This window comes from Podarcis raffonei, chromosome 17, assembly GCF_027172205.1.
Source record: "Podarcis raffonei isolate rPodRaf1 chromosome 17, rPodRaf1.pri, whole genome shotgun sequence".
In the NCBI taxonomy this organism is placed as follows: domain Eukaryota; kingdom Metazoa; phylum Chordata; class Lepidosauria; order Squamata; family Lacertidae; genus Podarcis; species Podarcis raffonei.
This window is the reverse complement of record NC_070618.1, coordinates 315,836-555,302: the sequence shown is the minus strand read 5'-3', so window position 1 is coordinate 555,302 and position 239,467 is coordinate 315,836. Positions and strand designations below refer to the sequence as shown.

The 239,467-nt window shown below is 45.1% G+C and overlaps 7 protein-coding genes across 17 annotated transcripts; 4 read left to right on the top strand and 3 right to left on the bottom strand.

Annotated features, from left to right (window-relative positions):
* Nucleotides 1-15,152: 15,152 nt before the first annotated feature.
* GSK3B (glycogen synthase kinase 3 beta) lies at nucleotides 15,153-76,167 on the top strand. 2 transcript variants are annotated; one of them, XM_053370493.1, is made up of 12 exons: nucleotides 15,153-15,272; nucleotides 35,171-35,364; nucleotides 39,689-39,772; nucleotides 41,072-41,182; nucleotides 46,679-46,809; nucleotides 48,504-48,610; nucleotides 50,763-50,860; nucleotides 52,422-52,517; nucleotides 60,069-60,107; nucleotides 63,705-63,891; nucleotides 69,929-70,027; nucleotides 75,024-76,167. In XM_053370493.1, exons 1-12 carry the CDS (start codon nucleotides 15,185-15,187, stop codon nucleotides 75,089-75,091), a joined length of 1,302 nt encoding a protein of 433 aa, XP_053226468.1. In that variant the 5' UTR covers nucleotides 15,153-15,184; the 3' UTR covers nucleotides 75,092-76,167. The 2 variants fall into 2 exon arrangements, with proteins under 2 accessions (XP_053226468.1, XP_053226469.1); XM_053370494.1 differs by lacking the exon at nucleotides 60,069-60,107.
* Nucleotides 76,168-77,210: 1,043 nt separating this feature from the next.
* On the bottom strand, nucleotides 77,211-105,003 carry CFAP91 (cilia and flagella associated protein 91). Of its 3 annotated transcripts, XM_053370483.1 has the most exons (19): nucleotides 104,898-105,003; nucleotides 102,363-102,439; nucleotides 100,808-100,965; nucleotides 98,751-98,834; nucleotides 98,123-98,179; nucleotides 96,701-96,882; nucleotides 94,254-94,431; nucleotides 92,893-93,050; nucleotides 92,595-92,777; nucleotides 92,206-92,345; nucleotides 91,025-91,141; nucleotides 90,219-90,290; nucleotides 88,952-89,098; nucleotides 87,718-87,939; nucleotides 84,913-85,061; nucleotides 83,917-84,008; nucleotides 82,737-82,911; nucleotides 82,594-82,700; nucleotides 77,211-81,509 (listed from the first exon to the last, which is right to left on the bottom strand). In XM_053370483.1, the coding sequence occupies exons 1-18, from the start codon at nucleotides 104,998-105,000 to the stop codon at nucleotides 82,595-82,597; spliced, it is 2,400 nt and encodes a 799-aa protein (XP_053226458.1). In that variant the 5' UTR covers nucleotides 105,001-105,003; the 3' UTR covers nucleotides 77,211-81,509; nucleotide 82,594. The 3 variants fall into 3 exon arrangements, with proteins under 3 accessions (XP_053226458.1, XP_053226457.1, XP_053226459.1); XM_053370482.1 differs by having other exon boundaries at nucleotides 82,594-82,911; XM_053370484.1 differs by lacking the exons at nucleotides 100,808-100,965; nucleotides 104,898-105,003 and having other exon boundaries at nucleotides 82,594-82,911; nucleotides 102,363-102,436.
* Nucleotides 105,004-106,925: 1,922 nt separating this feature from the next.
* On the top strand, nucleotides 106,926-225,152 carry LOC128404693 (NADH dehydrogenase [ubiquinone] 1 alpha subcomplex subunit 1-like). 4 transcript variants are annotated; one of them, XM_053370504.1, is made up of 3 exons: nucleotides 106,926-107,056; nucleotides 223,386-223,455; nucleotides 224,771-225,152. In XM_053370504.1, exons 2-3 carry the CDS (start codon nucleotides 223,431-223,433, stop codon nucleotides 225,103-225,105), a joined length of 360 nt encoding a protein of 119 aa, XP_053226479.1. In that variant the 5' UTR covers nucleotides 106,926-107,056; nucleotides 223,386-223,430; the 3' UTR covers nucleotides 225,106-225,152. The 4 variants fall into 4 exon arrangements, with proteins under 4 accessions (XP_053226479.1, XP_053226477.1, XP_053226478.1 ...); XM_053370502.1 differs by lacking the exon at nucleotides 106,926-107,056 and adding an exon at nucleotides 220,593-220,616; XM_053370503.1 differs by lacking the exon at nucleotides 106,926-107,056 and adding an exon at nucleotides 222,106-222,457.
* Nucleotides 108,053-115,896, top strand: LOC128404694 (cytochrome c oxidase copper chaperone). The gene is made up of 3 exons (XM_053370506.1): nucleotides 108,053-108,183; nucleotides 111,665-111,782; nucleotides 115,093-115,896. The coding sequence occupies exons 1-2, from the start codon at nucleotides 108,068-108,070 to the stop codon at nucleotides 111,747-111,749; spliced, it is 201 nt and encodes a 66-aa protein (XP_053226481.1). The 5' UTR covers nucleotides 108,053-108,067; the 3' UTR covers nucleotides 111,750-111,782; nucleotides 115,093-115,896.
* On the top strand, nucleotides 119,594-129,473 carry POPDC2 (popeye domain containing 2). 3 transcript variants are annotated; one of them, XM_053370498.1, is made up of 4 exons: nucleotides 119,594-120,453; nucleotides 123,266-123,379; nucleotides 127,302-127,687; nucleotides 129,113-129,473. In XM_053370498.1, the coding sequence occupies exons 1-4, from the start codon at nucleotides 119,963-119,965 to the stop codon at nucleotides 129,196-129,198; spliced, it is 1,077 nt and encodes a 358-aa protein (XP_053226473.1). In that variant the 5' UTR covers nucleotides 119,594-119,962; the 3' UTR covers nucleotides 129,199-129,473. The 3 variants fall into 3 exon arrangements, with proteins under 3 accessions (XP_053226473.1, XP_053226472.1, XP_053226470.1); XM_053370497.1 differs by having other exon boundaries at nucleotides 127,302-127,812; XM_053370495.1 differs by having other exon boundaries at nucleotides 127,302-127,816.
* PLA1A (phospholipase A1 member A) lies at nucleotides 132,856-150,963 on the bottom strand. 3 transcript variants are annotated; one of them, XM_053370491.1, is made up of 11 exons: nucleotides 150,538-150,961; nucleotides 149,222-149,423; nucleotides 148,574-148,751; nucleotides 146,835-146,943; nucleotides 143,509-143,610; nucleotides 141,698-141,787; nucleotides 140,551-140,718; nucleotides 137,313-137,402; nucleotides 135,905-136,013; nucleotides 134,166-134,330; nucleotides 132,856-133,249 (listed from the first exon to the last, which is right to left on the bottom strand). In XM_053370491.1, the coding sequence occupies exons 1-11, from the start codon at nucleotides 150,557-150,559 to the stop codon at nucleotides 133,156-133,158; spliced, it is 1,329 nt and encodes a 442-aa protein (XP_053226466.1). In that variant the 5' UTR covers nucleotides 150,560-150,961; the 3' UTR covers nucleotides 132,856-133,155. The 3 variants fall into 3 exon arrangements, with proteins under 3 accessions (XP_053226466.1, XP_053226465.1, XP_053226467.1); XM_053370490.1 differs by having other exon boundaries at nucleotides 150,507-150,960; XM_053370492.1 differs by lacking the exons at nucleotides 132,856-133,249; nucleotides 134,166-134,330 and adding an exon at nucleotides 134,544-135,534 and having other exon boundaries at nucleotides 150,507-150,963.
* On the bottom strand, nucleotides 189,707-207,744 carry ATP1A1 (ATPase Na+/K+ transporting subunit alpha 1). Its single transcript, XM_053370481.1, has 22 exons — nucleotides 207,637-207,744; nucleotides 205,432-205,491; nucleotides 203,778-203,981; nucleotides 203,039-203,152; nucleotides 202,756-202,890; nucleotides 202,520-202,637; nucleotides 200,728-200,996; nucleotides 199,436-199,634; nucleotides 198,763-198,872; nucleotides 197,542-197,676; nucleotides 196,737-196,929; nucleotides 196,172-196,347; nucleotides 195,743-195,879; nucleotides 194,637-194,787; nucleotides 194,309-194,477; nucleotides 193,776-193,930; nucleotides 193,008-193,131; nucleotides 191,754-191,899; nucleotides 191,505-191,635; nucleotides 190,740-190,841; nucleotides 190,424-190,515; nucleotides 189,707-190,002 (listed from the first exon to the last, which is right to left on the bottom strand). The coding sequence occupies exons 1-22, from the start codon at nucleotides 207,664-207,666 to the stop codon at nucleotides 189,974-189,976; spliced, it is 2,979 nt and encodes a 992-aa protein (XP_053226456.1). The 5' UTR covers nucleotides 207,667-207,744; the 3' UTR covers nucleotides 189,707-189,973.
* Nucleotides 225,153-239,467: the final 14,315 nt, after the last annotated feature.

Here is a 239,467-nt window from a genome sequence, read left to right as displayed (position 1 = left end):
GGAGTTGTCCTTTTTTAAAAAAAAGGACTTTAAAAATGGTTGTCTGTGTTGCCATCTAGTGGCAATAAATCAAGAGAAACAGCTTTGTATGAAAATGGAAGGCAATTGTGGGCTTACTGAACTTGAATCCACGCCTCTCCAAATGCAGTTTTCTGTGTGGCATTTTATTAACCATGCTACATAAGAAAACTTGCTGGATAGGTACATCCTATGGCCCTGCTATGTCATTGGCTAATGTGGAGGAACTAACACTGACATAATGTAGCTGTGATCCTAACTGCAGTGTTTATTGGAGAGCATCATTTGTGAAGCAAGCTCTGACAGCAACATGGAGGGATGGGGCTGCCAACCTTTCATTTTTGTAGATCCCCTGTGCCTTTCACAGCTGAAGTAACGCAACTCTCCCAATCAGCTACATGCCAATGGTCGGCTGCACAGGGTGCCAACCGTGAATAAAATATTTGGGGAGGCCGGGTACATCACACACACACATCACATGGTGCAAAGCACACACACACCATTTGAATGGCAATGTCCATCAACTTGGGGGGGGGGAGCAGCCCCCTTAAATATTTTATTGGGGGTGCCAAAGGGCCTCAGCCCCTAGAAGTTGGCTGCTATGTGGCGGCAGCTGTTATGTTTGTCTACAAAGCACTCTGGAAACCCCAGGAGACCAGTAAAAGTTGACTAAGTGGCAGTCTTCAGATAGGTTTCCAAATGGTCATTGCTGGTATAGATATTGCTTGACCTACACATCACTGAGAGTAAAGAACATATTCTGTCTCTAGTGACTGACCTGTTTCGTGTGCCTTGGCTTTGATCTTGCAATTAAGAAAATGAGTGATGAGGCAACAGGTTAAGCGGAGTTCTCCGTGTTTACCAACAAAAGTAGCTTAGCTCCTCATTCCTTTCATTAGTACATGACGATATTTTTTTCCAAATGAGAACCTCCTGATCTAATTGTCTGCAGCAACTTGGGGGAAGCTAGCCAGGTCTATAAATTTGGAACAATCTAGTGAAGAGGCTCCTTCCATAAGTGGAGCCCCAGCTATTGAAGCATCTCAGTCCTAGTGATGAAGCAGCAAGCCAAGGCAGCAGGCATCTGTGTGACTAGAAGGTAAACACAATTAAGTCATTCATTAAATGCATAACATTAAACTAAAGTAAGGGCACTGTGGGTTAGGAACTAAATCCTGCAAACTTATAACACATGAGCTAAATTCTAGGGGTGAGAAGCCTGCAGAACCATTTTTTTTAGCTCTACCCTAGCAGAGAGGTCTTTGAGGGGCTACTGCGAACCAGAAACCTAGATTAAATTCTAGTTTTGGAGACCAAAAAAAGCAAATCAGTGCTCCTGACTCTTCCTTTGCAGCCGTGGCTTGAACTTTTTTTGCAATATATAGGACACGGAGTGTAGAAAATGTGGGTGTGGCTTGCCAAAAATAGGTCAGTAGGCCAGCCTCTGAGTCCTGACAGGCCATCAGTGCGTAGGCAATTGCACACCACTGCCATAGATCTTTGGGTTTTCTACACACCAGCTGTTAAGTTCCTCACTTAACAGTATTAACTCACTTTTTGTAGGTCTGTATACTTTTGAAGGAGCATCTATCAGGAACAAACCTTTTTTTCCAAATAGGGGCTGGAAAAGACTGAAGCTGTCCTGATTCAAGAGTGTATGTGCTCTGCTGTTATACGTTAGGGGCAGTGCTTGACCAGCTTTTCCAGATCTTCCAGATATGGCCACCTTACTTAACAGTTGAATTGAATAAAGTTTTCTTCTGGGAAATCCTAGGTTGTGTGTTGTGTGTCATCAGAAATTTCTGAGGAGAGACAACCACTTACATGCCTCACAGAATACAGCTATCCTCTATCCTTAATTCGATATGTCTGGTCTAAAAAAGCCCAAGATCTCCTAAGAAGCAATGCATTGCCCTAGACAGGAGAAATTCCTGCTCTGCACATCTTATTTTGGAAGCATTTACTGGGGTATGTTCCAGATGTTCCAATGTAGGGGCTGAGACTGGTAGATCATTCAGCAGTCCCATGCTGACAGCCCAGTTGGTAAATGATCTTGTAAGCTGCTAAAGCCGAATGCTGTCGCTGAGTTGCTATCATGGTTTTCAGTGCATTCTTTCCCTTAAAATAATAGTCCAACTAAAGGCTCTGTTACAATGGATAGATACTGGTGACATTTCAGTATCTAGACTCTCTTTTCCCATCTAATAGCCCTGTTCTGGTTTATTTAAAGGTAAAGGGACCCCTGACCATTAGGTCCAGTCGCAGATGACTCTGGGGTTGCGGCACTCATCTCGCTTTATTGGCCAAGGGAGCCAGCGTACAGCTTCCGGGTCATGTGGCCAGCAGGACTAAGCCGCTTCTGGCGAACCAGAGCAGCGCACGGAAACGCCGTTTATCTACTTGCACTTTGATGTGCTTTCAAACTGCTAGGTTGGCAGGTGCTGGGACCGAGCAACGGGAGCTCACCCCATCGCGGGGATTCGAACCGCCGACCTTCTGATCGGCAAGTCCTAGGCTCTGTGGTTTAACCCACAGCGCCACCCGTGTCCCTATTTCTGGTTTATTTAGTGCATTGCATATCCTCCTTGGAATTCATGTTACGTGACAGGCAGTCTTCCATAGGATGAAGCACTGGCAGGCTTCTTCTTGCCTGTCTCCCGGGTGCCACAAAACTCATTTTCTTAGCAGGTGTTACAAAGGTTCCAAGAGTGCTGAAAACTTTGGAAGGAACCAATGCTGCTGATTCAATATCCCTAGATGCACCCAAGGTTCTGACAGGTTTTGTGAAAAACGGAAGCTATTCAATACCTGGGAAACGTCCAGTTTGCGAAATTGTTGGCATCCTCTCAACATTACTAGCAAGTCCTCCATTCTTGGAGCTAAAGGTAAAGGAGCCCTGGATGGTTAAGTCCAGCCAAAGGCGACTCTGGGGTTGCAGCACTCATCTCGCTTTCAGGCCAAGAGAGCCGGCGTTTGTCCACAGACAGCTTTCCAGGTCATGTGGCCAGAAGGACTGAACCACTTCTGGTGCAACGGAACACCATGACGGAAACCAGAGCGCACGGAAACGCCAGTTACCTTCCATTCATGGAATGAGGCAGCTGAGCAATTGCGACTTTATAGTCCTCACAGTTCCATCAAGTTGAGCTGGGGGTTATATAGGTGTTGCCCATTCGGAAAACTCCAGGGAAGATTATGCCACCTTATTCCAGCCTCTTCTGATCAGTTTCGATTATCCCTCAGAAGGCATATGGAACGACCCTGGATTTAAACTGCTTTGACTGGCTGCTCCTTGGATATGACTCCCAGCCTTTGCCCCGCTCAGTGTATCTAAGACGGAGGATTTATTGAAGGGCTGAAAATGTCTGTGCATCTAATTTATATATATTTCATTCTAATGTAGTCTGTGGGCTTTCAGCAATGTTCAGCCAAACGAGGTGGGTCTTTTCCCTTCTACTACTAAGACCTTTACAGTTTTCAATTGTCCTTTAAATGTAAAAGAGACACTTACAGGTCCTATTCTTGGGTTATTTCCCCCAGTGTAAGCTTTGTGTGTCACTGTGGCCTTGGCCAATGGATCCAGGCCTGTTTTATACTGTTGGTTTCTCCACTGAGAACTGTAATATAAGCTCCTTTATCTATATGCCTACATTTTGACTGCTCTATTGTACAGTTAACCTTATAAAGTTCTATAATACTTCAAAAGTTTGGTTTTCCACATCACTTTGTGATTCCCCCCCCCAAAAAAAACTCTTAATGAAATTCATCAGCATTTTAGTAATATTTTATTCCAATTTCCTTTTTTGTGCGCACCTTTTCCAAAGTATATACATTTTTGCCAAGAAAACTTACACAATATAATGCATTTTTGCATCTTATTTCCACTTATGTGCCTTTATATGCACGCTTTACCTTACCATGTGCATGTTTGTTCACATTCCTTGGCTGGAGAACTGCATTGCAAAATTCAGAGTAGTACAAATGTCGAAGGATGGCTGTGTTCCAATTCATGTCCTGTTTCAGAAACTGGGCCTGCTGCTTGCATGTAATTGGATAAGGTGTTGTAATTGCAGGGACTGGTTCCATGGAATTTATCCATTATCACAATCAGTCTGGAAGCTTTGTCTGGCAATCACTTGTTATATCGTTCCATCTATTGACACTGTCCTCTTTTCAGATTTGAAAGGATCCAGTCCCTTGTCCAGGAGGAAAATGGTTCAGCCTAGAAATGTAGAACACAGATGAACTATCAGGTGCCAGCTGTCCCATATGCTTAAGAATGGTCAATAAGAATGGATACGTGGCTGATTGTCTTCATAAGTTGACTCCATGTGCTCTATAATGTGAATTAATTCTGAAGCTTCAGAGAAAAGTTTATATCATGTTTCCCGATCGGGAGGGAGGAAATCTCTTGATGCTATTCATGGTTTCTTATCATTCAGTATAAACAGATCCAACAGTACAATCCTAACCATAACTACTTAGAAGTAAATCCTATTGAATTCAATGGTGCTTACTCTCAGAGAAGTGGAGTTAAAATTGCACCTAAAAAGTTCTTCCATTTGTGGGGAATTCAGGGTGGGTGGGTTTTACAACATTAACTTTCATTAGTAGCAACAGCTTCAGCTTAAACCATCCCTGAAAGCCTCAAACATGGAGTTTATCATAATTATTTATGGGAAGAAACTTAAAGTTGGTTGTCATATTTGCTCCCAAGTGCTCCTTTGTACTGGAAAGGAGATTGGATGAATGTCTTAGCCTGATCAGAAATGTTAATTGACAAGATTTCAGATCTTTTAATGGTTTACATAGAAACCTGACCTTTTGCCAGAGCTACCTATTAGCTCTTGTAGGAAGAGTATTGAAGAATGAAAATCAGAAAAACTCTAAGTCCCTTTTGTAGGTGTGAAATATACTCAGAGTCGCGAAGTGATTTCATGCTCTTTATTCAGCTCATAGTGGTGAGGAGGAATGAATGAAAGTCCCCTCAAAGTACCTGCTTTATATACATTATTTACACAATGGACTGCACATGATTGGCTAATTCCGGAATTCTACTGTAAGCCAATCAGGTTGTGGATTCACTTCTATCTGGAGCATGATTGGGTAGTTCCTGCCAACCAATCATACTGCTGCATTGTTCTAGGACCAATCAGACTGCTGCATTCTGAATCCTATTGTTCTAGGACCAATCAGACTGCTGCAGTTTGGATCCTATTCAACTCAGTACATAACACCCCTCCCCTCTAAGTTCCAGTCCTGCCCGGGAGGTCGCATTCATAGTCCTCGAGGTACGCTGGCGGCCTACGTGTGCGTTGCGGCCTGGGGTGTTCCCTGGTCCGGGGTTCAGGTTCTGGCTCGTGTTCCAAGGATGCTGGCTGTGATGGGGCTATTTGGTCTGGCGCAACCGGCTCGCTCAGTCGTGGTTCTGGTTCCGGTGTCCTTTCGGCCTCGCAGGTCCTCTCTGTATTTACTGATTCTGCCTCTCCTGCTGGCCCCTCGTGCTCTATGGGCCTCACTGCCCCTCTGTTCCCTTGGGACTCCTCTGACCTTTCCTCCTCCTGGTTTTCTCCCGGGAATCGTCGCCGTATCTGGTCGCAGTGGCGGCGCCAGCATTGCCCCCCATCTGTTAGCACCTCGTACGACACGGGGCCAGTGACCCTGGTGACTGTGGCGGGTACCCATGTTGGGCCTGCCCCAAAATTCTTTGCGTACACTGGGTCCTGGGCCTCGAAGGTCCGGGGGTTCCTGCCTTCCCCCACCACTACCTCATCCTGAGCTCTATCGGGGTGAATGCGGTCCAATCTGATTGCAAGGCGCCGACCCATTAGTAGTTCGGCGGGGCTCCGGCCAGTTGTTGAGCTGGGGGTGCTGTGCTGTGCTAGAAGGAATGTGGCAAGGCGGTACTCCCAATCCCCTTGCGTCATGCGGCGAAGGGTGTCCTTGGTGGTCCGCACCATGCGTTCTGCTTGGCCATTGGTGGCAGGATGGAATGGCGCCGAACGGATGTGGCGGATGGCGTTCTGCGCTGTGAAGGTTTGGAATTCTCCTGACGTAAATGCAGTCCCGTTGTCTGAGACGAGAGTGTCAGGGAGCCCGTGGGTTGCAAACAGCCTGCGTAGTACCCGGATGGCTGCGGACGTAGAAGTGGACGGTACCAGTGCGACTTCCAGCCATTTGGTGTAGGAGTCCACCACTATGAAGAATGTTTTCCCCTGAAAGGGGCCAGCGAAGTCCACATGCAGGCGTGACCATGGTGCTCGGGCGGACTCCCAGGACTGGACTGGGGCCCTTGGGGGATCTGGGCGGGATTCTTGGCAGGCCTGGCAGTGTTTGACCCAGGCCTCTATCTCTCCGTCGATCCCCGGCCACCACACATAACTCCTGGCAAGGGCCTTCATTCTTACTACCCCTGGGTGTGTCTCGTGTAGGGCTGTGAGGACCCTTTTGCGGAGGGGCTGGGGAACAACGACCCTGCTTCCCCATAACAGGCACCCCTTGTGGGCCGACAGTTCATGTTTGCGGGTTGTGTAGCCGGCGAATTCTGGCCCGGGGCTGCTGCTGGGCCATCCCCTCCACACCCAGTCCAGGACCCGGGAGATGACCCTATCTTTCTTGGAATGGTGTGCAACTTCTTGTGCCTGAATGGGGCGGTCGGGAAGCAGCTCCAGGCTCATAACCTCTTGTGCAGGTGCTGGGTCGGGGCCTGTTTCCGGTAGTGGTAGCCTGCTGAGGGCGTCCGCATGGCCCATCGCCTTCCCCGGACGGTGAATCAGTGCATACTGGTAGCTGGCAAGGAAAATTGACCACCTGAGGACGCGAGGAGACAGCACTTGGGGGGTCTGCTTTTCAGGGGCAAATAAGCCAAGCAACGGCTTGTGGTCAGTCACCACGGTGAAGGGCCGCCCGTACAAGAAATCATGGAATTTTTTTACTCCCTTCACGATTGCCAGACCCTCCTTGTCGATTTGCGAGTAGTTCCGCTCGGTTGCGTTGAGTGTCTGGGAAAAGTATGCCACCGGTACCTCTCTTCCATCCGGGAGTTGGTGTCCCAGGACAGCGCCAATTCCATAGGGCGAGGCATCGCATGCTAGCACCACCGGCAGCCTCTCGTCGAAGTGTGCCAAGACCGAGTTTGAGACAAGCAAGTCCTTGACTGCCTGGAATGCGGCCTCCTGGCGCTGGCCCCACACCCAAGGGGCCCGCTTGTCCAGGAGTCTGTGTAGGGGCTCTGCTACCGCCGCCTTATGGGGAAGGAAGGAATGGTAAAAGTTCAATAGTCCCAAGAAGGCCTGAAGTTCAGTCTTGTTCTTGGGCGCTGGGGCATCACAAATGGCCCGTACCTTGTCCCCAGTCGGGTGGACCCCTTCTGCGTCCACCATAAATCCCAGAAAGTCCACCTGAGGCACTCCTAGTAGACATTTTTCCCGCTTCACCTTGAGACCCGCCGTCTGGAAACGGTGCAGAACGGTGCGGAGGCGGTCCTCAAACTCCTCTGGTGTGGGCCCGGCAATCAACACATCATCGAAGAAGGGGGTGACGCCAGGAATCCCTTTAAGTAGAGAGTCCATTAGATTCTGGAATATGCCTGGTGCCACGCTGACACCGAATTGCAGCCGCTTTACCCTGAATGCTCCTCTGTGCGTCACAATCGTCTGTGCCTCTGCTGTGGCCTCATCTACTGGCAGCTGTTGATATGCTTGGGCCAAGTCCAGCTTGCCAAAAATTTTCGACCCAGCCAGGGTGGCAAGAACATGGCTGACCACTGGCACTGGGTATGCATGGGCCGTGAGGGCCTTGTTTATGGTACATTTGTAGTCTGCGCAGATGCGGACTGAACCATTAGGCTTGACGGGCGTGACGATTGGGGTTTCCCAGGGGGCATTAGGCACCGGCTCCAGCACTCCTTGCTCCACGAGCCGGTCCAATTCCTCGTCTATACGGGGTTTCAGGGCGAACGGGACCCGGCGGGCCTTGAGCCTGACCGGTCGTACTGCGGGGTCAAGCTGTAGAGCAATGGGGGGGCCCGTATACTGTCCCAATTTCCCATCGAAAACCCCCGGAAATTCCTTGCATATGGCGTCCACGTCCACTTGTAAACTAGTGTGGTTCACCCCGGTGACGGCTAGCCCCAGTGGTCCAAACCATGCCAATCCCAGTAAGCTAATGTAGGGGCCCTTGACCACAAGCAAGTCCAGTTGCCGCGTCCGCCCTCGGTATTGCACCCTGAAGGTCCCCACCCCCATTGTGGGGACCTTACGTTTTTTGAAGTCCCGGAGGGTGAATGGGGCCGGCCTGAGTTTGGGACCCCCAGTAGGACACAGTTTCCTTAAGGTCCTTGCCGAGATTATGGATAGAGTTGAACCCGTGTCAAGCTCCATGCGGCATGGGGCCCCCTCTATCTGTACGTCAACATAAATTTTCTCTACGTTGGGGTGGGGCAACTGGTATACCTGGAAGTCCGTGAGCTCTGTCGAGTTGCCTTGGTGCGTTGGGCCCCGGGACCTGGGGCTCTTGGATTGGTCATCTGATGCCTGGCGTCGGGTGGGCCGAGCCCGACACACCCGGGCGATGTGTCCCAATTTTCTGCACTGCCTGCACTCTGCGTTGCGGAAACGGCAGGTCCTCCTCTCGTGACTTTCTCCACAGCTTGCGCAGTTCCCTCCTTCTCGTCGAGGCAGCTGTGGTATGTGGGCTGCTTGAGTGCGCTGCTGTACTCGGTGCACCTCCTCCCTGTCGGATCCTGAGTCGTCGTTGAGGTCTTCGTGGTGGACCCTCGGTTGGGACAGCTGGCTCGGCCGTGCCTCTTGCGTCGACCTCTCGGCAGCTTCCGTTGCCAGGGCCTCCTCCAGAGCGACCTGGAACGTTAGGTCCTTCTTAGCGTAGAGGCGTCGTTGCAGCTTCTCATCCTTCAGGCCACCGACGAGGCGGTCACGAAGCATGTTCTCCAGCTCTGAGAAGTTGCAGAACCGGGCGGCTTGGCGGAGAGAGGTCACAAACCCAGTTATGGTTTCCCCAGGGGCTTGCCGCTTTGCGTAGAAGGCATTTCGACGAGCCACCACTGAGGGCTGCGGCGAAAAGTGCCCCTTCAGCTGTTCCATTATTGTTTTGTATGGAACAGTAGCGACGTCTTCAGGCGCAAGGAGAGCCCGGGCGATTTCAAACGTCTCCTCTCCGCAGACGCTGAAGAATATCGCCCTCTTCTTGGCGTCTTCTTCGTCGGTGACCCCTTTGGCTTCTAGGAGGAAGGTGAAACGGGAGGCGTACGCTTCCCAGTCTCCAGATGCTGGGTTGAATGGCGAGAAGCTGTTGTCGGTTACCATTCTGAGTTCCTTGTGTCCCGGAGCTGAAGCCTGGATACACGGTGCGAGGCAGCGGTGCGGCAGGTGGCGGTGCTGCGTGTGGCAGTCAGCTCAGCGGAATCCCACCTTCGTCGCCAGTGAAATATACTCAGAGTCGCGAAGTGATTTCATGCTCTTTATTCAGCTCATAGTGGTGAGGAGGAATGAATGAAAGTCCCCTCAAAGTATCTGCTTTATATACATTATTTACACAATGGACTGCACATGATTGGCTAATTCCGGAATTCTACTGTAAGCCAATCAGGTTGTGGATTCACTTCTATCTGGAGCATGATTGGGTAGTTCCTGCCAACCAATCATACTGCTGCATTGTTCTAGGACCAATCAGACTGCTGCATTCTGAATCCTATTGTTCTAGGACCAATCAGACTGCTGCAGTTTGGATCCTATTCAACTCAGTACATAACAAGGTGGCTTATAAAAGAAGTGATTAATCAAAAGGCCTTTAACCAAGGCCGACCCACCCATGAGACAAGGTGAGGCAACTGCCTCAGGTGGCAGGATCCCCAGAGCAGCAGATCCCGATCGGGGTCTTTATTACTTGCCTGTTCCCAATGTAGACTGCCACTCACCCCTTCTTCCCTGGCAGGGAGGGGGGATTTATATAAAAGCTAGTAATAATATACTGAGCCAATGAGCTAAAAGGGATGTAAACATCTTGATTCAGGAGGATGATAAGGACCAACCAGGATCCTGTGAATGGGCCCAAAATATTTATGATTTTTTTAAAAAATGCAGGAAAGCCATCTCGACCCAAGATTTTATCACTCTTCAATACTTTTATAACGGACTCTCACTGGCAGTGTTGCCCTTTCTAAGAACTCTCTGTGAGCTGTTAATGATTTGGGTAAAGTAGATTGCTGAAATGCTGCAATATCTTCTTCCCTTGGCTTTTCCCAGTGACACATAGTAAACAGCAAATGTACTAGCTATTTCTAGAGTGTTAAATAGCTATCAATGGTAGAGGATTTAACTGTAGAGACAATTATTGTATTAGTCTTTTGGAGAGCCCTTAAGCAAAGAGCCTGTCTGCCCTTGTTCCTTTTTCATGGTAATCTTGCTTTAGAAAAAGGACTTTGGAGATACTATTATTTTCTATAATACTTTTAAAATCATACTGTTCGTATGGCTATACTTCTCTTCCAAATTTTCAGTTTTACAGATCCTTTGCAATCTGTTGTTTTCTTTCTTGTTTTTTCACGCTCAGTGTTATACAGATACATTTGCCTCTGATTATTTAAATGTATCCCATTCTATTAAAAAAACAATCGGGGTGGAGCATAGCAAGCAATGCATGGAGAGTGGGGGGGGCTGCTATTTCGGCTTTGTGTGTCTGTCCACTTATAGTATCTCATCACTTCTTTTTGGCCTGTGCTTCAGGGCATTTTGGGGGTGAATCAGCATGCATGAATGAAGGTGAGTTGCCCCAGCTTCTCCCGGCGGCTTCCAACCTTTTTGCAGCTGGATGTTGGGCTCATGAACAGTTCTGAATGGATTTAGTTCTTATAGAGTTTTGTTTTACAGTGGTACCTCGGAACTCAAACAGCTCTGTTCTCAAATGTTTTGGCTCCCGAATGCCGAAAACCCGGAAGTAAACGCTTCCGTTTTTTTGGAACCCAAATGTGTGACGCGGCTTCCGCTGAGTGCGAGAAGCTCTTGCAACCAATGGGAAGCCGCGCCTCGGTTTTCAAACGTTTTGGAAGCTGAACGGGCTTCCGGAACGGATTTCGTTTGAGAACCAAGTTACCACTATATTGAATATCCTTTATAGTTTGGTTTTACCTTCTAAAACTTGTGAGGCTCCCATTTAAAATGTTTCCCTCTATTTTCCCCAAACTTATTTCCCACTTGGACCATTCTGGGTCCTATATATTGGGTTCTAGATACATCTTCTTCAGCTTTCCCCACCAGTCCACAGAAACCAGTTCCTTGGATCCCTGCTTAGATTGGTGGCTAGAATCCCTTCCCTCCTTCTTTAGTCTTTAAGTTAAACTGCTATAAGACTGGGAATTTAGTAAGCTTTTAGTTTTAGGAGGGCTTAATAATATATATGCTTTATTGGCAGCTGTTTGGTTAATTCTAATTATTTGCCAATTGCAGAAACCCTCGCAGGGGTTGGGTCTTGGCACAAGCTCAACCATAGCCAATTTTCATGTCTGCCCTGAGTGTCAGTGTCAAGAGATATAAATATGGGAGAGGAAGCCTTCACAGCATGGTATAGCCCCACCCTAGCAGTAAAAGAATTGGGTGCTGCAAATGGGTGAGGAATTCAATGTAGCACTATGATCTCCCCATTCCTCCTCCCACATGTTTTGGGGCACATGGGGTAGGGCTGTCCTATATCCAGAATTTCCCAGACATATCCAGGATTTGTTCACCAAAAATAGTCTCCGGAGGGGAATTTTCAGAATTTGGTTAAAATGTCCAGGAAAATCCGGGCATACAGTAGCTCAGATGCCCATAGTGTTGATTTTTGGGTGAGTTTCCTAAAAAATAGCTCAACAACATTTGTGTCCTGATTTTCACTTTTTGAAATACGACAACCCCAGCATGGGGGACGGGGAGGGGGGGGGGGAGACGTGCTGCCTTAGCAGAAATTCTTGTGCTAGAAGGACTCATTAGCTGAATCTGGCCCCAATATTTAACTGTATGAATGTGAGAATATTTTAGTAGTATTTCATGCTCCCCAAAGAAGCCTAATATTTCTTTTAGCTGCATGCTAGTAATTCTACTTTTTTCAGTGAGATTGTTTAAACCCAGAGCCGTAGCTATGGGGAGGGGGTGTCTAGCCAGGTTTATTACCCTGGGTGAAAGCTCCAGAGGGGTGCCATTGAGGCTCCCAGCTTGTGATTATGCAAATGTGACCCAGGTGAAATAAAGCCTAGTTTCGCCTCTGTTTAAACCTCTGAAGTTTAGAGACTGTACAGCCACCAGTTATCCGTAGAGTGAATGGCTAGTTTACAAGAGCTCCATCAGGGATATTATAAAAACAATGAGGGATCCCTTCAGCTTTTTCACAGTGAAGTGTGGAGAGCAGTTCCAAACTTGTAACCCAGGTGACTGGCATAAGCAAAGAATGTAAAGACTACATCATGGAAGAATAAGACTGCAATCTTAGCCACATTACTTGGGAGTAAGTTCAGTGGGATTTGCTTTAGAGTAAGCTTGCATTAGATCAGATTCCACATTACGGTATATGGTATATACTGTATACGCGGGCGGTGCTGGGTTCTCTACGATCTGAAGGTCAGCGGTTCGACAGAGCTCCCGTTGCTCTGTCCCAGCTCCTGCCAGCCTAGCAGTTCCAAAGTCTGCCAGTGCAAGTAGATAAACAGGTACCGCTCCGGCGGGAAGGTAAACGGCGTTTCCATGTACTCTGGTTTCCATCATGGTGTCCTGTTGCACCAGAAGAGGTTTAGTCATGCTGGCCACATGGCCCAGAAAGCTGTCTGTGGACCAACACCGGCTTCCTTGGCCTGAAAGCGAGATGAGCGCCACAACCCTTTGCCTTTGCCTGGCACATATAGCAGCCTGGTGAAAGGCAGCACTTTCCCTGTGAGGGCAGCCGACTAGCACAGGGGGGACAGGGCAGGTCTCAGGGCCACTCCCACTCCCTCAGCACCGCCGGAGGCAAGTGCCTCACTCTGCCTCATGGTAGGGCCAGTCTTAACCTGAAGCACCACTTTAGCTCATGGGGCCTCCCGCTGCCGCCACCACACGATTTCTGTTCTTATGCTGAAGCAAAGTTCTGAACCCGAGGTACTATTTCTGGGTTAGCAGAGTCCGTAACCTGAAGCGTCTGTAACCCGAGGTACCCCTGTATGTCCTTTGAAGTGTGCTTGTGTGGGAAAGGTGCTTCTGGGTTTGTTTTTGGTTCTTATGTATTTTGTGTTTTTATTTTGCCGTCCGCCGCCCGGAGATCTTCGCCTGGAAGGTGCTGCACACATTTTATTCTTAATGGCGATTCTCTTTTGGGGGCAGCGTCTGCCCGGCCGCTCTGAGGAGGAGCCGAGGGCCAAGGAAGCCCCCAGCCGCCCCTCGGCTCCAGCCCCGAGCCTGCGGGACTGCCCGGGAGGCAGCTGCCATTTGCGGCCCATTTCCAGGGCGGCGCCAACCCGCCTCGCCGAAGAAAGACACGGCGGCCCCTCAGAAGGGAGCCGGGCGAGAGAGAAAGGCGAGGCCGCGCCCATTAGGGGACAGGCAGCTCCTCCAATAGGAGCGCGCGCCAGAGGCGAGATCGGGGCGCACAGCGGGCCGGAAAGGAAGCTGGTTGGCGTTCCCAGGCCGCCTCAGCGCGGCCGCCCAATCACAAAAGAGCACTTCAGGCGCGAAGAGCCAATCTGAATCCAGCCAAAGCCAAGTCTCCGCCCAAGCCGGGCGAGGCTTTTTCCTTTCCCTTCTTCTGCGCTCAAGCGAGCTGCGCAGGGTGGAGCCGCGCTTGCCTTAGGCCCCACCCATTTTGCATCAGACGGTCTCCGGGCCCGTCCCACTGTCGTGGGAAACATCCTGTCGTCTCATTGGCTCTGCCGCAGCGACAATTTAGGGACAGCTGCTTCCTATTGGCTCCCGAAAGGGAAGGGACGGGTACACCCTTGGCTTCTTTTCGTAGCTCGTATGCGATTGGCCGCCCTCGCGGAGCGGAGGAAGTTTCCTGTCGCCGTCGCTCATTGGCGGCGAGGTAGTGCCAGGAGGGAGGGCATTCCGCGGCAGCTCTCGAGGATTGGCGGCCCGAATCCCTTCGGGTCTCGCCAGCTTCGGCCGTTCGGGTTGGCATTCACGGAGCACACTTAGCCGGGTTGCGTAAGCGTGAGCAGGCTGCTTCCCCTCCCTCCCCCCCTTTTTTGGTGTAGTATGGAAGAAAGCGCAGCGGCGCCTTTCGGAAGGGGACGCTCGTTTCGGCATTCTCGAAGGGCACTTAGGAAGGCTGCGTAAGCGCGGCTAGCCCTAGCAGCGCGGAGAGTACGGAAGCCGCCGCCGCCGGAGCAAATAGCGAAGGAGGAACCGCCACGGCCCCACAGCGCGCAGCGGACAAAGGAGCTCGGGCGAAAAGGCGGCGCCGAGCGCGACCCTCCGCCTCCGCCGGCCGGGCCGGGAGGAGCAGCAGCAGCAGCGCCGCCGCCGCCGCCATGGCCCGCCCCGCCGCCCGCCCGCCGCACTGCAGCGCCCTCCGCCTCAGCCGCCCCTCCGGCCGCCGCTCGCCCGCCTGCTGGGCGCTATGAGGAGAAGCAGCGCCAGGCCCGGCCTGTGTCCGCGCTGAGGAGGAGGAGGAGGAGGAGAAAGGGCTCCCCTCACACGCCGCCGCCGCCGCCGCCGCCTCTCCTCGCCGGCCCCTTGTGGGACCCGCGCTCCGCATCTCCTTCTCCGCCTCCCGTATTCCTCCGCCAGGCGGAGGGGCCAGGAAGAGTCCGCCCTTTTCTCCCCGGCGCCCCCACCCCGGGGGGGGGGAGAAGAAGAAGAAGAAAGGGGCGCCTCTTTTCCCCTCAGCCGCCGCCGCCGCCTCCTCTTCGTGTGACTGACTTTCCGCCGAGCAAGGCCGGCTCCTCTTCTCGCCGTCGGGGGCGGCGACTGGGTTGGGCCGAGGATGGCGGCCCCCTCGCGATAAGGGGGGAGAGACTGTCTTGGAGGGGGAGCCCCCCCAGTCGCCTTTTCCAGGGAGGGTGTTTTGGGGTGGGAGCGGGAGAGCCTGGATCCGCCCGCCGCCGCCTTGCTCCTTCCCTTTCGGCGCCTGAGGAGGAAGACGCGGAGCGCCGGGGGGCGCCGGGGAGCTGATCCGGCGAGCGCGGGGGGTGGCCAGGCGAGGCACCATGTCCGGGCGGCCGAGAACCACCTCCTTTGCGGAAAGCTGCAAGCCGGTGCAGCAGCCCTCGGCCTTTGGCAGCATGAAAGTTAGCCGTAAGTATTGATTTGTGCAAATATCCGTGGCAGGCCGCATCTCTCAGGGATGCCTCGGATTCCCCTTGGTCCCTCATAGCGCTGCCTCTCGCCAAGTGTCAGACCCGGAGCAGGCCTGGTGGCGGCTCTTTATGAGCAGCTCTTCCTTTCTTTCCCGGGCTCCCTCCTCTCGCCCCCCCCACTCCGCGCACACTTGGAAGAGGCCCACCCTCCGCCTCCCATCTAGAAGAAAAAGCCAGCCTTGGAGCCTCCGCATTTCCTCCTCACCTAAAGTCTCGCTTGATGCTTCTTCTAGATGCCTCTGTGTAGTGATCCTTCGGATCGGCATAGTGGCTTTTGTCAAGGATGAATTTACTTTGTTCACACAACCTTTAGGAAGTGATTGGATGTGGATCCACTCTCTTCATATTATTTCAGGTTTTCTTATATTTTTTGCCTTTTTTATGAGGGGTGCCTTCTAAGGGCGAGGGCTGTGGTTCCATTTGATCTTATACACCACTGTTTCATACACCTCAACAATGATTGATTTCTTTATGCCTATAGCTAATGGAACTTCCTGGTGAACTATCAGTTCTCGAATCGTTTAAATCAAAATGTGTGTGGTATTGTAAAACTTACTACAAATAGAACTTCAGATTTGTTTTAATCCAGCTGCTTTCAAAGAACTCGTATTTATGGATGTAGCTTGTATTTAAAAGGACTTTGTGGTTAGCTCCATTGTAGGACATGGATTTTATAATAAGACTCTAATCTGGCTGCCTTTTTATGGACCTGAAAAAGTCCCTCCCCACCCCCAAGGCTGCAGTCCTAAAAACACTGGCTTGGGATTTTATCTGACCATGCAATAATATGGCCTTGTATTAAGGATTATTGCTTGGCAGAAATTTTATGGAATATTTATCCATTAATTTCTGAAATGTTTGTCACAGCAATTAAATGTTTAAGAAAGTTGGACAGGAGGAGGCAGCGGCCTTCAGAACCCAGCCAAAAAAAGCTCACCAGACTGCCAGGTGCCTGACAGCCCTGCAGTTCTTGAAGGACCATGCAACAAGCACAACATGTTTATCAGGCTCTTGTATTTTTTGTTGGATTGGTTATGAGTTATGAAGACCTGGGCCACGGGTTCAAGTTGTAAACAGTCTTAATTTAATGCCTTGAGTGTCAGCAGTACTTGTAAAAATGTAGAATATAATTGGCCCATACTAGACACATTGCCTGTGTTTTACTTATTCTCATGTAAAAAGCATTGAGAGGTTGCAGCCCATTCATCAAAGCTTTGTTGACCACATAACTTTTAACTGTGTGACAACACAGCATATTAAGACTTGGAAGTGTTCGTTTTTAATTCTGTGGGTGATTCTTTGATCAGTTTTGAGGTATTCTTGGAAGAAATGTTAGTTGACCACAAATTTTAGAATTACACATTTTTTTTAACTATTAATCAGTTTGCAGAGATGTAATGTTGGTTTTTTAGAGTTGCTATATTATTTATTTGGAATCCTAGAACAACATGACAGTAACAGTCAATCCTGTACTGTATGCGTCTAGTCAGAAGTAAACCCTATTTGACACATCTAAGAGAGATGGAGAACTTGTGACCCTGCATAATGTTACTGAACCACACCTCCCATCATCCCTGACAACAGCCATGCTGGCTGGGGCTGATTCGAATCGGAATGTGCTTAACAGAATTTATATACTGCTTGGTTATAAATAAAACCTCTAAGTGATTTACAAAATCCAACAACATCTGGAAGGTCACAGGTTTCCAGCTCCTAGATTGCATCGTTACATATTGATTTTCAAGATTGTTTTAAATTTCACAGTGCTGTATTAAAATTCTCTGGGTAAAACTATACATAAGGCAAACGTGAGGTTCCCTGTATATCTCATCACAGTAATGCAGGCTGGGGTTTGTACATAAGTCATTCCTAGGGAAGAATCAGGATCAGGGGTGTCTAACCTTCCTTGCCATAATTCTTGTCCTGGCTGTGTGTTCTGCAATTCTGTGATAGAGCAGTAGTGGGAAACCTTTAGTCTGTGGGTCTAGTTATGTCTGCCAGGCCTTTCACATTTGGCCCATCAGGCTATTTCAACAAAGTCAGTCCACCGGCCCTAACCTGATGTCATGTATGATGTCAGGTCTGGGGCAGGTAAGGGCGGGGCTTGGCAGAAGGGGTGCTTGCAGGCATTACTGATTAGCTCATTGGCAGTGCTTGCCAAGGCTCTTTCACAGTGCAGGGCAAGCTAGCAGTCTCAGTGTGGCTTCTGAAGAATTCTAAAGTGCTATTTTCTGTGGTGCTTTGAATTGGGTTTTGGAAGATCCAACAATCAGCCAATTGTCATATTTTCAGAAGCCCTTCTCAAAGTGCTGTGCAAAATAGCAGGCAAAAAAGGTCACCTCGTGTTATTACGATGTCAGGCAATTGACAGGTGAGCTACCTGTCAAACTTGGCCTGTGCAGAGGGGGCGGGGTGGGGATAATAACAATCTGGTTCACCAGTCTGGAGTGGTTCCGCATCCTTGTGGCAGAGAGATGCCATCCATTGATGCCATCCCCCCCAAATTAATGATACTTAGCAAGCATATCAACAAACTAATGGTTCTATTAGTAAGAAAGATTTTTTAACTGTTTGAGCAGCCCAGGTTGTGATGGATGCCTCTTTAAATTGCCACATGCAATTTTTTAAACACTTGCTTTAATATATATTTTTTAAAATTTGCTATGTAATTAATTTGTGACATTCTTCAAATATATATATTTTTAAAAAGATTAACCTAAGTGATAACCTGGACTGTAATGTTTAATCAAGTTATTCAGTTCTTAGTGGGCACCACAAATCTTAGTGGTATTTTAATTTAAAGCAGAATGGGATTTGTATATTGTTGAGCATCCTAGTGAGTCTGGACTTGACTCTCTCTGAGTTTAAGGTTATTTCTTTATTCTTTTAGTGCCTTTTATCTAGAAGAACTTGGAAGCACCTAGAGACTTGGAAGCACAGTCAAATTGAGGCTACATTGGAGGGTCTAAATCTGCTAAAACCTATTGGCTAACAGATTTTGTGGATCTGGCTGTTACTAATTGATTTCACCCCATGCAGAAATCAGTAGTTTTTGAGGTAGAAAAGAGTAACACTTTATATCACTTTTGACACCAGATAATATGAGGGCCTTGGGATATATCTAGCTGTGTCTTCAGGTGAAATTGGACTACTCCACCTTTTGATACAGTATTTGCCTTTAGTTCTAAAGAGAGGAACATCCCACTTGCTCAGTCACCTACTAGACCTGTGCCTTTCTATTTCAGTTCTTGTTTAAGAATGAGGAAAATAACTTTCATTTGTGCCATAATCCTATATTTTAGTTACAATTCTGTTCTTTGACTGCTCTTGCTTACATAGCCAAAATGACAACACAGAAGAGGGAGGTATGAACAGATTTGGGGAAACGAAGGTTTACAGAAGCATAAACAAATCTTTAGAAAAAACCCTCATCCCTTCTCCACCTCCCAAAACAATCTAATGAAGACCGAAGATGCTGAATGTCTATGGAATGCTGACTGACTTGAGGAGTGAGGGAAATTTGAAAACTGGATTTGAGAGCTGCTCAGAGAGATGAAATGAAGAAATCCAATACATTAGCTGAGATTGAGTACTTGTGTATCCCCCTCCAAAAAACAGCCCAGTGAGTCTTGTGCTTGCTCAGTGCCCATGGAATGCTGATTGACCATAGAGAGGAAAAAATGGGTGGGAAGGGAAATGGAATGCCTGGAAAAGGAGGGTCAAGGAAGAAACACAAAGATGGCTGCTGTAGCAATGGGTTTTCCAGCACCGGTAGGGATTTGGACCAGATGACCTTTGAGGTCTCTTCTAGCTCAATGGTTCTAAATAAATAAAGGTTATAGAAAACAGTCTCATTGTTTGGGTAGGTCATTTCCTGGTTCACAATAAGAAGCTATTTTTAAATGTCTATGGGAGAACTGCCCGTAGAAATCAATGTAGAAATCCAAGCTTTTATTTTAGTTGGGATCCGACATCTGTGTGTCTAGTCTCCTCCAACCCCTCCCATGAAGCAAGGAAAAGCCCTCAAACAATTAAGGTCTAAGCATACTTGGTGCAGAATGTGAACTGACTGTGGGACATGGTGGAGTGGCAGAATGGAATGGCTGAACAGAAGCACTCAACACTGCAGCATTTTCGTTGCAGGATTTTACTGGTGTCAATGCATGGGCAACCCTTCCCTAGCCACCCTATGGCAGATCTGCCTTGGTCCTTATTTTTGATATATCTGGCTCCTACATATTTTTCTTTACCACTTCGTCAGTTAGTTGTTCACAGTTTTCCTTGATGAGATTTATATAGAAGGTAATGGCTTTCCATGTACCATGGATCTTCTCTGTAAAATTCTTATTACTTCTTAGGCTTTATACAAACAGTCAGCAAGATATGGTATCTGAAGAAGCATGCATGCACACGAACTTAGTGGATCTCTAAGGTGCTACCGGAAGGATTTTTTTTATTTTGTTTCGACTATGGCAGCAATACAATACATAAAATGTGGATTACCATTCAAGATTTCTTTGTAGTCACTGTGTGACTGAATCAAAATAGGTCTTCAACCAGATCACTTAGGTTTTAGTTAGAGGCATGTTTTCTAAAGTGAGTGGCAGTTGTGTGTGTTGATTTGAACCTCAAATAAATGTCAGACCAAACAATGCAGTTATGTATTTAAGATTGTTCTGATATTTATAATTCGCATGGCCCTAATACCCAGGATCATTAAGAATAATAGTAATACCAAGTGACAAAATAAATACAAAACTACTGATAATTCCTACCAAATGACAGACCTGAAAGTTCACATAATTCACATATCCAGAATCAAATATCCAAATTCTGTGGCTAAGATTCTTTGTCTGGCATAAACTTTTAAGTGAATCCTGAGCAGTCTGAGTCCCCACATTATAAAGTAAAAGCCAATCTACATGAAAAAAAATCTGAACAAATATAAATTGCTTGCCATTTTAAAATCTTGCAAACAAGGAGTCAAACAAAGGAAGCAATCTCAAAAGAACTCAGGTCAGTCTAAATCTTATTTGGTGCCACTAATTTTTTAAAGATATATATTTGGTAACAGAAAGGCTTAAATGTTTTAAAATTAGGTTTGCAGAAACAAATCAGCATATATTCTTTAAATAAATTAAAAGTGCCCTTTTGTCTGTTAATAGACAAACTAGATCCATTTCTCCTATGTGCAATATGCATTTAATTAGCTGCTTTTGCAATTTCTACTATTGATTTGGTATGAAATGGATTGTCTTAAAAATACTGTATATACTGATAGTATATTACTTTATATCGTGGCTAATGTTCTTTTCTTTAACAGAAAAGCTTTTCATAAACGTAGGCGTGTCGCTTACTACAAAGTCAATGCAGAGCAATCCTGTGCATGTTTTCTTGAAAGCAAGATCCACTGGCCATGTTTGGGTAGTCTCACACCTGTGCTTATGAATGCCTAGGAAGGAGCCTTGTGGTTGCGCATGCGCCCACCTTGCTAGAAAGCCTGTTATTCTGATTAGAACTCATGGGTCACTTTTTAAAAACAGTCACTCAAAGCAACTCAAAGCATACATTAAAAGCAACGTACAACTGAACTGGAGTAAAAGCCAAGGAGTAAGACATCCAGTCCACTGAAGAGGGGCACAGATAATTAAAAGTCAAAAGCCCAATGGAGAAGAGTTTTTTGCCTGATGCCTAAAAGTGGGTAATGATGGCACCAGGTGTGCTTCCCTGGGGAGAGTGTTCTGTAAATGGGAGGCAACTGCTAAGAAGCCCAGTTCTCATGTTGCTCTTCACTTCCCTCGGACAAGACACATAGAGAAGGGCCTTAGATTATGAGCATAGAGTCTGTGTTAGTTTATGTGAGGAGAGGTGGTCCCTGAGTTATTGGGGTCCTGTGCTGCATAAGGGTTAACAGGTCAAAACTAGCATCTTGAATTGATCCTGGAAACTAATTAGAAGCCTGTGCAGTTGTGCTAGAACTGGTGTTACACATTCAGACTGTCTGGTCAGCAATTTGGTTGCCAGATTCTGCGCCCATTCCAGTTTCTGAACAGTCTTCAAAGGCAACCCTTACTTTGGCAAAATAGGAAACCATAGTTAACTGAAAACTTCCTAATTTGTTTGTTGTCTTGCACAAAGTGGTTGCATGTGTGTCCAGAAATCTCATTCGTATTTCAGCAATATATGATATAAATAATCCAATTCTGGCCATTGTGTTCAGTGGAGGTTACAGCTAGGAATATGTAATAAGCATTGTGGCCTTCCTAAGTGTAAATGCTGCCACTGCACTCATTGTTACAGAAAGAGGAATGAAAACCACATGAAATGTCACTATTCAACACGTCCATGTAATTGGTAGGGATGAGCAGTTTTCAGTGCATAAAGTCATAATGTCTCTTCAGTAATGTAATTTGAATGATCCAATTGAATCTCTGAGTCTTCATACACTCCACATTAAATTAGTTTCTTACTCATACCTGATTTATATATTATAATACTATCATTCATTTTTAGGTTGATATTTTCTGTGAAGTGCCCTGAGACCTCCGGGTATAGGGCAGTATATAAATTCAATAAATAATAATAATAATTCAAAATTTCTTTGCAAGCTTTTTCACACTGAATGTGACTGAATGAAAATAGGCTTTCCTCCTGTGTCTTACTTGGGATAGACGTTACTGTTGCCACTTTAAAACAGGTCACTTTAGATTATTCTCACATTAGGAGACATTTCAAGGAGTGGCACACATCTCTGCTGGTCTTCAGTAGCCTGGTTGCCTCCTCTTGATTGTCTCATGACTCTTAAACCCTTCAAATCATTATGATAAATAGCCATGTAGGGTCTGTTCATGGTCTTGATGACCAATGAGGCAGTCCCTGAGAGTGTACTTATCATCTTGAGGTCTTTAAAGTGGTTTCTCCTGTCTGTGAGTGATCTGTATTTCTGCAGGCAAAGAAAGCAAACTGTTGGTCTCTTTTTTTCAGCGCCATCTTATGAATGTTTACTTAGAAGAAAGTCCTACCATGTTTTTGGGGCTTAACTCCCACCTAAGGCTGCATAAGAAGGCGGCCTATATTCTCTTGGGCCGTTCATTGATACAGCTAGGTTTTCTCAGCTTCTACTTCCAAAACCAGTCATGTCTCTCACAGAAACTTTCTAAAATGTATACACTGGCTACCATCTTGTCCTGCTACCCAGCACACTTGTCTGTACTTTTAAAATCTTTTTATTTGCCCATGCAACCATAATTCTGCTCATATTTCCTGTTACCTCCTTGTGACAGTTGCTCCTTCATTTCTGCCACCTGCAACTACCCGAAAGTTTCCTTTTGTCTTAAATGGTGGTGGCAGGGATGTGAATTATTTCATTCTAAATCAGCTGAGCCACAGAAAAGAAACAGATTCTGGGATTATTGTTTCTGGAAGGGGTGGGGGACAACTCTTGCTGTCTTCCCCTTGGCCAGGCAGTCTCAATTTCTCCCTTACCTCAAGGCCAGATTGACAGAAAGAAAACACAAAAGCATGTGAAATGCCCCTGAGGATGCTGACTTAGCTGTTGAATACGTACTTGGTTTTCCCTTGGAACAGTTGACTGCAAAAGTTCTGATTTTATGGTGACATCCCTTTGCTTACTCTAATTTTGTATTTGGGGTATGAAAAAGTAGACTCTTTCCAGCAGAGTACCCTCTTTTTGTTGTTTAGCTGTGTTTTAAAACATGCTGTGCAATGCACAGTACTGGCCTCACTCTTGCTTCTTCATTGCGCATGTGGGCGGACAGCACTTGGAAGTTGCAGTTGAGTCAATTTTGATATTCCATTCTCTCCACTTCCTTGAGCATAAGTACCACTGAAGTCTGTAAGAATTACTTTGGAGCAAACATGCATAAGATCATGTTAAGAACAATTTTTTAGATCAATACGGTTAGAGTGCATACTCTGCATGCTTCTCAGTTTCGGTCCTTGGAGTCTTTGGTTAAAAAGATTACAGTAGACATCAGGTGATGGGAAAGATTTCTGCCTGTGGCCATTAAAAAACCACTTCCAGTAGACCAGGGAAAGCCAACATGGCCCTCCAGGTGTTTTGGATTACACCCCATTGGCTCCACCCACCATGGCCAGTGATCGTGGATAATGGTTGTAAGCCAACATGTGGACATAGCTGGAGTGGGCAGTATTGGGCAGATGGGTTGCTGGTCTGACTTGAAAATGGCAGCTTCATATATGGGGTAGGAGAGAGAGAAGTGAGAAATAATGTGATAGCTGTTTGGATTATTAAATTAACATGGTTACAGCAGAAGCCATCAAATGGGATTTGTCTCCAGAGAAACAATGTATTCCCAAATTATGATGAAATTTGTGTTTTGAAATAATGTATTTGTATTTAGTTTGCATGGAGTGCCATTTCATCACTACAGACTGTCACATCATCCAGCTACCAACTGTTTACACAGGCTTAGGACAGTTTTTGTTTATATTCATTACTTGTTACAATTTTCGCCTTCATTGTTAACATTTTGGATTGTATTTTCCTGAGCTTGGAAGAGGTCACTGTTTGCAGGGTTGCTACATAATTATTAATACTTCCAATATAAACATGCTTATATCAAAAACCTTTACAGTTCCTGATGGCTTCAAGGTTATTCATTGGTGGAAATGAAAGGTGATACTCAACTAAGTTGTTACATGCATGGAATGATGTTTGCTTGCACACCTGGGACTTCTTTCCTCTCGTCCCTTTGTCTGCCCCCTATGCCCCCCCCATTTGCTCTGGAAGGCTGGGGGAACCCTCAGAAAAGGTTTAGGGGACATGCAGCCTTACGGGGGGGGGAGTCTTGTTGGACCTCGTTATGTGCATTCATTTAGTGTTATGCTGAATGCCACCCTTTATTTTAAAATTAGGGCTGCAGCTTTAATTGATGAATCAAAATGATGAATGAAAGTTCTTGACCCAATTGTTTAAAAAATTGATGCTCCCAGTCCTCTGTTGATGATGCTTTTTTGAGGTGAGCTACTGTAGCCAGGCTACTGCGGGAGGCAGTGGAGGACAGAAGTGCCTGGCGTGCTCTGGTCCATGGGGTCATGAAGAGTCGGACACGACTAAACAACAACACTGTAGCCAGGCAACCCCCCCCCCCAATAATCATGAAATGGGAGATTGCAAGGGTCACTAGGGCACTTTCCCATTTCCTATGGGAGGTGTGCCTGGAGGAGGAAGTTGAATGTTAACTCACTTATGCCTGGAGCCACGGGGTCTAAAAAGGAACATATGAACAAAGGTCCATTTAGTCCAACGTTTTGTTCCTGCAGTGGCCAACCAGATGTGTGTGGAAAGCCTGGAGGCAAGACATGAGTGCACAAGCATTCTTCCACTCCTAATCTCCACTCCAGCCATTGGTATGCAGAGTCATATAGTCTCCCATAACGGTAGTCGCTGATGATAGCTTTATTCTCCATGGATTCGTCTAAACCTGTTTTAAAGCTGTCTAATTTGGTGGCTATCATTGCATGTTGTGCTAGTGAGTTTTATAATATGCTCTGTGTGAAGAAGTATTTCTTTTTTTCTGCCCTCAGCCCTCCCACATTTAGCTTCATTGAATGATCCTTAGTTCTAGTATTATTGAGAACATTCTTCACTCTTCACTTTCTCCACACCTTGCAGAGTTTTATGCATCTTTGATTATGCCCCCTCCCCATTTACTCACCTCCCCAAACTAGAACCCCTCCAAATGTAATGATACCTCACAGGAATGTTTTCCCAGCTCCTTGATAATTTCAGTTGCCTTTTGCTGAACTTTCCCAACTTCGCAATAGCCTTTTTTGAGCTGAGGCAGTATATAGTATATAGTATTCCAAGCATTATGATATTGTCTGTTTCCAACGATGGAGAGCATTTGGTATCGACCTTTGGAGCAGTGAGATGTTTGCTGATGGGAAAAGGAGGAGAAAGTGACAGTTTTGACTAAAAAAAATCTGATAATGTGTGGAGATGACTATCTTGACCACCTGAGGTAGGAACCTTGTGTTCAGTACTGGAAAGGAACAGGATTGCCCTCCCTTCAGGGGATATTTTTGCAAAAGTTTCTTTTTAAAAATGCTACAATATGTGTTGGATCAAGGGAACTCATCACTAAGAGGGCTTAGGCAGAGAAAATGTGGGGAAGACTTCTAATTTCAAACTGCAGGGAAGGGACTACTTACGGTATATGTCTGCCAGTTATGTCAATGGTAGCATCAAGAAGAAGCTTTTGAAACTACCATAGCTTCCATCCAGGAGTCTGCAAATTTGGACCCTTTTTTGTATCATATTGGCTCATCCTTTTCAGTTTTTTCTCCAATGTGCTGGCACACTACAAATATATGAGTGGGTTGATAAAGCAGTTCAGTTCAGTCCAGTCGTGTTGATTATAATGAAAGATCAAGAAACTATAAAGTACTCGTGTGGCAGTGATCACATGTGTTTTACTGTTTGGCCTGACATCAGCATCAAGAATATTCATGACAATCATGGTCATTCATGATACAATATGTAAGGAAGGGATTCATCTGTACTTCTAACTGGATGTCATCCTATTCAGGGCACTGTCAATAAAAGGAGGCTTACTGTCTTTCCTCCCTGACAATGAGCCACGTCAAGGGGACAGAGAACATTCAGGTGGACTGGCTGAGCAGACCACTGCTAATGCCTGGGCTGTAGCACCTCTGTAGACAGATATACAAGAAAATGTGGCACAAAATGAAGTGAAACCATTCACATCTGACTCAGACCACCAACTCAGAAGATGCTTCATCAGATTCCCACCCCACATGGTGGAAGGGATGGATGCCTTTCATCTGACCCCCTTACTTGCAAGTTTGCTAAAGAAAATATGGCTGGAGAAGACAGAATTCATTCTAATGGTACCTGCAGTGCCTCAGTGCCATTTTAGCCAAGTCAGCTGTGGTTCTCATATATATTGTGTCTGACCATAGCACTAACATAGAACACATCAGGAGCTGCTCAAACACCCACTCAGTATGGCTGAACTTGACCATCTGGAAGACCACCGGGAAAAGACTCACAAAGGGGTGGATTGCTGGACTATAATCCCAGCAGTCTTTGCCTCCCACGAACCAGGCACCCCTGTGGTTCTACCTGGGAGACCTTCTTATGCTGGTACAAGAAGAAACACAGAAGCGCTTCCAAAGTGCTACTACCAGAAATTGTACTGTTCCTACAAGATGGGTTCAAATTGGGGCTCAAACCAAACACGTTGAAAATACAGGTTTCAGCATTGTCCTCGATCCTATCTAGATGTTCATTGGTTATGCACAGCTCACATCTCAAGCAGTCTGTGATACAACATAGGTTCCCAACATGGGATCTACATACTGTCTTACAACACCTACTGTTCAAGCCCCTGAAGGAGGTGCCACTCTGAATCCTATTGTTCAAAGTGCTGTTCCTGATTTCTGTGACCTCAGCAAGACTCATGTCTGAGCTTGGGACCTTGTCCATCTTAAAAGAATTGTGTATAATCTACAGTGGTACCTCTGGTTAAGTACTTAATTCGTTCTGGAGGTCCGTTCTTAACCTGAAACTGTTCTTAACCTGAAGCACCACTTTAGCTAATGAGGCCTCCTGCTGCTGCTGCGCCGCCGGAGCACAATTTCTGTTCTCATCCTGAAGCAAAGTTCTTAACCTGAAGCACTATTTCTGGGTTTGTGGAGTCTGTAACCTGAAGCGTCTGTAACCTGAAGCGTCTGTAACCCAAGGTACCACTGTACTGGGAGTAGATCGCAGTCTCTTGGGAGTTGGACGTATAATGGACTGATGCTACCTTCTTGTAGTATACCTTCTTGTAGTATAATGGACTGATGCTACCTTCATACCAAAAGTTAACTCCACATTCCACAGTCAACAGGACCTTACAGATCTGACATCATCATCATCTGAAGATCCCAAAGTGGTTCATAACATAAAATACAAAATGAATACACAACAAGCCTCTTCATTCATCCCTTTGTGGTGTACTGGAATGCTATGCAGTAGTGCCTAGTCATAGTTTTCCATATTTTTGAACTGGAAAACTATGATTGCCAGCTTCAAGACAAGCAAAGATCCGGGGTCCCCCCCCCCAAATCAAGTGGACTATAAGCAAACTGTGGTTTGAAATTTGTTTTAAGGTTTTGGCTTGTTCCTCAATTGTAGCCCAGACTTAAGAAACTCAAATACATATGCTAGGTGCCAAATGATTCCTTAAACAAGGGTAACAGTTGCAAAAATGGAATGCCTAGTTGCCATTTTTGGGCAAGACATTTTCAATATGACTTTTTGGTTTTCTAAAATTCATTCTGATTGTGCAGATAAAATATAACTGATAGAATTCTCCAGATGGTGGAGATGTCAGGGGCCATCCTGATGACCAGGCTTCTTCACTTGGCCGCAAGTGGTTGATAGCCAGATGCGCACAGTGGCAGAGTTTCATGCTCCGGCACCAGGGGCGCAGAGAGTAGGCGGGGGCGGGGCTGGCGCAAGTCCTCGGGGCGTGACACGCCGCCCGCAGGGGCGTGGCATGCATCCCAGGGGCATGGCACATCGCCTGCGGGGGCATGGCACCCAGTGCACGGGGCGGGGCAGCCGCGATGGCACCCGGCTGGGATCGCGCTGCCGGGGGCGGTGCACTCCCCCTGCACTTCTCTTCCTCCGCCGGTGGATGTACATCTGTCTGGTGCCTGGCTAATTTCTAACACTGCTATAGCCACATTTCCCCATAGTTAGACAAGCATAGAATTATTAATAATTAGAATATCCCTGGTTTAATCATAGTTTGCCTGAAGAGCAAAAGCCTTGTTCATCTTGTGGATTATTAAGATACGGTTGTCTGAATGAAGCCATAGTCATTTTATAATCTATACTGTTTGCAACAGTTTATTTCACATATAGAAGTGAGTTTTGTTTAGGAATTTTGTTCTGTATTTAGCCTGTAAAAGATGTCAGAATGTCTCATAAAGTATGATCTGAGAATAACTGATTTATATAGCTTTGAATCTGAGGAAGTGTAAAACCAACTGCCTTCACTAAAGTGGTTAATTTTGAATAGTGAAGTTGCTTGAGTGTGGCCTGAATGGCAGGAATAGGATGACCCTACAATTTTAGGGTCTCCTTTTTCTCCCTTTCTGGAATTCCCATGATCCATTGATTGGCATGTATTTAAATTTATAAAGCAAAAAATTTTAAGATTTATTCACAGTTAAAACATAAATTGATCCTGAATATTCATTCAGACCAAAGCCAATCTAGTCCATCTTTTCTCCCACAGTGGCCAGTTAGGTGCTTTTGAGAAGTTCACAAACAGGATTTAATGTTAATAGCAATCCCCTACTGTTTATGTCTGGTGTCTGCTATTGAGGTTCCATTTGGGGCTATTATTGCTATCAATAGCCATTGGTAGGCATATTCAGTAAGGAAAAGTAATTTTTTTGAAGTTATCATAGGGCTAGAAACACATTCTGTTCATCATGAGCCTCTTCTTCCTTCCAACTCCAAAATGGAAATGGGGGGGAGGTTTGTTGAGCCCTGTAGTATTCTGCCTCCCAACTTTTGAAGCAAAGGAAAAGCAGTTCACTGTCAGCATATGACAATAACAACTGCAAGAAGGAAGGAATGTGGTGCTTATGCGTTGTTTCGTAAGTGTCCCAGCAACCAGCATGCACTAGACCTGGAGTCCCCACCACAATGGCAGCAGAAACTGCACTATCCATAAACATCTCCCTTGGCACCAAGGCCCTCTGCTTTTCCTAATTTTAAAAAATGTAGATGCTTAATTCTGCATGGAGCTGAGTATGTGCCCAATTAACCATGTTGGGTTAAGCACCTGCTCATATATCTCTGGCACTGAAATCAGCAGGTCTTAAACATGCTTAACTTTAGCTTGATAATGTCCCAAGTTTGTAGCCAGTTCTATTAGAACTGTCTGTCTTAAATGGAATGAGAAGGCATGTGTGTAGATAATCCTAGCTACTGAAAAGTGGTTGTGTTACTAATTATGAAGAATGCCTGTCCATATTACTGGACAGTGCTGCATAAACATAAACCTGCATGTCCACATGCTAAGTATCTTGATAATACTTTTTTGTGAACTGAAAATAATTGCTTTGGGATCTGCCAAGAATACCTAAAAAGTCTGGAAAAGCCTTGGTTGCTGATAACCTATGTACAGATCTTGTTAATATATTGCCAGGATGCTTTTTTCTGGGGTGTGTGCTGTGCGATACTTGGGAAGCCCAAGAATTTCAATGATACTGTATAGTCAACGTGTGTGAAAGAGGAAAATTTTTGTCTGTTTGTTTTAGAGCAAGGTTAGGAAACATGATCTGGCCAGTGAGTGAGATGCTTACCTCTCCTTTCACATGCAGGCCACCTGTAAATCACTTGACATCATTGCATAATCTGTTAAAAGTTCAAAGGAGTTTTGTACAATTATCAATCTGTTGTTTGGTGGTTATATCAACCCCCTTTGAAGCTGTGCTTTCAGCACCAGTCATCTGTAGGCCTGGGCGAAATATCGATATACAGTGGTGCCTCGCAAGACGAAATTAATTCGTTCCGCAAGTTTTTTCTTCTTGCGAGTTTTTCGTCTTGCGAAGCACGGTTTCCCATAGGAATGCATTGAAAATCAATCAATGCGTTCCTATGGAGACCGTCTGGGGACAGAGGGGAAGTGCCGCGTGCCTTCCCCTCTGTCCCCGGACCTGTTTAAAGCAAGGGGCGGCGGGGAGAAGATCGCTTCTCCCCGTTGCCGCCCCTTGGTTCAAAAGGGGTCCGGGGACAGAGGGGAAGGCGCATGCGCCTTCCCCTCTGTCCCCGGAGATTGCAGGGCTGGCAACGGGGAGAAGTGATCTTCTCCCCGCCGCCCCTTGCTTCAAAAGAGGTGTGGGGACAGCGGGGAAGACGCACTGCGCTTCCCCGCTATCCCTGGAGCTTGCGGGGCAAGCTTCGTTTTGCGAAGCAAGCCCATAGGGAAATGCGTCTTGCGAAGCGGCTAAGAAAACGAAAAACTCATTCGTCTAGCGAGTTTTTCGTCTTCCGAGGCGTTCGTCTTGCGGGGTACCACTGTATTGTCCAAAACCGGTTTGAAGTCCATTTCGTGATATCTGTTTCATAATTTCTGACCTGGCAATATATCATGAATCATGGTGTGTGTCTGGGTGCCATGCAAAAATTACAGTGGGAAAAATGATGAAGCCAGCCAAAGCTTCTCTTGATTCCTGCAGTCCCTGTTAACTCTGCCGACTCAGCTCTCCCCTGCCTCATGCAGGGGGCAGCAAATCACAAGAGCAAGTGCTGGCAAAAATCACAATGCAGGAGAAACCTGAAGTCAGCCAATGCCTCTACATCCTTATTTTGGACACCATGATATATTGGGATATCACAATGTTTAACTGATGGTATATCACAATGTTGAAAACCAGATACTGCCCAGCTGGGAGCGCACTTCCAAAGAGGGTCCCTGTAAACTTCAGGTAGCTCATCCTTGGTTAAAGAGAGATGTAATGAGTCCCTAGGACACTTCCTGGAGATGGTGGTCTGATGCAGAGGAGGAATGGGATGGTTTTGGGGGAGTCTGATCTGGCTCTAGTGGGTTGGGGTTGATGGTTATGGACACCAAGAAGTGGATGATGTAGGGGAAGGTCCTAGTGGCATTGGATGGGGGGAGGTTTGGATCTCCAGGAGGGCTTGAATGAATTATCTGTGGGGCTTCTGGGGGCTTCTGTACCTGCAAGAGAACTGGCTAGAGAGCCCTTTCCTTTCAGGGAGAAGCCTTCCCCCTTGGGAGAGGTACCTAGGTAGTCAGCTCCTTTCAGCATCTCAGTCTCAAAGGACACAGTGACGCCAGTGGTGGTGCAGGCTGACACTGCATGTTTGGCCAGCACAGTGTGGAGTGTATGTTGCTCGTTGAATCAGCAGCTTAGCAATACCTAGTCATTTAACTTAAAGCTCTGTTGTGCCTTATTTTGTCACCTGTAGACCTATGTTTGGGCACTGTGCTGAATTCCTGAATAAAACCTGGTTGTGGTGAAAGCTCAAGTTCTGAATTTGATGAGTGGAGCCAGGACAGGAGGCGCCTTAAAGTATCTGCAAGGGGGGAGAATGTTCCTAAAATGGAGCATTTTTGCCTTTGTGGAAAAAACTTCATATAGCTTCCTCTGGAAAAAAAAGAAAACCCTCATTTTTTCTTTCTTTCCAGGGGAAGCTGTTTGCATTCAAAGCATTGGAGGAAGCACTTTGAATACAAACTGCTTTCTGTGCAGCTGATCTCAGATCATGGTTGGGATTTCAGCTGTGCAAGGTTCTTTTCAGGCTCCTACTATCAGCTGATCATTGGTGCCTGCAGAGAGTCTTTGAAGCACTGACAATCAGCTGATAGTTGAGGCTTCAAAGTTCTCTGCAAATCCCTTTTGACACAGCTGCAACTTTGCTTGCCCCAGTGGTTTTAGTAGGCGTAACTCAAATATGTTGGAGAAATTGTAGTCATAAAGGTGCACACTGTGGTAGGATTAGGAATGCTTGTTAGCGGCATGCTTTCTGTTTGAGGTTTCTCAGAAAATAGTTCAGATATTGAAATAAAACATTGAGCTTACCCCTCAATTATGTCTATTAAGTATATATGAGCATAGTAATTCAGACATTAAAAGAGTTACTAATATTTCTAATAGCATCCTACCGATAGTTCAAAAATAGAAGAATATGGAATGCCTGGACTTGTCACTGTTGTATCACAATGTATGGGATGTAGCCATTGTGGACAAACTAACACATCAGTTATGAGTAGTTGGGAGCAAGGAAACTCTAGATTAGTTTTTTTGCTATTTTAACACCACACCAAACAATAATATGCCCCTTCCTCAGTGAAAACTTGATCTGGATGTTGCATTAAGTGTCTTTTAAGAAACAGATACTCAGGACTCTTTCATAATACAGTTTCTCCTTGTTTCCAGGACCAGTGGGTCTGGACGGAGCAGGGCCGGAGATGAGTGATTAGTGAATTATAAACATTTTTATTTGAATGTGTGAGGAATGGATATTTTGTACCTATACTGTATGCATATTGTTGATTTTATGCTTTATTAGGTGGCAACATGTCCACCATCTTTCTCTGTTTTTTAAAATGTAGATTTATTAATAAAATTGGGAAATGACTTAGGAAATAAAGTGGAAAAGAAAATTAAATACTTAGGAGTTTGGATTGCATCTAAAAATCTGAAAGATAACTATAAAAGTGTGTGGACCGAAATTAAAAAAGACTTTAAAAAATGGGAGCAAACGAATCTGTCATTTTTGGGTAGAATATCTGTAATTAAAATGAATGTTCTCCCCAAAATGATATTTTTATTTCAATCATTACCAGTAATATCCAACTCTAATTGCTTTACACAATGGAAAAAAGACATACTAACCTTTCTATGGCAAAAGAAAAAAACAAAGATTAAATATAAAATACTAACAGATGAAAAACATGAGGGGGGGTTTGCTTTCCCAGATTTGAAATTATATTATGAAGCAACCTGTTTAAGATGGATGAAAGAGTGGATCAAATTGAAGGGTGTAAATATACTGGTGCTGATCTGATCTATGGGTGGCACGTGTATAAAGGTAAAGGACCCCTGACCATTAGGTGCAGTCATGACTGACTCTGGGGTTGGGGCACTCATCTCGCTTTATTGGCGGACCGGTCATGTACAGCTTCCGGGTCATGTGGCCAGCATGACTAAGCTGCTTCTGAACCAGAGCAACGCATGGAAATGCTGTTTACCTTCCCGCCGGAGCGGTACTTGTCACGGGGATTTGAACCGCCGACCTTCTGATCGGCAAGCCCTAGGCTCTGTAACCCACAGCAACACCCACGTCCCTATCTCTGGTATAAGAAAACTAGGGTTCACAAGGGATTTTTAAATCATGTGTCTGTCTAAGGTCTGGATGAGGCATAAATATATTTTAGAAAGTAACACTCCTGGTTGGTGAAAGCGGTTGCAGTAAAAAGGATAAATATGGATATGATCTGGGAAATGGACAAAGACCTCCTTGAATATAAAATGGCAACATAAAACTAAGAGATAGGGAGGAGGTGTCAAAATTGGATACTTGACTGGTTTCAATACTTCCAAACAAAGCAGATTTTAAAAAAAGATGAAAACGATTTGTACAAGAAGAATCAGAATGTGAAAAAGTGATTTTAGGGTCTAACAAAAAAAAATATCTCTAAAATATATAAACTATTGCTAGAAAGGGAGACTAAAGATGAACTTATAAAGGAGGCAATAACAAAATGGGCTATTGATATTAGGCATATTATTGAAATTGCTGAGTGGGAAAAAATATGGAATTCAATAATGAACTCTGCATGATGATATAAAAGAAAATATGCCAAAAAATACAATGTAGATGGTATTTGACACCAATCAAAATGACTATAGTGTATAAAAGAAGCTCAAAACTATGCTGTAAATGTCTAGAAGTAGAGGGTACATTTATTCATTTATGGTGGAAATGTAAATGAGCAAAGGAATTTTGGGAGATGGTGTACAAGAAGTTAAAAATATATATTTAAATTCACATTTCCCAAGAAACCGGAAGCACTCCTTCTTGGGAATACTTGGGAATGAGTTACCAAAGAAGGCTCACAGCCTATTTCTATATGCAGCAACAGCTGTGAGGATAGTATAGGCAAGATACTGGAAACAAAGAGAGACCCCAGGGAAAGAACAATGGCTAAATAAATTAACTGAATATGCAGAGCTTGCCAGTATGACATCCAAAATAAGAAATCAAGATGACAAAAAGATGAGGAGTGAGTGAGAATATCTAGGGGAATATTTACAAAAAAATGTCCTCAAATATAAATTCCAGGTAGGGGATATTTTGTGACCAACAGTAGACAATATAAAAGATACTAAAGTGTGGAAAATAAGATGAAAGAATTGATGCATATGCAGCTGAGCAAGAATTAAAAAGAACTGTCACGTAATGCTGAGAGGGAAGTCAAAAAGAACTACTGGATAAGAATGGAAAATGGTGTCATTGTAAAACTGAAAACAAAAAAAGGATGAGTTCTTTCCAGCACAGAGTTTCTGTTTGAGTGCTTCTGCAATGTTAACCTTTCAGTATTGATTTTACTATAGTATTTTTCAGTGCTCTGCATATTTAAAAGAATATGTTTCTCAAAGAAGCAACCCAGTTGAGTTCAGGTTCTCTTCATAGTTGGCCAATATACTCTGTTGTAATTAACGCTGAAAAACAATAAGGGAGCCCAAATCTTACTGCTTTCTGCCAGATATAATGTAAGAACTTTTATCTTTTTGTGTTCTTAACCCTGATGCTACTGATAACCTGAATGCCAAATCTTCAAAGTCTTCAGAGAGAGAACTGGATAGGAATGCTTTTATCTGCAGAAAAGTAGAAATGTGTTACAGTGGGCACCATGTGTCCCAGATCTCTGACTTTGCACAGCAATGTCCTTTTTTTATCAGGATCTCACCTGAATAGCACTTTACAGGTTTTAGCCAGATACTCAAGATTTATTGCAGTAGTTTCAGTAAAATCAGTAGATCAATATTCATTGGAACAGTATAAGCAATAATAAATATGTCAGCTTATATTTCTCCATCTTATGAAAATAGAAAACTGCAAAAATAAAATATATATATTGTGGAACAAATAAGTAGTTGGAATACTCTTTTTTATAAGGAAAAAAGCTATCTCTCATAACACAGTTTTCTATATGGAGATATACCTTGCGTGATATTTTCTTTTGTAATAGATTTTTCCATATTAACTGCCTCACTTTTTGTATGTTTCAGGAGACAAAGATGGCAGCAAAGTGACCACAGTGGTAGCAACTCCTGGGCAGGGTCCAGACAGGCCTCAAGAAGTTAGTTACACAGACACCAAAGTGATTGGAAATGGATCTTTTGGTGTTGTATATCAAGCCAAACTCTGTGATTCAGGAGAACTGGTTGCCATTAAGAAAGTTCTGCAAGACAAGAGGTTTAAGGTAAGAAGTAAGAAAAGTTAAGAACATTCATGATACTATTTATTCTGTTCTTATGAGTCAGTCCTTGATGAATGATGTTTCCCTAGGGAGTATATTGTGAGCATTGACACTGTAGTCTTATGATTGTATTTTTGTCCAGGATATATAGGAAGGAAGCTGGAAATTCTGCCTTTGAACTGTAATGCATTTCTTTTGACCTTGTAGTGATGTGATGACATCTCAATAATCAGGTGGAAAGAAAACTACTTTCTTAGTCATTGCATTTTTAAAACTTCAAATTATTCTCATATATTAAGGTTGCACTGCTTCCTTTAGGCATGCTCACCCATGGGTAGTTGGAGATTTCCCCTGGGGCAGTCTATTTCTTGCTGGGCGGGTGTCTGGATGAGCCAGCAGAATGTGATTCCTTTGTGCCCAGTCTTTTTAACTGTTGCCACCAGACACTTCTCCCATCGAGAAATTGGAGATTGCTCCAGCATCTCTGATCAGCAGTGGCTAAAGGACTCAACAGCTCCCTAACTATGCCAGTTCCTTATGCCAGCCTTCAGACCAACTACCAAGTAATAATACATTGAGCCAGTGGGAGATTTACCTCTGTCACTGCTTCCCAGGGATAGATGAGAATCTGGCTTTACATGGAAGCAGCTGAGTCACTCAACTGCTTATGAACCACACAGCTGGTGCAGTACACCTCTGCTGAGCAGATCAGCCTCCACCCAAGTCCGTAACAAGGATGAACCCTCTGAGGCAGAGTGAAGCAACATGGAGGCATTTAAATTTCTGGTGATACTGCTGCACAGGGAAGGGGCAAGAAAAAGATGGTGGTTTCAGTCAAAGTTCCTGACCCCTTATAGCTCACCTGGTCCTTAGAAAGGGATCGGAACCAGCTATTAACTGGCCAAAAGAGCGTGAAGGGACAAAGGGAACCTGGGCTTTAGCATACAACTCAGTGCTTTCCCCAGGCACCCTGAGTGACAGAAGTAAGGACCTGGACAACTCATACACCTACAAACAGGAGACCAAAGTTTGGGATTCACTATGTCCTTAACCCTTCACTTATTAGAAAATAAGTTTCCTTGGTGTGCGGGACCTGGAAGAGTCTTGGTCACTTCCTGAAGTAAAGGAGGGACGAAAAGATTCAGTGGGGGGGCGGAATTGGGCTCTGCGATGTAATAAGAGCTATCAAAATTAAAATTAACTCCAAGCAAGAAGAGACTGTTTTGTATTTTATTGTGGGGTGATGTAGGGTTTTATTGTGGAGGGTGGAGGGTTTTGAGGTCCGCCGCCTCTCCTTGCTTGACCTAACAACCTCCAAAGCAATTACCATATTTTTGACTCCATAAGACACACTTTTTTCCTCCTAAAAAGTAAGGGGAAATGTTTGTGCGTCTTATGGAGCGAATGTGTGTTCCCTGGAGCCGCATTACCCAGGGGCGAAAAGCAGATCGTGCTTTTTTTTTTTTTTTTAGAAAGAGGGAAGGGGGTGTTGAAAGGAAGCTGCTGAGCAGCTGATTGGCAAGCGATCGGGAGGGAGATAAGGCTGCGGGTAAAGGAGGCTGCCAAGGGAGGCAGGGAAGTAAAGACCGCGAACTTGCAAAGAGAGGAGACAGGAATACTAAAAAAAGCAATGAGGAGAGCAATTAGAAGAAAAGGAGGAGCAAAAACTGCTCCAGCTAAGGAAGAGATGCTAAGGCAAACGAGGGAAGGGGGTGTTGAAACGAAGCCACTGAGCAGCTGATCGGCAAGCGATCAGAAAGGAGATAAGGGACGCTAGCAATAAAGGAGGCTGCCTGGGAGGTAAAAGTTTGTGGATCCTCAGGATTTTTGCATTGGGTCACCTCAAATTCACTATCAGATCACATAGCATGTCCATGGCTACAGCCTGCACCAAAAATAAAAAAATGCACCCACTGTTTCATGGGCGCAAAAATGTGGTTACAAAGCACGGATCCACATGGATCCTCAGGATTTTTGCATTGGGTTACCCCAAATTCACCATCAGATCACATATCATGTCTGTGGCCACAGCATGAACCACAAAAATAATAACATCCACTGTTCACTCAGAATATGTTTTTTTCTTTTTTCCCTCCTCTAAAACCTAGATGCGTCTTATGGTCAGGTGTGTCTTATGGAGAGAAAAATACGGTACCAGGTTCAGGAGAGATGTTTTCTTTGGAACTGCAACGGAGGAGGAAATCCCTTCTTGGTTTCTGCTCTGATCCTGTTAATTATCAGACTTCCTTGGCTTTGAAGTTTGCATTTAAAAAAACAATCCTGTAGGCTAGATAGAAAGATGCATTTAATGTTACATGTAATTTGGCCCTGAAGTGGATTTGAAAATTATTTGTTGAAAGAGATCAGGGAAGTGGGATACATGGAATTATTCTCATTTTATCCCTGTACAGCCATATGAAGTAGGCTAATCTGCATGATAATGACTTGTTCAAAGCTACTGAGCTACCTTCATAGTTAAGCAGGGATTTGAACCTAGGTTCCTCTGAGGCCCAAATGAACATTCTAATAGCTATTTTACTATTCTGGCTCTCTAATATGGGTTCCGAAAGTTTCATCTGATGACCAGCGTACATGCAGACTCAAGTAAATGTGTTGTTGCATGGAGTACCAAGAAGATATTGAGGAACCAGCTTGCTTTAGTTGGAATTGACCTAGTTGTGTCCATTTGATTGTCTACCAAACACATATGAATATTTTATAGAAATTGAGGTAGTGTGGAATGTTCTTCTGATTGATACTTTTGCTCAGGTCCAGGTTGTTCCTGGAAGTGGGCTTTGTGAAAGTACTTCTTTTTTAACCATCTGAAATGATAATTAGCTATAACTAGTTTAAATGGGCTGAGAGAGAGTAATAGGTCTCTGAAATTGAAGGATGAGCTGGTGCAGAGAAACAGCCTGAAAAATAAGTAGCAAGTAATCTTTTTATGTCAAGAGACACCTTTTTGCTTTTGAATTTGGAAGTAAGGATATTGCTTTGGAGCAGGAGAGAGTGCTCTAATGCTGGGCTTTAAGGCTTTAGGAATAGCTTTAACTTGCCTATCTGCCCCCAAACTAAAACTGGGGTCTCTAGATAGATACTCAAAGGTATCGTGGTGCCCACCAAAGCCTTGTGCCCCTTCAGTTTTTAAATTTTATTTCTGTGTTTTGGTTGGGGTTGTTTGCTTGTTCTATGGATTTGGCCTGTTGTATTTTTTTCTGTGATGGTGGTGGGGGTCCCTGAGTACACCAGTCTTTTCTGTAAAATTGGTGCTTGACTGTTGTGAACTTTCCTTAGATTTTCAAATGTGCCCTCAGCCCCCCCCCCCAGTGGTAGAGCCCTGAACTAGAGAATGCCAGAGATTGTAGACTGAGTTTTACTGTCCCAGAGTCAATGCTAGTTTCAGGTGTAGCCTTACTTGTATAGTGAATTAAAGTGCAAAATTAGATGAATTATGCACAACGGTGAGTCACACTGTCTAAGATCCATGAGCTTTCTGAAAAGCAAAATATAGGTTAGCTATGCCGAAATGGTTTTGAATCCTTTCCTCATGCCTTCCGCATACTAACGTAGTTTGACAAATGGAGCGCAGTGGGCAGTTACTAGAAAGAATCCCTTTTTAGTAGTCACACCCCAGTTGTGGAATGCCTTCATCAGATACCATCACTTGACACTTACTTGGGGGGTCTGTTCAGTGCCAGAGAAATACCATTTTAGTTCCCCAGACCATTTAGTCTAAATTATTTTAGTGTGTGTAAAATTCTTTGCACTAATGTAATATTCTGTTTGGTTCTGTCTCATTTTTCATGTTTATATTTTACTTCTTGAAGTTTTCAGTTTTTACAGTAAACTGTCCAGAAAAACTTGGTTATTGGGAAGTATATAAATATTGTAAATAAACGATTGTGTTTGTAATGAGAGATAATTTATAAAACAAATGAGTTTAAACTCTTACGTATGAAATTAATCTCCCTGCTGAAATATGAGGAGCTTCATTGGCATACTGCTGACTCGTGAAGACGCACCTGTTTAGAGAAGCATTACCCTCAATTCCTAGCTTGATCTATTTGTTGTAATTTCTGTTTTAACTGTTACACTATTTTAATTGTCTTAAAATGTATCATTCTGAATGTTTCGATATTAATAATATACTAATATTAATATTAATAATATATATTTAATATTAATAATATATTTTTATACTTGGCTGTATACTTGCAAACCATTTAGAAGCCAAGTGACAAGTGAGCAGTATATAAATAAATTAATGCAGATTAATAATAGGTTGTGTGCCTTTGTAATACCTGCCAAATATTATTCTCTTTTTCAGAATCGAGAGCTTCAAATCATGAGAAAGCTCGATCATTGTAACATTGTCAGATTGCGCTATTTCTTTTACTCCAGTGGAGAGAAGGTACGTTTTGAGAGGCGTGCAGGAAGCAAATCATTTGGGTTTGTGAGATGGTAGCAGCTGAGTAGTAGAATCAGCAGTTGCTGGCAAACTTGGGGCAGTTGTGCATCATCCTCCTCCTCCTCCTGCTTGTCACCATCCCACAAAAGTAGCCCTCAAAGTCAGAAGGTGGAGGAGTGAACAACAGTGGCAAGGAGGAGGAATTTAATGAGAACTTTACGGGGGGGGGGGAATGGGATGCATGAGAACTTGCAAGCTTTTGGCCGTGGAGCTCAGTTGAGCTGGCATCATCAGCACCCTCTTCGGGACAGGGAGACTACATTAATATCATGTTTTATAAAGAAAGTAAGAGAAAGATAGAGAGAGAGCGAGAGCGAGAGAGAGAGAGAGAAGCTAAATCAGATGAATAATTGGTTAGAGAGACTCTGGTCAGGAGCTGTAGCGTGTGGCAGGGTGGCGCAGTAGTGCTCATCTGATCTTTGGTTGCCCACATCATTGCTGCATACTGGGACGCAGGGGGGGCGGGGGGGGCAAGACATGCCCAGCAAAGGCAACCCACCACTTCTGCCAGTGCTTTTGCTCCACGCCATCTTTGCCGCTGCATGTCCCCTCCCTCTCGCCCTCCCAGTATGCAGCAGTGACATCGGAGGCTAGAGCACCAGTGCCCCACTCTGCCTTCTGCTACTACATGCTGATCGTTTGGAACGCATATGCCCACAGAGGCAGTATTTTAACTGTACCCTGTAAAATCTCAAACGTGCAAAATATAATTGCAAATGGCACTCATTGGGAAGGAACTGTTGTAACCACATGCCTCATTTAGGATACATTTTGCAGTTTCTAAATTTATCGGTTTCTTCTTTCCAGTCTTCCCATGCCATGCTTCATGGCACCTAGTTCTCATAAACACATCATCCAGGAAGCTTGCCCTTCAATCTGTTACTAGTACTTGAAGATACCATGTCACCATATACTTGCATATATTTTAAATACAGTTCCTTTTAAACAGATGAATACCTTTTTCAAGGGGTTGAAATATGGGTCAAAGTAATCCTACTACTTGCCTGGCCTCATTCGCACTGAAAAAATGTAATCCGCATGATATGGCATTTACAGACATGGTTGTCTTGTGCTACAAAAGTTAATGCATTTACTGGTATATGGTCTATGGATGTAAACAAGATTGTGTTTAAAAAAATATGGTTTCCCTCCTGTAAAAAGCACCATAAAAAATACCATACTTCTGGTTTCATATAACCTTTCTTCTTTCATCCCTGTGTTTTTCCTTTTTCCCATTTCCAGAAAGATGAGGTATACCTTAATTTGGTTCTGGACTATGTTCCTGAAACAGTATACAGAGTTGCCAGACACTATAGTCGGGCCAAGCAGACACTCCCAATGATATTTGTGAAGGTAGGTAAAATGAAACGATAACCTAGATGGTTGGTTGCTTGGTTGTGACATCAGACATAGGGCAGCAACCAGGTTTAGATGTTTGCTGGTAGAAATGGGTCTGCTAATGCCCATTCTTTCTAATGGCGGCCTCTTGCACCCTGTGCAGTGTTGCTCTGGAGAGCTCCTTGGCAATGGAGGCACTTGGCTGGGGAGAGCGCTGCTACTGCAAAGGGGAAGCTCAGGTGTACCACACGACTGCCCTGTTCTTGAAAGGAAGTGCAGGCTTGTCTAAGTGAGGGTTGATTTAGACATGCTGTTGTATCTACATGAGATTTCATAGCATACCTTTTTCAAGGGGTATTGCACATGGTGAGGGAAGTGTACAGATGATACTCGTATGTTTTTATTTATGCAGACGGTTGGGCTAGATGACCCTTCTGGTCCTTTCCAACTCTACAATTCTATGATTCTGTTAGGTTGCTAGGGGTTACTACCCCTGCTTTCCAGCCCATCTCCCACCTGCCAACCCATTTCCCCCTCCCTATACACCTTACCAAACTTTTATGTAGTCCCCCCCCCCTTGCTGCATTTTAAAATACAAACTTCTCTTTATCACAGCAACAGCTGTGGCGGCGGCAGCCATGTTGGGGAGGGAAGAGGAGACTTTATCTCCTTCGTTCCCCTTACTTTTGCAAGCAGTGGCAGCAACAAAGGGTGTATGGGAAGGTTGGAAAATTAAGCCCAACACTGATTCTCCAATCTGAAAGCGGTGCAGGGCTGCCTTCCCTTTTCCATCTCAGTCTGCTGCGGTTGTGAAGCTGAAGGCTGGCTTAGCCAGCCTACTTGTCCGGCATGCCGATCCCCTCATTGGCCTGGGCCAGGGATGTCCTGCCTCTGTCTTCCTCCTCCTCTGCCTCCGAGCTGCTGTAATGGCCCAGTAGCTTTGAGAGTCTAGTTCAGGCATGTCCAGAGTCCGTTTCGGGGGCCTAATCCGTCCCGTCGGTCGGTTTAATCCGGCCCCTGTGGCAGTTTTTCCTGGGGTAAAATAATAAAAAAGGTTAACTCCTTTGGTCGGCCTTCACGGCCCTTCACTTCATCAAATCTGGCCCTCTTTGAAAAAAGCTTCAACGCCACTGGTCTAGTTGGTCATCATGCTGTAGTTTGCAGCACTACCCAGTGGTGGCCCCATGAACTGCAGCGTGGCGACATTCTTACAGTTTTATTACTTATATAGGTATACAACCCATATGCCAAAATGGCTTCCATTTGCCATCTCCAGTGGGTTTCCAGCTTATATAGCAAAGTGCCAAAAAACTAGAAAGGCTGTTTCTTGCAATATCTTGGAAGTACTGATAAAAAAACAAAAATGACAAGGACAATTTTAGATATTGAGCAGGAATAGCTTTGTTGATTCTGTCCTGATGAATAGCTTCTGCTTGACATGTCCTGGCATGTGTTTGGACAATAAATTAATTGAAATATCTTTAGCACTTGCGTTTTTAATAGCACACCATTAGCGTTACTGTTGCCTGTAACTCTTACAGTACACGGTTCTTAGTTCAGAAGCTGGATTAATAATAATAATAATAATAATAATAATAATAATAATAATAATGCAGCCTGCTCCTCACTTGGCCTTCCTGTCTGCTCTGACTGAGGCTTCATAGCCTTCACCTTTTCCCTGGGCAGTTCCTTAGAAGGAGCAGATTCCACTCCTCTGCCCCAATGACCCAGATGGAATAAAATTTCTTCGAATTTAGTAAGTGGCCTAATAGAGGCGAACAAACTGGAGAAAGACACTGCTGCTGCCACCCCCCACCCCGATCCTCATTGTGTTTAAAGGGTGTGGATTATGTATACAGTGGTGCCTCGCAAGACGAACGCCTCGCAAAACGAAAAACTCGCAAGACGAAAGAGTTTTCCATTTTGGAGGTGCTTCGCAAAACGAATTTCCCTATGGGCTTGCTTCGCAAGAAGAAAGCCCATAGGGAAATCTCCGCTGGCCTTCAGAAGAGGTCCTGGACCTCTTCTGAAGGCCGGCGGGGGGCAAGTCTTTGCTCCCCACGCCTGCCTTCCCGGGATAGTGGAGAAGCGCAGCGCGTTTCTCCGCTATCCCGATGGCTTTTGAAGGCAGGCGGGGGGGAGCAAAGACTTTGGCCCACCGCCGGCCTTCAGAAGAGGTCCTGGACCTCTTCTGAAGGCCGGCGGGGGGCCAAAGTCTTTGCTCCCCCCGCCGGCCTTCCCGGGACAGCGGAGACTTCTCCGCTGTCCCGGGCGATCTGAAAATGCTGGCGGGCGGCAGCGAACGCTGCCGCCCGCCAGCATTTTCAGATCGCCCCGGGACAGCGGAGAAGTCCTTGCCCCCCCCCCCCAGCCTTCAGAAGAGGTCGGGGGACAGACTGTCCCCGGACCTGGTCTGAAGGCGGTTTCCCTAGGAACGCATTGATTGATTTTCAATGCATTCCTATGGGAAACCGTGCTTCGCAAGACGAAAAACTCGCAAGAAGAAAAAACTTGCGGAACGAATTAATTTCGTCTTGCGAGGCACCACTGTAGATAGTAGAACAGAAAGAGCTAGATTAAAAACCAGCAAAATCCATAGATATTTTTATTGTAACATACTCTGTTCTACTGTCCCCTTCTTATGTGCCATTCCAGTAATAAAACAAAGCTGTTATATTAGAAATGTGGTGTAATATAATGATAATGCAGAAGGACCCACCTCTTGTTTATTTTATGTTAGTAAAAGCAAGGTAAAGCAAGATGATGATGATGATGATGATGATACGCCACCTGGCTGGGTTTCCCCAGCCGCTCTGGGCAGCTTCCAACAAAGATAAAAAATAGATTAAAATGTCACACGTTAAAAACTTCCCTGAACAGGGCTACCTTCAGATGTCTTCTAAATGTCAGATAATGTCAGATAAGCGATTCCACGTTTGAATTCTTAAATGCTCTCAGGTAGATGCCATCTAGACTTGGTGACATAAGAAGAGCCTGCAGGATCAGGCCAATGGCTCATCCAGTCCAGTATCCTGTTCTCATAGTGGCCAACCAGAGGCCTGTGGGAAACCCACAGGCAAGACTTCAGCACAAGATTAGACAAGACAATATGTTATGATAGTTTTTACTTGGTCAGTAAGGATGGGGAACCCTTTTGGCTCAGCAGGCCAGATAGTTATCTCCCCCCCCCCCCCCGGCTAACTTTGACAGATGTTTGGTACCATCCACCTGTCAGTCAGGTTGGCTCATGGGTTTGGGGGAAAGACTCTTCTCTGCCAACATATTGCCCACAGGGAACATGCTGGCAAAGCAGCACTCAGCAGAATTGAACCCTGCCCATGACCCAGTGGCACCAGCTGTTTAACAGGTATGCCTGGTTTGGAGGAAATGGTTTGGCTCATTGGCCAGAAGTACAAGGACTTTGTCCCTTGTCTCTACAATTTGCCTCAGTTTCTTCAAAAGTTCAGGTGCATGGAGTCGCCCTTTATCTTCCATTGTAAAGACAGATGCAGATAAGCCATTCAGTTTCTTCTCACTCTGCTTCTCCTCCTTTTGCACAACTTTAACTCTTTTCATCCTATGATCCAGCCGGCTCCCTGGCCAGTCTCCTGCTACTCATGTATTTAAAGATTTTTGTCGTTGTTTATTCTATTTTTAGCAACGCACTGCTCAGTCTTTTATTTTACTTATGTATCCTTTGTTGTCTGCTTAAATTTCTTTTGCTAAAAGAGGAAGTTTCCATTTCTGGAGTTAAACGTGACTGTGTTTGATTTTCTTGGCAGTTGTCCACTTACATATATGTTGAATTTGTTTGTACTGTGGTCACTTTTCCCGGCCGGTTCAAAAGCACAGCTTCTGTGTGTCTGCGTGCCACTTAAAATTAAGTTCAGGGCTGGCTTCCCTCTGGTTGGTTCCATGACCAGCTCATCTGTGGCACAGTATTTAAGGATATTTAGACATTTTACCTCTTCGTCATGCCTGGAATTGTCCTCTATGTGCGAATAATTGAAGCCACCCATTAGTAGGTGAAATTTAAATTCAAATATCAGGATTTAAATACAATATAAATGTAATATAAATACAAATAAAATATAAATTTAAATATCAGGATGGAATGGTTCCATGGAGTTCAGAAGTTGCAATTATGGATTTGAGTAAAACTTAAACAAGCTTATTGTATATCTACCTCTTTCATTTCTCTCTTATATTTTAATGGTAGTAGATCTTGCACCCCTGTTTCACATTTAGGACAGATAAAATAAAAATCAGATAATTAGTTAGGAATTTGAAAAGGGGATGGATCCCTGGTTTAGTCACTAGTCTGCTTCCCATTTGCTGACTGCAAAACTAGAGTATGCAACTCTCCTTGGAGGTCTTTGGACGCTCTTGGTGTGGCTTGAGCCAAATGGCTTTTCTTCCCTATGTCTCCGCAGGTAACAAACAACTAATAAGTCTAATTGGTAAGAAATATTGTCCCGTAGCTCTGGAAGAGAGTGAAAGACCCCTCCTATTAGAGAGGCACGGTATTTGTAGGGACTCCAATAAGTTTTTTTGAATGTATTTTGACCCAGTTCTCAGATGACTATCACCACAGTAGAGCTCCATAAAAGAGCTGAGCTCTGTAACTCAATTGTGTGCGAGAGCTCGCCCTTCGTAATGCCTCTCTCACTTGTCTTCACTTTCTGGATATCATAGAGTCCATATGTGGTCCAAGAAATACTGTATAGAACAGTAACCCAAGGTATTTAATACTCTTTACCCATTCTGGAGTTTGACCATCCGATAACTGACTCTTTTGTGTAGACTTCTTTTCAGAGACTAAGATGGAGCAGTCTTTTATCAACAATGACATTATTCAGTTTCAGTCATAGCTTGTCTCTGGGGGAGCAAATCAAACGCTGCCATAGAATCTGAAATATAACTTGTTCATAATAGATACTAAGCTAATTGTTCTATAATTGTCTCCATTGTCAGCTGGGCCTTTCTTAAAAAATACTTTTGTATTTCCTGTACCCTTCGATTTTCATTCTTGTTTCTTGCATGTAAATATTTTCTCAGCTTTCCACAGTACTTGTTTCCATAAAATTTGAAATAGTATTCAGCTTTTCTCTATTTTTATAAATGAGGAGGAAGTGTTAAACCTCTTTGGATTTGATACGGAGTAGTGTTAATTAGTTTAATTGATAAAATAACTGATGAACTATAATTTGCTATTGTCTAATCTTTCTAATAATTTTATACTTCTATTTTTTATTCTGCTACTGTTTTGATCGTTTCTATTATTAAGCTGCTTTGAATTCTGAAGTGGAAGACAAGTGTGAAAGAAAAAAATAAAACACAGAATACATTTATTATGAAAAAAAGGACAGTGTTTGGACATTACATCAAAGTGTTGATTTTAACCATATTTTTAGTTGTCAAGCATTATAGAAAAGTTAGTACGTTAAACCTCCTGCCACGTTTTAGTATGGGAGATAATATTTATTTTAAAATCTCTTATTTATGTTCCAGTTATACATGTACCAACTATTCCGAAGTTTAGCCTATATCCATTCCTTTGGAATATGCCATCGGGATATAAAACCACAAAATCTTTTGCTGGACCCCGACACAGCTGTCCTAAAACTTTGTGATTTTGGAAGGTAAGGGTCTCTGGCAAAAAAGTGGGGGGGGGGGCGGGACAGTGGTGTTTATCCTGAGCTCCTTTTCAGTAGTTGTGGTTATTCTGGCTTGCATGACGAGGCCGCTGCCACTTATAACAGTATTACACTTCATTTTGGAAATGAGCAAAGTGTGCGTGAGATTGCCTCTGCGTTAAATTTTCCATGGCTGAGTCATGTCGGATAGGTATGTATATTGAAGTTTATGGTGAAGCAACAGCTAGGCCATTTTGTACCACACATTAAGTCTCGTCGCAATAAATACATTAGTCTTGTGGCAAATGTGGTCAAAGAAAATCTGTCTGAAAGTAAATATTTTAAAGACAGGCAAACTACACAGCGTCATTATTGTTACAGCACAGAAGTGAAGGGACGCAGGGCCAATATCTGCTTTGCTCAGATGCCAGTCGTCTCTCTCCAGCGGCTGTCACTTGGCAGCAGCCATTCATCAGGCTGCAGTAGAGGATGGAAGAGCACTTCTGCAGGGCCACTTCATTGCCACGGCTGGGAGTGCAACATTTGACTACCCCTCCTCTTGACCCCAGCAGGTCATCAGATGGACTTTAGTGCCTAATGGAGTAGTTGAAATTTGTAAGACTTGACAGCATAAGGACATTTCTAGTCCAATACAGAACAATAGAAGAATTAATGATTTAAGTGTCTGGGGAATTCATTATTTTATTTTATTTGAACAATTTCTATACTGCTTAACTACAATAGTCTCTAAGCATTTTAAGGGTTTTTTAAATTAATAGAAAAACCTTGAACCTGGCCTGGTAATGTACGGGCAGCCGGTACATTTGAGCGCTGCAGACATTTGTGAGATATTTTAGTGTATTTTTGGTTTCTATGGAAGCCGCCCAGACTGGCTGGGGAAACCCAGCCAGATGGGCGGGGTACAAATAATAAATTATTATTATTATTATTATTATTATTATTATTATTATTATTATTGAGCGCTCCAGACTTTTAAGCGCTGCAGTTATGCTCTGGCGATGGTCTGTCCCCATCAGTAGCCTAGCTGTGGTGTGTCTTGTGGGCATGGGAACTACCAACCCAGAGTGTCTCTTTGTTTCCAAGGTTTAAGCTCAGTTTATTGGCCCTAATCCAGTCCAGTAGTGCACCTAGAGAACGGCCCAGATTATGTAAAACCCCTTGTGACTCAGGTGTTATGGCAAAGTAGAGCAGTGGTGACACTTTGCCCCCAATTCCTAAGGACTTCATCCATAGACCTTATATAGCTTTAAACAGCATTGGGGACAAGATTGTACCTTGTACATTGTATTGCAAAGGCCAGGAAGCTAAAACACAGTGAATGTGTTTCATGATGTCTTAACTCCCTCTGTCTGTTGAATATGATAGCAGTGGTATCCTTTTCTGAATTAGATTCATAATGAGACAGTATATTTTGATAACACAGCTGTCATGCTGTTGTTAAAGATCTTGGGCCTTTTCTGTAGTTCGGATCCTGTGGTTCTGTTGGCCCTGATCCTAAACATCTGTGCCTTCTCCCAGACTTTGGGAAAGTGAAAAGGTATAATGCAACAGGAGGTCTACGTAGTGAAGAGCTGCAAATGAAGGTTCATCTTAAAGCAAAATAACATTTGTATGTTTAATTGCACTGCATGTTTTTGTTTTAAAAAATAACGTCTTCCTTTTTCTTTCCTCATGTCTAGTGCAAAACAGCTAGTTCGTGGAGAGCCCAATGTCTCTTATATCTGCTCTCGGTACTACAGGGCACCAGAGTTGATCTTTGGAGCTACAGATTATACCTCCAGTATAGGTATGTCTGTATTTATTTTTAAAATATTTATGTTTTATGTGATCAGAATGGTAGACTACACAATCACAACTATCCTGAAATACAACAACAACGAAACCGCTTTAAAACTTCATGTTGAGGAGCTATTGTGGAACTCTGCACTTCCATCCCCCCCAAAGCTACAGTTCAAATGGATAGCCGGTATTTGCAATGAATGGTAGGTGACCCATGCTGTTCCATTATAAAACCAACCTGAAAATCAAGATAAAAGATTCTCATCTGCTATATTTTCAGCATCCTGTTAAATGGTGCTGAGGCAAATTCTAGTATTCAGGACCTTCCACCTCTATTTCTGTGTGACATCGTGGCATTTTCTGATCCTTTTTTTTTTTTGCCATATCAACAATGCCACCTTTGTTTATTTCTGCAGGATGCAAGCTATGCTTTGTAGTGAGATAGCCCAACTATAAAAGGCATAAAGGTTACCCAAAGTCTGCTGCAGGGAAGTTTATGGCACCAGACCCTGGACTGGCAGAGAGATTATTGGATTGATTAATTGCATATTTTACAAATCCTGCCAGCCCTCCAGTGAGCTGAGGGCAATGTACATGGCCTTTCTCCCTCAGTTCTTATCCTTGCAGCAACACTGTTAGGTAATTAGACTGAGAAATAGCGATGGTGGTCCACAATTATCCAGTGACCTTCATGGATGCTTGAGGATTTGAATCTGGGTCTCTCAGTATAAATCCAGTTTGCTACCATGTTGCATTTAAAATGAGACATTTCTACCACAGTTCTAGAACAAGCAGAAATAAAAGAAGCAGAATGTCAGCCATGAGCCACCCATTATTTATTACATAAGTGAAATCTTCAGTTTTCTAGCTGATATGTTAGCTTATGTGGTCACCTGAAAATGCATAGTTCCAGTTAATGAGTCCATTGCCTTATCATTGCTGTTTCCTGAATCATTTTCAGCATGCCACATCAAGCATTCTCTGAACCCTTTCCAGCATAGCAGGATCATTCTTCTAAGGCATACTGCTAGCTGAGGCTGATGGGAGTTGTAGTCCAAAACATCTGGAAGGCACCAGATTGGGGACGGCTTTTCTAACCTATACCTGGGACTGAAGCAGAGTACTCTACATGCGATCTTGTCAGTATTGGTAGAGCAGCACTGTTCTTTCTGAAATATTGGAAACTAGGCTTCTTTTCTTGCAGCCAAAAAAGTGACTTTGGCTTTCTTTGCCACAATACCATATTGTGTGCAGACAAGACAATAGTGTGCAGTTGTCTTCTTTGGGCTATGCTGATTTGTCCTTCCTTGTGAACTAGAAGCCAGAATGCACAGTGCCTTCCTCCTCTTTTGAGATTTTAGTTTTACATTGTATATGTAAACATTTTATTGATTGATGGATTGATTTATATTACATTTATATTCCACTTTTCCTCCAAGGAGCTCAAAGTGACATACATAGTTCTCCTCCCTGATTTTATTCTCACAAAACCCCTGTGAGGCAGGTTAGGCTGAGAGTGTGTACCTGTCCCAAGGTAACCCAGTGAGCTTCCTGATGGTGTGGGCATTTGAACTGTGGCTTTCCAGGTCCTAGTCCAACACTCTAACCAATAATGGCTCTGTAATATTGAGTTATATTTTGTTACTAAAAACACATTTTTAAAAGAACCGCACATGTTGAAGTTACCAGGGAAGAGCATTGGGATGTTGTTGGAGAGGAAGGTGTTGAGCCAAGGCCTCAAGGTCTGAAATGAGAGGGAATGTGAGCAGCAGTATGGAGATGCAAATGGAAATATCTCTTGAATAGAATGAATTTCATATTAGAGGAGGGGTGTGTGGAAACTGGCAAAATCTGAAAAGAACACCGGCACCGTCTGACTGAGTTACTTTTGTATATAATTTTGCTTTGCAAGTTTTGACCTGGTACAGATTCATAGAAGGTACCTTTTGTATGAACATTGTCGGTGCTTCTCTGCAGCGGCCTCAATGCTTACCTGGTAAAGTAAGCCTTACTGTTCTGTTTCTATTTCTATTTATACTGTGCGTGTATATGTGTGTGTGCGTGTGTGCGCGCGCGCATATATATATATATATAGAGAGAGAGAAAATGGATCTATGTAACCCCCAAGATCTTCCTATGTTTCTCCCCCCCTTCCCCAGATGTTTGGTCTGCAGGCTGTGTATTGGCAGAGCTGTTGCTAGGACAACCAATTTTTCCAGGCGACAGTGGTGTAGATCAGTTGGTGGAAATAATCAAGGTATGAGGGGGTTTTATTATTATTTGGGCATCATTTTAAATTGGAAATGAAATAATAGTAATTTTAATGTAACTTTGGTTTCTATAAAACCCTCCTTATATTTAAAAGTAAATGTGATACTGGCTTTTATTTTCTAGGTAAGTAAATAAGTCATTTTTACCCCTTCTGCACATAGGGCACTCAGAGTTGATTCACTACATTAGAAATGCAAGAAACCCATTTTGTGAATCTTTCTACCATGAAAATCAGGATATGAATAACCTAAATAAGTAATAAATATAAAACAGAAAACGTATCTAAAAGTGCAAAAATACGTGTTGGAATCACTACCAAATGGCCAGACATAATGATTCCTGCTCCCCACACCGCTCACAATGTTCATTGCTCAGTAATTGTGACACGATCCAGTAGCAAGTAGTCTTCCCTAGCTGTGGAAAGGAGTGAAATCTTCTGATTATTTGTGAAGCAGGGGTATTTGCTGCGACTCAGAAGTTTCCTTCAATGTATTTTGACCCAATTCTAAGTTGGTTGTGTATCCCCGCAATCCAACTTCAAAAACCAGAGCCCTGTAACTTACATGTGATAGATATCAGGGCCGGAGAAGTTGTCAAAAGGAATTTTATTCCTGGAATTGAGGAACGTAGAGGATAAGTTGTGAAACTAGGTCGGCTTATATCAGCGACAAGGGGTGGTTTTCAATCTGTGATTGACAGAACAAAATCGTTCTCCACAAAATTCAATGGTCAAACCTATATAAATGCACACAGATATATCGTTCTCATGCAGACAAAATGTTCAGTTCATCATATTCAGTTTAGTTCTTCATTTAGATCTCTTGGTGTATATCCAATGAAATTCATTCTGTAGGAGTTTCTGCTACAGCTGTTGTCCTTCAGTGTTCATCTTCTCTTGACAGCAAAATTTTAAGTCTTAACGTGTCCACACGTAGACATGTGTAGACGTGTAGACACGTAGAACATGCTGTGTGCTTTGGCTCCTTATACAACTTATGTGCTTGCAAATGCAGCTCTGAATAGGTCTCGTAGAATATACATTCTGCCATTGAGTTGCTGTGATCAGATGCTGCCGATAGGGCTGTATCCCCTGAAAGGCAATGTTTTTTAACGGAGCTGGACACAAATCATCCGTCACTCACACCATGAGGAGGAAAAAAAGGGCATTTCTTATATAGAATGTACTCATATGAAGGTTCTTCTTTTTGTTGGTAGTAAAATAAAGTATGTTTAAGGTAGCACTTGGCTTATCTAAAGTGCATTTTGTACAAAATTATCTAAGTGCTTCAGAGATGGTCTGCATCATGTTAATTATGGTGCATAGTCCTACATACATTTGAATTAATTATGTGATCGGTACTCCAGGGAATAGTAAGAGATACAGCCAGTGATTAAAATGTAAACTTGGCCGCAGTTGGAGTGATCACTAGATGTGCAGTTCCTGTTTGCATCCATTCCTTTTACTATAAGTGCCTCGTGCTACAGATGTTGGCTGCAATAGCTATATTGTTTCAAGGTGCTAATAGACCACATTTTCTGTTTTCTAGGTCCTTGGAACTCCTACAAGAGAACAGATTAGAGAAATGAATCCAAACTACACTGAATTTAAATTTCCCCAGATTAAGGCACATCCATGGACTAAGGTGAGAGCCTGTTTGAAATAGTAGTGGGTGCCTGGAGAGGATACGCTGAGGTCCATACATTAATCTTTACAAGTTAATGGGCAAACCAAGGCACTATTACTCAGTGGTCCTATAAATGTTAATGCGCGTATTTTAACCATGTTCACAATAGTATTTTTGTTACTGTAACTGGAAGACACTTCCAGTCAGGTGGGGTGAAACACATCTTTCTCTTTTCAACTGCACCTTCCTTTACATCCCACCCCTCCTACGTATGTACTGGGAATCCAACCCTTTATTCTTCATAGCCAACTCGTGTGTGTGTGTGTGTGTGTGTGTGTGTGTGTGAAGTCTTGTGTAAATATGGAAGTTTCAGGATGCCTTATTACTTGATTAGCTTCACCCTGTTTAACAGGAGATTCAGCTGGTGAATATTGATAGGGTTTTAGCTGAAACAAAGTAACTGAGGAACAAGAGGGAGGCTGCAGTATGCTCAGGTTAACCCCAGGGCTTGTAGACATACGAAACATCTTTAGGAATTATTTTTTTAAGGGTTCCCCCCCCCAAAAAAAAGCCCACTGAGGGTTAAGAATGCTCATTGTTGCTCTGGAAAGCTGAGTGTTTTTGGAGGGGGTGAAAGAAAACTGAGGTGTGTAGGGAGAGAAAGAAAAGTATTGACTGGATTCCTCCACAGTAGCACTTCACTATACAAAATTTGGTGATGTTATTATACCACATTTGTCATGAATGTTCTGGCTATTAATCAAAAAGAAAAATGAATAGAGATCCTTATCGTTCATGTTTATAGCTGTTGTCCACACCAATAAGGAGACAAGCAGGGCCTGATGTATTGTGAACCTATATGATTCTCTTTCTTTAGGTGAGCGATAGAATTAAAATAGAATCATTTCCTGCCTCACAGAGAAGTATCACAGTACAATTGTAAACAAGCAAAAAACATACACCCACACACCTCTTAGTACTTGGTTCTCTGTAAAGTGCCAGAAACCAATGTGAGCTTCTCTTCGGCTCACTTAGAGCCGGGTGGGGAGAAGCAAGTTCTGCAGTTGCCTCATCTCTGCTGTGGATGCCAGGGCAAGCTTTTCTCCCCCTTGCCACATTATTCTTCTGGAGGGAAGGATTGCAGCTGTGAATGGGACAGAGTGTGTTTTCCTCCATATATTTAGTCCTCGGACAACTTAAGCTTAGACATGTCCTCTTAACTGAGAGGGTCTTGCTGAAATCAATTTTGAGGAGAAATTGGAGGGAGAGGTGATGGGTAGACAGCAGGGTTGCAATTCCAGTGACCCTTGGATTATATTCATCTCCATGATCCATATCAATCCAGAATTAGGGCAGAATACAGAAGAGAAATCACTTGTGTTGTGGTGGTTTACCATCTGCAACAAAGGTTCTAGGGATTGTACGCTATATGGTTGCTAGAAGCTGTCAGTATTCAGGCTTCACACTCTGATAGTTCCACTCCTGTCTGAGCAAAATTGAGGGCAATATTGAGTGACTGTTGTTCTACCCAATAGTATTTAATTCTTTTGAAATTTGTGGCTGCTGGAAGAGACAAGCACGTTTTGGGATGTGACATTATGAGTATGCTGAAGACGCCCAACTCTGTTTTTCATTTTCATCTAATCCAGATAGTGAGGGTTTCTTGAATGCCTTTTATTGGCTGGATGGGGGCAATTCAATTGACTTAAGAATTCAGGCAAGGTAGAAATGTTGATGCTTAAGAGGTCAGCTCATTTGGGGACAAACAGGCTCTGTGCTTTCAGTGGGATTATTTTCTCCGTGAAAGAGCTCCTGAAGTGTGAACTGGTTGCACCCTGTCCTCACTAAAAAATGATTTCATGACAATTATCCAACACGTTGTCCGTGAAGCCATCCTTGGTAGATAGTTTGTGAGGCTCAAGGTGGGTACAGGAAACATGTAGCAGGTTCAGTTCAAGGCACGACAATTTTACTTTTAAAGCCCTTAATGGCCCGCTTAATTTTATCTTCAGGTCAGTAGGTGGAGTCTTACTCCATGTTTCCTCTGTTACTGTGACTAGAGCACTGAGAGTTCATTGCTATAATTGCTGCCATAACAATTTAGAAGCCTTCTTTGTAGATTTCTGGTAATTTTTGTTGCACAGGGCAATTTTAAAAACAAACATGAAAATATAATAGAGAGAAAGGAGAAAAAACAAACAGTTGACTTTGATAATACAAATATTACATCAATCCTAATTTAAATGTATAGATTAATATAAGCAGTTCCTATGTCCAAATAGTTATAAGCCATGTGCTCAGATAAAGGGTAGAGATCTTCAGACCACTGAGTGGTACATAGTGGATGTTTAGCCTTCTAACCTTGCAATATAAGTCTTTTGGTCACCAAAAGGCTCACAGAATTCACTTTTGTTGTCCATCTGTTAGTCACCACACCTCAAGGATATAATTTAAGAGTGTGTGATCATCTGCAAATATCCCAGGCAACTTTAACAATAGTTTCTGGCCAGAAAGAAGACACCATACGACCATGACCACATTGTATGCCTCAAAATTTTTTTTTCAGTGTTACATCATTTCTTCCTATAAAGGCATGGTGGAGTCCAGCATACCAGAAACATCGTGTTCTGTTGACTCAGTTTTGGCTAAAAATTAAAGAAACAGTCAACTAGATGATAAAGCAGTGTTTCATTAATAGAATGAATAGAACACTCTATTAGTTTTCTGTGAAGATCCAGTTATTTATTCCAGCAAAAATAGGAGACATTAAGGCACTCAAAGCTGATATTTCCTAAATAGACACTAAAAGGAGCTGTAGTTGAAGATACCGTGATTCAGCTCTAGCGGTAAGTGGCAGCTAGACCGCAAAATTGAAAATGGCAAATGTTCTCAATCTGATGCTGTTAACTGGTATCTGGCTGTCAACCCAATTCTTTCACAAAGGACTTCCTCTTTATTTTCACATCCAAATTACCCCATAAAGTTAATGTAAGAATGAGCATATGGAAGTGTAACTGAAAAGACATTCTACACATAGGAATCTTACTGGGTCGCAGAGGGAGCCAATGAAGTAAATGAACTGATAAATCCACAATCCAGGAGGGCATAAGGTTGGGGGAGACAGTAGCAAAGGGAGGCACCATTGGAACAAGCCCACCTGCTAGACCGATAAGGATGCCTTGCTTGGCGGAAATAGGAGTTCATCCAAGAAAGTCTGAACGCTGGTTGAACTGGTCGGGTCAGAACCAAAGTATTCCCTCAGATGACCATGAATCCAGAGTTCTTCTCATTAGAAAGGTCTCTGACCAGTTGCAGGGTTACCTCTGCTTCCTCCTCCCTACCCCTAGTTTTAGGTTAGGGAAATTGAGGTCCTGTGGCCCTCGGATAACTCTGTGGTCCTAGGGCTTGTATTGTCGAAAACAGATTAATTATTAAGACTCCCAGTAAAAACAAAACAAAAATTATCCCAGTCCACAGGGTTTAGGTTCCAGGTAAGTAATTATTGGCCACCCCTAGAAAGTGTTCTAGCTCCTCTTGGAGTATTTAGTGTGGTGCATGGAAGGTAATTATTTACATTTTTCCTGGCATGTTTTATTTTCACCAGAATGTTTGGCCTTTCAGCTACTTATTTTATTTGCTGTTGTGTTCCTTGATCTTATTGTTGCAATGACTGTTTTGTTGACTTTAGTTGTTGTTCACAACCTTGGGTATCTCACTCAAAAGGTGGGGTAGAAATGTTTTAAATAAATAAATAAATAGGCTACACCTCAGCCTCTCGTTTTGTAGGTTGGGTAACCTTTGTGTTCTTTAGAAAACAAAGTGTGCAAGACTACTGCCACTATGGATTTTTAGCTGCAGGGTGCCTCCCTCCCTCTTCTTAATAGCTGTTATTGTCTAGTCATATAACAGGCACTTCCTTTAGGTTGCCCCACTACCTGAGAGAGAAAGCAAACGAGGTGCCTTCGCACCCTTGCATTCCTCTTCAGGACCCACTTCTTGACATCATGATGTCTCTCCCTGCAATGTTTCAACAATCTGCATTCACCTGCTGCTTCATTCTTCGCCGCTTGGGATTCCTCTGAAAACAGACAGTTGCTACTTCCCATCATATGCATTTGTGGAGACCTTGCCTTCCTCAAAGCAAGTGACAAACCTTCATTGCATCGGGTCAAAATTCATTTGGCCCATTCATGCAGTCCCAAAGGCTGTATTTGATGGCTGGAACCATGTAGAGCAGAAAGCATGTTCTTTTTTCCTATGTTTTCTGCCACCTGCAGAACAAAAGTTCATATCTCTGCAGGAGAGATGCAAAAGTTTCATTTTGGGTGTCACACAGATGTGTCCTTAGAACTCCTTAGTCCTGCCACTAGGAGAAGGCTGCCTCTGGCAGCTGATTTTGGGGGTGTAATGAAAGGGCAGCAAATTGTTAGTTATATTATTGTTTTTGCTTCTGGGAAGCGGGAGGAGGATTTTCTGTCTCAGGTGCCAAAATAACTTGGTTGGTGGTTCACCTTAGCAGAATGTCTTGGGCCAGCCCTGCATACATTGATTCAACAGCACAGTATTTTGTTTCAGCCACGTCTTATTACATGCTCCCACTTCTCCAGATTGGTGGATACTGGTGGGTGTGTATGAGATATGAGATTGGTGGATACTGGTGGGTGTGTATGAGAGAGAGGGAGGCGGGGAGAAGGAGGAAGGGGGGAGTTAGCCACACTTTCTCCACAGGCTCCTGGAGGACAGCCCTTATGGTGGGAATGGCTCCTCTCCTCTGACTGGACAGGCAGGGTCACATGTAGATCCTTTCTGGGCGAGGAAGTCACCCCACGCTTTCTGCTTACAGCCTACTGCCCCAAGATGGGCTGAGTAGCATTCCATACGGTTTTGAATAGTCAGTTCCTTTTAAATAAAAACAGACTTTGGTTTACAGTCATACCTGGTTGCGAACACTGTGGGTTTCACACCGCGCCAAAACTGGAAGCACTGGAACGGGTTACTTCCGGGTTTCAGCGCATGCTCAGAAGTGCTAAATTTCGCTTTGCGCATGTGCAGAAGCACCGAATCGCGTCACAAGTGTGCGCAGACGTGGCGCTGTGGGTTGCGAACGAGCCTCCCGCACGAATCACGTTCGCAACGCAAGGTATGACTGTATAAGCTTGTGTGACTGCTTATATGAAAATGCCCTGCTCTGGGTGTCAACTCTCTGAGCTTCTGAGGGTAGCGGAGAGCTACAAGAGGGCCCCTTATGTCCGTCCTCAGAATTGATTGGGCCACAGAAGTTGCATGAAGTCAGAAACAGGACCAGCGGCCACATTTCCCTTTACTCAGGGAGACCCCTTTGCAAAATGTATGCATGTCGGTGGGGAGGGGGTGGAATTTTTTTGCTTTCAGGAAGCATGGGAAAGGTGTAGCAGTTTCTTCTCTCCTGCATTTTGTTGTGCATGATGTAGCTCTCTTCTACTCTTCGTGTGTGTGTGTGTGTGTGTGTGTGTGCATGCATGCACATATGTGTGCACAACTGTCAGGTACATGAGTTTGGAGCTGGAGGAGTTTGCTTCATCTCAGGACCCATGATGGCACTGATTCAGCCCTGATGAAACATTGACAAGTGGAGCTGTTGTACAAATAATAGGGGAAGAGGAAAAAAATCACCTTTTTTCATTAATGAATGTTTTGAGTTGTTCCCCTGCTTTTCAAGCATAAGTTCTGCTTTGAATCAGTGGATCACAATAATTTAGAAAGTACTTCTTTCTAAATTATTGTGATCCACTGTTTCAAAACAGAATTTAGAAACTTGTCATCTCTACTTTCTGCCCAACCAATTCATTTAAGATTACTTGAATTATATTTGATAATTTATAAAATAGTCCAAAACAACTTACATGGTGATAATAGCATCTCTTCATTCTTAACTTTTCATTCCAGTAATGGAGGGGAAGGAAAATGGAAGTGGAATATCATGGAATTGAGACTATGGTTGGCTTGAGCGCTGAACAGGGCTACTCCACACAGGAACATTTTGTTGCAGGGCCCACATGCATATATGCATTTTTCAGTGTGGTTTCCTCTGTGAAAATTCTTTAACTAATCAAGCAAGTCTTCCTAAAATAGTACTTTATCTGTGACCATGATAACATATGTTAGTGAACAAGTGAGATAATATTTAAAAGTTACTTGAAAAGTTCCTATCAGTGTTCACATGTTTTATTTTAGTTTTTGTTTTCTGCGTGTGGCTTTCCTGTGCATTTTATCTGGCCGTATTTAGTCTGCATACTAAAGGTTAGTCTGCCCAATTGCATTCTCTTTTGTGCTCTTAGCTTTTCCTTTCCTTCACCAAGACTTATTTTAGATTGCAATAGATTTCACTGTGACGGGCCGGTTTTCAGACCGAGTGCTAAATTTTAGTCCGCAGACTAAAATATAATCCGCGGATTATTTGCCCCAGAAATTCCCTCACTGAAAACTACATTAAACACAGTAACCATGATGCTTAAAACATAATAGTGAGGACGGTTCACAGCTAACAGCGTACTCTGCCACCTGCCCTTTTGCACCTAGGCACAATAGAACGCTGAAACCACCCCCAGCTTGCAATGCGGCCCATTGTGCTTAAGTGTTGGCAACCTGTATTATCGACCACTTGACCTGTAACTGTGACAGTCCCTTGCTTTTAATGTTTGTTGTTTGTATGCTTCTATGTAGTTCTTGGTGGGTGAATAAGGCAGTAGAACAGGTTGCAGTAAGTAAGAAGAGTTAAACAATGGTAGTGTGTTTCTTTCATTATCAGTGTGCGCTTGTAAAAGAAAAGAAAAAAACCAAATCCTCCCCCCCCCCTTTTAAATGGCCATGAGGGCATAAGGAAGGAAGCCGCAGTAAAGGGGCAGGGGGAGTTAAGATCTTACCAGCACTTCTGAAATGTCCACTTCCTGAAGCATCCTAAAGAGATATCTGCCAAAAAAAGCTAAACACTAAAAATCCATTGGCGGGGAAGTCAATCCAAAATGAAGAATAATCCGCGGTGGCCTGATACACACATAGCTTATAGAAATTTAAAATAGTTATTTTTAGTACTGAATCTTAAAGATCTTTATTACATGCGTGGTTTCAAAAACACCTCTCATCTTGTGCTTTTGGGACAAAGAGGAGGGGAACAAAAGAGTAGTCTGTACATGAGAGCATGTCTCATGTTTTTCCCCATGTCTGTGGAAATCTATCTCCAAGACTGGGAAGAAGACTGCAGTTTAATATTGAAAATTCAGTATAATTTTACTTCTACATAGACATTTGATTTCATCTTTTTGTTACTTTTTACTAAAGTCACTGGCATTGGAACATGCATTTAAAATAAAATGTTTCTATACTATGCCTCACCCTTGCAAAATCATTTTTTTTAAAAGTTGGACTTGCTGCTGTGGAGACTGATGTTTAAAGGTTCAAATTGTATTAAACATTTAATATTTCCCCATCACCATGGATTTCTGATAATATTGGATATATTTTTCCTTGCTGGACTATTCTTTTGGATTGACTCCCCCTGTTTGGATTATTTCACTGCATTATCATCTTTAGGACTCGTCAGGAACAGGACATTTCACCTCGGGAGTACGGGTATGTACATAAATATTTTTTCATATCATCAGGTTTATTGTTGGAGGAGGAGAGGCAAAAATGAGGATGGAAGAGTTGACACCAAGCAGCCAGACTTGAGGTCACTGAGCCAAACGTTCTCTCTCTCTAAACGTTTTCCAGTTTTTAGCTGCTAGTTTCTTGCGGGGGTTGGGCTTTCAATTTTCTGGCATTGTTAATGGAGTACATTCTGTATCAAATTACTTTTTCCAAGTCCCAGCAGAGAAAGGGCAACCTGATCTTCATGAGGACCTGCAGTTAGAGTGGAAGCTAGAATACATGCTGCAGTACATTATAAGACATATTAAGTGTGAATAGCTTTTGCTTACTCATGGAAGGAGTGAAAGATAGAGTCAGCCTGAGTCTTGCTAGACAAGCAAAGAAAGAAAGAATCGTTCCACAGTTAGCAGTTCATCTAAAGATAGTAATGAAGAAAAATACAAAGCATCATTTTAGTTTAAAGGAGGCAAGTATACCTAAAGCCTTTCAACCTTAGATTGAATTTCCACCTGATTTCATATGGTGGTGGGGTACAGTTTTATTTGACAAGCTCTAGGACAATATTTGGGGTTCATAAAATTTGGGGAAAGTTTTGGTTTAATGTATATTCAGATTTGAATGTGGGATTTTCAGTAACTTGATGAATTATGTATCTGGAAAAAAGAATTTGAACTTCTTTAATGGAGATGATTTCCCCAAAATTTATGAGATGAAACGTGGTTTTTAAAATTTATCGTGCTTCAACAACTCGGTCATGACCCCACAACTTGGTCTTGCCACAATCACAGATGGACAACACAGCCATTTTCTCTTACTTGTGGCAGTGAAATTGTTTCTAGGATGGGTAACCTGAGGCCCTCCAGATATTTTGCTGTTGGACTCCATCCCTCATCAGTTCCATCCAAAACAGCCAGTGAGCAGGGATAGTGTGAGCTGTAGTCCCACGTCACCTGGGCCACAAATTCCCCATCCCTGTTGTAAGTGAAGGGGACACCCAGTAAAAATGTAAAAGATAAACCCACGTCACAGGTTGCACTTAAAAGTAGCTCCAAGAAGTATGTCAGGGCACAGGTGCCACTGTCTCTTATTCAGGAGTTGCTGCCAGAGTAGCACCAGGAAAGCCAGCTGCAGTAGCTTCTCATTACCTCTCCTAACCCAGCAAGAGGAGAAGTGCTGAGTTTTCAGAGGTGTTTTGTGAGGTTGCTTAGCCCTTTCCTTTTCTCCCTCTGCAGCTGGGTTCTGAAACTAGAACTAAGCACAAATTCAGTTTAGGGTGGGGGAGACAAGTGAGCTTGTGTTCATGACATTTGCAAGAGGGAATAGTTAAACATTCCTTCCCCTGTTGATTCTCCCAGACCAGTTTTCCCTCCTCTACATTGATACTACATTGATGTGTGTGTAGTTTTGATTTTTAAGAGTAAAGAAAAACTATGGCTGTGAAACATGGTAATTTCTTCCTGGGTTGAAAAGAGCACCCCTGCATCGAACACACGTGGGGAGAGGACTTGCTTTGGCTTCTCTCTTGGCCTGAGCAGGCTAGAGCAGGAGAGGGGCTAATATCATGGTCTGTTTTAGAGGTCCACAGGATTCCTTTCAGACTATGGTATTACTACGTATTCCCACAGTTGTCGCAGGCATGAAAGTAAGCCGCAGCCTGGTTCAGTCTAATAGTTCTTGCAACATCTGGGCACTGCAGAAGAGTTTTGCTTATGTGATCGTTTGCCTACCTTAACTTAATTCTTGTCTTTTAATTCTTCAGCTTTTTTACTTTCCCTCACATATGTAAACTAGCTTTCTGTACGAACTCAGAACTCTTGATAAATCCCACCAATAGCCTATACCATTATTACTGATGAGGAGATTCTTGACGCAGTTTATGTTCTGCTGAATTTAAATATCTTCTCTTCAAAATCTGTTTGAGCAGATTTGCAGTTGATTTTGCATGTGGTATATGCTATTGCTTTGGGGTTTGGTCCAACTTTACATGCGTGGGAATCCGTTCCCTCGGTGGGGTTTCTCCTTCCTCTCTTCCCGCTAGCAGCCTTCCATGCACCCAAAAATCTGCTCCAGAGGATTGAGTATCGGATTTTGGGTGTGTGCAGGGATGGGGAAGAAGGGGAACCAAAAGTCTCATTGCAAAAGCAGGTTTCCACTGTGCAAGTGAGCTGCCACAACTGAATCTCATCCTTTGTGTTTTGTGAGTTGGATTTGCCAGTTTTTGTCCCACCCTTGTCTCAAGATTTTACACATACTGTTTGCTCATGACCTGTATTGCACCTGTAGCGTAGGTGAAAGAAAATGCTTAAGGAACCTGTGAATGTGTGGTTATTTAATTTTTATGTGTGTGAGAGAGGAGAAGGTAGATGGAGTGCAACAGTGGTGACAAAAGACTGATTGTGAATAGTAGAAATATATGCTGTTTGACCTGACCGCCAAAGGCAAATGTCTGAGAGAAAAACTAGCTGGCAATACTCCCAAACGCCTAAAATTTGGAAGTTATCCTAATTAATTACCGTATTTTTCGTCCTATAGGGTGCACCGGCCGATAGGACGCACCTCGTTTTTTGGGGGGGGAAATGAATAAAAAAAAATTATTCCCCCCCCCCAGCCACGGCTGCCGCCCCAAGCCTTGCGCACACCTGCCTGAAGCACGGGGCACCCTCCGGAGGGCTCCGCGTGCTTCGGGCGGCAGGCTGCCGCCCCAAGCCTCGCGCGCCCGTCGGGACCTCCCGCCGGGCGCGCAAGGCTTGCAGATGCCCGAAGCACGGGGAGCCCTCTGGAGGGCTCCCCGTGCTTCGGGCGACAGGTTGCTGCGCCAAGCCTCGCGCGCTCGGCGGGACCTTCCACCGGGCGCGCAAGGCTTGCGGACACTCGCCGGGGCTGCAGGCTGCTGCCCGCAAGCCTTGTGAGCCCGCGGGAACTCCCGCTGGGCTTGCAAGGCTTGCAGATAGCTTCCTGAAGCCTGGAGAGCGAGAGGGGTCGGTGCACACCGATGCCTGCGTTCGCCCCATAGGACGCACACACATTTCCCCTTCATTTTTGGAGGGGAAAAAGTGCGTCCTATGGGGCGAAAAATACGGTACTTGCTGTGTATTATTAAAGGATAAACCAAAACTATGAGACCTGATCAGTGTCCCTACCAGTCAGCATAAATCCACACCGAGTACAAAATCAGTTGGTTGCTTAAAAGATGGAAATCTTTAAAAGTTTTGCTTTCAGTAAATGCTTCAGAATGTGGTCTTCAGAAAATCCTGCTCATTTGCTTTTCTCTCTCCTCCAACCCATATGCATGGCTGACTGCATTCCTGTTATGTTTGGAATGGATTATTTCTCTCTTCCTAAAAGTTCTTCTCAGCTGTGTCTTGTGTTCCCCCCACCCTGTGACCTTGTAACTTCACCTTAGTACAACAACCTTCCTTGCACTTAACCATTCAACCCTAGAAGCTTGATTAAGCTTCAGTACTCTATAAGCTAATGTCTCATTCCTACTCTGAGCGGTTTAGTTCCTCAGATTCTCCGTCCTTCAACGACAAGAGCAAAGAAGAGTATTGACGGACTGTCCCTCTTGTTCTGCCGCAGGTCTTCCGGCCCCGCACTCCACCAGAAGCAATAGCGCTATGTAGCCGTCTGCTGGAATATACCCCCACGGCACGCCTGACTCCGCTGGAAGCGTGCGCACACTCTTTCTTTGATGAATTACGGGACCCAAACATCAAATTACCGAGTGGGCGAGAGAAACCTGCACTCTTTAACTTCACCACTCAAGGTAGTCTGGGAGCATGAAGGAAGATTGTGTGTCCGCAGTTTCTTATGGCACAAAGATGGCATCATCTCAAATAGTGGTCAGAAGGGGTGGATAGAAAGGTTGGGCAGCTGGAAAGAGTGGGAATATTTCAAAGCGTGAACTGGGTTGAGAAGGTGTAGAGAAAGGGTTAAAAAAGTCCGAGGGAGAGACTTCTTTACCCCTCAGTCAATTGGGCTTGATTGAAGAAAGGCTGTTTGACATAGATACGCATCCGTAATCTCAATAGGCTGGTGCTCCTGTGTCATGATTGCCATTGTTACTGGGACATTCAATTCCTAGTTAGTCATAGGTGAAATTGCTTGTTAGATAGAAGATTGAAATATTCTTGGAAGAATAGAGACCACTGCTCATGTTCACATTTTTACCAGGAATTGTATTTAATAAGCTAATTGAGAATGTAACTTAGAACATCCAGGAGTCCAGATTTAGGGGATCAGCTGAAATGCAGGCTAAGGAAGTATGTTTTCGCAGTTGCCTTGCACATGTTTTCAAGAACTGTACAATTGTTAGGGGTTGTAAAACAGAAGCATAATTTGTGGCCTGTATTGTTCAGATTCTTTGGAAAGATGGCTGCAACCCAATTACAATTACTCATATGCATTTTGGTTAACATAGGGTTGCCATACGTTTGGATTTGCCCATGTCGGCAGGGCTGTTTTCCCATAAAAATAGCTCAAAAACAGCATTTTTCGTCTTGCAATTTTGCCAAACAGCTTTGCAAAAAAGAAGAAGCAGCTCAACAATTTATGGCAACTATAGTTAACATATCAATTTAATTTGCACATGGTTAAAAGAGATCTGAAGCAAGAAGCATATTTTCTTTGATAGGATGCTCTGTGTCAAAGCGGCCATTGGAAGAGGCATTTACGCTTGCATGTGAGAGAAGATAATATTTGCCATCTGCTCTCTTTATATTGGAAATAATTTTTTAAAATAAAATGTAACCTGTTTAATCAGCAGTACCTTTAACATTTATTTTTATTAATGTTAATTAATTAATTTAAAGTTTTTTTTTTAAAAAATCTAGCCAGTTAATAATATCGCCGCCCTATTTGAAGATACTCTTTTCTATGTTAAAGTCAGTGAAAGGGCCATGGCCACTTGTCAGGTTTCGAGAGGGTGCTGAGGGTGCTGGGGTGGTATTTTCCAAGCGCACAAATGCTTCTGCTCTTGAGACGCACCTTTTCTGCCTGGAAAGCATTTGCTCCACTCTGGGTTATGGCACTTCCTTTCCTAGTTGCATTGGTAACAGTAAATGCTGCCAGTTCCTCTTGACCCGAGACCCACCATGCCAGCTTCCATTTCTGCATATATGAAAGTAACCACAACACTGCTCTGAACAGGATGTTTAATTTGCCTTATCTCAGGACTGAATTACTTGAGGCAGTTCAAACTAATATTGTTAAAATCATTGGTATGTCTTGGATTATTTCTGCTGTTCTGTAAATGGCAGGCTGGAGGGGAAATTAATGGTTGTATTCAACATAGTGTAAGCCTGGCGCAGAGCCTAGGACTTGCCGATCAGGTCGGCAGTTCAAATCCCCATGACGGGGTGAGCTCCCGCTGCTCGGTCCCTGCTCCTGCCCACCTAGCAGTTCGAAAGCACCTCAAAGTGCAAGTAGATAAATAGGTGCCACTCCAGCGGGAAGGTCAATGGCGTTTCCGTGCGCTGCTCTGGTTCGCCAGAAGCGGCTTGGTCATGCTGGCCACATGACCCGGAAGCTGTATGCCAGCTCCCTCGGCCAATAAAGCGAGATGAGCGCTGCAACACCAGAGTCGGCCACGACTGGACCTAATGGTCAGGGGTCCCTTTACCTTTACCTTTACTAAGCCTGTCATTAGAGGAAGTATTTCCACTTATGCAAAGGGACTCCCTTGCCTCTTCCCCCCACCCATGTGCCCCTTAAATCTATTATTGGGGTTCCCCCAACTTTACAGAGATTGGGGGAGAGGGGCTGAAGAGACCTGTTGTGCAAATGGACACCCTTGCACAAATGGGATGCGTTAGTTGGCTACGTCCCAGGCAAGCAGGCAGGATGTTGTGGCTCAGTTTTATCTGGAGGTGCTTTAGCAAGAACATATTCGGCTCTCAAAAAAACTGCCATTGCCACTCTGACTGCTGCTTAAGTCGATGGTTACAGAGGCCATCTCTGAACAGAATGGCTGGGGGGACCCTGCCAGATGGGCAGGGTATAAGTAATAAATTATTATTATTACTATAAGAGCATTCTCGCCAGTATTACACACTTGTGAGAAACAGAATGCCCTTCCGCTGGCCCCAAGTATGTAGAATTTTACTGTGCAGTAGGTTGTCTTATGTTGGTTTCCTGAAGCAAATGTGCTAGTAAACTGACAGTACAGTATCTGTTTTTCCTTTTTGTTTTGTTACCTATTTTATATGTAAATTTTCACTCTACTTTCCATCCCTCAAAAATGTTTGACAGAAAGTTTAATCTCACATGATATCTGTACTAATAGAATAGCTGCAATTCAAAACACATTCTGCAGCAATCACTGTTGGGAAATGCAGTTTGGGGCAGGTGGGGGGAATATAAGGGCAGCTTGCGCTGTGGGTTAAACCACAGAGCCTAGGACTTGCCAATCAGAAGGTTGGTAGTTCAAATCCCCGCAACGGGGTGAGCTCCCGTTGCTCAGTCCCTGCTCCTGCCATCCTAGCAGTTCGAAAGCACCTCAAAGTGCAAGTAGATAAATAGGTATCGCTCTGGCGGGAAGGTAAACGGCGTTTCCATGCACTGCTCTGGTTCGCCAGAAGCGGCTTAGTCCTGCTGGCCACATGACCCGGAAGCTGTATGCCGGCTCCCTTGGCCAATAAAGTGAGATGAGCGCCACAACCCCAGAGTCTGCCACAACTGGACCTAATGGTCAGGGGTCCCTTTACCTTTAGTAGGGCACATGTAGGAATTTTTAAAAATGCCTAGTTTAAAAAGTCGTACCTGAAAGACAAATTGGAAGTCCCCAGGGAGGGGGATAGGAGCAGTGATGTACCAGGAAAAATAGGGATAGTTTGGGCCTAGGTCATTTGCCCATGAATATTGGGGCATTTAGTCTCTATGAGTTGTTAGAGATAGAGGAGAGTGCAGTTAGCCATTTAGACAGTCAGAACTGTTTTGATCTGGCTGGCTACCAGAAGAGAGATTGTGATTGACTTCAAAAGTAAGTAATCCAGAAATCACACACCCCCCCCTTCCAGGGGATCTGTAGCCCTTGTGTCCTTCTTGCCCAAGGAGTCCCTGTATGGAGAAAAGGATGGATGGAGGGGACCTCCTGGCTTCTCCTCCCCACCATCTTATTGGGAAGCCCCTTCTTCTCATCTTTGGTCTCCACCAGGGCATTCTTCAGGCCAGAGTGGTCCAAGCCTGCAGCCCTCGGGGACTTTTTGGGTGGCCCTTGGCAACATTCAAGAAAAAAACACCATAAAGCCTTTTTTAAAAATTGTTAATGAAAGCACATACTTCTGTGTAATGGATTTGTTTAATAATTAAATCTATTAAATCTAGTGTGTATTTAATTACATATATTTAATTACATATATTAATTGTGTATATTAACTAATATTAAATACACTTTTTTTTAATAAATGGAGATTTAATTCAGTGTGCGGCCCATGGGTTCTTTACAAATAAAAATCAAATACAATAAAACTCCTGGTATAAAGCATCATTAGAAACTAAACAACATAACTGAAATAGAAGCCGCCACCACAGCCTGTAACATCTACCAAATCCAGCCTTGACAAACGTCCACCTATAAACCTCACTATCAAGCATTCCCACCAACCATATCCATAACACAGCTAAGCCCCAGCCAACCATTTTTCACCAAATGAATGTGGGTCTACAAAAATAAATCACTGGCAGCATTAAAGATAATTTACAGCCCGCTAATTCAGCCTCCACCTCCATCTGGGGCAGCCCAGTATCAAATCAACAGCAACATGTAACTGTTCTACAATTCATCTGTTACATTTTGACCAGTATAAATAGACATAAAATTCTGATTTGCGGTCCTGATTTATTGCCCTTTTTTGGGGATACTTTGAATAATTTTTGAAAAATACTTTATTAAGAGAAAACGTATGTATTACAAAACAAAATGAGAACAAATATAGGTGACATAGAGCTAAATCGTGAAGCATAGTAATAAGCTGCAGCATTTGATCATGATAATTTTATGTATGAGTTCATTTTTAATATATATTTAATATATATTGATATGAAGATGCAAATTACTAAGTTTTAAATTACATTTCTGCTATAATTTTACTTTTTGTAAAGGCCTGTCCGTATAAAAAGGTATTCAAGAGACACCTGAAAGTCAAAAGTGAGGGCAGCTGCCAAATTTCTGTTGGAACAATGTTCCACAGCATGGGACTGGCGATATTAAGCACTGACTTTTAGTTGAAGCCAGCCAGGCCTCTGCAACACAGGGGACAATTAGCAGCACTCTTCTGGGTGATCTCATAGAATTGCAGAGGTGGAAGGGACCACCAGGGCCATCGAACCAAACTGCCTGCAGAAATAAAAACAAACGAGTGTCATCTGTACACTTTCCTCACCAGATGCAACCATCTGTGAAAACCCATGCAGATACAACAGCATGTCTAAATCAACCCTCACTTAGACAAGCCTGCACTTCCTTTCAAGAACAGGGCAGTCGTATGGTACACCTGAGCTTCCCCTTTGCAGTAGCAGCGCTCTCCCCAGCCAAGTGCCTCCATTGCCAAGGAGCTCTCCAGAGCAACACTGCACAGTGTGCAAGAGGCGGCCATTAGAAAGAATGGGCATTAGCAGACCCATTTCTACCAGCAAACATCTAAACCTGGTTGCTGCCCTATGTCTGATGTCACAACCAAGCAACCAACCATCTAGGTTATCGTTTCATTTTACCTACCTTCACAAATATCATTGGGAGTGTCTGCTTGGCCCGACTATAGTGTCTGGCAACTCTGTATACTGTTTCAGGAACATAGTCCAGAACCAAATTAAGGTATACCTCATCTTCCCTCCATTGGTCAAACTGTGATATAATTGCTCTTAAGGTATCCTGGGCACAGGATCACTGCAAGAACCTTGACTCTGGCCCAGTACCATCTGAGCAGCCAGTGCAGATGTTTTAGTTCAGTATAGGTGTCACACACCGTTGTATGTCTGCCCCCCACCAGCAGTCCAGCTGCTGCATTCTGCAGCAGATACTGCTTCTGGACCAGGCCCAAGGGCAGCCCCAGATACAGCACATTGCAGTAATCCGGTCTCGAGGTTAAAGATGCATGGACTACAGTGGCCAAGTGATCCTGGTCTAGATATTGCTATAGTTGGGGTACCAGACATAGCTGGCAATAGGCAGTCCCAGCCACAGTGGAGGATGTTAAGAATGCAGTCACAAGTAGTCATTAAGCAATTATAATACTCTTTTGAAACTCACATTCCAGGGGCATGTCTGTAGCAGTTCATTTTTGTACTCTAGCTGAAATAGTACTAATAACGACAGTTTCTTTTAGGGATTTGGAAGGTAGAGTGATTGCAATATAAGACCAGCTGCTTCAATCTCATAGTTCATACTCACTTCCCTTCAACATTATTGGTGTGATTTAGTGGTGTAATCGTACTAATCATTTTGCTTGTTTGTTTTAAATAGCTCACAATTCCAGGAGCAGGGTGTGTGGGTGTAGAAATGCACAAATACACAGTCTGTACAAAAACAACAAGGGGGAAATTTAAAAGAAATGCAGTATAGGCAATTTGGCAGACGTCATGGCAGAGAAATACCTTTTCAACAGAAAAGAAGATGCAAAGGATGACAGTCTTTCCCCAGTGAAGTTGTCTGAGGAGTTTCCAACTGTGGGAAAGCCTGTTAGAATCATAGATTCTTAGCAACACATGGCCATGTGGCTGATGTGGGATAGGAGAGACCGTGAAGCGACCGGCAGAGGCTCCCTGTGGGCTGGCTGTGAATACTCTCTTCTTCAACTTCCTTCTAGAACTGTCAAGTAATCCGTCTCTGGCTTCGACCCTCATACCTGCTCATGCTCGGAATCAAGCAGCTGCTTCAACCCCGACAAATGTTCCAGCAGCCTCAGGTGAGACTTTCTTCATGCCTGCCACGTTTTTGCTTGCAAAACTATTCCACCTCCCCCCCCCCAACTGTCTTCCCTGACATGGTGTGTCCTCAGTTACTGATCATATCTTGTTTGCGGACTGAAAAGAAAAAAATAGCAGCCAATACCAATTGTGTTTGCTAGATTGATTTCCATTTCAGACATGGGGTGAATAAGGGAACACCAGCAATTTCCACTCCAGATTTCCAATTTCATCAGCATTCTGCAACACCCATTCTTAAAACAAATCCCAAGCTGGGCAGAATCAGATACTGGGACAATGCAGCCTGAGGATGGTGACAGGTTTCTTAGAGAGGTGCGGGCCACCACATGTGTGCAGGATCCTTGCCCTTCCTGGCTCATGAAAGCAGCCGAGGAAGACTAACCAAGTGGGTAAGGGTGGCGATTGAATACGTTCAGCAAAGCAGGGTTGCAGCCTGCCATAAAGAGGCAGTGATAAGACCTCTGCTGAAAAAGCCCTCCCTGAACCCCACAGTTTTGTATAATGACTGGCCAGTCCCCAATATTCCATTCTTGGGCACGGTGCTGGAGTGTGTGGCCGCTTCTCAGCTCCAAGCTTTTCTGAATGAGACAGATCATCCATATCCATTTAATACTGGCTCCAGCCATGATTATGGGACAGAAAAAGCATTGGTTGTGTTAGTGGATGACCTACACCAGGAGCCAGACAGCAGGAGTTGGTTCTCCTGGACTTTCGATACCATTGGCCACGGTTTCTCTGGGATGGGATTTGGAGGCCTTGTTTTATGGTGCTTGTATAATCTTATTGTGATTATTTATGTCTTGTATATGCATACCTCCCTATATCCGTAGATCTCAGGGTTGTTCACAACGTAAAATTACAATGTAATAAACACAAAATACATAACAAAAATAAGAGCAAAGACAACCTGATAATCCCCCCTTCCGCAACACATTTTGAAGGGTATCAGATGTCAATCAGCCAAAGGCCCAGTTAAAGAGGAACATTGTCACCTGGCGCCTAAAGAAGGTGCCAGCCAAACCTCCCTGGAGAGAGAATTCCACAAAGAGGGAGCCATTGCAGAAAAGGCCTGCTCTCATATTGCCACCCTCTGGAGCGCTTGAGGAGGGGCACAAAGAAGGGCCTGGTAGGCTCATAAGGAGAGAGGCAGTCCTTGAGGGATGGTGCTCCTGAGCCGCTTAGTCCTAGGGGAGGTGCTGCTGTGGGTCTTCTGTTTGCTGCTCTTAACCTGAGGTGTCCCTCGGGGTCTGTCCTGCCCCAATGCTATTTAACATTGGCAGGATGCCTCCAGGAGAGGTGGTCCAGAGTTTTGGGGGTTGCTGCCACCATTCCATCTCTCCTTTCCATCTAAATATGACGAAGCTGGTTTGGTGTTAGTAACGGACTGGAGGAGGGTGAAAAAATTGAAGGTCGTGGTCAGTTGAAAGGCAGATCAGGGAATGGAGATTCATTATGTGCTGGAGGGGGTTACACTCCCTGAAAAACTCAGGTTCGCAGCTTGGGAGTACTCATAGATTGAACCCTTAATGGCCATAAGCACATTTGCACATTTAAAACTAGTGCACTGCTCCTGTTCCTGGAGATGTCTGCTCTGGCCATGATGCCCTAGTTTGGATTCCTGCAATGACCTGTATGTGTGGCGGCCTTTGAAAAGTGTTTGGAAACTTCAGCTGGTCCAAGATGCTGCAGCCAGTTTGCTCCCTAGAGCTAATTACAGGGAGAATAGAAGCACTGTCACAGCAGCTCCACAGGGTACCAGTCCATTACTGGTTATGATCTATAAAGCCCTATTCAACTTGAGTCCAGGGTATCTGAAGGACCTCATCTCTTATATGACCCTGCTTGGACTGAGATGTGCCGGGTCATCTCTCTTGAAGAAGGAACACAATTGGTAAAAATACTGCAAGCTCCTGAATGCTACTTCAGTCTCCAGCAGCAGAGCTAGATTAAACAGCACCAACAAACTGCAGAACAGGTTCTTCAGGGGCAATGCGATGAATACCACATCCCTAGATTGCATTGACCAATCTAATTCAGTTTTCTACAACAGTACCTGAACCTCTGTTTGTTAGCACTCATGCAGACGACTTATTGGCTCCAGGTGTTTGTTCAGGGTGTTTATGGTTATACCTGGATCCGATGAATAAGAGAGGAAAAATAAAATTGATACCAGCCAACTCAAAACCCAAGTTAGAAATAAAAATGAGCGGGTAACCAGAACTACATACAGGATTCCCAATCTTGCTATGTCACTGATTTGATGCATAAAAGGGCATTACAATGCTATATTTTCAATCTCTTTCTCAATAAACCCTAACAAACAGTTTGTCCTTTTCACTGCTGATGCATAACAAGTCAAGTTTTAATAGCAGTAGCTGCTATGGTCCCAACATCTCTTTCCTGGATAATAGGCACTAGTTCAAAATGTATATGAAATAAGCATTTGTTTGCTTCAGTGGTTCACCATTTTACACTTCTTGCCACTTCGTTCACTATTTGTTCAGCATAGAGGCGCCGTTTTGGCGCATTCTGGTTGCTTGGAATTTTATCATCCTCTGTGCTTTGGTGTCTTCTGTAAACTTAAATACTTAGCTACCTAAGGCTGTTTCCCCAAAACCACACCCAGCTGCCCTGCACCTGACATCAGACACACAGCTGCCAGCGAATAATTGGGAACCTTAAAGTGCACTCCCAACCATTCATTTGCTGCTGCTGCTGCTGCTTCTTCTTCTTCTTCTTCTTCTTCTTCTTCTTCTTCTTCTTCTTCTTCTTCTTCTTCTTCTTCCACCCTGCCAATCTTTGCCTAAACATTCAGGAGCATACCGTTGTATGTTGGGCCAATTTCAGATTCATCAGAGAATGAAAAATGTATTGGTAATCTATAGCTGACTGTGGAATCTGGATTATGTTCTGCATTTATTGACTCATCCTTTTTTCCTACTTGGGTATTTATATGACTGTTAAAAATGTTAAAGAGCTACTTAATTATATTACACAAAGTGAAGTGTGTGTCCCCCTATTATTTTTCTAGTTTGATCTAATGGATAGCCTTTTGGTAGAGATGGCTCTCGCTTACATCAAATTGTCTCAGAAATACTTTATCCAGAAATCAGTGGGCAAAACTAATTCATTATTGAGCAAAATATGAATTCATGTGCTTCAACCCTCTTACCAACTGCCCCCCTCCAAAGCGAGTGCAGTGGCAGCAACAGCTGTCCTTGTTGCTAGAAGAGGAAAAGAAGGTGATGTCTGCTGGTAATGTAGTTCTCCCAAGGACTCCTGCAATGACAGCAGGTTTTGTGAATGCCAAGCAGAACTTGCAAAGTACAGAAGTGCTTGGGTTTTCTTTGCTAAATAGTGGGTGCGCAGCCCTCCTCCGCAACTGCAATTTAGCAGAAGAAAAGCAGAGCTCCACCAGCACATAAGGCGTATGTTTCAAGCAAAATAAAGCTTTCCCATTGTAGTAGACTTTAGGAGAACTACACCATCCAGCAGAAAGTGGATTCCCCACTCCTCTGGAAGAGAGAGAGAGATCAGGTCAACCTTCTTTCTTTCTTTTTAGCAGCACCAACCAGAGAATGAGAATTTGGGTACTTGCACAGCTATTGTCTTCTGTAAAGATGGCTCACCAAGTACCTGACAGCCCCATCACAGTAAAGTTCACAGCATTGCTACACCTCCCACTTTTTTCAGATAGCAGTAGCTACCAAATAGAGCAACTCACGAACATCAGATACTACAGGTCTATGCGAGTGGCTTGATTTACGGCAGTCCAACATTTTTCTTTTTTTGATATAATATTTTGTAATTGCTTTGATTTGCACCATTATAGACCACACTTCCTTTCCCTCTTGCTGTGTATTATTATGGACTCCGTAAATCACACACCTGTATCCTATACCTTTTAATAGGAATTGTGACAGCCTTTCAAAATAACTAATCTTTTATTTCTTTTTTCTGAACCCTGTTTTTATTGTCTACTGAATTCAGGAGAGGAGTTGGGGAAAAGGAGCAGAGTGGGCTCTCAATACTTTTCTAACTCTGTAGAATTAAATAGTGTCACCTCTTAGCATCCTGTTTATTTGTGTCTGTTTATCAATCAAGTGTTTTAATACCTGTTCATCAGTAAATTATTTTCAAAAGATGTTGTGTATGTGAGGCCTAAACCTCAGCTATTTGGTAAAGAACCATGATTGGCCAAGGTTTATTAGTCAAATGGGTTTTATGCGAGGAACTGCCCCAGATATAGCCAGGCATCACTGTAACACGCTGCCACCTTTGCCTTCCGATATTGATTGGTTCCTCTTGATTTATCAGTACCTCACAATCTGCTGGCTGTGTTCACGAGAAAAGGGGCAGAGATGTTTTTTTCCTGCTTTCCCAACCCTTCAGTGTATGGCATGTGAAACCTGTTCTTGGCACCAGGCCCTGCCATTGCTTTCCCAGAGCCATGACTTTTGGGGCATGTCCAGCTGTAGTTGAACCAAATAGTCTGATCTAGGCCTCAGCCATCTTTGCCTGGTTGCTGGAACTCACAAGGATTAAAAGTGCAAACAACCCTCCCAATATCCCCAGCACACCAACTCCTCTCAGACCTTTGCATGCTGAGCTGTTGTGCATGTTCTGCCAAATAAATCAGAAGTCTCCACAGGATCAGAATCCCTGCCTTACCAGGATTCCTGATGATGTGGAAGCAGAAGCCTTGTTCAGGGACTTCATATCGAAAGGGAGCCAGCAAACATTGGGGGCTGAGGTGAGGCTTAGGTCTGCTCTTCTACACACTTGTAACTCTCCTGCCAGAAGAGGACTCTCTTGTTTTCCAGGTACCAAACAGGCCCTTTTTAAAAGTGCCCAATTTCTGGCTGCCATTCAGGTGTCTCTCCCCTTGCCACAGCTGCCTGAAGAGGCCTGCCCGCACGCAGCAGGTTTCCAATCTTTAACCGGTGTCTTTGCTTTCTTTTGCGGTGTTTGCAGATGCCAATGCAGGAGATCGAGTTCAGACCAATAATGTAGCTTCAGCATCAGCCTCCAACTCCACCTGAACTGGTCACAAGCAGCAACCTGTACAGGAACAATCGCCAGTAATTTTGAGTCTTGCTCTGCAACGCTGGTCACATTTGGAAAGAAAATTTAAAAAGAGGAAAAAAACCCTGTTCATTATAGTGTTCAATTTTTTTTTTTTATTGTTGTTCTTATTTAACCTTGTAAAATAGAAATTCAAACCAGTTTCATTGTGTGCTCACTCTGCTGCGGGCCCTTTGGGGCAGGGGAAGAGGTGGGTGGGAAGAGGGGAAGTGGAGCAACAGAACACACCAGTGTCTCTTCCCAGGACAATCTTCTAATTTCAAACAATTGCTGTTGTGTACTTTAGAATCAGGAATCTTATCTCATGCCCTCCCACAACAGAAAGGAGAACCCTCATTCTGCTGAAGCTCCTTTTTTTAAGCCTTGTATTTTTAAGTGAAGTTTCAACTTTTGGTGTAGTGCACAACTTGAATTTGGTTGGGAGCTTAGCAGGAGTTGCTCACCGTGAATAACATACACAGGAGACCTTAACTATCTTTGAGTTGGGATGAGGAGGAAGGAAAATGTGAGGTCTAAAATACACTGAATTGCCAAAGCCAGGGGAGGGGTGGGGGGTGGGGGGATTGCTGTATGAATAACGCTTAAGGGCAAATCTTGATCTTAAATTCCGTTCTAGCATTGGAGAATTCTGCAGATATGTATGTTACATATACACACACAGACTATCGGCTTGAATGAAAAATGCTCATTCACCTACCTTAAAGATCCCTGAACATGAAAGGTTCTGTAAAGCACAAAAGAGCCCATAGTTAGTCACTTGCATTCTTCCACAGGTGGGAGCAAGTGTACCCTCCCTCCAGGTGCAGAAAAGAGGCAGGAAACCAGTGGAGAGGTACTTCTGCACCTTGCCCACCTTCTTTTTTAAACTCTAAACTGGCTTCTTTCTCAAAGAAGCAAACAGGAAAACAATGCCAGGGTTTATAACGTGAATGGACGTAAACCTCCATTGCAATTAGAGCTTTCAAATCGACACATTATTTTTAGGTGATTCTAAAATCCAAATCTAGAATTTGTGTTTAATTTCACCTTTTTTTTTAAAGCTTCCTTCTTTCTAATCTTTATTTATTGATCTTCCACGGTTGCTGTTGTGATGCTTTCACAATGGTAGTGTATTAATGAGTAGACAAATCAGTTTACTTGCTCTTGCTGACTTATAGAAAGCTAAGTGTGTGTGTATATATGCACATATACATATACATATATATATATTATAAATATATACATAGATACAGTGCTGCTTTTTATTTTTTAATCTATAATTGGTCTGACTGAAGCAGAAATGCCTGTTTCTAGTGTCTGTGTTCTGGGTTATTTTGTAGTGGCAAAAAGTCAAGTCTCTCTGTTTTTGAAGCGAAAGCAATACTTCTTGAAAGGCGTTAGGGAAGTTGCGAGAAGGAATGCCATTGCTGCCGGAGCAACCGAGACAGGCTCTTTATGTCTGGCTTTGAGAGATGCGCTCACCTAGCCTTACACTCCTTCAAATGAATCTCAGTCATCTTGGTGCTTGTGAGAGTTTATTTCGTTGTTGAATCTTCTGAAACATGATTTGCTGATTTGGCCCGGGGGAAACACAGCATTATGCAGATGCAGCCACCGGAAGGCAACAGGGCCTCCTCTTTCTTCTCACGTTTATGAAGCTGGGTCTGAGAGTCTAATCTGATTAAAGGTGCTTTTCAAGGAGGGAGCTGTTGGGCTGTCTCAAAAAAGGATGAAGAGAAAGTTCAGATACATGGTTATTACAATAGCTTCAAGGGGAATGGGTGTGGAACCCATATTTGTTTAAACACTCCAGTTTTCTATAAATGAGCCTATGGCGAATGAGAGGCCTGGAAGGGGATCTTGCTGCAGGAAAGGAGCCTATAGGTGTCTTCCATGTTGATTTATAGCCCTCACGATCAGAGCTCTTGAGACACTTGAACAAGCAGGAGGATGACATAGAGAAAACTCAGTTTGCAGTCAGGAGAGCAGGACAGTCTAGGCTCAGGAGAGAGATGGTGTCTTAGGATTTGCATTACTTTCTGTTAGTTTGAGGCTAGCAGGGAAGAAGAATGAAAAGCGTTAATTATTTTTTTAAAAAAATTGTTTTGTGTGTGTATGTGTGTGTTTATGTGTAAACTGAGATCCTGATGGTTTTACTTTCTCGAGGATCATGGCGGGACTGCAGACAAAATTTTATACAAATCTAGATCCAGGTGTTTCAATACCATTTTTGTAAATAAACAAGACAAAAGCTCCTCACCAAATTCAAGTTTGTACATTAGTTGTTCTTAAAATTTTGAGTTGTATTGCTTTGTATGTAAATATGTGGACCCAGGAACTGCTGTTAATGAGCAAAACGTTACCATTCAGGGCAGTTAAATCTGTTTTAATAATCAGACAAAATGTAGACGAGCTTTTTAAAGCCATATAGTTTTAACTCTGTACAGTAGATAACCGGCCTGTATTATTGTAACAATAACTCTAGCGATGTATAGTATATCTATATAGTTTGGAGTGCCTTTGCTTCCATAATTTTTTTTATTTTATTTTATTCCTTTTTTTGTACCAGATGTCTCACACATGGAAATCTTTGTTTCCCTTCTTTGAGTTATTTCATGTCAGTAGTATAATGAAAAAGAAAATTCATTCATTTTTTTATTTTTTACTTCAAACTATGGCTTTGTTCGTAGGCGTTTAAAAGTTTCTCTCCCTTGCCCACAATAGCAGTGACCGGTTTCATTTTACGTTTGCTATCTTGGCATCTAAGTGGCAAGTTTACATTTTGCTCGTCTTTTCCCAGTACGTTTGTCCAGAGTTACTTGTAGACAACAGCTTCTAGCTAGGAGCTTTAGTTTAGTCTTTGTTTCTGTAGAGGCAAAATAGGGCTTTGCAAAGAAGCTGTCATGGAATGGGGGTGGGGGCAGCAGGGGGGGTGGAAGAATTGGGGTCTCACTCACACATCCTTTCTGCTTTTTTTGGCCAGAGATTAATCTGTGGTATTGAGAGTCTGTAGTTGTAGATTATCACTTGCCCTCCCTCTCACCCCGAAGTTTTATTTTCTTATGGAAGTCATTTTGAAGTTGACCTTAATTTCTGTGCCCCGCGCAAAGGCCTTGCTTTGAAAACTCTGCTCACTTGTGTGTTTGACCTTGTTAGTATTCCACGTGAGATTCTCTTCTTCGGTGGCAAAATGCTGAACTTTTTATCAAACCAAAGGTTGCTGTTTTGTTTTTGGCTTTTTGTAATCATCTTGTGTTCATTCCGGTAAGGCAGAGGCTGCACTTTTTCTGGTGACACAAAGGTCAGTGATAGCATTTTGTTTCTGACAGTCCACTCCGAAGTCTGTTTTTGTGGCTTGTTTTTAAATGAAGTACTTTAATGGTCTCTTGATCTATCCTTTGTCTGCATTGCATGTCCCTGAGATGGCATTAACAATATTCTGTGTCCCCAGCTGAAAGTCAATCAAGACACTCTCTTAATTTTGAAGTCCCTTCCTTTAAACAAAGGGGTGTGTGGAATCAACAAAGATTACTCTGAAGTCATCTAACTGATACTTGAGCATATACTTCTTTTTATAAATAAGCCAAGTGATGGTGAATGTCCGTAATTAGTATTAATTTGAAATGTTCCCAGATTAGTAATGCTTCTTAAGAAATGCTACCAATAAACTATTATCCATTATAAATCCCAGCCACTAGAGGTCAAAGCCAGTAATGAAAAGCACAGTTTAGTATGTAACCCAGGACCTACATTTGCCAGGTGTATACATCAGAAAGCCTTTGAATTCCCAATATTTCTATAGAGGCTAATTTCTTGCTTCATTTGTGACAAGGCAATAAAAGCAAAATGAAAAGGCGTAATAAAGACTTGTACCTAAAGGGTTAGCTTGAGATACATATTTTCCTTCCTTGTGTTGTTTGTTCTTGGTTTTTTGGAAAAAAACAATTTATATATATAAATGAACGTTTATATATATAAATAATATGCTTGCCTGTAAAATTTGCGTTTGTTACTATGTTGCTGATAGATCACTTGGGCTTGTGCACACAATTACCGTGATCACTTCCATCTTAAAAGCAGAAAATCTAAAATCTATATATAATGGACTGTGGGGTTGTATACAAACTATTGCATACACGTACAAAGCTGTCTTGATTCAAAGAAGAAGCAAAACATGTATAACATTATTACTACTTGAATGCCTCTGTGACTGATTAATTTTTTCATTTTAAATATAAACTTTTTTGTGGAGAGTATGCTTAATGTTTCATTATTTTGCCTCCTCCCTTCTGCTCCTTTGTAAATACATTTTGTTCTGTGTGACTTGGTTCGGAAATAGTTAACTGGTACTGTAATTTGCATTAAATAAAAAGTAGGTTAGCCTGGACATGAAATTTAAAAATACAAAGTGTGTGGTCTTTATTTCAAAACTCTTGGAACTTTTCTGTATCCCACCTCCATTAAAAGTCTCTTCTTCTGCTCCTATTCACCTTTTTCCAGAACTGCTCCTCACCCACCCAACCAGGGGGGTTTGACTCTTTATATAATAAACACAGGGAGCTAGCATGTTTTCTTAAATGGTCTGTATTAATCTGTGATACTTTTGCAAGAGATAACAGCTTCTGTCTTCCACCAAACCATTTGATTTGATGGAAAGGAAGAGGAACCCTTTGACAGTTATCATCCTAGATGACCCTACTTTATCTGCAAGATGTGCTGAGACATATTATAATGCACTTCCTTTCTTTGAGCCCCTGAGTAAATCTGGTGATGGTGTGAAGAGTTTATAATAACCATGTCTTGTGGGGCTGTTCCTCCAACAAATCGGCACGTTGCTATCTCTGAGCTGGGTTTCAGTCCTGGATAATGTATGTATTCAATGTGATGTCTGTTTGCGCAAAAGAAAATTTCTTTTTCAAGCCGAATGACTGGTCAGATCTATTCTGTTACTATACTAAAAGGCTAGATGCAAGGTCATGTGACTACTGCTTCAATAAATTAAAAAAATATATTGCAAAAAAGACTCCTCTTCATTTTTATTAATCATACACGCAACAGCCAGGTTGGGGCAGAGCAGAGGTTGTGGGAAGACGGTTGAAGTCATCCTGGGAGGCTGGCACTTCTCGTTTTCAGTTCTTGGATAGCCAATAAGAAGAGTCCATCTTGGGGGAGGGAGGTGGCAGCCAACCCTACATTGCTTCTGATTTTCTCCCTGTTGCTTCACCTTCCCACCCCTACCCCGCATCTGTTTGCCCTGGCTCTCCCACAACTGTTGCGTTCTCTGCCCATATCCTCCATCTGGCTCACAGGCAGATCTGGAGAGGAGATGCATTAGGAGGAGGTGTTACTCCTTCTTCGTAGACCATCGAGGCCAAAAGGTGTGGACTCCTCCAACCCAAAGGACACTCAACCATTTCATCCCTCAATGCACAGCAGTCCGTGGTTACACAACAAGGTGATACTCCTTGAAAAGAACAGAAAACCCAAGGTGTGGGAGGTTCAAGTGCCAGCCAGCCTGCCTTCAGAAAGCCTTGAAGTTTCAGCAGTTGTCCCTGAGTGTGTCATGGCAAGCGATGCCCATTGTGAGCTTTCCACAAGCTCCTTTTTGCTGCGCCTTGCGCCCTGCTACCCTGAGCTGGCCATGCCTAGGACCTTGGACTAGTCTTACCTTCCTATGCCCTATCTTCAGGAAATGGCCCCTGTCCTATGAGCAACTGTCGCAGTGTCAACCCAGTCATTCCTTGGACCAAAGCTGGAAGATGACAGTGCAGCAATATGTTCCAGCCCTGACTTCTTTTACTCCGTCTCTTCTTGTGTGCCCTATTCTTGTTCTGTCTTTCACAAGAACATCCCCTTCTTCTGCAGATTCCTTACTTGCTTGTCTCTCTCTCTCTCTGGTTTCCTTTGCCCAAGTCTTTCCAAGGCTGCTGGAGCTTGAAGAGGAGACAAAGAGAGGTTGTAGGGCTTCTCTGCAAGAACTTCCCTCTAGTCCCAGAGTTTTGGTAGTTGGGCGTGATTTATTCTATGATGAGAAGATACAAGACTTCCAAACTCTCCTGTGTGCTGTCTTTTCCCCACAGCTGCAAAAAACCCAGCCCTAACCCTAAGCTTAAGGGTGGGAAATGTATGTTTTTTTGAAGTATCTCTCTAATTGTTCTGCTTTTCTTGCAAAACTCTTATTTTTCTTGCTGCCAATTGGATTTCAAGATTTTACCGCTGCAGTCTATGAAAATATTTAAAAAATTATTCTGCTGTTGCTCTCGGTTTGTTTGATATGGTACACACAAGGATGTTTTAGAAAGAAAGGAGGGCACAATGCAAAAAATGGGGGGAAGACCTCAGAGGTGCATATTAGTCCCAGGTGCTTCAAGCCTTTTGGTGGTTCCTCAGGGGCAACTAGAAAAGCAATAGATACAAACCATCAGCAATGAATAATGAGAATTGTAAAACTCATTGTAAAAAATACACATCATTATGAAACAATGTGCAAGAGTTTGCATAATGGGTCTTAAACATGAAAACACCTCATTAATGAAACTTCATCCGATTTCTCCTAAAGAATCCCTATATAGTCGTACCTCTACTTACGTATCCCTCTGGATACAGAATCTTCGGGTTACGCCGGCCACGGCAAACCCGAAAGTGTATACTTCCAGGTTTCTGCGCATGCGCAGAAGTGCACCTCTATGACATTTTTGGGATGCGAACGGACCCCTGGAACAAATTAAGTTCATATCCAGAGGGTCCACTGTAATACTATAAACATCAGATTTATGGCCCAATTAGACACTATCGATTCACACAGAGACATACAAATTCGAACTTAATAAAAAATACTCAACTTACAACAGCTGAATTCTCTTGGAAACATATCTGTAACCCTGATCAAATAGTTCTCACAAAATCTGTTAAAAATCCAACCCAAGGGCACGCTTCATATTAGCTATGTAATGACAACTAACCCTTTGCATTCTTTCCTGCAAGTAAGCGCCATTGACCACAGTAGGACTGAGCCAACATGCATAGAAATAGACTACGTATCCATTCAAAGGACAACTGTTTTCCACACTATTTCAGAATTTCTGAGACATCACTGGAGTCCAGGGCAAGCTTTCTTGCCCCTGGGTAAGAAACGAAAAAGTTCTTTGACCAAATTTGGGGGGGGGGGGGAGGCAGAGAGACATATGGAAGCATCACTCTGAAAATGGGCAAGAAAAAAATTCCCAGGCAAGTATCGGCAACCACCAACAAAAGCCCACCCCACCCCCAACTTTGCTGCAGGTACATCCACTCTGCTTGCTAACTGATGGAACAGAGAAAAGCAAACAATTCAAGTGACGGCTACAAAGAAAGGCCAAAGCTTCCCTGAAACCAACCTTCCCCCCCCCAAAAAAAAGCCCCAGGGTGGGCCTTCTTGTGCACAGGTGGGACCATGATGCCTCATGAGCAGGACTGGGAAGGAACACAATTCTAAGCATACCTTATTTCTTTTCCGTTTCTTCACTGCCTGAGGGGTCTGTACCATCACCTTCAGGTGGCATTTCAGGCTCTGTTTGACTGTCAGGAATCTGTGGCTCATGCGGCTCATGGGGTTCATGCAGCTCGTGGGGTTCATGGGGCTCAGGAGCGCCTTGTTCTTCAGCTGCTGCAGGAGGCAGATCTGCACTCGGGATTGCTAGCTGAGAAAGTTCGACACCAGTGGCCAGTTGGAGCTCAAAGAGCTGTCCCACGGTCGTCTCTGTAGTCCCATGAATGATCTGATGAGCTGCGTGAATGTGCTTCCTCTGGGACTGTCTCACTGTGCAGGAGAAAGTGGTAGATCCAAGGCAGGCCAGCAATGAGAATGGTGCATTGGGCTCCCTCATCTCCCACATCATTCTCTTAACTCGGCAGGAGACACTTCCTGACCAAGGGGCCAGCCTCCGCTCAGCTAAGTCAGCCATGGTGTTTCAGAACAAAGGGCAACTCTGGCAAGCAAGAGCTGCTACCATCCCAGCAGAGACTCAGGTGGCTTGCCAAGTCCACCCTTTGAGAGACTCCTGTGACACAGAAATAAAACTCTGCCAGACCTGGCTCCCACACTCATTTCAGAACAAGGACGGGAAAATGCACCCTGGATTACATTTGAAGAAACAGAGGCCCCCAGGGGAGGGCCTTCTAAAGGTGGCAGAGAGCTATGCAAAGGAGATCTCAAAGGAATTAGAGCAAAATAATTAAAAATGGCAAAGGCAGAGGACACTCCTATACAGGAATCCCCCACTGCCTTCTAGGACGGTAGTGGAGGAAGGGGGCAGGCATGGAAAGGCTCACACTGCAGCAGGAGCCTCTTCTTTTAAAAGGAAAAAAAACATATCCAAAATTTATGGTAAGACACAAAGGTAAAGGCCCCCTGGACGGTTAAGTCCAGTCAAAGGCAACTATGGGGTTGTGGTGCTCATCTCGCTTTCAGGCCAAGGGAGCCGGCGTTGGTACACAGACAGCTTTCCGGGTCATTTGGCCAGCATGACTAAGCCGCTTCTGGCACAATGGGACACCGTGACGGAAACCAGAGTGCACGGAAACACCGTTTACCTTCCCGCCACAGTGGTACCTATTTATCTACTTGCACTGGCGTGCTTTCAAACTGCTAGGTTGGCAGCAGCTGAGACAGAGCAACGGGAACTCACTGTTGCGGGGATTTGAACCGCCAACCTTCTGATTGATAAGCCCAAGAGACTCGGTGGTTTAGACCACAGTGCCACCCACATCCCCTTTTAAGACATAAGTAATCTCGGGAGATAAACAAGCTGTTCACACTTCCTACCTTTCTCCTTGATGGCCATTTTCCTCACTTCGGGGATCAGGAAACTATAAACCAGCTCGGCCACAATTTCTTCAGACTGAAGATGTGTTCGACTAAAGAGGAGATCATTTGTACAAAAGGTTATATTTTTGTCATTATCTTCATTTCCTCTCTCATCCCAATTCCTCCGCTCTTTTTTGTTTCACATCAGGAGGGTTGTTTGTTTTTTTTAAAAAGAGAAACAGTAATATTTGTGCACGTTCTGTCAGTGAGGACACTTCCTACATGATGGGAAGGGGCGTCAGACCAGATCTGACAGGAGCGGGGTAATACCTCACTTCCACACCATGATCAGGATGGGCGCTACTCCAGAGGAACGGGAGGACCTGCATTTGCTCTCTGTCTTTCAGGAAACAGGAGCAATGCAGGATCCAGGGCAAATGGAGGAAGGAGAGGCATCTCACTGGTGTGAAAAATATATAATAAAATATATACGAGCTGCATGCCCAAGTTGGAACAACTCTGTACAAAGGAATATACACAAACTTAAAAAGTTTGCAATATGGTACAAAAACCACAGGTGGCCACAGAGAACTGCTGTTCACGTCACACTCACAGTGAAATACTTTTTAAATCTAGCTTCTTCCTAGGTTAGATGGCCATTTCAAATCTTTTTTTTTTAGCATCTGCTAGGCTTTAAGGGTCACAGCATCTCACACAGATAGCTGAATTAGTCTGTTGCAACAACATCAGGAGAGTGTCTTGTGGCACCTCAAAGAACAACAGATTTACTGTGACATACACTTTTATGAAGTGCACTTTATTGGCAAAAGGGGCTCTAGTCCACAAACCTTTATGCCACAATAAAATCTACCCATTGAGCAATCCGCAGGGAACCAAAATATTACACTTTGCATGTAGTCGGCAGGATACGAACCTGCACAAAAATGGTTAAGACTTTAAGGTGCCACAATACTTTATATTGCGATATATGCTGCTGTTCCCTTGAGAATATACCGTGTTTCCATTTCATAAGCGATGTCGTTGATTTCCACAGCCACTCTTTGAATCTCTTCTCTAGCCTGTTCGTCAGCCGTAGTCTCCATGCTCTCCAGGATGACATCTTCCAGGTAGGAGTCAACTGTACTCTGGTGCACCTTGACAACCTGGAAACAGCCCCAAGCAGAATATCCTTCTTAGCACCATCTCCTATGATGAGGGAGCACAAATCATGTATAGGTTGGGTGCTTCCACACTAGGACCTTTGTATACCATTTTACAGTGTGTTCAAATGATGTTTCCAAATTGAAGACTTCCAGTATTTTCTGCATTTCATGCCCCCTATCTTGCAACCCCCCTAAAAAAAGATTTGTAGTGACTTTTAAATCCTACAATGCAATTGTATCAGGTGCCTGTCCAAAGGGGGGGGGGCTATGAAGGCTTTTCACATCTTGTACCTTTAAATGAAACACATTCGCTTTGCTGGCTGCACTTGTTTTATTGATTCTGGCTGATGGATTAGTGTGTAATTCCCCATTAAATAGCCTTTTTCTGAACTGCCTCATTTCAGCTTATTTCTTGGAGGGGTAGGGGGAGATTCTTTAGCTACCGATCTCTTCCCCTTTTTAGTTGGTGCCGCACCCCAAAGACATTGACATGTGTCAATTAATGGGCTGTTCAATGATAAATTTCTCAAAAATCTGCCAGCCCCAGGATCAACTGGAAGCAACAAGAAGAGCTGACTGGCAAGCAATATACTTTTAAGTTGCCAATAACCTCTGCTGAATGGAACTTACTTCTGAGTAGGCATTTCAGAAGCTCTTGGCCGGCGGGGGGAGGGGGGAGGCATTTCTAGTTAAAATAGCACTAGATTAAATGCTGTGTAGAATCACAGTTTTAATCACAATTCCAATTTATTGTGGAAAAGCAACGCCTCTCCAGCACTAAAGGGCTCTATTGTGGAAGGGACTGATGCGATTCCAACTGTTGTTGCTGTTTAGTCGTTTAGTGGTGTCCGCCTCTTTGTGACCCCCTGGACCAGAGCACGCCAGGCACTCCTGTCTTCCACTGCCTCCCGCAGTTTGGTCAAACACATGCTGGTAGCTTCGAGAACACTGTCCCACCATCTCGTCCTCCGTCGTCCCCTTCTCCTTGTGCCCTCCATCTTTCCCAACATCAGGGTCTTTTCCAGGGAGTCTTCTCTTCTCATGAGGTGGCCAAAGTCTTGGAGCCTCAGTTTCAGGATCTGTCCTTCCAGGGAGCACTCAGGGCTGATTTCCTTAAGAATGGATGCGTTTGATCTTCTTGCAGTCCATGGGACTCTCAAGAGTCTCCTCCAGCACCAGAATTCAAAAGCATCAATTCCTCGGCGATCAGCCTTCTTGATGGTCCAGCTCTCACTTCTATACATCACTACTGGGAAAACCATGGCTTTAACTATACGGACCTTTGTTAGCAAGGTGATGTCTCTGCTCAGTATCTTAAAAAGCAGAGACATCACCTTGCAATTCCAACTATTGCTTTCCTATAGCCAGTCCAATACATTTGCTACCTGAGGCCAAGATGGTGGTGGTTCTTCATTTCCAACACACACAAGCTCACTTCAATATACGCAATGGGATAGGCTCCTCCTCTGCACATGAGGTGGCAGACTAGGTTAGGGGCCTTCGGAGAGGCTGTATGGCTTGCCCAGTTCTGACCTCCAAGAGAGGAAGATGTTGAGGGGAGAGGCTCAGGAGGAGTGAGCTGGGAGCTTCCACTGCGCCTCCCCTCCCAGAGCATCTGCCACCTGAAGACTTTGCCTCACTTGGCCTAATGATCATTGCCAGCCAACCCAAGCTGGGAGGAAGGGTGAGATATAAGAATAAATAACACAAAGCTCGCGTTTGTGTGACTAACTTATCTATCTGCAGATTTAGTTTAGCACATATACGTTCAGCCCAAGGATCAGCTGTCAGGTATGCAGAATGGCCAGAGTTTACTCCAAAGTATGGAATGGGTACTCTGTGACAGAATCTAGACATTATTATGATCATTTATTGAATTTATATACCGCCCTATACCCGGAGGTCTTAGGGCGGTTCACAGAAAATATCACAATACAGCCATACGTCATGTTACGTTTGCTTCAGGTTGAGCATTTTCAGGTTGTGTTCCGCGGTGACCCGGAAGTACCAGAATGGGTTACTTCCGGGTTTTGCCGCTCGCGCATGCGCAGAAGCGGCGAATCATGACCCATGCTTGCGCAAATGCGCAGACGCAAGTTGTGTTCTTTTCAGGGTTGCGAACGGGCCTCCGGAACAGATCCCGTTCGCAACCAGAGGTACCACTGTATATAAAATAAAAACAATAACACCCTCCCCCTCAAAAAAGAGCCACATTTTAAAAGGATGTCAATCAGGTCAACCAAAGGCCTGGTTAAAAAGGAACGTTTTTGCCTGGCGCTTAAAGGAGTATAATGAAGGCGCCAGGTGAACAGCATTCCACAGACAGGGAGCCGCTGCAGAAAAGGCCCCGTTCTCGTGTTGCCACCCTCTGGGCCTCTCAAGGAGGAGGCACAAGAAGAAGGGCCTCAGAAGGTGATCTCAGGGTACATGTCGAATACTGGGATGAAACACAATGATAAAAAGTATGCTATCTATGCTCCCTTGACTGTGAGAGCCCTGCACATCCCCACAGCAGTCTAGCTCCCTCTTACCCTGCAGAAACAGTCCTCTACAAATAATTCCCACAGGGCTAGCACACTTGACTCAGTTTACTTACTGTGCAGGTATCAGGACAAACTTAAAGCCCCATGACTGGGACTGCAGTCCCCCCACATACCTGTCTAAAGATCTCATCTTCCTCACGCCTGCGCCGCTCCTCCACCTGCCGGCGGCCGCTCTCCTCGGCTTCCCGAATTCGGCGTTGCCTTTCAGCAAGCATAGCAAAAGCGTGGATCCTCCGTTCGTCCTGGAGCCGAATCAGCTCTTTGGAGAGGAAGTCTAGCATGTTGGAGAGGGCTCTCCCTTCCACCCGAGCCAAGTGCTTTTCCATGAGAGACATCTAAATACAACACGGAAGAATTATTCTCCGTTCTATAAAACAAGTTACTTTTTCCACAGGAAATGAGCTCCAGGCCTGAGCATTTGAACCCAGCCTTGAAAAGACTATGCATGCTATTTCCGGAGACGTGAACGTAATCTGGAACAGTGTGCTGCTGCTGCTGCTGCACTGAGATAGGCAACGTGGTGCCCTCCAGATGTTGCAGGGCTGCAATTCCCACACTAGTTGGTGGTTTGGAGCTGATGGGAGTTGGGAGTTCAAGTACACCTGCAGGGCGGGGGTCATGGACTGGTTGGACACAGGAATGGTGGGAGCAAACAGCTGGAGAACCCCCAAAGGAAGAAGGGATCCATTTCACAGGTACTACTGGCAAGCCAGGTGTCCCCCATCTTATATTTGTGCAGCTAGTTGTTTCTGCCCAAGTGCAGAATCTAGACATTTGTCCCTAGTGACATTCATTTTGTTAGCTTGAGCCCAGTTCTCCAATCTGCTAAGGTCATTTTGAAACCCAGTTCTGCCTTCTACAGCATCAGCTACCCCTCCCCGTTTGGCGTCAACTGCAAATTTGATGAGCAACCCCTCAATTCCTTCATCCAAGTTGTTTAGAAAGATGTTGAACAACAATGGGCCCAGGAGAGAACCTGCAGTGAACCACTTGTCACTTTTTTCCAGGATGATGAGGAACCTTTAATGAGCACTCTTTGGGTTTGGTCAGGCAACTAGCTGCAAAGCCACCTAACAGCTACCTCCTCAGTCGGCACAAGTTGCCTAAAGTAATGACTCCAATGACTGGCTAACCCAGCCATCTTGTTCCTCTGTGTAACCCTAGCATACAAAACTCTGGGTAAGCCCTATCTTGAACAAAGCACCCACTATGAAATTGTATTCCTCCCTCAGATGACCAAATGCCATCTTGCATCATAAGCTTCTGTTGCACACATTGTTGTAGGAGACAGAAGGGAAAGACTTTAAACAAGATACTGGTCAACTGCCTCTATGTTTATGGCCAAACCTTGTGTTCATGCAGATCCCGTTGCCTCTGCAAGGCCAACGTCACTTGCTTCTCCGCCTTCTTCAACAGCTGCCCATCCTCCTGAAGCGCATGAGTGGTGCGCAACTCGCGGATCAGTTCCAGTCGCTTTTCCTTCCCTTCAAACATCTGTCAGGAAGTCAGAGGGAAGGAAGGAATGAAGATGCCGCTTCCCTGAATGTTCTCTCCCACCAAACTTTATTGTTGTCATCTCATTTTTTAAAATATAAATTACCTTAGTTTTTACATGGTTTTATAAACAAACAGAACAAGTAAAATACAAATAAAACATAAATATAGCCACCTACTCCCTCATAAGAGAATCATTTCTCCAGGTAGAGAAGCAACCTATGTTAAAGAACCAGGCTATGCTTGACAACACAGGGAAACAAATCTGAATTTATGGGGAGTGTTCTGTTTCCCCTTCAGAGTCACAATGTCTTTAAAGAAAGGGAACAATATATCGGGAAAGGAATCACACTTGCTTTTCATGTATTTGACAAGTTAATTTTTGCAGAACCATTAATTTCCACACTTTGATTATCCACTCCAGAGAAGCAGGGTGGGGATCCTGATCTTGACTGTGAGAAATAAACCAGGAAAGAAGATCCTGGTGTGCAGACAAGGGGCGACCAGGTCTGACACTGGGCAAAGCACAGTGGTGGTCTTTATCAACACAGCTATGTGAAATATTCCCAGAACGCAAGCAGGAAGAGAGCCCTTGCCCTCAGCTCCCGCTTACAGGCTTCTCAGAGGCATTGGCTGACCACTGTAAGAACAGGATGCTGGACTAGGTGGGTCATTAGCCTGATCCAACCAGGCTCCTCTTCTATTTATAATGAATTTCTCCCTAGCAACTGACTCAAGTGTGTCCTAAATAGATATGTGAGGTCAAGGGATTCATTTTCTCTAAAGCCCAGCAAGGCACCTGAATAACTTAAAAACCCACTTGAATCTAGCCCAAAGAAGGTACCACTTGCTTGGGGGAAGAAATATCATCATTCCAAAACAAAATAAAGGAGGATGGTTGAGCCGTCTTCTTATTTCTCCTCCTCCCTGGACTGCAGGCTTACTTACATCTTTATTAAAGATCCACCCAAGCTCTGTTCCAAGTGCAGCCACCCATCCCACACACCCCAATTTCTCCTTTCTCCCAAGATTCTTGTGCTGGCCTATCAGCACCTTTCTCTCATTATTTTGTTTTTAATCTGCCACTAGATGCTTAAGAAAAGAAAAACCAAGAGAATACCATATTCTGGATAGCTCTGCCTCGGATTAAGCTCTGCAGTGTAATCACAGCTAGTTCCCGCTCTTCTTCAATCTGCAAAAGACAAGAAGAGTTTGCCATTGCCAACTGCTTTGTTGCAGGAAGACACTCAGGAAAGGACATCGCTGAATGATCTGTACAATATTACCTAGATTTCTGAGAATGTGGCTCACATTTATTGACTTTAATCCCTGTATACCAGCCTAGTTTGTATACAGATATGGGGGGGGGGGCAGAAGGGAAGCATAGCAATGGAAAGATTGGGGCATTCAGATTTTTAAAGCACAAATCTACTCCAAGGATGCTTAGGATCTGTAGAGGATCAGGAGATCAGGAAGACTCTAGCATATCCTTCAAGTGTCTCAACTTTCCTGGGACATCCCGGACTTACAGAAGCCACCCCAGCTTCTGATTTGATCCCAGAATGTCCCATTTCCCCACTCCAGTGCTGCTGCCCAGCTCAGGGAGGACGGTGAGCAAGCACTTGCAGGGGCCTCCACTCTTGTGCAAGTCACTTTCTCTCCTTCTTTCCCGGACCACCATCACCTTGTCAGGTTGTGCCCCTGCCTGCCTTTGACCTTCCACTTGATTCTGAGCTCTCCAACCCTCTATTGTGCCTTGGAACTTGACCTTCTGCCTGGTCTGATTCGGCCCTTGTCTCTGACCCTTGTCTGCCTGTCATTATTTCTACCTGTTGCCTTTCTGATCTTCCTCCCCCCACACCAAAACTGCAGCCTGCCTTGGAGATAGGCCAAGGCCCCTCAGAGGGTCAGAAATATTCCACCTACCAGTGAAGGCACTTCCAGTGTTGGAGTGGGAGGACGAGCGGGGATCTTGGATATCTTCTCAAGGAAACGAAGTGGTTTATGCGGCTCCTTAACCTTTTTCTTTCTGTCTTGCAGTATCTGGAAAAGAAGTTAGTAGTATCAGAGGAACTAGGCCTAAGTGACCCGAAGAGCATCTCTTCACCATTTTTCTTTTGCAGGAGTACAAAACATTTATAACACCTGGTCCATGTTTTACGTTGGCAATATTTATTTCATGTATTTTCCCAATCTGCTAGAAAGTAATGGGATAATGAAGGGAGGCTGGGAAGGAGAAGAGAATGAAGAAGGATGATATGAAGGTAAAAGGATCAACAGAAGTTGAATAGCAGCCTGCAACCTCTAAAAATAGGTGGCACGCTTTCTCCTCAGCACAGGCACGCCAGGTTCCACCCAGGATTGTGGGGGCCCAGTGTGTGTGTGTATGTGATGTCATGCACCTGCATGACGTCACATGTCGCTGCCGCAGTGGGAGGGCAGATGGAACGCCCTGTCGCAGCACACAACACGTTTGGTCGCCCGGCCAGGGACTCACAGTAAAAAGGGCTAGCGACGCAGCCACCTTCCTCTTTTCGCCTTTTTCCATTTTCTCCTTTCGGACCCCTCTGCTGGCTCTTAGCTAGCAGCACAAGGCTTATCCTTCCACATGGCTCATCCTTACAGGCCTAGCTCAGACTTCTTTTCTCTATAAATGTAACTGTAACTACAAGATAAAGCCTGCCTTCAGGATACTACTATGAACTGAATGTAAGTAAACTTTACCATTACTTTTAAAGAAGACTGCCGTGTTGTTATTATTTTTAAGAGGGAAATAAAGGGGATATTTACCAGGAACAATCCAGACTGGGCAAGCCAGACTGGATTGCTTAACTGAGATGATTCTCACGAATCCATCAACTAGCTTCCTGAAATGTACAAGGGAATGTGCTCTGCTCCTTGCTCACTAGCTTGAGTCAGGAGGGATAATATTTAATCAATACATCCTCTCCTACTTTCCACAACATTCCTTGACACCCAAGATGGCGCCTCTGCCTCAGCACACAGTTTCCTTGCCTAGAATGGCCAAAAGCTGGTATTCAGGAAGCAAAGTAAGAGACAGATTTCAGGTAGGAAGAGTTGCAATGGCCTCACATAAAGCACTGTACCTGGTAAACCTGTGCCAGTTCCAATTCTAGTCTAGCCGACCGTTTAATAAACCCATCCCTAGTGGTGGTTTTCCTTTTGGGAGCTTCAGTTCGGGGCTGAGTGACGGAGGCAGGAAGAGATGCCTCCAGCTCAAGTAATCCTAGGAAAGAGAGAATGCAAGCATTGGGGTGGGGCGGAAGCGGAAGCGGAGGAAGAAGAGAGAAACTGGAATTGTGATGAAAGAGAATGACTCACTTTGATCCAATGATCAGGCACAGAGATTACAACAGAGCACATGAAACTGACCTTCCCCCGAACAGAAAGGAGATGAAGTCTGCATGTCCTTTGTAGCTTACATGTGTCCAGGAAAAGGGAAAACGGACTAGAAGATTTCCTTAGCATGACTGACCTTGATAGGTGTTGAGAAAGGGGTTCTTCACTATGAAACGGTCGGCTCTATTGTCTGGAAAGTAGCCAATTCTTGATAGAGGAGCATAAGGCTGTGAATCAAATTCAGTGTAGTCCCTGATGACATTTCTTTTATCCAGTTTTCCTTCCACATTTTTCCCCTTGGCTATCAGTCTTCGGATTGCTGAGAAGGAATTTCAGACAAGATGCACATCTAAATGAAAATCTGTATCAGCTTTCCGTAGCTTGGGAAAGCAGACAGTGGTGTAGACTTTCTACTCCATTACCATTTCCTTTACCTTTTATATGTTCATGCTGAATTTTTTTAATTTTTTCTTCTTTTTCTTGCATGAGGTTAAACCAGTGAGCATCCAAGCGAGTAACCATCAGTTCATTGCGGTTCTCTTCCCTTTTCCTCAGCAGAGCCTTTAAGAGTTCTAGTCTAACTTCTTGCAATCTTCAAAAAAAAAGAATAGGAAAAGAAGAGGGTTCAACAGATCTCAAACACTACTGCCATCCTTATATGGATCAGGCTTCCTCAACCTCGGCCCTCCAGATGATTTGAGACTACAATTCCCATCATCCCTGACCACTGATCCTGCTAGCTAGGGATCATGGGGGTTGTAGGCCAAAAACATCTGGAGGGCCGAGGTTGAGGAAGCCTGATTTAGATGATTTACCTATAACAAATGTTTCTCTTTTTTTGTTCCAAATATCCAGTGCACATTTTTATCATGCACCTTTTATAATGGCTTGCAGAACCAATGAGCCAATAAAATAAATGCAGCCTGCCAGCTGTGTATGGTGGCCACTCCCACAAACATTTCCCGCTAATTAAAAAGAAGCAGCTGGTTGTCAAGAGCCTATGAGGTCTTTTCTAGAGGTGGCAGGCCTGAAATTTCATTTTGGCAAATCAGATATGATGTTTTTTAATATTCCACTGGGGGAACAGTCTAGGACAATGAGGTTTTTCAAATCCTGGTACGCCATACCAAACTTAGGTCTCTAGGGTTCATGGTGACAAAGAAACTAAATCAACTAACTATGGCCCAGTTTGGAAACTAATCTCTAGGGACACCTGCACATGGAGGACCATTAACTTATCCATCATGGATACGATGATGATAATGATGATACTAATAATAATTTATTATTTATACCCCGCCCATCTGGCTGGGTTTTCCCAGCCACTCTGCGCAGCTCCCAACAGAATATTAAAAACACGGTAAGACATCAAACATTAAAAACTTCCCTAAACTGGGTTTCCTTCAGATGTCTTCTAAAAGTCAGATAGTTGTTTATTTCCTCGACATCTGATGGGAGGGCGTTCCACAGGGTGGGTGCTACTACAGAGAAGGCCCTGCCTGGTTCCCTGTAACTTGGCTTCTCACAGGGAGGGAACCACCAGAAGGCCCTCGGCACTGGATCTCAGTGTCCAGGCTGAACGATGGGGGTGGAGACGCTCCTTCAGGTATACTGGACTGAGGCCGTTTAGGGCTTTCAAGGTCAGCACCAACATTTTGAATTGTGGTCAAAGCGATGGTCTCCTGAAGTTACTGTTTCTGTTCAGAACCTGTTTGGGTTGCTTGTTTTGAACTTGAGCAGAGATTCCTTGAGACCATGGGCTACAAAAACAGGAAGGTGAAAATTAAACACTTACTCCTCTATTTCTACTTCCCGGAAGGCCCACTCTTTCCTCTCCATTTCCTCCATCATCCTCCGCCGCTTTGCAATCTGTGTCGCATCGCTGAGGGGGGGGAGCGTTGCCTCCCAGGCACGTTTTTCTCGGGCTCGTTCAATCACTTCCACTTCTGCCTGGGTTGCTGGAAGGCCCCGTCCTTCAAAGGGCAGGAAACAATAAGAGGGTATAGCTTATTTTTTACGAATGTGATATAATTTATAAACCACAGTGCAAAAACCTGCCTAAACGGAAGTACGAAAAACACATACACTTCTGAGGTGGCCATACGCCGGTGTTTTTTAAAAGTGACTAAACTGCAGATGCTCATATTACAGTAATCATGAGAAGACTGAGATTTCTCCTGCAGAACTTGGCCAATAAAATAGAGAGGCTGCTTGGTCATCGCTTGTACATAGTTGGGATAACAGAAGATGCGAGCATATTTTCTGCTGCTGTAATGTTAATTAAGACAAATGCAATTTGCACTTTCTGCTGCCCTTCTGTACTGCTGCTGCTTTGATCTGGCACCAGACGAAAACATTTTATTCAGTCAGGCTTTTTAGAATCATAGAATCATAGAGTTGGAAGAGACCACAAGGGCCATCGAGTCCAACCCCCTGCCAAGCAGGAAACACCATCAGAGCACTCCTGACATATGGTTGTCAAGCCTCTGCTTAAAGACCTCCAAAGAAGGAGACTCTACCACACTCCTTGGCAGCAAATTCCACTGTCGAACAGCTCTTACTGTCAGGAAGTTCTTCCTAATGTTTAGGTGGAATCTTCTTTCTTGTAGTTTGGATCCATTGCTCCGTGTCCGCTTCTCTGGAGCAGCAGAAAACAACCTTTCTCCCTCCTCTATGTGACATCCTTTTATATATTTGAACATGGCTATCATATCACCCCTTAACCTCCTTTTCTCCAGGCTAAACATGCCCAGCTCCCTTAGCCGTTCCTCATAAGGCATCGTTTCCAGGCCTTTGACCATTTTGGTTGCCCTTTTAATTAGGCATTAACTCTGGGTTGTAAATTGTTTAATGCTAACTCTGTTATAAAGAACGTTGTTGTTCCATAGCTGTCTTTTATTGTTATTAATTATTATACACTGTACTTTTAATAGTGTTTTGTTGTAAGCTGCCCAGGAAATATAAATATAAATATTATAAATATAAATACTGTATAAATGTGCTACTGGGCAGATGGGGCTTGTCAGTCTGGGACAAACAGCTGATCTAGAAGAAGGAAATCTCTGACCCTAAATGCCCACTGACTTGCAGGATACCTTCAGAAGAAAAGGCTGAGGAGTCAACCCTCCACAAATCCAGGGCAGAGTCCGTAAGACAGTTCCCGTGCTTTTTTTCTGGGGGGACGCAGGGGGACGCTTAACAATGTGTGAATCTAATGGGAGATTTGGAAGTAATGGAAGTTACCTGAGCCGTCAGCTGTGTAATATGAGGTAATGCATATCCTTTGTACTTTTGTCCATTTACTGAATTAATTTTCCCCGATTTGAACTATAAAATGGTGATTTTCTTGAATCAAAGTGAGAGTACCCCTAAACTTTTTTTTTTAAGGAAAAAAAGAACTGGACGGCACCTTATACGCTTCCTTTCAGCAACTCCTGTAGTCAAGCTGGTGCCAAACATATTGTTCTGCTTTTCATTGGACCACGTCAGCAAGGCCAAGATGGGGGTCTTGTCCTCTGGGCAGCCCAGAACCTCCAGACACACTGCCCAGACTTGCACCACAGTGAGGTCACTGCTAACACAGCAGTTTGCTTCATCCCTGGAGGCACACGCCATTGTCTCTCCAGGCAGATGGACGCCAACAGCCATTTCTGCTACTGGTATTTTTCGGGATTTGGTTTTGTTAGTGAAAGGTTTGTAAGCTAGATGCGTATTTTTTCTGGTTGTTCTTATTTATAAATATCTATATATTGCCGTTTCACTTACTGTTTCTGTAAGCTGTCTTGACCATAATTATGAGGAAGCAGTATACAAATAAACATAACAAGAATAACAAAAACATTTGGAGGAACTTTCTATTGTGGCACAATACTATGGTTCACATCCAACTAAAATTAATAGCTCTTAAGTTCCACTGAAATCAGTGGGACAAAGTACTAATCTTCCTTTAGCCACTAGCACAGGCAGGAATAAGAAACCTTAAATTCTTAACAAGTTAAAATCCATGTACAATGCAAAAGATTTAGCTTTTTCTGCATTACTAGAACTACTAAAAACCTGCTGAGCCTAACTGAGGAATTTATAACCAACTCAAATGCTCTGGTAATAGATCAGGGAACTGGGTCCATTTCGTCTGTGGAATGTGGGAGCAAACCCATCTTCTAAAATTCAGGAAATTGTCTCTTTGCTTCATGCAAGTCGGAAAGAGCCCTCATATAATCACCAGCCCTTTGCTCAACTCACCCCAGGTCAGCGTAACAAGGGTCAGGAGCTCAGGGATGGAACCGGGAGGCACCACATATTCAGGGCTGTAGGGATCTGTCTGAGCTTCACCATCCCGATAATCCGTCTGTGTACCCACGCTTCGTGAAATGAGGTAAGATGGCTTGTCCCTGGATTTCACCTTGTCAATGTATGCCTCTGGCCTAAAAAGAAAAGGAGAGCAAAACAATACATTTCAAAATGTTTTCACTCACTTAAAAGGAAATTAAGGTCATTGTTGTTGTTTTTAAAAAACTTTATTTTTTTTATTAAATTAGACCATAGTTATTGAATTTTTTGTTGTTTTTACAACCAAGCGGTATATAAATTTTATGAAACAAACTATTTTTTGATTGCCTTGTTTATCGCATGTTTATATTACCAATGTACAGCGATATCTCAGTTTTCGAACGTCTCCGCTGACGAACATTTCGGTTTTCGAACGCCGCAAACCCAGAAGTAAATTCTTCGGTTTTCGATTATGCCTCAGAAGTCAAACATGCCACACAGCTTCCGTATTGAGTTTTCTGTACTGAAGTTTCGGGTTTTGTATGTTTTGGAACTCAAACCATCTTCTGGAATGGATTACTTTCGAAAACCGAGGTACGACTGTACAATGTCCTCAAAACAATCTTGTGAGGTAGTTTCTCTGAGTGAGACAGTTTCCCACAACCTCTTACCCTCCAGATGCTTTTGGGGGGGCTACAACTCTCCTTCAGCCCCAGCCAGCAGGGCCAATGGCTGGAGAAGATGGGCATTGTAGTCCCAAACATCTGGTGAGTATCAGCTTGGGGAAAGCTGGCATGAGAGTACCCAAGTGCAGCTAAGCAGAGATTTGAACCCAGGTCTCTATGGTCACAGTCCCACACTCTCGGCATTGTACCACACTGACAATCTGTTGAGACCTAAGGTTCTTTTTGTTTGCTATACAACATTTACAGTCATAATATAGTATGAAACTCTCTGGGTGTCCCACTGTGGCTTTTCCAGGAAGTGCTACCTGAAACTATAATAGCAAAAACACCCTTTCAGCAGTTAATGAAGTGAGCACAACTCCCTCCCACCCCACCCCCCAAATTACCCGAAGTCCCCACCCCACAGTAATTTGCTTTCTAATCTGTCAAGGTATAACTGGACCTGTGAACTGGGGTGGCATCTGCATGCATTTCACAGGGTCATTCTAGGGATTGGGAAGTCTATGTTTCCCTCCTTATCTTTGCCAACCATTTAGTCAGTCAACCAACCAATGATCAGATAACTAAGAACAGCCAACCCTCTCCTACGGGGGAAAGTTTCTTCCTTTCTTTCTTTTTTTGGACTTTTCAATACTAGAAACATCAGCTTCTTGAAAAACAACGGGATCACCATGTGAGAACAAACTTAGGCCAGCATATCATTACTTACTTGGACATTGCATAGACAACATTTAGTGGCATTGGCTTATGAAATGGGATGAAAGGTCTGAAAAGAGAGAAAAGTGAGTTTAGGCAAACTCAGGGAAGGAAACAAGCAGAACATTTCCTCATTTAGCACAGCTCTCCTAGGCTGTCTGGTCCGTTAGCAAGCTTATTATTTAGCTACCTTGCAGTTGTAATGGACACTTTTCAGTCACTGTTCTCATATTTAGAGGTAGGATATTGCTTAAGATGCCTTTGAGGGCCAATTTGTGGCCCTCCATGCCTTTCTATCTCGCCCATGAGACTCTCCCAGCCCTGCCCCCGCTCAGTCTGCACCCTCAGCAAGTCCTGCTCTGTGCCCTCCTGGCTGCAACATGTCCTCAAACTCTGGTGATGCCTCTTCCTTGCCTGGAAGGAGACATGGGGTGTCTAACATGATATAGATTACAAGAGGTGCTTCTTGTGATTGACAGCCTTCACACACACATGAAATCAAACAATATGATCAAGACACTCCCATGCCTTGGGAAACTGAAAGACAGAAATGTCCTTTCCACATATTTTGGTGGAATACTCATTTATCTGATAAAAACACGTATTGCAACCGAGTATGATTTGCTCTGTTCAGTTCCCACCGTTCAAAATACTTCCAGCGATTCCTCCCACCAACATCAGGATCTTCATATTCAATTCTTGGAATCTGAAGTGACGGTTGAGATCTAATTTTAAAAAAGAAGGTGTGGTAAGAAACTGATGTCTCCTGCTAAAATACAATGTACAAATTGGGCACCTGCCTAAGGATCTCCTAGAGGGAGAGTTGTTCCAGACTCCCTTGGTTATTATGTAGATCATTTTCAATGGGACTTTTGGCCCAAAGTTGGGATGGAACCTGCCCTGGTCACCCAGAGGTGGTCAGAGATGTGTCTCAAGATGCACAGAGGAAGCATGGCACTCTTGATTGTCCTGGACTTCTCTGGGTGTGCGAAACACTTTTTAAAAGGCACTACTTCTTTCTAGAGGGATGTGGGTGGCGCTGTGGTCTAAACCACAGAGCCTCTTGGGCTTGCCGATCAGAAGGTCAGCGGTTCAAATCCCCGCGACAGGGTGAGCTCCCGTTGCTTGGTCCCTGCTCCTGCCCACCTAGCAGTTCAAAAGCACGTCAAAGTGCAAGTAGATAAATAGGTACCGCTCCGGCAGGAAAGTAAACAGCATTTCCATGCGCTGCTCTGGTTTTGCCAGAAGCGGCTTAGTCATGCTGGCCACATGACCGGGAAAAACTGTCTGTGGACAAACATCAGCTGCCCTTGGCCAGTAAAGCGAGATGAGCACTGCAACCCCAGAGTCGTTCGCGACTGGACTTAACTGTCAGGGTCCTTTACCTTTTTTTAAAATAAAACTTCTTTCCCGAGGGTAGACCTCAGAAAGCAGCCCCTATCAGGACCCACAGAATTCTTTCTTTTCCCTCATGCTTTTCACTATCTATTCTAGCTGAAATTATTGGGTAAAGATGCACAGAGATTGAAGCTACGGAACCAACATTATGCTAGTGACACCTAGTGCCCTCTCACACTTACATCATATTCAGAGAGGCAGCAGAAACACTAAACTTTGTCACTTGTGGCTGAAATGGAAATCAATCCAGGCAAGAATGAAGTGCTGGTATTTAGTGTCCTTCAGTCTTGAAATTAGGTGTGCAGCATGTTATGGGGTTTGACTCCCTGTTAATAGGGATGGAGAACCTGTGGTTTAGCCAATGTTGGACTACAACTCCTATCATCCCTGACCATTGGCTGGAGCTGATGGGACTTGCAGCCCAACAGCATCTGACAGGTCCATAGTTTCCCCACACCTGGCCTAAAAAGTTAAGGGTCTGCCCTTGAATTGGCACTAATTACAGAAGCAGTAACAAGCAGTACCTTTTATCGGTTTCAGCAGGTTTGCCAGCTATACCCTTTCCGAAATAGGCCAGATCTCACCAGAGTCATTCTCACTCTTGTTACCTCCAGGTTGGATTACTATAATGCATTCTCTGTGGGACAGTCAGAAACCTCAACCACTGACATCTTCCCTTTGGTCTGAAGTTGTTACACTACAAGTCAATGTCATCAGTTTCAGGCTAGACCAATGATTGGTCTGTCTTGGTATTAAGAAGATTCCTCTGTTTCCATTGCTTTAAATATTGCATATCTAGCTTTCTTGGGTTTTCCGTCCAAATGAGGCAGGATGAAAAATGAAGCAGGATCCTTAACAAGGGCTGTCAGGGCTGTGAAACTGGTGAGAAACGCTTCTGTGCTGCACTACATACATTGCAGTAAAATATACTGTGCATGAAAAGTATAATGTAATATATTATGTCCTCGTGCTCTATGACCTCAGCTTTGAAATTACGCCATTTGGTTATATCTTCATTTGGCCATTTCCTAGAGCCACCGTCTGAAAAGTTTTGCTGTACGCGAAGTTTGTGATCATGGCAAAGAGATGGGTAGTCTGACCATCATCAGCACTGAAGCGAATGAGCCACACCAATAAATTAAATTAAAGTAAAAAGTGGTTCTTTGTTTCCGCAGCCATATTTTAGCTGGAATTAGGGCTAAGCTACATTAAGGCCAAGGGCTGACCTACTTTGTGGGGAAATGTAACTAAGGCTAAACAGTCGTTTTAAAAAACATTTACAACTCCGGAGGGCCCTTACCTAGCAAGCTTCTGAAGAGCCTCAATGCGCCGTTCCGCCCTTCCTCTCCATCTTCGGTCAATGAATGGGGGAACAGGGTTTATTTCTTCTAATTGCATAGAGTATGGTGGATAGTGAATCAGGTTACTGAACATGGTTTTAAATGCTGGCACTTTCCTCTTTTTTATATGGAAAAAAGATAGAAAAGGCAAATATTGTAGGTAAATATATGGAGAATAACATCACAAGAGCTAGTATTTGTGTGGAAACATAAATATTGGAAAATAACCAGGATCTTGAGCTCATCTGCTACCGCTGACCACTTGACAGATGGGCAGGGCTGTCTACTTGTCAACCACTGGATGCCAGCTTTAATGGACAGATTTGAAAGCCCTCTAACTGTGCTTCCAGTTCCTCCTTTGCCTTGAACAAAAAAAGTCCCTTTGCAAATGGGCTTGAATCAAGCAGTCTGGCTTCAAATCAAGCAGTGGCTGCAAAGGAAAAACGTTCCTTTGCATCCCTGGCCTGGTCAGAGCTGCAAAACCTTTTGAATCAAGAAGCTGGTGCTTTTTAAATTAGTGCCTTTTTCTTCTCCCTTTTAGTCATAGCTTTCCTATGCCTAACTTCTTAGATAATTCTAACAGACACAAGGCTGCACTGATGAGAGAGGACTTTCCAGGATACAAACAATTGTTTCTGGAAATTCTCTCCCTGGCAATGTATAGTAGACAAATAAACACATTCACTGCCAAGCCTTACCAATGTGTATCCACAGAGAATCAACTGCCACTTTTAGGTTTACACTATAAATCACAAAGGAATCTGAAAAGAAATGTTTCACAGTAGCCATGGGCAGTTACTGCCTTTATTTAAAGTCCATGTAATTATTCCAAAATCTTTCTGTAACAATTTTATATATAAAGAGTTATATAGTTCCAGTGTCCCTCAGTGTTAGCAGGTTGGCAGCCTTTGCTGGTGCAATTCTCTCCTGCCAGCACTGATCCAAAATCTGTGGGTGGGCAAAATGATACACATCAGTACTGGTGTCATGTATAGATAATGCCCTGTCTTTAAAGCTGTTTCTCTGCTTATGAAGTATATTTCCAATTTCAGCTCTCAGCAAATATATTTTTTAATTTTTTAAAAATAATTTTACTAGTTTTTTTTACACAAAATTTGACAATATTCAATTCACTTTCAGTATAATAATTTCTTGCATTTTGACTTCCCATCCTTACATCTCTATTCCTGTTGTGCTTCTTTATCTGCTGCCATAACTGCCATTTATATTCTACTGCATTATAACTTATATTTATCACTGATTTATTCTACTTACCTTGCCTATTATTCAAATCCTGCTCACAATTGCATTTGGCTGTAGTTTTTTCCTCTAACAGTCCGAAAAGAACCTCTACTCTTCAACAAAGATCTCATCTTTTTGACCTCTTATTTTTGCTGCCAGCTTCGCCATCTCTGCATAGTCCATTAACTTGAAAAGCCATTCAGCAAATGTATTTTGTATAGAAATATGAGAGTACAGTTCTGCAAGAACTGTTTAAAGACTGTAACCACCTACCATTTCATCGTGAAGCAGATGAGACTGGACTGTTGCTTGTGCATGGTCTCTCTCACTTGAAAGTGTATATAATGGATCTAAAACACATATACAGTAAATAGAAACATTTTCATTAAACTTATGAATGAATATTAGGCTGAGTGATAACGGTTAGGGCCTTTCCCCTTCCTCCCAGCTATTCTTTCACTTTGAAACTGGTGACTCAGATGAAACATTGCTACCAACGAGTGCTTACAGTGCCTCAGCGCAGACACCAAGACTGACTCAACTAGCCTTGGCAATGGTAGGGCTCACCTGGAGTCTGGAGAGCAAAGTGCTGACCCCTGATTTGCCCTGCACTTCATGGCAGCCTCTTTTCTTCACCCTTTCCGTGTCACGTCTGCCATGGAACATGAAGAGGCGTGCACCTTTTAGCCCCTCCTAGTTTCCTTGTGGCACATCTGGCTGGTGGGGGGAACGTTGTTTCTAATAGTTGAACCGGGTTAAGCACTGGGTTTGTTTTATGTGACACTCCTGGTCAAATTTTTGTTTCACTTCCCATTGTTTTCCTATTTTTAGAGAGGTGCACTTAGTGTGTCCCTTGCTGTGTAAGCACTATGGTGTTTAAGGGCCGGGAAGGGGGGAGCTATACATCTAAACAAAATAAAGTAAGATTGGGGAATATAGTGGGTTTAAGTTCCCTTTTCCAGCAACCCCACGGGCAGGGGGAGAGGATCAGACGGGGATGCCACAATAAAAAGGTGGTGATGCTGTTTACAGCACTCATGTTGGGTGCGTGTGTGTCCAGCCGAAGAAACAGCTGTGAGTGTGGGGAGGACCTTTTCCCATTCTTTGGGCCCCTTAGAAAAATAAACAAACCTGCTATACCTGGAGCTGCTTGTCGAGTGTGCAGCTGAATGGGGCACAGCTGTGGGCAGCCTGCGGAAGTGCCATCCACCTTGGGCTTGCTCACATAAAGGAAGTCTAGAGTGAGAAACTAGGGTGATGTCTGCCGTTTCCACAAACTCTTCTTGTTGAGAGACTTTTAAGGGTGAGCTGAGAGTTTGTTTGGACCTGGGTGAGAACCCAGAGGTTGAGAGATGTTTCAGAAGGAAAATAAATATATATATGTGTGTGTGTGTGTGTAACTTGGTATTAATGTAACATTTTAAAATGTAATAGTTTACTTAAGTTTTCATTTGCTTCAGTTTTTTGTACACCAATTAGAGAAATATATTAAGCAGTATAGAAATTAAATCAATCCATCAAATCAGATGTGCTACCACAATAAAAAAAAGGTTGAAAGGAAATATCATAATTTTCCTGCTTATTTGGATGAGGAGCGCTGTTGAAAGGCTGTGATATAAAAAACAGATAAATAATATTGATTACTGCTTTCATCAACCACATCGGTGAGGGAACGGTAAGAGCTGACTGTCAAAATGTGTCAAAGCGTCAGAAAAACTGGTGGAAATAATAGCTTCCCAAATGACTTTTACGGGGGGGGGGGGCAATAACAGGATAACTATAGGGGAAATAAAATCTCATGCCAACTTGCATTTCCAGGAATCACATTGGGGATGGGGAGTGAAATGCCTAAACATAGTAAAACAGGTACATAGTTACCTGTGCAAATTGATGTTTGCAGCCAACACATTAGAGCAGAGGTGTAAAGGTAGCAAGAAAAAAACACAAATTCCACTTTGCAGCACTCACCTAGGGCAGCGGGTGGTAGCGGTAAAGACCAACGTGATCTAACATGAGTTACAACGATGGATTGAAATATCATTGGTGACGACTTTTTTTTTTAAGCTGGAAATGAATATGATCTCCTGCCTTCTGCACTCACTGGAAGGGAGGGTATAATCCACCTTTATTACGGCACGTTGTGGTTCTGTGTGCCTGTTGTGGGTGCTGCTCCCATGAAGCACCACTTGGAATATCTTTATGGGGGTGCTTTAGTCTTAATTCTATTCATGTTTAATTGTATTTTCAAATGATCATTCCCCTCGCCCACGTTTTTAGCTGTTCTTATTTTTATCTGTACAGTAAACTGCTTGGGAGTCCCTTTCAGGGGGGGAAGCAGGGTATTAAAATAACAACAACAACAACAACAACAACAGTGCCACTTCCTGTGCTGTCTTTATAGTAATTATCTATGTTTTTAATGTATTTCCATGTTTAATTTTGGTGTTTTTTTTTTAAAAAACGAGCTTGCCTCCCTCCCTCCCCCCCAATGCTCTGTTTTTAGCTCATCTTATTTTTATCTGTAAACGGCTTGTGAGTCCCTGTGTCTGGGGGGGAAGCAGGGTATAAAAAATATTATTATTAATAATAATAATAACAACAATGCCACTTCCTGCGCTGTCTTTACAGTAATGATCTGTGTTCTCAGCGTATCTCCGTCTTTAATTGTGAGTTCAAGGCGATCGCGCCCCCCCCCCGCTCTCTTTCCAGCTGCTCTTCTGCTTGTCCGCCCGGAGTCCCGCGAGGGAGAAGGCGGAAGGCGGCCTCGACCCCCGGGCGCCCCTTCCCCGCGCAGCCCCCGCCAATCACCGTAGAGGAAGTCGAAGGCCCGGCTGGGCGCCACGGCCCTCCGGTAGCGAGCCCCGGGGGGCGCCGCCGCCGCCGCCCGACCCACCGTCACCGAGCGGCTCATCTCGGCGCTGCTGCCAGGCCCAAGCCGTCGCCATGGCAACGCCGGGACTCGGCGGGGAGGGGCGCGGAGCCCCAGAGATAGGAAAAGGACAGAGGAGCCCGCGCTCTTTCCCCCCACAATAATATTTCTTATTTTCCATACATAAACAGAAGAGAAGAAAAAGTTAACAATAATAAAGGAAAAAGAATGAAACGGAGAAAAGAAAAAAAATATAAAACATAAAAGAAAACAAATCACCACATAAACTAAAACTTAATTAATTAAAATCCATCTTCATAAACATATTATTTGACTTCCTCAAATCTCTTCCATCTGAGTTTCTTAGTAATTACGGTATATATAGCAGTTTCCAATATCATTATTTCATAAAACCATATCACACTCATAATCATATTTCCTAACTTTTCTTATTGTACATTTTCTTATTTATTTATTTAATCCTAGGCCTAATTGATTCTTTCAAGTGATTACATATCTTTAATATTACAATATTTATTCAAATAGTCTTTAAATTTCTTCCAGTCTTCTTGGTGTTTCTCCTCTTCTTTCTGGTCGCGGAGCTTGCACTCTTTAGAAAGAGTTGAGGAGGAAGGTGCTTACCCCTCACTGCAGACGGTGACAGCAGCCGCAAAATTAAAAGACGCCTGCTTCTTGGGAGATAAACAATGACCAACCTAGACAGCATCTTAAAAAGCAGAGACATCACCTTGCCAACAAAGGTATAGTTCAAGCCATGGTTTTCCCAGTAGTGATGTATGGAAGTGAGAGCTGGACCATCAAGAAGGCTGATCGCCGAAGAATGGATGCTTTTGAATTCTGGTGCTGGAGGAGACTCTTGAGAGTCCCATGGACTGCAAGAAGATCAAACGTATCCATTCTTAAGGAAATCAGCCCTGAGTGCTCACTGGAAGGACAGATTGTGAAGCTGAGGCTCCAATACTTTGGCCACCTCATGAGAAGAGAAGACTCCCTGGAAAAGACCCTGATGTTGGGAAAGATGGAGGGCGCAAGGAGAAGGGGGCGACAGAGGGCGAGATGGTGGGACAGTGTTCTCAAAGCTACCAGCATGAGGGAGGCAGTGGAAGACAGGAGGGCCTGGCGTGCTCTGGTCATGGGGTCACGAAGAGGCGGACACGACTAAACGACTAAACAACAGCAACAAATTTTTGTCCATGCCGGGTTGCTCAACCATTGCTGCTGTGTCCTTTTTTTTAGCAGATCAAGATGATCTGGTGGTAGCAAAAACTGCAATATTTTTTTGGGAGGGCAATGCAGGCAATTACTTGATTATTGATGTAAACCCTCAAAATGTATTTTCTATAGTTAAGTTTTTACCTCTGTCTTCAGTGCGTTTTATTTTGTTTTATTGCTATGGCTAGTGGCTGATGCAAATAAGGATTCTTCTGAAGTGTAGAGTAGCCTATCTCGACCTTAGAGCCCAAGGTTGTTGGACTACAACCCCTATCATCCCTGACACACGGCCCTTCCTGCTAGGGATGATGGGAGTTGTAGTCCAACAACGTACTGGGACCCCAAAGTTTGAGAAAGGATGCTCTTCTAAGGAAGGATGTGTGTGCGCACCCTGCCCCTCTTCTCAATAACCTGGGAAGCTGATGCGATGCTTTGCTGCATGCAAATTAAAAGGAGTGCAAAGCTTCTTCACGGAGTTGTGGCCGCAGGCAGACTGACCAGATGGGCCTTTGTTGCAACCCAATGGCAATTTTGTATCATGGGTTTGTGGGGGTTTTTTCCTGCTCAGCCTCCTTTGCAACTCTAAGCTTGTGGAACTTCATCCCTAGGGAGACCCGGGTTGCCTGACAGTTTCCCCCCTCTTTTTTACAAAGCGATGTTTAGGACATCAGATATACAGTGGTACCTTGGGTTAAGAACTGAATTCGTTCTGGGGGTCTGTTCTTAACCTGAAGCACCACTTTAGCTAATGGGGCCTCCCGCTGCCGCTGCGCGATTTCTGTTCTCATCCTGAAGCAAAGTTCTTAACCCAAGGTACTATTTCTGGGTTAGTGGAGTCTGTAACCTGAAGCATCTGTAACCCGAGGTACCACTGTAATGCTTGTATCCATGTGTTGCTTAGTGCATTTGTCTTCCAATAGTGGGTCAGGTCTTGATCATATCAGAGACACCGCTGCTAATTTCTCTTTGGGTTTTTCCTTTTTCTTTTAGGAGAGGACAGGCAAGGAGTCCAGAATTCCCTCAGCTTTTAAGTTTGCATTTGTTCGCATAGCACCGTCAGTGCGCATGGGACTTCACAGAAGAGTCCTGCCTTGCAGGGGTTGGACTAGATGACCCTTGTTGCCCCTTCCACCTCCACCACTCTATGAATCTATGAAGACAAGAGGGCAGGCCGCTTGTTCTGAAGAGCTTGCAGTGCCAGATTTAGTAACTGTGTCAGAAAGCATTTTGGAGCGTGATACTTTTCTTCTTTCTTTTTTGGGGTTTGCTAAATATTGTGCTTTATTATTCCATTCAAAACCAACACACAAACTCTGCTTCTCGCTGAAGTTGTTGCCCCTTCGTCTGCCTCCTTTTATCCTTATCTTTTTCCTTTCTTTGGAGCCTGATACTGTCATTCCTGCGTGACACGGCCTCTCTTTAAAAAAGAAAAGAAAGTGGGCATGAACGGGGTGGGTGGATAAAAAACAAACCCCTTCTTGCAGCTGCAATATTAAATGCGGGACCTGATCCTGAAAAGCTTGAAGACTGCAGGCCGGCTCAGCCTGTTTCTATCTCCTCTCCATCCCCCCTTTGGCCGAGCTGCAAACCAAGGCGATGGAGCTGTCGTGTTTTTTTGTTTTATTTTATTTTGCTGCAATAAACCCTCGCGCAGTTCGAGAAGCCACGTCCTCCCACCTCTCTCATTTCGGGTCTTTGTCCGCTCTGCGGCGCGCGCGCAGGCGCACTCCCATCGACACCCCCTCGCTCGGCGTCCAATGGCGAGCCGAGTGTGGCGGAAGGGGCGGCGGAAGTGCGTGGGGCGGGGAGGCGCAGGGACGCCCGGCGCCGGGGCGAGCGTGCGTGCGTCTTTCTGCGCCTGCGCGACTGAGCAGCCATGTCGACCGTGGCCCCTCGCGACTCGCCGGCTCTCGCGTCCCCCGAGCAGAAGCCTCCGCCCTCCCTCAAGCCCTGCTGCGCCTGCCCGGAGACCAAGCGGGCGCGCGACGCCTGGTGGGTGCCGGGGGCCGGAACGGGGGGGGGGCTTCAGCGTGGCCCCTGGAAGACTAAGCCCGGGTGCCTCGGGGGCCACAGGGGACCCGCCACCACAGAGATATTTATTTATATATATTATTACAGTGGCACCTCGGGTTAAGAACTTAATTCGCTCCGGAGGTCCGTTCTTAACCTGAAACTGTTCTTAACCTGAAGCACCACTTTGGCTAATGAAGCCTCGATTTCTGTTCTCATCCTGAAGCAAAGTTCTTAACCTGAAGCACTATTTCTGGGTTAGTAACCTGTCTGTAACCTGAAGCGTCCGTAACCCGAGGTACCACTGTATTTATACGCCGCCCATCTGGCTGAGTTTCCCCGGCCACTCTGGTTGGCTCACAATCGAGTGTTAAAAAGAATAGAGCAGAGGAGACCTGTAGCTCTCCTCCTCCTCCTCCTCCTCCTCCCAAAAGGCGCCTGGGCTTCTGGATGATTACATAATTACACACGTGCAAAGTGAGCAGAAGGAGGAAGCGGAGCCCCTGCTGGAAATGGCAGCCTCCCACCCACTTCCTCCTTTTCTGTTGGGTGGACTCGCCTTGTGCGTTAGTGCCTTGGTGTGAGAATCCTAGAATTGCAGAGTTGGAAGGGACCCAGGACGCGGGTGGCGCTGTGGCTTAAACCACAGAGCCTAGGACTTGCCGATCAGAAGGTTGGTGGTTCGAATCCCCTCCCGTTGCTCAGTCCCTGCTCCTGCCAACCTAGCAGTTTGAAAGCACCTCATAGTGCAAGTAGATAAATAGGTACCACTCCAGCGGGAAGGTAAAAGGGCGATTTTGTGCGCTGCTCTGGTTCGCCAGAAGTGGCATAGTCATCCTGGCCACATGACCCGGAAGCTGTACGCCGGCTCCCTCAGCCAGTAAAGCGAGATGAACGCCGCAACCCCAGAGTCATCCGCGACTGGACCTAACGGTCAGGGGTCCCTTGACCTTGACCTTTAAGGGACCCAGAGGGTACAGAGCTTTCCAAACTTTTCATGTCAGCAAGACACTTTTCTAGACACGCATCTTTTCACAACACAGTAATTCGGTTTTACTAGCAAACTGAGGTCAAACTTGTCATTGAAATTCTACTTGATATCGATCCAGAACAGATTCCAATGTATAGTTAGCAGAGTAAAAACTTAAAACACGTTGCAGGAGTCCCCAAAAATAGGCCAGAGGCAATTAATATTTCATCCAGCAGATCTTTACTGCTCCTGAAGGCAACTGAGCATAATGGCCACAAATCCAGTACATTCAGGATTGGCACTGTTCGTAAGAGATCCAGTTGCAGCAGACTTCACTTAAACTTACAAATAACTTGTAACGAGTCTAAACCTTAACACTAAGCATACTATGTACGGAACACCACACCAGAAGGAAAACAGACAGAGAAAGTGAAACCCAGGCTCCTTCTGGCCCTACTTTTATACAGTATTACCTCGGGTTACATACGCTTCAGCTTACAGATGCTTCAGCTTACAGACTCCACTAACCCAGAAATAGTACCTTGGGTTAAGAACTTTGCTTCAGGATGAGAACAGAAATCGCACGGCAGCAGCGGGGGGGCCCATTAGCTAAAGTGGTGCTTCAGGGTAAGAAGAAGAAGAAGAGTTTGGATTTGATATCCCGCTTTATCACTACTGTCAGAGGCTCAGGAGCAGAAGAGCAGGGGAGAGAGCAAATAGAGAGCGGAGGAGAGGAATCAGAGGGGAGCGTAGGGGAATATGACAGTGGACCGAGAGATTCCATGAGCTTCTCCCAGGAGGGGGCGCCTATGGTAAGGGCGAGGCGAATCCCAGAGGGGACGATCCATAAACAAGGAACCAGAGGGGAGTCCCAAAGGAGTAGCGGAGGAGTAGGGCCAGTTCCCTCACCAGAGCACAGTGGGGGGGAAGAGTCACGTGAGTCAGGACCAGCTTCTCCTCCATCGGGGAGTGGGGAGACGGAGGGAAGGCCAGGTCCAGCTAGCCTCCCCGAAAGGGGGAGCAGTGACACAAGTGTAACGGTCAGAAGGAAAGTGGGAGGCTGCGCGCGCGCGCCAAGTTCAAATGTGGAGGAGCGCGGGACAGCAGAAAACCCGGATTGGGAGCCAGGTCCTAAAGCCCGAAAGAGGGGAGGGGAGGAGTCGGGAGAATCAGCGTCAGAAGAATCTCGGAGGGCTGAGACTCCGACTAGCAGAAGGACCCAGAGAAAGAAGGAACAGAGGAAGAGGTGGAGTAAGGCTAGAATCTTAAGCTGGTGTCAGGGGGGAGGAGATTCAGATGGGACTTCTACGGTCTGATGGATAGATGTAGCGTTGCGCGCTGCGCGTCTGGAAATGAGACTGAACTTCAATAAAGACCTTTTAACTTGAGCAAGAAGCAGCGTTGGTCTTGTGTGAGCTGGGACCTTGGGCAGCGCTGACAACTACCCAAAGGAGTCTCCAAGCGGCCAACATTCTCCTTTCCCTGTGAGGTGAGTGGGGCTGAGAGACTTCAGAGAAGTGTGACTGGCCCAAGGTCACCCAGCGGCTGTATGTGGAGGAGCGGAGACGCGAACCCGGTTCCCCAGATTACGAGTCCACCGCTCTAACCACTACACCACACTGGCTCTGTGAACAGTTTCTGTGAAAGAACAGTTTCAGGTTAAGAACGGACCTCCGGAACGAATTAAGTACTTAACCCGAGGTACCACTGTAGTCAGCATGGCTTTGACAGAAGAGATAACAGAACCACTTTAAGCTAGCTGTACTTAGCTTCTCGGAAGGAATAATCCAGTTGTGAACCTTCTGCTTGTTTCTTTCACACAGAGAAGCTTCCAGAACCCTCTTGAATTAAGTAGAATATGAAAGATCTCTACATATCAGATCGATACTTTCTGCGCTAAGAAATGCAAACTGACAAAACGAACCTCTTTCCAGCCCCGGGGGGTGGAGTGTGGGGGGTGCTCACTTGACACACCTACACGCTGCAGTTGACACACGAATGTGTCGCGGCACACAGTTTGGAAAGCTCTGATCTACTCCAACCCCTGCAGTGCAGGAATATGTAGCTGTCCCATACAGGGATTTCCCAACCCTTCTATTTCCATCCTTTCTGAGTAGCTAGTGGTAATGCTTCAGTGGAAAAACACCTCTGGGGAAAAGGGTTAGGAAGCCTCTTTGACCCCTGTTCTCCTCTCTTCACATCAAAACATCAGCCACTGCATTTTGTAAAACAAAAAAGACAGTTTACATGATTCTTTTTAACCAACAACATGCAGCTTTCCTGTAACCTTACCAGAAAGGTGATCTGAATGGGACGCAAATTGCAACCATTCATTCCTTTGGAGGAAGGAAGCATAATCTGAAAACGCAGGTGGAGTACAGTTGGACATTTGTACCAAAGAGTGCAGTCAATTCCAGGCTAGTCTTCCTCAGCGCTGATCAAGTCAGCTACCTAATTTGTGAAATTGCTTAATTGGGGAATTTTGTCTTGCAGCATCATCGAAAAAGGAGAAGAACACTGTGGTGCTCTTATTGAGGCCCACAAGGAGTGCATGAGAGCCTTGGGTTTTAAGATATGAACAAGATGAAGCACACATCTGAATGTTTGGAAGGTAAATGGATGTCCTCTTGCAACGGTGCCATTTTTCAGGGGAAATGCATGCTGGGAGCTGTCAAGGTGAGGGACGCGGGTGGCACTGTAGGTTAAACCGGGATGGTAAACGGCGTTTCCGTGTGCTTCTCTGGTTCGCCAGAAGCAGCTTAGTCATCCTGGCCACATGACCCAGAAGCTGTACGCCGGCTCCCTCAGCCAATAAAGCGAGATGAGCGCCGCAACCCCAGAGTCGGCCATGACTGGACGTAGCGGTCAGAGGTCCCTTTACCTTTATGCAGCTTCTTAGTAGCTTAGTAGCTTTCAATACTATTAACCATGGTAACGTTCAGGGTGAGACATGGGTGGAACTGTGGTCTAAACCACAGAGCCTAGGACTTGCCGATCAGAAGGTCGGCGGTCCGAATCCCGCTTTATCACTACCCTAAGGAGTCTCAAAGGGACACGGGTGGCGCTGTGGGTTAAACCACAGAGCCTAGGACTTGCCGATCAAAAGGTCAGCAGTTCGAATCCCCACGACGGGGTGAGCTCCCGTTGCTCGGTCCCTGCTCCTGCCAACCTAGCGGTTCGAAAGCACCTCAAAGTGCAAGTAGATAAATAGGTACCGCTCCGGCGGGAAGGTAAACAGCGTTTCCGTGCGCTGCTCTGGTTCGCCAGAAGCGGCTTAGTCATCCTGGCCACATGACCCGGAAGCTGTACGCCGGCTCCCTTGGCCAATAAAGCGAGATGAGTGCCGCAACCCCAGAGTCGGCCACGACTGGACCTAATGGTCGGGGGTCCCTTTACCTTAGCTGTCAAGGTAACACTGCTACAGCAGTTTAATCCCTCTGGGGGGAATTGCAACTCTCCAGAACTCGACCTACTTAATTCAACCGTGGTGTGTGGATTTGCAGTTCTTTCCCAGCAAGCATTACCACTGCATTTGTGACTTGTGTGGAAGATGGAGATTGTTGTGTGATGTCAAGGACATCAGTTGGTTAGAGCTTGTGATATCTACAACACTTCTGTAGGTCTACTCCCCCTTTAAATTTTGTAATATATTGTGGCACTGCTTTTTTTTTATTTAAAGTTTTTATAGAGTCTCAGAATTTGTTCTGCCACAGCAGCAGGAGTGCTCAGCTACCGTTTTCATTGCTGTCCTCTGTCCCCACATTTTCTAACAGGGCCATATGTCCATTGTGTAAAAACATTAAAAAGATCATGAATATAACTTCCCACTTCTCTGGAGCAACTCTGTAACAAAATGTAATATTGTCGATGTAGAAATGCCATATAAATACTGTTTTGTCTGCTGTGCTATTCAGGGTTCAGGAAAAGATAATATATACTACATTCAGGAATGAATTATGATAATATATACAATGAAGTGTACCTAGAACAAGTTGCTCTGACTACTGGCAATGACACAGGGCCCAGTATACCTGAAGGAGCGTCTCCACTCCCATCGTTCTGCCTGGACACTGAGGTCCAGCTCTGAGGGCCTTCTGGCGGTTCCCTCCTTGCGAGAAGCGAGGTTGCAGGGAACCAGACAGAGGGCCTTCTCGGTAGTGGCACCCAGCCTGAGGAAAGCCCTCCCATCAGATGTCAAGGAAATAAACAACTATCTGACTTTTAGAAGACATCTGAAGGCAGCCCTGCTTAGGGAAGTTTTTAATGTCTGGGGGTTTCTTCTTCTTCTTCTTCTTCTTCTTCTTCTTCTTCTTCTTCTTCTTCTTCGTCTCCTTCTTCTTCTTCTTCTTCTTCGTCTCCTTCTTCTTCTTCTTCTTCTTCTTCTTCGTCTCCTTCTTCTTCTTCTTCTTCTTCTTCTTCTTCTTCTTCTTCTTCATCATCATCATCATCATCATCATCATCATCATTTCTGTTGTGAGCTGCCCAGAGTGGCTGGGGAAACCCAGCCAGATGGGTGGGGTAATAATAATAATAATAATAATAATAATAATAATAATAATAATAATAATAATAGTGTAACAGCATTAAACTAAATGCAGTGTTTGAACACTACACTGAAACCATGAGGTTTCTCTGGAGAATGATGATAATGATGAGAGGCCAGGGTGGAGTTGTGGCTCAGGTGTTGGACCTAGAAGATGAGGGTTCAAATCCATGCTCAACCATGAAGCCCACTGGGTGACTTTGGGCCAGTCACTTTTTCTCTGCCCAGCCTACCTCACAAGGCTGTTGTGAGAATAAAATGGAGAGGGGGAGAAGTGTCTGTGCCACTTTAGAGCTCTTTGAATGTGGTAAGGTAAAGGTAAAGGGACCCCTGACAGTTAGGTCCAGTTGTGACCGACTCTGGGGTTGCGGCGCTCATCTCGCTTTATTGGCTGAGGGAGGCGGAGTACAGCTTCCGGGTCATGTGGCCAGCATGACTAAGCCGCTTCTGGTGAACCAGAGCAGCGCACGGAAACGCCGTTTACCTTCCCGCCAGAGCAGTGCCTATTTATCTACTTGCACTTTGAGGTGCTTTCGAACTGCTAGGTTGGCAGGAGCAGGGACTGAGCAACGGGAGCTCACCCCGTCGCGGGGATTCAAACCAACAACCTGATCGGCAAGCCCTAGGCTCTGTATTTTAACCCACAGCGCCACCCGCGTCCCACTTGAATGTGGTATCTGAATGTAATAATAAAACAAACAAGGGGTCATTACCATGATAATACCTTTTAACATAGTAAACTTGGCCTTGCAGATTTAGGCTTGTAAAGAATTTAAAGCAGGAAGTTTAGAGTAAATAAACTTCCTTTTATAATGTATTGTTTGAACACCAAAACATGATGAGAGAGGCCTTTCATAAGTACTGTGAGTATACTTTACCAAACACCTTAAAAATCGTTGGGCAAAAATGTCAATGTGTCTACTTTGTATGCCTGACAAAAGCAAGCATTGGGTGACTGATGCTTTTAGATTTGTAACATGCCAGGAGGTAGATTTTGTTAAATTTAAGAGAAATTTAGCACTGGAACAAGTTGCACTCTCCTTCCTTGGATAGGCTTCTGCTAGGTATGCTTTGGGTACAAACATTCTGTCGAAAGTTTGTAGTATATGGTCCATTGTGTTAACCTTCCAGGTCCAGTAAGTCTTCAAAGTCACTGTGGTTAAGTAAAACCGCCAGTTCTGTGGTGGCAGATAGTGGCGATGATGGTAGACATAAAATAACTACAAATAAGGCATAAATTAGTCCTTGCTATGTTTTATTTGCAGGTATTGCTTTCATTAACTTTCCAACATAAGTGTTAGAGGAACATCATTGCTAATAGATGAGATATATAGCTAAAACTGCTTCTTATTGTACCTTTTCTCCCTTTTCCCTCTAGGTGATTTGCTGTTGAAATATTAGTTTGGGGACTTTACTCTTCATGGCTGCTTGAACACGGGTGTTTATTTATCAGAAGATGAATTTATTGGGGAAAAATACGATGGATTCTAAAATCAGAGGAGTGTGTTGCGTTACAGTCTTCTTCCACGGCTGGATCCTGCCTAAGTAATAATATGAGAGATTCTCCTGAATAAACGTTTTAACATTCTCATTTGAGCACAACAAAACTGGCTCCTGTATGATGCAGTTGTATCTGGGAAACTATGTCACCACCCTCCCATGTATTCACTGGAATTAAATATGCTAAATCAATAAAAACAAAGTTTGCTGAATTCAGAGATGCTGTTGGATTGGGCAAGTATGTGTGCACGTACTCAAGTTTCCACTGCAATCTGCCAAGCTCCTTTTTCAGCAGAGGTCAAAATCAGTTTGTAGATTTGCTGTATGTAGGCTACCCAGCTTGGTAGATGGACATAATAATATTTTGTGTGTGAAAAATATAATTCATGGGTTCCAGCATTGTGTAACTTACCTCTCTGGAGAAGGGGCTGCTGTAGTAAATCCATAGCAAAGCTGCACACATGTCAACTGAGTAGTTGGGTGGTGAAGCTGGGTTGGTTGGTTGGTTGGTTTTCTTTTATTTGTTAGATTTGTATTTAATCTTTCTGTCAGGGCTTTCAGGGTAAGATGCAAAGCTTTCCAAGTGACCTTATATTGAAGTGCAGGACAGGTCCTGGCCTGTGTCAAGTTTGTGGATGGAATTATTTTGTTAATAAAGAAATAAAATGAAAGCTGCCTCTGACACCTTCAGACTCTGATGCATGTATAACAGAAAAAAGACACTTGAAGACATTCCAGTTCTTGTAAACTTCAGAAAATACTAGTCTACTCAATATTACTGAATCAGAATTAGCTCAATATAACATTTGTTTTTCTCCTTAACTGAGAGCAGCTGCATGATGGAGTTCTGTTTTCTGTGGAATCGCATCCACTGGTAGTGTTGCTTTAGCAAAATGTGCTCCTACAAGTTGAGGCGCCAGATTTTTATTGGTCTTTCACCACCTCCCCTTTGCAGTGTCCTTGTCATATCCTATTATATCTAGAGGGTCAAACAGCTTTTGGGGTGGTGCATGGGTGTTAAAAATCAGTAGGGGGGGGTCACTAAAAATCTGGTACCCAACTTACAAGAGGAAAACTATTTTTTGCTCAGACAAAGGCACCATGGATACAACCAGTGTTGTTTTTTTTCTTAAAAATGTTTAGGGGTACTCTCATTTTCACTCAAGAAAATCACCATTTTATAGCTCAAATTGGGAACCATAAATACAGTAAATGGACAAAAGTACAAAGATTCACAAAATGTTTAGGGGTATGCCTACTCCTGTGTCCCCCCAGAAAAAAAGCACTGGGTGCAACTGTTGACTTCTGCATTCTGATATGTTTTCTGTATTCTCCACTAGTATTTTTCCTTGAAGGCTGATAATAGATTAGAATTTCTAACTCTCACACAAAGGCCTTATGTATGGAAATCCTAAATTCTGAAATTAGAATAAATTATTAGGACAATCTTATATTTATTTTAAGTTTATATTAAGGATTGAGCGAGCAAGTAATACCTTTGGTTTAACTTTTTTGTCTGGCATTCCGTTTGTTGGTGTGCACATTCAGGACTCCATTCTGTGTTTCAAGCCCAGGACTCCGATTTGACCCTAATTGTTTGATGCTACCTTTTATCCAAAGATCCCAGGATGGTCAACATTAAAAACATAATTTATGCCTCATAAAAATAACAACGTAATACACACCATAATAATAAAACAACAGTTCCACCCACCCACCCCACACATTGAACAGGCCATAGAATATTTAATGGCTGAAGGCTTGGAGAAGGACAAATGTTTGCCTGGAGCCTAAAGACATTTAATGATGGCGCCAGACGAGCCTCGAGAAAGAGCCACCACAGAAAAGGCCTGTTCTCCTGTCACCCTCCAAATCTCTCAGGGAGGGGGACACAGAGACGGGACTCGGGTGACAAGTGCAGGGTCTGGGGCGGTTCATGTGGGAGGAGGTTTGTCCTTCAGGTCTTGTCTTGAGTCATGGAAGGCTTCATTGGTCAGCACCAGCACTTTGAATTGGGCCCTATGTACCTGAGAGCCAGTGTGGTGTAGTGGTTAGAGCGGTGGACTCGTAATCTGGGGAACCGGGTTCGCGTCTCCGCTCCCCCACATGCAGCTGCTGGGTGACCTTGGGCCAGTCACACTTCTCTGAAGTCTCTCAGCCCCACTCACCTCACAGAGTGGTTGTTGGGGAGGAGGAAGGGAAAGGAGATTGTGAGCTGCTTTGAGACTCCTTAAAGGTAAAGGGACCCCTGACCATTAGATCAGTCATGAGCGACTCTGGGGTTGCGGCGCTCATCTTGCTATATTGGCCGAGGGAGCCAGCGTACAGCTTCTGGGTCATGTGGCCAGCATGACTAAGCCGCTTCTGGCGAACCAGAGCAGCGCATGGAAACGCCGTTTACCTTCCTGCTGGAGTGGTACCTATTTATCTACTGGCACTTGGTGCTTTCAAACTGCTAGGTTGGCAGAAGCTGGGGCCGAACAACGGGAGCTCACCCCGTCGTGGGGATTCGAACTGCTGACCTTTTGATCGGCAAGTCCTAGGCTCTGTGGTTTAACCCACAGCGCCACCCGTGTCCCTTTGAGACTCCTTAGGGTAGTGATAAAGCGGGATATCAAATCCAAACTCTTCTCCTCTTCTGTTCCCAAGGAGGCCAGGCAAGATTAAACACACTTCAGATGTTCTGAGAATATTGAGATCTTTGCACCCAAAACTTACTTTGGATAACTTAAATCTGCAAGGACATGTTATCTTGTGGTGTGTGAGGGGTCTTTTGTCCCTCTTGATGAAAGGGTCAACCTGATATTTTGTATTCAGTGACACAAAACGATTATCTTTAAGGTGTGCACCAACCATGATTTCTTTAGGACATTGTTTTGCATTTCAAACTCTTAAAACTCCAGTCCTCGCATACTGCCACTTGTTTTCAAGGAAGCCAAGAAAAATGTGAAGTATCTGCTCAGAAGTGTGAGATCAGTTTAACTCTGCTGGTTTTACAGGGTGATTTGAGGTCTGAATACCATCTTAATCCTGGGTTCCTTGTTGCCTGATAGTTCTTTCCACTTCACATAAAATCATAAATGAAAATGCCTTATAGTAGGATGGCCAGCTTTTTTTTTCTTGGGGATCACTCTATTTTGAAAGAAAGGGGAAAGACTATATTTTACTCCATTTTGAATGGAATAATTTCCATCTCTTTCTGTTTCCCCCCTCCCTGCCCAATGCAGTATTTACACATAAATCTGCTCACATTCCTGCTCAGAAAAACTACCGGTATATTGATAATTAAGGTAAGGCTTGCCTGACATTGCTTTGTGACAGCAGCTCAGCTGTCAAGAGGGCATGGTCTTCCTGTCTCACTGAGAGAGACATGAATGCTTGTCTCCCTCAGACCCCCGTACTCCAGAGCTTTCGAAACTTTTCACGTCGGTGATACACTTTTTAGACATGCTTCAGTTCGTGACACAGTAATTCAGTTTTACTAGCAAAAGGGAGGTTAAAACAACCCATTTCCAGCCCCGGGAGGAGCGCCGGGGGCATTCACACAACACACCTGCACACTAAAGCCGACACACTAAAATGTCACGACACAAATTTGGAAAGCTCTGCCGTACTCTCTTTCTCTGCAGTCAGACCCAGCACAATGGTGGCTTTAAGATCGGTAGCATAATTTTAAAAGTGGAAAGTCCGCCCCACCGCGTCTGTTGTGTCATTCTAGTGGCTGAAAAATAGGAATCAAACTGGAAGGAAGTAGTTCTGGGGAACACCAACCAAGAAATGGGAACGTGAAGCAGCTGTTCTTTTGACATAACACTGTTAAAGGTCAAGCAAACTTCCTTCGTTGACCACTCCAGTCTTCTGTCCGAATCATTTATAAAATTGGCAGCCTCAAAATATTGCAGCTTGTTTGACCAGACTCTGATTCACAGCTTCTGTCTAATTTTTAAAATCCCAGCTGTCACCACTTCCCTAGGATACTGTGGTCTACAGCCAACACCCCCCCTTCCTAAAATCCTACCTTATCTTGTTTTCTGTGGCTTGCAGTTCATGATAGAGGAAATTCCTCCCCCCGCCTTGTGATATGAGAGAGGATTTGTTCTGCCAAGCAAGCTCTGGGAACAGACTGAAAGCATCTACACAGACAATACTACGTGTAATCTAGTTCTCTGGGTTATGTTAAGTGGCAATCGCCCGGCTGGCCTCTCTTCGCCTCTCAGCCTCTGCTTCTTGGATTTCAATTCCAAACATGGTTATCTATTTGGGGTCGCTCTTCTTTCCACGGCCGGGTGCTATACATTCCAAATTAAACACAAGTACCCTCCGCTGCTCCCTTCCCCGCCCTGGCTGCTGCTCTTTCACTGAGTCTATTTTCATTTTCTCACACGGCCAGCAAGGGAGCAAGCCACAGGCAACTCTTCCCACCTCTTCTTCCAGGGAGTTATCAAACTGAAAGGCGTCGCTTCCTTTGAGATTGAATTTCTGGTGCTTTTGCAAGTTGGTGCAGCTGATTGGTATGATACTGGACTCCTGCAAACCAGATTTGGTCTTCCACTTTGTAGGAAGGGGTTGCTGGGGGTGTTTGGTGCAAACGCATTAATAATTTTGAAAATGTTCTGGGGACCCACAGGCTGAGAACGGCTGCTCTAAGACATAGCTACTGTTCAGCTCCAGTTCTAGGAACTGGTTTTACAAGTTCTTCAGTATAATTTTTCAAGACATATTGGTGCAGAGGTTAGGACACAAGGAAAATGAGTACAAACAGCACCCTCTTGGATCGGATTGTTTTCTACCCAATTTTATGTGAGGGATGGAAGCAGTATATGGAAGGAGCGATCTATCACCTTGCTGGCTTCCTCCTCCTCCTGGGATTCATGGGAGGAAGTGGAACGGTTGGCTCCATCTTCATCTTTGGCTTCTTGACCGCTGGTTTCTTCTGCGCTGCGCTCTGGGGCTGGCTAGAGGCTTGTGGACTGGACATCTTCATCTGGAACATGCTCTTAGTTCTGATCTGTCTGCTTCAGTTGGCTCACCTAGTTTACCAACTCCGTCAACACGCCTTCCCTGAAGAATTCGACATGCTCTACAAGCAAGTGTGCCAGCCTCTGCAAGTGCCACCTCAGGTCTACAAAGAAATCGTCAAGTGTTGTGAGGAACAGGTTTTGCCCCTGGCCAAAGACCAGAACTATGCTGTGGAGGGCAAGACCTCAATTGATCGTCTGTCATTCTTGTTGTCTGGCAGGTAGGCCTCACCTTCCCCTGACAATATTTTTTCTTGGCGTTAGAAAACTGACCCAACTGGTGCTTTTGAAAAACAGATGGAGTGGCATGAAAAACAAACAAACCCATGCATTCTCTGAGTTTCTTTTGGCCGAGTTCTCACATAGGTGGTAAAACCTGTGTCTTGGCTGTATCACTTTACTCTGCATTTGAGGACTCAACTCATGTGATGGAATACCTCCTTCTTGTCATTTTTTCCAAAAAGACCTTGTATGCCACTGAGAAGACTAGGTTAGAACTTCCTCTCTGATCTAGTTTTCTTAATGGAGGGCTCCTTATGTGTGTATGTATGAAGAAGAAGCATTCCATCCCATACCCTCCAACATTTATCCAATGAAAATAAGGACGTTCTATTCCAAAATAATAATAATATTATTATTGATACCCTGCCCATCTGACTGGGTTGCCCCAGCCACTCTGGGCAGCTTCCAACATATATAAAAACACAGTAAAAAAGTAAACATTAAAAAACTTCCCTATGCAGGCCTGCCTTCAGATGTCTTCTAAAGGTTGTATAGTTACTTATCTCCATGGCTCGGGGGTCACATAACTCTATACTTTCCAACATTTCTCTGATGGAAATAGGGACATTCCGGGATCAAATCAGAAACCGGGATGTCTTCTGTAAATCCAGGACTGTCTCTGGAAAATAGGAACACTTGGAGGTTCTGAAGTCCCAGCTTGTGTGCTGAAGTTGTGCAGCCCAGCTTTACCTTCTTACAGATTTAGGCTTTTTTTTTTTAACCTTCTAAACATGGCTATCCATGGGAAAAGGGGAAGGAGGGTGGGGGCTTAAGGACCCCATCCATAATGCTTTTCTGTTGCAAATGGTCTCCTCCTGAGTGTGCTTTGCAGTACTGTGGAGCTAAAGTTGCACATGGGTCTGAAGTCATGTAATTTGGCCCTCAGCATTTAGGGAGAGAGGTGTACTGTAAAATTAAGGTCATGGCTCCTTGCAAGTGAATCCTTGTTTTCAGGTAAGGTTACCTGACAAAGCAGATAACGCAGCTGGCAAACAACAATGATGCTTCAGCTTCTCAAAGGATTTTTTTAAAAAATACAAGCTTTAAATGTGGCAGCTGAAGGTTGGTTCAGGGTTTGTTTGTATGGTGGGGAACAGTTACCGTAATTGGGTTGTATCTATTCCATTCTTTTCTGTCATATGTTGGTGAAGTTTGAGGTGTTCCACACTCAAGGGATCTGGAATTTTACATTAGAAAAATATTTCTACCGTGGTCCAGGTTTTACCTAGTTTGCTTGATTTGTTGGCTTGTTTTAGTTTATGCTGTGATGCAGAATTTGGAGAACTGTTTTGCAGTTGTCACAACCTGGAGGAATTAGGGTTGGGGCACATAAAACGTAAGGGAAAGGAGATGGCTGTACAAAGGGTGGGAAGGGGATTTGCAATCTGTATTGGCCACTGAGCTATAGTTCCCTTCTCTTCCTGCTTGCGTGTTCCATCAAAAGCCCCCAACAACAGAAAAACAAAACAGACATGTTTCCTGGTATAGAGCCTGAAACTTGCTTAGATAATCAGAAATGAAGAGTCCGTGGCCAGTTTTTGCACCAAAGACCATACTGTCCCATCAGGGGGAAAAGGCGGTGTATAAATATAGAATACAGTGGTACCTCGGGTTACAGACACTTCAGGTTAAATACACCAATAACCCAGAAATAGTACCTCAGGTTAAGAACTTTGCTTCAGGATGAGAACAGAAATCGTGCTCCGGCGGCGCAGCGGCAGCAGGAGGCCCCATTAGCTAAAGTGGTGCTTCAGGTTAAGAACAGTTTCAGGTTAAGAACAGACCTCTGGAACGAATTAAGTTCTTAACCCGAGGTACCACTGTAATATAGAATAATAATTGCCGTTATCACACAATTCTCAATGCAGCCTTTAATCTTGTAAAATGTGATATGCATAGATGATACTGTATTAAATGATGATGATAATGATGCAATTGCCTAAGCGGAACTTGAGCTACTCTGCCTGTTTGCTGATGCAAATTATCCACAATTGGTGCCATCTATCGCTGTCTATCCTGCGCTGTACACACGTGCTGCTTATAATAAGCATGCACCCTGCTTCCAGGGGTTGTTTTGGCCTTTTCTTTTTGGGTTTTATGCAGAAATTTCGGTTCCTATCTTTATCAAGTGATATTTTGCTGCGCAACTCGTGTCGAAAACCATTCACTCCATTTGGAGTGGTTCTTTTGAAGCTCTTTCCCTCCTCTTTCTGTTTTTGCAACCCTGAGAGACGTGTCGGGGACCCCTCACCCCACCCACCCACTCCGGAGCTATTTAAGACCTGTATGCTCTCTGGGAAGGCCTAAGAGAAACTCAGGCCTGGAACCAAATGCCTATCAGCTCCTGAAGTTGGCCTGATAATATTTTGTACCAGGACGTCCAAATTCCCATCGGAGAAATGTTGGAGGGTATGCATTTGTTAGGATAGGTTAATATTTTATATTATAAACTGCCTTGACTGCCTTAATGCAAAGGTGGGATGTGAATGCAATAAATAAATGCATATTTTTTAAAAAATGTTTGCACAACTGCATGAGGACCACTTACCTGCTCCCACAGATACCTGCCAGACCATTTCCCCCGTGCCCCTACCGTCAGATGCGAGGCCAGCGGCATAAGAGTAATTTCTGTTGAGATCCACCTTGGGGTGGGGGCAGGTATTATCATGCACTGTATAAACTTTGGGAAGAATTTTTAAAAAATGAATCTGCTTTAAAATATGTCTTTTTCCTCCCCCCTGCCCCAATTAGGGTTAGAGTAAGCCAGGACGGACAATTTCTACATTATGTCTTCCCATATCAATTCCTGGATTCCCCAGAGTGGGAGTCACTGCCCCCTTCGGAAGAGGGAACATTTCAGGTAACCTCACAGAACGCAATTGCATCTTTGGGGTTTTTTGAGATTGTGTGTTGTGTGTATGGTGGCTTTTGTTTGTTTGTTTACTTTCTGGGTCAGAATCATATAACAACAAGAACAACAACTTATTTATATGCCACCCATCTGACTGGGTTCCCCCAGCCATTCTGGGCAACTTCCAACAAATTAAAACACAGTGAGGCATCAAACATTAAAAACTTCCCTATATCGGGCTGCCTTCAGATGTCTTCTAAAAGTCAGATACAGTCAAACCTTGGTTGTCAAACATAATCTGTCCTGGAAGCCCGTTCCAGGCTTCCAAAACGTTCTGACAACTGATTTATGGCTTCTGATCAGTTGCAAGATCTTCCTGCACTCAGCAGAAGCCACATTGGATGTTCGGCTTCCAAGAAATGTTTGAAAACCAGAGCATTTACTTCCGGGTTTTCGGCATTCGGGAGCTGAATCGTTCAAAAACGGGGCCGTTTGGGAGCCAAGGTTTGACTGTAGTTATTTATTTCCTTGACATCTGATGGGAGGGTGTAATAGAGGCAAAGAACTGCTCTAGTCATTCTCTGCACTCAATAAATCTTTGGGCTTGTTTCTTAGTAATCCAACCTCTACCCCACTGATGCCACATAGCAAGCTGCATACAAATCGTACCTCGGAAGTCGAACAGAATCCGTTCCGGAAGTCCGTTCGACTTCTGAAATGTTTGGAAACCAAAGCGCGGCTTCTGATCGGCTGCAGGAAGCTCCCGTCAGACGTTCGGCTTCCAAAAGAACATTCGAAAACCAGAATATTCACTTCTGGTTTTCGATCTTTCAGGAGCTGGAACGTTTGACTCCCAATGCGTTCAGGAGCCTGGGCACGACTGTACTTTGAAAGCGAGGAGACTTTCAAAAGCAGTGTCTGTGGTGATCTATGGAGATCTGCCGTTAATCAAAAGAAAGGTGAAAATCCAAACTGGGGATGCTTAAAATAGCTGTTTGGATCTCCAAAGCAACTGGATCCCCAAAGCCCAAGGGTTGGGATTCAAAGCTGAGGTGTCCTGGGTGCAGCTTGCCTTTAAATTCTCTTGAGACCAGCTGTAGACGTTTGAAATAGCCATGACATTCCAGAGGAAAGCTGACTTTGGGGTTAACGTCTTCATTATTATGGGACATCCATGTCACAGTATTTTTAACACTGGACAACTCCAGATGCCATAAGATTGCTCTATCAAAAAATTCTTTTAAAACACACAGTAAGCCCTCCCCAAATCGCCCAAGTACAATTCCTGCACAATGTTTGGAGTGAATGGTGCCGTCCTGTGTCTGAGGTCCTTTTAAGAATTCAGTCAGGATCTGTGACACGGTAAGAGTTTTGTCGTCTGGGCTGATAAATGGACTGTTCACTATACTCAATGGGACTGTGATGGCCTGCAGGAAACTTTAAAATAGAACGCACGGTGACAGGCTGTGGAAAAATCTCAAATATCCATTCCTGTATGGAGTGCCCAGCAGCTGCCTCTGAGGCGAACGTCTTCATGGAATAGCTGTGCTACCAAAATTAAGGGGGATGTAGATAAGATATGGGACACATATTTAGGAAGAAAGGAGGTGGCAAATTTGGGCCCTTTCCAGAATGCTTCAAGTCTTGGCTGTCTGTGAATGCATAGGCTGCAATGGTCTTTGATGCTTGCCGTTTTCCAAATTCATGGGCTCAACATCGCAGACATCATACCGTACTTCTTTTGTACGTTCTGTACTGTTTTGTTGCTGCCTAAACTAAAAATGTGACATACATTATATTTCCTCAATTTTCTTTTTCTAACCAAAAAACAGCCATGGGAGGCTCTGAAGAACACGTGTGTGTGTGTGTGTGTGTGTGTGTGTGTGTGTGTGAAGTTTCTCTCTCTCCCTCCCCCCCCCCTCTCTCTCTCTCTCTCTCTCACACACACACACACACACACACACACACACACACACACACACACACACTTTAACCCATTCCCTTCTGGATATTTTTCTGCTCATAATCAACATTTTCTCTGTGTGTGCTTTTTAAAAACAACAAGAACAGGGAGACAGTTTGGCAGCTTGTCACATCTCTAATTTTGCCCTCAGGCTCGTAAACTGGCTGAAATTTCCTTAAAGCATCAGATTATTTTTAAAGCCTGAGGCTGTATCAAGGAAACAAGCACAGTAGTGTTCCTCTTGCTTCCCTTAGAAGCCAATCCTTTTTCCTATTGGAATAACATTATATGACTTCACTATAAGCTTACCAAGTTTTCTAATGGGCTGGAAAATGCTGCTTGGAAAATGGGTTTCTCATCCCCTGAAGTCTTTCAGAGCTCCCTTAGGAAAGCGATCCTATCCTGGCTCCCCTCAGTGAGGAGGCCGAAGCAACTGCTTGCTTGGCAGCAGCCTTAAATATCAGACTCAAGGACATGGCGTGTCGCCTGTCCATGTTCTGCTTCCCAAGCCACCATTCCTTGGGTCTTGGCCAAGGAGATTCCTGGACCCAGGGAGGCCTCTGGGATAACGTGGCTGAGCTCTGGCCATCCTGCACATGCCAACGTCTCATTTACCCACTCCAGTGAATGAAATCCTGTGTACATTTCAAAAGTCTGGGGAAACACACATCTTTTCTCTCTTGCCAGAGTTTTACATTTCCCCAAACCTGTAAAAACAAAAGCAGCAGCTCTCATTTAAATGATTTCAGATAAAATACAGGAACGGTGTTGTTGGGTGTCAGAGAGAATTGGCACCATACGGTGGTTTGCGATATTTGCACCTGTGCAAGCATAACGCACACAGTGGAGGCAAATGTTATTCATTACATTTATCGGAGGCCTCATCACCAAACTTCTCTTGGCAATAAACAAATTAAACAACCTATCATTGCGAATCTAAGAAAAGGTCTAACAAAAATCCTAAAAACTGTAAGAAATTATGTCCGAGCAGAGTTTGTACATACAGTTCAGCCACATATTATTAAGCTGTGGTTGAAACTTGTCTGTATGAACTCTGCTAGAACATATGATTATGGATTTTAGGATTTGTTGTGTAGCTATTTGCAGAGCGGCAGAGAGCATCTTTGTGATGTCAAAACACCTCCTAAAATCACGGTGAGATTCAGAGATTAAAATGTTAATGTCCACTATTTCATAATTTTAAGTAATTTTTGAAGATTCTGAAAATAAAAAGAACTTCACCTGGCACCAAAAATACATTATGGTTGATGACAGGTAAGCCTCTTGAGAAGAACATTCCACAGTAGTCTGCATTTGTGTGTCACTGTTAAAAAGGTCCTCTTCTGTGTCAGCATCTCCCATATATCTGATTGTGAGGATACTTGAAGGAGAGTCTCAGCTGATAATCATGGGGCACAAGGTAGATACATCTGAGAAGAGGTTATCTTTCAGGTACTAAGGCGTTTTATAGTAAAAAACACTCCTACAGTACAGTACAAACTTTTCCTGGCATATTTATTGTAAAATCTCCTTTCCAAAAACATTTGAATTCAAAAGCAATATAAACACCCTCTCATTAATCTGGAGCCCTCATACATTTTTTGCACTGGGGGATGTTACGTACTGAAGTTCTCACCCTGGGCCAGCAGGGGGATACTGTAGATAGTTTTCACTCAGGTCCACATATGCAAATAAGGGATTGAAAGTGATGTTCAGTGATTGGATAGTTACAGAAAGTGGTTACAGTTGCGTTGTAGTGGAGCTCTATATAAGCAGGCTGGCTGAACCCTTCATTTCAGTTCTGTTCTGGCCTGTGAATAAACAAGAGCTGTTTGAAGAATGGCTCTGTCGTCTGATATGTTCACCCACAACTTAACAGGGACAGTATTGCAGCAGAAGTTCGGTTTTTTTCCACACTCGATAAAAAGGTCTGATGTAGCCACCTCTCCTCTCTCCTTCCCTCTGCAGGTAACGCTGACAGCAGAGACTGACTGTAGCTTCATCACTTGGCAAAGGAAGGATCTCTACTTGCTCCTGGCCAAAGAGCGCTATATTGCCCGCCTCTTCTCAGTCCTCCTTGGCTTTGACATCTCAGAGAAACTGTATGCCCTGAATGAGAAGCTTTTTGCTAAATTCGGCTTGCGGTTTGACATCCGCCTTCCCAGCCTCTACCACGTCCTGGGACCTGCCTCTTCTGACATGGAGCTGGAGAAAGAACCAGAGGAAAGCGAGGGTCCAGCAGCACCCTCGGGCCTTTTGCCCACCTTTGTCCAGACAGCTCCTGCGGCCCCTTGCACTGTGTCTCCTCCTGCCCCTCCTGCCCATCTCAGGAGACCTCGGCCTGACAGTGACCTGTCTGGTGAGGATTCTACCAGTCTTGTATTGGAAGATTTTGCTGAGTTGACAGGGTCCTTTATGGACTATTTGAGCGAAGGGGAATATATGAAGTGAGGGCACTTCTAACATGGGCACACATCACCCTGTGTAAGTAAGTACTCTTTGTGACGTTAGGAAGAAACACAACTGTGTGTGCTGGGAGGTGGTGTTTGATGTGTCCAGCATGCTGTGCACACCATTGTGCTGGTTTTCCTTGCAGGATGTGAAGGACGCCCATCTAGACTCCCAAAGGCTAGTCTGAGTCCTCCTTACAGCATGAAGTAGTGTCAGGCTTTGGGGAATTGGCCTCCTCCCCCATGGCAGTAACAAAAGATCAAACGAAAGGAGCGTCTTACCAGTTAGAATCTTTAATAATCATAGTGAGAGAACAAAGAGCGCGTCTCCTAGAAATGGCGGTGCTCCCAATTAAGGGTCACTCCTCCCCCTTCGTCCCTATTAATCTACGCCACTCCTACGTCTTGTAACCTGAGCTTGTCACTTCTGCGTTTTCAGTTCTAACACTTTCTGAGCTCTCCATGTCCTTGGAGAAGGGGGGTGAATGCTGTCCAGAAACTGTGAATCTGTTAACTCTCTCTCTTCTAATGTTTCTTCTGCTAGCTGTTCCCCATCCAGTATTTCCCAGCTTCTGCCTTCTGAACTATGCCCCTCTGCAAACCACTATTCCAAATCTATACTGTCCTCCTGCTCTTGGGAAGATTCAGGTGGAGGGGGAGGCTCCCACCATTCCTTCTCAGTGCAGGCCTCCTCAGCACTGGCCCTGGCAAGTAGCCCCCATCCAAGCAGCTTCAAATGTGAGGTTTGAGCCTCAGGCCTGCCTGGATGTTATACCTGCTAGATATGTAGGTTCAGCATAAGCTTTCAAAGCCAGTTCAAGAAGTTGCAAATTAGGACCTGACAAAGTGTTGTTATTTATGGACCTTAAGGTCCTCCGCGGGGCAGACCAGGAGAGGCGGTCCCGTAGGTACGAGGGTCCTAGTTTTGAAACGTTCGAAAACCGAAGACTCAACAGCTGACAGCTAGGCCTCCGGATCTTGCACATAGTGGAAGCCACGTGGCATGTTCGACTTCTGAGGCTTGTTCAAAAACCGAAGAATTTACTTCTGTGTTTACAGCATTCATAAACCAAAATGTTTGTCAACGGAGACGTTCGAAAACCGAGGTACCACTGTATCTCCTTGATGGTTCTCCCAGGCAATTTCCTGAGCACAGGTTTGGCTCAATCCCAGCATCTGGCCAATTTCAATACTCCAAGCACTGATTAAACGCCAACATTTACTAGATCCACAAATTATGGGTGTATTGCACCCATAAACTCTGGAACCCACAAACGCATAACAATGTGGATAAAAAGTTCTAACGAGAATGACAATATGTTTTTGTCCTGCAGCTTCTGGAAGCCTCCTGAGGAGTAATCGCCAGGCCTCTGCAGAAAGACGAGCCCCTCTGGCTCCTACGCAGACCCCAGAACTCTAGAGAAAGAGTTTGGACTCTCAAAGACGTCACCATATGGTCACTCATGGCTGATCATAATGGGGCTCATTACTTGTGTGTCGACACGTGGATTGCACCAGCACCAGCATGGCGCACTTGGAAGTGCATGCATGAGACTGAAGTGTGATGTTGGAACACTTCCCACAGATTGTTGAGCTGCAGTGGCACCAGGCTCTTTCTGATTGTCTGTATTCTTGAGCACTTGCCGTACGGTTCTGCTGTGAGGTGAATTAAACGTCTGGGAAATGGTATCTATAGCTAATGAATGGAATTTGCTCTCTGTTGAGGGGCTGTTGAGTAGTCTTCTATTGCAAAACATATTAGGAGGGAATTACAGTGGCACCTTGGGTTAAGAACTTAATTCGTTCTTGAGGTCCGTTTTTAACATGAAACTCAATCAATCTTTATTATGGTCCAGAGACCCAACAAATCGTTACAAAGCAATACACAATTCATCCAGCCTACCTCCAGGTTAAACAAGCATCTTTTTCAGAATATAGGGATCATTGGTTCTTGCAGCCACCGATAAAAACTTTGCCACTGCTAATGTTCTAGTGTTTGGTCTTCCAATAGGAACCTGACATAGTGAGCCTCTGATTTTCCCGGGAAAGGTACCAGCAAGGGTAATATCAGTTCAGCCCTGGCTTGCTCATATTTTGCACAGTGCAACAAAATATGTTTTATGGAATCGATGTCTTGAGCACACGAGCAAAGACTGTCCTGGTAGGGAACTCCTTTTAACCTGCCATCCAACACTGCAGAAAAAGCTACCTCTATTGGTCTGGCACCCCCCCAACTGTATTACCTGGGTTATGAAGGGGCCCTAAAGACTTTAAAGCAAAGATTATGGGATAATGCACACAGTGACTTGCGATCTTGATCACACGCAGTCTGTAGTCTGCTGGCAGCAGGAGTACAATATGGGCATGTCTTTAAGCTAACATCTTACATTAAAAACCTGAAACTGTTCTTAACCTGAAGCATCACTTTAGCTAATGGGGCCTCCTGCTGCCACCGTGCGATTTCTGTTCTCATCCTGAAGCAAAGTTCTTAACCCGAGGTAATATTTCTGGGTTAGCGGAGTCTGTAGCCTGAAGTGTCTGTGACCTGAAGCGTCTGTAACCCAAGGTACCACTGTATTCTCTTCTTCATGTCTTCCGATCTGGCTGACGAAGGATAAACGCTGCCTAGCTGGAACTGAAATTTAAGAGGGGGTGGTTGGAAGGAGGAAGTCATAACCTACGTATATGACTGACTTTTCTTGCAGTAGAGTGACTTTTACCTCAACTGGGGGTACAAACAGAGGCGGAGCTAGCTGCTCCGGCACCCATGCTGTGCACTCGGGGGGGGGGGCAGGGTCAGCGACTCATGGGGAGTGCTGCCTGCGGCGAGCAGTGAGTGTCCCAGGGGGGTGCCGCCCACGGCGAGTGTCCCTGGGGGGCAGCGATGTCACCCCCCCGGTCAGGGATGACACCCAGGGTGGGCCGCACACACCACCCACCCCTTCCTCCCCCAGTGGGTACAAACTGGTAGTTTGGGAATTGATGGCTCTGTAAACAGGGTGCAGGAGAACAGAATGTAGATGTGAGCCAAAGGGCGACTCCAGGGCAATTCAAGAACATTGAGGGAAACTGTTAGGATAAAGTTTGAATCGGAGAGTTCAGCTGCACTCTAGATGCTGCATCCGGAAACAAGATCTGACATGGCCAAAGGCCAGGGATGTTGGCAGTTGTAAGCAGAAGAACTGCTCAACTGGATCAGGCCAAAGGCACATTTAGTCCAACATCCTGTTCTCATGGTGGCCAATCAGATGCTTCTATGAGATAGGAAGCTCACAATCCCCACTTGGGATTCCCAAAATGATATTCAGGAGCCTGCTGGCTCCAACTGGAAGCAGAACATAGTCATTATGCCTTGCAGCCACGGATAGCTCCATCCTGCATGGATTTGCCTACTCCTCTTGTAAAGGATTCTGGTGCTGGAGGAGACTCTTGAGAGTCCCCTGGACTGCAAGAAGATCCAACCTCTCCATTCTGAAGGAAATCAGCCCTGAGTGCTCACTGGAAGGACAGATCCTGAAGCTGAGGCTCCAAGACTTTGGCCACCTCATGAGAAGAGAAGACTCCCTGGAAAAGACCCTGATGTTGGGAAAGATGGAGGGCACAAGGAGAAGGGGACGACAGAGGACAAGATGGTGGGACAGTGTTCTTGAAGCTACCAGCATGAGTTTGACCAAATTGCAGGAGGCAGTGGAAGACAGGAGTGCCTGGCGTGCTCTAGTCCAGGGGGTCACGAAGAGGCGGACACGACTAAACAACTAAACAACAACAACAACTTTTAAAGCCATCCACTGTGGAAACCATTATTGCATCTTGTGGGAGCAAATTGACTATGCACTGCGTAAATAAGGATTTTCTTTTGTCCAACATCCAGCTTCATTGGACGGGGCCAAGTCCTAATGTTATGAGAAAGAGAGAACCTCTCTCTATCCACTTTCCCCAAACCATGCACAGGTGGCGCTGTGGTCTAAACCACCGAGCATCTTGGGCTTGCCGATCAGAAGGTCGGCGGTTCAAATCCCTGCGATAGGGTGAGCTCCCGTTGCTCTGTCCTAGCTCCTGCCAACCTAGCAGTTTGAAAGCAGCCCAGTGCAAGTAGATAAATAGGTACCACTGCGGTGGGAAGGTAAATGGCATTTCTGTGCACTCTGGCTTCTGTCACAGTGTCCCATTGCGCCAAAAAGTGGTTTAGTCATGCTGGCTACATGACCCGGAAAGCTGTCTGTGGACAAACGCCGGCTCCCTCGGCCTGAAAGCGAAATGAGCACTGCAACCTCATAGTCACCTTTGACTGGACTTAACTTTCCAGGGGTCCTTTACCTTTTACCTTACCTTGCATCATGTCCCGCTTTACATTTTCTCTAAATTAAAAAGGCCCCCAAATTGCAATCTTTCCTCGTAGGGGAGTTGCTCCAGCCCCTCAGTCATTTTGGTTGTCCTTGTTTGAACCTTTTCCAGCTCCATATCCTTTTTGAGGCAAGACAACCAGAACTAGACACAGTATTCCAGGTGCGACTGCATCATAGATTTTTATAATGGCATTATGATACTGGCAGTTTTATTTCAATGACTGCGTCACAGAATTCACCTTGTTTCACAGCTACCACTCAGTGACACAACATTTTTGTTGACTATCACAACTTTCTTTCCTTGCCAATTCAGGCACCCTAAATGCAGTGCTTCTCCCCGATGGTATGCCACAGTATAGAACCTATACTATATAAACCACACAATCCTCTTCCTTTTGTTATGTTTTATTATTGACTCAGTAAATCACATAGTTGTATCCAGTGCTTTTTTTTCTGGGGGTACTCAAGGGTACGCAGTACTGGCATATTTTTTCTAGAAGAAAAGCACTGGCTGTATCCTATATTTCTTTATTGGGAGTTATGACGATTTTTTTTTTTAAATTTTAAAGCATGCAATCCTTTTTCCTTCTTACCACTTTGAATAATCTGATGTCATAATACATAATTTACGTGCTGCTTGCTTTGACATGTTAGGAAAGCATAACAGCTGCAGCAGAAGCTACAAACAGAATATCAAAGGAGACTATTAGCATCAGTGAATACCTGAGGGAAGAATAAAATCTTCCTCTCGCAGGGAGCTTCAGGATAACAGCACTACGAAACATCAAGCAAAGCAACATGTAAAGAACACAACATTAATTATGTCTAATCTACGGACAAGAATGTGCTGTGAACAAATGCACCTCACATTTGCTTCAAAGAATTCCATTCCTAAACACTGAGGGAACACGGGAACTGAGAGAATTTCTGTATCTGCATCCACTTAGTTCCCCAACAACTGGGCTTCTATCACATTTCTTATTTTAGAATATGTGCCTCCCCCCTTAGGACTCTTCTTGTTATCTCTTAGCTCAGTTGTGCTCGTCACAGGCAACGGTGAGGCCACGTAGAAGTGGGTTGTTTCGTGTCAGAGTCAGCAGCTGAGGGAGACAGAATATCTCCTTGCTGTAAAAGAAAAAGACTGAAGTTAAAGGATGCTAACAAATCCAGTGATAGGGTTGGGAGGCTTTTTGGTAAAGGTATATTAAATCAGCCAGCATGGTGACTAGAAGATTAGACAACAGCTCTCATCGTACAACTTTCATTGGCCCTTTTGAGAATTGCAGTCCAACATCTGCAGCACATCCAGCTGGTTACCCACTGCACATCTGTCCTGCGCAAGTCCAGAGCCACAGGGCCTCGGGCCTCGGACCGGCCCACCCATGAGGCAAGGGGAAGCGGCCACCTCAGGATTGTCCAGGCTGTTTTGTCAGCCTTCATTTTCATTTCATTTCACTTTTAATTTGCATACCTCTTTTCTATATTAGTCTAGAAAAGGTGATTTACAAGCTGAAGAAACAACAAAACAGGCAGCAAAGATCACGCACCTTATGATAATCTGATCCAATGCCCAAAAGTCATAATACAAACATAACTTTAAAATATACAACTTGTATCAAATAAAGCAATATTCAATTGGAATATAATAGTAAACAGTAGAATTATACGTCAGCCAATAAGGAACAGTTTACACTTAACGATTACAATAAAGAATTACTAGACTATAATCAATAAAAATAATGGAAGGTCACAATGCATAAAATACCGCAAAACATCCAAAACCATGTAAAAGGGTGGGACATGCAAGGCAGCTGTAGTGACAGGTCTCGGTTTTATATTACCAGTTTCTTCCACACAAGTGGGCATTGTTTGGCCTTTGAGAGCAACCCCTAATGAAAAGGGAAGAAATCCCTCACGTTAACCTCTTGATTGTCTGCGTGGACCCCAAACACCACAAAATAAAGACAAAAAGGCTTTCCATTCCTCACTCGGTAAAATTCCCTTGCCGGTTGAGGCCTTAGCAATCATGCATCTTGGTTACCTGGTGTCGACAGGCAGGGGAGCAGTACAGAACTGGCCCCAAACAGGAGCCTCCTCTTTATTCCTCCTCCAGGTCTTGTGACGGTACTGCAGCATCACGCTCTTCATCTGGCACAGCGGGGCAGAGTGGGTCAAGAGGCCTCTGCCTAAGGTCTGCTGCTTGGGTCTGCGAAACACAGCAAGGGGATGCGAGGGAGCAACAGGGAATTTTTGTGCATGCAGGATAAATGTGTGGGTTTTCTTTGCTCACCCAAACTTTAAGGTGTTCACAGACAATCCTTCACATGCCCCATTCACATATTTTGGGAATAATAATAATTTTTTATTTATACCCCGCCCATCTGGCTGGGTTTTCCCAGCCACTCTGGGCTGCTCCCAACAGAATATTAAAAACATGACAAGATCAAACTTTAAAAACTTCCCTAAACAGGGTTGCCTTCAGATGTCTTCTAAACATCAGATGGTTGTTTATTTCTTTAACATCTGATGGGAGGGCATTCTACAGGGCGGGTGCCACCACCGAGAAGGCCCTCTGCCTAGTTCCCTGTAGCTTCACTTCTTGCACCGATTGAAGGAACCGCCAGAAGGCCCTCGGAGCTGGACCTCAGTGTCCACACAATATTACCAGCCTTCTGTAAACAGCTCATGTTTGCCCAGCTGTTGTTCCATGTTTCCCCCCCATTCCATTTGCCCCAGGGGTGCCCAAACTTTTTTCAAAGAGGGCCAGATTTGATGAAGTGAACATGTGTGAGGGCCGACCACAGGGGCCGGACTGAACCCGCTGGTGGGCTGGATTAGGCCCCCAAAAAGGGCTGTGGACATGCCTGATTTACGCCCCCCCCCGAGCCCACTAGGAAATAGTAGCATAAACTCTACCAGTGTGTATGCCCTAGATTTCTACTTCCCAGTCCTTTGATGGGTGTGTAGTCTTTTGCACATGCAATGAGATTCTGGGAGGTTAATCCCTGCACCTCTTCACGTCCTTCCTGGGTGCACCTTCACCATTACATTTCCCTCAGAACCCATTTGTTGGTTTATTTCTTTGTATGTATTTGCGTGTCCCTTCCTCTTTCTTTGACTGTTTAGAGTTTCCTAAGCTTTACAAAAGGGAAGAGTAAAAAAAAAAAAAGGGAGGTGGGGGAGTAGCAAGGTTTCCTCCCGGGTGCAAAAAGAGGGTCAAATTGCCCAAGATTATTTCCTAGCATGTTTGGGAAGTCCCATCACCTTCCCTTTCGGTAAAATAAGAGAAGTTGCTCCACAATCTTTTTGCTCTGTCAGGTTTAGCATAGTAAACAAGCCTGCAAGGCTGGCAGCTGAAGAGCTCTTCTCTCTTGTGGCAGAAAGAACAAAGGAGTCAGATGACAAGCCTCCTGCAGGAAAGAGGGGTGTTGCTTGCCTTCCCTCAACAATCTTTATATATATATATATTACACACATTAACAACAACAACAATTTACAGTCCCATGTTTACAGCTCTAAGCAAGAGAGGCCAATTATCCAAGGGGTGGAATGAAAGAATGGTGGCCCCAATAATCAAGAACGACAACAAGAGAGTCTTGTGAAGATTCTTAGGCTGCAATCCTGTACACACTCACCTTGGAGTAAGTCACATTGGACTTAATGGGCTTTACTTTTGAACAACCATGCATAGGATTGCACGGTCAGCTAAGCAAATCTTGAAAGAAAAAGGGGACAGAGAGAATCGTGAGAAGCACATCATAATTGTCCGTTGTTACTTACATGGTGATGCTGGTGCTGAATGAGGAGTTGCTGCTGAGAAAGGCGATCTCAATGTTGGTGTCCGAAGTCCTCCTCGTCTGCAGGCGAAATTCTACCAGGCTATGATACACTAGGCAACAGAGATCACGTTTGGGGCAAAAAGCACTGAATATCTTTAGACTCCGGCTTTAACAGAAGATGGCTGCTATATCTTTTGCAAAGCCATCCATAATTTACCCCTCTTCAAACCATTTAACTGCTCCTTTGTTAAAGGTTAGAGTTAGGGTTAGGAACTGACATAATCCACGGCTCTGGATGCATTTTACAGATTTTTCAGAGCTGGTTCCTCAGCATCAGAGACCTTAACACTACAGACTGAACTTTTCTATCTCTGACCATGAACAGTTTTTACTGGAGCCAATTCACACATTCAATTCCAGCCATCAAGTGTAGAGAAATCAATTCCCGCAGCCAGCATTAGTGAAGCAGTCGCCCCCACGAGCCCCTTTCAGATCTTTCAATCGTACATGCTACATGTGCCGGGGGGAGCAGGATCATAGCAGCTGTTCCCACTCCTGACCTACACATTTATCTGAAGATGTGCACAGATCAGGGGTTGCCAGCATGGAATCAGCATGACTGAGTGTACCTCTTATGGTCTCAGTAAATATACCCTCCAAATCCATAATGCATTAGACTGTTTGCTCCTCCTGCTTAATTCCTGTTTTTATTGGCTCAGCCTCTCCTATGGTGAACATGCCCCCTTCAACCTACCCACACTTCATTGGATTCTAGGACAGGACACCTGTTTTAATTTCCATTCTGAACAGAAAAGAGGTGCAAATAGCATCTATCTGTAAGTATGGCAATGGCTGGCATAGGTTTTTTCCCTTTGGGGGACCAATGGGAAGGGGATGCCCCCACGTTTTGTGGCCCCATCTATTTTTCTTTTCTTTTAAGATGTGGAAGCCATTTTCTTTTATGCTACACCCTCTCGCCTGCCATTTTGTGTTAGGCCATGGCACTGTGGCAGCCATTTTGTACGACTAACACCCAATGCGCTTTCCTCAAAATTCCAGATGTGCTCGCTCTGGCCCCCCAAAGATTGGTAATAGATCATGGCATTGTGCTCCACCCATGCCCTACAAGTTTATTGGATAGTCTGCACAAAGCCTAGATATGTGCTCTGGGTGTCTAGAGGTCTCCCATGTGACTGAAAAAACACAGCTCCCAATCATATGGAGAGAGATGCGCATGTGCAAGTTCCATGCAGGCCTTCAAACAAATGTGCACAAGTCAGATGTGTGAGAACAGTGCGTGAGAGCCCATTCCCTACACTACATCTGTAAGGGGCTCCCTGTGGGATTTTGATATTCTCTGCTGTTGCCTTGAAATATCAAGAAAATCTCAGCCCTCGGGATGCACTCACCACAGTATGGTGCTGATGCAGCTGTGGTCAGGTAAACCTTTACCTCTGTCGATAGTTTCCCCACATGGACTCCTCCATTGTCTAGCAGTCCTAAAACAAGAATAAATGAAGTTTCTAGTCCTTATGTCAGTGAAGTATGTGAGAGGAAGGCTGAATAAGATACCCAGCAGTCAAGGGGGAAATTTTCATTCCTCAGCATAGCATAGCTAGCAGATGTAGAATATATGTGAAATGAGAAAATACATCTCTCTTGTTTTGCTTATTGTGCATGGGTATACAAACTGTCAAACGCATCTCTTAGAAGAACTTGGGTTTAGGGTATTTGGTTTGAGAGAAAGAAACAGAGTCTTTGCAGACATGTGCGCTGTATCTCTGTATGCGTCACGATGGGTGGGGTATAAACAAACAAATAAATAAATCATCACCATCACCACTGAAGATATTTCTGTAACTTTGTGTTAAGCATAAGCAAGATCAGAATCTAGATCACAAAACAAGACCTCTCTAGCCTCGTTTCTCAGACATCCCGTCTTTGGTGATTTTATTTTCCATTGTCTGAGCAAAGAGAAGGAATGAGAACAAAGCAGTTTTGTTACTAAGAGACTGTTATGGCCACATTTGCAGCTCAGGGCAGCACACATGAATTTCCTCTCATTTTATCCTCAAAACAACCCTCTGAAGTAAGGAGATGGACCAAACGGGGACCACTGAGCTTCGTGGATCCGCTGGGAATTGTGGCCAGGTCTCCTCAGCATAGCACAAGACTGGCTCACGGAGGAAGTATAAGTAAAAGCTTCAAAAATACCAATTGGGAGCAGGGGAGGTGTTTTGCTACTCCTCTGGTGTTAGCTGTCACCACAAGTAAGAGACTGTTTGCTTGAGTTGACACCCGGCACCTTGCCAAGGGTTGCCTCCTGGTCCAAACCAGAAAGGTCTGTGATTAGTAAAGCAAAAACCAGCACAGAGCCTAAGGCCTGGCTGCTTCTTTGGAGATGAGGAAGTGGTGAACTCTTTCCTCTGAACAACTTTTCCGCAATGTGAAGCAACCAATCTCTCTCACACAGAGAGACCTGCTGGTAGCTCTGCGAAGAAAAACAAAAACACCCCAAGAACAGTATATCTGAAGGAGCGTCTCCACCCCCATCGTTCAGCCCAGACACTGAGGTCTAGCACCGAGGGCCTTCTGGCAGTTCCTTCCCTGCGAGAAGCCAAGTTACAGGGAACCAGGCAGAGGGCCTTCTCGGTGGTGGCGCCCACCCTGTGGAATGCCCTCCCAACAGATGTCAAGGACATAAACAACTAATGTCCTAAATGGCCAATGGCTTCCAGTATACCTGAAAGAGCGTCTCCACCCCCATCATTCAGCCTGGACACTGAGGTCCAGTGCCGAGGGCCTTCTGGCGGTTCCCTCGTTGCGAGAAGTGAGGTTGCAGGGAATCAGACAAGGCCTTCTCTGTAGTGACACCCGCCCTGTGGAACGCCCTCCCATCAGATGTCGAGGAAATAAACAACTATCTGACTTTTAGAAGACATCTGAAGGCCAGTGGCGTAGCGTGGGGGGTGCAGGGGGGGCCGGCCGCACCGGGCGCAACATCTGGGGGTTAGGGTTAGGGGGCACAAATCCACGAGTTAGGGGGCGCAAATCCACGGGTTAGGGGGCGCAAATTACTTGCCTTGCCCCGGGTGCTGACAACCCACGCTACGCCACTGCTGAAGGCAGCCCTGTTTAGGGAAGCTTTTAATGTTTGATGTATTACAGTATTTTAATTTTTTTGGAAGCTGCCCAGAGTGGCTGGGGAAGCCCAGCCAGATGGGCGAGGTATAAATAATAAATTATTATTATTATTATTATTATTATTATTATTATTATTACAGCACCTGTACCTGCGTTTCCCCCTCTCCTTACAGACCTAAGAGCAGCTGGGGTGGGGGGTGGGAGGTCTGGTTCTCTCCAAGCCTTTAACCAGAGAAGGGATCAGGTATTTCCCATTCCAACACCTGCCCAGCCTTAGTCGGAAGGGATGTAGTAGGAAATGGTAGGAAATAACTCATCCCTGTGATATCTCTGTGGCGACCAGAGTGTGGGAAAGCCAAGTGGTAGTAAAAACCAGAGAAACTCTGGCTTGAGCTCAGTATAGAGTACAAGGCAAGACAAGTGGCTTTTTACTTGAGGGGATATCAGGAAGACAAGGACAGTTGTAGCTCGGAAGTCAAACGGAATCCGTTCTGGAAGTCCATTCGACTTCCAAAACATTCAGAACCCAAAGTGCGACTTCTGATTGGCTTCAGGAAGCTCCTGCAGCCAATTGGAAGCCACAGAAGCCCCGTCAGACGTTTGGCTTCCAAAAGAACATTCGAAAACTGGAACACTCACTTCCGGTTTCCGATCATTTGAGAGCAGGAACTCCCAAGGCGTTTGGGAGCCGAGGTACGACTGTACTTCATTTTGGGTCTCTTTTATACATGAATGCCTACGGTACAGATAAAGGCACACAAATTGGATCTCCAGACCACTAAATGTGGATCCCAAACTGGACTGCAGTTCTAGATCTGATTATCGGTCACCTCAAATTCTGCCATGTGCGCAGGCAGGCAGTTCATGGGTACCAAACACACTCACTTTGGCTCACCTGTGTCGCAGCTCAGGAGGGGGAGATCACCTGGCTGGGTTACCTGTCTCATGTTTCCCCTCCTCTGCCGCTTGAGAGGATGGCCACCAAGGGGGGGGGGGCAAGGGCTGACTTTTCTCACTCTGCATGGCGTCAAAGAAGCCCGCTTCATAACCCATGCTTTGAGACTTGTTTAGCAACTAACCATTTAAACCAGAATTTCTGATTTGCAGGCATTGCGGAGAATATTTAACTCTGAAAGGATTCCCCGCAGACCTCTTTCTCCTGGCCACACAGGATGCAGGAGGGTGTGAGCCTGGTGCTGCTTTGCTGAGGCTGATTCATAGTGTCAAGCAAAGCAACTTACGAAACCATCGATTCGGGCTATTTAATCTTGCATCCTGCCATTCAGAGTTTATGCCTGCAATTCCGTCTATTTCCTACCTGTGTAGAAATTACAACATGATTGTTAAGGATAGTAAGACTTCAGCTCCACTCCTGACAGTCAAGACTGGATCCCTGGCACCTCTCCTACACTCAAAATTTCCAGCCAAATTCCGGATTTCTGGATCCCCCTGCATGCCTGATGCCGCTTCTAATTCATCCAAGAGTCAAGCTGGGGAACATACCTATTGTTGGGCAGGAGAGGGGGAAAGGGTTAAAACAGTCCAAGCAGTGGCCAGTTAAGAAATCCTTGTAACTCGTGCAAGGGAAAGCCATCATGGGGCAGGGGTCAGTCAAGGCGCTGATGTAGAAATGCACCGATCTCATATGGTCGCAGATCAGGTAGTTATAGCCTGAAGAAGAGAAAAACAGCATATGAAATGAGGCAAGCACTCCTGATTATCAACTCAGCGGGTGGAATAGCATTTCTCACCTTTGGCAAAGACTGTGCACCCAGAAGCACTGGGTTGCCATACGTCTGGGAAAACCCAGACATGTCCTCTTTTCGGGGGCCAACACGCCCATCAGGGCGGATTTTTACATTTTAAAGGAAATGTCTGGGGTGTTTTCAGATTTTGGGGGGCTTGGAATCCACCCAGAGTAGAATTGTTGTTGTTGTTACAACAGAAAGTGTCAAAAATATTTATAGGAATCTGATCTCAATGTAAACATCAGCATAAATACATGGAGCACCATATGGGGTGAAATATAATTTAAGGCTATATCAGCCCATATTATTTTACCACTTAGTTACGTTTCTCTAAATAAGTATCAGAGAAAATTCAATAAAACTAGTGCACATATAACACACCAGTTAAGCTATGAAACTCAATCCCGCGTGTCGTGGAGAGTCTCTACAACAATTAACTTTAACTACCTTTGGCTTTTTAGAGATTTAAGATGTACGGGTATTTCTCTTTCTGCTTAGTTTCAATGTATCCATGTGGGGTTTATTATCTATTTGTTTGCCCTGGGCAACAAGATAAAGTGACCAACAAATTTAATAAAAACGAAATAATAAATTGAGGAACTTGCTACCATGGGTTGTATTCATGGCTAAGTGAATATGGACATCAGTGCAAAGATTTCTGCCTTTGTGGATCCTGCTGCCTGAGGCAGCCGCCTCACCTTGCCTTGTGGGTGGGCCGGCCCAGCTGGCAAACCTGCTACTACTTTGACAGCACTCACTGGAATGAGAGAGAGGGGCAAAAGCAGGACTTGAATAGAGGGACCTCCTGATATAGTCTACCTCCATTTCATTGAAAACTTGCCATGATAAATGGTTAGGAGTGATGAATGGCAATGAAAAGCAGCTTCTATTAGTAAGCTTACCAGATGATATAAAACGGGGACATCCAGGCTGATCTCTGCCACCATTGACATAGTAATCAATGTGGCCAACAGGTATCCGGATACCAAAATCTGAAAGAAGACCTGAGTTAGGATTGCACTTCTATCTTGCATTCAAAATATTCCATCTGGATATTCAGGGCAAAGTCCCAGTTAGAAGGGTTGACCACAAATGGAAAATCCATTAACCTAATTCACAAAACCTTTGTGTGTGTGTACACGCATGTGCGCGCGCGCACGCACACACACACACATATGGGAGAGGAAGAGATCTTATCATAAGAAAACCTGGTGTGCTCTGGTCCAGGGGGTCACGAAGAGTCGGACACGACTAAACGATTAAACAACAACAAAACAATGTGGTGCAAATCTATAAAATAGACTTTTTATTACAATTTGTAGACTTTAGTAATGTTAATATAAATGCTAAATATAGCAAAGGGAAAGTATTAGCACCCAGAAATTAATAACATACACTAACAAAGCACACACTAACAGTCACCCAGCAGTTGTTTATAACTATTCTTAACTGATCATTTTATTGTTTTAACCATTTTGCAAAGTGATCTGAGGTTTTATTGCACCCACATTGTATGTTTATCTTGTGAAATAATAATAATAATAATAAAGCTTAAATACAGTAGTGCAATTCACTGTTGTGTGCCAGCCAGAATGGGAGAAAGACTACTCGTATAGGGAAAAAGGCACTGTTATATGTACCCCAATCTCTGAGTGGTGAGAGATTTCAGGGTTGTGAGAGCATATCATGGGTTTGATTTCACTGGGATGCAGGTCACTGGTTTCTTTATGATATATGGCTTTAATTACACACACATATAAGCTGGAGGGTTTCACAGCATTAACACTCCAGCCAAACTTATCTCCCAGTTAGCTTTCTTTGTACTCAGCGCAGAGAACAAATCTAGCCTCTCTGTGGCTTCCCAGCTCCAGGTGAGACTAGATAAAGGCCAGCCCTTGCTCTCCTACCTATAAGAGGACATGTTCTCCAGTCAGGCAAGCAGGTGGAGGAACGACCTGCCCTCTCCTTCTCAAAGCATCACTGGCTTCTATGGCAAGACACTTGTACTTGAACAACATTTTAGACATGTAAAAAGGACTTAGCCGGGGGCATTAACTGGTTCAACCACTTCAGCAGTTCCTTCTACTACAGGCTACCATCTTACAGATATAAAATAATAGGCTTTGAAGGGACCTAGAGATATCTCCATCTCTCCCCTTTGCTTATTTTATATTATAAGCTCCTTGAGAACAGGGGTTTGCCTACATTTGCCTGTGGAACTCTGTAAGGCACAACATATACAGTCGTACCTTGGAAGTCGAATCGAATCTGTTCCGGAAGTCGTTTCGACTTCTCAAACGTTCGGAAACCAAGGTGCGACTTCTGATTGGAACTTCCTGCAGCCAATCGGAAGCCGCATCAGACGTTCAAGTTCCAAAGAACACTCACTTCAGGTTTGTGGCGTTTGGGAGCCAAAACGTTAAACTCGCAATGCATTCAGGATCCGAGACACGACTGTACTGATGGCAGTCACAAAAAGTGAGCAGCCAAATTATCTTCTCCTGGCCAGGAATAGAGAGTGGTAGGGACAAGATTCACAAAGTGGCCACCTTGATTAGAGAGCTTGGACCTCCTGCACGTTCACCACTGCAGGAAGCAGGGTGTTTTGGTTGGTATCTTCATGAAACTCGGCTCCAGCTCCCCACACTGCAGAAGGAGGGGCCAACAAAGGGCTTGGGAAGCCTCATGGGCTTGGCCAATGCAAGTAACGTACTGTCTGCATCCGTGTGAATGGCTTCCACAAAGACAGCATCTCCCGGATCTAGGCGCTCTTCGCGGCTGGCCTTGGTATACTTGGGCCCTGCAGGATCCAGACCTGGAATATGGAGGAAAAACAGAGTACTACTATGCTCTGGGAAGTCTGTGGCTAGGGCTGGATTCTAGACACACCAAAGAGGCGATTCAGTTCAACGCGTGGTAAACTCATACAGGGAAATCCGGTAGGGAAAGATGGGACTCCACAGCGCCATCTAGTGTCACAGTGTTATATTGCACATACAACGCATATAAAACACTTTTTCTTTACCAATCTGGTCCTTGATCTCTCAACTACAGTGGTACCTCGGGTTAAGTACTTAATTTGTTCCGGAGGTCCGTTCTGAACCTGAAACTGTTCTTACCTGAAGCACCACTTTAGCTAATGGGACCGCCACGATCTCTTCACTTCCTCCTGACCTCCCTTCCAGATATGCTTGCCCACTCGCTACCCTGCTTTCAGCAAGTCAATATGTCTAGCTCCAGCTTATATGGGTGGGGGTACAGATTGTGATGACTCCGTGATGCAGGGACGGGCGGAGAGATTCTGCAAACTCTCAGAGGTCTTTGCTACAAAGTCCCCCACCTTTGGAAACTTTCTGGCTGAAATATACTCAGAGTCGAGAGTGGATTTCATGCTCTTTATTCAGCTCATAGTGGTGAGGAGGAATGGAAGTCCCCTCAGAGTATCTGCTTTATATACATTATTTACACAATGGGAGCACATGATTGACTAATTCCGGAATTCTCCTGTAGGCCAATCAGGTTGTGGATTCACTTCCATCTTGGAGCTGGATTGGGTGGCCCCTGCAGACCAATCATACTGCTGCATTGTTCTAGGACCAATCAGACTGCTGCATTCTGAATCCTATTGTTCTAGGACCAATCAGGCTGCTGTATTCTGAATCCTATTGTTCTAGGACCAATCAGACTGCTGCATTTTGGATCCTATTCAACTCAGTACATAACACTGGCCCTGTTTGCTCCCGCCCCTCGATGCTGGAGTAGCCTGGGCGCCCTCAGTAGCTTCCCACCCCATGCAAGAGGCCTCTCTCTAGGCTCAGGGCTGATCACTAGATGAGAGCAGAGGGCAGCCCCGGAGCTCTGAGGTTTCAGTGGTTGGACCAGAAGAGCCAAAAGATGCCCCCATCTTGGCCAAACCTGAATAGGCTTCGAGAGGAACAGGAGCAATGGCGCCCCCTCAGCCCGGCCTCCATTTTGCTTGCCTCCCGCTGGGCCACCTTCCAGGGGCCACCACATAATTTTGCTGCCCTCCTAAAATGCCCCCTGAGGAGTGTGCCCCCTTTTACGTCCCCCTCCAGACGTGGCCCTGGTGAGAGAAATTATAAATATAGCGACTAGAGAGCCCTGGGTGAAATATGCCCAGAGTCAGATTTCCGCTAGCACCCTGGGTTCAGCAACTTGGGCGTTCAAAGGAGGAAAAGGTTTTGATGTTGTGCAAAGTGTGTAATTGCAGTTCCTTCCTCTGCAGGAAGATCTACTGCAAGAAAGACAAAAGCAGACCAGAAAATGTCTCAGGAGAGGTGCACTGATGCTCCTTCCAAACATGTAAAGGTTTGTAAATCTCTCTTTGCCTCATCTCGCCCCTCAGGCATACATATTGCGGCTTTAAGTTCTATGTACTGAGCCCCAGCTCAGCAGGTCTCTAGCTCAGCCAAAGTGCCCTTGCAGCAGTTTAGCCCAAGAATCAGACTCTCTTATGGATCCTGGATTTTTTGGCTTGTGCTATAATCCTCAACATTTTGTAGTGGCTATTAAACATCTGTGTGCATCCTACATTTTTCTCAACATCAACTTTTTTTCTTAATACACTGTGCCAAATACTTTAGCTATTCCAATTAATTCTATAAATATTGAACTAAAGAGGCATCAATATCCCTTCCAGCCCTTGATTTTGTGAATGTGTTTGTGTGTGTGTGTGATTTTTATTAATTTTTCTGTTTTACAATTTAAAACACTTGTTTTACATCCTTAAGATATCAATGACTTTCCTTCTTCTCTTTCCATGGTTCATTTTACATATCATAAGTCCCTGCATATTTTACAAAAACTATACCATTCAGTATTCCATTATTACATCCATCAAAATTGTTGAATTTATCCTTACCTCTCTCGCCCTGACCTAGCCACTGTGATCCACGCGACGGTCACCTCCAGACTGGATTATTGTAACTCGCTCTACGTGGGGCTGCCCTTAAGACTGACCCAGAAACTCCAGCGGGTGCAGAATGCCGCGGCGAGACTCCTTACGGGGTCTTCGCTGCGAGACCACATTCATCCGGTGCTATACCAACTGCACTGGCTCCCGGTGGAGTACAGGATCAGGTTTAAGGTGCTGGTTTTAACCTTTAAAGCCCTATATGGCCTAGGACCCTCGTACCTACGGGACCGCCTCTCCTGGTATGTCCCACAGAGGAATTTACGGTCTTCAAATAAAAACATCTTGAAGGTCCCAGGCCACAGAGAAGTTAGGCTGGCCTCAACTAGAGCCAGGGCTTTTTCGGCTGTGGCTCCGACCTGGTGGAACGCTCTGTCGCAAGAGACCAGGGCCCTGCGGGACTTGACATCTTTCCGCAGGGCCTGCAAGACAGAGCTGTTCCGCCAGGCCTTTGGCCAGGGCGCAGCCTGACTCCCTCCATCGGCAATCTTCGCGGAGCTCTGGCCCAATGGTGGCCAGTGGCTTGATTTGAATTAATTTTATAATGAATGATTTTAGAGTGTTGTTTGTGCTGTACTTTTGTACTGTTTTATTGTTGTTAGCCGCCCTGAGCCCGGCTTCTGCCGGGGAGGGCGGGATATAAATAAAATTTATTATTATTATTATTATTAATTCTGCCAGTGTTTTCAGCTGTATACAATTATTTCCCATATATTCAATATATTTCCCATATATTCCCATATATTCAATAAACGTTTTCCAATCTTTTTTCAACACGTTCTTCTTGTTCTCTTATTCTGTATGTGAAGTCTGTGAGTTGTGCATAATCTGTCAACTTGTCTTTCTTCTTGGGACCTCACTCATTTTCTGTTTTTGGGCTAACCAAACATGGGCTACAGTGGGAACATACATAAATAATCTCAAAAAAGGTTTAAGAGGTTATCCAGCCCTTGATTTTTGATTGTGGATATGTCAAACTAGTCAAACCAGTAGGATAGCTAGAAATCACCTCGATAGATGTAATGGCAAAGTGGCCAAGAATCCTTCATTTCAGATTTCCCCCCCCATGGGCTAATATAGACGTTTTCGCTTTTTATTCTCCTTACCAGTAATCCTTCCCAGTCGGCCTTCAAAGAAATGGCCTACCAAACCCCCGGCATGGGCTCCAAGGCTCACCCCAATAAGGTGGATGGATTTCTCAGGCACTCCCAAGTCCTGAAAAGTTAGGATGAAGAGGATTAATTGACGCAATTTCGTCATTTTTCTTCCCTAAAGCCCTCCAGAGGTTCCGGTAGATCTCATCACTGCTGCCTTCCCTTTGTCTTGCAAGCCTTTTGGTTGGATGGTCACTCGCAACAGCTCCCCACATGTACAGCACATAGGAAAGCATCAGAAGAGGGGCTGGTTAGAAAGCAAATCTATCAGTGGCATAGCATGTGTTGCTAGCACCCCGGGCAAGGCAAGGATTGCTCCTCCTAACCTCCTTGCAGGCGTTGTGCAGGAGGCAACAAGGGAGCTTCGCTGTGCCCCTGCGGTGGCCACTCCTCATGGAGGCCGCTTGCCAGTTGCTGCGTTCACCCGCTCAGCGAGCTCCTGCTGGGAGCATCAGCTGGTATTCCTGGGCAGGCTTGGTGGCGTCCCAGCTGCACCAGAGCCACAGCTGCAGCAGGCCTAGGAGGAGGAGGGTGGTGGAGAGCTGGCCAAGGCACCAAGCACAGCCCTCCCTGGCCATCTCTCCTCGGCCGCACAAGGACAGGTGCCAGCCGATCCCAGCTGAGTGGGCAGCTCTCCTCTCCGTGCTCCCGCCACGGGGTGCATGCTTTTCTGGCCAGCAGCAGTTCTGCGTGTGGCAGGCGTCCCTTCACTGGCCGTGAGGAGAAGGAGGCACCGTTGCAGCCCTCAAGATCCAGGCCGCGTGTGACTTGCCTCCCAGCGGCTCTGGAAGGCAGCAGCCACACGAGGGAGCCTGTCGTGGGGGCGCTGGGTTGTGCCCTGTCAGAATTTTGTCCCCGGGGCCACGGCCCCCCTTGCCCCACCCTGCTATGCCACTGGAGGCTATAGAATGAAAAGTTGAAGAGGAAGAAAGGAAGAGAAGGAAGAGAGGAAATGGACACACTGAGAGAGAGGAAAAGGAGAAGTCCCCTAGGGCTTCTGTTGAGCTTTCTAGCCCCTCTGCTTCACACTCATGCATGCACACACACAGACACACACACAAATAGTCCACTCCTTTCCTTCCTATCAAGTCTCCAGCTGAACCCAGAAGTCTCTCATCCCTCCTCTGTGGGAAAAGGATCAGTTTTGGGCTTTAAAGAATGTTAGAAAGAGAGAATAAAAGGGTCAATATTTTTGAAAGTCATAACAGTTAACCAGGAACAGAGAGGAAGGGGATGAGTGGGGAAGCTGTTAGAGGAATAAATGAATATGAAAGGAGTGTGGAGCAGAGATGGAAACTGGCAGGTTGCAGGTGGGAATAGGACACAAACTTAGTATTAGAGGAGAAGAAATGACAGGAGATGAGTAAAAAGGTTGTGGGGTTTTTTTGAGAAGCATGGAGGGGGAGGGAAAATATAAACTAAAATCTTCTCAGAACTTAGAGCCTCTGGACCTGCAGATTCCTTCTATAATAGGGAGTCTGAGACAATGTCTTTACCCAGCTTAGGGAATGCTGAAGTGTGGAACACCCTGAGGTGGCAAAGAGTTTAACAACTTTCAGGGAGGGATTAGATATATAGAGAAAATTATGTCTGTAATTGCCAGTTGATTATGCTCCTCTCCACTCCCATTTTGTAGCTGGTTGGCCCATTTCAGTGAAACCCCCCAAACTCAGAAATACATTTCCACCTACCAGCAACTTGCGAATAAAATTGGCTATTTCTAGTGCCAACTTCATCACATTTTCCACTGCGGCATAATAGGCTGCTGTGCTGCCGTGGACCCAGTCGACAGCAATCACGTTGGCTTGGGTGGCCTGCAGCAAGGCCTTAATCAGCCCGTCTATCCAGGAGGGCTTTGTCCCCAGGACCCTGAGAAGACAGAAGCAAGGGAAGAAGGCAGGAGCTCATGCAATGCTGACTTTTGCACTGGGGGGGCTGGAGCACTGCACCCCCCAAAGTGGGAGAAGCCTGAATTCCAGCAGATAACTGTGTTTCGTTTTGCATATTGTTTGTGGAAGTACAAATTAGGGAGTTTCACAAGCTATTAAAATGTGAACCGAACCAAACTCTTCCGGCATCCCTAGTTGCTGCACATGCTTCTTGAACATGCAGCCAGCAGAATACAATGGGTGAGCACATTGGCGAGAAGGCAGCGCCAGCTTGTAACATGCAAGGGGGTTCATATGAAAACCCCGACTGCTAGGTTTTCGATGGCTGGTCTTGTGCTTCACCTTGGGCCATCGAAAGTCCCCACACAAATGGAAAAGCTGTAAACAAGGAAAATGGCTGCCACTTAATCTAACTTTAGCTTGAGCATCCATTTTTTTAAATGTTTGTACCTGAAACCATGGATTATTACTTTGGTTCCCAAGGTGGCATTGAAACTGGAGTTCTGCAGGTCCTCCCGTGTGGAGAGCAGCTGTCCACAGCTGGGGTTGGAAGAGGAGAACAGGAGAAACTGAACTTTGAGACTGCTGCCGCGCAATAAGCTTGCAGACTGGAAATCGGTGCATGCTTGGCTTCTTGTAATATTTTCAGACCCTGAAATGAGATGTAAGCAAAGTACGCACAGCCAGCTGTTATGTAACAAAAACACTAAATAAAACTTGTGTGGCATTATTAAATGGTGCTTCAAACACCAAGGATCCGTTTCCACAGTTTGCATAGCTTCTCTGAAGCTTCCCACATCCCATCTCTTTAACTATGCACAAGAAAAGTTGTTGAAAGTCTTAGAGACAACTTTGGAGAAATCGTTTTTGTCTGGACTCTTCTGGGAAAGTGAAGATTTCAGCCTAGATTCTGATCTTATTTGGCCAACACTGGGGTGGCGGGAGGACTTCTATAGAAAATTTATGCTGTGAAACCTTCAGACTGCCCCTCCAATGCTACTCTCTCCTCAAGGATACAATAATATGTCAGGGGATCAAACAGGCCACCCCACCCCACCCCAAAATCACAACCTCAACATTCCATGGCTCAGCTTCCCTCTGCACAGGTAAGAAAAGCTACTGCATGCAAGACCCTGGTGGGGTGTTTTGAATAAATCTCATTTTTAATCAATCTTATTTTTTTGCTTTCAAACTGAGAGGTGCAAGGGCCACCCAGGTTTGGTTTTAGATGATGATGGTGATGATCTACTGTTGGTATTAGATAACAGAATCTGACAAAAGAAATAATATTAATCTTCATTTTCTTTGTATTTTTACCTTTCCCCCACCCATTTCTTCTCAAGTAAATAGTCCATCTCCTTTTCAAACTCTGTTTGCCCAACTGCACAAAGCTTAGTTCCCAGCGCACATATTTTCCCACTGCACAAAATGTTTCTGGCCCTGCAGCAGAACAGATCCTGAGGGGGCCAGGTTGCCGCCCTTTGCTTTACTGCAGCCTGTCTCCTTTAACCTGCGCTACTTGGGCCTGCAAAAAAAGAGGAGTACTGAGCATATGATTGAGAGCTCAGCTGGAGAGATCACCAGTTGTGCACCTTTATCTCAACCCACCTGCACGTTCTGCATGCCTTCGTTTGCATTACTGTTTGCTGAGCTCACTGTCAAAATGCACCATGGTCAGAGGCATCCTGGCTCTCTCCACTTCTGCCATTCAAACTCCTGCCAGTATCTTCCTTACCTGCACCAACAAAGATGAAAAGCAGTCGTACCATGATCGTTAAGGCAGGACATCTCCTTGGGTCAGTAACCATCTTCCCTGTTGGGTCCTTCGTGGTTGTAGTAGATGAACGGGTGTGTGAGCTAAAGCCCAGTGGATCAGTTTGGGGTCTTGGTTAATGGTCAACAGGCACTGAGGCTTGGGACACTAGCAGCTCCTTTCCCCTTTGCAACAATCGGTTGAATCCAGGCGTCAGCTCAGCAGGAGGAGTTCCAAGTGCTGTTTTCTATGCATTTCAATGACCCCTCTGTTCAGACCGCTGGACAAACACTGGTGAATCAAAGCCACACAACCATCTGGCAGAGAGTCAAAGCACTGTTTACTAACTCTGTTTCAAAAGATAGGGATGGAATGAAGCTGTTGATTGGCGGCCTCAGATCAATGGCAAGAGGCTGCGCAGAAGACGCTGCAAAGTCTATCTCCAAGGGCACTTTGTACCCAGTGAATTAATTTCTCAAGCTGCTGCTCTGCCTTACATCTGAAAGTAACAAATGCCCAATTTAGGCAAAGGATTGATTGCCCTGAAGGTACAACACCAGAATTTGCCCTTCTAGGATTGTGTCAGGCAATTAGGATTCCCTGCAATGTGTGAAGGACTGCAGCTGAGGAAATATTAATGTTTTGAACCTCGGATAGCTCTCTCGTCTGTCCCCTCGTGTCTGCCTGTGTTATTTATTGGTGGGTGGGGGTAAATAAAACTAGGCATCATAGGAGCCATCTCCTAGGGGCCGTGGGGGCTTTGGCCCCCTCTATGAAATATTTGAGGGGGCCGGGCCCCCACAAAGATGATGTGCATTCCCATTCAAATGGTGTGTGTGTGTGTACTGCGCCATGTGATCAGTTATGTGGGGGACCCCCACAATAATTTATTCAAGTTGGCACCCCTGCTAGGTATGTTTTTGTTTGCCTTAGTTAGCAGCTCAAAATTTCATTGCACAACAAGGGGTTCTGTGTACAGTGGTACCTCGGGTTACATACGCTTCAGGTTACATATGCTTCAGGTTAGACTCTGCTAATCCAGAAATAGTACCTTGGGTTAAGAACTTTGCTTCAGGATAAGAACAGAAATTGTGCTCCGGCAGCGTGGCAGCAGTGGGAGGCCCCATTAGCTAAAGTGGTGCTTCAGGTTAAGAACAGATTCAGGTTAAGTATGGACATCCGGAACGAATTAAGTACTTAATCTGAGGTACCACTGTATTGGGGACCGCCTTATGTCAAGATGCACTTCTATACTGTTTGCATTTTTAGTGTTTTTGTGATGACCAAAGGTTTCTAACAAATAAACTTGGCTAGCTGCTGACTCCCTGTGCTGCTCTGCTCTCTCTCATTCTCTCCATGCCATCCTTCCTTCCAGTTTTTGGGTGCGCTGGTCTCAGAGCAGGCTGGCAGGGGAGGTGGGGAAACCCAGCTGAGGGATGGAGTTGCAAGAAGCATCGATAACTGGAGAAAGAGTGAAGCCCCCATGCTGCCAGGGGCACAGATCCTTCCTGCTCCACTGTTCTATGAGTCTATGCCCAGCATGCCCAACCGCCCCTGCCGGCAGCATGCCTGGTGGCTGTGTGGAGGGACGCCATGAGCATGCTGGCGCATGGGCCTAGGGCTCATCCCTGCAAAGAGGAATCCTGGACCCGCCACGTTTCCCTGTGGTGGATTAGAGCATGGCAGCTCTTCCTGTGCTTCAGTTTTCTTTGCATCATGCACTTGAGTCCTGGCCTTGAAATCATTATCCTCCCTTAGTTTGCCAGCACTCCCATCACCGCCATTAAATTAGGGGGTTTCCAGTATGGGGAGCATCTGCTAAGGGGAGTAAATCCAGTCTAAAATCCCACCTTAAGGGAGGCACATTGTGCTTCCCTTTCTTTGAAGGCGTGTGGTGATGTTTCACAGGGGCCACCTAGCACCACACACACACACCCACACCCACACACCCGGCTCCCATTCACTCAAAGGGAAAGATGCAGCATTCACAAAAAGCATTTAATCTGCTTAAAACAGCTTTCTGGGGCAGAAGTGCTGAAGTGCTGCGCCAAACAGCCGCGCCAAAGCCCATTTCCTTCGCGAATGTGCACAAGCGAGAGAGCAAGAGGGGGGGGCGGGGGCGGGACGGGATTTCCAGTGATTCCACCTGCAAGATCCCAATAGCGAGGAGGGTCCTCCCTTCTCTCTCTGAAATGAAACTGGGTCGGAAATGGGAGGGGGCCCAATGGAATAAAGGCGTGGCTCACCCCCCCATATGAATGGCGACGCCCCTCTTTTATGTGGGCTCCAAGGGCCCCCTGGCCTTGCCTCCCGCGCCTCAGCCCGCCTCCTGAGGCGGAGAGTTCCGCAGGCCGCCCCGGCGGGGCGCGAGGCATTCCGCCTCCTCTCGGGGCCCCGAACCTTCCCTGGCCGGCGAGGGCGGTTCCCTTTGGCTTTGGTTCCTCTGGGCCATGGCGGGGCCCCGGGGCGGGAGGCCGCTGGCGGTGCTGCTTCTGGCGGCGCTGCTCCGGGCGAGAGGCCCCCTCGGCTGCTCCGCCGCCCCGTCGGGTAAGCGGCTCCTCAGAGCCAACGGCGGCGGCAGCCACGCGGCCCGCTCTCGAGTCAGGCCGGGCGGGGACGGGGAGCCGGGCTCGGCCCCTCTGCCCTTCCCGCGCCTCCTCCGGGCGGCCTCCCTTGGCGAGAGACGGGAGCAAAGGCCCGTCGGGGGGGAACCCAAGTCGCCCTTGGCTCCGGCAAAGGTTCCTCGCGGGGTGGGGAAAGGGAAGCGCCGTCCAGATCAGACAGAGGCAGCCAGAGGGGATGGTTCCCTCGCGGGAGGCTGCCTGCTCTGGACGGGCTTCCTCTGAGGAGCAGCTTCCCGGCCGGGGCCTCCTGGATCCTCGTCCTGGGGGCCCAACGGCGCCCCGATCCGGACAGGGGGCACCGAACTACTCTTGTCTATGCTCTGCTTCAAAAAAGGCAAAGGGCCCCTGACTGTTGAGTCCAGTTGCGGATGACTCTGGGGTTGCGCCCTCATCTCGCTCTATAGGCTGAGGGAGCCGGCGTTCCTCCGCAGACAGTTTTTCTGGGTCATGTGGCCAGCAGGACTAAGCCGCTTCTGGCAAACCAGAGCAGCGCACGGAAACACCGTTTACCTTCCCGCCGGAGTGGTACCTATTGATCTACGTGCACTTTTTGGCATGCTCTCAAACTGCTCAGTTGGCAGGAGTTGGAACTGAGCAATGGGAGCTCACCCTGTCCCGTTGCGGGGATTCGAACCGCCAATCTTCTGACTGGCAAGCTTGAGACATAGCTGTCAACTTTCAGATTTGAAAATAAGGGATCAGCAGCCTCGAAAATAAGGGATCAGCAGCCTCCCCTGTCCCAGGGACAGTCTACGGGATATCCAACAATCCGGGATAGCAGTGGGAAACAGCACTGGAATAAGGGAATTCCCCGCAAAAAAAAGGGAAGGTTGACAGCTGTGGCTTGAGAGGGTCAGTGGTTTAGACCACAGTGCCACCCGCGTCCCTACTTTATGCTCTGGTTGGATTACTGCAATGCCTTCTACGAAGGGCTGCCTCTGAAGACAGTTGGGAAACTTCAGCTAGTGCAGAATTCAGCGGCCAGGTGGCTCACCGGAGCAAGACGGGTTGAGCATCTTACACCGGTCCTGGTCCGACTGCACTGGGCCAGGTTGCTCCCCGGATCAGTTTGAGCATCTTACACCAGTCCTGGTCCGACTGCACTGGCTACCAATTAGTTTCTGGGCCCAGCGCAGTCCGCAATCCCTCAAGGACCGCTTCTTTCCGTATGAACCTAGCCAGACCCTGAGAGCATCTTCGAAGGCCCTTCTTTGGGTGCCTCCTCCTCGCGAGGTCTAGAGAGTGGCAACACGAGAACAGGCCTTCTCTTATCTGGATTGAGCTTCAGTCTGTTGGCTCTCATCCAGTCCATTACGGAGGCAAGGCACTGGTCCAGCACTTCCTCTGCCTCGCCTGCAGATGTCAAGGAGAAATAGAGCAGAGTCTCATCCGTTTACTTCCTCTCTGCAGGAGAGCTACGGTCACCTCTTTTAATCTGCCGTGTTGACAATAACAGCATCCAGGTGTTCTGCATGCCAGGCTTCCAGCATCCACCTGTGACCTACCACTGGGAATTAAAAAATACATTTCTTTCTGACCAGCCTGTGGTCAGCATTAAGGGAAGCCTAAACCCTTCTGAGCAAATCACATGTACCATAACCACCGCCAATTCAAATGCCAGCACATCCATCAGTGTGCAAAAGTGTTACCTGTCAGGTAAGTGTTTATCCCGTTGGCCTTTATCATTGTTTCCCACCATTTTCCTTCAGGGTGCATAAGGTGGCACAGCAGGCTGGGTCAAGCTGGTATAAGAGGCCCAGGCTAGATATACAATGTAGGGCCCATCTCATTCATCTTTACCAAAGGGCCCCCCTTTGCCACTGCCATGGGGACCTGGAGTTGGCCACCCTCAAAACCATAGGCCCCTGCCAGTTGGCCCCCCTGGCTGCCTCCAGGCTCTGGCCTGGTGCTGCCCATGATTCTGGCCCTCCACATGTAATTCCCACAACAAACCTGCGAGGTAGATTGGGCTGAGAGGCCATGACTGGTCCAAGGTCAGGGCTGGGTGGGGATTTGAATCTGGGTCTCCCAGGTCCTAGTCTGACACTGCTGCACAACACTGGCTCTTTAAGGAACTTTTAAACTTCCCTTCATTAGTGAATACAGGTTGCTATTCAGCAAGATATGTAAAGATACATTTCATATATATACACACACACACACACACACACACACACACACATATATACACACACACACACACACACACACATATGCATACACACACACACACACACACACACACACACATATACACACACACACACACACACACACACATATGCATACACACACACACACACACACACACACACATATACACACACATACATATACACACATACACACACACACACAACAACAACAACACCACCACCGCCGCAGGGAAGCACCATCAGTTACCTGCTTCAGACGTCTCTTCGCCTAGGTTTTCCCTGCTCATTAAGATGGGCCCTGTCTTTTTGTATTTTACAATACTTTATTGCATGTTTACTGCAGTTTTCAATAGTTTATTGTATATTTGTAATGTCTTTTTCACATACTGCTTCAGGTTGTGTGTGTGTGTGTATAGGAATGGCCTTAAATAACAATATAAAATCAAACACTAACAAATATCCAACAATAGTCTGCGCTGGTGGGTCAGAACCCCCAGACTGCAGCCTAACCCACGATGGGTTACACCAGTAGGGCAACATTTATTTTTATTTTTAAGTAAGAAAGTTGAGGGGAAAGTCCATAAATGTCATGGTTTCTCCCTCAAATTCCTGGGAATTATAGTTTGGTATCTGCATTAATAATTCTGTTAGAGACCCATCCCTCAACCATCAACCTTCCCAGGGGTTCGTTGGGAAGAAGATATATCCAAAGAAAGAGGGAAAAGGAGCAAAACAGAGTGTGCATGAGACAGATTGAGAAAGAAGTACAAATGCAGTAAAAAAAATTAAAACTAGGTTGCCTTTTGCATGTAGGGATTAAAGGTGGGTTCTTGGTCTTCTACCTTTATACCAATGTTCGGCAAGAAAATTCAGCTGAACATTTTTGCATTGAAGGTGTTGAGTGTTTGGGTTTGTTCTCCTCTGCATCCAAAAACATTGACCTGATCCATGAAATCAATCCAAAAGTATTGATTTGAGATGGCTCTTTTTTAACCTGTTGTTTTCAAATTTTTTTTCTAAGGAGTTACTGCTAACGGAAGAAATAGACGCATCACTCGAGTGCTGTTCATAATCTGTGTCATCATCATGGTGGTAGTAAGCTGGTTCCTCCTGTATAGAAAATGTACGTCTGTTCTTTATGGACTAACTTCTACATGCTATATAACATGCCTTTTAAAAAGTTCTGTTTGAAGCCCATGGAACGAAACACCTACAAAATATATACGGGGCAATATATTTATTAGCATGGCCAGTGTGAAGCATCCTGGCAGAGAGCTTTTGATTTGCACGTAATTTCCCTTCTTTGGTGTATATAGGAACGTAAGAGGAGCCCTGCAGGATCAGGCCAATGGCCCATCTAGTCCAGCATCCTGTTCTCACAGTGGCCAACTAGATACCCCGTCTTACATGGGGGTTACTTTCCAGGGATAGTGCTTAAAGCCCAAATCACATATAGTCAAAACAACCCCTTGGAATGCCCCTGCGGGAGCAATCTGACCTTCTGGAGCCAGCGCACTGAACTGGCCTCACCCAACACCTCAAGCAAGACCAAGAACTTAAAAGCTCTTTCTCCGTTGGGAAGACCCTGCACACAAAAAAACACTTTTAAGCTGTCCGGCTTCCATGCATTTAATTTGTGTGAGTTCAGCCTGCTGGCCATCAACAGCAGAAAGTTGAAATTGCATAGGTTAAACACACGCAAGTTGCAAGTTGAATGTACTCTTTATAGTCCTTTTTATCAGCAGTCATTTTATCCCCTGCTTCGTTTTTATTTTCTATTGCCTTGATTTTAAAAGGTGACAGATTCTACTTCCCCTGGCAAGGCAAAATAGTTTGTAGTTGCCTGTTAATATACCATGGTACCTTGGTTCTCAAATTGAATCTGTTCTGGAAGTCCGTTCCAAAGCCAAAGGGACGCGGGTGGCGCTGTGGGTTAAACCAGAGAGCCTAGGCCTTGCCAATCAGAAGGTCGCAGTTTGAATCCCTGCGACAAGGTGAGCTCCCATTGCTCGGTCCCTGCTCCTGCCAACCTAGCAGTTCGAAAGCACACCAAAGTGCAAGTAGATAAATAGGTACCGCTCCGGCGGGAAGGTAAACGGCGTTTCAGTGCACTGCTCTGGTTCGCCAGAAGCGGCTTAGTCCTGCTGGCCACATGACCCGGAAGCTGTACGCCGGCTCCCTCGGCCAGTAAAGCGAGATGAGCACCACAACCCCAGAGTCGGCCACGACTGGACCTAATGGTCAGGGGTCCCTTTACCTTTACCTTGGTTCTCAAACTTAATCTGTTCCAGAAGTCTGTTCCAAAACCAAAGCATTCCAAAACCAAGGCGCGCTTTCCCATAGAAAGTAATGCAAAATGGATTAATCCGTTATAGTCTTTTAAAAACAACCCCTCAAACAGCAATTTAACATGAATTTTACTATCTAACGAGACCATTGATCCATAAAACGAAAGCAATAAACAATGTACTGCAGTCACACAATCAATCATTCAGTAGCTGAACTGGGTTCCACACACTCACAAAAACCAAAAGAGCCACAAAAACAAAAAGGCAAAATAAATAGCAAAACCAGACAGACTTCAGTGTAACACTCAAAACGGAAGTGTGGCACTCAAATCGGAAGCGTAATACTCAAAATGGAGCATGTTCGACTAACGGAAAAAGTTCGCAAACCGGAACACGTACTTCCGGGTTTGCAGTGTTTGGGTTCCAAGTTGTTTGAGTACCAAGGCGTTTGAGAACTTTGAGAACCAAGGTACCACTGTATCCATTTAGTCATTGCCTTCCACAGCATGAAGACTCAGGATGGGTGACAATTAAAAGAGAATATAATATTCTATCTATCTATTCTATCAGCATGCAGCACTTCTGAGCTTGGCCGCTTTGAGCCTGGTTTTTGTTTGTAAAACTTTGGTTGTGTCTCCATGATCCTGCAGATGTTGATGTCAACTCCCATCAGCCCCAGTCAACATGGAGAGTAGTCAGGGGCTGGATCTATACTCGCCTTTTAAATATTATTAAACATCAGTCCCATTTGGTTTCACTTCGTTTCCTTTCCACAACTTCTATCCGGTTTATAATAACTAGTTGCTCTGCAGTGCCCCCTCGTGTCACATTTTAATAACGCATGATTAATGTTCTAAGCTAAATTTAATATGACCCTTACATTTTGAAACATTTTCTTAACCCTTTCCTAACATTATAAACCATGAATGTAGATGCGCCCAGGGAATAAAGGGAGTTGAAATCCAACATTATCTGGAGTGCCACAGTTTCTTCACCTCTGTTTTAAAGCAGGAGACTGAAATGTTCACAGAAGGTTAAAAATAAAATGCTTGAAACTAGGCTTTATTTCACCCATGTCAAAGTCCCAGTTTGGCACAGACACACCCCACACATTTGTGTACAGACAGACACATCTCAAAAGGAAGAACAAAGAAACAGTGTGGTCACTCAGAGGAGAAGATGGTGAAATGCAAACAGGGGACACAGAAAAGGCTGAACTCCTCAATGCCTTCTTTGCCTCAGTCTTCTCCGATAAAGAAAACAATGCCCGACCTGAAGAATTTGGAGCAAAGGTTTCAGCAGAGGAAACACAGCCCAGAATAACTAAGGAGATAGTACAAGAATACTTGGCTAGTTTAGATGTATTCAAGTCTCCAGGGCCAGATGAACTGCATCCAAGAGTATTAAAAGAACTGGCAGATGTGATCTCAGAACCACTGGCAGTCATCTTTGAGAATTCCTGGAAAACAGGCGAAGTCCCGGCAGACTGGAGGAGGGCAAATGTTGTCCCTATTTTCAAAAAGGGGAAAAGAGAGGACCCAAATAATTACCGCCCAGTCAGTCTGACATCAATACCAGGGAAGATTCTGGAGCAGATCATTAAGCAAACAGTCTGTGAGCACCTAGAAAGGAATGCTGTGATCACCAATTTCTGAAAAATAAGTCATGTCAGACTAACCTGATCTCGTTTTTTGACAGAATTACAAGCCTGGTAGATGATGAGAACGCAGTGGATGTAGCCTACCTTGATTTCAGCAAGGCATTTGACAAGGTGCCCCATGATATTCTTGTAAAGAAGCTGGTAAAATGCGGTCTTGACTATGCTACCACTCAGTGGATTTGTAACTGGCTGACTGACCGAACCCAAAGGGTGCTCTTCATCCTGGAGAAGAGTGACTAGTGGGGTGCCACAGGGTTCTGTCTTGGGCCCGGTCTTATTCAACATCTTTATCAACGACTTGGATGATGGACTCAAGGGCATCCTGATCAAATTTGCAGATGACACCAAACTGGGAGGGGTGGCTAACACCCCAGAGGACAGGATCACACTTCAAAACGACCTTGACAGATTAGAGAACTGGGCCAAAACAAACAAGATGAATTTTAACAGGGAGAAATGTAAAGTATTGCACTTGGGCAAAAAAAATGAGAGGCACAAATACAAGATGGGTGACACCTGGCTTGAGAGCAGTACATGTGAAAAGGATCTAGGAGTCTTGGTGGACCACAAACTTGACATGAGCCAACAGTGTGACGCGGCAGCTAAAAAAGCCAATGCAATTCTGGGCTGCATCAATAGGAGTATAGCATCTAGATCAAGGGAAGTAATAGTGCCACTGTATTCTGCTCTGGTCAGACCTCACCTGGAGTACTGTGTCCAGTTCTGGGCACCACAGTTCAAGAAGGACACTGACAAACTGGAACGTGTCCAGAGGAGGGCAACCAAAATGGTCAAAGGCCTGGAAACGATGCCTTATGAGGAACGGCTAAGGGAGCTGGGCATGTTTAGCCTGGAGAAGAGGAGGTTAAGGGGTGATATGATAGCCATGTTCAAATATATAAAAGGATGTCACATAGAGGAGGGAGAAAGGTTGTTTTCTGCTGCTCCAGAGAAGCGGACACGGAGCAATGGATCCAAACTACAAGAAAGTAGATTCCACCTAAACATTAGGAAGAACTTCCTGACAGTAAGAGCTGTTTGACAGTGGAATTTGCTGCCAAGGAGTGTGGTGGAGTCTCCTTCTTTGGAGGTCTTTAAGCAGAGGCTTGACAACCATATGTCAGGAGTGCTCTGATGGTGTTTCCTGCTTGGCAGGGGGTTGGACTCGATGGCCCTTGTGGTCTCTTCCAACTCTAGGATTCTATGATTCTATGAACACATTTGTTTGCAAAGGGCATAAAAAGCTGGTTTGAACAGGGACATAGTAGTTCATATGAACAGGGCAAAACAGCCTTAAAACGTGTCCAAAGCTATTTCAGTTTTTGCAACTGAGACATACAGCACAATAACTGCAGATAAAATATGGCCCAAGGGGCCAAAACGACATGGACCACAACCTTGCCAGCTGCACCGGAGAGCCCAAAACCCCATTAGCGTTTTTATTTGAAAAGGTCTTATGCCATGAGCTTGTTGAGGAAAGGCGGACTATAGATCTATAGTCTATAGGACTATGCAGTCAATCTTGGTTGTCGAACGTAATCCGTTCCAGAAGACCATTTGACTTCTGAAATGTTTGACAACCGAAAACTGAAAGCGGAAACCTCATTACAATAGGGAAACTCAAAACGGAAGCTGCATAGGATGTTCGGTTTCCAAAAATCGTTCGAAAACCGGAGCAGTTGCTTCTGGGTTTTTGGCGTTTGGGAGCCAAAACATTCCAAAGCGGAGGTGTTCGGGAACTGAGGTTTGAGTGTATGCAATTATATAAATGCCCTACTGCCTTTTAAAATAATTATTACAGCAAAGCCTAAAAGAGGATTCAGTCTTCAACACTACTTTAATTACAAATGATTTTAATATGTGTTTTAGTAACCCGTCTTTCTTCCAACATCCTTACTATCATCTTACGCACCTCTTTATGAGCCTTTTGTTCTTGCTGTGGGGTATTTTTAATGCTCCATACAGACCTCTCCTGAGAACGTTGGCAAGCTGGAAGATGTGTGGAACCACAGGGAGGATTCAGCTGTTGTGGTTGGGGTTCTGCTTTAAAAATTGCACTTTGAGCCACTTCTTCGTGTGTTAGCGGCCCAGAAAAAAGGCAGTTGCACATGCCTAAATGTGCAGTTGTACACCTCTCTTTCTGGAACCACCCCTTCCCAAATGTCCCCCCCAGCAGAAAATATATGTCAGGCAGTGGTGGTGGGGGGTGATTTTGAGTGGGGAAAATGCCCTGAAAGGGAAAGGATCCTCTGCTGCTGCTCCAATCAAATTTGCAGTCTCTTGAGATTGCTCTTCATTAATCTGTTCTGTAACACCAGCCTGGCCTTAAGCATAGTTTCATAAAAATGTATTCTTGTTGCTCTCTGTTTCAGCAGCTCTTGCAGCGGAAAGATGAAAACAACCCTCATTGGAGCAAAGGGGGAGAACCGGTGTGTAGAAGAAGGAATTTGACAGCACAGCTGATTTCTTTAGCTCCTGTTCTCTGCTTTTGACTCACATCTGGAATAATCATTTCATGAATCCATTGTATGGATTTTGTTTATTATATATTATTGATCCAGCGGGATCCACTTTCACCTCTTCCAAGGTGTTCATTCTTTTGCACTGAAATTTCAAAGATGAGAAGACATTTTGCCAAGTGGCTGCTCATATTTGATGCCGTGAGCTGGGTTTTTATTTTATTCTATTGCCAATATTTACTTTAACGAAGTTGCAAGAAATTGGTAAGCAGGAATAGAACAAGTTAGCGCTATTGAGATTCTTACAATTACAATTGGCTGTTGTTTAAGGAGAATTAGACGTGTGCCGGTGCATGCTCCTGATTTTCCTTAATTTCCATAAATACGTACAAAATATGCAGAATTGCCTTCTTAATGGCGTATATTTTTTCCTCTCCTGCATGACTTGGTTGCATCCCTCTCCAGTGTCTTAGGTGACAAGATTTCTTCAAGATTTGTCAAAGCACATTGGAATAGAACTGTTTGCACCCAAAAGCACTGAGAGAGTCTTGCAGCACCTTAAAGGGCATTTATTGTGGCATAGCCTTTGGGGGACTGTAGACCACTTCGTCAGATGTGCAGAATGTTATTTAGAGATAGAGATATATATGTTAGGGGTAATGTGCACATTTCCCAGCCGATACCCATAATATCCAGCAGGTTTTGGGGAATAGCTCAGGTGACCTTCATACATTCTGCTTGCTTGGTTGTTTTTTAATCTCTTAATTCAGAAGTGCAGGCTGCCGTCCCTCAGGCTGCTTTTGACTGCCTAATTCTGCATCGATCACAGCCACTGAGCACTGGCAGAAAGGCTGGAGCTCCAGATAAAGATTTGTTTTCTTGGTGCAGGTGCAGATATTTTTATTTATTTACATTTTTAAATTTATATGCTTTATTTAATGACTTACAGGCATTACCGTGTGCCATTCAAACTCTAAAATATAATGCAAGTATTAGTAAAAATATCATTGTATTATTAGATATTCCTACAATATCTTTAACACCAGACCTTTCACTTCACAGTTGCATTTCATTGGTTGTATGTCATCATCTTTTGAAAAACTTATGTTAAATATCATTCTGTTTTTCTTAAATATCGGAATTCTCTCTGAGATCTCAATTCCAAATAAGACCTTTTGCTTATGAAAATGTATAAATTTGTTTCCTTTATAGCAGCAAGCAGTCTTCTGGCATTTACGCTGTTATACCTAAGTTTTTAAAAATTATTATTAAAAAACCATATATAAGATTGTTGGATTCTATTGATTCATTTCCTCCCTAATCTTTTTATATGGGTGTATCATCCCAAGATAATGTTATAACTTTCAGCTGTTCTCTTTCTTAATTCTTGCTCTCTTAGAAGCTAACTCTGTTCAAAGATTTGCTGTAATTAATATATACAATATTTGCATTTGATATATTCTGATTTTCAAATAGCATTTCCTCAACAATCGTTATTGCCGTTTGCCAGTACGGTTTAGCCTTCCTACACTTGTATCGCATGTGAAAAAAAATCTACTTTAGGGGACAATTTTCACCAGGATCGTGGAAGGTTTAAAAGTCTTTTCCCTACGATCACCTCCCTGCTGCTCAGCTGAGTGGGGAAAAGGAGTACAGAGGGGGGGGGGGTATTCTTTTGCCACATGAGATTAGGCAGTGAGTCAGAAGTGGCCAGGATGTCATAGACCTCCCAGTTCTGAACTAGAAATTGAAAAGAAGGGCATGTTTTCAATGCATACCAGCCAGATAACAACAACAACAACAACAACAACAACAATAGTAATAATAATAATAATAAATTTTGTTTATATCCCGCCCTCCCCAGCTGAAGCCGGGCTCAGGGCGGCTAACAACAATAAAATAGTGCAACATTCTAAAAACATTATAAAAATTAATTAATTATGTGCTGAATGCCCTGTGCAAGAGCTGAGATAGGCACATTTCCCAAAGCCTGTTGGTGATGAGGCATACTGTCTGAAGAGTGTCCAGAATGCCGAGATACGTACTCAACAACCCTCCCAAACTTCCTGGGGATTATTATCCATGGATGCTTTAGTCGAGGTTCCTTCCTTGCAGGGGGTTGGGCTAGATGACCCTCAGGGTCTCTTCCAACTTTACATTCATGATTCTATCTATGTATCCAGGAAATGTGCAGAATTTCTTATGTAAGCCTCCTGGTCAAAGAGATAAAATGTTTATGTTTCTTAGATATACCAGTTCTTAACGTTTTAAACTAAAGCTGGAGTGCTGGTGTGGCTTAGATCTATTCAAAACATCTCTTTCTCTGGGTGGTTTAGAATAAGGCCTTTCTCTCTGCACCTGACTCCTGAGAGGTGTTTAAGTTTTGAAAAGCTGATTTAATTTGTATTTATACTTCTTGTCACCTGCTCAGGAGATGAAGGGCAAGATATAAGTCTGAAAAATAAAATGCCTTATATTTTTAAGGTATGTAACAACACAATGTATGTAAATGCTTTGAACACTCAAAGGTGCAACTAAAATGTACAGTGGTACCGCTAGATGCGAACGGGATCCGTTCCGGAGCCCCGTTCGCATCTAGAAGCAAACGTAACTAGTGATGGCACGTCTGCGCACGCATGCGTCGCTTTTTGCCACTTCTGCACATGCATGTGACGTCATTTTGAGCGTCTGCGCATGCGCAAGCGGCAAAACCCAGAAGTAACGCGCTCCATTACTTCCGGGTTGCCGCGGAGCGCAACTCAAACGCGCTCATCCCGAAGCACATTCAACCCGAGGTATGACTGTACAGTAATACCTTGGTTCTCAAACTTAATCCGTTCCGGGAGTCCGTTTGACTCCTGAAACCTTGGTTCGAAAACCAAGGCGCAGCTTCTGAATGGCTGCAGGAGCTTCTTGCACTCCAGCAGAAGCCGCATCAGACATTTAGCTTCCAAAAAACTTTCACAAACTGGAACACTTACTTCTAGGTTTGTGGCGTTCGGGAGCTAATTTGTTTGGCATCTAAGCCGTTCGAGAACCAAGGTATTACTGTACTAAGTTTGGGGTGTGTGTGTTTGTTTTCATCTTCTTAAATTTTAATCAAAAGCTGTTTTGTACCAAACGCTAAAATAAACTCCTACAGTCATTTTTGAAGTAGTTCTCTTACTCACACTTGTTCTTGTGGCAACAACGCTTCATTCTGGGAAATGAAACCAAAGAGCCACACTCCGAAACCCCAGGACTGCTGGCGGGGCAAGAGATCACACTAAGAATGTGCCGGGCCAACAAGAGGGTTAAACTGCTCTTGAGTCTTAAAGCTTGACAAGAGGGAGCATGTGCTCTTCATTTAAGGAAAAAAAAATTAAGAACGGAATATGTGCAAGAGGGACCCAAAACAAATGTTGCAGCATATCTGCAGCCCCTAACGCGAACGCTCCTGTGGCGGAAATGAAGTTTTTCTTTAAAGAAAGGAAAAAGAACATGCATGACATGGCGGGATTTTTAATCTCACAGCACAAGATGCCACCCCCCCAATGCTCCACGAGACAAGAAGCTATTCTATTAAGGGCTCAAGAAGTCATTTCCTCCCCCTGTTCCGTCTCCTCTTTTAAAAGCAAAACTTTCAGTGCTCCATGACTTGGGCATCGTAATTACAGGCTTAAAACTCAGCTTGGTTATTCCCAGGACTTTTTTTTTTCCAGCCGGAATTTGCCGGAACTTGTTTCCAGCACCTCTTTTTCTAGAAAAAATAGCTCTGCTTGTTCCTTTTCTCAGTTCAGAGTGAAGCTGTTGGGGGGGGTGTGCATCAAAATACAGCATTTCATAAAACAGCAAAATAAAAATGAACAGTTAAGCGATTCACGCCCAGGCTCTGTTTCCAGTGGCCAAATCCCAGCTACATGTTCGGGAAATTCTGGATGTATGGCAGCCCTATCCTAGGACCTGGCAAGAGAAATGCAGGATAGATGTCGTCTGATGTCTCTACACTGCTTCCCAGTGCTGTGGAGACCAGGAGCTTGCAGGCTGCTGCTTATTAAAAAGTGTAGGAACTCTGAGCCAACCCTTAGTGGGGGAAGAAAACTACCGTTATCTCGTTTTGTTTTGCGTTTACATGGCAGGCAGGAGCCAGAAAGACGCCTGCAGAGGTTGAGCAAAATCCTCACTTGGTTATACCAGATGTGAAATCTTGATTTTGAATGATGTCTATACTTATTTAACAGCTCACTAGGAGTCCATCTAGTATATAGCATGATACAAGGAGCGGCACAACAGACCCGAAACTTTAAACCCAACAAGGCCCACCTTGGTCAACTGGTGTCACTGTTTCCTCGTTGCTTGGAAACTGATGCTGTTTCCCCATTACAGTACTAAGGACACAGTAGAATAGTGACACTAGGCTATGATCTGTCTAATGTAACTGGACAAATATTTGTCAGCCTGACACGAAAACAAGTGTCCTTTGGCACTATTATAGTAATTATTCTATATTTATTTATACCACTGCCTTTTTCCCTGACGGGGACTCAAAGCAGCTTACAGGTAAAAATAAAACGCTGGTTTCATAATTTGTTGGAAGTCGCCCAGAGTGGCTGGGGCAACCCGGTCAGATGGGCAAAATATAAATAACAACAGGATAAAAATAATTGTTTAAAAGCATTAAGAGAATTAAAACTGCATCTACGATATATTAAAAACAAATTATTATTGATAATAATATTGTACAATCACACCGAAAACAGCACAGCGCTAGCCCTTTTATTATGTCCTCTCAAGGCAAATCTAAAAAAAAGTAGTATAAACACCGACAACTGGGAAACACTGGCCTGCAAGAACAGCCATTACCAAAGGTTTTGAAGACACTCGAACTCAGGACAGAAGGGAGAAACGCGCTAAGAGGAAGGCATGCTTGGCAAACCCTCAGCGTGATCAACTCCTGCCCAGAAACCTACGTCTCCACTGCGGAAGGACGTGTGGATCCAGAATTGGCCTCCACAATCACAGACTCACTTTTAAAACCATGTTTATGGAAGACGTTCTTACTCTGTTAAGTGGGATCGCCAAAGAAGAAAAATTAAAAGTAATCAGTTCCCCAAAGCCTTTTGGAACAAGAAGGTCTGCCTGCCCAGCCAGGAGGAAGCTAGTCTAGCTTCTCTGGGGAATAAGTTCTGAAGTCTGGGAGCAGCCACCGGTGGAAGGCCCCACGCCCCACTTTTTAGACAACGCTCAACTGCCCTCAACCTTCTGTAGGTCCAGAACTCATGGAAGGAAAGGTCTCCAAGGGAACAGGCATGGCACATAGCATTCACCAGGTGGCTCCCTCTGCAAAGAATTGCAGCACTGGCACCATTCTCAGATCAGAGTCATTGTGAGCACACACCATAGAACTCTGCCAGCTTCAATGGGGCTGAGAAACCTGAAGAACTTTGAAACCGCTGCATGGAATTTCACCAAGCTGAGGGTACCTTGCCTTCTTTGCCAAGCCTGAATGAAGTACATCAATAATTTCCACCAAAATTGGAAAGAAATATGCAAATTAACAAAAGGGAGTAGAAGGGCATATGGGTGGCAGTTTTTATTGTGCTGCAGGCATATTTATAGACCTTATCAGGTAGCTCATGTATGCCAAGTTATTAAATCAACAGGTGTCCTTTTTAGAAGCAATGGAGATCTGGCACTTATCACGAGAGAAGCCTTCTTGCTGTTTGCCTTAAATAATTTTATTTTTTCCTTAATAAATAAACTTTTGTTTATTCTATCTACTCAGCTGCTCTCAATGTTCTCTATATCATAAAAACCCACACAGGTAGTTTTCAAAAACCCTACATTTCTCTTTGTTATGAATATATTTCTATTTACATAGGTATTCCCTTGAGAATGTAGAAATCACAATGTGCTTTTGGTGGTTCTGTTTAACTTTGGAGCTGATGAGGTTCTATTAGAAGGAGAAACTGGAAACTCAGGACAAAATAATGTCATCTTGACCTGGTTATTTCAGGACTTGGGCCAACCCGAATTGTGAGTTTTGTAGCATTTGGTGCTTGCATAAGACAATTTCTCCCCCTTTCTCACTGTCACACAGTGCTAAAGGACTTGGCTTTGGGGCTGAATATTCACACTTTATTACTACATAGCTGGAGAGCTTCTTAATCTCGTGGCATGCATCCCCCTGAACCCACCTGCAGGATACTTGCCCCCAAGCTGTTGGGGGATCAAGCACACTAATTCCCTTTCTATCTCCCTCTATCTTTCATCGGCAAACTGACATTGTTGGCATTCCAGGGCTCTACTGCCCTCGGCCATCCATCCCCTCAATTGCAACACTCACAAGTGCCTTATTTGAGAATCTGCTTAAAAGCCTCTTGGCTAAACGTGGGGTGTACGCAGATCTGAAAGGGCCACAAACCAACCAAAAGGTATGCTGAAGCGTTTGCTAAAACAGTAAAAGCACCTACAGCTTATCAAGTAGTGGGTGGACAAAGCAGACGGCACAGAGATTTCTCCAAGTGGTTCTTTATAGTAAGCTGGAACTGAACTGAACTGAACAGCTCAGCCCAGGGTTTCCCACCTAAAGTAACTGAGGTGGACCTGAGTGAAAACTATATACAGTGGCACCTCGGGTTAAGAACTTACGATAATTCATTCTGGAGGTCCATTCTTAACCTGAAACTGTTCTTAACCTGAAGCACCACTTTAGCTAATGGGGCCTCCTGCTGCCGCCGCTGCACAATTTCTGTTCTCATCCTGAAGCAAAGTTCTTAAGCCGAGGTACAATTTCTGGGTTAGCGGAGTCTGTAACCTGAAGCGTCTGTAACCTGAGGTACCACTGTACCCAATACCCCTGTTGGGCAGGGTGAGCACTTCAAGACATAGCACAGCTGTTGTTACTAACTCAGAGAAGGTTTGGGAGCCTTCAAGCTTCGAAGAGGTCCACAGTTTAACCTCGGAGGATGCTGAGCCATGGCTCAATGCCACGACGGCTGAACTTGATTCCTTAGAGAAGAACAAGACATGGGAACCAGTTCCAGGCCTGCCAAGGCCACAAAAGCTTTACCAAGTTCAGTTATTGCAAAAGTTTTCCAGTGTTCGTTTTATGCATTTTTAAAAATAACCGTGGTATTTAACAATAATATCTTATGTCCTTTAGAGGAGAAATTGTGAATTTTAGAATTTTAAATACCCGTCATCATCATTATTTTATTTATAACACTTTTCCACTTTCTTCTACTTGTGAGGGTGGGAGATGGGGAGGAGCCTCACAAGTGGAGGAGCCGAGGGCCACTCTTCATCGAAATCTGGCCCTCCCCACCCCAATACCTGGCAACTGTATGTTGGAGAGTCTAACACACCTGGAATCGCCATGAGCCAAGAATTGCCAAAAAGGGCTTCCTGCTCATGGGGAGCAAGTCTAAGCAGCTTGTAAGCTAAGGGCAGATCTCTTTTGGTTTGCTGGTGCTGTTTGATGAAGGCTAGTTAGGTCTGAAATAAGTTATGAGCTCAGACAGTTGAGCATTGGACTCAGGATTTTGTGGGTTCAAGGCCCGCGTTGCGGGGGAAAGATCACCCAAGGGAGTTCATGGCTGAGCGGGGATTTCGGGGGTATGTACTGGAATCTGGATTTTCATCATGTATGGGATGTGGGTCAAAGAGAAGAGAAAAGAAGAGAAAAGTATATTAGCAGATGGTGAGGTGAATAATGTAGGTTTCAGTAGAAGTCAAATTGTAGCAGAATGGAAACAGTGCTGCTTGCAACGAATACGAGATAGGATGGAAATGGCTGCCTTCTTGCATCTCTTGTGCAGATACATGGCAAGATTGTCTTGCCGGTGCCTCTGCTCCAAGCCTAACATTGCACCAGCCCTCAAATATACCAACACAGGATGTCAGTATTCGCTGTTGATACAATGCCACAATGTTTGCAGAGTAAAGCAAACACAACGATAGGCCTCTGTTTCAAGGAACCTGCCTTCTTAAAACCAGACGGCAGGTGGAGGTAGCCACAGAAGGAGGGGTTAGAAGCACAAGACACAAATAACTACTCCAAATTGTAGGAGCATTCAAGCAAGCTGCACAATTTCCTCTGCTACACAAGCCTTAAAGGGACAGGAGCAGCCCTGTTCTCTTTTGCATTCTGCCGCTCTGCTCTTGTGGCATTCTTGCGGAGCCGGCTGAGAGCAAGGGGAATGCTTACTGCCGTCACTCTAGTGTGGTGTGTTGTAAACAGAAATTGCCCTTTTCCCTTATGGGGTATCCAAGAGCCCGTATAGAGTCCTTACACGGGTTCCCTATTGGTAGGAGAAGATAACAGAGGCCAACCAGAGAATATTGAGAAGCAAAGCAGCTCGTAAGCCTGATCTTTATCGATCTGTTGCACCGGAGAGGAGGAACCCAGAACAATGGCGCACAAGGCCTTATAAAGACTTTTGAAATTGCCACCCTGTAGATCAAGACCACCCCCAGAAACATCATACATACATCACAGAAGGGGTGTAGCTCAAGACCACCACCCCAGATACATCATACCTACATCACAGAAAAGGCGGTCTACAGCAGAAATCTGAGTGCTTTGTTTACCTCCTGTCTGGCAGGTTACCTGTTGAATGGTCACTTGATTGGATTGCCTGGGGAGCCTGGCCAGTCTTTTGTAATGATCAATACTTAGTTCCTGAGCCAGGTCACAGGCTCACACCCTATTCATATCTTAAATGTGCCCTTAAGACAGGATTTGTGAGGAAAGAGACAATGGGGAGGTTTCCCACTTTGACCTTGCAGAGAAAACATTTACTCAGTTTAGGAATCAAAATGGTTCCAGGTCGGTCTTGCTGTGCTGATCTATGAATGGGCTTGGTTGGTACATTTATGAACATTACCATATATCTAAGACCATAAACTTCCTATCACAGGTGCAACTGAAGAGGAAAAATGAAGGCAAGCAGCCACAGAATATGGCCATGCTCAGAGGCATAATGGCAAGGAGCTCTATCGGCACCCCCTACCAGGAAAAAATCTGATAAGTAACTGAGGAATGTTCCTGGAGGATTTTCCCACCACCTCCTAGGATGGCGCACCTCTGCCCACACCACACATTTGAAGCACATTTATACCAACCACATTAACAAGTCATGGCTTTCTCCAAAGAATCCTGGGAACAGTAACTCGCCCCTCACAGAGCTAGAATTCCCAGCACCCTTGACAAAACGCCATTCCCAGGATGATTCGGGGGAAAGCTGTGCGCCTGGAATGCAGTGTGCGGATGCGACCTAAGAGGGGCAAAAATGTTGTTCCTAACCCCCCCTCCAAGTACTGCTGAGGGGGTTTCTCTTTGCAGATTACAAGTGGGGTGGGAGGAGGGTATTTCAGCTTCCTTTGCAGAGCTGGGGGGAACTTGGGTGCCTTGGGCTGTCCTGCACCGGACACTTGGCTTCAAGGGCTCCGCGAAATCCTGCTCAGAGCCCCACCTAACACGGAAAGGTTTCAGGCATGGGGAAGTCCCACAGGCCTCAAATGCCCAGGTCAGAGTGCATATGTGTGGCCAAGGAGTGGGAGATCTCTCTTCTCTGGACGGCATCCCAGTCAACATGTGCACAGGAAAGCTCTAAACTCAGCAGATCACTGGGTGATCAGATACAACTGTGGCCGTAATCCGGGTCGTGAACAGAACCATTTGACAGAACCACGGAAACCTTCAGGGCAGAGTTGTCTTTGTGTGTGTGTGTGTGAGAGAGAGAGAGAGAGAGAGAGGGTTGTGAGACCTGAGGGCAGAGATTCTGTGCGGTGCTGATTTTTCCCGGAATCTGCTTTTCTGCTCCAGGCAGCCATTAATCTAATATTAAGCCCCTTAACCTTTCTAATTGTTCTCTTTCAGTGTCAGCTGGTTGCTTATTAACCTTTCAATCTCTTCTATAATGCGGTTACTGCTGACTCCGGTTAGTCCTGGCTCCACAGACATATTACCTCCAGCAGCGAATTGTTTGTCCTCGTACTTGCCTGCCTTTTTTCCTTTTAATAATAATAATTGTCCCTAAGAGGCCGGTCTGAGCCGGGATGACTGGGTCGGCCTCTATAAATAGCCTCTTATTAACCTTGCTTTCTTTGTAGATGAGGCTTCCTTGGTACACTTTGCTGCATCCCATCTTAATAACATAAGCAGGACCTGCAGGATCAGGCCAGTGGTCCATCTAGTCCAGTGTCCTTTTCCTCCCAGTGGCCAACCAGATGCCTCTGGCAAACCAGCAAGCAGGATTTGAACCCAATACCCCCCACCCCCACCCCCAGGGTCCAGCAACGAGTATCCAGAGACATGGCAGCCTCTACCTGTGAAGGCAGATCATAGTCAACTTGGCTAGTAGCCACGGATCGCCCTTTCTTCCATGAAGTTGCCTAATCCTCTTTTAAAGCCATCTTTAGGTTGGTGACCATCCCTGCCCCTCGTGGAAGCGAGTTCCATAGTTCAACAATGTGCTGCAGGAAGAAGGACTTTATTTTCTCTTTCCTGAAACAACATTTGGCTTCACGGGATGCCCAGCCTATAACACTCTGTGTTAAGGGATACGTATAAGGTATACTTGTAAGTATAGATGCCATGCACAATATGATGAAACAGTCTTTCTTTATGCAGGTGGCGCTCTGGTCTAAACCGCTGAGCTTCTTGGGCTTGCCGATCAGAAGGTTGGCGGTTCGAATCCTCACGACGGGGTGAACTCCCGTTGCTTGGTCCCAGCTCCTGCCAACCTTGCAGTTCAAAAGCACATCAGTGCAAGTAGATAAATAGGTACTGCTGCAGTGGGAAGGTAAACAGTGTTTCTGTGCGCTCTGGTTTCCGTCAGAGTGTTCTGTTGCACCGGTTTACTCATGCTGGCCACATGACCTGGAAAACTGTCTGTGGACAAATGCTGGCTCCCTTGGCCTGAAAGTGAGATGGGCACAGCACCCCATAGTTGCCTTTGACTGGACTTAACCATCCAGGGGTCCCTTACCTTTACCTTTTTACCTAGCACATGTAATGGCACCCCCATCGTTCTGCCCGGACGCTGAGGTCCAGCTCCCAGGGCCTTCTGGTGGTTCCCTCAATGGGAGGAGTGAAGCTACAGGGAACCAGGCAGATGGTCTTCTTGGTGGTGGCGCCCGCCCTGTGGAACACCTTCCCGTCAGATGTCAAGGAGATAAGTAACTATGCAATCTTTAGAAGACATCTGAAGGCAACCCTGTATAGGAAGCCTTTTGGTGTGTTATGTTTTATTATGTTTTTATATATGTTGGAAGCTGCCCAGTCAGATGGGCAGCAGGGCACACATATTATTATTATTATTAATTGCCTTGAGGCCTAAATGATTGGAATTTATCTTAATGATCCATTCTAGTTCATATTTATCTGCCAGCTATGGATAACACTGCATGCATTTGATGAAGTGGGCTCTGGGTCATGGAAGTTATGCCACAATAAATCTGTTCAGTCTCTAATGTGCCCCAGGACTCTTTGATGTTCTTCAGCAATACATGGCCACTCCTCTGGACGATGCTATGAACCATAGGACTTCAATATCCAGGGTCCCTGCAGCCGGACTCCTCGCCTTTGTGATGTTTCCATTCCAAATTGGGGAGGAGCTCCCAGTTCCTTTGCTGCAGTCAGACATCAACCAGCCTGATCGCGTCGGAGTCTTTGAACAGCAACAATGCCGCCTCTGTCCTCCCAGATTAGCAGCTGAGCCGGAGCCGGGCTGGAGTCAGGTGCCCTTTGCTCTGAGCCGCAGTCTGCACAAAAAGAGCGGCTGCCCCTCTCTCCCCCGCTTCCCTAGTTGTTGCTGCCATTGTGTATTTGCCAACAAGGTTCAGTCTCCTTGAAGTTCATCATCTGCGGCTTAGACTTGCATTAGACGGGTGAGGGAGGATGTAAGGCTCAAGGTGAGGTCTGCTAATAGGGTTTGAACCAAGGCCAGAAGACACCAGAAGTTTCCCTAGCAGCTCCTTCTTCTGTCCCAAGGCAGCCTGCTGCTTGCACCAGCCCCCTCCCCGAAATTCATATGCATAAAGGTAAAGGTAAAGGGACCCCTGACCATTAGGTCCAGTCGTGACCAACTCTGGGGTTGCAGCGCTCATCTCGCTTTACTGGCCAAGGGAGCCGGAGTACAGCTTCTGGGTCATGTGGCCAGCATGACTAAGCCGCTTCTGGAGAACCAGAGCAGCACACGGAAACACCATTTACCTTCCCACCGGAGTGGTACCTATTTATCTACTTGCACTTGACGTGCTTTCGAACTGCTAGGTTGGCAGGAGCAGGGACTGAGCAACGGGAGCTCACCCTGTCACGGGGATTTGAACCACTGACCTTCTGATCAGCAAGCCCTAGGCTCTGTGGTTTAACCCACAGCGCCACCCGCATCCCTGCCCATAATCCTGCCCATATTGTTGCTGGCGTCCATCTGTCTCAAGAGAAAATGAAGTGCACCTCCAGGGATGCAGTCAAACTGCTGCATTAGCAGTACTGAAGTGACCACCCTGGGGAGCAAGGCTGGGCGGTGTGTAGGGAGGTCCTGGGCTGCCCAAACGACAAGACCCTCCCCCCTCAGCCTCTGATATGAACCAAAGGAAAGCAGAGCAATACATTTGGCACCAGCTTGGCTGCAGGAGTTGTCGGAAGGAGGCGTACAAGACACCATCCTCCAGATTTGTGTAGGATTTACTCCTTAGCCTTTTCCCCAAAGATGTCCCTCAAGGCAGCAGAGGCTTAGGATCAGAGTCTTCCTTCTCCTAGAGAGGCTCCCTTCTCAGGTTGATGAGCCCCATCCCTCCACAGCAGAAGCCACTTTCTAGACCATTGGACCCCCATTTGGTCTCCTCGGCTCGATCCACTGGAGTCTGTTTTCACATGCAGGGGAAGTCCCTGACTCCCTCACCTGGCTTAGCAGGCCAGTCAAAGCTGTTTCCCAGGGTGTCGCCGCAGTCACATGCTGGCAGCTTCTAGGAGCCACAGGTGGGGGCAGAGTGCAGGGTGGGGACCAAAGGTGGACAACCTACCCCAGATGGAGCATGATGTGTCTTCCATCAGAGGTACTACCCCTCCCCAATCACCCCATACATCCTAACCCTAGAAATGTTGTTGTTTCGTCATTTAGTCGTGTCCGACTCTTCGTGACCCCCTGGACCAGAGCACGCCAGGCACTCCTGTCTTCCACTGCCTCCCGCAGTTTGGTCAGACTCATGTTTGTAGCTTTGAGAACACTGTCCCACCATCTCGTCCTCTGCTGTCCCCTTCTCCTTGTGCCCTCCATCTTTCCCAACATCAGGGACTTTTCCAGGGAGTCTTCTCTTCTCATGAGGTGGCCAAAGTCTTGGAGCCTCAGCTTCAGGATCTGTCCTTCCACTGAGCGCTCAGGGCTGATTTCCTTAAAACCCTTGAAATACTGTGATAATATAAGCATGGCAGTTGTGATGCCTTTAAAAAGCAGAAGGGAACACTGCACTAAGAGCTGATTCACCTGTGCAAGAGAGACTATATCCCACAGGTAGGCACTCTGTGGAATGCCCTCCTCCTGCCAGCCCTGTCATGTCCCTGCCCAGTCATGCAGGATGCGTCTGTTTTCCTGCATCTCCTTTATGGAGACACACCACAGAATGTGGACCACATGTGCTGGGCCTTTATACTAGCGTCACATCTACACCACATGCTGAAAGCACTTTTAACGCAGATTTAAAGCACATGGCTTTGCCCAAGAATCCTGGGAACTGTAGCTGACTCCTCCCAGAGCAGCCGTTCCCAACATTGTTAACAAACTACAGTTCCCAGGATAATTCACAGCGGGAGCCATGTGTTTGAAATGTGCTTTAAATGTGCGGTGTGGATAGGACCTATCTCCCATCCTTAAGCTAAAGGCCCTGTAGTGATTGGCCCTTGCACACTTGGTTCTGACCAAACTAAGCCTCCTAGGACACATCAGATGGTTTCATTTGGTCCGAATCGAGTATCCGCTTCCAGAGTTAACACTAAATACATTATTTCTGGTAAACGAGGCACCATAGCCGCCAGAGGGACATGAATATTTGCGTCCTGGGCTTTTGAGACTCGTCTACCCATGTGCTGTCTGAAACCAAAGGGGGGCGTTGGTTGACAGATGTGAAATACTTTTCAGCTCTCCTCCCCCCACTCTTTCAAAAGGCATGTGAGGAGGGGCCCAAACTTGTCACATCACTGCCTGTGCATGTTTTTGATGGGAATGGCTCTCTTCTTTATTATTTGATCAGCTAGCCAATCCCCATCCTCCGTTCCACCTCTGAGCAGGTCACCCGTCAAGCAAGACCAGGAGACCACCTCAGCTGGCAGGATCTACATTGGCAGCAGATGTCAACCTTTATTCCCCACTTATTCCTGATGTAGATTTTCACTCAGTTTTTCTTCCCTGGTGTGGAGAGCTACATTTTGGGGTTCGCCTCAGGCGTCAATATGCCTCTGAGTGCAGACCCTCCAAGTGTCCCTCTTTTCCAGGGACAGTCCCAGATTTACAGAAGCAGTCCCAGTTTCTGATTTGATCCCGGAATGATCCCCTTAGGATGTCCATATTTTCACTGGAGAAATGTTGGAGGGTATGCGAGCGCAACTTTGAAACAAGGAAAAGGCTTGTCTGCAGGATATAATCAAAGATGCTTTCAAAAGATCCCACTGAACACTGGCTACTGAAGAATTTAAGGCAGGGGTAGGCAAACTAAGGCCCGAGGGCTGGATCCGGCCCAATCGCCTTCTCAATCCAGCCCGTAGACGGTCCAGGAATCAGCGTGTTTTTACATGAGTAGAATGTGTCCTTTTATTTAAAATGCATCTCTGGGTTATTTGTGGGGATAGGAATTTATTCTTTTTTTCCCCAAAATATAGTCCAGCCCCCACAAGGTCTGAGGGACAGTGGACCGGCCCAAGGCTGGAAAAGGTTGCTGACCCCTGATTTAAGCGCAGTACTACTGTTATGTACAACAGCCAGCCAGCCTTGCTCCTTCTTTCCAGTATGGAAATAATGACTTGAAACAGATAAATCGTAATCAAGTAAATGGTAATCAAGTAACTTCTCCTAACGAATCAGCTGAGGAGCCACTGCCCCTTTCCAAAGCTAAGAGAGGCTCTGGACGCCTCCAAAGGTTCAAAGCTTTATGGCACTTCCTGGCACCTGTGACTTTTTTTTATGACTTCTGGAAACTGATTAACCTGGCAGCCTCAGCCTCCAAAAGGTAATGTTCCTGCAGCAGTTAAACATTTACCCACCTGATGATGTGACACGAAGAACAAAAAGTTCAGAGAGGTGTGTAACCTCCCTGTTTGAAATGAACTTTCCCCTTTCTCGCGGAAAAGTAAAAATAGCCCTATAGACCATTGTCTGCATCGCCCTAGGATCCCACCAGCTGGATCTTGCCTTCCTTGTTGGGCGAGAAGTCAAACCCTGCCGCTCACAAGGCCAAAGTACACTGTGAAGGAACAGAAAGTGCTGCATTCCACATTAGCAGCTATTCCTAGCTTCAGAAGAATCTGTGTGCAGAGAACACTCTACAATACTTCAAGATTTCAAGGAAGTGTGTAGCCGCTGCATCCGTACCAACTCTGTTTAAGCCTTTTAAGGACTGGTAGTGAAAAGCTGCAAACGACAGGCTGTGAAACATGCAAAATGCATGCCCTTCAACATTTCTTCAGTGAAAATTGGGACTTTGCATTAAATAATAATAAGTATGTTTCCAAGCACAGTTCAAAGTGTTGGTGCTGACCTTTAAAGCCTTAAATAGCCTCGGTCCAGTATACCTGAAGGAGCTTCTTCACCCCCCATCGTTCTGCCTGGACACTGAGGTCCAGCTCCGAGGGCCTTCTGGCGGCTCCCTCATTGCGAGAAGCAAAGCTACAGGGAACCAGGCAGAGGGCCTTCTCAGTAGTGGCACCTGTCCTGTGGAACACCCTCCCATCAGATGCCAAGGAAATAAACAACTATCTGACTTTTAGAAGACATCTGAAGGCAGCCCTGTTTAGGGAAGTTTTTTATGTTTGATTTTTTATCATGTTTTAATATTCTGTTGGGAGCTGCCCAGAGTAGCTGGGGAGACCCAGTCAGATTGGGGAGGGGGTATGAATAAGAATAAGAATTAACTATCTATACCACACCCATCTGACTGGGTTGTCCCAACCACTCTGGGTGGCTTCTAACATATATAAAAACATTAAAACTTAAAAAAATTCCCTAGACAGGGCTGCTTTCAGATGGCTCAGGGGGTCAGAGAACTCTATACTCTCCAACATTTCTCCGATGAAATTAGGGATGCCCTGGCCTAAGGGAAAGCGGGACATTCCAGGATCAAATCAGAAACCGTAAATCCGGGACCGTCCCTTGAAAATAGGGACACTGGAAGGGCCCGAGGATGTTTGCATGAAGAGGCATACTGAAGCAAGGGGTTTGGACTAGATGACCCTTTGGGTCCCTTCCAACAATGCGATGATTCTGAGAAACCCAGACCAGAGTGGTTTGCTTAGCCTGCTTTGATGCTGTTGGTCTCTTGAAACACTGACCAGGCCTTAGCCTGCAGAAAGACAAAGCTTCTCAAAGGCTTTGGTGTCATCAATAAAAGCAATAAATCAATAAAATAGAGTGGATTTGGAAATGGATAAAGAGGTTGCCTTTGGGTGCTGGAATATCTGTAACTCAGGAGCCCTGTGATTGCGGCATGTTAAGACGTTGACTGGAATGAGGCTGAAGGTTTAAGGAAAGCAGTTTGAATGTGGGGAAGAGGAATGCCAAAACAAGGGAGACAGTTTTAAAATGAAAGATGGAGCAGCAACTATGCTGTACATAAAAAAAGAAGAAGAGTTTGCAGCAGCCGAGTTGCTTCAATGCGTTAAGAGGCAAATTCTTGGTGCTTCTGTTGCCCTGATATCTGTGGAACATTTCAGCATTTGCAGCTCATCCAAATTCCATGACGCGGCTGAGGAAGAAATAGCCTGTCATCACCCAGGAGGTGGAGGCTTCAGCCACGCATTCCTTCCAGGGCGACTTTATCACACACAGGAAAAGAAAAGAAAGGGAGCGGTGACTAACTGGGGGAGGGCGGCTGGAATGAAAGTGGGCTTTGGCTGACAGAGAGGTCACTCGCGGGTTGGGTTGCTGGTGTGACAGGGGCCTATTCCAGGATTTGGAGCTTTTTTAGCAACAAAACTGTCATGCCTTCACAGAGTCCTCTTTGGCAGGCTGTCTTTGCTCCTGGTGAACAAACAAAGTTTCATCATCATGGCCAGAACTGAGTAGCACAACTAAAAACAAGAAGTAGCCCTTTGGCAGGTAAAAAGGTAAAGGACCCCGGACAGTTAAGTCCAGTTGCGAATGACTCTGGGGTCACGACGCTCATCTCGCTTTATTGACCGAGGGAGGCGACGTTTGTCCGCAGACAGTTTTTCCGGGTCATGTGGCCAGCATGACTAAGCCGCTTCTGGCGAACCAGAGCAGCACATGGAAATGCTGTTTACCTTCCCGCAGGAGCGGTACCTATTTATCTACTTGCACTTTGATGTTCTTTCAAACTGCTAGGTTGGCAGGAGCAGGGACTGAGCAACAGGAGCTCATCCCGTCACGGGGATTCGAACTGCCGACCTTCTGACTGGCAAGCCCAAGAGGCTCAGTGGTTTAGACCACAGCGCCACCCGTGTCCCTCCCTTTGGCAGAGTCTGGGTTTATTCCTTCCTGGGGCTGTGTCAATGTGTTCCTGTGTGCGCATTGACAAACCTGAGTGCTTTCGATTTTATACCACTGAAATCTGTCTCAGTGTGTGGTGCTTGGGGATGTATTCATGTTGTGTCCTGTTGTCCCCTCCCCTCAAGGAATACCTCCCCACCCACCATAATTTAGGGGAACCCAAGGTCTTTTGCGGGTATGTGCACAGGTATTTGTTTTGACCCTCCTCCACGAAAATAGCTGTTCACTTGGCCGTTTTCCTATGTCATGAAGGCTGAAATTTCAATTCAAGATATTAACTGATATGCATGAAATTTCAGATATAGCTATATAATCCCTAGTGTAGTAAAATAAGACCTTTGGAGCAGGCATTTTCAAAAAAAAAGTTTTTTATGAACCGTCCTAGCTTTATGAATCATATAAAATCAACCTCTTTGCCAAGTTCCTCCATTCCAACGCCATTTTGCCCTTGGAAAAAGGACTCTTTCTCCTGCCAGTTTCCCAAGCTTGAAGACATGTGTACACTCCAGGAAATGCCCAGAGGTGAGAATTGCTCCAGACATGCAAAGGAAGTTCTGTTGTACTTTGGGTGGTGGGTACTTAAGACATGTTTGCCTATGCTAATCTTATACTTGGGTGTTGCCCTGACACATCTGTCTATGCTAATATTGTGTGACCCTCCCCTCTTGTGACATGTTAGTGATGTAGCAATGATGTATTGATGATGCTGTGCAAACTGTATTCTGGGATATGGTGGGAAAGTTTTAAAAGTCAATGTCTCCCCCTGCTCTGGGTTCACTTGCTGCTGATGAACCTGTTGCGCAACAAGAAAGGATCTCAGTCTACTGTTTTGCTCCAAATTGCTTGTCTGGAATTTCCTTCTTTTACTGACTGCAGGGACTGCGGGGAACTTGTACCCTGAGGAGCTGGGCTCTTGAGAAGTCTCTCAACCCGGAATTTTCCTTAACAAAGACAAAATGGAAGCAGGGGGTGTGGCGATAGATGGCGCCCAGTCAAATGCTACCATGAATGTAAAAAAAGCTGACTCACACAATGTGCTACAGTTGGTAATATGTTGTTTTACACTGGATATTCTTCCCTTTATCGGATTATCTATGGTTTGAGGAAATCATAATTTAGCAGGGGGAAATGTGGGCTGCCACTTGGATGAGAAGGATGTTATAGCGGCGCTGAGGGGAAAACAAAGACACAAACCGCTTCAAATCCACATTAAATTCCAGTGCGGATGAGCCCTAGTAGCCACTGGTAGCTTAATCTATGAACAATATGTTGATCACATCTAGAAGTTTAACTATATGCTTTGTGTAGAAGTGTTTCCTGTTGTCTGTACTGACTCAGGCGTCTAGTGTTTTGAGAGAGATAAAAGGTACCTCCATTCACTTTCTTTACATCATTATTTATTTTCTAAACCTTTATATCCCCCCCCCTTTTCCTAAACCAAAAAGCCCCAAACATTTCCATCTTTGTAGGAAGAGGCTTCATAGCTCAGGAGTGATTTGAACCTGAGCGCCTTTGGTCCAAGGCCAATATCCACCAGTCACTGCACCCGGCTGGGCATCAGACCTTGACTTCCTGCGCCCCCCACCCCACCCCCAGATTCAAACTGAGCACCCAAGTCACTGGGGCAAAGCATGCAGAGCTCATCAATGAAAGCAAGGGTGCCTCTTTTCTCCAGATTGCTTTGCGTCACCAAAGGCTTCTGCTTGCGGTCCTCCAGAGCCCCTCTGAATGAAATATTGAAGCTGCAATCATTGACAGGGAAGCTCAGTTACTCATTATCTCCTTCGTATTTGGTCCTCGGGCAGCACTGGGGGAAATGTGTCCAGGAGGACGTGAGAACCTTCCTGTTTTCCATCTCTGCTCAGCATTTCTTTGCTCTGGGACTCTTTGTACTTTTGCCACTCCTTCTGCCTGACTGAGTAACCAGATTACACTCTCATAAAGAGCAACCGACTGGGGAAACCAAGGGGATGTGATTCTGGGTCGAGAGGAATTTGCTTATCAACAGGTGCATTACTGAATGTTTATGAGGAAGCCTCTGGATTCCCAAGGCGGACTTGTCCTCCCCTTCCTTCTCTTCTCTGCTTGGTTATGGGGACTTTCTCTGCCCAGCAGGTTGGGAGGTGTCTGCCTTGCAAGGAGAAGAGGACAGTCTGGAGAAGATCTGGACAGGTCATCTATGGTGTTCAGGAATAATAGTAATAATAATAATAATAATAATAATAATAATAATAATAATAACAACAACAACAACAATAATAATTTATTTATACCCCGCCCATCTGGCTGAGTTTCCCCAGCCACTCTGGGCGGCTTCCAACAAAACACTAAAATACAATTACCTATTAAACATTAAAAGCTTCCCTAAACAGGGCTGCCTTCAGATGTCTTCTAAAAGTTTGGTAGTTATTTTTCTCTTTGACGTCTGGTGGGAGGGCGTTCCAAGGGCGGGTGCCACCACCAAGAAGGCCCTCTGCCTGGTTCCCTGTAACTTGGCTTCTCGCAGTGAGGGAACCGCCAGAAGGCCCTTGGCACTGGACCTCAGTGTCCGGGCTTTGGGAAGCCCTTTTTGCTGGGGTGGGGTGGGGATCATGAGCCTACTGAATTCAGTGAGATCTCCACCACTGATTCAGAAGGATTAGAAATACACTTCTAAAGTCAATTAAGGACAGGATCCTGGGATTGAGTTTATAATTATCTGCTCACTTGAATTATGTTGTAAGTGATTAGACCACGGTGAGGAACTTTTTTTTCAAGAGACCACATTCCTTCATGGGAAATCTTACAGGGGGGTCATATCGATGGAGGGAGGGAGCAAGATATCTTTGTACAGTTGGCTACATTCTCGGCATGCAAAAGTCAGAGGAGCCTGCACCTCCTCACACCGTTCCCCATCTTCCATTCAGTTAAGCAAGAGGCATCATCACATCAGAACCAATCCAAGTGTTGGTGCTGACATTTAAAGCCTTAAATAGCCTCGGCCCAGTATACCTGAAGGAGCGTCTCCACCCCCATCGTCCAGCCCGGACGCTCAGGTCCAGCTCAGAGGGCCTCCTGGCAGTTCCCTCCCTGCGAGAAGCCAAGTTACAGGGAACCAGGCAGAGGGCCTTCTCGGTGGTGGCGCCCACCCTGTGGAACGCCCTCCCACCAGATGTCAAAGAGAACAACAACCACCAGACTTTTAGAAGACGTCTGAAGGCAGCCCTGTTTAGGGAAGCTTTTAATATTTGATGCATTATTGTATTTTAATATTTTGTTGCAAGCCACCCAGAATGGCTGGGGAAGCCCAGCCAGATGGGCGGGGTATAAATAATAAATTATTATTATTATTATTATTATTACCTAAGATGTGCCTGCTGGCTCAGGCCAATGGCCGTCTAATCCAGCATCCTGCTTTCACAGCAGCCAACCAGATGTCTGGGAAACCCAGAATCAAGATCAGAGCCCAAGAGGATCCTCCCCTCTTGTGATTTCCAGCAACTGGTGTTCAGAATTACTGCCTCTGACCGGGAAGGCAAAGCAGAGCCATCACGGCTGGGAGACATCAGTAGCCCTTTCCTCCATGACATTTTCTGATGCTCTTTTAAAGCCACCTAGTTTGGTGACCATCTTCTGTAAAAGCGAGAAACTGAGCCTTTAATGCAGCGTTGCCCAAACTTGCGTCTCCAGCTGTTTTCGGACTATAACTCCCTTCATCCCTAGCTAGCAGGACCAGTGGTCAGGGATGATGGGAATTGTAGTCCAAAAACAGGAGACCCAAGTTTGGGAAATTCTGCTTTAGTGTCATCACACCATTCCTGTGAAATACTCTGCTAACAGAGGTCCAGACTTAGCGCCTTCTGCACTAACTTTTAAAGGCCCACTGAAAACTTTTTGATTCTACCAGGCCTGTGCAGCGAATTAAGACCATATTCCCACGGGGGCTTAGTGATGCTTGTTTTTAATTTCTTTTTATTTTTTTATGCTCTCCTTCTATGGTTTCATTTTTTAATGTTGTAAATCACTTTGATGTTTTGCGATTTAGTGGTATAGACGCACCTTTGTAAACATGTAAGGAATGAATGAATGCAATTCAGCATAAACAAGTGTAAAGTGATGCACATCAGGACACACACACACACACACACACACACACACACACACACACACAGAGTGGTAGCTTGGTTCTCGAATTTAATCCGTTCTGGGAGTCCGTTTGACTCCCAGAACCGTTCGAAAACCAAAGCACGGCTTCCAATTGGCTGTGTCGGACTTTCGGCTTCCAAAAAACATTTGCAAATCGGAACACTTACTTCAGGGTTTGTGGCGTTCGGGAGCCGATTTGTTCGGGAGCCAAGTCTTTCAACAACCAAGCCTTTCAACAACCAATATATATATAATCTTAATTTCACCTATACCAGGGTCTGGTCCAAAAATGGGTTTTTTTGTGGGGTGGAGGAGATGTTCCCAAAAAACATTAGCTCAACAACTTTGTCCTGATTTTCACTTTGGGGAATATGGCAACCCTACCTATACTCCACTGGGAGTCTGAACTGGCAGTGAGTGACCAGGATGAGGCCTTGGGGCCATAGTGATTGATCCCGATCCTGTGAGCAGCTGCGGTAGAAGTTGAATTCCCTCTGAGGAAGGGAAAATAAAACTATGGGTCTCATAATGCGTTCACATGACTCTACGGTGCGAGCAAACCTGAAATCTTGCGCTGGTGCTGTGTAGAAATCACTAGGGCTCAGGGATGTCTCCGCATTCATTTCCGCCTGCAGACGCCTTATATAAAGCAACAAGACATGGATTGCCCTGACAGTGTGCCCTCGGTTCCCTCTTTGTCTGCTGAGATTGGGAAGAAACTCAATACCGAAGTTAAGCAGAGTTTCCTTTGCTCGGATTCACATTTCATGTGCTCGGAGTTCGGCACACGATCCCCTGGAAGGGACCGTGATACCTTGAATCTGGTATCAGCTCCGCGCTTGTCACCTGCCTCCGGTTGCAGCTCTGCGCAGGCGGCAGCTGCCTGCTGGATGATAACAAGCCCAGATAGGCCTTGGCTTTGTGTTGCTCTGAGGAGGTCAGTCCCGGTATCTGTTACTTGCCAGCTCAGTGCACAGCCAGGGCCAGGCTGGGTTGGGCGGGGGAGAGCATGCTTCACGCAGGAAGGAGGTGGTGCGGAGCAGGAGGCCAAGTCATCTGATCCATAATTGATTTATTCTTCTAAAATGTACTCTTGTGGCATGTCAATGAACAGCTTGACGGAGGTAAGGAAAAGAACAGAGGCCTTTGTCCACCTAGCAGGAACAAAGGGCTGCCTATGAGCTCGTGGGCGAGAGTCTGACCCAGCAGAGATCAGCTGGCCTTGGCTTCCTGCTCTGCAATTATTCAAGGCTCAGCACCAGGCAAAAAGACGGAAGGATTCCAAAATGCTCTGGGTCTCAGAGATGCGTGGGCCGATTCCCAGTGAAGATACAGTGGAACCTCGGTTCCTGAACGCCTCCCTTGTCATACGTTTCAGTTCTCGAACGCCAAAGACCAGGAAGTAAATGCTTCTGTTTTCTTTTTTTTATATGTAAGATATTTATTAAGATTTTTTAAGGTGTTACAATAAAGTGAAAAAGAAAAGAAAACAGATAAATAACAAAAATACAAAATAAGAATAATTAAAAACACATAAATTTTCCTTTGCTTATTTTCCTTTAACTTGTTTCCCGGACCTCTTCATACCTCCCTTTTTTGTATTCCACCACAAATTGTTGGTTCAGCAAATCCTTACCATTATATTATTACCTATTTATAATCCTTTTTTCATGTTCTCTTAAAGCATTACAGCTGGAAACCACTTAATTTCAATCCAACATCATTCTAACATTCATTAATTTTACAATATTTCTGTAGATAATCTTTAAATTTCTTCCAATCTTCTTCCACCGACTCTTCTCCCTGGTCTCGGATTCTGCCGGTCATTTCTGCCAATCCCATATAGTCCATCACCTTCATCTGCCATTCTTCCAGAGTGGGTAGATCTTGTGTCTTCCAATACTTTGCAATAAGTATTCTTGCTGCTGTTGTAGCGTACATAAAAAAAGTTCTGTCCTTCTTTGGCACCAATTGGCCGACAATGCCCAGAAGAAAGGCCTCTGGTTTCTTCAGGAAGGTATATTTAAATACCTTTTTCATTTCATTATAGATCATTTCCCAGAAAGCCTTAATTCTTGGGCACGTCCACCAAAGGTGAAAGAATGTACCTTCAGTTTCTTTGTATTTCCAACATTTATTATCGGGCAAATGATATATTTTTGCAAGCTTGACTGGGGTCATGTACCACCTGTATATCATTTTCATAATATTCTCTCTTAAGGCATTGCATGCCGTGAATTTCATACCTGTGGTCCACAACTGTTCCCAGTCAGCAAACATAATGCTATGTCCAACATCTTGTGCCCATTTAATCATAGCAGATTTCACCGTTTCATCCTGAGTATTCCATTTCAACAGCAAGTTATACATCTTTGACAAAATCTTAGTTTTGGGTTCTAACAGTTCTGTTTCTAATTTTGATTTTTCTACCTGGAAGCCAATTTTCTTATCCAAATTATATGCCTCCATTATCTGATAATAATGAAGCCAATCTCGCACTTTGTTTTTTAGTTTCTCAAAGCTCTGCAGTTTTAGTCTATCTCCCTCTTGATGGGAAGCCGTGCCTCAGTTTTCAAACGTTTCGGAAGCCAAATGGGCTTCCAGAACGGATTTCGTTTGAGAACAGAGGTACCACTGTATACAGAAAGTGTCTTCTCGTGATTCTGTGATTCCTTTCAGCTTTTCCTCACTTTCCCCCACATCTTAACTTATAGCCTTTTGGGGAGATATTGGGAATGCTATCTGAAAAATTTCTTTTGACAGTCATCCCTAGGTTTCTTCCAAGTTACAGCTTCTCCCATAGATCTGTAGATGCTATATGTATGTAAATGCCATACACATGGATGCAAAATGACGCCCCCCCCCTCGATCAGTCGTAACCAGTTAGCAAGCAAATACAGTTATTGAAAGGTATTGGTGCTTGCAAAAGAAAAAGAAAAAACACACCTCACTATTTATTTAGAGGTTTCTGACTCATGCTATTCAAGGCAATAAACAATTTTAAAAGCACGATTTCATATAAAAACAGGCATAAAACATAACCTTTTAAAAATCTGCGAAAGGAAGTTGGAAGAGAACTCAAGGCAACTTTGAAATCCAGCCCTAAATTGCTTAGTAATTCAAGATAGCTAATGGATGCAACAGAAGGGGTCAGATTCCAAGAAGGAGGGGCGGGGGGAGAGAGATCGGCCTACTGTAAGCGGGCAACTATAAAGTCCAAAAGGACAGGAGGGTTTGTTTGCACTTAACCTTGAATTAGATAGCACTTTGCTAATAGCAGGGCCTGCCTGAGCTCACCCCTCCTTACCTCAAAGGCGGTCTGTGTAGGAAGAATTCACCTATAGCAGCTGTCACCTGTCAAGGGGCCAAATGTGTGCCGAGACATGGAAAGCGGTGTGATGTAGAATGGAGAAGCCCACCTCCTGCTGATGAGCTAGTAAGGGTGTAAGACAGCAGCGTGTTGCTACCTTTGCTACCAGGGCCGGCCCACCCATGAGGCAAGGTGAGGCAACTGCCTCAGGCGGCAGGATCGGCAGGGGCAGCAGTTCCGGCCTCCAAGAGGCTGCTGCTGTGGTGGCAACAGCTGCTGCGGTATACCTGAGGCCAGATCTGCTGCTTCCATGCCACCTCTGCAGTGGCCTCTTGGCAAAAAGAAGGCACCGCTAGTCGCCTCCCATCTCTAGGGATGAAATGGCGGGGGCTGCCCTCTGGGGTCTCCTGAGCTCTGCCCCCACCTGATGCGGTTCAGAGCAGGGCTGTTCCCCACCCCGCCCACAACCACCTTTGATTCCCACTTGAACCATCAGGTTCCCCCCATTCCTGCTTGTTCCCAATGGAGGTCTCCACTCACCCCTCCCTTCTCTGGCTGGGGCCATTTTGCAATTTGCCTCATGTGCCAGAATGTCTTGGGCTGGTCCTGGCATTAAAGGTAAAGGTACCCCTGACCGTTAGGGTCCAGTTGCGGACGACTCTGGGGTTGCGGCGCTCATCTCACTTTCAGGCCGAGGGAGCCGGCGTTTGTCTGCAGACAGCTTCCTGTTCATGTGGCCAGCATGACTAAGCCGCTTCTGGCGAATCAGAGCAGCGCACGGAAACGCCATTTACCTTCCCGCCAGAGCGGTACCTACTTATCTACTTGCACTTTGACGTGCTTTCAAACTGCTAGGTTGGCAGGACCTGGGACTAAGCAATGGGAGCTCACCCCGTTGCGGGGATTCGAACCACCAACCTTCTGATTGGCAAGGGTCTTTCAGAGTCTCAATTCCAATGTATTGGTTTTTTTCTGTCTCCGTACTTTGGGGAGAGGAGTGGGTTGGAAATATTGTTACTGTTGCTTTCTTGGTTTTGTTATACTTGAAAATCAATTAAAAACATACAGTTGTACCTTGGTTTTCGAACAGCTTAGTTCTCGAACGTTTTGGTTCCCGAACGCTGCAAACCCAGAAGTGTCAGTTCCAGTTTGCGAACTATTTTTGGAAGCCAAACACCCAATGGGGCTTCCGTGGCTTCCAATTGGAGCTTTCTGCAGCCAATCAGAAGCCGCGCTTTGGTTTCTGACCGTTTTGGAAGTCGAACGGACTTCCAGAACGGATTCCGCTTGACTTCCAAGGTATGACTGAATGTTTTGAGGAACACACGGTTCAGGAGCTCCTGTTTAAGGCTCTAACCAGCCTGCAACAAGAGTCATGTAGCAGCATGGGTGACTCTTCCTTGTGAGCGCCACGTACCTGCCCCCCCAAACACAGCTGGGATGGAAATCTCAGACTGGGGGGACCTTTGTACTCTAGCCAGGCCGTGCCCTCTTCAAGTGCTTTTCCCTGACTGAACTGTGATAATACCTCTGGCTTGCCAGGATGCACAATGGAGAGATAAGGGTGGAGGGGGTGGAGGAATCTCTGGAAGTTTGCCCAGACGGAATGCAGCCTGCTGTAAGAAGCGGAAAGTCAAATCCAATTTGCCGCCTGCTTCTCTTGGCTCTGGCCCTCTCACAATCAGCGTGCTTTGCGGTTCTCAGGATGAAGAGAGATTGCCTACCCAAGCCATACATGGAAACAAAACCTCTGAATGCTCTACGGTGGAGGAGGAAGGGGTTTCATGAAAGTGAGGGAAGTTTCCCCTTCCCCCTTCCGAATCCTCCATACAGTGCAACCTCGTGGCACTCATTCTTCTCTCTGGCACACCAATACCCCCCCTCCAATTAATCAACTGGGAATTACAACACAACTCTGTTTTCCCCCTTCTCAATGCCCTGTGAACTCACAGATCTGCTGGGCCATTTTGGAGTATTCTTTTCTGCTTTAATTTTACAAACTAATCTACTTCTGCCCAGTTTCCCAGCTGCACAGGAACCACTGTCTTTTTTTTGTGTGCACCCTGATTTCATTCCAAACCAGAACCCAAGTTTGGCATTTGGAAGTGTATCCTTAGCATCTAACAGGAGCGAGTAACTGATCCCTATCTGAGCATGTGAGTAAGGGAAATCTCATGTGCGTGGGCCAATCTGCACTCTTCCTATCAGTCTACATTCTTCCCAATCGCTGCTTTTTCTCCTGGCTCATTTCGATGTGCCCTGTCAATGAGGAAAAGGGGACACGGAAGGCAGAAGAGCAACCTCACCAGGATTTTCAAGAGAGCAGGGCGGCAGCAGCTCAAGGAACACCTCCAGGCAAAATGAAAGCCAAAACAGGTGACAGGCTTTACCTGGACAGACATGAATTGGATTAGTGTCAAACCTTGGCTCCCAAACGCCTCCGTTTTGGAACGTTTCGGCTCCCAAACGCTGAAAACCCGGAAGTCAATGTTCCGGTTTTTGAACCTTTTTCGAAAGCTGAACGTCCGACACGGCACCCGCTTGTGTGCAGGAAGATTCTGCAACCACTTGGAAGCCAGCGCCTCGGCTGTCAAACATTTTGGAAGCCAAATGGGCTTCTGGAACGGATTACGTTCGACAACCGAGGTTTAACTGAATATGGTCAGGATCATTTGTTTCCAAAACGCTGTGATGACGACACCAAACAGGCAACGTGTGTCAGAGTTTTGGGCCACCCCTTTCAGTGGCTTTGCCCACTCTGCCCGAAGCCTTGGCTTCTTAATGAATGTGTCCCATGCTGGCTGCCGCAGCACCCGTTTTGCACTTGTGCACAATTACCAGGAGCAAAGACACAAACATCCTCTTATGATCCATCTTTATTTGTAAAAGTCCAGATATAAAATCTCATTGTTTCTTACAAAAACAAAAAGGCACATTTAAAAACTACTCCCGCCTTCCACTCTCACCCCTGGACTCTGGTGGGCACTCCCCTCCCTCCCCCATTCCATGCTTCTTCTAGCCCTCGGCCAATCGCTTCCACCCTACAAGGGTTCCATCTTCCTGCATTCCAGAAGCTCACACAGCGGAGAAGTGTCAGAGTGCAACCAAATCTGGCCAGTAGAATTCTAGTAGTAGGTTTCCTTTTCCACCCAGCCTACAGAGAAAGAAGGAAAAAAGATCCACATCAAGCTGGGTTTCTTCTTTCTCAAGTTTGCTGCAAGTCCTCAACATCAGATGCAAAAAGTTAACCTATTCTTCTATCTAATGCCTCTGACCGATGTTAATAGTTGTAAACTATTATGCCTACAATCCAAGCCCCAGAACATCACCTTGAGGGCTTTTTCTCCATCTTGGCTATGAAATAAGGTAGCGGAATCCACATTTAATCCACCCAACGAACCCCTCCAAAATTGTAAAAATGCTTGCAGCATCTATGCATGGACTGTACTGCTTACTGGCCAATGCTAAATTACTTTGAGTGCCTCATATAACAGCCCCCCTCACGCTGCCAGACCACCACCACGCAATGTATGCACACCACGCAATAATAACGTTGCCAGATTGCAGACTCTTACCTCCAGGGCTGCGTCTGATGATGAGTTTTCTCACTTCATCATACACAAAGATGAGGAGAGAGTAGGGGAAGGCACAGAACCACCATGTTGGTCTGCAAGATAAGAGTTCCAGTTTTAATACATACTTGTATGAGGTTTAGATGAAGTCTTCAAAAACAAGTGCTAACGTACAATTTAGGATAATCCCAGGTCTTTAAAAACAACAATGACTCAGTCAAGGAATTAAGAGTGGTAGAAATTACAGCAAGACCAACCACAGCAACAGGGGCAAAGCTCAGATAATGATCGGCTTCAGGCCAGCTGGTTTCCTACTTACTTGAGCGGATACATCCGCAAAGCAACATCCATTCCGGGGCAGTAAGAGAGGAAAGCAGCCAGGGCCGTTTCTTCAAAGAGACCAAATATCAAGATCTTGTTCCTGTGGAAGTTTTAAGGAAAGTTAGCCCTCGAAGAGGTAAACCTTTCTTCACAACCCTGGTTTCCGAGTGGAAATGAGCACAACCTACAGGGCTCAAGTTTTTATATTTACACTTTACGTTTACTTTTTTCACCCTTTCCTCTAAGGCGGTGTTTCCCAAACTTGGGTCTCCATCTTTTTTTCTTTTGGACTACAATTCCCATCATCTCTCACCACTGGTCCTGCTAGCTAGGGATGATGGGAGTTGTAGTCCAAAACCAGCTGGAGATCCAGGTTTGGGAAACACTGCTCTAAGGTAAGCCTACCCTGTGGGGTTTGTTGTGATTGGAAAAAAGAGAAGGGCAGAACCAGGGGTACTACCCGATAAGGCTGAAAGTCAGTGACTCTGACCCAGAATCCCTCAGGGAGACATGGCTGCATAGGGATTTGAACCCTGGTCTCTCAGGTCCTAGACCAACACACCAACCACTCCAACACTGGCTTGGTTTGGCAACCTGGTTTCCATTTCACATGCAATCGGGCACACACTGCGTTCAGCATCGGCAGCACAGAGCTATTCCCATTTCAATCTCAATCTATTTTTGTCTCTCCCGAAAGGCTCAAAAGCCAACACACAAAAACTAGCTGCTGGGAAAGGGGGGTTGTTGGCAACCCACGACTCACTTCATTCCTTGCTGGAAAACAGAATTCCTTCTGGTCTTGCAGATAACCAAGTCTGCCCACTGCACCACCACGATGCTAACGAAGAAAGCTGTGTGGCAAGTAAACTCCACAATTTTCCTTTGCTCGTAAGTCTAAGGGATTAAAGCAGAAGAGAGACTGTTTTCGAACTTCGTCCTTCCTACTTGTGGCCATCCATAATGCAGCTAACGTAACTCTTTAACAGTCCTCTTAAGCTCTCTGAAAACTCACCCACTGCTGTCCGTAACTATCCTCCACATCATTGATCCACCGATCATCCCACGACACTCTAATCCCCAGCAGGGTGGACGGCAAGAAGCCGTTCTCTGCAAGGATCACGAAGTAGGTGAAGAAGCCTCCCAGGGCCTGGATCATTCCTATGCAGGAGGAGCGGGAAGACGGGGAATTAGTTCACCATGGGCAACTGCTAGAAAACAACGCTTTGAATTGAGAAACACCTGGGACACCCATGCGGAGGCCTCCTTTCAGCCAATCTTCAAGATAAGAAAGTGAAGCCACACCTGTGCTACAAAAGCTCCAGTTGCCTTTGCACTGAGCTACTGCTCTGATGATCTCAATGTAGGCAGAGCACACAAAGGCTACGTCAGCTATCCCCATTCTCAACTGAGACTTCGCTGTGCCCCACCAGGTCTGCAGCACAAGAATGCACACCTTCTAAATTTCTGGCCATGCCTGCTTTCTTCATCATCCTCTGCACTTGAGGACCAGCTGTAGAGGAGCCAGCTGCTTCTAAATTAACACTTCTGAACTGTGTAAGTTAAGACTACCAGGAAGTTTGCAGCTCTATGTGATTCCGCCCTCCCTCCTCCCACATTATACAGTCATACCTCGGAAGCCGAACGCCTTGGGAGTCGAATGCTTTCGCTCTCGAACGCTGCAAACCCGGGAGTGTGTGTGTGTGTTCCGGTTTGCAAACGTTCTTTGGAAGGTGAACATCAGGCTCTGCTTCCAACTGTGTGCAGGAAGCTCCTGCAACCAATCGGAAGCCGCGCCTTGGTTGTTGAATGTTTTTGGGAGTCGAACAGGCTTCCAGAATGGATTCTCTTCGACAACCAAGGTAGGACTGTATATTTTAAGCTCCTAACTGGCTAAAGTAAGATTACACAAAGCAGTCACCTCCCAGTAGCAGGTCATGTGTGAGGGTCCCTCCCCGCTGAAACAACCTCTTTCCAGTTTTGACTATGGCCCCCTCTGCCCCCTTTCCTCCCTTGCTCAGGATACAGCAATCGTCCACACACTGCCAGAAATGGCACAGGGGAAAGGCTAAGCTGCAGGTCCACACCCCAAGCCCTCCATTGTACTGTGCCAAAAGTTGGATCTCCCACTTCTCCCACATGTAGGAAGATTTCATGCGCCTTGACTGTATGGACCCCTCAAACAGCTTCCAACAATACGGAAGGGCCAAATTCCACCGTATGCAAGCTGCAGTCAGTCCACCTCTGCGCCAGCCAACTGCTTCCTTACCGATCTGACCGTAAGCCATGCTGATCAACCTTTCATTCACCAGTTTGTCTGTCTTGGGGTTTCGGGGCTGCCTCTTCATGATGTCGCTTTCTGCCTGCTCATACGCCAGAGAGATGGCAGGAACCTTGGGAGGGAGAGAGCATTAGATATAACTTCACAAGTTTCATTTCCTGCATGAATCTGTCTTGCCCATGCCAAAATAATGGTAAAAATACAAGGGGTTTGGGGAGAGGGGGAAAATCAGTCTTCCTAAGCAAGCATTTTAGAAGACCTGTGCAATATGAACAAACACCTCAGGAAGGATGTAGGCTTTGGGTGCAAAAGTGCTACCAAAGTTTTAACAAATAATAAACTACACCGCCTACCAAGTCAGTCTCAAGGCAGTGAACAATACATTTTAGAAATATAACATCCACATTGGACTCAGTCCCCTGCTCTGCACTGATAACCAGATCTCCACAGGCTGCAGCACTAAGGCAGCCTCATCTGGGATAGGCAGGGGATGAGGCTGTTAATGTCAGGGTCATGGGTTCGAATCCCACGTTGGGTGAAAAAAAATTCTGCATTGCAGAGGGTTGGACTAGATGATCGTCATGGTCGCTTCCAACTCTACAGTTCTGTGGTTAGTTGATTGTAAAGATCGACTAGAGCAAGAGGGAGGAGTATGCTCCTTCAAGTAACTTGGCTTCTTCAAGTTGTTTAGGGCTTTACAGGTCAGAACCAAAACCTTATTTATGGCAGAAATAAATAAAAAGATGACTTACTAACCATATCAGTCCCCAAGTCAATACACAGGATGGTGACTGTACCCAGAGGCAGGGGAATGTTTGCAATGATGAAGATGAGGAAAGGCGTGATTTCAGGGATGTTACTGGTCAAGGTGTAGGCAATGGACTTCTTCAGGTTATCAAAAATCAGGCGGCCTGAGACAAAGGAAAGGGGAAGAAAAGGACTGTCTTCACAAGGTCCCCAGGACTAACGTCCACACAAGCCACATAGACAACAGGTTTCATTTCACACTGATGTAGATAGGAAAGAAATCACCTCAGCAGACTAAACTTAACTGAAAGCAAAAAATAATCTAGTGCTGAGGAACAGGAGCTGATTCCACTTTGGTGGCCAGCATTCAAGTCCAAGGAAGCTTTCAGCACACGCACACACACGCACACACAAATGTGGAGCCCCAGGTATTGAAAGTTTGTGGACACCTGGAATTTGACATGGGATGGGAGGAAGGAAAGGGAAGCGCTCTGCTCCTTGCATTCAGAACACCAAACCAGCCACAGGAAGGAGGAACTCACCTTCCTCGACCCCAGTAACAATGGAGGCAAAGTTGTCGTCCAGCAGAATCATGTCAGCTGCCTGTTTGGAGACATCAGAGCCGGCGATACCCATGGCAACGCCAATGTCCGCCTTCTTCAAAGCAGGGGAGTCATTCACACCGTCTCCTGTGACAGCTACAATGGCACCCTGGAAGGAGAAGAGGGGAAGGAAAAGGACCTTCAGTTCCCAGATCCAAGCTGCGCACACATTGGATTAAGCTGGAATAGCCCCTTTTCTCCCCCCACTGGGCTTCACCCCCAACCCAGTTTAGCACCATTAGCTTGAATGAGGGTCCCCTGGGCTTACCTGGCGCTGGCAGCCTTCCACAATGATGAGCTTCTGCTGAGGAGAAGTTCTGGCAAAGACTATTTCTGTGTGGTGCCTCAGGATATCATCTAGCTGCTCACTGGTCATGTCCTTCAAATCGGAGCCGTGAATGACACAGGCTTTGGCATCTCTGGGATTTAAAAGAAGAGAGTTTTGAGAACTCCTAAACGTTACACCAAATCCTGCCCCTTCCCCCTCCAATGTGGGCCTGCTATACTTCCAGACTGACTCTCAACCAGACCTGGGCTGCTAATCATGTTCATGGTTTCAGTGAAGAGTCCACTTGGAAGACCAAAGTGGCAAAATGCAATATTCTCGTATAAATCTACATGGCGCCTTAACACTCTGGGCACCTTATACCTCAAGGGCTAGCCAATCCCTTGTATATGCCTGCCTGAACATTGAGTCAATGGTGGTAGTCCCCAATGGATGAGTCATGGTTCATATCCACCAGGAACTGATGGGCGGGGTATAAATAATAAATTATTATTATTCTTCAGTATTATGGGCTCAACTTCTGGCTGACTTCAGCAGGCTCCTCCCTGTTGAACTTCCAGTGCCTTCAGAAGACTTATTACAGACACAGCTTGGAAGTCCATTCAACTTCCAAGGCATGGCTTCCGATTGGCTGCAGGAAGCTCCTGCAGAAGCCCAGCAGGACGTTCAACTTCCAAAAGAATGTTCAAAAACCGGAACAATCACTTCTGGTTTTCGGTCGTTCGGGAGCCGAGGTACGACTGTATTATTCCAGAAGGCATTTTAACCAAAGCCTGATTTTGCAATTTTCACTGAATTTTATGTTTTCTGTATTGTATTTCTTACACACCACTTGCATGACGATTGTAGCTGAGAGGTGTGTGTGTGTGTATAATTTTATTTAAAATAAAAAGATGAAGTCAGCTCAATTGAGAGATGAAGCTGCAACACAGCTTGCCCAACATGCTGTTTACCAGTTTTCTTCACATATCTCTTAACACAGATACTTGCTGTTCAAATTCTGGAATTTACAAGGCGACTGGCAGGACCCCCCACCCTCCCTGAGACAAGCTCTACGGTCCGTTTCCAGCCAGACGGCTTCTCAGTACCTGGGGTTGACCTGGTTGACTGGGATGTTGAGGCGAAGAGCAATGTCTTCCACAGTCTCGTTGCCCTCAGAGATTATGCCAACACCCTTGGCAATGGCTTTAGCTGTGATTGGATGATCGCCTGTCACCATAATAACCTGGAACGCAAAACGGGGCAACATCAGTCTGTGGCAGCTAGAAACAAGATGGAGGGAACCCATCTCTTCAAAGTGCCCCTGTCCCTGAGCAGAGAGGCTAGTGTTGCAGCAGTTTATTCAAGAGGTAGGACCACCACCAGCAACCATGTTTTCACACTTGCTTTCGAGATGGAAAAGAAGTTGACAGCTTTCCCTGGACTGAACCTTCCTCGGCACACAAATAAAGCCCCTTTTCTGTGTTCTTGGGTGTTGTGGATTTGCTATTTTAGAGTGGCGGGGAGAAGTGGCTCACCTTTATTCCAGCACTTCTGCATTTGCCCACGGCGTCGGGCACAGCAGCACGAGGAGGGTCAATCATAGAAATCAACCCAACAAAGCAGAGATTCTCTACCGGGAAGTTGACTTCATCCGTGTCGAACTGGAAGCCTTCTGGGAACTGCTCATCGGGAAGAGCCAGGTGGCAAAAGCCTGCCGACAAATCCAATTGAAATGATTTCACATGCTCTCTTATGAGGGGAGCAGGTGCTGAGCCTGGCTATTTTGATTGCTAAGATGCCCAACAACATTTGAGAAACCCTTGTGGAATCCGGCGTTTGGTCTCTTGGGGAAGCGAGTGGAAAGTATTATTCAGAGAGAACCGGATTCTCTCCTTCTGTGTGAGGCTGCAGCAAGCATTGAAAGCTTACAACAAACAAAACCTGACCAACGTTTCACGTCATAATCTATACCAAGCTACAGAGCCCAGCATGCGTTGCTCTCTTTCACTCAAACGATTTGCAAGTGTGATTTCTTGGCTGCACTAAAGCAAGTACATTATTCTAAGACAGACCTGGAAAAGAGTCCACAGAACACCTTACCTAGCACTCTCTCCCCCAGGCCTCCTAACTCCAGGTAGGCATTCTGAAACGCATCTTTAGCTTCCTCATCCAAGGGCTGCTCTTTCCCATGGATCAGGATGGTGCTGCAACGGTCCAGGATTCGCTCTGGGGCTCCTTTCATCACAAGCAGGTACCGCGATTCCGATGTGTTTGCATTATTGTGGATTGAAAGCTGCATTAGAAAAGCGTTAGAAAATTGATTTTGGGGGTAGCGTGGTTCGGAACACACTACAAAGTTCTACACAGCCTCAAACATCTACAAAGCCGCATCCTGACTGGCATGGAACGAAAACCGCACCAGAGTTAAATACAGAACCAACCTAGCTGTCAGGGCAGATGTCAGGAGCAGTAACTCACAAGGTATGAGTGAAGTTAACTCTTCATTCAAAGAAACAAAACATCTCGGCCTCCCCCCACATTCTTCCAGAGCACTCTGAGACTGATGCCTTCTCTGTCTCCGCTCTGCGCTCTTCATCCCTCTGTGGGTTCTGGGAGATCAGGGAGGTGGGGAGTTGGACACAGCAGGAGGGGGAGACCCCCTGGCTTTTTCATCTCTCCCTCTTGGCCCCGGTCCTCTGCCTCTGATTCTGGGCTGCTCCCTGCCTCTTCCTGCTCACTACACTCTGTTGCCTCTTCAGCTTCCCTTGGGTGCCTCCCCCCCCCCCACTCCTCGGCACCTGGCCAGTTCATGACATCAGCCCAAAGTGAAAAGTTGCCACGTTTGATATAACAGCTACAGTTTACGTGAAATGTGGTGGGCGTTTTGTGAATACCACGTTCTTACCTGGTATTTGTTGGTCGAGTTGAACGGTATCTCCACCACCTTGGGGTTTTTCTCTCGCAGTTCCCTGACTGACCCACAGCAGAGTTCAATGCATTTGAGCAGCGCTGATTCAGAGGCATCCCCTGCCACGGACCTCTGAGAAACAAGAGAGGGGTTCACAGTGAGTAGGTGATGAAGCCCTTGAAGATGAACCTCCCTCCTTTCCGATTTCCCCATTCTTTAAGGTAACCCAGTGGCCAAAATAGAGGAAGTTGCTTTACACACAGTCAGTACTTTGGTCCATCTGGCTCAGTATTGTCTGCATTGAAAGCGAGGAGCATTGAGAAGTCAGACAGAAGACTTTCCTGAGCCCCATCAGGAGATGCTGCTGGGGACCGAATTTGGGAGTGTGCAGAGCACATGCTACGCCCCTGAGACACAGGCCTCTCACCAGGTTTCTCTTCAATAGGGATACAACCTTTTTAGAGGAAGGGACTACTTCCGAAATGGTGACACAACAGAATGTATTGAGCACAGCTGCTGCCCATCAGGGAAATAAACTGGAGATACTCAGAAATAAGTTAAATTTGCTCTGCTGGTAAAAAGAACACCTATCCAGTGATGGCCAAACTTGGCTCTCCAGCTGTTTTGGGACTACGATTCCCATCATCCTTGACCACTGGTCCTGTTAGTTAGGGATGATGGGAGTTGTAGTCCCAAAACAGCTGGGGGGCCGAGTTTGGCCATCACTGACCTATACCTAAAACCAGCCCTGCATAAGCAAGGTCAACACAGACCAGCAGCTTGATGATGATAATAATAATTTCCTGGCCTTGCTGCTCTCCCAGAATTGCAAAAGGAAAAAAAGGTGAGGACGTTTTCAAACATTTCACAGACTGATCAGTATGGCAAGCACAGATTGTACAAGATTATTTAAATCACACATCTGCGCTATTACGTTCTTTCTATTCCTAAGTTAGCGTAGGCCTCCTTCAGTTTACTTTTTTGTTGTTACAGCAATCCAGTGCTTCTGGGCCATAGAAGAATCCACAGAAATGTCCACTGACAACTTGAGAATAAAGAAAGGTTGCCATTCTGGCCCTGGAGGTGCTGCAGAGCTGCCTCTGCCTTGGCAGAAGCCTGTTACCCCCCCGACTGCATCCTCTTTTCTGAGGCTTTCGCACGGAGGGTCAAGCGGAAGCAGTGAGCAGCCCCTGTGGTGAAGCCGGGGGATGAACTCACCTTCAGAATGGGAAGGTTTTCCTGGCCGGCCTGAAACACAGCCCGGTTGCAGAGTCCAGCCACCTTGGATAAAGCCGTCCAGGTGGGAGACGTCTTGTCGAAAGAGGCACCTGTGGAGGGGGGAAGCAGCAGGGATGTTGTCAGACACAAAACCAGATGATTGGCTTTCTCCCATTCCCCCCCAGCCCCATTTGTCACTAAGTGTGAATTCGTGCATACAACAACTGCGCAAATCTCCTGTGCATGCTGGCAATTATGGATGGTCCGCACAATACTAAAGTGGCAGCTTAGGCCCAGCCTGGGAGATGCCACTAACTGAAGCACGAATCTCAGGACTTCTGGGTATATTATATAGAGAGTGTGCTGAATAACGGCTGGTTTTTATTCATTTTTTCAAAGGCAGCATGGGCTTTCTAAACACAGTAAATTAATCTAGAATCCAGCTTTCTTGTGATTACACAGCCAAGAATGCTCCTTCAGTCAGGCTTTGAATGTGTTTCTCTTTGGCTACACTGGGAACACAGAAACGATTTCATGCAATGGTAAGAGCTTCTGTTGTAGAGCCTTATTAACACTTTGGGGGGGGGCATGCTGATTTACGTGTTTTGACTACCAGCAAGAGGCAGCCGTACCACAGAGCTTATTTATTAGATGGAGAGAGCAGCCAGCTTACCACTTTGGTTTTCTGTGGTGTCGGCCTCATGGATTTGGTTATCAAACCACATGTGAGCAACCGTCATGCGGTTCTGAGTCAAGGTGCCAGTTTTGTCAGAGCAGATTGTCGAGGTGGAGCCCAGAGTTTCCACAGCTTCCAGGTTCTTCACCAGACAATTCTTACGGGCCATGCGCTTGGCAGTTAATGTCAGACAAACCTGGAGAATGACAAAGAGAAAGGCTTGCATACAACTACCAAGGAAGAGGGGCAATTTGGCTCTGGAAAGCAGGTGGCCGCCCATCTCTGCAGCAGTTCCCAAATAATAATAATAATAATAATAATAATAATAATTATTATTATTATTATTATTATTATTATTTATACCCTGCCCATCCGGCTGGGTTTCCCCAGCCACTCTAGGTGGCTTCCAACAGAGTATCAAAATACAATAATCTATTGAACATTAAAAGCTTCCCTAACAGGGCTGCCTTAAGATGTCTTCTAAAAGTCTGGTAGTTGTTTATTTCCTAGACATCTGATGGGAGGGTGTTCCACAGGGTGGGCACCACTACCAAGAAAGCCCTCTGCCTGGTTCCTTGTAACCTCAATTCTTGCAGTGAGGGAACCGCCAGAAGGCCCTCGGTGCTGGACCTCAGTGTCCCAGCTGAACGATGGGGGTGGAGACGCTCCTTCAGGTATACTGGACTGAGGCCACTTAGGGCTTTAAAGGTCAGCACCAACACTTTGAATTGTGCTTGGAAAAGTACTGGGAGCCAGTGTAGGTCTTTCAAGACCGGCATTATGTGGTCTCGGCGGCCGCTCCCAGTCACCAGTCTAGCTGCCGCAATCTGGATTAGTTGTAGTTTCCGGGTCACCTTCAAAGGTAGCCCCACATAGAGCGCATTGAAGTAGTCCAAGCGAGAGATAACCAGAGCATGCACCACTCTGGCGAGACAGTCTGCAGGCAGGAACGGTCTCAATCTGCATACCAGATGGAGCTGGGAGACAGCTGCCCTGGACACAGATTTGACCTGTGCCTCCATGGACAGCTGTGAGTCCAGAATGACTCCCAGGCTGCGCACCTGGTCCTTCAGGGGCACAGTTACCCCATTCAGGACCAGGGAGTCCCCCACACCTGCCTGCATCCTGTCCCCCCAAAACAGTACTTCTGTCTTGTCAGGATTCAACCTCATTCTGTTAGCCACCATCCATCCTCCAACAGCCTCCAGACACTCACACAGGACCTTCACCGGTTCTGATTTGAAAGAGAGGCAGAGCTGGGCATCATCCAGATATCAGCACTGACTTACTGTGACTGTAGCCAGCAGCCCCTCGGGGACGTTGGCCACGATGATGCCAATGAGAAAGATAACCGCCTCCAGCCAAGTGTACTCAAGGATCAGTGAGAGGATGAAGAAGGAAACGCCAAGGAAGACGGCCACGCCAGTGATGATGTGGATGAAGTGCTCAATCTCAATAGAAATGGGCGTCTGCCCCCCTTCCAGTCCGGAAGCCAACGAAGCAATGCGGCCCATGACCGTCCGATCGCCAGTGTTGATGACGACACCACGGGCTGTGCCTGGAAAACAGTGGCAAAGTTTTAGCAGCCAAGTCTGCGGGCGTGGGAAAAACAACAACATGTATTTGTTCACTCTGTGTAAACGCAGTTCTGCATGTTAAGGTGGCACTGTAAGTTTGATGTAAGCAAACTAGATACTCTCACTGTCATCAAGAATGGTGGCATATGGGTTTTCACAAGAGGAACTTTATCAAGTAAACTTTCTTAGAAAAGATGCTGTTTGAGAAGCTTCACTGTGCATAGCTTCATAAAGCAGCTGGCAGCCCCTACCCACAATTAAAAATATATATATTATTATTATTACCCTGCCCATCTGGCTGGGTTTCCCCAGCTACTCTGGGCAGCTTACAGCACATAAACTATCATAAAACATCAGACATTAAAAATTTCCTGTTACAGGGCTGCCTTCAGATGTCTTTTAAAAGTCAGAGAGTTGTTTATTTCCTTGACATCTGATGGGAGGGCATTCCACAGGGCGGGTGCCACTACTGAGAAGGCCCTCTGCCTGGTTCCTTGTAACCTCACTTCTTGCAGTGAGGGAACCGCTAGAAGGCCCCCGCAACTGGACCTCAGCATCCGGGCTGAATGATGGAGGTGGAGACGCTCCTTCAGGTATACTGGGCCAAGGACATTTAGGGCTTTAGAGGTCAGCATCAACACTTTGAATTGTGCTTGGAAACGTACTGAGAGCCAATGTAGGTCTTTCAGGACCTGCGTTATGTGGTCTTGGCAGCCACTCTCAGTCCCCATCTAGCTGCTGCATTCTGGATTAGTTGTAGTTTCCGGGTCACATTCAAAGGTAGCCCCACAGAGAGCGCATTGAAGTAGTCCAAGTGGGAGCTAACCAGAGCATGCACCACTCTGGTGAGACAGTCTGCAGGCAGATAGGGTCTCAGCCTGCGTACCAGGTGGAGCTGGGAGACAGCTGCCCTGGACACAGAATTGACCTGCACCTCCGTGGACAGCTGTGAGTCCAAAATGACTCCCAGGCTGCGTGCCTGATTCTTCAGGGGCACAGTTACCCCATTCAGGACCAGGGAGTCCCCCACACCCGCCCGCCCCGTCCCCCCAAAACAGTACTTCTGTCTTGTCAGGATTCAACCTCATCCTGTTAGCCACCATCCATCCTCCAACCGCCTCCAGACACTCACCCATGTCACCTTCGCCTACCCCCTACTCCCCAAAGGGCAAGGTGCTGCACCTTCTTGACAAGCTGATGACAAAACAAATGTGGCTACGAAAATATTGGGGGCAGTTTGGGCAGAAATGTGACCATTCTCCGATTCTGGCTAAGATATGGATGGAGTTGGGATTCCCTTTGTCTGAAAGTGATCACTGTTCTGAGAGAACACAAATGCAAGGTTTTTGGCCGCACAAATTATCATCTGCCAGCATCATGGGCTAACAGAAAAGGCAGCTAATCAAGAGCTCCCCTTGTTCTGAAGGACCCATCACTTCTAGAACTCCTCACACTTCAATGCTCTGCTGGTTCATTTGATCATAAATTCCAAAGTGGGTATTACCTTCAACACAGTTGGTAGAGAAGAAAGCGATATTTCTAGTCTCCAGTGGATTCTCATTTGTGAAGTCTGGAGACCTGGTCTGGGGCTCCGATTCACCCGTGAGGGATGAGTTGTCCACCTGTGCGAGGAAGCATGTTGTTGAGAAAATGCACGAGAAATTGCACCCTTGTGGCAGGCCTGGTTACTCTGCAGGCTGCATCTCGGTCCCTGAAGTCTCACTGCATGCACAGACATACCTTACAACCATGAGCTGAAATAATCCTCAGATCAGCTGGGACTCGGTCACCTCCCTTCACCTCCACCAGGTCGCCAACAACCACCCCTTCAGCATTGATGCTCATCTTCTCCCCATTTCGGATCACTAGAGCTTGCTGCAAGAAGAAGAAGAAACAACACAACTTTCAACTTTACACCTGCCAACACCCATGCGTTGGATCAGCCCCTTCGCCTACCCGTGTCTCGAGACAGATGTATGAACAACAACAACCACCAAAAGCTGAACAAGCAGCGCTTACGTACCTGAGGCACCATGTTTTTGAAGGACTCCATGATCTTTGAACTCTTGGCTTCTTGGTAGTAAGAGAAGCAGCCAGTTATGATGACGACAGCAGAAAGAACAACCCCAAGGTACAACTGAAAGAAGATGCACACACTGCATTAGTTTTAGGCGAGAACCCGTGTCTTTTTTGAGTGACAAATCCTTCAATTCCCAAACAGTGGGCCTGGGGTCATAACATTAGTTGTATTCAGCATGGGGGCAAGTCAGTCACTTTGTCAGCAGTATGTCTCATCCTGTCCCATAACCCGGATAATAAGGTGACAGTGGAGGAATAAACAAAAGGGGAAAAGGAAAAACAAGAGGAAGTTCAAAGCATTTTCCAGGTCACAGGGAAAAAAAGACCAGCAACATGATGCAGACTGCCACTGGTAGATCACTTTACAAGAAGTGTTTGAAACAAAGTAGGCCGTAACACCAGTTAAGGCGTTAGAAACAACATTGTTAGAAAACAATGGAACTATGAAAGGCAGATATTGGATCAGACATAATGGGGAAACATGCTAATGAACACAAACCAAGAATTTAAAAGCTTACTACAAGCTCCTTCACATGATGGGAATCAATACTTCGAGTTGTGTCTGAATTGGGTCATATGGTTTAGATTCAAGTCAAACCTGCCATGCAGCTTAATGCCATAGCGAAGCCTCCCCAATTCATATTCATTCTCTCTCTCCCCCCCCCACACATTTATTAACTCACATTATCATTATTTGGTTCTTCCTCTGTCGCTGCTTGAATACCATATGCCAGAAAACAAAGAATAGCTCCAATCCACAGCAGAAGCGAGAAGCCCCCAAATAGCTGCCGACAGAATTTAACCCATTCTGGGGTGGTGGGAGGCGGAGTGAGCGAGTTGGGGCCATCCCGAGCCAGGATCTCTTGGGCGCGTGCAGGAGTCAGACCCTAAACACAGAGGTGGTGGAAGAAGAGACATTTTACAGCATCTCCCCTAAGGAACATCAAAGCAGGCTTTCCATTCCAACTACTGATTGTTTCTGAAATGCAATCGCCGCCGCCGCCGCCACTAGGCAATCTCTCTCTTGCTGGCCTTTCCTAAAAAGCTAGCTAGCTTGTTCCCTTATTGGAGATGGATTGGCTCCACTCTGAGAGACTTCCAAGTAGAGCTGTCATCTAATCAATTAACACTTCCTAAATTTGCAAAGGACAAAACAACTGAAGGAGGCAGAGCATAGTTTGCCTTTAAATGGTTTGCGTATATTTTCATGAGCAGCTAACAGGACCAGCAAAAGCCCTATGGCTTCCAACATCCCAGACCATGAGCCATGCTGTCTGGGGCTGGTGACAGCACAGCTATAGGAAGGCAGTGTTGGCAACCCTGGTATATGCAGGTGCCGTCTTAAAACAGACATTCTTGTGAGAGGGAAAGGGAAATGCCTTTGCCAAGATGGCGCCAGTCACCAGCAGGTTTTTTTTATAATTACTGATCCTAGAAGGGTTGTATCCAGCTACATCATACTCAAGAGCAGACTCACTGCTATCAATGGACTAAAATCAGTCATGACTAACTTGTTCATTGATTTCAATGGCCTGCTACAAGTACAGGTGGCAACCATTTTTGGCATGTCCCACTGATGCGTAATTGCTGACGAGCGGGTTCTTTTGGACCAGGAAGAAGGCGGAATGGGGGTGTGTGTAACACTTCTACATGCTCCGCCGCTGTGCTTGGGGGCCAGGAAAGCAATCCCTGCGTGAAATGGTCGCTACCGGTATGAAATAGCCTGATACATTCCAACACTAATACCGTATTTTTCCCGTGTATAAGACAAAAAAAAAAAAAAAGGTTTAAAATTGGGGCTCGTCTTATACACAGGTAGTGCTGAGAGGTGTTTTCTTAATTTGGAGTCCCCCCAAAATTTGGAGTCTTATACATGGGAGCATCTTATACACAGAAAAATATGGTAACTTTTTAAAAATGAGAGGATGAGCCCCGTTTAATTGCAGGTGGCTTTTTAAAAAGTGAAAATAAAGAGATTAAAGACCACAGCCCTTTAATCAAGCTTCCATTATTCTATCTCTTCCAAGCATGAAACAGCCCCAGCACAATTTTCCAGCATCGTTCGAGAAATCCCATGGCTCTTAAAAAAAATTTATAGCAGAATGTAAATGGCAGTGAGGCAAACAACTGCTAAATCTCAGAAACCATTCAGGAAATGGGGAGGTAACAACTTCTGAGTGGGACAGTCCAGTGTAGAAAGACTAGGCGCATTCAAATTGTGGCTAAAACATTAAGCATGAAGAAATTTCTTATTCACCAGGAGGGCTCTTTAGAAGGTTATTGCAAACCAGAATTGGGGGGCTGGGGGGGGGAGCACTCCATAGCTGGCCACCTTACCCGGCTGAGGTCTGTACCATATTTCCGATGAAGTTCATCCAGGCTGAGTTTGTGATCATCCTGCAAAGCAAAGCGAAGATTAGCAAGGCATAGGTGGTGATTTTATTTCACCCAAGAAATTCAGAAATTCTATGCCATGCAATTAACTTATGCAAAACACATTACCCCCAAAATGGTGACAACTGTTTCTAGCTTAAGTTTCATATTGAATGGGGTTTATATGTGGTAAACAGTACAAGCAGACATTCCAAACTGAAAAAACGGGAGAGGAAGGCAGGGAGGTCATGGTGGGCTGTAGCTTCCAAACTGCTAGTCTAAACTGAAAAGCAAAATAATAATACTAGATATGACTAGATATTTCTCTCTCTCTTTGGTGGGGATCCTAATGAAAACAGCAGGTTAAAAAAAATCAGAACAGTGTTTCTTAAACTTGAGTCCTCATCCGTTGTTGGACTACAACTCCCATCATCCCTGCCCACTGGTCCTGCTAGGTAGGGATGATGGGAGTTGTAGTCCAACAACGGATGGGGACCCAAGGGTGGGAAACAGCCCCTTTTAGGTTTGCTTAGCTTGTTATTTAAAACGCCTTTGTTAACAACCAATGTGTTTTACAGGCTGAAACCATGTATGGTTACTTAGAGGTTAAGTCCCACTGAGTTCAGATGAGATATACTCCCAAGAAGGCATGCAAAGGACTACGTAGGACTATCCAGTTGTATCCACTTGAGAATCCAGCTGTGCAACATCCTGGTTTTCCGAAACGCTTCTAGAGTGAAAGGCTAGTGGAGAAGACAATTCAACACAATGAGGAACCCAATCTGTGGCGATGAAGGTGACAAAACAGCAATGCTTCACCACCACTGAATCTTTAGAAAGCTGTCCAACAAAGCTTTTCTGAGTAGCTTTGCTTGCTCCAGCTCAGGCCCACAGGGAGCAATCCAAGAGCCCTTGGGAGGCCTGCTGTGGCGACTTTGCCAGACATTTCGAAGATAAAATCACTCCTATTGATCAGATCTCAAGTCCTACTTTCTAACAGCCAGCTGGGGATGTCATTAAAGCGTTGAGTCTAATTTGGGGGTGGGGATCTGTTTCAACTGCTGTTGCTTAAGGATAAATTACTTGGGAGGAATCAGGCTTACTGCTTGTGTACTCAGCCCTTGTCTATGGAGGACTAAACCTAGGAGAAGAGGACCGACTCTGGATCCAGGAGGTAATTAACGTCTACATGAAAAAGGAAGTAGCCCCAGCAGGCTTTAAGGAGGTGGCAGCAGCAGCAGCACATCTCCTTAAAAACCTTCTTAGGCCTCAGACGACTATGGTACCTGTTGTCCAGTCACTAATAGCCTCTTTTGGGGCTCGGTGCTTGAACAGATATACCAAAGATGGGGTCTCTTGGGAAACTCATAGTACTAAACCTCATTCCAGTCTGGCTCCAGACTAGGTTATGACACAGAAACCTCTCTGGTTCTCCTAACAAGCATTTGTCTACAGACAGCTTTCAGGGTCATGCGGCCAGCACGACTAAACCGCTTCTGGCACAACAGGACACCATGACGGAAACCAGAGCATGGAAACGCTGTTTACCTTCCTGCCGCGGCGGCACCTATTTATCTACTTGCACTGGTGTGCTTTCAAACTGATAGGTTGGCAGGAGCTGGGACAGAGCAACAGGAGCTCACCCCGTCGCGGGGATCCGAACCGCTAACGTTTTGATCAGCAAGCCCAAGAGGCTCAGTGGTTTAGACCACAGCGCCACTTGCGTATATTAAAATATATATTATAATTTACAATATACAAGAGAGAGAGAAACTGTATTTTGATGCCGGCACAACTACCAGATTTTATTTTTTTTAAAAAGAGGGTTGTGGGAAGAACAGAGCAACTGTCAGAGGAATGAGAGGCTTGAAATTTTAGGCAAGAGGACAATTTATAGAAGGTTATGGCACCACAGCAACTAGGCAAAACACTGCGCCTCACACTACTTTGTTACAAATTTGTTCCCAAATTTATTCCCCAAAATATATGATAGCTAGCCAATAAAGCCCAGGAAAGTGAATGAAGCTTGAATCTTATAGCTAAGTTCAGAGCAGGAAACAGGGCACATAACTGAAATTTAGGAAACCATCTTTGGAAAGTCTGAAAGGCCAACTCTTGCTTCATGAGCTGAGTCAACCCCACCTCTAGATGTCAAAAAAAGGTCCTTACCAGTGAAACTTCCTTTTTCAGTTCATCCATATCCTTTTCCTTCTTCCCCTTTTTCTTCTTGGCTCCATGCTCAGATGTAGCCGCAGGCTCATACTTGTCACGTCCAGTCTGTAAGAAAAGTCAGAAATCATTTGCCTTGCAATGAAACAGTCCATCCAGCTTCGTCATGTCAAATTCTGACCCGCCCCAGCGCCTTGAGCAAAGCGCCTTCACACCTCTGCTGCCAGGTACACCTGAACTGGTGAAATAACGTGCAGCAATTAAATGTGGAACCTGACCAGGGCAGATAAAAACCAATGATTTTTAAAAACATATATTTTTTAAAAATCTTTTTTTCTTTAAATTGGATTTTTAAAATAAAATGCTTTTGGAGGAAAAATATTTCTAAAGATAGCTTTCTATTTAAGTTACATTATAGTCCAAAGGCTATTTATCAGGAAATAAGGACTTGTTTTAAGTTTTTCATGTGTGCTAAAACTCAGTTAATTGTTTAACAACATCAGTTAACAAACATGGATACACATGCTATAATGTTATTGTTTCAGTTAAATAAATTGTTTAAATTGTTATTCAGGAAATGATTATTTTTCTCCTTGCAATAAAGTACAGCAGAAAAGTTGTCCAAATATAAACAGTTAACCTATTAAACCTCACAATAATTTCATAATTATCTGTCAATGTATTTCTAATAGTATAACCAAATCAGTAATTTTTGAGATAACTGTAAAAACTACTCTGAAATTTTTTTATTCCGAAAATGAAACCTTTATCTGGTTGTAAATATTAAGATTATACCAGCAGGAATGAGTCTTTCTGTAAAAAAAAAGTAGAAGATTTAAATCAAGTCTTACTGACTAGCGATTTAAATCAAATCCACCCTGAACCTGACAGATACAAAATGCTCTCTACCTTTCAGTTATAGGTCTCTCCATCAAAGAGAAATTAAGACCTGTCTGTAAGAATATTAGAAGCAATTATTGTGGGGACACTTGAATTCTCCCAAGCGCTAAAGCCTATTGAACATAGCTGGATTTACTTCTGAGTGAACCAAATTGCGCTGTAGGCAACACAAAAGCAACCATCACAGGGGCCAGAATTGTAACAATGACTTCTACCAGCTGTTTGCGGTGCACTTTGAGAGGTTTACAATTAGGTACAATTAAAAGCCATTTACAAATTTGAAATCCAAGTGGCAAGGGCAATGAATGAAAGCCTAAGATTCCACATAAAACCCCAATTTAACTGAATTTTAAAAAGGGAGACAAGCACATCTCTCACGGCAGATATTATTTAACAAATATACTGAGAGAACTCCTGGCCAATGAATCACACTCACAGGGACTCACTGCGAACTAAAAAACCCCTCCCATTTAGAAACTACCAGAGACTGAGTAAAAGCACAATGGCTCAGGTCTTAGAGGTTCAAAGTGGATTTGCACTAAGCCTGATATGGTTTATGTCAGAACTGATAGGCCATAGTTACGTCCATCCATCTGCTTGCAGGAGCTGCTGCATCTTTGATATTGATATTGATAATGAATTCATCAAGTTAACCTTTACAAGGATGGAAAACAAAAGCAGGCAACCTCCAAGACCATTTGTTTCAGCTCAAGTGGCAACTGTTCATCTGGAAGCTCAAACCATGATTTATGTTCTGAACTATGGTTAGTACAAAAGGTAAAGGGACCCCTGACCATTAGGTCCAGTCGTGACCGACTCTGGGGTTGTGGCGCTCATCTCGCTTTATTGGCCGAGGGAGCCGGCAGACAGCTTCCAGGTCATGTGGCCAGCATGACTAAGCCGCTTCTGGCGAACCAGAGCAGCGCACGGAAAGGCCTTTTACCTTCCCGCCGGAGCGGTACCTATTTATCTACTTGCACTTTTTGGTGAGCTTTCGAACTGCTAGGTTGGCAGGAGCAGGGACCGAGCAACGGGAGTTCACCCCGTCACAGGGATTCGAACAGCTGACCTTCTGATCGGCAAGTCCGAGGCTCTGCGGTTTAGACCACAGCTCCACCCGCATCCCTCTTGGTTAGTACAAACCATAGTTTAAATATGGTGCCTGAGTTGAGCCAATGTGAGCATGATTCTTTTTCACATTGCAGCAAGCCCCCTGTACGATATGTGCACTTGCATTGTCAGTCACACTGCAGGAAACCGGAAACATTCTTTAGAAACACGACATTCTGCATCCCGACTAATTCTGTTAAGAGCGTGGTCGTTTCTAAGAACATCCCATACGAGTCTTATCACAAGTTTAGCACAATCCATCCATTTCATGCTGCCACATCGTGGAACTGTTAGAAAGCTTTTTCCAAGGATTTATGGACTGGATAAACAATCTGACCATGTTTGGAGATAACAATGAGCCAGGATTCCTCGCTTGAGGAATTATGGCTTGCTTAAACCGTCACGGGAACAAGCAGCATGCAAGTGTGTACAGCCTGTTTGCTCCCACACTCCTCCTTCCTTCACACAAAGGGCAAATTGAAACAGGAATGGTTCCAGTGATCAAGCCAGGGTTTGTAAGCCGACAACAAACTCTGGATAAAGTAAGCACAAAACAACCACCACCAAAGAGCCTTCTAGGTCCAGAGACGACATGCCAAACGTCAACACCAAAGGATGGAGGCTTCTTAACTTAGTTAAGTGGGAAGCTAATACAATTCTCCTCCATCCTGCTTTTGTACTCAAAATATTCATCACCAGTATAATGAAGCCTGCATGGGGAACTTTTGCACAGAAACACCTTTTTAATATATGGGGGAAAGATGGTGATGCAAAGTGTCATTTCAACTACTTCACCTCTTGTCCGACAGTGGAGACCCAGCTCCCCAATCTTCCATCCACTTTGGGATACTAGGATGAGCACATGGAGAATCTCGTTCTACAAATAGAGAGATTCAATTAATGGTTCCAGTTCCAAGCAAGCAATTCAAAGGGGAGCCCCGAGAAGCTGGAAGTCTGAAACAGAGATTCAAGCTGCGCTCTTGTGAACACTTGCCTGGGAGTGAGCCCTTAGGAACTCCATGGGGCTTCCTGTACGCGTATAGGCCTGCAACGTCAATTTGGCACACCATTGCAATTATAATTGTTTTAAGCCACCCTGTACTAACTGTGCACATTTATAAGGTAGTAAATATAAATAAATACATCTGGATGCTGTACTTGCTGTCTTGTCTGACTGGATAAACTAGGCCAAGCTTTTCAATCAAGCTGACAGGAATAAACAGTGATAACCTGTTGATGTTAACTTGGGGGAAGTTTTATGCTTTTACCACAGCCCCTTTGGAGTTCATACAATTGGCAATATAGCTAAAGGCAAGCAGAGGCCAGAAGGCTACTGACAGAATTACGAGCTCCACATGTTGATTCTCTCAAAGTACCTAAAATCCTATGTAATTAAAGAATCAAAGAGTATTTTCCTCATACTTTTACAGTTCACTCAGGGCTCTGTTATAAAACTACAGGCTGCTTTTAATAAATGCAGTGGAGCTTTATCTGTGCAGAAGATGAAGCTGAGCTGAAAATGCTCAACATACTTCATATTTTCCCTTCTCTTTTTTTTTTAAAAAATGGGGGAGGTGGAAACAGTGAAGTCACTTAGGAAGGAAGAAAAAAAAACCCCTGTAGTGCCATTGTCAGAAAAAAACAAAACCCACTTCACCTCTTCCAGTCTCTTTGCTTTAAATAGCATTGAAATGCAAGAAATCTTAGATTAACAGCAGATAAGCCATACCAGAGACTGCTTGACACAGGCTGGCTTTCACTGCCCCTTCCGTTTCCAGCTCAAAAGGAAGTACAGCTTATAAAATCATAAAGAGGGTACTGAACACAAGCCCAGCTTTATTATTTCCATGCCCTCATTTCAAAAGTGGCTTGCACCCCCCCACCCCGCAATCCAGTTCACATGCCTGGAAAATTCTGGAATCCCCCCCCCCGCCCCATTTCTTTGTGAATTGCTGAAGTGGACTTAAGTGCTCTGCAGATTACATGCCAGGGCCAGCCAATTCATTCTGTCAGCCTCTCTCTGAGGCAGAGAGCAGAAAGAGCAGAAAACACACACTTCCTGCTATATATATATATATATATGTGTGTGTGTGTGTGTGCGCGCGCGTGTGTGTGTGTGTGTGTGCGCGCGCGTAGCATGGCGATGTCAGAATTTGGGCAATACCAACTTGCTTCCTCTCACCACTCACTCTGTTTGGAATATTGGGCACAATGAGATATAATGGATCAACAAGGTTAAGGCCTCAGAAATCCGCTTGGTTCTGGTAAATATACAGAACTCCAGGAAGTGCAAAGCTGAGCAGAAAAGAGAGGCTAGGATGTAACAGGTCAGGCAGAAGGGCTGCGCATTCATGCAGGTGAGAAAGGGAGATGGAGCCAATACAAAACAACAAGTATCACCCACTGGTGTTATTCAGATAGACAGGGAAAACAAAGGCAGAAGGCTAATAATGTTTCCATTTATGATGCAAATAACGACAGCAAAGCATCTTTCCAAGCAGTTTGAACAATCGAGTCTCTCAGAACAATCAGCATTTCAACAGGGATGATTTAAGCCACGGATACTGAAGGAGGCACTTAGTCATAGTAGATCTGTGACGTAAACTGAAATATTCTCCTATATACACACATATGATTATGAAATTCTTTCTGCACAAAGTAAAAATAGTTCTCTGTCAAAGATTATGCTAAGAACTTGTACAGTGGACGGTCGGGTTGTGAACGTGATCTGTGCGGGATGCACGTTCGCAACACACAGCGTTTGCAACACGTGTGGGTTGCGATTTGGAGCTTCTGCACATGCATGACCGCCAAAACCCAGAAGTAACCTGTTCAGGTACTTCCAGGTTTCGGCAGTCCGTAACCCGCAAAAACGCAACCTGAAGCGGCTGTAACCCGAGGCATGACTGTATTGTTTAAAGCAATACTAAACTGTTTACACTTTTGAAAAAGCTAAATATTGTCGAAACGCCCAGTGTTCAGATGTTGCGGTCTTACACATACTTAGCTGACTGCAAGCCGCCATTCATTCAATGGGATTACTTCAGAGTACAGGATTACATTGCAAGTCATGTTGGCTAGATATACAGAAGATGAAATATATAATGAAGAACATTATGCTTAGACATGAGGCGCAGCACAGTGAAGATGCTATGCCGTAAGCCAAGAGTTCTCAGCCTCAGCCTCTCATCTGCAATACAAAGTGGGTTGGTGTAAGAAGACTTATTAAGTGAAAAACAAGGATACTGGTGCTGCCTTCAGAAAGCAACATTTTTCTTCCTCCCTCCTTTCTGGGCTGTCTTTTGTAAATATGCCAAGAGCTTCTCCATATTTTGAGCCTTGTGCAACTAGAACTGCTTGTGCCATATCCCAAATGTAAGACAAAGCTGAGGGTTAGATAAGTAGGAGCGCTGCTCTTTTCAATCTGGACAAGATAAAAGCCAGAGTACATAAAACAAAGTCCCTGGGAATCTGCTCTGCTATTATAGTGACATCATTAAAACAGCATCTCAAGGGCAGCTGGAGCTACTGTTTCTGTGGCTGCAGGAACAGAACAATGCTTATCTTCCTAAGGCAACTCTCCCCACCTCAATCGCCATCTGGGATAATCAGTGCACCCCACAAGGGAAGTCGGACGCTGGCTGCTCTGGAAAGCCCAAACTGGCTAAGGCAACCAGCCGCCACCCCAATTTCTGATCTATTATTGCTTGAGAATGGCTACTGAAGGGAGTCTGAGAAACAACTGGATACTAGGAATCTGTGAAGAAAAAGGGACAGTGTGTACTACTTAGTATCTCTAAAAAGTCAAGATAAACCGCCCACACTCGACACACAAACAATTACAGTGGTACCTCGGTTTAAGAACAGCCCTGTTTACGAACGATTCGGTTTACGAACTCTGCAAAACCAGAAGTAGTGTCTCGGTTTGTGAACTTTACCTCGGTCTAAGAACGGAATTTGAACTGTGAAAGGGCACCGGCGGCAGAAGGCCTAATTAGGGAGAGCGCGCCTTGGTTCAAGAACGGTTTCGGTTTAAGTACGGACTTCCAGAACGGATTAAGATTTTAAACTGAGGTACCACTGTATTTGCAGTTTTGGTTGCTTCCCACCCAGGTTTGCAGGCAAGGTACGTCAAAGGAGACAGCTATTTCTTTGGCTTAGGGGAGACCCAGTTCTCACCCTGCACTCCGGGGCTGCCTACTTTTATCACCTAGAAAGCCTTTTTCAAGAGGAGTGAGCCCACTGCTTATGGAAGTGGTTCTCAAAGAGAGTGGAAGGGGAGGATGGCAAGTGTGGTGGGGAAATTCAAGGGAAAACAAAGGAGCATTTGCCAGGGTTCAGCCAGTGTGAAAGCAATGTTGCTGCACACTTGTTTTCATCAGTTTGGACGTGGATTGAGCTTCTGCACTGAGGCTAGAGCTCTATGAAGGGGCCAGCGGCTGCCTTCTGAGGAACCTGTGCCAACCCACCTCAATGTTTTAGTCACCCAGCAAAGGGAGAATTCGAACTGGATCCAGATGCCCCATCACCCAGCAATGGAAGGTTCACCAGTGGCCCTCCTTCTCCCAGCTGCCCCAAACAGGGGCCTCTGAAGGACCATATTGCTCTGTGCAAGAAGAAGCAGAAACAGCTTCTTCTAAAAGGAACAAAACCCCAACGTATTTCTTTTTATTTAAATAGTGCTTATTGGTGTAATGATCTTACATTAACCACTTTGTGAGGCCCCCCTGAAAATCAGTAATATAAACCTTAAATGAACATACAATTTATGTGGAAGAAGCAGTATATCCTCCAACCACTAGACAATCCTACCCAATTTGGCTACTATGCCGAGTCCACACTTAAAATTGATCTCCAACTTTGCTTCTTCTTAGACAAACCATATTTTGCTTTGCTTTAGATCTCTACCTTGTAGGGGATCATAATCTCCATTAGTGCTAGAAATAGATCTGAATAATTGCTGGCTTTTGTATTTCACAGAGCTGTCATCCCATCTTTGTTTCCCTATCCTTCTGGGAAAACTCAAGATCTATTGTGCTAGGCACAAACATAGTCAGTCTACAAAGAGTTTCCTTAACGTGAGGGCTGCCACTTACTGTACACAGGACTTGAGCCAAGCCCTTTTTTTCTCTTTCACCGTTCAGCCAATGGAAAAGTTCTGTGAAACTCAAAGAATAGCTCACTATTTATATATACATTTCAGTTGGTCCCAATACTGCTCTGTTTGCACCCATCTCTAAGCAGTGTTTCAGACAGGAGGATGTTGACAGCAGCCAGGCCAGTAGTATAAATGCAGAACTACAACTCTGTTTCTGTAAATTCATTCAAGGAGTTCCAGAACTGGATTCCGGAAAAACAACCGGACAGCAACTGCCTCTCTCACTTGACCATTTCAGGGAAAGACTGGCTAGTTAGGTAAGTTGCTCTCTCGCTTCAAGTCTGGCATTCCTTATATGGGGCATTATTGCCGGGATGAACCAAGCCAATGTTCTGTTTCCAAGACAAGGGATGGACTTCTCCAAAGAGCATACATAGCTAACAAGAGGCTGGCTTGATCTGAATGGACTACTGGGGCGTGAGGATGAAATAATTATGCCCTGATTGACAGCTATACCACAATCTGCACCCTCCCCAGCCCTCGTCTTGCTTGTTCCCTCACCCTGGAAAACATGAGGCCAAACCCATGTGCCTGACATGACCGACTCCCTTTTCCTGGGATTTTCCATCCCTAACTAATCCACCAAGTCTGGTATATTTCAAGGAGTTATTTGAATCCTGTTGTATTTCAAGTAATATTCAAGCAGTGGCCATGCTGGTGGAGGAAATCTGCCACGGGTTGGGAAAGCTCACTGTGACATGTTTAGTCCTGGAACTGAGGAAAGAGGCGGATCTCGCCCCCTTCTCCTCCTTGAAGGTCTTAGATACACACACCATTTCTTACGTATCAGTCATGCCGCTTATTTCAGTTGGAAGCTTTTCATGAACAGGTTTTCTCAAGTCAACTCACTGGCTCACCTGCTGCTTGAAGAGCCTCTCTCAGAGGCCATCCTGAGAGCCTGCTCCCTCCTCACTAGTCCTACCATTCTGAACTTTGGAGCATACAGGAGCTGTGCAAGAGACTTGCTGCTTTGGCCTATTCCAAATTTCAGCATGATGAAAGACATCTTCTTCCTGTCCTCAAATATTCTCTCGCAGGCACAGTGCCCTTGGGGAAAGTTAGGAGTCACTGGTGCCCATCTCACAGACTGGCTAATAAAGCCAATTCAAGATGGGTTCCGGAGTGAGTCACAGTCATGCTTATTTATTACATTTCTATCCTGTCATTCCTCCCAGAGGAGCCAAAACGGCATATTTAGCAGATCATAGTCATTGGCCGTAAGCCTCTGTGCACAGCAAGCTTTAGTTGCAACTGGTGGCACACCCCAGCAACTGTTGTATTTCTCTGTGCAGAAATGGAAAACAACCTGCATGTTGCTACACAAGGGAACAATTAACTGGATTCAGAGCAAGGTCATAGAATTGTAGAGTTGGGAGGGACCATGAGGATCATCTAGTCCAACCCCTGCAATGCAGGAATCTTCTGCCCACCACGGGGCTTGAACCCATAACCTTGAGATTACGAGTTTCATGCTCTACCTACTGAGCTATCCCTCAGTCTATAGCAAGTATATGAATGCTTCTCATGAAATCTATATTTACTTGTTCCAAGCATTTTCACGTCATTAATTTTTTTAAAAATGTAAGTACAAGAGTTATAAACATACACACATTTTGCTCCTACCTACTCAGGTTTCTGAAAGTAAACCAAGTCCAAAATGGGCCAAGAACATCAACTCCAAATCCACAACTGCCTAAGCTCAGAATCCAAAACAATCTAGGGTCACAAGGAAATCAATTATTGTGGGTGCTCAAATTTTTGCTCCCACCTTTTGCTATCGCAGCTCTGGCTAGAGCCACAATGCATTCTGTTGTGGAAGGGAACCCAACCGCGAGACTGTGCACGGTTTTTGAAGGTCAGCATTGGAAAAGGGGAAAGAGCAATTTTGTGAGTTCCTGGTATGTGGGAAAGGAAAACAGTAGCAGTACAGTAAATTTCCACACTGGCATGTCATGAATCCCATAAAAATGCTTGCGACATCCACACGATTATAGAAGTGATAACCAGTCTCATCTCTCCAGGGGCTGCAGGGTTGGGGGGGTGTTTCTGGACTGCTGAACACCCCAGTTTTAATCTCAGATAATACTACTGGTACGATATAATACAAGTCCAAAGCCTTTTGAGACAATAAAAATTCTCAGAAGAAGTCAGCAGACCTTGATGGGGCAATGGAAAAATTTGCCCTCTCCTCCTGACAAGACCCGTAGCTCGGATAGTACAGAAGTCTTTAGGAGAGCCCTAAAGTTCTGGAAATTAAAAGGAAACACACACTGTGGACATTGGCAAAACTCTTTAATCACTGTTGTACTCTGAATTTTGCTCCATAAGCATAAATTTGAAGGATTAAACGGGATCTTAAAATGTGAATGCTATCAGACTTTTAAAAAATAATTTTTCCGTTTCATGCATAAATGCCACAAATAACAAAAAAACTCAGATCCCTTCAGGATATCCATGTTTGGTGTGGATAAAGGGATCTATAGTACAAAGCAACCACAGTTACCCCAGTGCTGGATAGTTCATCTCTACATACATCCAGCAATGGTGAAAGAAGCAACAGCCAACCTGGGAACTTCACGCAGTTCTTAAACCGAAAATGGCGTCCGGAAGAAGAAAATGTGTGCAGGCTAATAGACACAACTGCAGTTGGAATAGGAGCCCCTGTTAACATCCACAGTAATACTCTGGAGTGTAAGCAAGTTAAATCTTGAAGCTATACTAGAATCTCCGGTTACATAAACACCGAATCCAAAGGTATACCCTGCTCAAAAAAGTAACAAAACAGGTTTGAGTAATTTTCCATTTTTCTTGTGTTGAAATATCAGAGTCACTGTGAACGGTGTGGAAGGGTGTTTTGTTTTTTTACCTCCGACTCCGAGCGACTCTTCTGAATCTGAGATTCCTCTGTGGTTTGCTTAATGAAGCCAGTGCTAACAAGGAGAATTCCCAGACTGCAGAATCTCAGCTTTGTTTGCTTTAACATAGCGAAGGCAAAAAACAGACAGCGCTCAATCAAAGCTATTTTTCCTGTTTTTGGCAATTAAGGTTGCAACTCCATGGCTGCAAATGGCACTGAACTGAACTAGCCGTTACTGGTCAAAGCCAGTTCAGACCGAAGCTTGCCACCAGCACCCCCATCTTAAAACTAGTTTGTGTTGGGAGACGGCCAACATACATCCAGGACTGCAGAGCGAGCGGCAGAACAGCTTGCGACTCTGCTAAGAATTTTACAGACAAACCTCTGCACTGTGATCTCCCTTTACCCTCAGTAGCTCCCTTTGCTGCAAGAAAACAGGAGAACCATCAGGTGTGCTCACTACCTCAACCATGCAGTTAACATACTTTCAAGAGAGCGGCCCTGGCTGTAGGGCACGGGAGGGAAGAAAAGGCAGCAGTCTCACTTACAAGGCACCACACCCCAATGAACCCTGAAAGGTTTGCTTCTGGAGTTAAACATCTTCAGGGTTGTACTGGAAAGGGCAAGAAGGCCGAAGCCTCAAGCAAACAGGCTATAAATTGCAGTTCCAGGATTCCTGCATTGCAAGGGGTGGTGGTGCACAAAATGACCCTCAGGACCTTTTCCAACTCTACATTTCTATGAAAAGCAACCCAAAATATTCCCTCTCTACGAAAAAAGGGCCAGTGCGAAGCCAAGTGATGTGATCATCCTTTACATCCAGCAGGAAAAGGGAAGTTACTAGGGAGGAGATCAGCTAAATGAATGGCATGGCTGACTGGGGCACTAAACGAAAGCTACCCAAAGGCACACGGTGTGCTAATGGTACAGACTACCGAGAGCCATGCAAACTTTATTGCCCGACTGCATCAAGCTGTAGGATCTTGTCACTCAGATGTTTCCACAATTAGGCAACAGCCTCTCCTGTTTCCACTTGTCCCGCCCGCTTAATTAGCCATTTTAATTAACCATCCTGCAAAACTTAGACCCTGAGGCCTCTACAGAAGTACAGTTAAGGAAAACTACTTTCAAATTGAGCACATGAAGGGTATTTCAACTTGAGACGGGGGGCGCTGTCACATTAGGACTCGGGTTCAAGCCCCTGATTCAGCCATTAAGGCTCACTGGGTGACGTGGGGCAAATCCCCCCTTTCTTCCTAACCTGCCTTGCAGGCCAAGGGTAAAATGGCAGAACTTAAATCCTTGGAGAAAAGGCAGAATAAGCATTTTATCTAATACACACATAATCAAACCGGAGACTTTCAGGCCTAAATAGACCAGGGCTCATCACTTTTAACATGGGATAACTCCCCCCACCGCCCGGTCTTCCATTTCTAGCTGTTTTTCTAGGCACGGCCTCTAAAAAGAAAAACCTCCCAGACTTTGGAAAGTTTTTAGTAGATATTAAGAGGAAAGCACTACAGGCCTGGGAAGGTCAACCTGATTTCCAGTGCCGCCCGAAGCCACAAGCCGGAGGGACCTGGGGCCACTTCCACTTTCTGTCATGTCGACGGCCTCTCACATGAGGGACCTCCTGCCCCAAAGTGGTTGCCCAATATTTAAAAACCCAGACCATTTTAAAATTCATGCCGGCAATTCCCTTCCCTTTCTCGGATCTCCTCTAAGCTGGTGTAGAAAGAGGCAGGTAGAAGCCACAGGAAAAGAGAAAGATAACAGCATGTCTGCCCCAGGCCTCCTCCTCCTCTCAGTCCTTTTCACCTGAAGCGCTGATAACCCATTTTGTAACTCTGCAATTGCCCAGAAAATGGCTCCCTTCTCCCTCCAGGCAGCAGCCAGCCCAGGAGCCCCGGGAAGGAAGGAAGGGCCCTTCTTCTCTGGGGGAGAAGCTCCCCTCGGAAGAGCAGCAGGGGAGCGGCAGGTTCAAACATCTCGCTCCCGCGCCTGCAGGTGGGCTCTCGCCTGAAACTCCCCCGCTCCTGAACCCAGCGCCTGCCAGGCCGGGAAACGGGGCGAGGAGAGGACGGAGGGGCAGCCGGGCGAGGAGGAAGATGCCCAGGGAAAGAGCCCCAAGGCGAGCTAAGCTGCCCCAACGGGAGAGCAGGAGCCCCGGTGGCCCCAGGTGCGCTCTCCTCATTCGGACCATTGATGAGCCTCGCTCCTAAAAACCCAATAAAAAGTTATTCCAGAACGAAAAACGAGGCTCCTCTTTGGGGGTCAGAAGGAGAAGCCTCCTTGAGGGGGGCCAGTTTTTCGTTTCTCCGCTTGACAAAGCGCCGCCCGCGCCCGCCCCTCGGTTCCCCTGAGTGCGACCCCCGCCTCGGCCAAGGGGCCAAGCCTCCCTCGCGCGCCCCGCTCCGCCGCGCGCCTCCCCCGGAGCCGCTGCCCTGCCCGCCTCGCCGCCCGCCTGCGCCTCTTCCCCCGCCGGCAGGCCAGGCGCCCGGCTCCCTGCTCGCTCCCGGGGCCGAGGACGGAGCCCCGCCGGCGGGAGCGGGAAGGCGCTTGGCTGGGCGGCGCCGGCGGCCCCCGTCTCTCGCCGGGCTCGCTCACCCCTCGGCCCATGGCGGCGCGGCTGCCACGTGTGCGCTCCCTCGCTCCCTCCCTCGCTGGCTGGCTGGCTGGCTGGCTCGCTCTCCGGCTGCTCGGGGTCTCCGCTCGGGGTGCCGCCGACGAAGCCTGTGGTGCCGCGCTCAGGCCGAGTGGGCGAGGCGCCTCTTCCGCGCCAGCTAAAGCCGCGCGCCGCCCCGCCGCCCCGCCCTCCGCCCGGCCGGGAAGGGGCGGAGAGAGGGGGAGAGGGAGAAGGGGCGGCCCGGCAGGGAGAAGAGCGTCCCCCGCGGCCCGAGGCTCCTGGGCGCCCGCGCTTCTCCCTCCGCGCCGGACTCCGGATCGGGCTCCCAGGTACCAACTTCGGGCCGGGCAACTTGTGGCGCTTTCATGCGCTCCCCCGCCAATCCTATATGCAGTATTTCTTTCTCTTTTCTGTAGTGCGAGTGTAGAGTTCTTGCTTTTTGTGGCAGAAATGCGATCTTGCAGCAGCCTGGTGTTTCCGGTGCTGCTGCAGCGTCAGGGCCAAACTGCCTGGCCAGCACATGTCTCAATTGGATGTATTGCCATTGTGTTTCCCTGGTTAATCCCTACTTGACTTGCAAAGTCTTATATTCCACAAATTTGTAATTTTCACGTGGCCAGCACAGTGGTACCTCAGGTTACATACACTTCAGGTTTGAGACGCTTCAGGTTACAGACTCCGCTAACCCAGAAATGGTGCTTCAGGTTAAGAACTTTGCTTCAGGGTGAGAACAGAAATCACGTGGCCCCATTAGCTAAAGTGGTACCTCTGGTTAAGAACAGTTTCAGATTAAGAACGGAACTCTGGAACGAATTAAGTACTTAACCTGAGGTACCACTGTAGAGTTATCTAACCTCCTTCACCCTCCATCCTAAATACAGTTATTTGGATGTAGGCAGACACATCCAGCCAGGCCAAACTAGCTCTGGGAGCGGCTGCCCGGCTCAAAGGCCGTTCACTTTTCTGGAAGAGAGTCAAACTGGGCCGGCAGGCTTCTGATCTAATGATTCTGCTGACACAAATGTTACAAGATTGAGGAAGCCTCTAAATGGTGGGGGGTGCGGGGTGGGGGGTGAAGCCAAACCTCTGCACTGGCTGCACCCCAGTGGCCTCCCCGATGCCCAGGCCTGGGCAGGGTGTCTGGAGGTCCTGGGCTGCCCAGACGACAAGACCCTCCCCCCTCAGCCTCTGATACGAACCAAAGGAAATCAGAGCCGTATGTTTGGCACCAGCTTGGCTGCCGGAGTTGCCAGATGGAAGCCTACAAGGCACCATCCAACCGTCTTAGGGACTCCGCTCCAGATTGGTGTTGGGTTTGCTCAACCTTTTCTTCTCCAAAGGCATCCCACCAGCCAGCCAAGGCGGCTTAGGACCAGAGTTTTTCAGAGTTGGCTCCCTTCCCAGGTGGATGAGCCCCACCTGTCCCTCACTTCCCTCTACAATACGGGCAGAAACCACGTTCTTGACTCTTGAACCCGCTATGGTTCTTAGCCGCTCAATCTGCCAGAGCCAGGGCCTGAGCGAGGGGTTGAGACCCCTCAACTACCCTCACCTGGCTTAGCAGGTCAGTCAAAGCTGCTTCCCAGGGTGTCGCCGCAGTCGCCTGCTGGCAGCTTCTAGGAGCCACAGGTGGGAGCTGAGTGCCGGGTGGGGACCAAAGGTGGACAACCATGATGTGTCTTCCATCAGAGGTGCTACCCCTCCCCAATCACCCCATTCATCCTAACCCTAGAAATACTGTGATAATATCAGCATGGCACTTGTGATGCCTTTTAGTGACCAGGTGAGGAGACGGGACACCACTGGAGCTGGCCTTGCTTCTTGAGGCGATGGGTGGAATCGCTGGGCAAAACCAGAAACCCAAAGTAACCTGCAGGAGAAAAAATAAAATTGCTCCCAAGGTTCTCAGGAAATGGGCAGCAAAAATTCTTTTCTTGGTTAGTTGAAGATTGAAATAAAGGCCCAAGGCTTTTCTAAACGAGGTTGTTTAGAGAGAGAAAGCAAAGAAGCGCAGCTGGTTTTGATTAGCCGTGGGCACCTGCAACTGCTTCAAAAAGCAGAAGACAGCCAGTGAGCCCCAAACAGACACTGAAAACAAACGACTTCATCAGCAGACATCCTGCAAGCAGCACCCAATGTGCCTGCCTCAAAAGGAAAGGAAAATATCCAGGTACAGCATGAGAACATCCCAACTGAAAATAATGAGGCAGCTGCCCTTACTGTACAAGCTGAGCAGCAGGGAAACCTGGATAGCGATGGGGGTGTACAGTGGGACCTCGGGTTACAGACGCTTCAGGTTACAGGCTCCGCTAACCCAGTAATAGTACCTCGGGTTCAGAACTTTGCTTCAGGATGAGAACAGAAATCGTGCTCCAGCGGCGCAGCAGCAGCAGGAGCCCCAAACAGCCCCATTAGCTAAAGTGGTGCTTCAGGTTAAGAACAGTTTCAGGTTAAGAATGGACCTCTGGAACGAGTTAAGTTCTTAACCCGAGGTGCCACTGTCGTTTCATCAGTTTGCATGCTAGATGCCATTTTGGATCAAGATGGAGGACCAAAACATGACTTTGACAGGAATTCACCTGGTATTTGGTGTCATGGGTCCAAACTCACAAATGACAGTATCCATTTAAAAATCACAATATCTGTTGGTTTCTAAAAATTTACAGGATGAATCTGTTCCTTGTTACGAGATGTGGGCAAAAAAATATATACCAAAGAAATACACCTGTCACTGTGTGACATATGCAACTGAACTATTCCTTGCTATTAAAATGGCCATTCTTACAGCACTTTCCCTCCAAATTACAATGAACACAACTGAATGATCCTTGAGCACTTTGAGCAGAGTGAAGATCTGGTTATGTCCAAGGGCAAGTGAAGTTTGCTTGTTGGACTGCTGTTGAATGAATCCATTTATTTCGGTCACTGACCAGAGTGTGGGCTGTTCTTTGTTGAGTGTCAATACAGAAAAGTTGAAGACCTTTCCCAAGGAAATTTTTATAAAGATGTATTGACCATTTTGGCTAAGACCTTTGAAAGACTCCAGTTTGTGTCTAAAGAATGGTCTGTTTTGTAATATATTGTCCTTTGTGTTACAGACAGACAAGCATGAACAGAAAAAAGTCTGACTGGTTTCAGACCTTATGACTGGCATTCACCACAGCCAAGGTAGATTCTGTGTAAAATGTTTTTAATTTACAAATTTATAATTTGATTTAGAGTCCTACAGTATTGTTGAAGTTACATATCTTTCTGTTACTATTAAATGGACAAATCAATCAATCTGTTAGAAGATAGTTCTGAAACGCATAATCCCTGGAGATAGATAGATGATAGATAGATAGATAGATAGATAGATAGATAGATAGATAGATAGATAGATATATTGCAGGAAATTGTTCAAGGACAAAGCTATGCAATGTATATCAAGAAAGTATTTTGGAATAAATTTGGAGAAAAGTGCTGGCAAATGTAGCACAGGTTTGATGAGGGTTGCCATACATCCAGAATTTCCCAGACATATCCAGAATACTGTAGTTGGAAGTAGTGTCCAGGTGGAAATAGCTAAAATGTCCAGGAAAATCCAGATGTACGGCAACACATGTCAGCAGTGTCGTTTTTGGCAACTTTCCTTTAAAACTCTTTTTGTGTGCTCAGCAACTTTGGGCAAAAGTAAAAAAACCACACACAACTGAACAACTTTGCCCAAAAATCCTCAACAACTTTTCTGCCCGGATTTTCACTGTTTGAAAGATGACAACCCTAGGTTTGATAAACAAATTTAATCTTCCAGAATGGAGTCTGTTACACAAAAGATACAGGTAAATTTCCAGGATGAGCGGGGCTGCAGCAGTGGAAGGAACCAGAAGGAAGGAACAGGAACATCAGCTTGTGGGTTGTGTGTACATGAGAGGGGTGCTGTCGTTGTTGCCTGTGTGTTATTCGAACTGGAATAGCGTGGTTTGTGTCTGCACGTGCTGCTGTCTGTATGAAAGCTGGGGAAGGATGCATGTATGGGAACGAAAGGAGAGGGATTGTGGGGAGGGGGGCTAAGGGAGATTTCCGTTGTAGTAGCATGTGGTTTGGCTCACTTAGATGATCTGCACTCGTGTGTTTTACGATCCCTGCAGTCTCTCACAACAATAGGCCATATTCCAGAGTTTTGATAAGACACTGTCTCATCTTTAGCCCGTCCCCCTGGAGTAGTATTTAGAAAAGAACAATGGGCTGCATTATATATTCACCACACTTGGACCACACTGGACAAGCGATAAAGATAATAATAAAAACATTGATGTAATGGTTACAGAGATAATATGTGAGACGTACCGCAGAGCTACAATTAAGTCTGCTGACATGAAATTAGGCAGATTTTCTTTAAGAACAAAACACAAATACATTCTACAATCACAACCCCTCCAGTTTAAGATTCTTCTTTTAAAAAAATAGAATCATTTTTATTATTTTTTTACTGGATTTTCAGAGCACAGAGAAAATCCAAAGAGAAAACAGGCAAACTCTGCTTTGAGAGTGAGGTCGTGTGGCAGCTCTGCTGATGGAGAGGTCTCCAGGGTCGGGGAGAGAAAGAGCCGCCCAGCTGCCGGGATGTGGTACGAGATCTTGCCTGGCTTGGGCCTCATGTACGTGTGCCTGGTCATCCCTGGCGTGAGCACCGCCTACATCCACAGATACACCAATGGGGGCAAGGAGAAGAGAATCGCCCGGAACACCTATCAGTGGTACCTGCTGGAGAGAGACAAGCGAGTGTCTGGAGTAAATCGCTACTATGACTCTAAGGGTTTGGAGAACATTAAGTGAAACCGCAGTACAGTGAAAGCAACTTAATAAACATGCATTTGACAAAGTGTGGAGCATATTGATCGTAATCTCGAGAGGACAGTAAGATTCTAATACTGCACCAATAAAATTGCAATAAAGAAATAAAATACAAAAAAAGGAGAAAACAGGCATCTGTGATACAGGTAAAAAACATCAAAACACAACAGTAAGGGAAGAGAGGTTACATCAAAATAGCTAGCTAGATCAGGGGTCAGCAACCTTTTTCAGCAGGGGGCCGGTCCACTGTCCCTCAGACCTAGGGGGCGGACGCCGGACTATATTTTGAAAAAAATAATGAATGAATTCCCACCCCCACAAATAACCCAGAGATGCATTTTAAATAAAAGCACACATTCTACTCATGTAAAAACATGCGGATTCCTGGCCGGATTTAGACGGCAATTGGGCTGGATCCGGCCCCCGGGCCTTAGTTTGCCTACTCATGAGCTAGATCATAGACAGATCCAGAGATCCATATTTCAAGGGGAGCTGCTGAAAGTTGTTGCAAGTGGTGTTGGTTGGCATGTGCAACGAAGTTCCACTATAGAGCAGGACCCGCCCTGGTGACGGAGGCCAGATCTGCTGCCCCTGTAGATTGTGCTGCCTGAGGCCGTCGCCTGGGTGCTGGCCCTGCCATGCGGAGTGAAAAGTGTCAGGTTTACCAGTGCCCGGCAGAGCTTGAAGATGACATATATTTATAGAAATGGCCATAACCTAAATGTGTTAATGCCATATTCAGAGGTCCAAGTCTTCTAAAAGTTTTCCTCTTCTGTACGATGGTTAATTGAGCAGTTACTGTTTTTAAAAAATCAGAAGATCTTTAAATAATATATCAACGTTGTTTCCTTTGAAAATGGAGAGAAGGGTCAGTTGTGGTGACATTTCATTTTGTCCTCGTATGATTATTGCAATTTCTTTAAATGCTATGGACCAGAATTCACCAACTCTGGAACATTCCCATCATAAGGGAAAGTGGGTATTTTGGCCTCCACAGCTGCACCAATGATCAGGTTCACATCAGATATGAATACAAGAGATTTGAACTGTTCCATCTATGGCATGGGCATAGCCAAGGGGCGACAGGGGGGCAGCTGCGCCCCCCTAAATCAATAAAAATCTAGTTTCTCCTCCCACCCCACCCCCAACAAAAGCCTGCCTCCCCTTACAAAAATCCTGGCTATGCCCATGATCTATGGCCCAAAAAAATTAATGTGATTTCCCTGGCATGAGCAGAAATAGATTTCATCTGTTTATCTCCCTGTATTTTTCCTATTCCTTAACCTGCAGGTATCGTGCAGCTTCGTCCCACGCAGATTTCAGCCCTGTGAATGGTCACAGGACAGTGCATGTTTTGTGAACCACCATGCGCTCTTCAGATGAAGGGTGGTATATAAATTTAAGAAATAATGGTGACAATGTTTTTCAAAATAACTTTTACACTTGTTTTGTTAAATCAGGTTGCTTTGGCAAATTAAGTACAAAGCATAAATCTTGTTAGAGTTTACACACACACACACACACACACACACACACACACACACAGCTTTTAATATTTTATACAGAGAAACAGAATATAAATATATTGAAGAAATAAAAAAGGAAATAAAGACCAGGAGGCTTCATGGAAGACAATAAAGGAAATGTGTTTAATCAGATGACTAAATGGTGTGTGGGACTCTGATACACATATACTGCCTCAATCTCTATTGTCTATTCTGTTAGGTCACATTGGCTAATAAACTAGAGAAATAATGAAACAGTCCAGAAATATTACTTTTGTTTCCTTCCTGTTACCTCACCATTCATTTGAAGATCTTCTATATTTAAAAATCTATGTTGCACCAAAGTCAGGCAGCAGAAGTACTGAAGCTGAAATGAGATCCAATGAATAATCTATATGAATTAGGTTCAATGGCAATAAAAATATTTGTCTTTTTCAAAGGGTAATTTGCTTATGGAAGACACAGAAAACAAAAAAGTGATTATGTGTAACTGGATTGCCATTGACCTTCCAGCTGTTAATTATGGCTCTCACACCCTCTGCTGGCTTGTTTTGTGGTTTTAATGAGATCACCGGAAGAAAAGAGCCTCTGATTCCATTAAAGGGGAACTATTTTGTCATACTGTTTCAAAGCAATGTGAAACCACCAGGGAAAGCAAAAGAAAGAAATATGCAGTAGTGGAAGTGGCTAAATGCAAATGGACAGGTATTAAGTACCAGGAAATAACATTCCACTATTTCTAAGTCGAAATAAAAAAATTGCCCAGTAGCACCTTAGAGACCAACTAAGTCTGTTCTGGGTATAAGCTTTCATGTGCATGCACACTTCTTCAGATACACTGAAACAGAAGTCGCCAGGCCCTTCTATATAGTGGGAGGGTGGGGTGGGGTTTTTCTCAGAAGGCTAGTAGGACATGGGGGATTGACTCAATGGGTATGGTAAACCTGTTGATGACTGTTAACGACTGCAATTAGTCCTACAGGAAAAAGCAAGGGATAGTGTGCAGATGACCAAAAATAGTTTTAGCATATGTAATGAGACAAGAATCCAATATCTCTATTCAGACCAGGTCTCTCCATAGCTTTCAGTTTAGTAATAAGTAATTCAGCAAGTTCTCTTTCAAGTCTATTTCTGAAATTCTTTTATAATAAGACAGCTGCTTTGAGATCCTGTATTGAATGTCCTGGGAGACTGAAGTGTCCTCCTACTGGATTCTCTGTCCTGTGAGGTTAGGTTGCCAACTTCTGAATCAACTCACATAGCTTCCCCATTAACAGCAATTTCGCTCACAAGAATTAGCAAATGATAATGCTGGACTCTGTGCCAGGAAATACCTTAATGATTTTGGCAAAACTGTTTGTGGGGAAATTGAGCCTCATTTGCTTAACTCCAGTTAATGCATGAAGGGGTTAAGACCACAGAGTAAGCAGTCATCCCAGACTGATCCAGGTCACGCCCCCTCACCTTGGGACAAGAGTTAGCAAAGCTCTTTGTTCATTCTCTTTTCCACCAGGTAATCAAGGAGCAACCAGCCTAGATGGCCGCATGGCTTTAGCAAAGCCGTTTTTGTGTTTCTATACAAAAAAATTAGAAACATTCTGTCTACCATGTGAACTCCATGTGTGGAAAAGTTCTGAACCTGGTTGCTCCCGGCTCAGACTGTGTGCATGGCTTACAAGTCATGTTTGTGTTTCTAGACCAATAATTTAGGAACATTTTACCAATTTTTGTAAGCCAAGTTTTGCTGCCTGTGTTTTCTTGCTGCTGCATGGAAAAACACATGAATCTGACCTTTGTAAGTAAATTAAGTTTTTAACTTGCCAAATGTGCTCTTTCAATGCTAAGGGAAATAACGGGAAACATTGGAAAGGAACTTAAAAGGGGATATTTTAAGGGTCTAACAGGCTGTATTTCCACACTTGTGTTTTGTTATTCCACGCTACCTGTTTTGTGATTTTAAATCTACTGGGTCTCTCTCACCAAAGAATCCTTGCCCCAAACCTAGATCTAGGCATCCTGGAAATTATTATTTTATTCTTTAACCAAACACTTAAAAAAACAACCCCACACTCTTAAAGGTCCAGAGGGAGGAAAGACTGGTTGGTGTTTTGTTTGTTTGTTGTTTAGCCAGGTGGCAACTCTTGCCTTCCCCTGAGGCAGCTGCAGCACCACCATCCGGGGACTCCTTAAGACCAAGGGCTCGCCCACACTTCTGTGTTTGATTCTGGTCCTGCTTACTCCTTTTTCTGAAATAACTGTAGCCAGCAGGACTCTTAATGAAAAAGAATGACTCTCTGTCAGGCTCGGGGAATCAGGTCCCTCCCACGGTGGCAGCCCAGAATCAGAGAAGCGTTAAAAAGCAATTTATTCAATAATTACAGAGAACAGTGAAGGAATGTATCCTTCCTAATAATGGTGTCGCTCCAAGTAAAGTCCCACCCCTCTACGTCCCCCTTATTGGACGTCACTCCTGCATCAGTTAATCTGAGCTTTCTGCCTCTGAGCTCTCTAATACCCGCAATGCCCGCCTGGTCTTGGAGGGAGGGGGGTCAGGAACGCTTTCCAAGGACACTGAATCTGTCAGCTGCCTGCCCCCCTGGTGCTTCTCCTCCTTCCTGCTCTTCCTCTTCCAGTCTTTCCCAGCTTCTGCCCTCTGCAGCCTCTGAACTATGCCCTTCTGCAAACCACTCTTCTAAATCTATACTGTCCTCCTGTTTTTGTTTCAGGAGAAGTGGGGCAGCCCCCACCATTCCTCTTCAGTCCAGTCCCTTATATCCGTGGGGCAGTGCAATGGGATAAAGCGGAGTGGCAGTGAGGCCTGGCAGCAAAGGCACACTAGTGTGGGCAATCTGGTGCTCCTGCCTCTGCACCTGCCCAACTCCTGCCCTGCCCTGCTAAGCAGAAGGGATGCCACTTCTGGGCGCCTGGCTTCCTAGTGGCACCCCGTCAGCTGCTCTTGCCTTGAGCAGCCAATGTCCTGCTCCTGCTGCCGCAATTGGCCTTCTCCTTTTCCTAAAACTATTGTTGTCAGCCTTGCTCTCGCGGCACGAGGGGCTCAGGGGGCACCCAGGCTCCTGCCAGGAGCGGTGTCACTGCCATTTACCAGGACGGGCAAGAGTGGCAGGGAGCTCATGCCAATGCAGGTGCACGGCTGGAGCAAATCCGTTGCTCCTGCTGGGGTTTAGGAATTAGGTTTATTCTGCTTTGCGGTTTATTGTAGCGCATAATAGCCTCTGACTCAGCAGTAATAAATTCTGTCTTGATCCTCTCTAATTAAGTAAAATACTAGTGTCCTGTGCTGAATCATAGATTCAAGGTGCCAACAGCACTTTAATTTTCTAAATTATTGTACTCCATAGATCACTTAGAAAGAAGTGTTTTAAAGCTGAACGCTCATCATCTTCCCCCCACAGTTGTCCTAATCGAACATTTCCCAAGCTTCAGGGAGTTGAAGCCTGCTCCCCACCCACAAATTCAAACTGAAGGTACAATTCACTCTGGCACCTCAAATAATGCATTTGCTATACAGTCAAACCTCGGTTGTCAAATGTAACCTGTTATGGAAGCCCGTTCAGTTTCTGAAATGTTCAACAACCGAGGCATGGCTTCCTGCACTCAGCGGAAGCGGTGTCGGACGTTCAGCTTCCGAAAAACATTTGAAAACCGGAGCATTTACTTCCAGGTTTTTGGCGTTTGGGAGCCAAAACAGGATCCGAGGTTTGACTGTACAGAAATAAGGCTTGTGTCCCTGGAAGTGATCAGCTGCCACGGAAACGTGTCTTGTCACAAGAAAACAGAGGCCTTGTGACGTGACGCATTTGTAATTTAATCAGCCATTGGTAAGAAGGAAATTAAAGTAGATGATAAAATTACCTGGAATTACTTTCTGAATGAAGAGCAGCAGCATGATCTAGCAAGCCAAAGGATCCCTAGTTAGGCAGCAATCATAGTCCTCGTCTCGCCCACTGGATGAATTTTGTCATCTGTGGGTATAGCAGAACAACTCTGACTTGCAGAGTCGGAGTCAGTTTAAATTGTTGTTTTGTAAAGCAAACACACATTGTTAAAAGAGAGAAGAAAGGAATAATTGTATTGCTGTACCTTTTCTTAGTTATGTATTATGTATTATCTATTATGTATTATGTATTATGTATTATGGGATGCGGGTGGCGCTGTGGTCTAAACCACTGAGCCTCTTGGGCTTGCCAATCAGAAGGTTGGTGGTTCAAATCCCCACAATGGGATGAGCTCCCGTTACTCTGTCTCAACTCCTGCCAATTTAGCAGTTCGAAAGCACTAAGTGCAAGTAGATAAAAAGGTACCCCTGTGGCAGGAAGGTAAACGGCATTTCCGTGTGCTTTGGGTTCTGTCACGGTGTCCCATTGTGCCAGAAAGCGGTTTAGTCATGCTGGCCAAATGATCTGGAAAGCTGTCTGTGGACAAACACCAACTCCCTCGGCCTGAAAGCGAGATGAACACCGCAACCCCATAGTAACCTTTGGCCAGACTTAACCGTCCAGGGCTCCTTTACCCTTTTCTATTTCTGTATTCTATGACTAATAAATCAATACACCATTTATAATCTGTAAAACAACATTAACAAAATAGCAGTCAAAAAATAAATTAAGCACTGTTAAGTTCATACTCACCACACCCAACCAATTTATAATCTTTCACTCTATTCAGCTCATTAAAACACACATACACATAATACCCGTGGCAGCAACAATATATTCATATGAAATATGTCATCATGTGAACTGATTTCTTGGGTCCTTTTCATCTTAAAGGACCTTTGGGCAACAGTAACGCAGACAGACATAGGAACAATTAAAATATTGGGCCACACCTCATTTTGAGTTTGAGTGGGTCTGCGCCAAAGTCTTATAAATCGTATTTCAACCCTGGTTTCCTTGCTGATGTGGTGCCCAGGGAACAACTAAAACCAGCACAAACCTTTTATTTCAAATAAAACGCTTTATCCCAAACTAGCGTTGCAGTTATATGGGATGCTATAAATCCAGTATTCTGGGGACATTGCATCAGCGAGGCTGGGAAGCATAAGGAGAGAGGCAGCAGGAGGCAGCTTCACTCTTGGCTGAGATCTTGGGGCTTGATAGAGCATTTCAACAATCTGGTTCTGTTCACACTCAAAACAAGCAGAATTGCAGCTCTTGGAAACGGCATGGAGGCATCAGGCACTGGCGCATTTGCATAGCACACTTTTCTTCTAGCTCATGCCTTAAAGAAGCAGCGTTTGGAAAACACGACTCAGACATTTGTAATTCAAAGGGGGAACTTTGTTAGTACCTGTACTGTTGAATATTTGCATACCGTCCTGATCTAGATGCATCTGGAATGCAAATAGCAACAGTCCACGATTCCGCAGTACTTGCATCTTGCTCATTTTGCACTGAGCCAGTTTGAAATACAAAATCACCACATTATTTGGGAAGAGGGTGTTGGGATGTTTTAAGAAAAATGTTCTTGGGGGAAGGAAGGGATGTTACAAAACTGAGTCTTACCCTCCCATTCTTTTCAAATATGACCATGAGCCAAAGTCCTCTGTCATTTTAGCTAAAGCCCAATCGCAGCGTAAGGCAATATGCTATTTCAGATCTGCAGGCAGAAGCAGTTGAGCTCACTGATTCTCGGTCCTTCCTCATATGTGATCTGAGTGCTAGTAGCGCATGAAAATATAGTGAGACCGTTCCTGGAACGATGTCTCTCTCTGTGTGTGATGTTATGATGAATGTGCCACTGTAATCATAGCCTTGAGCTGGGATTTATTAAAATAATGATACAACACACACACCAGGCACCAGGAGTCATTTTCCCACATATGGGGTGTGGGGTGGGGGAGATTCAGATTGTATAGAAGAAGCAGTTGTTCTGTTTTCCTACCATAGGTGGCAGAATAATCAATAGCTATTGCAGGGATAGTCACTTTGTGAAGTCACATGTTCAGACAGTAGAGTACAGTGGTACCTCGGGTTACAGACGCTTCAGGTTAGAGACGCTTCAGGTTACAGACTCAGCTAACCCAGAAATGATACCTTGGGTTAAGAACTTTGCTTCAGGATGAGAACAGAAATTGTGCTCCCACATTGGGCAAAAAGATTCCTGCATTTTAGGAGCTTGGATCAGATGACTGTTGTAAACAAAATCTGCCCTTTTTCCTTTATGGGGTACCCAAGAGCCGTATAGAGTCCTTCAGTGGGTTCCCCATCAGTAGGAGAAACTAGCAGAGGCCAACCAGAAAATATTGAGAAGCAAAGCAGCTCGTAAGCCTGATCTTTCTTAGAACTGCTGCAACAGGGGGCAGGAGAGAGGAGGAGGACCCAGAACCAAGGTGGGCCAGCCCTTATGTAGACTTTTGAAAGTGCCCACCCTCAAACTCAAGACCACCCCCAGAAACATCATACATACATCACAGAAGGAGGTGGTCTCCAGCAGAAATACATCACGGGGAAGGTCTAAAACAGATTCCAGAGTGTGTTGTTTATCTCCTGTCTGCCAGGTTACCTGACTGCATTATCTAGGTTTTGGCCACTCTTTTGTTATTATAACTACAGTGGTACCTTGGGTTAAGAACTTAATTCGTTCTGGAGGTCCGTTCTAAACCTGAAACTGTTCTTAACCTGAAGCACCACTTTAGCTAATGGGGCCTCCTGCTGCCGCCGCACCGCAAAGCCCGATTTCTGTTCTGATCCTGAAGCAAAGTTCTTAACCCGAGGTAATATTTCTGGGTTAGCGGAGTCTGTAACCTGAAGCAACTGTAACCTGAAGCATCTGTAACCTGAAGCGTATGTAACCTGAGGTACCACTGTACTTAATTCCTGAATCCAGGTCACAGGCTCACCCTATTCATATCTTAAATGTGCCCTTAAGGCAGGAGTCGTGAGCACAGAGACAGTGGGGAGGTTTTTTCATTTCCTCCCTCCTTGCAGAGAAACATTTGGTCAGTTTGGGAGAGTGAAAATGGTTTCAGGACTGTCCTCCTGTACTGTTTCAGACATGTGGTCTATATATTTATGTAGGTGTTTGCCTTGTACATTTAATTTATGTATTTGAGACCTTAAATTCTTATAACACGACCCTCTGAAGGGTCTTGAGAAGCACATTCCAGGAGATGGATGGCTGCAGCTCATCTGCACTATTCCGTTTGCACATCAGCTGAAGAAATGGGACCTAAGGGAGATTTTGTAACATCATTCACATGGACAGCAGAGCAAGAGCGCGTCAGTCTGTCTCTAGAGGGATATTGTTGATGCACAGCAGAAAGACCAAAACTTCTTTGGCTAATCAAATTGCTAAAGATAATTTATGCCTTCTCATTTCAACGTAGCAACTGATTTTGTGATTGCAACAAAAATGATTAGGAGGGAGGAATGCACGTTTTTGGAAGCCTGGAAATAAATAACAGAGTTTCAATGAAATTGTGTGCAGTTGCAGTAGTGGGACAAAATGGAGCAGAAGGGCCTTGCTTACCTGCATTGCCAGTAACCATGAGGGGTGAGGCAGCTGAGAGGATAATCATGATAATATTAATTTATTATTTATACCCAGCCCATCTGGCTGGGTTTCTCCAAAATAATAATAATAATAATAATAATAATAATAATAATAATAATAATAATAATAATGTGATAGTACCACCCTGATCTGTTCCACAATGCCACTACTATGTAGCAGCTATGAGACTGAGCTGCAGACCAGAAAACTCTTCCTTCAGATATTGCCTCTGCTCTAAACTCAAGTCACTTTCTCTCGTCCTCACTGTCTCCATCAGTAATGACAGTGACCTACTTTGCAAGACTGTTGTACAGATTATGAGATAATATATGTTTAAGGCTTTGAACCCTTAAAAAGCACTGTGTAAATGGTAAGTTGTACAGTGGTACCTCGGGTTACATACGCTTCAGGTTACAGACTCTGCTAACCCAGAAATAGTACCTCGGGTTAAGAACATTGCTTCAGGATGAGAACAGAAATCGTGCTCCGGAGGCCCCATTAGCTAAAGTGGTACCTCAGGTTAAAAACAGTTTCAGGTTAAGAACGGACCTCTGGAATGAATTAAGTTCTTAACCCGAGGTACCACTGTATTATTAGGAATACAGTAGACCCCAGGCATGAATAGAGTAGACCAGCAAGTCCCAATGTATCAGGTGGGATTATGAAGACCCCTAGTTCTGGGTCTTGTCCCAAGGCAAGGAAGTGGGTTTGAGCAGCTGCGTCTCACTCCGCCAACAGTGGAAAACTCACTGTTGGTCTGGACACTTCAGCTGACTGGGAGCCAGCCGTTATCCCATCACAGTACTAAGCCATGAATCTGGTGTATGGAGACTTGCTGGTAACAGGGACCATCAGGCAGTTATTGTGTCTCTGTTGACCCAAATTGGTGGACTCCAGGCTTCCAATGACTGCAGGCTTCTTGTTATCTTTTTTCTGCTTTGTTTTCCATCTTCTGTTATCTGATACTCTGTAATCTCACAGGCAGCAAAGGTCCTGTTTTACCATTATCACACATGGTACATATTTTTGGGTAGGGAGGCGTCCATTTTAGCCATCTCCCTGAGGCCTTTTCGCCTAGCTAGTATTTCAGCGTCATCCTCTGTGCTAGAACTGACTGATGTCCAGCCCACAGCTGTTGACTCTGGCCACCAAGGGCACAGATGAAGCATTTGTTCTAATTTAACTGTTTTATGGTGTAGTTTCATCAAATGCTGAACATGCACCTCTTTATCCTTACCTTTGACACCTGAGGTACATATTTTTTGAACCACCCTGTTCTCTGGAGTGCAATCTGCTTTAACTGTTTTAATATTTTTAAATTCTTATAACCTGACCTGTGACCCCATGATGAAGGGCGGGAAAGAAAAATCCAGTTGTTGTTGTTACATAGGTGCACCAACAGTTACAATCTAATTAAGTCTGCTCCTAAATGAGTTTTGATTTGTTCCTCCCAGTGGTTGTTACTATAAACATATGTGAGAATGCAATGCCGCAAGAGAACGTTCACCGGCTTCCCACTATATCATCTCAACAAAGAGAAGTATACCTGTTTTATTCACTGATTTGATGGGTATGTTTTGGTGATCTTGAAAGCAGGGATAATTGCAGAAGCCTCACATTTGCTTAATCTGCTCCTGAGGCTGGGAAAGACCAGATACCAAAATACCAACCGCCACAATATTTTAGTAGTGAAAATGGCCGGGCTCAGTGGTTTTTTCTCCTTAAAAATAATGTTTAGGGGTCCTCTCATTTTCCTACTCTTATTGAAATACTGCCCCTCAATGAGGCCAAACTTAGATTCACAAAATGTTGAGGGGTGTGCGTACCCCTGCGTCCCCCCAGAAAAAAAGCCCTGGATGGGCTTGTTCGTAGTGGCTGTCTCACTACCACTGGGCGCGGAGTGCATCAGACAAGGGGCAGCAAAGTCTGTCCCCTTACCAGGGCCGGATTTAGGTTTGATGAGGCCAGAAATGTTTTCTATTTTATTTGTTTTTTATTTTATATTTTGGAAATGTACATCCAGTTTCTTTTCCTTTAATTTTTTGGGGGGCCCCCAAGAGAGTGGGCCCTAAGTTACAGCTTGTTTAGCTTATACATAAATCCGGCACTGCCCTTTACGACAACTTTTGGGGTATCAGTGGTTGCACACGGTTGTCTGAGCTGCCCCCCTGGGCTGCTTCTCTCACTGCCGTCATTTCCCCTCTCATTTTAATCAGCTCACAGCAGGTCATTCCTGCCAACAAACCGGCTTGCTAGTTCCTGCAGACGGGCTCCTCTCTGGCCCTTAGAAAGGAAGCAGGCAGAGATTTAGGGAGATGTTGGTGACAACATACTCTGCATCCGCCATGCTTAAAATATTATAGTCAGGAAATGGGGCTTAAACGTCTCTAATTAGAAGCAACTCAGCAGACCACTTAATGATTTTCCTGTTTGCTGTACCAGTCGTAATTCCACAGGATTCAAACTGTAATGCAATAGGATACTGTACAAGAAATGATAAAAGACACTTAAAAATCAATATGAAAATTCAGTGCTGTGGATGTGCCGTCTCCCATCTTCAACCACAAATCTACAGACACGCTGCGGACCACCTGATTGATGCTCACACGGACCACTGGTGGTCCATGGACCACCGTTTGGGAATCCCTGCGCTAGAGAAACCAGGGGCGCTGGCATTCCTGAACCTGTTTTGCTGCTCCTCTTGCTGCCTCTCTCTCCTCTTTCCCGCTGCTTGAAATCTTTACCTGCGGATGAGCTTTTGCCTCAGGCAGAGAGAAGTTCTCTCTCCTCTTGTCATATTTACGGCCTCCTGTTCAGAAAGGGCTGGGACACCAATTTGAAGTGCATGTTCCCAACCTCCCTGTTGCCAGGCAATCCTGGAGAGGCTTCTGCTTGTTCGTGCCGCTTCTGCTTTCAAGCGGCTCCAAGCAGTTCCAATCCGGTTTTTAAGCTTTTGCAGTTTAGAAGTTCATTTGCCAAGTGACCCAAAGCAGACAAGGTTAAGGCTCCCCAGATAACACGGAATCAGATTTCTTTCTCTTAACCGACATACCTTGCTGCTGGCAGCTTCTTTGATTTGATTACAAACCAAATTACAAATTGTTTGTTTGTTTTTAATCTCCCATTCTAAAAGGAGCATGGAAATGGATGTGCATCTCTGGGAGCCACAGGATGGGAGATTTCTCTTGTGCTCAAATCCTGCTTAAGGGTTCCCTCAGGCATCTGTCATGGATGAAGAAAAAGAAGAAGGGTTTGGATTTGATATCCCACTTTATCACTACCCAAAGGAGTCTCCAAGTGGCTCACATTCTCCTTTTCCTTCCTCCCCACAACAAACACCCTGTGAGGTGAGTGGGGCTGAGAGACTTCAGAGAAGTGTGATTAGCCCAAGGTCACCCAGCAGCTGCAGGTGGAGGAGCGGAGACGTGAACCCGGTTCACCAGATTACGAGTCCACCGCTCTAACCACTACACCACACCACTGGCTCCATGGATGCTTTAGCTAAGATTCCTACATTGCAGGGGGTTGGACTAGGTGACCCAAGGGATCCTTTCCAACACTAGAATTCTATGATTCTGTTATTTCATCTGCTTGGCCACTGTAAGAACAGGATGCTGGGAGATAGATAGATATAGATAGATATAGATAGATGATAGATAGATAGATAGATAGATAGATAGATAGATAGATATAGATGATAGATAGATAGATAGATAGATAGATGATAGATAGATAGATACCATATATATAAATATATATAATTGTTGCATCACAAACACACATGACACTAAAAGAATAAACTTAAAAAGAATATACAAGTACAAGTATGAATATAGATACAAATACTAAACAAATAATAAACATATAACCATATTTCACTTCTTGTTTTCTTCCAATTAACTTCCTTCATCCTCAACGTAGGTCTACTTTCATATTTAATAAACTGTTTCCTTCTCATTTTGTTTTTCCCTACTTTTCTTTCTATTTTAGACTTTTACACCTTAATTTGTTTTGCAAATGTTAATCAAAACAAGTCCAGGTATTAATTTGAGATCACTGCTTTTTAAGATAATCTCTATATTTTCCCCATTCCTTTTGAAATTTTTGTTTAGGCTGACCCCTAATTGCATCTGTCGTCGTCGTCTTCTTCTTCTTCTTCTTCTTCTTCTTCTTCTTCTTCTTCTTCTTCTTCTTCTTCTCCTTCTTCTTCTTCTTCTTCTCCTCCTTCTCCTCCTCCTCCTCCTCCTCCTCCTCCTCCTCCTCCTCCTCCTCCTTCTTCTTCTTCTTCTTCTTCTTCTTCTTCTTCTTCTTCTCCTCCTTCTCCTTCTCTTCCTCCTCCTCCTCCTCCTCCTCCTCCTCCTCCTCCTCCTCCTCCTCCTCCTCCTCCTTCTTCTTCTTCTTCTTCTTCTTCTTCTTCTTCTCCATCTTTGTGACAGCTGGACATATTTTCCAGCTTGCTTTGTACTGTTATGAGTTTGGGGGTCTTAATGTTAAAATCTAATCATGTATGGGTGCCAGACCCCTCTAATCCCTGGATCCAGCAAATGTTAAAATATAAAGCCAGGTCAGATTGAGGTGATTGCCTGGGTGATGAGCCATTAAGAGAACAAAGAAAAGGGGGTCTATGCTACAGGGTTTGTATTAGTGTTTTGGGGCTGTGATGTGAACTAGAGGAAAAGCAGCAAGGAACGAGAGAGAGAGAGAGAGAGAGAGAGAGAGAGAGAGAGAGAGAGAGAGGCGTGCTGGATCTCTGCTTGAATTCAAGGCTGTGGGAGAAGCAAGACTCTTTTGGGGTGTTGACGCTGTGAATCCATCCATCGAAGACTCAGGCTGCATATATGTGTAAATAAACCATATATCTTAAGGACACCACAGTTTCTGCTGTGCCTCATTTCCAAAAGTTAACCTCGAACCCTGGGTAAACACCTGGAACCTCCGGAATCTTGTGCCACTCAGAGATTTGGGTGGCGCAGAACAGTGTTTTCCTCAACTTGCTTTGCATGGTTGTGAGAGAGTCCCAAGAGATAACCCTTGTCTTAGTTTTTTCAGAGCAGCCTGGCATTCATAACCACCTTGATTTCTGCTTGTTTCGAATCAAACGGTTGGGATAATATTGAACAACAGGAAGGCAGAAGAGGGTTATCCACAAGACGCACTGTGTTGACAGAGAGCATAGTTAGATTGACTACATTTGTTTCAAAATCTGCACAGTTGGGATAAAATAGGAGTAGCAGATCAAAATACAGTCCATATTTTTTCTCTCTTGGTACTGAGGAATGTTCCCTATTATTAGACAGCAACAGTAGCAGCACCTCTCTCTATAA

Excerpts from the sequence above, each read along its gene's own strand:
- GSK3B (XM_053370493.1), top strand. The coding sequence starts at position 15,185 with ATGTCCGGGCGGCCGAGAACCACCTCCTTTGCGGAAAGCTGCAAGCCG. Across the intron at positions 50,861-52,421 it reads AGTTGGTGGAAATAATCAAG|GTCCTTGGAACTCCTACAAG; the intron begins GTATGAGGGGGT and ends TCTGTTTTCTAG. Across the intron at positions 60,108-63,704 it reads ATTTCACCTCGGGAGTACGG|GTCTTCCGGCCCCGCACTCC; the intron begins GTATGTACATAA and ends GTTCTGCCGCAG.
- CFAP91 (XM_053370482.1), bottom strand. The coding sequence starts at position 105,000 with ATGAGCCGCTCGGTGACGGTGGGTCGGGCGGCGGCGGCGGCGCCCCCC. Across the intron at positions 98,180-98,750 it reads CGCTGGAAGTATTTTGAACG|ACCTTTCATCCCATTTCATA; the intron begins GTGGGAACTGAA and ends CTCTCTTTTCAG. Across the intron at positions 92,346-92,594 it reads CTTTCTCAACACCTATCAAG|GATTACTTGAGCTGGAGGCA; the intron begins GTCAGTCATGCT and ends TCTCTTTCCTAG.
- LOC128404694 (XM_053370506.1), top strand. The coding sequence starts at position 108,068 with ATGTCGACCGTGGCCCCTCGCGACTCGCCGGCTCTCGCGTCCCCCGAG. Across the intron at positions 108,184-111,664 it reads AAGCGGGCGCGCGACGCCTG|CATCATCGAAAAAGGAGAAG; the intron begins GTGGGTGCCGGG and ends TTTGTCTTGCAG.
- POPDC2 (XM_053370497.1), top strand. The coding sequence starts at position 119,963 with ATGAGTACAAACAGCACCCTCTTGGATCGGATTGTTTTCTACCCAATT. Across the intron at positions 120,454-123,265 it reads TCATTCTTGTTGTCTGGCAG|GGTTAGAGTAAGCCAGGACG; the intron begins GTAGGCCTCACC and ends TGCCCCAATTAG. Across the intron at positions 123,380-127,301 it reads GAGGGAACATTTCAGGTAAC|GCTGACAGCAGAGACTGACT; the intron begins CTCACAGAACGC and ends TCTGCAGGTAAC.
- PLA1A (XM_053370490.1), bottom strand. The coding sequence starts at position 150,579 with ATGGTTACTGACCCAAGGAGATGTCCTGCCTTAACGATCATGGTACGA. Across the intron at positions 143,611-146,834 it reads CCGACTGGGAAGGATTACTG|GTCTGGATCCTGCAGGGCCC; the intron begins GTAAGGAGAATA and ends TCCATATTCCAG. Across the intron at positions 140,719-141,697 it reads TCCCCGTTTTATATCATCTG|GCTATAACTACCTGATCTGC; the intron begins GTAAGCTTACTA and ends TCTCTTCTTCAG.
- ATP1A1 (XM_053370481.1), bottom strand. The coding sequence starts at position 207,666 with ATGGATGAACTGAAAAAGGAAGTTTCACTG. Across the intron at positions 203,982-205,431 it reads ATGGTACAGACCTCAGCCGG|GGTCTGACTCCTGCACGCGC; the intron begins GTAAGGTGGCCA and ends CTCTGTGTTTAG. Across the intron at positions 196,348-196,736 it reads CCTGGGGGAGAGAGTGCTAG|GCTTTTGCCACCTGGCTCTT; the intron begins GTAAGGTGTTCT and ends ATTTGTCGGCAG.
- LOC128404693 (XM_053370504.1), top strand. The coding sequence starts at position 223,431 with ATGACTGGCATTCACCACAGCCAAG. Across the intron at positions 223,456-224,770 it reads TGGCATTCACCACAGCCAAG|AGCACAGAGAAAATCCAAAG; the intron begins GTAGATTCTGTG and ends CTGGATTTTCAG.